The sequence below is a fragment of the Sorex fumeus genome, unplaced genomic scaffold (assembly GCF_029834395.1).
Source record: "Sorex fumeus unplaced genomic scaffold, SorFum_2.1 ptg000006l, whole genome shotgun sequence".
NCBI lineage: Eukaryota > Metazoa > Chordata > Mammalia > Eulipotyphla > Soricidae > Sorex > Sorex fumeus.
Genome location: NW_026606063.1, coordinates 26,013,276 through 26,301,633, shown reverse-complemented (window position 1 = coordinate 26,301,633; position 288,358 = coordinate 26,013,276). Strand labels below are relative to the sequence as shown.

The window sequence follows — 288,358 nt, the reverse complement described above, 5'->3', positions numbered from 1 at the left end:
AGGCCTGGTTAGTACTTGGATGGGAGAACAATCAAATCTTTCCAGGCTAATTGTGACAACAGACTGGGGACTCCTCTCCTAGGCTGACAGGTTGAGGGTCTCAGCCTTCCCTGGAAGAGCTAGGGGGACACTCAGAGGCAGCTGGGTTACCCCTTTTCCTTCCTGTCAATGGTCTTCTCTGCTCCCATGGATTTTTCTTGAGAGTACTCCAGGACTGCGCCCATTTAGCCCCCGTGCATGGGGTTGGGATGGCCCAGCAGGCCAGCAGGCCAGATTGTCCCTGATAAGCACCCCAGTGCTGCTCACAGAACGAGTCATCCCTGAGTAACATAGTTAGGAGTCATCCCTGAGTAACATAGTTCTGGGTTCTAGAAGCAACCCCGAATAGGTAAGGTAAAGGTAAAGGCCCTCCCGTTGATCGTCGATTTGCTCAAGCAGGCCCAGTAACATCTCCATTGGAGACTTTGTTGTTACTGTGTCTGGCATATCGAATACTCTCGGTAGCTTGCTGGGCTCTCTGAGAGGGACGGAGGAATTGAACTCGGGTCGGCCATGTTGGCCGCTTGTAAGGCGAACACCCTACCGCTGTGCTATCGCTCTGGGGTTATAGGTGGGTGTTCAGGAGAGATAACCTCAGTCTTCTTACCCTCCCCGTCATGCCTCTGCTGGTACTACCGTGCACCCTCTGCTGGACACACAGTAGAACTGACTGTTTGCCTCCAGGTCCGTTAAGGTACATTTGTTAGAATTCTAAGTCACCTTCTCCAGGACATCCTCTGATTGCACAGTCTAGAAATGCAACTTCCCTCTTCCCCCAACTCTTCTCTTATCACTGTTGATATGACTCACTATTACCCCATTATTCCTCATGTCTTCCTCCTCCCCTCCCAGCCCACCAGGTCAGGGACTCTGTCTTATCTCTCTGGAGCTTACTGAGCATAACTCCCAGCTGTTCTTCCTCTGCCCCTGGATGCTCTGTCTGAGTCAGTGCACTTGCTGGCTCTGTCAGTCAAAGGAACATATGCCCTTTCTGCTTTAACGACCCAGGTTACAAAGGTTCTGGACTTAAACAAGGAAAACCAATGCCTTGCTTGTCTGCTAGTTTCAGAAGACCCTTTTGTCCAGTTCCCATCCCACTCCAAAGCTGGAGAACTCCATGGGATCCTAGATCAGTGGGAATGCTTCTGCCTAATGTGTCTCCCCACTTCCCAGTCCTCTGGGTGGTCATTCAAACTCTGCTGAGCAATCCCCAACCTTCCTCACTGACCTGCTCCACTGGCCCTCGGCCTGGACGCAACCTCTGACACCCAGAGAAAGAACTTCTCCAGTGCTGGTGGCATCCACCCACCAGGTGTCAGTAGCAACCCCAACCAGCCCCTCATGGTGACAGCCAGCACAATCCTCAGCTGTCACAATGCCCCCCCTGAATGTCCCTGATCTCTCTCTCTTCCCTTTTTTGGGGGGTCTGCTTGGAAACTGGCCCCTGCTGGACCACTTCCCTGGGATTCTGGGATCCTGGGATTCTCCTCCTCCTGCTTCAGTCAGCACCGTGGACCTCACCTTCCCTAGCACACCCTCCTGGCTGTCCCCTAGCCCCGACGCCCCAGGCTCAAGCATTTTTGTTTTTCACGAAAACCGTAGGGAAATCAGACAAGATAACCCAATGCTCAGGACCACATGCCAGCTACCACCGCACTAGAACACTTCTGGTCTCTTCCTTCTGTGGCTGCCACTGATGTAGGCAGGTAAGTTAGGGAAGCCCCCCCTACTAACTTAGCCCCCTAACTTAGACCCCCCCACACACACATACACACATCATGGCAATGAAATTTCTGAAAGTAATAAAGCCATGAGTCCTAAGTCTGATCCACCTTGTGGATACAGAAAGCAAGACCTGATAAGACCTTCCCCAGCAACAGACCATAAGGAGACTGGAACAATCTCTACAGAAAGAGCCTGAAGGAAATTACTGAGACCCCTCAATTCCTTCCTTTAATCCGATTAACCCTCAGCTAGCCCAGGCCAGAGAAGTCTGAACCCATCCTCTCTGAGAAGATCCAGCAGGACCTAAGGTCAAGAAAAGGAGTTTCAAAGACCGCATCCAATTCTACCCCACTTAGCAACAACCCTAGCAAAGACTCTTATCTAATTGAAAGTCCCACATAGGGATGACTTGGAAAAAAGCTACAAAAGCTACCTTGAACAAAGAGAAAGCGCGCATATGCTGCCCGAGCCCATGTGCTGTTTACACCCATGTGGTCAAACACATGTCACTCCCAAGCACATGTGTAGACCACATCTTCCCCCTTGAGATGCTTTCCTGTCAAATGCTGGGATATGTGTAGAGGCTCTTTCCACCCTTGGAGACCCCCAGGTTCTCTCTCTCTCTCTCTTTTTTTTCATTTTTTATAATTTTATATATTGAATCACCATGAGAGCAGTTACAAAGCTTTCGGGTTTAAGTCTTGGTCATACAATGAAACACCCATCCCTTCACCAGTGCCCATTCTCCACCACCAAAACCCCCAGTATACCCCCATCCCACACCCTCCCTCTACCTGTGGGGCAGATGATTTCCACATTACTCTCTCTCTACTTTGATTACATTCAATATTTTGACACCAGACCCATTATTATTATTATTTGGGATTTTACCCCAACACTCAGATCTGCTGAAAATTGTAGACAATTTGTTTGCTGGTTATGAATAACATATGATGTCACGTGACTGCAGTAGTGGCCGCGCGATTTTGAAATTCCAAAATTTTAACAATTAAATCTGGAGGGATTTCTGCCAAAACCTGCTGGGTTCTGAGATTTGTTCCTGAGTCTCTGGGATCATGGCCGTTAAGCAGGTTGATCAGGAGCCAGAAAGGCCGTTAGTGGGCGGCGACTTGGGGGTCTCCTTGGGATGGGGAGGAAAGGGCCAGCTCCACCCCCTTCCTGTGAGGCCCCTCGTGTCTCATCACTTAGGGCCCAAACCTGACTGTACAAGGGCCTCTAGAGGATGGCGGCCACTGAGTCGCCAATGGGAGCAGGCAGAGGGACAGCACCCTTTCCCCCCTGGGGTGGCCCGGAGATAGTAACCTACTGCAGGGTCTGGAAGCATTTATGCCAAAGGTCACTGGGTTCTGAGATTTGTTTCTGAGTCTCTGGGATCATGACCGTTAAGCAGCTTGATCAGGAGCCAGAGAGGCCATTTGCGGGCGGTGACTTGGGATCTCCTTAGGATGAGGAGAAAAGGGCCGGCTCCATCCCCATTCCATGAGACCCCGCGTGTCTTGTCACTGCAGGCCCAAACCTGACTGTCCAGTGGCCTCTGGTGGATAGCGGCCACCAAGCCGCCAAAAGGGAGCAGGCAGAGGGACAGCACCCTTTTCCCCCTGGGGTGGCCCGGTGGCAGTAACCTACTGCGCAGTCCAGATGCATTTCTGCCAAAAGCTGCTGGGTTTCAAGATTTGTTTCTGAGTCTCTGGGATCATAGCCATTAAGCAGCTTGATCAGGAGCCAGAGAGGCCGTTCGTGGGCGGTGACTCAGGGTCTTGTTGGGACAGAGAGGAAAGGGCCAGCTCCACCCCTATCCTGTGAGGCCCCACGTGTCTCATCACTGTGGGCCCAAATCTTATTGTCCAGTGGCCTCTGGAGGATGGCTGCTACCAGGCTGCCAGGGGGAACAGGCCAAGGCACGAAACCTATTCCCACCTGGGGTGGCCCAGCGCCGGTAACCTACTGCAGGGACCGGATGCATTTCTGCCGAAAGCCACTGGGTTTCGATATTTGTTTCTGAGTCTGTGGGATAATGGCCGTTAAGCAGTTCAATCAGGAACCAGAGAGGCCGGCCTCCAATTATATAGCTGAGCCGGAGGTGGTTCGTGGGTGTGTCTCCCACGTACCTAACTTTTGGCCATTTACTTTCTTGGTAAAGTTTGCCCCAAGCTTTTGGGGTCTGGCCAAAGGCACAGCAGCAGCAATTTTGGGGTTTCTGGAAGTCTAAAGACACCATCAAGCTGCTGATACACTCACCTCACAGGTACAGATTGACCTGCTGGCGGAACCATACCTTTTCCGGGTTCTCTCTTGAGCACATTACTCTCCACTCTCCCACTTTCTCTTCCTCCTTTCCTTCAAAAACCTCCAAATAAAATCTGTTTTATTTCACTGCTTGTCTACTCCTGAATCTGTTTTACTTCACTGCTTGTCTACTCCTGAATCTTTTTCTGTGAGGTGAGACAAGAACCCAGTGAGCCCAGTGCAGAGGCAGATCTGGAGAAAGTGACCATCTCTCTCCCCCCACAGCTTCACATGAGCCACCGTGGAGCCCACTGACATCATCATTGCTTCCTGCAGCCCAAGTGTGTCCCTCAAGCAAACCAGAAAATGTTGTTTCATCAGGAATGAGCATTTGCATGTTCTTCCTGCTTCCTCAGCACCTACCAAAATGGCAAGCATTTATGCGTTCTGCCTTTACTCAGGGTGCCGTATGGAGCTGCCCTGATAAAAGACTGTTTTCACACCTTTGCATTCCTGCAACACCTCTGTCACAGACAGTTTTCTCTTCATGTTACATTCAGATTCCCACACCCAGCAGTGCTCAGGGCTCACTCCTGGCAGTGCTCAGGGGACCATATGGGGTGCTGGGGATCAAACCCAGGTTGGCTGTGTGCAAGGCAAGCACGTAGTTACTGTACCATGACTCTGATCCAGTTTCAGACTTTGTCTTAGACAAACACCTGAGAAGCCAAAATAAAAATTTGCCTATAGTTTCCTTGTTCTCTGCCCCCCACCCCCAACTTTTAGATTGTGGGTGTCAGGGTTTCATGAGACTTACAGAGTGAGTGGGAAGACTTTCCATCTATTTGGTTACTTTGGGACAGAATAGAGACTCACCCCAATGCTTTGATTTATGTATTCATCCATTCATTCATTCATTCATTCACTCATTCTTTCGTGTATTTATTTAGATTTGGGGAACTTCTTGTGAAGTTGCATTTCCATGACAAAATTCTCTGGTCCTGAAGAGGGAGAGTGGCCGTGGCTAGTGTGTGTCCCCAGACACATCAGAGCTGGCAAGCCCCTGGTGGGGGTTAACTGGGTCCCTGTGCCTGCCAGGGAAGCCATGGGGACAGAGGGACATGGGTTCCCCTCTCTTGGGGCCTGGTACTTTCAGGCCCTGAATCCTTCACTGGGATGTGAGAGGCCATATCCCTGCCCCCACCCCATGGCCCTCTGAACCTTATCTCTCATGCTCTTGTGCTCTCTCTCTCTCTCTTTCTCTCTCTTTATCTCTCTCTCTCTCTCTCTCTCTCACACACACACACACACACACACACACATCTTCCTACACTCAGCCACCCTCAGCCTCCCCTTACTTCTGCCTCAGAGCCTTTGCACTTCTCCTAGGAGGGGTAAGAAACATCTTCTCTCCCCTGCTTGGTGATTTAGCTTTATGCCCTGCAGATTTCAGCAGGATCATCCCTTCTCTCCCTACACCATCTCCCTGTCTCTGCCAACTGTCACTAAGTGACACTCTTACCACCCCATATGTCACTTTCACACCATTATACCTGCAACACTGCCTTTATTCATCACGATCACAATCATCATGTTCATCAATTGCCTCGAGCAGGCACCAGTAATGTCTCCTCCTTCCCAGCCCTGAGATTTTTAAAGAGCCATATTCAATGCTCTTTCAGGGTTAGGAGAATGAGACCCATCATTGTTACTGGTATTTGGCATATTGAGTACGACAAGGGAAGTTTGCCAGACTCTGCCATGCGGACAGAATACTTTCAGTAGCCTGCCATGTTCTCCAAAGGAAAAACGAGATAATAAGATATTGCACGGCCACACGCTTCCGGGAGCTGGGTTTTATAGTCTCTGCATCTTGGCCATTGATGGGACCAACCTGGCGCCAGAGGCAGCTGGTGGGTGTGACGCCTACCTACTGGAAGATGGGGGATCTGGATGGAGAAGGCCCAGTCCCAATCTGAGCAGGCTTGGAGATCTCAGCCCTGGGACCCGCATGCCTGAGTTCCTCTGCTGGTTCCTTCATGCATGAGGCTTGTCTGGACGTGTGGAGAGTGGTCTCAGCATGGCTGTGGCTGGTTCTGGTCTCCTGCCCCTGCACCTAGCTGTTATCACTGAGGCCCTTTGGAGGGGGGCGGGTTGAGTTTCCCTCCCCCCACCCCAGCAGAGCCCCAGCAGCCGAAGACCTTCAGAACCAGCCACAGCCATGCTGAGACCACTCTCCACACGTCCGGACAAGCCTCATGCATGAAGGAACCGGCAGAGGAACCCAGGCATGCGGGTCCTGGGGCTGAGATCTCCAAGCCTGCTCGAATTGGGACTGGTCTTCTCCACCCAGAAACCCATCTTCCAGTAGGTAGGTGTCACACCCACCAGCTACCGCCGGCACCTTCATTCATATGAAGGATTTTTTTTGGCTATTTATTTATTAGGATTTTGGGGCCATACCCAATAGTGCTCAGGGGTTACTCCTGAGTAATTCCTGGCTCTGTGCTCAGGAATTACTCATGGTAGTGCTATGGGATGCCAGAGATTGGACCCAGGTTGGCCATGTGCAAAGCCAATGCCCTACCTTCTACTATCGCTCCAGCCCCTTCAAGTGATTTTCAAAATGTAAATAATTAGTAATAGTGCCATCATTCCCCCACCCTGTCCCCTCTAGACTTTCAGGACAAGAGTTTTTGCTTTACTTTTGCTTTACTTTTGAAACAAGGGTTTTTGCTTTACTTTTGAACTCGCAGGTACACTTCAGTACCAAGCACAAGCAGGGCAGTGAATGCACAAGTTAGGGAACATATAAACTCACCTGTCACTGACACAGTTCAGCTGTCATCTGTCCATGGTGGCATTCCTGGCAATCATGACTTCTGCCGCCAGTCACCTTTGACCTTTCTTGATTTCTTCTGTGGTTTCCCTTATCATTTTACAGCGTGAGCCTCTGTTTCTCTTTCTCAGCCATCTCAGGGGGATCCATTGTGCCTCATGGGATCAGCTGCTCACTTCCTGCCCTCCCTCTCTCCCTGCCCTCTCTAGCCCCCAGGCCTCTGGGTTCTGCTCTGCCAAACTATCAAACAGGTAATTTCCGCCCTTGGAGAAGCCTGGGTTCTCTCTTGAGCATGTTACTCTTCACTCTCCCACTTTCTCTTCTTCCTTTCCTTCAAAATGGAGGACTGAGCTTTCTGAAGTCAATCCGACTGACCTTTTTGACCTACGACCAGAAGGATGTCTGTGCTTTCAAAGCAGATGCTAAACACATTTGCACCAATCACCAGCATTTTCAACACTATGATTATGCAATGATTTTTCTTTTCCTGGCCAAGGTAGAACAGATGGAACGAGATGCCCATCGAAGGGGCAGTGGAGCATTTCTTCTTGAGATCATGCTTTCTGTTAACTCCCACACCATTCAAGACTCGTCTCCTGCTGTGCCGGAACAGTGGGTCACACGGTCCTGCCACAATCTGGCCAAACTGCTGCGTCTCAGAGTGGTGAAAACTTCCGCATGTAGGCTGGGGAGCTCGCGCAGGGCTGAGCCTCTAGCCTTGTAAGTGGACAACCCTGGCTCAGTTCCTAGTACAACAGGGTCCCCCAAGCATCACTAGGTGCATCCCTGGAGACCCCTGAGCACTGCTGGGGTGTCCTGGGTAAGAACGGGCCCCCGCATAGAACCATCAGCCTGGTCGGTCAAGGTGTCCTGAGCCTCCCAAACACCACTTGGGAGGTTCCCCCTGAGTCCCCTTCTACCTCCCATGACAAAAAGTTAGAAAAAATGCAAGCCCAGCACTTCAGTTGCCTGAGAGGTGTTTGCCCTCGCAGGGGTTCTGTTGGGCCCATGTAACCTTCTGGCACTCCCTGGGAGGGGGTTAGACGCTTGTTTCTCAGCACCTGGGTGCAGGTGTCAGAGGCGAGAGGCTCCCAGGAACTCTGTGGCTGGACAGCACCCATCGGCCAGGTGGCTGAGAGGGGCCTTCCCGGGCCGCAGCCCGGCTTTTCCTGTTTTCTCAGACCCAAGGAAGCAGCGTTAGGGGCCTGGGCTTCTCCATAAGGGATTTCACGAAAACAGCTCTTGGCATTTTTTCAATGCAGATGGCAGCTTGGAAAGCAATAATTTTTTTTTTAATTCCATTTTGATATGGTCTGTTTTCTTCACTGCAATTACCCAGCCCCGTGCTCTGCTCTTGAGAGGTAGACATGCTTCTCTCTTGGACTCTGTGGCTGGGGTTTGCCCTGCACCCTGGGTCTGTGGATAATTTTAGAACAGTGGTTCTCATCATCCTTCTTGGGTTCCTTCCCGTGTTGCTGAAGATATACCTCGAAGTGTGTCTCTGGTGAGGCCTATGGATGATGTACTTCCAGGGTCTGTCATGTTGGATTTCCCTTTTGGTGTCTGGGCCATCCAAGGCAGTATTCAGGGCTTCTGCCTGGCTCTGCACACTGGGATCACTCCTGGCAGGCCCAGGGGACCAAATATGGTGACACGAATATGGTAACATGTGTTAGGTACACTCAAAGCAAGCACTCTACCCACTGTGCTAGATCAGTAAAGTAAAGTAAAGTAAAGTAAAGGCCCTCCCGTTGATCATCGATTTGCTCGAGCGGGCCCAGTAATGTCTCCATTGGAGACTTTGTTGTTACTGTGTTTGGCATATCGAATACGTCACGGGGAGCTTGCCAGGCTCTGCCGTGCGGGCGAGATACTCTCGGTAGCTTGCCGGGCTCTCCGAGAGGGGCGGAGGAATCGAACTCGGGTCGGCCATGTTGGCTGCGTGCAAGGCAAACGCCCTACCGCTGTGCTATGGCACGGCCATACCACCCTGAACGCGCCCGATCTCGTGCTAGATCAGTGACCCCCGGAAATGCCTTCATTCCATGCTCACGCACCTCTCTGGTGTGGCTCGACCAGGCTCTGCAGGACAATTCACCCAAAATTAATTTCAATGTTTTGGTCCTTTTCCAAGTTATTCCTTGCCCTCCTCCAGCCCCTACCCCTTACCTCAGAGGCGTTTAAGGTTCTTTCCTAACTTTGGAATTCTTCATTCCACATTCATTTTGGAGAACGTGGGAGACTGTAGGCTAAGCAACACTCAGTGGGGCTGGGTGCTACCCCCCAGAAGTACTTAGAAAACTGAACTGAATTGAATGCTTAGGCCCAGCAATGCAATGCTATTAGGCCTGGCAGTGCTGAGGGTCTCCGGGACCACATCTGGTCGTGCTACAGTGGGAGCAGGGGTCGACCTTGAGGTCTCAAGCATGCAGGAGATGTGCTCCAGCCCTTCAAGCTATTTCCTGAGCCCTGAAATTTGGATTCTTTTAATTTGTTGTTAAAGTGATATTGACCTACAAGGGTATAAATGCTTCTGTGTTTTAGAGGCACAATGTCCATACCAGCTTCACCACCAAAGTGTCAGGATCCTTCCACCACTGTCCCCAGGACCCGTTGAGCCATTCCTACCCTCCCTATGGCTGGTCTCCATGGTCAGAGTCGAAAGGTTTGTTTTCACTGGCTACCATCTGTTCCCTTTTAGTTTCTTTAAAAACTGCCAAAGAGTGAGCTCGTCCAGGATTTGTAATTCTCCTTCTGACTTATTTTGCTTATCATGAACCCCTCCAGTTCCATTCAGCTTGTAACAAAAGACAAGACTTCATCTTTTTGCACAGTGGAGTAGTGTGGAATTCTCAACTTCTCTCAGGAGAGGAAATCTCATCTGGAACATGTGCATCTTTGTACACTTTTCCAGTTAGACTCTTGTTCAATGACTTCCATATTGGACAACTTTTAATTCAACCCAGAAAAATTTGTCAATGTTATTATGTGATATTTCTTTCCCGCGTTTCTTTGGGTTGAGCCCTCCAAGGACTTTTATTAGAAATCGAAGATCGGGGCATTAAAAGCAAGCCACAGAAAAGATCAATAAAACATTTTCAATGCCTAAAAAAAATGAAAAAAAAAGTGAAAGAAATTGGTGATAGTCAAACACTTGTGTTAGTGACATCATTGTGTGAGGGGGTTTATTTTGTCTTGTTTGCTTTTCTTCCTTGTTCAAAGAGTTCCTTGATTCTTCCATCAAGAGAATTCTTTTTTTTTAAATTTTTAATGAATAACCGTGAGGTACAGTGACAGACTTACAAACTTTTGTGCTTACGTTTCAGTCATACAATGATCGAGTACCCATCCCTCCACCAGTGCCCATTCTCCACCACCAATGTTCCTAGTACCCCACCACCACCCCCACCGCATTCCCCCATCAAGAGAATTCTTGATTTAGTGTTTGCCACCATGCCCAGTTTATCATTCTTATGACTGTGTGAGTTGGGGAAATCATGAGTGAATTTCTAAGAAATCTTCCTTTTCTCATTGCTTCTGCTCACTCTCAGTCTGGTGGCCAATTCATTCACTCATCCAACTCGTTCTCCAGTGCGGACCTTTGGGAAGCAGAAGTTAAGGCTGATTTTGTGGAGGCTAAACAAGAACTTGGCTTGTCTCAAGCACTCCAGCACTCACCAGTAGGGTGAACTTGCAAACCTGTAAAATGGGAGCAACACTGCTTACTTTGCATGAAGGTGTACCCTCAGGGGTTACCCTGGCCTCCCCAGATTCTCATGCTGACTGTGAATGAATCTTCATCCATTAACACAGCACGCCACCCCACATTCTCCCCCACGTTCTCCACCGTGACAAGTCATCCTCTGTTATTCTTCACCTCTGAGCTGTCTTGCTTTAGGACTCTATATATGTCTGTCTGTATTTTCGTCGTTTCTGGCCAGCTTCTCATGCATATGCAAATCCACGCAGTTAAGGTGCTGGGAATGATTCAAATGTTTACTGCCCAACGTAATGGAATCTAATTTAGCTGCCATCACTGGAGCCTGCTATTCTTTCCCGACCTCCTGACACCCCCTTAACTACATTGTGGAACCCAAAGGTCCACATGTCTGTGCACTGGCTGGTGTGTAGCATGTTATATCTGTTGCACACGTGTGCATTAGAATGCATATATTGGCACCTGGACACCATTATGAGTGATCATGTGTGTCTGTGCATGTGTGTGTGCGCGCACATATAATAATAGGGGAAGAGCAGAGTGAGGCAGAATTTACACACCACTTCCCTCATTTTTTCTATTTTGGGGTCACACCCAGTGGCGCTCTAGGACTCCTCCTGACCTGGTGCTTAAAGGTCACTCCTGGAGCGAGAACAAAAGAGAATGCTCTGACACAGAGACAGGGTAGGATGGGGAGATGAGGGGTGGGAAGGATACTGGGATTAGTGGTGGTGGAGAATGGGCACTGGTGGAGGGATGGGTACTCGATCATTGTATAACTGAAACCCAAGCATAAAAATTTGTAAGTCTACAACTGTACCTCATAGTGTTTCACTAATAAAAATTTTAAAAAAATAAAGGTCACTCCTGGCAGTGCTCAGGGGTCCATGCAGTGCTGGGATGGTACCACAGTCTCCTGCAGTGAAACCTGAACTTCAGAATTTCGAACCATCTCCCAGGCCCCACTACACTCCCTCCCCTTTTCTCACAGGCCTTCCCCAGCCTGGGCCCCTGAAGCTTTAGATTGGTGCTATCAACACGCATGCATGGGGCACTCATTCCCAGGACTTCTCGGCGACCCACCTGCTGCCAGAGACCCACAAACATCCCTTCACAGTCTGACCCAACTTCACAGGAGACACTAGAAAGATTGCTCGACAAATGTCTGTCTGAGAGGAGACTTTCCCCCAAAATACCCAATTCTGGTGCCTGCTTTTGATGAATGAGACTGTATGAGTTCGAACTAGCAGGGGAAGGTCTCTGTCTCTGTCTCTCTGTGTCTCTATCTCTGTCTGTCTGTCTCTCTGTCTCTCTGTGTCACTCCTCTCTCATTCTCTGGTGGGCAAGCAGCACAGTTTTTCTTAATTTTAATTAAGGAAAAATTCTTCGGCTATAAAAGTAGTCATTAACTTTTTGTTTGTTTCAAGCACCTGGTGGGCACACAGTGGCAGAGATCAAACCGCACCCTTCTTCAGAATCTACACTTTACCAAGTCTCTCTTTCAGGCAGAAAAACTTAGGGGTATACCTAGTTTGGAGTGTCCAGCTGCGGGGATGACCCCTGACTGCCCTATTGTGGCGAGTGAGCCAAGAGTGGCCTCAGCAGTAGTGACCTCTCTTCTGGGTGGAGGACCATGAAGAGAGGTTCAGGGGTCCCACTTTTTCCCAGGGCTGAGTGCCTTCACTCCACCTTGTATTGGGCAGCCACATGGCTGAGAAAAAAGATAGCCTCACTTCCGCCCTCGTTCTATCAAGTGATGCTTCCGGTGGCTCTCTCCGACGGTCATTTAGGATTTCTTCTTGCCATCCAGCTGGCCTCACCCACACCTCACTGTGTCTCCTGGTGAGATTCCAGCACACCTGGGCAAGCCCCAGCATAGGGTCCAGGTGTGAAGAAGGCAAGAACACTGACTGCCAGGAAAATATTAGTGTGTGTGGTGGAGGGTGGGCATGGGGCTTCATTCCACCAGAGGGTGTGAAGTGAAAATTCATGACTCTCTTGGGTCAGAGAGATAGTACAGCAGGTAGGGCATATGTCTTGCACACAGCTGACCCAGGCTCAACCCCCTCTATCCCATATGGTCCCCTGAGCATCTTCAGAAGTCACTCCTGTGTGCTGAGCCAGGAATAAACCTAGTGCATCACCTGGTGTGATCCAAAAAACGTTTGCTTTGGGGCCACACTTGGAGGTGTTCAGGGGTTACTGGAGATGCTCAGGGGACCATATGGAATATTGGAGATCAAACCTGTCTCGGCTGTGTGCAAGGCAAGTGACCTATCTGTTGTACTATCTCTCCAGCTCCCTCACATAAAAATCTTGACTCTCAAGATGTTCAGAGCCCTGAGCCAGTCTGCCTGTCATGGGGGTGCAGGAGGGACGCCGGAAGTCATCTGTGTGCTCTCGGCTGGGATTATGAAAGCAAGCCAGACTGTTGAGGCTGTCCCGGCTCGCCGGCTGTCTGGTCTGTGGGCCCACACGGTCGGCTGCTAGGAAGCAAAGCTGCCGGGGGAGTGGGGGGCTGAGCCCTTTGAACCAACCCTGTCTGGGCCCTTGGGAGGATGAGGCTTTGTTCAGGGGACCCTTCCCACATCTTAGTTTGTCTTCTAGCAGGATTCCTTCCTCTCTCCCCTGCCAGGGATGCTGTGTATTTCTTACTCCTGGTCCAGCTGTCAGAAGTGGCTGCCCCACAGAGGATCCCTGGCCTGGTCTTCCCCCAGCCCTATCCTCTCTTGGACTGTAGGAAACATCCCCAGGGCAGAGAGAGCCCCAGACCCTCGGCTTTTCTGTCCAGAGGATAGTTTCAGGATCCCAGCTTGGAGGGCAGCAAAGCGGAGGAGGAAGTTCTGGGAGCCCAATGGGCCCAGGCACTGAGTCCCTTGAATAAAAGGCTCAGGCCAGGCAGATACTGAGGTCTCGGGCCTGACTGGAGCTCTGGGAGGGAGGGGACATCCCCCCAGTCCCCTGAAGAGGGGTCCCCAAACAAGCAGCCAGAGCCACGCCCTCTCAGCTCCTGGGGGACTTTCAGCAGGGTTTTGTTTTTGTTTGGGGGCCACATCTAGTTGTGTTCGGTGCTTACTCCTGGCAGTGCTGGGGGACCATGAGGGGTGTCGTGGTTGAACCCAGGTTGGCCACATTCAAGGCATTCTGTCTCTCAGACCCCAAAGGATGTTCTGCACAAGGTAAATCTCCTGTTATATATATATTTTTTCTGTTTGTTTTTTTTTTGTTTGGGGGCCAGAGCCAGCAGTGCTCAGGTGCTATTCCTGCTTCTGAGCTCAGGGTTGATCCCTGGCAGTCTTCGGGAGGTTATATGTGGTGTTGGGGATTTGAATCAGGGTCGCAGGTGCTGCAGCTGTATCCTTCCCATCCTTCTGCTGGGAAGAGCTTAGGGAGATGGCACAGGGAGGAGGCACGGGGCACTCAGGGCAGGAGACAGGCTTCCAAGCTCACACTCTGCCCAGGCTCTCAGTCTGATGCTAGCAACTATTTCACAGCTGCAGCCCTTTTCGGTGATCCCGTCAATACCTCTGTCCTAGGGAGGGGTATTTGGACCATTCTTGTTTTTCAGATGGGAACTTGGGTGCAGAGTTTGCCAAGAGTCTATTGAAAGAGGAAACATCCATTTTCCCTGGCCGGCTGAGAGTGGCTTCATTTCAGCAGTCCCCCTTCTATATTTTAAACTTTCTGCAAACTCCTGAGCTCTTTCAAGGGAAGTTTACCTTTTACCAAAGCCTTGGGCTCTCAGGACACTAAGAGATAATGGGCAATACCTGGGAAGGTGGTCAAATACATAATCTAAAAGACTGTAAGCAAACAGCTGTCCCCACCAGCCTCTGTCAGAACGCATCAACCCTAAATTAACAAGACATCTCAGGAAAATTAATGGGGATTCTCTGACACCGTGTTCATAAGAAACACAAAGACCAGTTTCCCCATAGAAACCCTATGAAGATGAGTCCTATACTAAGTCTCTTCCCTCCTGGGAGATTCTCTTCTACTTTCCAGTTCACTTTTCTAATCTCTAATTCCAAGTCTGAGCACAGTGGGCCCAATGGGCCCAGGCAGTATTTTCATTCTTAAGAACATCAAAGAGGGGGTATGGTGCCGCCAACAGGTCAACCTGTACCTGCAGGATGAGTGCATCAGCAGCCTGATGCTACCCCAAAATTGCTGCTGTACCTTCGGCCAGACCCAAACAATTTGGGGACATGTTTACCAAAAACTTAAACAGCCAAAAGTTAGGTATGTGGGAGCCACACCCACAAACCACCTCCAACTCAGCTATATAAGCTCATTTATTTGCTATCTTTCAGGGACCCATAAGTCTCAAAAGAGATCAAAAGACACTGTTAGGGCCAGTAGTGTGGAGGTAATCAGGAACCTGTGACTGAGCTTTCCAAGCACATTTGGATCAGGACAGGGCCTCCTCCCCCTAGGTCCCCAATTTTCCAGTAGCTTGGCAATCACACCCACAAACTGCCCCCAACACCATGTAACCTCATCAACAGCCAAGACTCAGAGACTATAAACTAAATAAAGCTCCTGAAAGAGAGCACCACAGAATGTCTTGACCCCGTGCCAGGCTGTCTTCACCGGGGCACCTCAGATGGGGTTGGTTTGAGTTTCCCTCCCTGCCCCAAGCAGAACCTCAACAGCTGAAAACCCCCAGATCCCAACTGCTGCCATGCTCAAGGCCACTCTCCACATGCTTGGACAACCTCCCCCAAGAGGGGACAAGCTTCACCCAAGACAGGATGAACATTACCGGAGAGTGGACCAGCAGGAAAACCCAGGTAAGCGGGAACCCATGACTGAGATCTCCAAGCTCACGTGGATTGGGACAGGGGCTCCTCCCCCCAGCTCCCCAGTTTTCCAGTAGCTTGGCAGTCACACCCACAAACTGCCCCCGGCACCATGTAATCTCATCAACGGCCAAGACCCAGAGACTATAAACTAAAGCTCCCGGAAGAGAACGACACAGAATTTCCTGTACATTATATTCTATCCATAACAAGCAATATAAAACAAATCATCTAGCATTACCTTTCCGGCAGGTTTGAGTGGTGGTGGGACTGGTGTCAAAATATCGAATGTAACCAAAGTAGAGAGAGAGCATGGGGGAAATTATCTGCCACACAGTCAGGGGAAGAGTTGGAACAGAGGTGAGAGGGAGGCGGGGGAATACCGGGATTTCGGTTCTGGAAAATGTGCATTGGTGAAGGGATGGGTATTTGATGATTGTATGACCTAAGCTCAGACATAAAAAACTTTGTAACTCTATCTCATGGTGAATCAATAAAAAAGGGGGGGGGGAATAATAAAATGTAGTTCTGTAGCACTGTCCTCCCATTGTTCATCAATTCGCTAGACCGGGCACCAGTAACATCTCCATTGTGAGACTTGTTGTTACTGTTTTTGGCATATTGAATACCTCATAGGTAGCTTGCCAGGCTCTGTCGTGCGGGTGGGATACTCTCAGAAGCTTGCCGAGTTATCAGAGAGAGGCAGAGGAATCAAACCCAGGTCAGTCACATGCAAGGCAAACACCCTACCTCCTATGTGATCGCTCCAGCAATAGTAAAATAATAAAATAAAATTAGCATTCTGAATTTTAAAAAAAGTAATGTGACGTTCACACCCAATTCAATCAGCATAATCAATGGCTGAGAGCGATAGCACAGCGGGTAAGGCATTTGCCTTGCACACGGACAACATGGCCGACCCGGGTTCGATTCCTCCACCCCCTCAGAGAGTCCAGCAAGCTACCGAGAGTATCTCACCCACACAGCAAAGCCTGGGAAGCTATCCGTGACGTAGTCAATATGCCAAACACAGAGACAACAAGTCTCACAATTTGTTGTGAGATGTTACTGGTGCCCACTCGAGCAAATCAATGAACAATAGGAGGACAGTGCTACATTATGAGAGAGAGAAAGAGAGAGAGAGAGAGAGAGAGAGAGAGATCATAGAAGAAACTGGAAACCATGTACCCACACAGGGACCCGTCATCACGGCTCCTGCATCATGATTTTGGGGAGTTGGCCTGAGAACCACCAGGTCTCATGTGTGACACATGGAAATGGTTCCATGCCTGGTCAGGGCCCATGTGTCATCACAACCTCAGTCCTCCCTCACCCCTCCCACCCTCCGTCTCAGTTCAGAACTCCTGAGGCTGGACTGGGCATTGAGGTGCATGGGGAGCCTCACGCTTCCCACAGCCTGCCTTGCATTTGGGGCTCAGGGCAGGGTCCCACACTGAGGGCTTCCTCCCAAGGTGACAACTGATGGGGTGTGCACCCACCATCAGCTCTCCCCCCTAAGACAGCCGCTCAGGATGGACTTTTATTTTTGCCTTTCTTCTTTCAAGGGCACATTGGGGACATAGGGATATTTTTAATTAAACAAAAACATTCTTAAGATCTCTATCTATTATTTGCAATTGCAGCAAAACCAGAATCTCTTGCCAAATTGAGAGCCACATTGAGAGCCAAATTGATCTGGAGTGGGGGAGAGGCGCACAGATGGTGCCATGCAGACCACATCCCTTCAGCTCTGAGAGATCATCAGAAAAATCACGGGACTGCTCCACTGTGCATCTGTCATCGAGGAGATGCATCTGCCGACAAGGAAAGCACCACGCTTGAGCCCCGAGCCCAAGTCCACGCTCTGCCATGTCCACGCTTGAGTCCATGTTCTATGGTGTTCACACTCAAGTCCACTCTCTGCTGTGCCCACACTCGAGTCCACGCTCTGCCTTGGGAAACTGAGGCTACCTCTTTCAGGCGTATCACTCAGTTCAGGCAGCCATCACAAAATAGGCTGGACTGAGGGGCTCGAACAAATAGAGGGAGAGAAATAACGTCCCCCAGGCTGGGGTGTGGGCAACTCCAGACAGAGGCGGCCTTAGATCACAGAAGCATTTTCTCCTAGAGCTCAGTCTTAGCTCACAGATACATTCCCCATACTCGCCCCGCCTCCCTCCCCACGTCCCACCCAAGAGATCGGGCTAAGTCATGATGCCCAGAGCTCAGGATAAGTCATGATGCATTTTCTTTTCCTTTTTGGTGGGGGAAGTTGTCCAGGCTTACTCCTAGCTCTGTGCTCAGCAATCACTCCTGGCAGGCTCCAAGGACCACATGGGATGCTGGGGATCTGGTTAACTGCCTGCAGGGCAAGCACCCTCCCCACTGTACTAGCTCCCTGGTCCTCTAGGATGCATGTCCCCTAGAGCGCAAGCTTAATCTTCAGACCCGTCTTCCCCCCACCCCCACCCCCCCTGAGCTCAGGCTAAATCAAGGGTCCTTTTCTCCTGAGCTCAGGAAAGATGCTGCAGGTAAGGCTTAGTGGACACGAACAGGTAAGAGCTGTCTTTGCTATCAAGGGCCACCTTTCGTGTCCTCTGTCTCTTCTGCTGCATACCCACAGAAAGAGAAAACTCTGTTTCTCTTCTTGTATCCCTGTCCTGAGCTCTCACCTCTCACCTCTCAGATCACCTCCTATTACAACATATTTGTGGGGGAAGATGCCAACACTCATTTCAGCTCAGCAGAACACCCAGGGGCAGACAGGTTAGGCAGCTGCCATTGGGTCCTTTGTTCTCAGGCACTCTGCAAGGCTGGGGTCTCTGCACTCACCTTATTTGACCAGAAATCTGCACAACTTGGGGCTGGTTTTAGATATCTTTTGAGCCACTAGGTGAAGGTTTTGTGCAAAAGCAAATTTAAAATGGTCCCAAAGGAGGGAAACTTCCTCTTTGCTCAGGATTGCCTTCCCCGAGGGGAGTAAACAGAGTAACCACATGTGGTGGGTATAAAGACACTTAATCAGTCCAGAAGATGTCACACTGACCCTCTGCTCCCCACAATAGGACCTCTCAGCATATTCCCCCCAGCCCACCCTCAGTTGGTGACATCGAGTCTCCAATTGGGCAGAATAAGTCCTTAAAGATAGTTTTCTCTAGCAATTACACTGGCTGTTGAGCAAACCTTATTAGTAATTAGTTTGCCAAAGATAGAAGCCCCTCGGAGAGCAGAAGAAATGGTAATTACTGCCATCAGCCTCTCAGCTATTTCCTGTGAGAGTAAACACCAGCCCTCCAGGAATGCAGGACCATTTGCAATCCAGGGAGCCCCAGCTCCCTGCCTGTGACCCTTGAGACTCACCACCCCCCACCCCTGTCCTTTCAACCATAGCCATCACTGCGGCTGGCTTCCCATCCCATGGCTGACCGGACCCTTGGCTGGCTGGCCAGGTGGGACCCAGCCTGTCGGAATGCCTCCCAGATTTAAAGATGGGGTGTGTGTATGTGTCTCATGTTTTTTTTTCTTTCTTTTCCTTTACTATTTTTATTGAGGTGCTGTGATTTATGGTACTGTTAATGATAGCATCATGTATGAGTTGGTCCAACCCAACACCCACCCCAGAGTGCCCTCACCCCTCTGTCAGTGTCCCAAGGACCCTCCCACCCACCACCCTCACTCCTAGGCCAGCTCAGTGCTATAGACCCAATCTCCAGTTCTTGTGCTTTTGGCCATTTGTTGTTGAGAGGAACCACAGGGTCAGAAGCAGAGGTGACCGGGGCAAAGGGGCTCCCACATGAGACATTCCTGGCACTGACCAAATGGCCAAGTGTCCAGGTGGGTTGAGCTTCAGCCTGGCCACAGGCAGTATTGGGATCTCAAGGAGACCTGAGAAGATCTGAGTCTGGGATCACAGGAGACCAGGGGATGAGCATGGCCTGGGAGGCACACACCTGGAGCTCAGAGGCTGTGGTGGGAAACTGAGGCAGGGCAACGTCAGAGTCCTGCTGGGTCATGGGCGTGATGCAAGCCTACTCAGACCCGGGTAACCAACAGAGTGGTAAATCCACCCTTGTAACTTTGTTCCATGTGACTTTGGATCATCTGAAATCTATGAGTAGAAGGATGGAGGGATAAGGAGAGGAATGGAGGGAGGGATGGATGAAAGATAGAGGCATGGATGGAAGGTGGATGGAGGGATGGTGGCATGGGAGGGTGGAGGAGTGACAGGAAAGAGGGTGAGAGGGATGGGAGGAATGGAGAGATGAATAAAGGATTGATGGAAGAATGGAGAGGTGGATGGAAGAAAGGAGGAGGACACGTATGGAGAGAGAGATGGAATTGGAATGAAGGATGGATGAGGGATCTATGAAGGAAAGGGTAGAGGGATAGATGGAAGGCAGACTGGATGGATGGAGGGGCAAATGGAAGGGCGGATGGAGGGGCGGATGGAGAGATGTGTTCCCAGAGAATAGACTCAGGGAGGCTCTGAGATAAAGGAGATGCTGCATGAACACCTGCTCACCCTTAGAAATAAAGGCAATTCCTGCTCAGAGACGAGGACAGGCACCCTGCGAGAGTCCCCAAAATGGCTTAGCCTGGGATTCAACCCTGAAACTCTGAACCTCTGTGGTTCCTGAGACTTGATTTAACTCATTTGGATCCAGGAAAAGATGTGACAGGGTCTTTGTCTGTTTTTGAGAAAGAACGCAAGTACAAGGAGCAAAGCCAGCAGCAGAGAGGCCCACTGAGGGGACAGTGCCCTGCTGAGTCTGAGTACAGGGCCTCTCAGGGGAGAATTGTGCACTGAATTGGGGGGCATGGATTTTTGGTTTTTGAAGCAATAGCACAGCGGGTAGGGCGTTTGCCTTGCATGAAGCTGACCTGGGTTTGATTTCTCCCTCCCTCCCGGAGAGCCCAGCAAGCTACCGAGAGTATCCTGCCTGCATGGCAGAGCCTGGCAAGCTCCCTGTGGCATATTCAATATGCCAAAAACAGTAACAACAAGTCTCACAATGGAGCTGTTACTGGTGCCTGCTAGAGAAAATTGATGAACAATGGGAGGACAGTGCTCCAGTGCTATGGAAGGAAGGGTTATTTAGAAAGGGTGATAGGATTCTGGACCAGTTCAAACAGCTATGTTGTGGCCTCAAAATTCCTCCTGAATTCCACGGACAGTTTGTTCTCTTTTGGGTAAATGCTCCCACTTCTGGGTTTTCTTCCTCTCCCCCCTACCTCTGCTTTGAGATTCCGGGGAAGGGTGGGGCTGTGTACATATGAGGGTGTGAGCTGTGAGGGAGCGTGGGTACATGCAGAGGGTGCCCTCATGGACTCCAGGGCACAGGGTGGCCCCTGCACTCTGGAGTGGCAGCTCCTGGTCTTGCTCTACCCTGTCTGAGTCTGGCCATGGGCCACTTGGAGTGCCCAGCACCCACCTCAGGGCTCTCCCATCTGCTCCCAGGCTTTTGCTGGTTCATCTGCTCCCTGGCACCCGGGTACTTCCTGTGGGGTCAGCTCCAGAGTTAAGAGTCCTGAATGCCTGTAGGGGGCAGGTCCTCTCCCTGGTGGAGGTGGGATGGGGGTGCTTTGCGGGGCACAGGCTTCCTGACACCTTCCCAGGGGTCTGCACACCTGACCCACCTGGGCTGCTCAGGGAGGGACAGGAGATGGCTCCTTTCCTGCCCGCTGCTTCACTCCCTTCTGGGGATACACCTTCTGCTTGGCCCCTCAGGGGGAGGGTCACTTGTCCTTCCCTGGGACCTGCAGGAATAGCCTGGGAGTGTATGTGTGTGTGTGGGGTGGGGGGTGGCGCTGCATTTTCCTAGCCCAGGGGTTCACTGTGGACAGACGAGAACATGGTGCTGACCCAGGCTCTGGTGTGGGCAGGCTGTCCCAAGTTACCTCCCTCTCTCTACACTCCCATCTCGAGACCCCAAGTACCCCCCGAGGAAGTAGGCAGGTCCCACTGTCACAAGGTAGTGGAAATTGGGAACACCTCTGCTTCTTCTGGGGGTCCTTGTGGGATGGTGCAGTGGGTTCCTGGGTCACATCTCCTTCTGGAAGGGAGAAGTGAGAGACATTCACTCAGCACCCCGCCCCCAGACCACCAACACCCCACCTCCACAGATGTCCGCACAGGCCCTCTGCAATGATGGACTTTCACAGGCAAGAAATGAGGTTCCGAGCCCCTGGCAGTCAGGCATGGAAGACTCAAGACTGGGACCCCTATCCTAATGCTGGTGCTTTCTGGTTGCCATGGCAACACGTCTGCCATATGCACACAGCTGCCTGGGGCCTGCAGCTGATCACAGTGACATCCATTTGCAGCCCTAGGCACCTACACCCCAACAAGCCCAACTTCCAGCCATTTGGGAGACAAGGACAACACCATCTCCAGGCCCCTGGGGGTCTACTGGGATGGCATTTGACTTTCAGGGGTGCGCATCCCACTCTCACAAGACATCTGCAGTGCGGGGGTGGGGGGTTCAACTCCAGAAATTGGGGGGGGGGGACAGAAGATGGGGATACACCTTCTGGAATGGCAGCTGCTGGGACCCCAGGCTTGACCCAACCCAACCTCTGCTGTGGCTGCCCCTCAGGGTCATTCCTCCAGGGCTGGGGACGGCTCTATCTCCTCTCCTGGTCCCCTTCCTTGAGCACCCCCAGCCCTAAGGGGTGACACAACTGAGACCATGCCTGAAGAGAGGGGTGTCAGCTCTGGGCCAGGCTTGGTGGCCTGACAATGGGGTATGAGAGGTGTAGGGGGGGGGGTCGCATGACAGAGCTGGGGCTCTCCGTGGGGGCTCAGAGCACCTCAAGTGGTGTGGGCTCATGGGCTGGGCCATGTGCTCACCGGGCCTTGCTTGCTCACACAGGTGCTCTCCAGGGCATGTGCCTGGTTGCTGGAGCTACTCGCCCCCCCCCTCCTCACCTGAAACCCTGCAGAGAGCTGACTCGGGCCCCAGGGATGGGGGAAGGGAAGCACTCCCAGCCCAGCCCAGCCCAGCCCAGCCCAGCCCAGCTCTCGTCCCTCTCTCCACAGTGTCTGCAGGTGTCAACTGGAGAACAATCCAGAAAAATGGATTTTTTAAAAGACATTTTTTCTCCTATTTTTCAAAATGTATGTAGGATTTTCTTTACTTTTAAACTTTTTTATTTTATAAAGTAGTTCACAGTACAGAAAACACTTTTCTTTTTTAATGTGCTATTAAAATAACTGATCTGGGGGCCAGAGAAATAGCATAGTGTGTATGTGGGGGCGGCATTCGCCTTACACACGGCCGACCAGGGTTCAATCCCCAGCATCTCATATGGTGCCTTGAGCAACGCCAGGACTAATTCCTGAGTGCAGAGCCAGGAGTAACCCCTGAGCATCACTAGGTATGCTCCTCCCTTCCCCCCCAAAATTTAAAAAACAACAAACTGATTTTAAAAATAGCTCACATCTCAGAAAAATGTAGAAAGACATCTCCATTTAGATGCATGTACGCTTAAGAGAATGCAGAAACAAGAGGTGTCTAACACACAGAGCTCTCTATACCTGGTGCATCTTACACCCACTCACGATTGTGTGCAGTGTCTGCACAGGGCAAACGCCATCAGCACTGAGAACAGACAGCTTTACCGCACCCACACCCGGGCCCTGGGGTGCCGATTTCTTCTTCATTAACCCTGGCCCCTGGCAACACCACCACCTCCCAGGGAGTGAGAGGAAGTGCCTGTCTCCCACCCCCTCAGCTGTCAGGGGCTTGAAATTTTTGATAGTGCAAAAGACAGTAAGTGCAGAATCCCTCGGATAATCTAAGAGTGCATTACACTGCTGATGCCTGGAGGCCAGAGAAAGCCTCCCCCTGCAGCTAAACCCTTCAGAGGATCCCTGCTAGGAAGCAATCTAGTGGCTGGTGGAGGGAAGGCGGCAGAGGCACCCATCCACCCTGCTCCACTCAGGGACCATCTTCCTGCAGGATGTCAGTTGTGAAGCACGTGGGCAGCAAATCAACACAGCAGAGAGGGCTAGGCACTGTTCCAAGGTCACACACTGGGCTGCTAGTCCAGAAAACTGCCTTTAGGTAGTTTCTCTACACTTGGTATATCTTCTCAGAATGTTCCCATGCTCTAAATTAGGTTTTATTCTCCAAGGGTTCCTGGAAAGTAGACAGAGGTGAGAGAGCGATTCCCTGACACCCAGGAGAGAGGGGAATGGCAGAGACAGACGCATGAACAGGAAGAAGGCGGTCCGAGGATTCGGAAGGAACGGTCATCACCCCACAGGGGTTTGCTAGGGAGGGATGTGTCTGTCTGAGCCACACACACTGTGGTCCTCAGCCTTTCACAGCCACCAGCAAGCCAGTAACACAGCCCCCTCCACCCCATTTACAGGTGAGGAAACTGAGTCTCAGAGTAGGTTCAACAGTACCGAGTGCAGGAGCTACGATTCATAACCCAGGCTGGTCTCTATTGGCATGTCTTTTTTTTGTTTTTTGTTTTCTTTTTGTTGTTGTTGTTGTTGTTGTTTTGCTTTTTGGGTCACACCCAGCAATACTCAGGGGTTACTCCTGGCTTTGCGCTCAGGAATTACTCCTGGCGGTGCTTGGGGGACCATATGGGATGCTGGGAATCGAATCCGGCCATGTGCAAGGCAAACGCCCTCCCCGCTGTGCTATCACTCCAGCCTCTTGGCACATCTTTTAAATGAATAACCAGACCCTCCTAAAAGTGTACCAGAAGTGTGGCATCTGTTCAAAGAGGGATGACAGAGGGCTCCAGTGGGGGCTCGGTGGCTGGACTGGGGCAAGTGGAGGAGGAAGGACACTCGGTGGCAGGGGCTTTGAGGGGAGGCTGCTGGGGCTGATTTGCAGATGAGGGAGGCAGGAAGAGCGCAGACCCGGGGAAGCACCCGCCCACGTCTCCCTGCAGGCTCTAGCCTGAACCTACCACCCCTGCCCTGCACACTTCCGGCCTGGGCCAATGTCCTTCTGGCGGGGAGTGGCCAGCTCCTGGGGCCAGGTCTCTGGAATGGGTGCAGGTGGGAGTCTCAGGGAGGGGTGTGTGCACCGGCTCTGTCCTCTCACATCTGCACCGGGGTGTGGCGCGGTCAGCCCCTCCTCACTCACCCCCTTTCTTGCCGATCTTTCTTGACCTCCCAAATATGTGACTGACCTTTTAGTTCTGGTTCCTGGGTCTTTGGGGGGTGGATGAAGGCAGAAGGCCCCGGCAACAGGTTACTCCACTGCTCTGAGGTGGTCTCTGGAGTCAGGAGGTCTCTGGGCAGCAAGAAGGAGTGTGGGACCAAATGGCATTCCCTGAGCTGCAGCAGCAAGAATGCTGAGCACTCACAGAACCATCCTGTTTCGGGGAGTGGCCCCCAGGAGTGAGTGGCCCCCAGAGAAGTGAGAAAGCAGGTGATGGAGCTGGAGAGAGAGTAGAATGGTTAGTGCATTTGTCTTACGTGTGGCCAACCCTGGTTCAGTCAATACCCAGAACTCCATATAGACCCTGAGCCCTGTCAGGAGAGCTGATCACTAAGCCCTGAACACTTCTGGGTGTGGGATAACCCCCTCTCCCCCCCAAAAAAAACACAAGAAAGCAAAGAATGCCTCTCCTGACCCCCATTCTTTACTTCTCTTCTCTGCTCTCTACCTACAGACCTGAGTTCTGCTTTCAGCGAGGTTGAGTCCTTCAAGGGTCTGAGTCCAAGACCACCCACTATGGGTGGGCTGGAAAGCCTCAGAGGGGCGAGGAGGCGGGTGGTAGCCCCCTCTCCTATCTCTCTGGATACCTGTAGGGCCCAGGAGAATCCTGCTGGCCCAGGTGCCTTCTCTCTTCTGCCTGGCGCTGGGTCTGCTGAACTCCCAGCCCCCACCCAACTCTGCACCTCATCTCCCAGCGTGCCCAAGACTCACAGAGAATCTGTTTGCAGGAGAAGTTCCAGTCCCCATGTACTCCACCTCTTCTGGGCAAACTTGGTGAGCAGAGACATCCTGTAACTCGCCCCATGGCCCCCTTGGGGCCGCCTTTGCATTCCCACACACCCATCAGCCCCAGACAGCCTCCAATTATGAAGTGGTCCATTTGTGGGGACCATGCTCTCTCATCTCCCACCAAGAAAACTCCTGGCTTTACCCTTTACCAGGATCTTCTTCATACTGCCTAAATGTCTTTCAGAGTGATTAGCTCTCAAAGAATAACCCTTGAGCCCTATGCGCTCTCTCTCTCTCTCTCTCTCTCTCTCTCACTCTCTTTCTCTCTCTCTCTCACACACACACACACACACTCACACACTATGCCCACAAAAACTTCCCAGAATCTTCATGGGATGGGCGTTGGAACACTGTATGACCGAAATCCAATCATGAACAACTTTGTGACTATGTTTCTCTCTGTGATTCTATAATAGAAACAAAATCAACAGAAATCCGATTGCTTCTCCAGCTATCAATGATGCAGAGAATATAAAGATAAACACAAGAAGAAATATAATTAGTGAGTATATGAATAAATAGTAAATTATATATTAATCAGATAAGTGCTAAATTAAGTATTATTTGGTCCCATTCATTTAGCAATAATCTATGAGCAAGGACCCATATAAATTTGTATTCTGATAGAGTGCTATTGGACAGAAATATGGATGTTGCATTGTAACTTTTATAGGGCATGCTTTGCAATCCATTTTAAAACCTAAGTTTTATATGTCTTTTGACCCAATAATTCCATCTTTACGGCTATATTTCATGGAAAAATCATAAATATGTGCTAGAACATTCAGAACTTCAATGATCACCAAGTAAGTAGGCAAATAAAACAGAGGACTGACTTAGGACTTGGGAATTTGGGCCACACCTGGCAGTGCTCAGGGGTTATTCATGGCTTTGCACTCAGGGACCATTCCTGGTAGTGCTCAGGGAACCATAGGGAATGACAGGGATTGAAACTGGGTTGGCCATGTGCAAAGCAAACACCTTATCCACTGTACTATTGTTCTAGCCCAAAGAGAGGACTGATTTAATACTAGCTTATATATTACATGATCATGAAAATAGAGAGTTAATAAATGGGGGACCAGAAAAGTGTGTGATATATAGTTATATAAATAATATATAAGCAAGAATATTCTGTGATTAAGACAGAAATTATTGTGCATATAGTTAGCTATATAACAGAGATTATCACACTCCGCTCCCGGGAGAGAACAAGGCAGAGTTTCCTACCCTGTGCCTGACTGTCCCCACCAGGGCCCAACAGCTGAAGACCTCCGGGCCCCAGCCAAGGCCATGCTGGGACCACTCTCCACACACTTGGATGAGCCTCACGCATAAAAGAACTGGCAGAGGAACCCAGGTGTGTGGGACCCGGGGCTGAGATTTCCAAGCCTGCACGGTTTGGGACTGGACCTGCCAGTAGCTAGACAGTTACACCCACCAACTGCCGTGTAACCCCAACAATGGCCAGGATCCAGAGATTATCACACTCAGCTCCTGGAAGCATGACATCTTATCATCTCATCCCTACTTTGGAAGCGCTGGCAGGCTACCGAATGTAACCTGCCCACACGGCAGAGTCTGGCAAACTCCCTGTGGCGTACCCAATATGCCAAATACCAGTAACAATGAAGGGTCTCATTCTCCTAACTCTGAAAGAGCCTTGAATATGGCACTTTTCTTAAAAATCTCAGGGCTAGGACGAAGGAGACGTTACTGGGGCCTGCTGGAGGCAATCGACGAATAACAGGATGGTTGTGATTGTGATTGATAGTTAGCTAGAAAAAAACAAGTTACACTTTAGTAATGCATTCATTATAAACTCTTATTTTTTTAGTGTGTACATATAGGCATAGAAAGAAATATTGCATGTATATTGACAACAATAATCTCAAGGGAATAATTCTGATTTTCTACTGTTGGGTTCACAGCATTTTCTATTTTCCTCTATAACGAATATTTATTCCTTGGTACCAAGACAACATTTAAATTTTCACTTTAGGAAATTTTTATTTAAAGCAAAGAATGCTCTACTTTGGTGGCTGCTGATTCTATTGTCCTGAAAGGTGGGTTCTTAAAGGTGATGGATGTGAAGTGAACGTCAGCGGATGGATACAAATTCCTCCTGCACCAGGCACCAAAGCAGAGCGTATAAGAGGGAAGTCTCCATTCTTGATGAGTGAAGCAGGGAACATATTTTAAAGGAATGAGCCAGATGGTCCCCAGCATAATAGACAGCTCTGCATCTTCATGTCTCTGCATTTCCCACAGTGTGAGGCTTTATCGGCCTCAGTCAAAGTCCAGATGGGCAATCGTGGAGTGAAAGTGTAGCTGGCCATGGGTAGGGCTTGCTACACTTGGACAGGTGGAGCTGAAGGTTGTGGGGAGAGGGGAAACAATGGAAAAGCGGTTCTGGAGTCATAGGAAGACCCCAGGGGCCCTAGGGGCCCAGGCAGGATTCGATCTCAGGACATCGCATGTGATATCCTGTGGCCTCCCAGGGTATAGACTTGGCTTGGCTGCCTTGCCACAGTCTCCGTGGCTTACTCGGTTCAGTGGGTCTCCTTGGCCCTGAGAGCACCTGAATGTAGGAAAAGGGAGATGGGGGAGCTTGTCATGGACCTCCAAGGCTCAGGGATATGACTCTGCTAGCGACCCTCCGCTATTGTTGAGTCCTGGACCCTGCGCCCCCGCACACATGGCCTGAAGTGGCACCTTTTGACTCTGTCCATGACACATAGTTCAGCCCTGGGTGTTGGTGGCTGGGGTGCGGGGCCGAGGAGCCCGTGAAGGGACGGGTTGGTGGGGGCAGGGCAGGGGCTGTGAGGGTGTGTGCTGGGGTTCACTGCACAGCTGGAGATCACTGTGACCCCTGGTGGAGAGCAGAGCCATCAGGATGGGAAATGGCAGAGCAAGGGGCCCTGGAAGTACCGACCCTCCCAGAAGACTTGAGGACAGGACCTGAGCGCCTGTGCCCACGACACAAGAAACCCTCCCGAAATTCTCTTGTGCCAGTCCCCAGAGCCCAGAAACAGCGTTGCAGCAAAACAATTAGGGGCACCACAGAGGTTTTGGTGCTGACCCCCCAATTATTCCTCCAGCATAGCCACACAGACACCAGCAACTACAGCTCAGCCACCCAGCCACGGCCACCAGCCAGGTCCCTCCAGAGTCTCCTGTGCCTGCAGCCCCTGTAACCCTCAGTCCCCGACAGCCCCAACACCCAGAGAATTCCTCCTGCCACTGAAAACTAAAGTCCTGCTTTTCTCCACAGAGAAAGGAGGGTGAAATCTGACCTTTTTTAGGTTAAAAGGCCAAGAAATATTGGAAAGATTTCAAAACCTGAGAGGGCTGGGGGCTGGAGTGATAGCACAGCGGGTAGGGCTTTTGCCTTGCACGCAGCTGACCCAGGTTCGATTCCCAGCATCCCATATGTTCCCCCGAGCACCGCCAGGAGTAATTCCTGAGTGCATGAGCCAGGAGTAACCCTTGTGAAACACTGGGTGTGACCCAAAAAGCAGCAGCAAAAAAAAAACCTGCGAGAGCTGGAGTGGAGAAGGAAGAATGGATTCCCCTCCACCCCCCATCTCAGCCCCAAAGCCCCTGCCTCAGTCTCCCCCTCCCTCAGTCGGACCAGAAGCAGGCAAGGTCTGGGCCCAGAGGCTTCAGGGGCCTCCTGGCCATTGGAGCAGAGCAGCTGGGCAGACAGACACTCTGAAAGGTGTTGAAAGATGCAGCAAGAGTCTCTCCCCTGATGGAGGGGCCTTGGTAATGAGCCACTGCCGAGTCCTTCAAATTAGCTTGTAATTGGACACAATTGCTATTCCCCAGGGCAACCAGCTGCCTCAAGACTCTACCGTGATTCATGCCAGGCTGGTGTCCTTCCCCTCCACCCCCATGTGTTAATTAGCACTTGGTCCTGGAGGCAGAGGGAGAGTCATTAACAGCTGGGGACTGGCGAGGCCCCATAGTGCCTGCTTCCCACCCAAACTGGCTGTCTCTGTGCCCAGTGCAGGGCTGGGGAGCAGACGCACACCACCTGCAGAGGGGCACCTGGGCATCAATGCATCCCCTAACCCCCAAGCCTACAATGTGTGGCACTGGAGCTCAAGGCAGGAATAGGGATGCCCACTGGGGTATACACAGGACCTTAGGGAAGGGCTAGGCATGGCAGGTGGGAAGACTAGGATTCTCCATCCTCTGGTCTCCATGTCAATTTGCATGAAATGTTCTATGACAGATTTGTGACCCTTTGGCTCCTTCCTGGCTTTCTGCATCCTCCCGTGGTCCCTGTGGCCCAGAGCAAGCAGATGTCACTCAAATATGGTCTCTGGACTCAAAGGGAAACCCAGGCATCCCTCAAATGTTCTCCTTGACCTGCTCAGCTTAGTTCCCAAGAGGGGCTAAGGGTGCTGGCTGTAGGAGTCAGACTCATCCTCAGATAACTGAATCTCCCTTTCGCCATGTTGGCCGCAAGGAAACCTTATGCTAATCTGTCCATCTGTTTGGAACCATTCTGTGCTGCTCCATCATGCTTTCTCAGTAGGACGATGTCACTTCCAGGGCCACACCTTGGTTCCCAGATAGAATGCTCTTACTTTTCCTGTATAAAGCACAGATAGAGAACAACCAATGAACAGGTGTGCAGGGGGTCTGCGGTGTTTGGCTTCTATTGGATGGTGGGAAGAGAAAATCCAAGGCTCCACAGGCTCTCCATGGGAGGCAGTGATGAAGGCCCCCACAGATGAAAAGGAGTGGGGTCTCTGCAAATCCTACTTTATTGACTCAAAAATTTCAATGCAAGGAATGGAACCCAGGGCACCATGTGTACAAGGCAAGCGTTCTGCCCCTGAGTCACAGCCCTAGATTGAGAAGGGCCTTGAGAGCTTCAGGGATGGGCCAGGATGCAGGATGCATCATTGATTTACTCAGTCGAACAGCAGAAGTGTGTGTGTGGGGGGGGGGGGGGCGGGGGAGATGCTGTCCTCCGTGCTGGAAGGGGGTCTTAAGCCACACCAAGCTGGCTGTGTGTGTGGAGGCTACCAGGAAAAGAGTTGTAAACAGAAAATCAGGAGGCTCCAAGTGAATAAGAGCTGCAGAAATAGGGGAAGTGATGGTGAGGGGAGCCTGTGGTTTACAGCAGGGAAGACCCTGAAAGGGGGCACCAGAGTCAGCCTGTGGGCTGGAGCATGGGAGAATGGATGATTTATTCACTCCTGCCCACTGTGAGCCATAAGACTCAGCCCGCTCCCTTTTGTGGACATCTGAGGAGTGTGGCCATGGCAGGGGTGGGGTGGACGACAAGGGAGTGGGGGCAAAGTTCTCCTCATGTGCACCAGACAGCGTTCCACACATCTCTGCCCTGTCGTACAACACGAGTCACCAAGTGACCACCAGCTTGTAAGAAAAGGAATTCAAGCTCTGCAAACCAGTTTGGCAAATCCATGGAGGCTGAGGAGGGCCTGGGAAGGTCTAACCTAGAGCCTCCTGCCCGGGGCACAGGGAACAGCTCAGATCTGAGCATCTGAAGTGGAGGGAGCCGTGGACAGGACAAGACCAGCCTGGATGTGATCTGCCACCTCCTTTGGCTGGCGGGTGTGAGGAATGAGCCCAGGTCAACTGTCCACGCCGAGCAGATGTCTAGATAGTGGCATGTGTGGCCGTCAGCATTGGCCTTGAGCAGCAGGCTGCCAATTTCTGGGCCATGGAAGCAGTCCCCGGTCCTGGCACATGTCTGGGAGACAGAGGACCTGCAGAGTGTGTCAGGGTGAAGAGCAGTGTGGATGCAGACCCGGGAAACGGAGCAAGCAGAGTGGTGTAAAGTAAAGGGCAGGGGTGGGAGAAATGACACCAGCGAGAAGGTCAGGGTACCCCCCTCCCCCGCGCCAACCCTTAGTCACCCTCAGCTGATTCAGTGGTCTTCCTGGTCGGGTCCCTCTAGGGACAGGGCCAGCCGTCCTGGTAGAGCAGAGTGAGGATGCGCCTTCTGAGAGTTCTGACCCGGCCAGCAGGCTCCCTGCTGCTAATTTGCTTGAACCTTCTTTGCAAATACGATTTAGACAACATTCCCACCGGCCATGGAGGAGACTTCCTTTTCAACATGGATGGAACCAGAAGATGTCATTCTGAATGAAGCACACGAGAAGAAAGACAAGCGCAGGATGAGCTCACTGATATGTGGCATTTAGAATAACTGGACAAGGGAACGAAGTGTCTTAAAGGCGAACGGTCTAGTTCACCCCTATCTCCAAAGCATAAGGGGGGGAAGGACAGGGAAAGAAAGAAAGAAAGAAAGAAAGAAAGAAAGAAAGAAAGGAAAAGAAATCAAGTGGAGGGAGAAGAGAGACAGGATGCAATGGGTGAGAAGGGCATGGAGCCAAGGGGGTTCAGGTATATCGGCTGTCTAGAACTCAATCATGAATAACTTTATGAATCACGGTGCTTTGATCTCATCGATTTGTTCGAGCGGGCCCAGTAACGTCTCCATTTAGAGACTTGTTGTTACTGTGTTTGGCATATTGAATACATCACGGGTAGTTTGCCAGGCTTTGCTGTGCGGGCGAGATACTCTCGGTAGCTTGCCGGGCTCTCTGAGAGGGGCGGAGGAATCGAACCCGGCTCAGCCAGGCTGGCTGCATGCAAGGCAAACACCCTACCGCTGTGCTATCGCTCCAGCGATATAACTTTATGAATCACGGTTCTTTAATAAAATAAAATGTTTTTAAAATTACGAAAATTAAAAATAGGACTGAAAATAAAATCTACCAGACACCTGCGATGACCAAACAAAGAAGAAGGACACAGAATGTCCCAGAGGAAACAAATTGTTTAGGGAATGGGAGAAAAAAATTCTTAAGAAGAATTATAATTAGGATCTCAGAAGAAAAAAAAAACTTCAATAAAAGTAAAACAAGCTGCCACAAAAAAGGGAGAAATCAGAGAACATAAGGAGTTTGTTGAAAATTGTTTTAAATGTTATTGCCAAAATTAAAAACAACAACAAAAGGAAAGCAGTAAGATAACAGCAAGGGAATTTTCCCAGGGCCCAGATAGCTCAGCTGGTAGAACTGCTGCCTTGCAGTTGGAATGGAGTATCCAGCACAGTCCCACCTCCCCAAGCCCTGCTGTTTGGGATCCCCAGAACCCCAACAATGTGTAATTTCCGATGCAACTAAGAGTTTGCAAATACCACAGCTAAAGCATGTGCCCTGCCATTGAATCAACAATAAGAGAGAAAGAGAGGGGCCAAGAAGAGAAAAAAAAAACTCTCCCAGAACCAAGAGCACAGAAAAGGGAGTGAAAAATATAGGAGAGGGATCAAAAGAGAGAGAAAAGCTTCAGAGAGAACAAGGAAAAGTCCCTCTCCCCTAGGACGTCATGAATAAAAGATTCAAACCCGGGCTCAACTCAGAAACAGTAAGAGATTTGCACTAAGGCTTTCATGACTTTGGAAGCTGGCACTGAGCCACAGTGAGGGCGAGTCTGAGACACAGAGGCCAGACCACCAGGAAAAGGCCCAGCACTCTCCACAGGCCGACTTTCTTCTCTACTGGAAGAGAGAAGCTCACAACACCAAGGATCACCCCAGCAATGCTGGGCACTGCACTTGGCTATGATTCAGGGCAGTACAGGGATCTAGCACAGTCTCCCTCATGCACGGCAGGTGCCCTGCCACTGAGTCACATTCTCAAGTCCCACATTACAATTTCTGTTGTTCAATGTGTGTGTGTGTGTGTGTGTGTGTGTGTGTGTGTGTGTGTGTGTGTGCTCTTGAGATCTTTCATCTAATGGAATCAGGCACACCTGGAATATCTAAGGAAATGATTTCATATCAGATGATTGTGCACTCTAATCACATCCACGAAATGCCTTCACAGCAGCACCTAGATGAGTGTTTGAGCAATGGGTTGGAGACCGCCTAAAGTGACACTTGGTCTTTATCTTTCTTTTAAGACCTGTTCAATGGTCTCATTGTCTCTCCATAACCCACTCATTATCCTCAGTGGTGGGTCTCATTCTCCTCCTTGATACAGCTGAATATTCCCCATCAAAGACCACAGCCCTCTATTCTGTTGCCTCATCTCTTCATTTGTAGGCCCTTTCACCACATTTTTCTTTTGTTTGGAATCTTCTTTCCTGTTCTTCCCATCATACCGAAAACTTCCCACTTCACCTCTTCTTCAGAGAAGACTTATCTGACTGCCAGACTATTAAACAACAATTATTTGAGCACTCCCATACATCAAACATTGCACCGCTATTGTACTCCTAATGTCTAGGACTGAGAGGTAATATTTCTTTTCTATCCAATGGAATGATAGCAATTATACAGCAGGAATACAAAGTCTGATAATTCCAAAAAGATTTGGATGAAGTAAGATGTCAAATCATCTCTTCAAAATTATTTTAGTGAAGAGAGTATGCTTCTGCCAATAACAAATGAAGGCTTGATAGATTATAAACATGGACTAAAACAATAAGCTCCAAAAAGTCAGAACAAAAATAGAAGGATACATTAGTTATCTTCTGCTGAAAAACAAATTACATAAAGACAAATGGTTGAAAACAACAGCTAGCATTTATTATCACTTCTGGTTTCTGAAGGCTAGTGATTGGTGGCATTAGCTGGTGGTCCTGATTGGTGGTCTCTCATGTGGTAACTGGCCTTAGTGCAGGCACCTGAAAGTTTGCCTCAGTGAAGGGGGTGGGTCCCTCAGAAAACACCTTTTTCATCACCAGAAAGTTGATGGTAGCTGTCGGAGGAGGGCTCAGTTCATTTCTCCATGGCTTTCTCCACAGATCACTTGCATGGATTTGTTGTGGTTTTCTGCCTCCAAAGCTGGTGATTGTAGAGTAAACTTGGAAGTCACACTTTTTCCCGTTGGCAGTTTTTTACTGACCAAATGCTCCTGTGGTATTTTGCCACAGGAGACGACTACACAGGGCATGGCCTCAGGATGTGAAAACAGTTGGCAGCCATCTTGAAAGTTGGTTACCATAGTCACCTTCTGATGCCCAGTGATTCAGGTTTTCCCCACATACAAAATATATGCACTTTTCTTAAGTCCTAGAGTCTCTTCTCATTACATTAAAAAAATATTTTGCCTTCCTTTCTCTTTGTTGTTGTAGTGGGTGTGCCAGGGGGCACATCCTTGACTTGGTTGTATTTGCTCTCACACTTGCTCACAACACCAAGGATCACCCCAGCAATGCTGGGCACTGCACTTGGCTATGATTCAGGGCAGTACAGGGATCTAACACAGTCTCCCTCATGCACGGCAGGTGCCCTGCCACTGAGTCACGTTCTCAAGTTCCACATTACAATTTCTGTTGTTCAGTGTGTGTGTGTGTGTGTGTGTGTGTGTGTGTGAGAGAGAGAGAGAGAGAGAGAGAGAGAGAGATGACCAATCACTCCCTTTTTCTTCTTAGAACAACAACAAAGATTTATTTATTTCCTAACATTTGTGGGTCAGGAAATCAGAAGTGAGCTGATAGGTGGCTCTGGTTCCATTTTCCCAAGAAAATAAAGATCTGTGCATTTTCTCTAAGAAATACATTTAATATTGGCTGCAGTCCCCAGAAATGCATGGGACAGGAGGAATTGCTTCAGAAGTGGCACTCCCAATGGTTGGCTGCTGGCAGAAGATTCAGTTCCCCTCTGTTTGGGCTTCCCCTCAGAGAGGCTCAGGTGTCCTTACAACATGGCAACTGACTTTCCCTGGAACATATGAGCCAACACAAGTCGGGGAGGAAACCGCAGTCTCTCTTATAACTTAACCTCAGCGGTAACCCACTGTCACTTCTGAAGTATGTTCCACATTATCACAAAGTGTTGGTTTCACTGCCAATCCATAGACACCAGGGAACAAGCAGAGGCAGGGTTTAGGTAGAAGGTGGTGGACTTACATCCTAGACAACCATCTTGCTTATATGCTCCTAAAAAGCAGTTTATATGGGAAGACAAGGGAATTTATCAAGCTGGGGACCATGGTGCACACAGAAGCCTGAGATCCATCCCCCTCCCACATACACCCCATCCCAATGCACTACCAGGTGTGACCCTAAAGGAACCCAAGCTAGGGGAGCCCCCACAAAAAAAGGGGAAGAAATTTCTGTTTGTGACATGGAAAATTTTGCAAACTAGTGAGTGCTCAGGTGGCTAAAGTCCCATCAGATAAGCTGCATTATATCTGCAAACCTAAACAAAGCTTTTCCTTTAAGGATTTAATGGGTCCTTATCTTATACTTCTGGTGGAAGGACAAGATAGGAGAAATGCTTTCTACATTTAACAGCTCCTTCCCAGAAGAGTTTGCCATTGTTTATTTTTCTTTTCCCTCTTTCTTTTTTCTTTCTTTTCTTTTTATCTCCTTTCTTTAAATATCATGATTAACAAAGTCCTCTTGATGCATTTGTCACAGGTATTTAATATTCCGACACCAACACCACTGCTAGTGTGCCCTTCCCTCCACCATTGTCCCCATTTCCTCCACCACCTCCCCTAATCCTGCACAAAATAATCTATTTTATATTTCTTGTTACAACTAAATGGCTAATGCGATTATCAAAAAATACTTCAGTAAAGGAAAGTTTGTGAAAATTATTATATCTCACCATGAAAATTATTATATCTCACCATGGGGACAGTTGAACCTTTCGTGTTAATATTTTTTGTTTATTGAGCTTAGTGGACTTCTATGTGAATTTCCCATCTAATTTCTCTAAGCTCTTTTCTTTTCTTTTTTTTTCTTCTCTTGTCTTCTCTTTCATTTCTTTTTTTTTCAGTTTAGCTTCTAAGTCCATTTGACTGATTTCAATGGAGCAACAAAGATCCATGAGAAGACCCAGAAAAAGCCGCAGAAGACAGAAAGGCAATAGCATTAGAAAAGAAGTCTCCTTGCAAGAGAGAGCATTGGTGAAGAAACTGATTCTGAGCTGTTGAGAGAACACAAGAATAGAAAATTCATTTTAAGTATTCCATTTTCTACATCAAAGAATTAGTGACAGATTATATTTCCTACTCTGTTAGCTGGTAGAACATTGAATATTCTTTGCATACTTATTATATTATAGATGTTGCTTATTTGATTTCAACATTAAGTATGTAGGAATATCTCAGAGGACTTTAAATATAAGTTCACTGAAGCGAGAAGGAATTTTCACCCTTATACTCATAGCAGAATTACTCACAGTGACCTAATAGCCCATCAGCTGATGGCTGAATAAAGTAGCTGTGGTCTATACTCACTTGATCACTTGACTTCTTGTTAATCATCGATTTGCTTGAGCAGGAGCCACTAATGTCTCCATTTGTCCCTGTCGTGTGCTAGTGTAGCCTAATGGCGTCTGTTCGTTCTAGGAACACGAAGAGCCTCAAACCAATCATTCAGGGTCTTGATGAAGAAGTCTGACCATCTGGTAGGTGGGCGGCCACGCGGTCTTTTGACGTCCCGTGGAATCCAGCCGGTAACGGCTCTAGTCCAGCGGTCTTCTCCAAATCTCATTATGTGTCCAGCCCATCTGATTTTTGATGCCTTGGCAAACGAGACAATGTCCTAAGCACCATCGCAAAATGCTGATCTTTAAACTATAGGCTAAGAAGTGATGTGCCCTTAATTGGATTGGTTAAGAAAGCATATGTTGTTACAAATCTATTGGCTATGAAATGCGCGGGCTTTGCTGTAATGGCCAGTGAAGGCTTATATAAGATCCCCTTTGAAGAAGTTCGGGGTCTTGCCTCACCTAACTGACCTGTGTGTCTGTGTAGGCGGCTTGACCCTGGCTAGCCAGTCTTACAATAAACCTTGCTTGCTGTTTGCAGTCTCTGGAGTCTCTTTGTCGTTAAAGGGAGATCACGATCCGCGCTCTAACACTGGACATCTGTCATATTTACTTGGCTTAAGTCTCAGTTGCCCTTAGTTTCTAACAGCGGGTCCAGAGCAATAGTACAGTGTAATTACTATTTGGAGTCAATTAACTGCCATGTTACAAAAGCATAGCATTAACTGTCTTCCTGTGTCTATACAAAAAGGACATTACACTAAGATAAACTATGCAAAGGACATAAAGGAATGAGAAAACCAATATTTCACTTACATACACAAAATTTAGAGCTCTCAGAAGAATTTGACTTTATGAATTACAGGGTCTGATTTGGGGATATAAGTGATTAACAGATAGGAGAAGAAGAACACAAAGGAGAGGTTGAAGATAAACACAGAGGATTGGGAGTGCCTGATGAAATTGGGTGTGCCTCGGGAGCACTGTGGTTGGAGCAACTCAATAAACCTAAGCTCCCAGCGGAAGGAGCAAAGACAATCCAAAGTTAAACCTAAAATGCTTAGAACTATAATCCAAAAACAGTGAGAGAGTTTCATTCATAGCACAGCGGTAGGGCGTTTGCCTTACAAGCGGCCAACATGGCCGACTTGAGTTCGATTCCTCCACCCCTCTAGGAGAGCCTGGCAAGCTCCCCGTGACGTATTCGATATGCCAAACACTGTAACAACAAGTCTCATGATGGAGACGTTACTGGGCCCGCTCGAGCAAATCGATGAACAACGGGAGGACCGTGACCGTGACCGTGGAGGATAAGCAGCTTAAGTAAATAAACTAGCAGAACACAACAAAATGAACTCCTAGGCCCACAGAAACTATGGTGGTGGCCAGATGGAAGGGGAAGGGGTGGATGGAAGAATGAGTTGAGAGGTCTGTTTGATGGTGCTAGCTTTGGCGATGGGTGTGATGAATCTTGTACACACACTGAGGGGTGCATAGAGCATATACACTCCATTCTTGTAGTTCTATAATAAACTCACGATAAATCAATAAAAGAGGGACGAAGTACAAAATAGATGCCAATGCTGAAACAAAAAGTACCAGCCATGGCGCAGCTAAGAGTGAGGTGTGGGAGCAGTGAGAAAGTGGGAAGAGGCGAAGCCAGACAAGGGACCAGGAGGCTGTCACCCACAGCGGGGAGGAGAGACACTTCCTGTAATTGATGGATCACTGCATGAGGTTTACGTGCCTTATTTAAACTTATGTAGGCAACCATTAAGTTCTTAGGTAACCGAAGAAAAGCCGTGTGTGTGTGTGTGTGTGTGTGTGTGTGTGTGAGTGTGTGTAACTTTTTAAATTAAAGGAAAAAGTAAAGGGGAAAAGGTGGAGATTGTGAGGGGGGGGAAAAAAGAGCTTTTAGTTTTCAGAGCTGGAATTCAGTAAATATTGCTTTAATTTCTCAAGCAAAGCATGAGCTCTACACATATAATTAAGATAAAACAAAAACCAGGCAGATGTCCTTTTTTTTAATTTTTATTAGTGGCAAATGTCTTTTATGAGCCTCAAAATATATAATAATAGGCATTACTTGAAGATTGAACTTTTATTCCCATGTAGATTTATAATTTGTTGGAAGGGCTCCCAAGCAGTGTTCAGGAGGCCGGGTGGGGGGGGGGTAGTATCAGGGATTCCGTGGAGTCTAAGGGTGCTGCTCAGGCCCCAGGGTTTGAGGGTTACCTGTGCTTTGAATGGTGCTGGCAGATTCCAAAGCTGCATGCAGTCATGCTGAGGGGGCCATGTAGTCCCAGAATCAAACCCTGGTTTGGTCCCCTACCTGCTGTACTGTATTCCAACCCCAAACATTAAACTAATATGTATTTTATCACCTCTCTCCTGCTTCCAAAACTCATATTTAAAGAATCTGAAGAATCTGGGGTAGCAGTCAAAGACACAGTAAGAGGGTCAAGGGCTTGGTTTACAGGGTTGAACTGTTCACTGGCATTATCCCTCAAGCAACACAAGGTGTGGGGCTCAACCCCCACCCTCACCCCCAAAGAATATAAGTTTTCCCAGTGCATGGGGAAATTCTAAGATTCTCAACTGAATGTTAGGACTTGAACATAATGTTTATAACAGAAGATTCCTAATAGGATTTTGTGACAATTAAGTGAGATGTTTTGACATCATTCTGTAGAAGTTATGCGTTTGTGACATCTGTCTTGTCTTAAAGAAACCCCTTTAATGCTTCTTGCAAAGTTGGCCTTAAGGCTATGAAATTCTTGAGCTTTTGCTGATCTGTGAAACTATGTTGTCAGGTGTGGCCAAAAGAGAAAAAAGAACTATTCAAGTCTTCCAGGCTACTATCCTCACTCACAAGCTTGGTAGGGTTTGATGTTGCTTCCCCATTGCATTTGTTACACTCAGGGGGTGAGTCTAATTTATCACTAGTTTCCCTCTGTTTCCACTTAACCCAGTCATGTTTTTGCTAACTAGTCATTTAGAGTTTCCTGTGAGGGTCCAGAAAGACTTTCAATGTCATTGGCGCTGTCTCTTCTCCAGCTATAATACAAAGTTCTATGATTCCTGACTACTATAACTCCTTTGGTGTGTTTTTGTGGGAATAGGTGACAGGATCTAGGAATAAGTTAGTATTAACACAATGTGGTTGGGGACAGTCAAGCCATTCCAGAGTCTATGGGTTTACTGCAAGATTCCTGAACGTGTTCTCTGTGAGATATAATGGATAAAAGCATTGCTAATGCAGCTACACGATTCTGGGAAACCCTGGAAACAATCTTGTTCTGAAAGTGGGGCCAGAGGAGGTTCTCCCACACAGGGTCCTTTCATGGGCCTTTCAATACCCCACAGGGCCTTGGAGATGGAAAGGGCCAATGTGATTAATTGATATACTTTGGGCTAAAGAGAGGATCTGAGTTAAAACACTTGCCTCCACATGATTAACTGGGTTTGATCTCCAGCACCCCAGATGATTCCCTGAACTCTGCCAGGTGTAGAGCCTAGTTATAGAGCCAGGGGTAAGCCCTGATCACTGCCAGATGTGGCTCAACCCACCCCACAAAAGAAACATTTCATATAAAGGATTAAATTTAATGGCACATAGTAGGTACCAAGTAAATATTCAATATTGTATATAATTATGTTATTATTTTAAAACTACTGTGACAAATAACAATAACACATTGATTGTTAATCTATATTGGAGTATTAATTTCGTTTTTCTTCCCTACCAGGTGTGACCCTAAATCAGAACTAGGCTCTGAGCATGGCCAGGTGTGGCCCCAAAATGAATCAAAGGAAACAAAATTAATTCATTTATATTTATTTATTGGTAAAGATAGTTACTGCTTCAAAATTAAAAGCTGTGTCCACATCAGTGCTATGCCATAAAGATCTTTAAAATCATTCTGAAAGAGGTAATTATTCTCTGAAAGAGGTGGTAATATCTCTTAGAGAAGGATATTAAGTAAAAACAAGTCCTCAGAACAGTATGTACCCAGGACCAGAATGATAGTACAGCAGGTGGGGGATTTTCCTTGCACATGATCAACATGAGTTTGATACCCAGACCACATACGGTCCCCTGGGATCTACCAGGAGTGATCCCTGAGCACAGAGTCAGGAGCAAATCCTGAGCATCATTGGGTGTTACCTATAAAAACCCCCAAACACTCTTCTCCTATGAATGTGAGTTTTGTTACTAGGCTAAGCATATGATAAGTGAGTGCACGTAAGTAATTGTAGAATGAACAGATGACTGACTTCAGGACTATGTGGGGGTGGGGCATGATTCTCAAGAACATCAGTAAGATGGGACAAGCCCAGAGCCCAGGGCTCACTTTTCTTAGCAAAGGCCTGGAAGCAGTATTACCTCAGGTCTCAGGGACCTCCCTCAGAGGAATTCACTGGACAGCCCTGCCTGTGAGTCAGATGCAGCTCGGCCAGGCAGCCTGGTGGGTGTGGAAGGGGCTCTCATTGCCCACGTTGGGATTCTCAAACATGCAGGCTCAGATCAAGTTCATGCTTCTTCACACAACATGTGTCTCTTTAGCATCCTGTGCCTCTTCCCTGGAGTGTGTGTTTTCTCATGCTAGGGAATCCCAGCTTACTCTGAGCTGGCCAGCCTAGGGTGATTGGTCGATGGGCGTCTTTGATTTCTCTATTTGCTTCCCACATTCTGCTCAGGGCAGGAAGGAAAAAAAAGATCTCAACTCTCCAAACCACTAATTATTTCTGGGAAGTATAAACCACTGTCAATCAGACCCATGGACAGGCATACCCATAAACACAATGACCACCCCCCATGGTATCCACATAACTTATCAATACAGTGATTAAGGGCAGTGTCTATTTTCTTTCTTAACTTGAAATTTCAAGACAATCCATAAAACATGCATTGCCTTTGTAGTGAAAAGCAAACCAATAAAAACAGAGGAAGGAATGATAGGAAGTTATCCAAAGATTCATCAGAAACTGTAGCCGTGTTCCCAGCTGACTTGTCTGTCATGTTATCACAAAGACAACTTTGGCAGAAAGCACAGAATTGTCAGTGGAAGGAGACCTGTGCTGCAGACTTATGCAAAGTCAGTTTGGGACAAGAAACCCACCTTCTTCCCATCATTCCCAAGGGTGTGTTTGAGAATTGTCGACTTGGTACCTGGGAGGAAATAACCATACCTTAAAAGTTGGCCTCAAGGGGCTGGAGCAATAGCACAGCGGGTAGGGCATTTGCCTTGCATGCGGCCAACCCAGGTCTGATTCCCAACATCCTATATGGCCCTCTGAGTGCTGCCAGGAGTAATTCCTGAGTGCAGAGCCAGGAGTAACCCCTGTGCATTACCAGGCATGACCCAAAAAGCAAAAAAAAAAAAAAAAGAGAAAAGTTGGCCTCAGAACCTAAAATCTATGGCAAAATCTACAAAGGACAACCTAGTGGTCTTTCCTCTCCCTATAGGGGGAGGGCTGACCCCCACCCTTCATGCTGGCTGGCATGGACAGGTCCACTCTGATCACCCCGGGGTCTTGATTTTTCTGAACGTAATTTATCCATTTGGTATCTGTGACCCCAATTTAAGGATGAAGGAAATTCTTCAATGTTACCTTAAGTATTTCTGCAATTTGCAGAAAATTCCTCGGTTCCTTTATGATGATGTTCACAAATGACAGCTCTTCCCTGAAATAGTCAAGGCTTTTGTAATGAACTCCATCATTTATCTTTTGAAAATGTGAGGCTTTTTGTTCTTCTCATGACTTCAAACTGCAGGTCATTGGGAAACAGAATTTGCTTTTCCAATGACTAGAGAACTTTCCTTACAAAAGAGGCCTATTACTATTTTTTTTTATTATTACTATTTTTAAATTCATTTTTTTTCTTAATAAGAAAGGAAAGGGGTTACCAACTGCCCCGACATGTGAATGTGTACTTCTTAAGCCCTGTTTTTCAGATTTCTCTGCCTACCCCTTCCCACACTGCCCAACCATACCCCACACTTCCCAAATCTGTTTCAGCTAGACTGGAACCCCACTTGTAAGATGAATCAGAGCTGAATCCCATTACCTGCCAATTTTCCATCATTTTCAAATAATAATTTTTAAAAAACATATTCCTTATAATATGATATTCTGCCAAAGCTGCACTGAATCGCCTGAAATTTTTCAAAGGAAGAATTATGATACAAGAATGGGAAATAAATGTGTTTTAATTCGATTAGATTGAAAGCAAATACAATGGAAGTAACTCTGTCCAGATGACAGCTGGGAACTGAGAACTCCTTAGAGACTTTTCTCACAACTTTTGGAGGTGGCAGAAAGGATAATGGGAACCATTGTCGTCATATTCCTCCTCACAAGTCCCAGGGGCTTGCTGCTTACCTGCCATGTTCTAGACACTTCCCTGCTTTATCAAAGCCAATTCTCACAATGCCTCTAGTGCCATTATCACCATTATCATTATTATGCCATATATATGTATGTGTGTGTATATATATATATATATATGTGTGTGTGTGTGTGTGTGATGATGAAGAAACCATCTCTTCCTGTCAGACAGAAAAATCCCAAATCCCAAACTTAAATACATCTGATATTCCTTGACCTCAAGTCTCCAGAGTTCTGCTCTCCACATACAGTGCTCGTGCACCCTGGCTCCACACCAGGGTATGCACTGATGCTCAGATTCCTCTTTACTCAGCTCCCTGCCTGATCCTGGCATACTCTGGCTCGGGAAGGAAGGTCAAGGAAAGCTGTGGGGTCCCAAGCACATGGTAATTCCTGGGAAAATGCTGTGCACATACCTCGGCTGGGACAAGACTTCGACGGGGAGCATCAGAGCCAAAAGGGTCTTTCACGATGACCTTGATTTCCTGATTTCCACATCGCAAGTCCAAGGAGGGCCGGGGGCTGGCTCACTGACATCACCTGAAGAATCAGACAGGATGGGGGTCCATCTCTCTGTAGAGTCCCTGCTTGCACTTTAGCATGCTCCTGTGGTCCTTCCACCCCAGCCCCATGCTGCCTGCCTTCCCTTCTTCCCTCTTCCGCTTCCCTCCACCACCCAGAGACAGGGAGGTTTGAGTTCTAGATGCTCAGATCCCACGGAGTCATGCCTATGATGTTCACAGTCACCATTAACTGCTTCCTTCCTTAATGGACTCCAGTGAATTGAATTAACAACCTGGACCGTCACCCACATCACCCACATTAGTCCGCAAACACTGTCCGAGACTGGTGAAATGGGGTCCATTGAACAGGAAAAGGCTCCTTTTGAGCATTCTTGGAGCCTCTGCTCTGGGCCTGGCAGTGGGCCAGGCTGGGGTAGACCAGATTCTGCTTTGACTGTCCTTTGTCTGGGGGGAAAGATGAGCACTGGGTCCAGAGTGCCACAAGGGGGGATATCAGCCTTGGGTAGCAGGATGTCATTTACATTGACCCAGGGGGAAAGGGAGTTGAGAGTCGTGGCCAGAACAAAGTTAAATCATGTTTCCTGGAGTCTGTCCCAGGGAGGAGGAAAGGATCGGAAGAAGGGAACCCAAGAGGTCATGCACGTGCCAAACGTGTCTGAAGCCCTGTGGCCAATCCCCAGCACTGCCACATGAGCTTGAGTGGTCCTTAAGGACAGCAGGGTCCCTGGGCCACTGAAGGGTGACCCTATTTTAAAAGAACTGAAGACAGAGACGGAGAGTACAGAAGTGAAGATGAGCTTCCAAAGAGGTCAGGGGACCTTGCTGGGAGTGAAGAATAGCTAGAGACAATGGTCAGAGTTGACCCTGACTCCCAGGATTTCCTGCCTATGGACATCACATTGGTGGCAGCTCCAGCACTGACCAATGAGAGGACCTCAGACCCCAAGAGCCACCATGGGAGAAAAAGAGAAAAAGCAGTTGACCTAGAACTGGCCCGAGTCCATCCCAGATCTCCCCATTCCTCCTTGCCAGGGTTGCTGGCTCCACCAGCTTCTCTCCAGGCACCCTCCTTCCGTACCCGAACCGCCATGCTCTCTCACTCACCTCTTTTGATTTTCCCTACATGTGCAGCCATGGGAATACCTGGAGGTTGTTCATTCCTTTTTTGGGCAAAACAATTACTGTGCAAACAGATTCATTTTCTCTTGCCAGTTACCTTGAAGTTATCACTTGCACTTAAATAGGATGGGGACTAAAAATAGGCGTGCTGAAGTGGCTTTCCACCTGTCTCACCGCTTCCCGACACCTGTGGTCGGCCTGGGTTCTCAAAGCACCACAGAGCTGTGAGCACTGGGTGGGGACCTCCAGGCGGGCGGGCAGGCAGGGTGTGGCCACTTTCATCTCCAGCCTCCCGTCTCCCCCGTGTTTTTTCAGGGAGCTGCAGAAATGCCAAATGACTATTTTAGCGGCAGCTGGGAAGGAAGAAAGATGTGAAAAAGTGGTCGGCCTAGAAAATGAAGCCGTGGGCTGGCTGTGCCGCCTTGTTAAATGGCACGGCTTTTGTTGAAGAGGCTTCGCATTGGGATGGAAAGGTCAGAGCTGACAGACTAAACTCATCCCCAGAAAAGCGGCTCTCAGTGCCCTGACTCCCCGCCCCCCCACCGTCCCCGCTTCCCCTCCCCAGTGAAGGCTCCTCATGTCAGCTTCTCAGCACAACAATTAATGGCTCATGAGCACATGCCAAAAAAAAAATGAAAAATAAACCCGATTAGGAAGCTTCTTGGTGCAATGTGAGAAAGACTAACATAGTGCATGGTGACTAACTATGCCCTCCCCATCCCCCCACCCCCGTTTTGTTTTGTTTTTAATTAAAGAAAGTTTTCATTTAGGCAAATAGTCAAACAGTTGTCCAGTTTTTCAATGCCCCAGGATTCTTTTCTTTTCCTCCCCAGGGAAATGCTTTGTTTCTGATACCTGCCCAGATTCAGGACCAACCCTGACTCTGTCAAGTGTGTAGGAGCACAGAGTAGCACTGAGGTCAGCTGGGATGGTGTCCACTCTGTTCACACATACAGGGTGTGGCAAAGGGTACTGGGGAGGCTGAGGCTGAAATAGGCAGGGGAGGGCAGCAGATGACCAGGTAAATATGGTGCAGGGAGGCCAGACTGGATGAAAAAGATGGTGCCACAGAGCCCAGAGGACAAAGAGAAAGCTTCCTTCCCACACAGGATGGGTCCCAGGAAACGTGGCTTCTGCTATCTTCTCGGACAGGGTTTTGTAGAGACATTAGTCTCTGTCCCTCTGTGTCCTGGCAGTGAGGTGGCTGATAAATACTGTCATCCCTCTCTTCACACACACATACACACACACACACACACACTCACACACATGACACCCATACATATTCATATACATAACACATACGGGCACATACGTATAACACATTACACATATACATAACACACACATATACTCACACTCACCCACGCCAGGATAAGTGAGTGTGTTAATAGTCTCCTGCCTCTGGGCATACAGCTGGCTCTCAGAACTAAGAGCATGAACTGACTTCTTGATTCAGTGTGAGAAGGTGCTTTCTTTCTCTTCTCCCGCATATCAACCCCATTGCAGGTGGTAGCACTGTAGCACTATAGCACTGTCCTCCCCTTGTTAGTCTATTTTCTCGAGCGGGCGCCAGTAACATCTCACAACAATACATCACAGGTAGCTTGTCAGGCTTTGCCATGCGGGTGAGATACTCTTGGTAGCTTGCCGGGCTCTCTGAGAGGGGCAAAGGAATTGAACCTGGGTCGGTTGCATGCAAGGCAAACGCTCTATCCCCTATGCTATTGCCCCAGCCCCATCTCAGGTGAGGGGGAAAAAGAGAGAGAGAGAGAGAGAGAGAGAGAGCATGAGTGAAAGCAGGTTGTAGCATCTTGCCTTCTGCACCCACAGTGGAGGCCTCAGTCAGGGCAGAGAGTCCCGAGGCCCAGTGGTGCCAAGCACCTCGAGGGCTACCCAGGGGATGCTCAGGGGCCCCAGGACCACACCCATTGAATAGGTGATGAGGAGACTGGGGAGTGCCAAGGGTGGAACCCAGGTCAGGCTCATGGAATTTTATGCCTTAACCCCTGTTTAATCTCCCTGGCCTGAGCAGGCACTCAAAGGCTAGGTTAGCCCCCTCCCCCCGCGGGTGCTGTGTTTCCCTCCCAAGGCCCCTTCCAGCTCCCCACAGGGCCCTGTGCCGAGTTCCACACCATCTGGTGGCTTTGGTGTTTTCTTCTCCAAGACAGGAGCCAGACAGAAGGCTCCCCAGAGATCGTCCCAACACTGGCCATCTAGGAATAGGGTGCAGGAGGTGGGGGCAGCCTGCCGTTCTCCTGAGGGTCTCCTGGGGAAGAAGCCAGGAGTCTCTTCCAGTCTTTGCCTTTCTGAGCTGTGCTCTGAGACTGGAAGCATGTGTGCTTGCTGTGCCCGCAACTCAGGAGCCCCCTTTGAAGGGTGAGACGCCTCCCGGCTGTTGTCCTGGGCTCAGCCGGTCTACATAAATCTGCCCCTGTGAGGCCATGGTTTTGAGGGCTCTTGTGGGGAGGCCATAGTGTACAAGTGGTCAGTGAGACAGAGACAGCCATCAGGCTTTCTATAACCCTGACCATAGGGACCAGACAGTGGCCGGAGAAACCTAGAAATCCAGATAGGCTTGGTGCTCACCATAATCCCGCCATGGTTTGTGCCCCTGTGAACTGAGATGCCTAATTACCTCAGGGAAGGTGGTTCCCTGGGCTGGAGGCCAGAGCCTGGCAGTCTCTCCACACCAACCAGTGCCTAGGGCACCATTAGTAGCAATGCCTGAAAGTGAAGCCTGGAAACCACCTTTGAAGCCCACCCAGGGCCTCTCTGTGCTGACTTTTCTCTCCCTACTCACTCATGAAGAATCTTCAACAACTTCTTGCAGAAGGGCAATGCCCTGGGCCCTGCTCCTGCCTGTCCTTCCCCCCTCCTCCTCCTAGGGTGCTCTCCCTGACCTGCATGGGTACCACTTGACTTTTATGTCTATGTGCAAGTCCCGCACCAACCATGGCCTCACTCAGCAGCATTGTCCTGGGCTCTCAGCCCACAGGGCTCTCCCTATGCATGCAGAACCATGAGAGGGTCCTCTCTGGTCAGCGTCTCCTTGGGCCAGTGTTGGCTGAAGGAAGGCAGGAGCAGGGGTCGGGGAGGAAAGGATGGAATTGAGTTCTCCGCCTGCTTCTTTCTAGGGCCCTGTCAAAGCTTTCTTCACATTGGAAGAACCTCAAAGCTTGGCTTCATCTTGTGCATATTGTCTGTCTACAGTGTTTACCATCCAAGGAAACTGTAGTCAACGTCACCAACCCCTGGGGTGACATCACTAAATGTGCGATTTGCAAAAATAAAAAAAATGGTGCTTGTAAAAGCTTTCGAAGGCACAATGACCCCCAACTAATTCAGAGTCAACTGCATCTTGAATCCAAGGAGTTGCTGGCAAGGCTCAGCTCATTGCATTTCCCAGTGGGAGATGTTTAAGAAGCTCTGGGGTGGAGAATTCTATGTTACACATTCTTAGCATGGCTGAGAAGACCTGCAGAGAATAAACCCTTTTACTTTAGGCCCAGGTGTTAGGAAACTTGTTATAAAGTAAGACTTTTATTCTAAGAGATAACCCCTGACATCCAAAACCAAGAGGAGTGGCTGACAGTAGAGAGAGAGGATGAGTTAGTGGAGAAGTAGGAAAGGGTACTCGAGACTCTAGACCTTAGGCTTTTCAAATAAGAACTTTTATTCATTGCCACATGAAGAAACTAGACATTGGGATTGGGAGGCCACTGTCATCTTTGGACAGAATCACCTCACCTAGGAAAAATCCCCAACCTAGAGAAAGCATGCCCACCACACACATCTTTCTCCTTTTCAAATCTTTAGAATTAGGGGCACTTCATGAGATACCAAGGGACTCACAGAAATAAATGCATATTTATGTTGCAAGTCAGTTCCTGTAAAACTCACAGAATAAAAGATTTCCCAAACCAATATTTATCCTTACAGTCCTGTCTCATCTTTTCTACCTATTAGAATTCATTGTAAGTGTTGGCTGAGACCCAGTAGGGATTCTGTGAGTCACTAAGGGATCACTGTCTGACCAGTGGAGACTGCTAGACAGACTGATCTCTTTTTAGAGGAAATGGTTTTGGGATCACATCTGGTATTGCTGGAATGCTTATGTAAAGAACCTGCTTTTAAATATTCATGACTCCTAGCTCAACAATCTAAAGCACTGTCAGCCTGCTTCCTAGATCAGGGTCTGGTCACAGAGTAGGCTGGGCCTGGTCTGCAGATGACCAGTTGTGACGGCTCAGAGCTGATGACTGGGCAGGAAAGCCCAGGGGGTGGGAGGGAAGGAAAGTAGCAGGAACTTGAGTGGGATTGAACAATGGTTACAGCCTTGATGGGGGACCTGGAAGACTCCAGGGCCATGCGGGTGCAGGAAGTGGAGGGGGAGAGATAGAATCAACCACTCCTAGTGCTGATGAGATGAGGGGGTTGGGAAGTCAGGAGTCAATTTCCAAGAGGAGTTGACTCACCTAACGAGACCTTACTGCCTACAGTTCAGTCACCTGCAGGCATAACACCCATCCCCCAATTCTAGAAAATTCTTAAAATAGCAGAAAGGTTGAATAAGTCAGGCAGTCTGCAGAAAGAAGGGGAAAGGAAAGAGAAGGGTAAAGACTGAGAGGCAGCAGAGAGGAAGTCACCTTTTCTGAGTAATCAAGTTCTCCAGTACCAGGATGGAAAGCAGTGGGAGTCCAGAGGAGAGAGATCATGGCCTGCCATGGCTGGTGACTAAGGGCAGCCCTTCTTTTTTTTTTTATTAGTGAAACACCATGAGGTACAGTTGTAGATTTACAAGTTTTTGTGCTTGGGTTTCGATTATACAATGATCAGATACCCATCCCTCCACCAGTGTCCATTTTCCACCACCATGGATAATATCCCCCCACCCCCATCCCCCCATCCCCCCCTGCCTCTGTGGCAGGGCAATCCCCTGTGTTCTCTCTCTCCTTTTGGGTGTTGTGGTCTGCAAAAGAGGCATTGAGTGGCAAACATGTTCAGTCCATAGTCTACTTTCGACATGCATCTCCCCTCCTGGGAGGATCCTCCAAACACTCTTTATTTGGTGCTCCCTTCTCTATCTGAACTGCCCTTTCCTCTAGGTTACCCGGCTGGCCTCTAAGTTATGGAGTAATGCTCCTGGTGCTGATCTCAGCTATTCTTGGGTATTAATCTCATATTTTGTTACTTTATATCCCCCAGATGAATGCAATCTTTCTATGTCTATCCCTCTCTTTCTGACTCATTTCGCTTAGCATGATACTTTCCATATTGTACCACTTGTATGTAAATTTCATGACTTCATCTTTTCTAAGAGCTACATAGTACTCCATTGTGTAGATGTACCAAAGTTTCTTTAACCAGTCATCTGTTCTTGGGCATTCAGGTTTCTTCCAGTTTCTGGCTATTGTAAAGAGTGCTGCAATGAACAAACAAGTGCAGATGTCACTTCGACTATACATTTTTGCCTCTCTGGGATATATTCCCAGGAGTGGTATTGCTGGGTCAAATGGGAGCTCAATTTCTAATTTTTTGAGAATCATCCATACTGTTTTCCAGAAGGGCTGAACCAGTGGACATTCCCACCAACAGTGAAGGAGTGTCCCTTTCTCGCCACATCCACGCCAGCATCGGTTGCTTTTGTTCTTTTGAATGTGGGCCAGTCTCTGAGGTGTGAGATGGTATCTCATTGTGGTTTTGATCTGCATCTCCCTGATGATTAATGATGTAGAGCATTTTCTCATGTGCTTTTTTGCCATTCGGATTTCTTCTTTGAGAAAGTTTCTGTTCATTTCATTGCCCCATTTTTGGATGGGGTTGGGTGTTTTCTTCTTGTGGAGTTTAACCAGTATTTTGTATATCCTGGATATCAACCCCTTGTCAGATGTGTATTCGGCGAATATCCTTTCCCATTCTGTAGACTGTCTTTGTATTTTGGTCACTGTTTCTTTGGAGGCGCAGAAGCTTCTTAGTTTAAGATAGTCCCATTTATCTATCTCTGTTTTCACTTGCTCGGCCAGTGGCGTGGCATCTTTGAAGATACCATTAGCTTCAATGTCATGGAGGGTTTTGTAAGGGCAGCCCTTCTTGTGTAACCTGAAGCTGTCCAGGATTAGTGTGATTGTTCTACCAAGTCCTGAGGACCAGTCTCAGGTCTTTCTACCTCATCATCATGAAAGTGGGGGTTTTGTCCTTCTATAAGGTGGCTACTCTACCTCTAGAGATCACATACACTTTCCCCTCAGGCAGAAAGCAAAATTCCTTCTGCCTTCAAGTCTGTTTCTTTTTTTCCTACAGTGAAAATCTTCCCCAGTAGAAATCCGTGAATGGTACCAGCCCTCACCACTCTCAGGGCTGAGGAGCACAGCCTACTGAGGGAAACATGCCCTCACCCCAGCGGGTACCACAGTGACAGTCAGTAGTATCTGACAGAGAAGAATGTTGGCAGTGGTGATATGCACAGGAGATTCCGAGAGATGGCTGTCAGGGCTGAAGGCAGGAGGAGGGGGTATGGGTCCTGATGACAAATGTCCATGGGAAGTATCCCTGAGGAGCCCAGGATGGCTGGGTGGCCAGGGTCAAGAGCCTGGAGTCGGGGTGCAAGGGCAAAGGTCAGATCCTCCTAGGGGCCTGGGGACCTTGGGGTGTGGGGAGAGAGCTCTGATCTGCTTGGTGGGTTCAAGGATCTGCATTTCTCCAAATCGCCTGAGAATCCAAGGACTCCTGGGCTCCCAAACACGGCTTGGTATTTAGCTAAATGCTAGGGAGGCATCATCTGCCCGGTGCATCTGTTGATTTGTTCTGTTATTTGAAAGCAAACAAGAGACAGAAAACAAAGCCAGAAAGCCTTCTTGTCGACAGACAGCCTTCAGCACCATCTCCGTGTTCACACACCTCGGGGTGCACTACAGGAGGGTTAGGTGGAACCAGATTAGGGTGCGGGGTGCTCATAGCGCCCCTCCTCTCAACCCATGTTCCTCACCAAATCGCCCCTCCACCTTCACATCTTCAGAAGCTCCAGAAGCTGGGGGTGGGGAGGCACAGGGGGAGGGTCAGGGGGCCCAGGAACTCACTTGTCCATGGTCAGTTGAGGGGAGAGTGACCTGGCCTGAATGCAGAGCTCGGCCTTTGGGATCTTTGATCTTGGCCTCCAGAAAAGTTTGTCCGGAGGAAAAGTGGAGCATTACTGAGCTCAGGTCCTGCCGCTACCTCGAGAAAGGAAGGGGCATTTCTCTGTCCTCTGTAGTCTCACTGGAAGATGTGGTAGCCTGACTCGGGTTGGCCAGATTAGGACTTGCAGGCATGAATTTTGTGTAACAATCTCACTCTGAACCTTTCCTAATTTCCCTATATTTTGGTTACATTTCCTGTGTTTTACTAACTAAGCATATCTATCTTTTTTTTTTTTTGCTTTTTGGGTCACACCCGGAGATGCACAGGGGTTACTCTTGATTCTGCACTCAGGAATTACCCCTGGTAGTGCTCAGGGGACCATATGGGATGCTGAGAATTGAACCTGTGTCGGCCACATGCAAGGCAAACACCCTAGCCACTGTGCTATCGCTCCAGCCCCTAAACATATACCATGATTAGAATTTTTGCAAGATTTTCCTCTTTTCTGGCAGGAGGTTGAGGATGGATGCATGCAAAGATGGATGATCAGAGAGGGAGAAGAAGGATTCCTCTCTCCTTTTAATTTACCAGGATTTCTTACATCCAACTGGGTCAGAACTCAGTTTCTTCAAAGATTGTCTGTCCTCCTGCGAGGCCTCTGGCTTGGGTTTATGGAGAGCCTTGAACTGCAGCTGGCTGACTGTCCACTGGACCTCTTTTCTCTTGTACACATTCCCCCATCTAGCCTACGCTTCCTTTCCATTGGGGACCTCGGTTTTCTTTTCAGTAGAGGAACCATTTCTCTCTCTATGCAGCACTGAAGAGGAAAAGGATATGAGAATGAAGGGCAGTGTACAAGAGACAGAATAGAAAACCAGGCCACAATTCTGGGCTTCTAAAATCTCAATGAGATTCGAGACCCCGGTCCTCTGGAATAACATTTGCAAAACAAAAAGCAAGCAAAGATGACAGGGAATCGAAATATCTATTGCAAAGCCCGTGAGTTTGACCCCAGAGCAGTCTGTTACTTTTGGTTTCCACAGTTTCACTGTGACTAGTAACTTCCTGAACTTTCTTCCTTGCATCAATTAAGAACTTTCCCTCTGGACTCTTGCCGCCCCCACCCCAGTCTGCAGTCACAATAACAAGTACCAGCTCCGTTTTCCTGAACCGTGTGATTTGTTCTCTATTATTCATATCTTTACAAAGAGTCTATAAATGACATGGCCAAATACCACTCTTCCCCCTCTTTGTCATTTTCCTCTTTCTTTTGCTCTTGTTGATATTTCTTATTCCTTCTTTTGTATTTTTACATAAAAGGAATATAAAATTAAAATTGCAAATATCTCTTTTCATTTCACGCTCATCAAGAGAAAGTTGTGGGACTTCAAAGGCTTACTTCCAAAAGAAAGGAGTTGAATCTATCATTTATTTTTGGAATAATCAGTTCCCAGTTGATTTGCTCATTAATTTCATGACTAAATGTGAACAGGGCACACCAGAACCAGTCCCGATGACTCACACAATCAGAGTTCTCCCCAGCCTCAGAGACCTCCCTTCCCTGGTGAGCCCAGCTTGGAGAATAAAGGACCTGGAAGGTGTGAGTGCCTGAGATAGTAGGGCTGGTGGGTTGGGCTAAAAGGAAGAAAAGTGGAGGGTGTGGAGGGAGGGGAGGGGGCAAGAGACAAAATGGAGAGGACAGAGGGTTAAACAAATGAGAGGTAGGGTTGGGGAAAGTGAGCAGCAATCATTCCCACAGTACCATGGATCAGGGAGAGACCATTCAACATGGATTGGGGGAGAGAATATTGCAGAAACTGAAGAGTAAAGAGACCCTTGCAGAAAGATGGAGAGGATTGATGGTAGTCCTTAAATAATGGCCTCGTTCAAAAGGACCCCTACCTCATGGTAGCCCAGAGGGGGAGAAAAGGCATCTTTCTTTCTTTCTTTCTTTCTTTCTTTCTTTCTTTCTTTCTTTTTGCTATATATTTTTAAATCGAATCACCATGAGATAGTTACAAGCTTTCATGTTTGAGTTTCAGTCACACAATGATCAAACACCCATCCCTCTACCAGTGCACATTCCCCACCACCAAAGTCCCAAGTATTACCCCTCCCTTTCCAACACTCCCCCTGCCTCTATGGAAGACAATTTCCCTCATTCTCTCTACTTTTGGGCATTATGGTTTGCAATATAATACTAAGAGTTTATTACATTTGGTCCTTAATCTACTTTCAGCACATATCTCCCATCCCGAACAATCCCTCCAACCATCACTGACTTAGTGATCCCTTCTTTATCCCAGCTGCCTTCTCCCCCAGCTCATGGGACAGGCTTCCAACTATGGGACAATATTCCTGGCCAGAAAGACATCTTTCGAAGTAGAACTGAGTGACTTACTAATGGATTGTGTAAATGAAGAGAGGGACGGACAGAGAGGAGTGAAGACTTACATCCAGACACTGGCCTTGAGCTCACTCCGAATGATCACTGCCATCCTTTACAAAGGCACAGAAAACAGGTTCTGGATTTGGTGAGAAAACAGGGCAGAGGCCTGAGTTGGGCTGTGGATACGTAGTACCTGGATCTTACCTGAGGCTGGTGATGGTTCCTTTCCTGCAATTCAGGAGAGGTTTCAGGCTAAGTAACTTAATACCTCCCCTCAAGCCTGGCGGTACTTGTGTCTGAACACAGCTCTCTACCCCTGAGCTGCTTCACACAGTGAACACTTAGAATGATTGGTGTGAAGAAGTGAAACACTCAGATTTGAAGGGTTGATAGGAACTTACAGGAACACTTCGCAGAGGTCCTTGCCTGCAGCTGCGCCCAAGTGTCCACAGGCACAGAAGCTCACAGGGCACAGAGTCACCTCCTGGGTTTCCCCTGAGTGGCAGGGCTGCGCCCCTGCCCATTGCCTTGCTTGTCCTGAGCCACTTTAAGAAATGACTTAGAACACATACCTGCCACCGTGCACCCCTCTTGCATTCCTCACTCTCCTTATTATCTCCAGTGGTTATCAGTTCGGGGGTTGCTGACGTAGGTGCAAGTACAGATTTCAGAAAATCAAGTCTGGGGATTTGAGAGGGCATGTCTGGCATGCTCAAGACCCTGGGTTTATCTCCAGCACCACAGATACCCTGAGCACTGCCAGATGTGGCTGTGGGGTCTTCTGAGCACCAACAGGTGGTGTTGGGTGGGAGGCTCTGGTGACCCCTAGCAATACTAAAACACTGGATCTGTGTCCTGAATGATCAGCCAGGTAGGTACTGCCACATCAAATATCATAGGAGGTGGTTCCCAGGCTGTTTAAGCCCATAGTAAAAATGAAAAGAAATCAACTGAATAATTAAGAATAAAGTTGTAGGAGGTGGACCAGAGAGTTATTACAAGGGGCAAGGAACTTGCTTTGCATGAAGTATAAACTATGGTTCAGATCCCTGAGAATCCATATGGTCCTGAGAACCCTGCCAGGAAGGATCCCTGAGCACAGAGAGAGGAGTAAGTTCTGATAACCGCCAACTGCGGTTCTAAAACCATATAGATCAAAATAGAATCCTGAAATTCAATATCAGAAATGACAAGAATGATCAACACAAGGAAGTAAACTCAAGAGCCTAGTGGAACACGGAGGTGATATTGGAAGGATGAGAAACCCAAGCTATATCCAGAGAACATTCATGGTGTGCAATGACAATCACTAAGACAGCATCTAATAAAAAATTTAAATCATAAGGGAAAAGATAGAATTCAGCAGTCACCCCAGCAGAATAGGCAGGAGACAAGGAAAGGGTATGAATCATAGCTGTGTTTGATTTCTTCAATAATCCAACTTCCTAAGGACTAAAGAAATAGATCTATAAGCTTTTGTCTTGGCAGGTAGTGAGGCACTCTGAGAACTAGTACCCAGATGAGCTGTCATTCATCTCTGAGGCGCAGACCAGCTCACAGGATGCCCTTATACGGCTCGAAGCATCAAGCTCACAGCCTCTAATAGGCCCCTGGTACGTGTGAGAATCTAAAAGCACTAAAATAAGCAACACCAGACACTGGGGAAATAAAAGCCTATTTATTAAATGAAGTTGGACTAATTGCACTGGAATGGGGCAATTCATTTAGATCTGCATCTAACATCATGGGCTCAAAATAGACTCCAGAGGCTTCAAGGAGTTAAATAATTTTCAATATGTGAAATTGGAGGGAAACTTAGCTAAAAATAGATGTGATATTTATCTCAACTTCAGAGAGAGGCTGGAAGTGGAATCCATAGAGGAAATTTCAATGGGAAAGAGCTTCTGCCTCTCTCATTGAAAATGTAATCCTGAGTATGGCAAATGCCAAGCGAAGGCGGAAATCTCAAATCCTCTCTAACTCTGACGTGTTTAGGGTGTTTTAAGAGACAGACGCTTCACAAGGCACCAGCACGCCACCCTGATTTATCCTGTTTTTAATTTATTTTTCCTTTTGGTTTTTGGGTCACACCTGGCAGTGCTAAGTTCTTACTCCTGATCGCTCAGGGGTTGCTCCTAGTAGGTTCAGGAGACCACATGGAGTACTGGAGATTGAACCTGGGTGAACTATGAGCAAGGCAGGAGCCCTCCTCATTGTTTTGTCTCTCCAGCCCGCACCCTGTTTCATCTTTGCCACCCTGAGATGAGGTACTTCACCCAATTTCATGGTTCCCAGAGGAGTTCCCTGTCACTTGAACTTTGAGTCCTAGTCTCTTTCCTTTCCTTGGGGACCAAAGTTCTCCATGGAGAAACAAAGGGAAGTCTTGAGTCGCAGTGGGTTTTTTCAAATAAATTCAAAGATCATAAAAGCAGTCCAAGGAAGAGAAGAGAAATCCCACAGTGGCCTGTCCCCATGAAAGAGAGGTACACAGGATGTTGGGAGGCGGGAGTAAGGGTCAGGGTACTTGGAACAGGCAAGGGGAGAGGCAGGAGTGGAACACAGGAAGAGGGTCTGGAACCCCCCCTCCTCACCCCCCCCCCCCCACACACACACACACTTCGTTCCTCCCTATCAGTCTGCAGCTGGCCAGCCAGGCAGGATGGCAGATGATACCTACAAGTCTGGGCCTGAGGCAGCCTCTGCCAGGTGGTGACTAAGACATGTTCATTGGTCTTTAAAGCAAGAGCTGACTGGCAGATTCAGTGGGGTCATGGTGCCTGGTGCCTGGTGGCATCTAAGGACTCTGGTCTTGTCTCCTCTCCTCCTGGTTCCTCCTCTGCAAGAAGCCACAGAAATTGAATCGTGAGTGTAAGGAACTTGTGACAAAGGTCTGGAGGAAAGAGAAGGGAGGCAGTGGGACTTGGAGTCTGGGGAGCGATCACTCCTTCCCTCAGGGGTGCCTCACGGGGATGGACCCACAAGGGGCTCACCTGGTGCTGCCTCTGAACTGGCTCTTGTATCTTTGCACCTCATGACCTGGTACCAGAGCTACCCATTGTCCTGCCTGAGCTGGAACTAGGCTGTCCAGAGAACCAGGGATGATGCCCAACAACACAGGGCAGGTGGGATGATTTCCCCCAGGATAGCTATGCCCTGAAGCCCAGAAGTGTGTCAGGTTCTAAGGCAAAGGGTGAGGTTGCAAATGGACCAACTCAACTGCCTTCAAATGGAGACGTCATCCTGGATTGTCCAGGTATTCATCCAGCCATCTTCAAAGCACAACAGAAACAGGAGAGAAGCAGAGGATGAGTGAAGGCTGCTCCATGGTGGTCGATGCTGAAGATGGAGCAGGGGCTGAGCTTGTCAGACTCTTGTGTCTCTGTGGCAGCTTGGGTGAAGTTAGCCACCGTGGGATTGGGTCGCCTTCCCATCTGCAGAAATGGTGAAGTTTGTGTTGCTCTAAGCCCCTAATGGTGGTCAATATTCACTGCAGCCACACACCTGAAGTGCTGTCTCATCTCCAAGGCACCTTCTGAGTCACTGGCTGCTAGGAAGGGGCCAGCGGTGGACCCAGCATGCCGAGTTCCAGGAAGGAGGCCACCCCCTCCCAGGGAAGAATACCAGCTCTTCTCTGTGCATTAAGAAACTGAGGCACAGAGAATTAAGCAACCCACCTAAAGCCACACAGCTTCTGGGGGGGAGGGGGCAGTTCTGAGATTCAAGTCTAGGCAAGCCATCTTCTCGTTCACTGCATGATCCTATTTTCTGCATGATGAGCTGGTTGTCATTTATTGTAGCAAAATACTAGAAATTAATCTCTTATTCTGGCCAATAAGCCAATTAAACTTTGATGCATCATTCAGTGGGATTTCTGGAGGCTTTCAGAGTGTTGAGCATGACGAGCACAGGGACATATCGACGGACAGGAGTGAAAGAGCAGGATTCTACTTCCCTCCTACCACTAACCCCAAGTCTGCAGGATAAAGAGCTGGAGACATTCCCAGCATGCAGTGCGGCCCACTCTATCTCCTTAAAATAAGGTTGACATGAGAATTCTTAGCTGGGATGCTAAGAAACTGGGAGTCACTTCCCCAGATACTCCTCCAGGGTGGGAGACATCGTTCAGCATGAGCACGTGGTATATGTGGGAGATCCAGGTTGTATGCCTGACATCAAGTGCTCCCCTGAGCACTGAGCCAGGAGTAGTTCCCAACATTATCAGGTGTGTCTCTTCTCCCCCAAAACAAAACAAAGGCAGCACCTCAGCTGAGCAACATTTCCAACTCATCATGTCCCATGGGAATGAGATCACCCGTGGGTGCACAAGTCACTGTGACATGCCCCCCCCCCCCGACCTCTACAAAGAATAATAGAGCTCTTTAGTCCTTTGAAGACTGTAATTGTTGTTCAGTAAACACTAACTCCCTCTTCCTCCTTCTAACTATAAGTTAATGTGATTTTTGGTGGGAGATAGGTAATTTGAGGCCATACCTATCTGTGCTCAGGACTTACTCTGTACTCAGGAATCACTCCTGGCGGGGCTCAGGGAACCGCTGGGGAATGAATCTGGGTAGGCCAGATGCAAGGAAAGCACCCTACCTGTTGCACTGTCTCTCCAGCTCAGGAAATAACTCCTTTCTAAGTCTCCTGGGCAAGAGGTATGCCCGGATAAAAGCAGAGTGGGTAAGGCCAAAGACCCTGATCATCCTGTGGTAGGTCTAGTCCCTCCCATCAGAGTGAGCTTGGGTTTATCCCAACATCCCCAATACTGGCCTGGCTGACTCTTGTTCTGACTGACCCCCCAGTCCCTCCAGCTGTAGAAACCCACCCGGCAGAAAGCCTGTACCTTCCGACCTCTCCTCCCCCATGTTCAATGGAGCGGTAGTTCTGTTGCCTGTTTTGAAGATCCAAGTCTGAGTCTGCAATCACAGCGGTGTTGGGGTGCCCTTGTGACACCCCACCTACTGGAGCACTGGCCAGTCTGGTCTGATTCATGGGTCAATTCTTGCCTTAGCCTCTAGTCAATCCTAACTGTGTCCCTTCTCCTTCCTCAGATTCCCCATGACCCCTGAAACAGATGCCACTTCTTCTTTTTTTATTAGTCCAAACATCAAAGGAACACCCCCAGAAAGGTTAGAGTATGGGCCTGATGTTATGTCACATGCCTGTTATTCCTTAAACAGTCTGCCACAACTCTTTTTGGTTTGTTTTGCCTGGGGCCATATTTGGTGGTGCTCAGGTGTTACTCCTGGCTTTGCACTCAGAGATCACTCCTGGCAGGGCTTAGGGGACCATATGGGGTGCTGAGGATGGAACTCAGATCCACCACATGCAAGGCAAGTGACCTGCCCACTATACTATCTCTCTAGTACCTAGAATCCCACACCTCTTGACTCCTGAGCCCTTCCAAAAACCCAGTTGCCTCAGTAACCACTAGCCCTTACCTAGTACTTACTTTGGGTGGGACACAAAGAATTAGTCTAAACTCATTTAACAAACAAAATAGATGCTTCTCAAAAAACTAGAAATTGAGCTCCCATTTGACCCAGCAATATTACTTCTGGGAAAATATCCCAAAGGTGCGAAAAAGCACAGTAGCAATGATGTCTGCACCTGTGTGTTCATTGCAGCACTGTTCACAATAGCCAAAATCTGGAAACAACCAGAATGCCTGAGAATAGACGACTGGATAAAGAAATTTTGGTTTATCTACACAACGGAATACTATGCAGTTGTTAGGAAAGATGAAGTCATGAAATTTGCTTATAAGTGGATGGTCATGGAGAGTATCATGCTAAGTGAAATGAGTCAGAAAGAGAGAGACAAACATAGAATGACTGCACTCATTTGTGGAATATAAAATATCAAAATATAAGACTAACACCCAAGAACGGTAGATACAAGGGCCTGGAAGATTGCTCCATGGTTGGAACTCTGCCTTATGAGCTGGGGGAGAAGGCGGTTGGGACAGAGAAGGAATCACTGGGTCAGTGATGGTTGGAGAGATCCCTCGGGGTGGGAGATGTGTGCTGAAAGTAGATGAGGGACCAAACATGATGGTCTCTCAGTATCTGTATTGCAAACCATAATACCCATAAGTAGAGCGAGAGTAAGAGGGAAATTGTCTGCCATAGAGACAGGGGGAGGGGTGGGACGGGGTGGTGGGGAGGGATACTGGGGACATTGGTGGTAGAAAATATACACTGGTGTTCAATCATTGTATGACTGAAACCCAAACATGAAAGTTTGGTAACTGTAGCTCAGTGATTCAATAAATAAATAAATGAATAAAAGTAGAAAAAATAAATAAACTCATTTAACAAAGTTATTCCAAAAAGCTTAATGTCTTGCATTTTGCCCTCATGGAGCATGAAAGTAGGTTCCTTTATAAAACTGAGCTAAATAATTCTGATCTGTAGGGAGCACACGCGCGCGCACGCACACACACACACACACACACACACACACAATTGCCCACATATTCACTCTCACACACACTGACACTCTCACACTCACACACACTCACACACCTCCCACACTTTCTCCACAACAAGGCTCAAGTTCCATGGACATCTTCTCACTTCGGAACAGGCTGTGGGACCCCAGCACACAACCTATGCCCAAGTTTGCCTAATCTTGGGGGTCCAAAGTGCATCTTCTCCACTAGCCTGTCCATATCCAAGGACTGACACCTCCAGGTGTCTCCCATGGAGCCAGCTGCCCATGGACACGCGACTGTGTGTTCAGAAAAGAGATGGAGAACAGAGATGAAGCATGCCTGCATTCTGGTCTCTGCACCTTTCCCTACAGTGACACAATGTTGACTGTGTTAGAAAAGAGCAAACCACAGTGAGACGTTCTTTCTAGCATGCCTGGAAGCCTCATTCTGGTCCCAAACCTGCCTTTCTCCCCCCGGGACACAGGAAAACTGCTGTAGAGCACCTGGGTGACAGCAGCTTTCCCAACCAAGATGTGCTGTGGAGAAGTTGGAAGGCTGTGGACAGATGGCCAAGTTCAAGTGCTGTGTTCCACTCCCACACAGCTGCCACTCACTTCATCTCTGCCATGAAGTTCTGCTTCCAGATTTCTGTTTTAGCTTCCACATTCCTTCTTGTTTTGTTTTGTTGCACACCCTGAGGTTCTCAGGGGCCATTCCTGGCTATTTGGGGGGTGAAGTTAAGAAATCACTCGTGGTAGCAATCCAGGGATCATGCAACACTGGAGGACTAACCCGGTCACCTGGATGCGAAGCACATGCTAAGCCCACTGAACTCTCTTTCTGGCTCCTTGGCTCCACATTCTTATTTGCTTAACTCTAAAGGGCCCAGAAAGGAGGGAAATTTCTCAACACAGACCCTGTGACCAGGTGAGCCCTTAGGATGCCTTCTAGAGCTCTGAGGTCTGGGCAGAGTTGGGAACTTCCAAGACTCGGAGCTCCTCCTGGGGTCTCCAGGCCACATCTATGTTCACATAGATGCTACAGAGGGTGCTGAGGGTGTGGGAGTTAGAGGCAAGACGATTCCGCACCACACAACCGTGCTTGCTTTCTTTATGAGCCTGCAGAAGGCAATTATGGATTCGTTCATTCATTCATTCATGAGTTCCCACTAAGCTGAGAGTTAGATGCAGTGACACAGACAAAATCAAGGTTCCTTTATAAAACTGAGCTAAATAAATCTGATCTGTAGGGAGCATTCCCAGGATGGTCAGCCAGCACACACACACACACACACACACACACACACACACAATTACCCACATATTCGCTCCTACACACATTTATTCACACGCAGGTGATCCTATGCTCAGAGTTCACATGTCCCGGGGCAGATGGTCTGAAGAACCAGTCCTCCGGGGTCATGGGGTCATGCTGCTCTCACAACTGGAAGCCCAGGTGCTAAGGGAGAACATAGCAAAGTGAGGCAGCAATGTGAAAGATTAGGGGGTGCTGAATGAATGGGGCAGGGGCAATGGAGTACAGAAAGAGTGCAGGGGGGAATGAAGGATTTGCATGGATGTGGGGGGCAGGCAGCAGGATGGGGAAACAGGGCTGGTGAGCACAGGGCCTAGCAAGGAGCAACAAGAGACCCACATTTTAGAACACACACACACGCACAGATACACACACACATACACATGCATACATGCACACACAGACACATACTCACACGTGCAGGCACACACATGCACCCAAACACAGACACAGGAGCACACACACACATGCACAGACACACACACATGTACAGATACACATATACACATGCATAGACACACAGATGTACAGACACACACGAGTGCACACATGCACACACGCAAGCATACACGAGGGACACACTTGCACAGATACACACATAGGCACAGAAACACACAGACACACGTACTTTGCTTTTCTAGGCCAAAAGCAGATTAGAAAAAAAGAGTAGAAGGGGCCGTTTTTGTTCTTCGTTTCGGGGGTCACACCTGGCATTGTTCAGGGGTTACTCCTGGCTCTGCACTCAGGAATGATCCTTGGTGGTGCTTGACAGACCATATGGGGTGCCGGGGATCGAACAGGTCAGATGCATGCACGGTAAATTCCCTGCCCACTGTACTATCTGCCTACCCTCCCCACCCTGCCACCGAGCCCCTTCTATCCTTCCCACCCCATCTATTCCCGCCGGACTGGTCTCCTAGAAACAGAGTTTTGTTTCCCTGCGCACCCAACACACAAGGAGAGCAATCCCCACCACCCCCACATTTGTCACCAGCCCTGGAAGAAATAAATAAATGCCTTCCAGGCTGCTCACTGTCTGCTCAGCTCTCCCTGTCCCTGTCGCCCAGGCTGTCACCCCAGAGAACTGGGTGCAACTGAACAGCACGTTGGGTGGAAAACGTGTGGTCCAGTGGGTGGGAAGGCCGGACTCCTCTACCCACGGACCATGTCCACGGAGGAATTTAGGGAAACTCTCCCAGGCTCAGTCTCCTCAGCATGGTCCAGGGTCTTCTGTGAGTCCTGAGGCCCTAATAAATTCTATAATAATAAAAGCCCCCTTGGTGTTGAGTTGCAAAATAGATGTTTAACAAATGTTCCCTTCCCCTTTAAATAGCACTGGAAAAATATTTATTCTTCAAACTCGGAGACCTTTTAAAGAAATTCACAAAACCTAACAGTTTCCCTCTCACAACGAGACAGCTCTCCGACATATGCAAAGTGACTGACTATGCGGGTGACAGTCATGTCTACGACATCCAGGGTGCTCGTGACAACTTGACCTTAATGGTGACTGCCTGTCTCAAAGCGTCTGTCCAGAAGGTCTGAGCCGGAAATAGCAAACACTGTCCTTCAGTCTGGTAAAGCCCAGAGCTGCGGATGACTGACCAGTAGCAAGACAGTGAGAAAAGAAAAGCCTTCCTGGAGTCCAGTTTGCTTTCCTGAATCTGAAAATAAATAACCTATTCTCTGTGAAATAAACATCTCATAAACCAGTCTCCTGAAATTCTCTCTAGACCAAAGACTTAGTGACTATCTTATGAACTAGGCTTTTTCAAAAGTGATTTCTAAAATAACCAAATCGAAATGATTGTTTTACATTATTTTTACAAGTGTTGGGGAATACCAGATGGCTTGTAGGAACAGCGGCTTCTGCAGCTCCCCTTTGATTCTTGCAAAAAAGTGAATTACGAGTATCCATGGATATTCTGGCCCAGAAGCTCACACTTCCAACAGGGAGACATGTGATGTTGGCACAGAGAGAGAATCACTGGATGAGAATAACTAATCCAGAAACAGGCCTCTATATTATCTTCTTCGCATATGATGAAGATGAAATTTCAAAGCAGGAGGAAAAAAGACAGACTAATCAACAAATGGTATTGATACAATGCATGCATTTAGAGCAGAATGAACATGGCTCCAAATCTCATGTCTCACACATAAAATCTAGGTGCATTAAACATCTAAACATATGCTTTTAAATCTGGAAGAGAGTGTGATGATCTTTAAAAAAAAAAGAGGCAGAGAGTTGAAGCACTCATTCTAGAGTTCAAACTGAGAACCCTATCGTTTCAAAACCCATGTCTCTCTGAGGTGGGCAAAGAGGATAAGAGGATTCCCCTACCCCCATCCCAGGTTTTGCAACCCATTAAGTCATTTTGCTTCTTATACCCATGTCCCTCCTCACCGCCACCACCCACTCCAAGCCAAATACCGCCAGGGAAGAAAGGAAATAGAAATTACAAAAGACCTTTAGCAACAAAGCAACATCCAGCCCACCTTTTCCTTTATAGACAATTTTAGTTCCTTCTTTGGAACATTTTGATATATTCTGGATGAAAGGAAGTAGGAGGAAGAAAAACATGGTTGGACGAAAATGAGAAAACCTTTCAGATGTGCCCGTGAGGTGGAGGCTTAAATAAATGCTAGTTCCTGAGAGTGTAATAGAAAGCGTGTCGGTGACAAAGGCGGCTAGGAAGAGTGCCCAATGACTGAACAAATAAATAGAGCCAAGGCAGGAGCAGTAAGTAGATCAAAGGAAATGCGCACAGACACAACGTTGAAGGAAAAGAGGATCTTTTATTTTCTTCAGAGAAAGATTGTTAAAAATAAAGTACTAATGTCCCAAACTGTGTTCAACAAAGACAGCATAGAACAAGGAAGAAGAGCTTCAAAAGAAAACTCGAAGGAAATCAGTTTGCGTGAATGAGCACCCCTGGAATGAGCCTCAAGAGCTTCTGTTTGTCTGTGCAGAAACACTGCCTCATGCTTTGCCAGAACCCTAGAAGGCTGCCAACCCTTATTCTCTGCCCTTCCCCTGCCCACCCCAGGGGACACAAGCAAGTCTCTGAGAAATGCTGGACCAGCCCAAGGACATGTGACAAGTCAAAGATGCCTCTGGGACTCACACCAGCCCTTCCTAGTTCACAAAGGGTTCCCTCCTTGCTGCTTCACTGATGCTTTGTTCAAAATGAAAAGCAAGAGGGGCTGGAGCAATAGCACAGTGGATCGTGCATTTGCCTTGCACTCGGCCAAACCGGATTCAGTTCCCAGCATCCCATATGGCCCCCTGAGCACTGCCAGGGGTAATTCCTGAGTGCAGAGCCAAGAGTAACCCCGGTGCATTGCCAGGTGTGACCCAAAAAGCAAAAAAAAAAATAAAATAAAAATAAAAAGCAAGAGAAAGGGGGCATCGGGAATTGAAGGAACCTAGAGGATCCTGATGTGTCCAGTACTCTCTCCCACAGAGATGCAGCCAGGGCTGATTCTGAGAACAGAGTGTGCAGGAGCATCGCTTCTTGGTTTATGGTTTTCTTGCTGGCCTGATTCCTACTTTCATTTCTGCTGTTTTGTAGCCACACCCGACTGTGCTCATGGCTTACCCCTGGCTCTGCTCTCAGGGATCATGCTGGCGGTAGCTGGTGGGCCCAATGTAGCATGGGGGATCAAACCCAGGTCGGCCATGAGCAGGTCGGCCACTAATCCTGTGCTAGCTCTCTAGTTGCATGCATCCTTTTTAGTTATTGACTTATTTATTATTGTTTGGGGGCACACATGGCAGTGCTTAGGGTGCAAAATTTAACACTAGAAAACCAGGCAATGTAAGGGAGTGGAGAGAGAGAGGAAGAGGGAGAGGGAGAAGGAGAGGGAGAGAAGGAGAGGGAGAGAGAGAGGAAGAGAGAGAGAGGGAGAAGGAGAGAGGGAGAGGAAGAGGAGAGAGAGAGAGAGAGAGAGAGAGAGAGAGAGAGAGAGAGAGAGAAGCACCTGCCATAGAGGCAGGGGATGGGGTGGGGTGATGAGAGGGACCCTGGGGACACTGGTGCTGGGAAATGTACACTTGTAGAGGAATGGGTGTTGGAACACTGTATGACTGAAATTCAATCATGAACAGCTTTGTAAAAAAAGAAAAAGCAATGTTCCTGCACCCCCACACACACACACACTCCGGGGACAGGGACCACATTTCAATGGAGGCACTGACAAAAGCGAAGCACCACAGCATGGATTTTCGGGGTGGTACACCCAGCAGTGCTCAGGGCTTTCTCCTGGCTCTGTCCTCAGGGATTAATGCCTAGTGGTGCTTGTGAGATCATAGGGAGTGTCAGGAACAGAACCCAGACTAGCTGCATGCAAGGCAAACATCTCACCCCCAATACCAACTTCCCAGCTCAGCATTTCATGTATTTGTTTAACTTGAAAGTGGCATTCTGAGAAGGAAACGTTTCTTCTCTGTAGTAGTGCTAACCCCCCTCAGCAGTCTCCCTCCACACACACACACACACACACACACATACACACACACACACACACACACTACCTCAACACCAGGAAGCAAGCAAGAGTGCAGGAGATTCTGCAGAAACCACTGCTCAGGACATGGAGGCAGGGAGCTGGTTGGCTCAGGGTCTCTGGCCACACTCAGGGCACCCCATACCCATAGACCAAAGAGTCCAGCTGGAGTGGAGAGGAATTTCCAAATGCGGAGAGAGGGCCCAGCAGAGGATTGCACTGAGCCAAACCCAGAAGTCAGCACACTCAGGCTTGGGGGGGATTAAACACCCAGGAATCTTGTGGAAGAAGGTGGGGGTGGGAGCGGAACTCATGGGGACACCAACTCTGCCCCACACTGTCGGAGACTTGGGGTCTTCCTGGAAAAATAAAGCAAGAGCAGCCTTCGAGCAGGAGGAGAGAGCCAAGAGCAAGCCGGGAGATGCTGTGAAATCCTCCGGGTGGGCCTCGGAGTCTGCAGACTCCGTGTTGAGTTCTGTGCTTGTCTTCTCGTCCCAGTGTGACTCTGGTGGAGGTCCCACTTCCTCTAGCAGGCAAGGGTCCATGATGTGCAGATCACAAGGCCCTGGGGAGGTCCCAGGGGGGAACTTTGGGGTCAACCGTGTGGGACCTGCATGTGGAAAAAAGAATCAACAAAAAATGGTTTTACTTTAATTTCCTGATGGTGCTCAGGAGCCGTTCCTGGCTCTGCTCTCGGCAGTCACTCCGGCAGTGCTCAGAAGACCTTACCATGCTGGGGATGGAAGTGGGGTTTGGCAGCATGAAAGGAAAGCACGTGCCTTAACCTGGGAACCATCTCTCTGGCCCCAAGAATGGGTTTTCCTTTGCCTGTGATTTCCCACCACTGTGTTGAGGAAAATCCTCCTTTGCACTTCAGGAAGGCAGCAAATACCAGCACCTCAATGCCCACATCACCTTCCAGCCACTCTCAGGACTAGGAAAGTCCACAGAAAGTCTCTGCCTGTCCTGATCACACTCGGCTCCATGCTCTCTCTCTCTTTTTTTAAATTAAATTTCTTTTTAATGAATCACCATGAGGTACAGTTACAGACCTACAAACTTTCGTGCTTGCGTTTCAGTCATACAATGATCAAGGGATCACCATCCCTCCACCTGTGCCCATTCTCCACCACCAATGATCCCAGTGTCCCTCCCACCACCACCACCCCATCCCCCACCCACACCCTGCCTGGTAGGGCATTCTCTTGCGCTCTCTCTTTACTGAGGATCAAATCCCAAGTTGGATCTTTGTCTTTTTTTTTTTTTTTTGCTTTTTGGGTCACCCGGCAATGCTCAGGGGTTACTCTTGGCTCTGCACTCGGGAATTACTCCTGGCAGTTCTCCAGGAACCATATGGGATGCTGAGAATCGAACTCGAGTCAGCCATGTGCAAGGCAAATGCCCTATTTGCTATGTTATTTCTTCAGCCCCCATCATTTTATTTTTTAAAGGAGCATCTTTCCAATAAGGAGGTGCTCTTCTCCTCACACCTGGTAGCACATGGCAAACCGCCCCCCCCATTATGAAAAGGAGAGAAGAAAGCCCACAAAACTCAGTTGGCAGACACATCAGGGATGGGCCTGCAGCAGCCAGAGAGCAAGGGAGGAAACCCTCGGCAGCTCACGCCACCCTCCAGGAGGAAAACCTGGTTTCTGGAGAGGAAGGAGAAGGGCAGGAAGGGTCGTACTCGGTCCCAGCAACAACAGGGCCTGTGATCCCTGCTGCAGAGGAAGCAGGAAGCACCTGCAGCCTTTCTTCCCCACCTGAGGCCACACCCCGACCCCAAATCACCCAAATCAACCCGGGTACAGTGCAGAGCATGGACTCGAGTGCAATAAGAAGCCAACAGCACTCTGGAGGGTGAGGAAAGAGAACCAAACTGAGGCACCCAGGGGGCCTCTGTGCTTTCTGAGAGCCCAGGGCCCCTGCAGCTACACCAGGGGTCTAGGCAGGGAGAAGAGCAGGAATTAAGAAAGAGGTTTCAGCAAACATAGAAAGATTGCACTCATCTGTGGAATATAAAGTAACAGAATGGGAGACTAACACCCAAGAATAGTAGAGATAAGTACCAGGAGGATTACTGCACAGCTTAGAAGCCGGCCCCACATGCTGGGGGAAAAGGCAGCTCAGATAGAGAAGGGATCACCAAGTAAAGGGTGCTAAGAGGACCTGCTCGGGATGGGAGATGCAGGCTGAAAGTAGACTACAGACCAAACATGATGGTCACTCAATACCTCTACTGCAAACGTCAACACCCAAAAAGAGAGAAAGAACAAAAGGGAATGCCCTGCCTCAGAGGCGGGGTAGGGTGAAGGGTACAGGGTGGGGGGTGGGAGGAATACTGGGACCTTTGGTGGTAGGAAATGGGCACCGGTGGAGGGATGGGTACTTGACCATTGGATGACTGAAACACAAGCATGAAAGTTTGTAAGCCTATAACTGTACCTCACGGTGATTCATTAATAAAAAAAAAAATTTTTTTTTTAAAAAAGAGGTTCCAGGAGCCAGAGCAATAGTACAGTGGGTGGGGAGTTTGCCTTGTGTATGACCAACCCAGGTTCCATCCTCATATGGTACCTTGAGCACCACCAGGAGTAAATCCTAAGTGCAAAGCAGGGAGTAACCCCTGAGCATCACAAAACAGACACCAGAGGTTCCAGAGTAGAGGAAGGAGAAAGCCACCACGCAGCTGAGAGCTCAGGAGCCAGCCAGAGAGCCTTTGTGCTTTGTCAGCACTCGATGGTCCAGAAGGACTAGAATAGCCCAAGCCAAGGTGGGGCAGGTGACCCCAGGAAGGTGAGTGACCAAGATCAGAAGGGAGCAGATGGTAGGGTGTGGACCCTCTGTGGATTGTGCAGAGGGGGGCCCTCTGCTGACTGGCGCCAACCAAGGACCCTTCTCCAGCCCTTGGTGAGAAGCACAGATTCCGGTGTACTCCGCATCATGACTGCCCCCCCCCCCCCCCACACACACACAGGTGTCCATCAGGATCAACTGAACCCTGCAGGCTGGGCAACCCCAGAACACAGCAGCAAGTCAGTGCCACATGCCTTTGCCAGAGTTAAAATGGAAATCTACCCAGGGAACTAGAGGGAACTCATTCTCCTTTCGGGGGCCAGGGGCTCTTTCCCAGACATGGTCTGCAGTTGGGTCTAGAAAGATGAGTAGATTATTCCCATCAACAAAAACACTCTAGAGCATCCACTTATTCACTGGACATCAGTGCTGGTCTATTGGCATGAGTTAGCATGAAGCCTGCAGCCTCACCCACCAAGGGGATTTGGAGTTGTCCAGTGTGCTAGGTCCTTTGATGGAGGCTGCAGATGTGCCCGTGGCCAGGGAGCTCCCAGGCACCTACCTGCTCATTCCCCCACCTGCAGACACTGGGCAACAAGGCAGCCTAGGCAGGGAGCCCGGAGAGGGGAGGCGGAGTGTGGGTGCACGGAGCCAGAGCCAGAGCTCCAAGTTTGTCCTGAAGACCTGTCTCAAGTCAGGGACTTGGGTGCAGAGCTACTGTGACCAACCAGGGACAGGAACCACAGGGGCCAGGTTAGGTCAGAGTTTGTTGCCCACAACTGAACGGAAGGAGGTAAAGGCATGGAGCTCATCTCCTCACCTCAATGGCATCATTCCTCCTGCATTCATTCATTCATTCTTTGTTTTTGTTTTGGGGTGGTCACACCTGAAAGTGTTCTGGGGACCATGTGGAGCAGGAGATTGAACTCAGCCAGCCCTTGGGACCCTCTCCCCAGCCCTGAGCTTCCTTTATATCGAAGTAGCATTGGTCTACAAGAAGGTGAGGGTTGGTATGGGTGGGGGGCATGATGTTATCTGCTGTGGCGTGGAATTTCTCCCAAAAAGACCAAAGAAAAATTCTTTTATTTCATGGGGTTCCCTCTTCTCTCTCCATGTCTGTCTCATTCCTCTCATATTACCTAAATGAAACTATTTTACTTTAAAAAAAAAAAAAGGAAAAATGGGAGCTGAGGTGAAGGCAGGAACTGTCTCTCCAAGCTCTCTGGGGCTGGGGTGTGCTGAGGAAAGCTCTGAGAACAGCATGTCACAGGGGGAGGGGGTCACCTGGACAAACCGGTGACCCCAAGAGGTCTGTCCCCAAGAGGTAAGGGGTGTGATGAGCCCGCAGCAGAGCAGGAGGCCAGCAGATGCCTGGTGTGCCGGGACCCCCAGCCCTCCCCCCACTCAGCCCTCTGTCTCCCAGGCCATTCTGTCCGATAGAACAAGCAGGTGGGGGCCATGTGCTGTCCTGCAGGGGGCCACGTGTGAGGTCTCCGAGAACCCACAGATACTTCTCCCGCTCCGAAAATGGTCTCCAGACATTTCAATCGAATCCTTCTCATCGGCTCAAGGGCTTTTTATTTTAATGCCGCAGCTGAGAGGCACATCAGGTCCCACTTGGAGTGCTACTAAAATCTGCTGTGTGGGTAGCTCTGCGATGTGGAAACGAGGCCCCTTAACAGCCACCCACACAGCAGCCTAATTTTCACTCAAGAGTCGCTATTGGAATAGAGAGGGAAAGTGTGGGGTGGGGGGGGGGGGTGACTTGAAAACACAGCAACTTTGCATTGAACTTCTGAAAATCTACCTACCGGTGGAGTGAGAACCAGGCCAAGGGCTCCGAGGGCAGACCCCGAGGGGCAGGACTAGGAGGGTTTTTAATTCACTGTGTCCTGCCTTCCACCCTGGCCGCAGCCTCAGGGACCGTGGTCTTGGAGGGGGTGGGGGGAGATGCAAAGCTATGTGTGCACATAGCCCCAGAGTGTTAGGGAAATGCATCCTCAGGAGATAGCCTGTGGGGCTTCCTGGAGGAGATGTCAGCTCTAACAGATCCAAGAGGACCCTGACTTTACTCTGGCCTCTGCAATCTCATCACCTGTCACCTCCTGCCTGCCGGAGTTACTGAGATGCTGCCTCTGGTCGTTCTGCCTGTCTCCTCTCCTTGGATGGCTGCAGTTCTTCTCCAAAAGAAATGAGATCTTGTCTCTCCTCCACCCAACGTCACATCCCTGGGCTGCCAAGGCCAGGTTCCCTGCTCCAGACCTTGCTCCCCTCCCCCGTTCCCCCAGTCTCTGGCTTCAAGTGTGGAAACCAAAAACCAAATCTCCAGGCCTATGCTGCTATGAGCTTCTCCCAGACACAAAGCCAACAACCGTGATGGACCCACCACCATCTTCCCCAAGGCTTGCAACAGGCCAAGGATGATTCTGCATTTGCTCAGGCTGCTGAGAAAATTCCAGAATAGATCAGGAGGGAGATGTCTGTTCATATACCTTCAGATGATGAGGGATGCTCAGGATGAAGGTAGCCATCCTTCTCCTGTGGCCTCTCTAGCACAAAAAGAGACAATGAGATGTTCCCACCAGGAAATGCACGCACCCCGAGGCTCTGGGCTCCTTCCCTATGTTCTCCCTCGGCTGTGGCCATCACTTCCCAGGAGGCCAGGCTGAGAAAGTACCGGCTGCTTGTTATTATTCTTTTATATATATCCAACATGTTCGAATGTGTGGAGAGGAAGGGAGAGGAAAAGAGAGAGGAAGAGAAAAAATTTTCACACGTCATTAAAATTTTAACCAACCTAGAGTGACGTTGCAGAGGGAAATGTTCTCCCTCTCTCCGCCCTTGGAGCCCTGGAATACACAGACTCCTTGATTTTGCAGTTCAACTCCCCATGACATGGATGAAATCTTTAGCCCATTCTAGCACCTGCCTCTCCTCTCTTCCTTCTGAAATATTTGTTATAATAGTAGGTTTTGTTGTTTGATTTAACATATTTAATTCTAAAAATGTGCATGGCCTTCTAGTTGTTTCCTTTTCTGGTGTGGAAGCTATACCCAGGGGTGCCCAGCAGCTAATCCCTGCCCTGCGCTAGTGTAGGATGGAAATTTATGATACGTACTTTTGATTTGATAATTGATTTATGGCATGTATTCTAAAGAGATGATTTTGCTCGTGGGTGGAAAGTTTTAAAAAGATGCCCATCCTGTCTGCACTCGGGATGAATTTCCTTGTTCCAAGCTAAGAAAATGCTGATTTTAGGAAATGCTCTGTAGCCTTACTGATAAGATGCCTTCATGTATGTCTGAGGTGGGAGGTCTGAGGTGGGGCCTAGAAACAAACATTTCTAGCCATTTCTCCTTTCTGTTGATGCCCTCGCCCACCCACTGTCACTTCTGACAACCGCTGACCTCAACTATTCTACGGTTAACCATGGCTGGTAGACCACTCTCTGTTTTCTTGGGCTTCTAATTCCCTTTCAATGTCCACAGAAAAATAAGAGCATTTCTTTGTTAAATCATCAGTCTGCCTGGTTCTTTGTCAGAGAGCTTGTTGAACTGAAATGCTTTTTCTTTAAAGCCTTTCTTCTTCAATCTCTTACTTTATTTTCCTGTTTCCTTGGCCTGCTGGGAGACTGCTGGATGGGTTTTTTTTTTTTCACTCATCCCCCAAAGTAGCAGTTTCCTAGATCTCATATTTTATCTTGACTGGGTTCCTTCTTCGTGTTTCTAGAGTTTATCCTTATGTGGTTCGTTTCTCTCAAAGGAAAGAAGTTTTAAAAAAATTATGTCTTTAGTTTCTCTAAGCCTCATGATAGTTCAACTGGATGCAGAATTCAAAATTACTTGAAAGCCTTGACCAACACTCAAAGAAAATAGTGACCCTATTGCAAAGGGAGGGGCTGACCACCGTGTTAGTTTCCCATTGGTGCCGTAATAAGTCAGCATGAATGGGTGACTTGAAGAAATGCAGAGTTACTATTTTCCAGCTTCAAAGAATTTAGAATTTCTGATGGGACTCCTTGGGCTAAGACACAGGTGTTAGCAGGACCTGTTCCTACCAAAGACTGTGAAGGAGACTGTTTTCCATCCCTGGCCTAGCTCCTGGCCCCTTTCATCTTCACCTGAGAGAGGAGGAGAGAGAGAGAGGAAGAGAGAGAGAGAAAGAGAGAGAGAGAGAGAGTATCTGCCATAGAGCCATAGCATCAGGTTGAGGAAGAGCAGGGTAGCAGGAAGGAAACTGGGGTCATTGGTGGTGGGATGGGTGTTGGATCATTGTATAACTGAAACGTGATCATGATCAGCTTTGTAACTGTTTTTCACAGTGACTCCATTTTTTAAAAAAAAATTTTTTTAATAAACTAGCACTATGCTCCCATTGTTCATCAATTTGCTCGAGTGGGCCCAGTAATGTCTCCATTGTGAGACTTTTTGTTACTGTGTTTGGCATATCGAATACATCACGGGTAGCTTGCCAGGCTTTGCCGTGCGGGCGAGATACTCTCGGTAGCTTGTCGGACTCTCCGAGAGGGGCGGAGGAATCAAATTCGGGTCAGCCAGGCCAGCGCGTGCAAGGCTACCAACCTAATGCTGTGCTATCACTCCAGCCCTTTAAATAAATAAAATTCATCTTCTCCTCTCATCTCTATTTTTTTTTTCACAGATGTTCTGACTGAGTCTCCTGCTGCCCTAAAGGACCCTTGTGATTATATCAGTCCTGAATAATCCAAAATAATCTCCCCATCTGAAATTCTTTAATTTTGTCTGTAGATTCTCTGTTTCTAGATTATCTGATTCTCTGTGGCTGAACCTGCCACAACCATGCTGAGACCACTCTCCACACACATGAAGGTATCAGCAGAGGAACAAAGGCATGTGGGTCCTGGGGCTGAGATCTCCAAGCCTGCTCAGATCGAGCCTGAGCATCCTCCACCCAGATTTTCCATCTTCCAGTAGGCAGGGGTCACACCCACCAACTGGGCCCCTGGCGCCATGTAATCCCATCAATGGCCAAGACCCAGAGACTATAAAACCCAGCTCCCGGACATCTTATTATCTCATTCTTACTTTGGACAAACTGGCAGGCTACCGAATGTAACCTGCCCACACGGCAGAGTCTGGCAAACTTCCTGTGGCGAACCCAATATGCCAAATACCAGTAACAATGATGGGTCTCATTCTCCCAGCCCTGAAAGAGCCTTGAATATGGAACTTTTTAAAATCTCAGGGCTAGGACGAAGGAGGTGTTACTGGTGCCTGCTCGAGGCAATCAATGAACAACAGGATGATCATGATCATGATCGTGATTCTCTGTTTTCATAGAAGGAGGCATATATGGGAATTGGGATATGGGACATTAGGGTGAGGGCAGAGGTTGTATTATCCTGTGTCCCACACTCATCTTACAGGACTTGGGCAGGGAGAGAGATAAATGGGATTTGTCAATCCCCCATACGCCCACTGGAAGAGGACAAGAGGGAGGAGACTTGTGTTTGGTTATGGGATAGCCACTCTGGAAAGTCAAGAGAATAATCTCAGAGATTTTATCTTCAGAGCACTCTGCACCCCCGCAGCTTGGAAAATCAAAGGTCAATCAAATGGGGCAAGATAGACGGACTAGGGTAAGGTGCTTGTCTGACTCATTGAAGGTGCTGGGTTCTATCAGCACTGCCAGGAGTGACCCCTGAGCACAGCACAAGGGGGACGCCCTGAGCACTGACTCTCAAAAGAGAGGATCAAATGCTGAACGGAGGAGTCAAGAGAGTTAACCCTGAAGAGGGGGAGCTCTGAGGTTTAGAGGAGTAAACTCCTGAGGCTCCTGAGAGTGTCAGTTCAACAAGACTTAAGCCCAAGAGCACTGCAGGGCTGTCACTGTGGTTGGCCAAGTCCACGTGAGCCCTAGGGTGGAGAGACAGCTCAGGCTGAAGAGACCAGTAGGATAAATGTGTTTAGTGGCTAGGTGCTTGCACACAGCCGACGTGGGATCGATTCCTGGCACTTAATATGGTCCCCTGAGCCCTACCAGGGGTGACCCCTGAACACAGAGCCTGGAGTTAAGTACTGAGCGCCACCAGGTATGGCCCTCCCCCCATTTTTAAAATTTTTTTATTATTAAATAAATAAAAGGGAGTTGCTGATAAGGCATCTGTAGCAACAGGAGAAAAGGGAACATAACCCTCAAAAGTGATGGGTTTCGCTCAGCAGACTGGCTGTCACACCCACAATTTGCCTCCGGTGCCATCTTAGCGCATCAACAGCCCTGGCCCAGAGACTCACAATTGAATCCCCAAATGGATTAGTGCCATACAGAGATGTCTCTGGAACCCAACCATTTACACTCTAGAAATTTACATTTACAATCCGGCCATGTGAGCTCTCGTGATATTCAAAATGAGCAATGGAACATAAATGATCTAGCATCTGCCCCTGGCAGGTAGGCTTAAATGGTGGTGGGAAATTTCAAGCAAAACATAATGTCCAAAATTAGAGAGAGAGTATTGGGGAAATTGTCTGCCATAGAGGCAGGGTGAGGACTGGGATTTGGGTGGTGGAAAATGTGCACTGGTGGAGGGATGGGTGTTTCATCATTGTATGGCTGAATCTCAAATGTGAATGCTTTGTAACTCTATCACATGGTGATACAATTAAAGAACAAAAAGTAGTGTGGAGTTTGTGCCCAATTCAATCGGCTTAATCAATGACTGAACAAATAGCAGTACTCCCACATTGTTAAAATTAAAAAAAAAAAAAGTGATGAGCTGGAAATTCATCCAAAGCCAAGGAGAGCCAGCCCTGACCCAGGTTAGCCCCGCCCTGACTTCAGAACCAAGGCACTGGGCAGGAAGGTAAAGAAAGCAGGATTTTGGGTTAGGGAAGACACCCCCTCCCCTCCACACCCCTAGCCCCCCCTCCAATACCCCCCCACCCCGCCTCCGTCTAGGGCCCGGTTTCTCTTCCTCTGGGAAAGAAGAAACAAAGAGATTTCTGCAGACAGACCTTTTATCCTTGAAAATAAAATCCAAAAACCCATTGGGGTTTGCAGTGAATTTCACTTGAAAACACAGAAAGGATAAAAGAAAAACTGCAGCTCCGCAGAGTGAATCCGGGGGGAGAAGGAGGCTATTGTGTGCACATCCCAGAACCTACGTGCAGCCCCACAGAGACCCTCAACGAGCCGTATCTCCTGGCATCCAGCACGTCTGCAGAGAAAACCTAGCTGAAGCCTGATGCTGGCTCTTAGAGAAGCACAAGGAAATGTTTGTCTCTCCTGGCGCTTCAAAGATCTTTCCTTTTCTATGACATGCTCATAAAGATCCTCATGGGATTTGGGCTTTTCACTCTGGAGGGTTAAAGAGCATTGAAATGAAATCTGAACAAATCATAGAAAATGAAGAAAATGGCTCTGAGTTCTGCTTTAAGGACTAACATTGCTCAGCATCTCATGGCCAACACACACAATACACACACACACACACACACACACACACACACACAATCTTTCTCCCCCAGAACCCCACTCTCCTGAATTCTCTGATCCATGTTAGTGACAATTTTCACTGCATGCAAGTTTCTATACATTTTAAAATTTACCTGTGGTTGGGCTTTCTAAAATGGATCATGCTTTGTGTGTGCTCCTGTGAGTGACACATTCTGCCTCCAGTTGGGCTGGCTTCACACATGTTGGTGCCCACAGCAATGCTTTGTTCATTCTCACTGCACACAGTCTCCTGATGTATAGAAATGCCACTTTCTATTTATTTATTTATTCTCTGTCGATAGGCATTTGAATTTTCTCCAGGGATTGTTTTCTCCCCTTAACAAAACTCAGTTCTGCAGGTATTCGTGTATGTTCCCTAATGTTCATGCTTAAGTGTTTTTCTTTGGAATAGTAGAATTGTTGGGGTCTTGGTTTGTGGATCTTCAATGTTATTAAATATAAGTTTTTCCTCAAAAGATAGTGTTGCTTTTAGTCCTCTGTCAGCAATAGCGTGTATCTGTGATAAGGTGACCCAAAGCTAGCAGAAAAGCAGATAGCTGCTAAAAGATAGCTTGGAAGAAGGATGAGACACTCCAATGACAGAGGAACAGGATGGGCAGAGAAAAACCAAGTCCAGACTAGGTAGCTATCACACATTGCTCTTTTCAGCTGCCAAGTAGAAAATTCCTTAACCATTCAAGGCTAACCATGGATGTCTGGCTTCTGTACTGCAATTGAACTTGCTTGCTTTAGCTAATGAGGAAGTTGATTGATGTCACCAAGGAGAATGTGATTTTAAAAAAATGTTTTAAACTTTGCCTGGACTTTGGTTCACGGCTGTTCATCGTGCTGAGACACTTGCTCTCAGGCTCAGCTGTACCTGCAGGTAAACAAAGGCTCTTCCATTCAGCAAACAAGAGTGTTCGAGACTTCTGGGATAATGTCTCACCATGCACCACATCTATTATCAATGCAGAGATGTGCCACATCTCTGCTAATTCCTTGCCTTATCAAACTTATCCGCCTTGTCAATCTGAATGAGGGATGTTTAGTGATACCCTAGGGTTGTTTGAGCTTTGCATTCCTCTGTGTTGAAGGATACACATGCTTACCGAGATATTTAAGCTTCTTTGTACATCTTCATTGGCGATTTATGCTTCTAGGTAGTGGGTTTATTATTTGATTGCCTTGTTTTCTTTAATATATAACAAAATGGTGCTCTTTATTAATGCCATTTTATAACTGTATGACCATTAATGTGTGGTATACAAAATGCAACTTTTTAAATTAAAAAATCCAATAGCTTGCTCATTCATTAATTCTAATAGTTTATCTAATCTCTTGAGTTCCAAACTAACGTTATATCTTCTGCAAAAACGTGACAATTTAGTTTCTTTTTTTCAATTCTGAAAACATAATTTCTTATTGTTACTGCTCTGGCTAGAGCTTATTGTATTGTATTAAATTATATTGTGGGGATGAGTTACTTTGGCTGTTGGGTTTTTCTTTCCTGGGATTTACCATAGGTTATTTTAATACATTATTATTAAGTAAGAATATATCCTTGATTTTTGAGGTGTGATGGTGGCGGTGGTGGTGGAAATGTGTGTGTGTGATAAATATCTTTTATTACACGAAATGACATTTCTCTGATTCTCATATGCTGTTATCTTTCCTTTAAAAACTCACAAGTGGATTTTAAATTGTTTCAAATGCTTTTAATGTGACTTTTGAGATCAATCTTTTTTTTTACTTAGCTAATATGCTGAATTATGCTAATAGAATTTATTTGCAGGAAAGATAAAAGAAGTCATTTTGTTGTTATTGTTGTTGTTGTTAAGGTGTGCCTTTGCTTAAATCGGATATTTCATCACCTAATTGAAAGGCATTCCAGCGTAGAAAACAAATATACCAAAGGAAAATAACAATCTAATACAGACAAAAACCAAGAGAGACTGATAATGCAACTTCTCCAAAGAAGAAATAAAGGAAATGCCCAAATGAGGTTCTGTGAGGGGACAGAGACATCCTGTCCCCCCAAGGAATGACTGCATGGAGGAAAATATCCCAGGATCTTGATTTTTTTAATTAAATTAACTCTTTGTTTAATAAGCATTGACTTCATGGTTCTCATCCATCAATAGCAACAAGAACTTCTACCCTGCACCAATGTGGCCTGCTGTGGTCACAGGCTTGAATTTCGTGGCTCAGCTGGGTGCATATCTCCAGCCCTGCAAAAAGAAAAGAATCTGAAATCTCAGAGCCCAAACCAGCAAAAGACAGAGTAAAGGCATCCAAAATTCCAACGTCCTCATGAAAGAAAGGAGAGCAGAGGCCAAAAACAAGTATTGAGTGTAATTATCTGAGGGCTCTAGACACAATCAAAGGCTCACTCCCAGCCCTGAGAGAAGTGAGGCATGGCTGCCTCTGGGTGAGAACAGGGCACCCTGGTGTCTGACAGTCCCTTTGCCCCTTCCCTTCACCATGAGGGAATCTGCAGCCAGGCAGCTGCAGGAAAGACAAGGTTTGGAGCTCCCAGAACCTCCCTTCATAGAGTTTTTAGCTATTTGACGTGCTTGGCTCTTCCCTGGAGACCTCCACTTGCAAGGCTTGTCTTTCTCTGACTCAGCTCAAAGCTCACTCTGTGAGCAGCCTTTGCCCTTGGGAACATTTGTCACACACAATCAGCAGAAAGCTGCCAGGGACAGGGAGCTCACAGAGACAAACAAGAAGCAACACGAACAACAATGGCTCCAAAAGGAGGCTGGGAGAGATAGCTCACAGGGATGAGCTTGGCTTGTGGGAGAGCAGGTCTGAGCCCCATCCCCACCCCCAGGTCCCTAGAGCATCTCTGGAGAATTTCAGAACACAGTGAGGAATAGCCCTTCAGCAGAAACCTTAGAAACATCCCATGGAGTAGAAGAAATCCAATATAAAAGTTTGCTCACTAAATGACTCTTTCACATGAAACCTCATAGTCAGGCAAATACATAGACAAAAAGTAGATTCCCAGGGTCTGAGGGGACAAGATTACTAGGGAGTGACTGTCCCTGGTGCAAGGGTTCTGAGAGAAGTAATGATCCATATAGTATTCAAGATATTAATGGCGAAATGGGAGACACATGAAAAGTACAGCATATCTTGGCACTTTATCTTTACAACTGTTCCGTAAATCACAAGTTACTCCAAAATAGATTTATTAAAAACAAAACCAGGAAGGGTCCGTTGGGTAAGGCATTTGCCTTGCACATGGCTGACCCAGGTTTGATCCTCAGCACCACCAAGACTGATCCCTGAGCACCTCCTGTTGTGGTCCCAAAACAAACACAAACACACACACACCAGGAGTGTCCAAATCCTTTGTTCTATACAATTGACCACACTTTTGTAAGAAAAAATCTACAGACTGGAACACCGAGTGTGATTCTGTTTGCAAAAACAAGGATACCAGAAACTCCTTCTTGCTTTCTTGGCCTCTAATGAAAGCGTGCTAGTGGCTGCCCACGCCTATTTATGTGAATCTTGTCTGCTCCATCAGGAAACACAGAAAACCCAGAAGCTATGAAATTAGATGTGACATTAGCAGAGTCCCTGCAGGTGGCCGGGCGTGATTACATCCTTCTCTGATGGATAAACCTGGAACAATTACCAGGAATGTTTGTAGAAGATAACGTGTCAAACAGTGAAGAGACAGTAGGGATCTGAGAAGATGGTACTTACTCCCTGAATACAAATCCCTGAGCCAAAGTCCCACCAGAAATTGGGATTTGATTTTTATATCTTTGTTTGTTTGTTAGGGTCACACCCAGCAGTGCTTAGGAATTACTTCTGGCTTAATGCTCCTGGAAGTGCTCAGAGGATCATGTGATGTGGAGGGCCAACTGATTTTCGTGGGCCTCATGGATAGTGCGTGTGAAGTGGGGAGGAGAAAGACAGTCACTTTCTCCCCATCCGTCTCTGCCACCCGGGACCCAGGCTTACTGGGTTCTTGTCTCGCTTCACAGAAAAGAATTTCAGGATTAGACAAGCAGTGAAGTAAAACGGATTTTATTTGGAGGTTTTGAAGGGAAAGAGAAAGTGGAAGAGAGTGGAGAGTAACATGCTCAAGAGAAAACCTGGGTTTCTCCAAGAGTGGAGAGAGTCCCTACACACACCCCAGCATGAGGCATGAAAGCATGAAAGTACACATCTCAAGAGGGGAGACGCGGGCAACACATGTGCTCAGGCACCACATGTGCTCAGCCACAGGGGCACAAGCAGCACAGGGACTCAGGCAGCATATGCACGCCCCTCCTTTGTTCAACTGGTCTTTACAGGGTTTCTCCAACCTGCCCCCATGTGGGGCTCCTACTTAGGTAAAAGTCCGTTGCTAAGGAGGTTGCCAAGGGTGGTGGGAGTGGTTATGGTCTTCTTTGAAATTCCTTTCCTGGCCTTTTGTTTCTCAGGTTGCAGCTATAGCACAGCGGTAAGGCTCAGCAGAGCTGGGTTCAATTCCTCTGCCCCTCTCGGAGAGCCCAGCAAGCTACCTAGAGTATCTCACCTGCACCGCAAAGCCTGGCAAGCTACCCGTATATGCCAAACATAGTAACAACAAGTTTCACAATGGAGATGTTACTGGGCCTGCTCAAGCAAATCGATGAACAACGGGAGGACAGTGCTACAGTGCTTTATTCTGCAGGAGCTTCTCTGGGTCTGTTGCGGTAGATAGGTGAGGGTCTTATCAGGCCTTAGTTCCCGTTTTCTGCATGGTCACCTTTTGCCATTGCCTTGGGAGGGGGCCTTCCCTATCCTGCCTACATCCTCTTCTTTGAGTCATCTCCACTGTCCAAAACAGTCGCGTGAGGGGAGAATTTCAAGGAGGTGTAAAGACAAAAGGTTACCACCATACCACAGGCAGGGGTGTGGCAGGCATAGATGGAAGGAGAAGGGGGACAGAATACAAGTTGGAGAAGGCCACCACCCATCCTACGGGCAAGGATCCCCCAAGCTACTAAGCCAGTTAAAAAAAAAGAAAGAAAAGAAAGGATTGGATCCAGGCTGACTAGAATGTAGCTGCTTTACACTCACGGATGCTGAAGAACCACTGATTCCCTACTTGGAGAATCTCACGCCCCTTGCCAGCTCTATTCATCAGAGACTCTGAGCCTCTTCCTCAGATAAGGGGCCAGGCTGCAGGTGTCGGCAGACACAGGGAATGCCCCAGCCCCTGCTCCCCGCTCCCTCCCAACTCAATCAGCAAGTCTTAACAGGAAAACCATCAAATAGGATTGAGTTAAATTAGCATAAGAGCAAATTAGCAATTACCAAGCTGTCAAATCACAGCAGAAGCCCAGGGATTTCAACAACTATCAAGACATCATTTAAAAATATTTCATTCCATTCATATCATTCCAGCTGGGGATCAGATTGCTTTTTCATGGTTAGAGGTGCTGGAAGGGTGGGGGTGGGGAGGATGGGGAGAAGCAGTAGAAGTGCCCAGAGGTATTTTTTCCCCACATAATGAAGGAGCCTGAAGAGCTGTAAGACTGAAAGCAGTTTCCTGTGCAAACGGATTTTCTAATGTGTGCTTAGTTACCTGGAAGGAGCAATTTGGGTTCTTGTTTTGGTTCTTAATGTGTGAGTGTGAGGTTTTGCGGAAGACACTGGAGATTCAGATAGAAAATAAGGCAGTCTAAAAATATATTTTTATGAAAGAACTATGATTTATCAAGTTATTGACAGTTATATTTTAGGCATACAATATTTTAACACCAATCCCATCTCCAGTGTTAACTTCCCTCCACCCTCCAGATTCCCTCCCCCCCAACCCCCACCCCATGTCCCCCTTGCGGACTTGACAGGCACCTTACAAAGATTCAGTGGTTGCAGTGTAGATCTCATGCTCTTGATTTTGCCAAGTCTCGGAGAGCCCGGCAAGCTACTGAGAGTATCTCGCCCGAGTATCTCGCCCGAGTATCTTGCCCGCACGGCAGAGCCTGGCAAGCTACCCGTGACGTATTTGATATGCCAAACACAGTAACAACAAGTCTCATGATGGAGACGTTACTGGGCCCGCTCGAGCAAATCAATGAACAACGGGAGGACCATGACCGTGACCGTGATGTTTTAGATGGGCTGAAGCGATAGTACAGCGGGTAGGGTGTTTGCCTTGCAAGCAGCCAACATGGCCAACCCAAGTTCAACTCCTCTGCCCCTCTTGGAGAGCCCAGCAAGCTACCGAGAGTATCTCACCCGCTGGGCAAAGCCTGGCAAGCTCCCCGCGATGTATTCAATATGCCAAACACAGTAACAACAAGTCTCACAATGGAGACGTTACTGGGCCCGCTCGAGCAAATCCATGAACAACAGGAGGACAGTGACAGTGACAGATGTTTTGGATATATGGCTACATCCATCTCCAAAAACAACACAAACTCAAATCCAGTAAATCTAAGATTAAAAATGTATCAAGTGACCAATTCTCAGAAATTAATTGTAACATTTACAATCTATAGATATGAAGCCGGAACATCCCAGCATTCCAAGTTTCTCTTGTCATACTGGCACTTCTGAGTCAGGACTCACACACAGGGGGCAAAAAAAAAAAATTCCCTTTATTGTCTTTTTAAAGTGCTGCTTCATGGTCACTTTGCTTTGTGTGCTGGGTTTTTTTTATAAAAAAAAGAAAACTGAATCGCACTTTAATCTATTTGCTTTGTAAATTATTTGTTCTTTTGGCTTGGAGGGTATTTTCTTTATCTTTGGAATTGAATCATTTTATTGTTTGTCTTGGAGTTGATTGTCCTGAGTTAACTTTTTCTTGGTACCCAGGGAGCTCTTTTAATTTATAGACTTATGGGCTAGTTTTCCCTTTGTGGAAATGGTATTAGATAATGATTTTAAATAGCGCACTATCATTGCCTTCTTCTGGCAAGAAAAAAAATACAAGCTCCTTCCTTGCTGGCTTCTCACTTCCACTACTTTTTCTTTGGTCCTTCTTACTCGCTCTTTATCTCCTTTTCTCTCTTTGGGTTGATTTTTTTTGTCTTTCCTCATTATCTCTTGTTAAATTTCAATCCATGTGTAGTTGCCCTTCACAATCTTGTCACTTGTTCATTTCTGAACTATCTTTTGTCCTTTTCTTCTTTGCTTAGACTCAGTTCCGTTCTGTATTTCCTTCTGAAAATAGAATAGGAAGTAAGGTGGTTGCCTTGCACATGGTTGACCCTTATTTGAGTCCCTGGAGCCCCTAATCATGGCCAGGTGTGCCCCCAACCACACACACACACACACACACACACACACACACACACACACAAAATTTTAAAAAAAACCTACTAAATGGGTTACTAGTGGAAGAATCCAAAAGCACATTAAGAAAATATTTAAGGGTCCAAAGAGATAGTATAGTGGATAGGCGTTTGCCTTGCACATGATTGTCCCAAGTTTGATTGTCAGCACCCCAGAGGGTCCCTTGAGCCCACCATGAGTGATCCAAGAGCTCAGAGTCCGGAATAAACCTTGAGCACTGCTGGGTGTGATGCCAAAACAAAACAAAGAAAAAGGAAAATGTTTAAGAAATAAGCTAAAGTGAATTTTGTTCCAGTATTGTTGTATTTTGTAACACATGGATCTACACCTATGAACTATCAGGCTCAGTCCTCCAGGATTTGTCAAGGTACTGAGTGAAGAGAGAGACTCAGCCTGCCTCATGCCTGGGGGGGATAGAACTATACACCCACAAGCACCCCCGGGAAGGATTGCAGAAGCTGTCCGAGGAGAAGATGATCAGTCAGGTGGAATCAATGAAGATGCTTTCACACTTCAGACCAGGCTTCAGCCCTGGCCAGGAGCATCTCAAACACTTTTGTCCCCTATTAATTCTGCTTCCTTTTCTGAACTGTGTTCTGTTGCAGATGCTGCTGCTATTTATTTTTTATTGAACCACCATGAGATACAGTTACAAAACTTTCATGTTTAAGTTCTAGTCACACAATGATCAAACACCCATCCCTCCACCAGTGCACATTCTCCATCACCAATGTTCCCAGCCTACCCTCCCCCCTTTCCCACTCTCCCCCTGCCTCCATGGCAAACAATTTCCCCCATACTTTCTCTCTACTTTGGGGCATTATGGTATGCAATATAGATACTGAGAGGCCATCACATCTGGTCCTTTATCTACTTTCAGCACACATCTCCCATCCTGAATGATTCCTCCAAGCTGCTCTATTTTTCTGCTATGTCTGACCAGAAACAGACATCCTAAAGTAAGCTTCCAACACCTTCCCTCCACAGCCCGGGCCTTCTGCCATCTGAGCTGAGCCACATCTGTAAAATGTACAGATTGGGGAATGCATTCATGGAGATTCGTGCTCTTCTCCAAATTCAAGGCTTCCAACCCTCTCAAAACCCTGGCAGAACTCCCGTTCTGTTCTGTAGAGGGGAGTTCAGCATCACCTCTCCTGGGAGCAGTTGACTGACCCCATGAGTGGACACACCTCCTGACCTCTCTCAGAGAGAGCTCTAAATAATCATATTTGCACTGACTAGGTGTGGCCCCACCCAGGCCCCTCCTAGAAATCACTCTCATCCTAACTCTATCTGGTTTCCACACAAAAGCAGCACTAGAGTCACCAAAAATGTGCTACAGAAAAGCCATGGGCACCCCTATGCTCACCACAGCTCTATTCACAATAGCCAGAATCTGGAAGCAGCCCAGGTGCCCGAGAACAGATGAGTGGATAAAGAAGCTATGGTAAAGAAGCTATGGTACAGTTACACAATGGAATACTACACAGCTGTTAGGAAAAATGAAGTCACAAAATCTGCCTGGACATGGATGAACATGGAGAGTATCATCCTGAGTGAAATGAGTCAGAGGGAGAGACACAGACAGAGAATAAGTGCACTCATTTGTGGGATATAAAAAACAAACAAACAAATAAATAAAAAAAAATAACCATGGTATGTGAATAGTACCCAAAGACATAAAAACAAGGGCCAGGAGGACTGGTCCATGATAGGAAACTTGCCCCAAAGGAGAAGGAGGAGTGCAGTTAGGACAGAGAAGGGACCACTATGACAAGGAAATGATCACTCTGGACAAGAACTGAGTGCTGAAGGGAGGTAAAGTGATATGGTTGATACCATTTCAGTGACAGTATTGCAAACCACAGTGCCTATAAGGAAAATGAGAGAGAGACAGAGAGAGACAGAGAGAGGCAGAGAAAGACAGAGAGAGAGAGAGAGAGAGAGAGAGAGAGAGAGAGAGAGAGAGAGAGAGAGAAGAAAAGTGTCTGCCAGAGGCAGACCAGAGGGGTGGGGTGTGGTGGGAGGGAAATAAGGACATTGGTGGCAGAAAATGCGCACTGGTGAAGGGACGGTTGTTGGAATATGGTATGACTGAAGCTCAATCATGAACAACTTTGTAACTATATCTCATGGTGATCCAACTAAAAAATATTTTTTTAAGCAGCATTAGAAAGAGGTTAGAGATAGAGATGCAAGGCCCAGCAGTGCCATGCGGTAGGTGTGGCACTTCAGAAAAGCTTGGGGCTGAAGCGATAGCACAGCGGGTAGGGCATTGGCCTTGCACGTGGCCGACCTGGGTTCAATTCCCAGCATCCCATATGGTCCCCCGAGCACCGCCAGGAGTAATTTCTGAGTGAAGAGCCAGGAGTAACCCCTGAGCATCGCCGGGTGTCACCAGAAAAGCAAAAAAAAAAAAAGCCACATGATGTTTTTATACCCCTTAGAAGCATAACAAGTCTGTGTCCTTCTGGAAGCTTCACAGGGTGAAAGACCCAGGTCCTCTGAGAGGAGGAAGGAGCCACAGGAAGAAGCAGCAGCCACTGAGCCTGGCTGAGCAGGGAGAGAACAAACAGCGCCTTTGAGGTGCACTTGGACCCCGAACCCTGTCAATGAATGCAATTTAATAAAGAGATGCCTTAAGGCTCCCCCACCCGCCTGCCTTTACAATTTACCAATAACGGTGTTACACCGGGAAACTTGAACTGCTTTCCTCCAGTCAGATAAATCAGAATCCTGGTTCCCTCAACCTTTCTAAACAAAAGATTCCCATGAATGGCAAGCAGGTGACCCCTCGGGCCCCGGCACAGAAATATGTCTCCTGACTGACCTAGGAAGCCTTGTCACTCTCCTCCTCAGCTTCCAGAGGAATTTACACCTCCACTCCGCCCCCAGAACAGAGCCCACTGCCTGCTCTCCCTCACCATCTGACACCAGAGTCTCCAGACACAGAAGCCTGGCATTGGTGCAGACACCTTTCATGAAGGGCAAAACCCGGAGTCAAGATGCAAGAAATCTGAATTTTAAATACACAAATCTTCCTTAATACTTTAGATGAGGATCTTGCTGAGAACCATGAAAGAACATTGCAGCCAGGGCCCGGAGTGATAGCACAGCGGAGAGGTTGTTTGCTTTTTGCAGGCAGCCAACCCGAGTTCTATCACTGGTATCTCATATGATTGACCCGTACACCACCAGGATTTAATTTCTGAATGCAGAGCCAGGAGTAACCCCTGAGCATCACCGAATGTGACCCAAAAATAGCACTGTAGCACTGTCCTCCTGTGAGCGGGCCCAGTAATGTCTCCATTGTGAGACTTGTTACTATGTTTGGCATATCGAATACGTCACGGGTAGCTTGCCAGGCTCTGCCGTGTGGGCGGGATACTCTCTGTAGCTTGCTGGGCTCTTCAAGAGGGGTGGAGGAATCGCGGCCCTGGGTCGGACGCAAGCAAGGCAAATGCCATACCTGCTGTTCTATTGCTCCAGCCCAAACCTGAAAATAAATTAATTAAATTAAATAAAACTTGGATGTTTAAAAAAAATGAAATGGGAATAATTCATTTTTTAAATGTATCACTGTGAGCGATAGCACAGCAGTAGGGCATTTGCCTTGCACGTAGCCAACATGGCCGACCCGAGTTCGATTCCTCCGCCCCTCTCGGAGAGCCCGGCAAGCTACCGAGAGTATTCAATATGCCAGACACAGTAACAACAAAGTCTCCAATGGAGACGTTACTGGACCCACTTGAGCAAATTGATGAACAACGGGAGGACAGTGACAGTGACATCACCGTGAGGTACAGTTACAGACTTACAAACTTTCATGCTTATGTTTCAGTGATTGAGTACCCATCGCTCCACCAGTGCCCATTCTCCACCACCAATGTTCACAGTATCCCTCCCACCACCCTCACCCCATCTCCCCACTACCTCCACCCCAACCCCTGCCCTGTGCCAGGCGCTTTCTCTTTTACTCTCTCTCTCCTTTAAGGTGTTGTGGTTTGCAATGCTGGTATTAAGTGGCCATCATGTTCGGGTCTATCCCATATGGTCAACCTGCACACCATCAGGAGTTAATTACTGAGTGCAGAGCCAGGAGTGACCCCTGAGCATCGCCAGGTGTGACCCAAAAATAGATACATTAAATTAAATTAAACTTGGGTGTTTAAAAAAAATAAAATAAAATGGGATTAATTTAGAAAGAAAGAAAGAAAGAAAGAAAGAAAGAAAGAAAGAAAGAAAGAAAGAAAGAACATTGCAGCCCAACAGGCAGCTCTCTGGGTGGTCTTCCACCTCCTAAAAACTTTTGGGGGAGAGGGAAGCAGGCAAAGTGGTTGCCCTCCTGGACCATAGGGTTGTGGAAGCCCCTGAGGGTTGTGGAGGCAGGGATAGAGCTGAGAGGGTCTTCCTTTCCTGACAGCGAGGAGATAGACTCAGGCCCAGACAGCCCTTCCCTTTCACTCCCAGAGTCCATGGAGAGAGTAGAACTCAGCGTCTGGATTCACAGTCCTGACTCTTTCCACAGCATCACCCCAGCTCCGGATGCAGGGCTCATGTGTGCCCACGACAGGACAATGGTTTAAACAAGATGCCTGAGCTGTCCTCTCCCATCTTTTGTATTGACATAAATCACAAACTTCCCTTTGTCCTCTGTAAATCAAAGATTCTCGTCGGTCTCCAAAGATCCCACCTGAACTTTCAAGTTAGCCTGTGACTGGCTCTGCCTAATGGTCAGGAAGAGAGATGTAACAGAATTAGAAAAACGGTCATTTCCTTCTCTCCCAGTGAGTGAGGATGCTCTGGGCTAGAGGAAGAAAAATGTGTCATCTAACCTAATAAAACTTTCCAAGGGAACATGGGTCTCGAACCGGTGAACTCAGTGACTCAATAACATCCATCAGCATTCCAGTCCTTTTCCCACACCCACCAGCACCACAGCCGTTTCCACATGCTCAGCAGAGCCCTGTCTTAGGCAGACTCTCCGCAGGCTTGCAAGCTGGCTGCTGTGCTCGTGGTGTCACATCCAAACAGGTTAAGAGCTAGAAAGGACCAGGCATGTGGCTCCAAGGTAAAGAGGAATAATAAAAATCACTGTAGCACTGTCATCCCATTGTTCATCAAGTTGCTCGAGCGGGCGCCAGTAACATCTCCATTCGCCCCAGCCCTGAGATTTTAGCACCCTCTCCTTTCTCCTCCTTCCCAATGCTGCAGTATTGGAGGCTCTTTCAGGGTCAGGGAAATGAGGTTATTATTACTGCCTTTGTTACTTGTTTTCGGCATATCAAATAGCCCCGGTTAGCTTTCCAGGCTCTGCTGTGCTGGCGGGATACTCTCGGTAGCTTGCTGGGCTCTCCGAGGGGCTCCAGGAAATACTGCTAATAATAACAATAATAGTAATGATAACATTAATAATAACAACAACAAAAACTAGGAAAAGAGTTGCTTCTCATCACTGTATCACTGTCATCCTGTTGTTCATCGATTGCCTCAAGCAGGCCCCAGTAACGTCTCTTTCGTCCTAGCCCTGAGATTTTAAAAGTGCCACATTCAAGGCTCTTTCAGGGTCAGGAGAATAAGACCCATCATTGTTACTGGTTTTTTGCATATTGAATACACCATAGGGAGTTTGCCAGACTCTGCCATGTGGGCAGGATACTTTTGGTAGCCTGCCAGGTTCTCCAGAGTAAGAACTAGATAAGATGTCCGGGAGCTGGGTTTTATAGTCTCTGGGTCCTGGCCGTTGATGGGATTACACGGTGCTGGGGGCAGTTGGTGGGTGTAATACCAACATACTGGAAGATGGGGGAATCTGGGTGGAGGAGGCCCCAGTTCCAATCCGAGCAGGCTTGGAGATCTACATCCCGGGTCCCGACATTTCTGCCAGTTCCTTCATGCATGAGGCTCATTCAAACATGTGGAAAGTGGTCTTAAGCATGGTTGTGGCTGAAACCGGAGGTCTTCAGCTGCCAGAGCTCTGCTCGGGGTGGGGAGGGAAACTCAACCCACCCTCCTCCAAGGGGCTCCAGTGAGGACAGCCAAGCGTGGAGACAGGAGACTCTGCTTCTCATATCCATTCCCAAACCAGTTAAAGAAAAAGACAAACAAATGGATTTGAATTTCACTGATCACTCTAGAGGTGGAGTGGATGCAGAGGCAAAATTAGCCAGAGGGAGGAAATGGATTGAGGATCAAAAGTCAGTTTTCCACTCCCTGCTCCTAGGTTCGAAGCACCTTTCTGCCCTCATCTTTCTGCACTTCCTTTTCAGTTACTCCAAACAGGAGCTTGATGCCTACAGCACAGTCCTTAGCTGCACCAAGATAACAGAGAGGGCCCATGGCATATATTGTAATGGACTGGAGTTCTATTACATTTTTGTTGAGCAGAAAAATCACATTCAAACCACTCATTTTTCTCTCTTCCATGCCTTCACTGCTCAGATTCCTATAGCAAGAAGCACTTCTATAATCTTGTTGAGTAATATAAACGAGAAGAAGAGCAAGAACAATTTCTGCGCTCTTTGTCCTTAATATCCTGTGGCAGGACTTGGATATATTTATTTGGAATAATATTGCAGCTTGCAAAGCCTACAAAGTCTCCCGGCAGTATGAAAACATTTAATAAAGGTAGATATTCAGTATGAAATTATTCCAAGAAGTGAGTTTGAGTTACTCTGTCACTTGGGGAAAAAGAAAATAAGCATGAAACTAGCAAATAAAAATTAGTGAGATCTCCCTAACTCCAAAGCATCAGATGACATTAGTGTCTCTACTCCAGCATAAGATGTAGTTCATGATAGTTTCAAATAAGTTACAGCTGCCCATTTTATAAGAGCAAAGAGAGAGAAAGAGAGAGAGAGAGAGACCAGGTCTCTGCTCTCTGCTTATGTCTGATGTGCTGCCTTTAATCTTCCTGCTTGCCCATTTGTGGTGATGTCCACAGGGGCCAGGAAGAAGCTCCCATCTCAGGCTCATCCCCCCCATCTCCCACCTACACATCCCCAAGAATCAGATGCGCTTTCTCTGAACTGTGCCTGTTTTTCACACCTCCTTCCCTCTGCTTCCTAAGCCTAACCCACCTGTCTGAAGACAGCCAGGAAGCGGACTTGGGAGACCAACTTCCAATCAAGGGCTGTAAGGGCGAAACTGACTCCAGGACAGGCGGCAGAAATGAGAAAAGTCAATTAGGCCTCAGGTTCAGTTCCTGGAACTGAAACATCTCGATTTCCCAGTAATGAAACAATGTGTAACTAGCCAACCTGAACCCACCTGGGAAAGTTCCTGGGCTCAGCAAAAGGACTCAAACAATCAATCACAATGCCCCAGAAATCACCTTTTGTTAACCCTAAAAAAAAATGAGTAGCATATGTAACCATAAACTCCTAGTGGAAACTATTGTTTAACTATTGCCTGACCACTGTTACCCTAGACACTTGCCAAAACACCTTTGTTTGGTAACTAAGTAAGATTTCTTTCTGAAACAATAGGCATGTACTGTTTATGTAATCAAACCCCATATAAACTGTTTGCTCTTAAAGGTAAGGTCGCTGCCAAGAGACCATTCTGTGGATGAGATAGTTGACCCCAGTAAACTGGAATAAAACTTCTCCTCCTTTTGCATTATCGAGTTACTGTCTCTCTTCATCTCACTACTTGGGAACCCGTAGTCCTGGGCTAGTGTGAGTCACCCCCCAGATTTTGGAGGGGCCAAGGCAGGAGGTTACCTTGTGGGGATCTTGAGAGAGTCCATTCCCCAGATACCTCTTCACACCAGAGCCTTTTCCTGGCTGTTAGTCCTAGAGCTGACAACGTTCCCCCCAAGACAAAGGGAGTTCCAACCAGGCTGCTGGTTAATATAAAAGGCTTTTGGGTAAGTCTATCTCTGGAAATACTCTGTCTAGGGCTTGAGATTCCCTTTACTCTGAGGACATTCTTCTGTGGTGATGATCCTTCAGGAGAATATCCCTGCAGGACTCTGAAGGGGGCACATGAAAATCTCCTCTCCTGGCTGAAATTGGCTTCCTGAGCTGAACTCAGCTCAAGGGCTTTGCCAAGTATGGCCATGGAGACATCTCGAGGAAGGTCCCAGATAATCCCTAGAACCATGGGGCTTCTGGCCCCAGCTGACCAAGAATCACTGGCAGGTCAGAACTTCAAACACCAGCGTCCTGTGGCTTCTCAACCATGGGGCTTTTTTTGTGCTCTTGCATTTTGAGAGAGAACTCATGCATTTCCCAGGGGATCCTACTCAACTTTAGAAGAGCATAGCCTTTGGGCCAATGACCCTGGGCCGAAGCTTCAAACCAGAAAGGAGGGCAGGTTTCATTCAGCAGAGCTTCCCAACAGGCCCCACATGGTGCAACTTGATTGTAAGTGTGATTTTCCTTAAGCCCTCTGAGCAATCCTTACAGGAGGAATTTTTATTCTCCTCTCCAGCAGATGTGAACCCTGAGCAGGGAGAAGGCTGGGCCGAGTCACTCAGGATCACAGAGCAAGTTGACATTAAAGATTCCTGGCTTTGCATCCGGCAACCTTACCCCGAGTTATCTGGCAAAAGGCAGTCCTGAGAGTTTGCTCCAGTCCTCGATTTAGCAAAAAGGCTGATGACTAGGTGACTCTTCAAAGATGTGGGTTCATCGGAATGATTCCAAGCAGCTACGCATTTGCCACCTTGAAGAAGAAGCCGTCAAGGGCACTTAGAAATTCAGGTGGTCCCATCAATGAAGAAACCAGGGCTGGCAGAGAGATGCTCTGGCATTTCCACAGCAGTCAGATTCTGAAGCAATAATAGCCCATTACCGCCGGAGAAGAGCTCTCATACCATTAACAACGCTGTTTAATGCAAGAGCACAAAAAAAGCTTTTAAAAAGCTTCAAGAGCAGACACATGAGTTCTCTCTCAAAATAAAAAAAAAAGCCCCCAGACAAATGCTCTGCCCTCTGAATGGTCCCCGAGTGGTGCTTTTTTGGGCCATTAATTCCACAGTCATAAATGCATCAACCTGCTTTTTGTGGTTCCTTCCGGAAAGCCAGCTCCCTTCCGCTCAGAGGCAGCCTGCGTTTCGGAATGACTGTAATCTACTCCCCAAGCAGTCTCTTTGCAGCAAGAACTCAGGACTCTCCCAGCCAACTCCTCCTTTCCTCTGCATCTCTTTCACCGCACTTCCAAAACCAAGTGTCCCCTGAGACCTGGGAGCCCCTAGCCCCAGTTCTCATTTCAAGCCCACGGCACTCTCCTCTCAAATAAACTTCTTGCTTGGATCTCTTTCCTTCCTAGAGTCCTTGATTTCCTTCCTATCACCCTGATAGTTCTTTGGGACAAAAGGCAGAGTTATGGTTATTCAATTCCAGCTTTCCTCCTAAAGAAGCCTTTGGGCCTCCCCATTATCTCTCCCCAAAGCAACCAAGGACATCTTTTACTTGAACATCCCTCCTGAGAGAATCTTTGCCTGGATAAACATGTTTGGGTATATGTCTTCATGCACAATGTTACAAACCATAAAGGGCAATGTTTCTAATTAAATAACTGTTGAGGTGTGTGAAAAACTTAGTGTGTGTGAATCAACACCCTTCCAATATATTCATATTGTGTATTTAAATAATATAATAACAAATATTATATCTATGTAATTAACCAAGCTCATTGAGGTTTCTCGGGAGTTTAAGATGCCGCTCTGTCTAACATTCATTGATTTAAAGAAGGTCTTTGATTCTGTTGAGACTGAAGCAGTCATCGAAACCCTAGCCAAACAGGGTGTTCAAACTCAGTGCATCAGAATCCTTCGTGAGCTGTGTTATGGATTCACTACCAGGACCTCACCATTCTACAAGGAAGTGATCATCCATGTCAAAAGAGGAGTTCAGCAGGGTAATACCATTTCACCAAAACTCTTCAGTGCCACCCTCGAGAACATCATGCAATGACTGGAATGGAAAAGAATGGGAGTGAAGATAGATGGTCGGCAACTACACCACCTCTGCTTCGCTGATGACATCATTCTAATAATACCAAACATTAGCCAAGTGGCACAAATGCTGACCGACTTCGACCATGAGTGTGGAAAGGTGAGAATCTACAGCTGAATCTCACGAAGACAATGTTTATGAGAAATAGACTCATTCTTGACATTCCATTCACTCTCAACAGAATGAACATCTCTGAATGCAGCAGTTATGTATACCTAGGTCAAGAAGTCAACATGACGAATGACCTGGCACCTGAGTTGTGCAGGAGGAAGAAAGCAACTTGGAATGCCTTCAAGAGCGTCGAAGAAATAGCTAAGAGGATGAAGAACCTCCGGCTCCGGGCACATCTCTTTGACTCCACCATTCTTCCTGCATTAACATAGGACTCAGAGACCTGGGTCCTATGAAAACAGGAAAAGAACACTATTCGGGCCTCCCAAAGAGCAATTGAAAGAGCTATGCTTGGAGTATCACGCTCCACTCAAGTGAGAGAAAGAACTCAGAGTTCCGACCTCTGTCGACAATCCAGAATCAGAGACACTGTCTTGTTTGCCAAGGCATTAAAAATCAGATGGGCTAGACATGTAATGCGATTTGGAGATGACCGCTGGACTAGAGCCATTACCTACTGGATTCCACAGGATGCCAAAAGATCACATGGCTGCCCACCTACGAGATGGTCAGACTTCTTTGTCAAGACCCTGAATGATTGGTTTGAGGCTCTTCCTGTTCCTGGAGTGAGCAGACGCCTGTGGGCTACACTAGCACACCACCGGGATGGATGAAGACTTTACTGGCACCTGGTGGAGCAAATCAATGAGTAACGGGATGTCAAGTGACCAAGTGATGTAATTAAAATACATTAAAATATACCTAATCACATGATATGTTATTTAAAAACATGATATAAAATGTGTTTATTATAATATTTATGCATGTATTTATATGTTACATATAGTTTTATGTATATGTAAATATATATTTGAAGAGTATCTAATTATATGTAGATTTTTTCCATTAAAATATATTTTTAGATTATCTAATTTGAGAAGGGGGTTGGCCATACCTGCTGTGCTCAGGGCTTACTCTTGGCTCTGGGCTCCGGGATCAACCCTGGCAGTACTCAGGAGATCATATGATATGCTAGGGATCAAATCGGCTGAATGCAAGGCAAGCTTCCTAGCAGCTCTCCAGCCCTATTTCATAATATAAAAATTTTGTTGACTCTTTGGGGTTTTCAATTAAACAATAGTAACATCTGACAATAATAATAATTGCATATCTTCCTTCTAATGTGTAGGTTACATTTTTTAATCTAATTGGCATCAGTGTTTTAGCAATGTGAAATAATAGTGTGATCAGAAATTCATTAAAATGTAAAGATACATTTCCCCACACACAGAGCTAAACAAAATAATTATGAAATTTATTTGGAGGAAGAAACAAACAAGAATATCCAGGAAAATTCTAAAAAAAAAAGTTGCTTTTTTTGAAGAACAAAACTCTTTGTTGTTGTCCCTAACAAGAATAAGTTAGGGACAATAGTTATTATCTCTTTAATTTAAACACTGCGGTATTATCAGTGAATAGATAGTCCAATGGAGCAGAATATAAAACGGAAATTATAGATGCTAACATAGGACAAGAAGAAGATAGCTTCCCAAGTCAATATAAAAGATAAACATTTTTAGAAGTGAAATTAACCTAACTGGGTAAGGATAAGAAACAAAATAAAATTGAATCCATTTATCATATCGCACACCAGGACAGATGAAAAGCAGATATTTGCATGTTACAAAACATACAAACTTCAAGAACTAGAAGACAACATGAGTAAACTCCTCTATAAAGTGGGAGTGGGGGGGAAAAAAACCTTTCATAACCGTGGTTCAAATTCGCGAAGCAAGAAATAAAAGAATAAATTTGATTATGTAAAAGATTTTAAAAGCTTCTGTAGCTTAAAAAACAGAAATAGTGAAAAAATTGCCAATTTATGTAACAATAAATTTTACAGCCAAAATACAAAAAAAAAATGCTCTATCTTTAATTATAATGGGAAAAATTCACATCAAAGTTACCTTGGAATTGCACTGCTCATCTATTGCATTGAAAAAACTTCAAACGTTTGACAACATACACCATTGGTGAAGAGGGCGACAAAACGCTTTCCCAGACATTACTGGTAGAAATATAGAATGTTTTGACCTCTAATATCTGAATGTTGTGATATACAGCAAAATTACATAGTTTTCTGCTCAAATTCAGAAGGTCCAATTCTAGGACTCTATCTCCAAAAAAGATCAATGAAAAGCCCTAATCATTGTTGCACTATATTTTTTTCTTTTTGGGTCACACCCAGCGATGCACAGGGGTTACTCCTGGCTCTGCACTCAGGAATTACTCCTGGCGGTGCTCAGGGGACCATATGGGATGCTGGGGATTAAACCCGGATTGGCCGCATGCAAGACAAACGCCCTACCCACTGTGCTACCCTGTTGCACTATGTGTGCACATAGACAAAGAGTAGGAACAACCCAAATACTGGTAAACATAGGCTGGTGGTTAAATAATATTATCATTTATCTATGAAATCTGGAAGACATAGACATGTAACACGTTTAAATGAAGCATAACCAATTACATGTAAAAAAATATTACTAGGAGGGAGAAGGAACAGAACAGAGAGAACAGGCTTAGATGTCAAATTTTTTTTTAACATGCCTGTTCTACAGATTTGATACAAGACCATTTTAAAGCAACTAGTAAGCCTTAAACAACAATCCCTTAAAATCAGAGCAAACAATATCAATCATTCTCACTGTCCCTGCAGTGAGCACTAGCCCCATCATAAAATCCAAGATAACTCCATGATAACTTCAAGTGACTTTAAAGCACAGCGGCTCGATCACGCACCCTTGGTGGAATAGAAACCTCCAAACAAAACAATGGAGGGGTAAAGAAAGGCTTAGACAGATTTTTTTTTTTGCTATTCATAGAGCAAGCCCTAGTTTTAGTTGCATTATTCTATTGTGTTTATGTTGTGGAAGAAAGAAAATAAGTAATTATGTTGGAGTCAGTGATGCTGGAATTTTGGAAGCCAGGGAAGTAAGGAGAGATGTAAAACCAACACATTTAACAAAAAAGTGTGTAGGTCTGTAAATTACCAGTGCTGGGCTTAGCACAAACCAGGGAACCATGGCTAATGCAGAAGAACAAAGTCTTCCTAGCACCCCACTGCGGTCTTAAACACCATTTCTCACTAACAGGAGCCAGACCACATTGGAGAAATCACAGAAGCCCACATGAGGTGAGTGGTCGGGAAAGCCTGGAGCTTCCAGTCAGAACAGAAAGCTGGAATGCTACCTCGGATTATAGGATTGCCTGGTGAGAATTCAGGAGCAAGATAGAGGAGCGGAAACCATCCAGAATCGTACTGAGAGATAGAACAGCAAAGGGAGCGCCATGACATAAGAAGGCAGAAGAAGAGGCCTAGGTTTCGGTTCCAGAATTTCTGGAATTGAGCACAAATACCTGGAACTGAGTTATGATTTCCCCGAAGTGAGATAGCCATGGTGAAGTCAACGGAAGGCTTACCAATCAGATGCAGGTATGGAAGCCCCACCCTCTAGGTAACCCTTATGTAACACTTATGCAACCCTAATGTAACTCCAACTTAATAACCAATAAGCTAAGTACAAGTTGTGAACAAGTTGTGGAAAGTCCCTCAGACCATGGCCAAAATGGTGGTCTGGAAAGTCCCTTTTATATAATGCTATAGTAAAAAAAAAAGCCCCTCACTTTTGGGACTCCGGGCTGCTTGTACTGAGAAGGCTGCCACTGTGTCATTGAGCCAGACAAGGGCCCTAATACGAGATAGCTGAGCTAGCCAATAAAGACCCTTTGCTTATTGCATCTCAACTTGTCTTCATGTGATTCCCCTGGGAAGATCTCGGCCCGGTTTAGCAGTATCATCCAAACATCAATATGATTAACAATGCCAAAGGATCAGAACACATAAATATGTTTAAATCAATTAGGTCACATTCACACATACTCATGCACACATGAGTTCCTCATTTATGTGGTCCTCTTTGAGGAATTCTAGAAAAGCAACTCAGGCAATGCTCTGGAAGACTGACAAATGAAGATCATGGAACCAGGAGTTGTCTCTGAACACTGTTGGGCATGACACAGAGGTGATGCTGTAGGTAGATAGGCACAGACGCACAAAATAGAGATTGCCACATGAATGACAGGTGACACAGAGGGGACCCAGAGACACCAAATCAGTTCTATCACTGAAAGAGCCCCAGTAACCAATACCCTAGTAACAATGAGAAAATCCAGGTGCCAGATAATCTCATCATTGGCCACCATCCAGAGCACATGTCCTTCTCTCCTGGAAAGGATCAACATGATGCTCATTATAACCATGTCGCTAGACCTTGCACCAGGCTTTTCACTCAGGGCACCCCAGAGGGAAAAGGGTGAGATCACTCCCTTCCCCAAGGGACCCAGCTCCGGCAGCTGAAAACCTTCAGAACTCACCTGCTGCCCTACTCACAGCCACTCTCCACACAGCCAAGCCTCATCAATGAGTGAACCTATTCCTGGACCTTGTGGCTGCAACACTTCATAGGGCACATCCTACCCACACTCCAAGAGTACCACACCACATTTGATGGGATTCAAAGTAGAAGGTAGCCAACCTTAGAGGGGAATATTATACTATTTCGGTTCTGCTTTGGGGCAGGGATTGGGGTTTGGGAGGGAAACACACGAAATATGGTGGTGGGAAGGTGTAATTGTAGTGGGATTGGTGTTTGAACATTAAATGTAATCAAATATTGTGAACTACTTTATAAAATTTAAAAAAAATTTAAATGAGAACATTCAGTACTGGGGGTTTGGCTTCTGTGTTTCATTATCCACAGCTGGGAACCCATGGTCCTTGGAGAAAATGCTGATTCCAGCTCTAGAACAGTAGATTGCAATCCCCCTATTCCAGAGGGATGCCAGGTTTCTGGGGATTAGACAAGGGAGAACTTGGTGATCAGGGGAATTTTCAGGATTTAAAGGACCCTTGTGGCCTTAATGTTTTCAAGCAACACACTTGATCCTTTCATTCATATGTGATATTTTGCCCTTGTACCAAGTCAACATGTAGGGGGAAAGAGGATAATCTTCTCTTCTTCCTCCATTCCTGGACCTTCCCAGGGGCAAACACACGTTAAAGAACTCTTTCCCTCCTTTCCCTGCATCATACTGACTTGTGCTGTGAAGGCTCTGAGTACTTGCTTTATAAAAACAACAGGATAATACTGTAGAATTTCCTATGGAATATTTCAGAGCCAGTTCTCAGGAGAAGAGAAACAATCCTGATTCTTCCTATGAAGCTTAGGATGCCAGCACACTCGCACCCACTGTCTCCAACACTCCACAGAGAGCACTGAAATCTCCGCCACAAACACACAACCTCCTTCTCATGGCCCAGGAGACAGCACCAAGAGGACTCAAGAGCACTTAGGACCAAAAAGAGCAGCATGCAGGGAGCTTTCCTTGAGTGCAGCCAACACAGGTTCAATTCCCGATAACCCATACGATCTCCCAAGCCCCACCAGGGGTGAACTCTGAGCACAGAGCCAGGAGTAAGCCCTGCCTCAAATCCTATCCCCAGTGAAAAAACTTGAGCTAGAAAAAGGGTCCTGAGAGACAATGAAAGGCCATGAAACTTTCACAACCACTTGAGTGCTTGAACCCATAGAAGCTTCTATGTGAATGGGCCAGTTCACTGCACTTGTCTCCCGGGGGAACCTAGCTCCCTTATTTACCTGCAGACAGCCAGATCAGCTTACCAATGAGTTCAGGTGGGTACGCTGTGGTCCAGCTGACCACTGCCAGAACACATGAGCACTGCCATGTTTTTATTGGGAATTCATCCAGCCTAGGGCCACATGCCCCTTTCTATAAGCAACTGGGCTATTTGTCTTACACTTACCTTGTGGAAAATAGAAAACGGTTCTGAGAAGAGAGTTTGTGCTCCTAGAAGAGCAGCTTCGAAGCCGCAACAAGCATGGTGGAGATTGTGTGGACATTGGCATCTGTCACCGAGACAAAGTGGTGCTAGCAGCACCTCTAGCTGGTCTGGAGCTCTGGAAATTTCCGAGGTTCTCAGACATCTCACCTGGGATGCCTCACCTGGGCCAGGTCATGGTGTGACTCTGGGTCCTTTGGGAGCTTCCAGCTTTGCTCCTGAGCAGGACGGAACAGCACAACCTGAGAGCTGAGGACACATGGCTCCACCTAAGAATAGAGATGGCCTTTCCCAGCCTTCTTGCAATTAGGCATGGCCACAGGACACATTGAGATATAAGCAGAAGACTTGTGTTGGACTTCTAGAATGTCTTTTAAGTGACTGAGAAATCCCCACTTCTTCCCTTTCTCCTTTTTGTTGTTTCGACTGTGAACATGATGGCTGGAGCGCCAGCAGTCATTCTACACTATGAGGTTTCCTGGAGAGTGGAAGTAAGGCCCAGCAAAACAGAGGACATGAGATGCCAGGTCCCCGAAGATTTTTTGGATTCATCACCCCAACCGGGGGCTACCTTCTGTCCTTGTCAGTATGGATGACTCTAGCAAAATACCAAGTAATTCGCAAACCCCGAAAATGTATTTCTCACAATTCTAGAGGCTGGCAAGCTCAAAGTTAAGGTGTCCAACCACAGATTTGGTGTCTGATGAGACCCGACTCTCTGGGTCACCTCACTGCATCTTCATTTGTCGGAAAGGAGAAAGTCCTTTCTGAAGTCCCTTTTATAAGGCCATTAGTCTCATCCATGAGAGATCCACCCTCAGGATCTAATCACCTCCCAGGGACACTCCTTCCCAATGCTGTAATATTGGGAATCAAGACTCAGTATGAGGGGGCTGGAGAGATAGCACTGTGGGGCGGGAGAGGAGGGGCACTTGCCTTGTGACTGACCTGGGTTTATTTCCCTAAACCCCATATGGTCTCCTGAGCCCACTAGGAGTGATCCTGAGTGCAGTGCCAGGAGTGAGCCCTGAGTGTCTCTCTGGGTGTGGCCCCCAAATAAAACAACAAAACAGATTCAACATGAGATTTGGAGAGGACATAGCACTTACCTCTGTGTGGGGGGAACTCTAAGGCCACTGGCCGTGACCCAATCCTCACTGTCAGATCTATCTGATCATTGCCACATTTCCTAATGGTTCCACTCACAGCAAACTCCACTTGACCCCTTTCATTCTCTCTGTGCACTCATGGTTAACCTGGCAGCCTCAGCCAACTCTTAATCAGTCACACAATGCCTTATTGGGAATTGTTTTCCTGCTTTCAGAGCAGCAAAGCATGCGTGATTCTTTAAGGACACAGTATCAGTCATCATCATCTTCCGGAAGGCAAACTAATTCAGGAGTTAAAAAGGCATTTTCTGAGCCAAGGACTGGAGATGCTAAATGGAAACACTAAAGCAGCCTATCTGCCACTGTCTGTGTCCCCTCCAACTGCGGGGGCCTCCTGCAACCCCGCTTGCCCTGTGCCAATTTGGAGGTAATGCCTGCCAGCCCATGGAGAGGAGGGGAGGTGCTCCCTGCTGGTCACAGCTGTGATCGGTGCCAACTGGGAGAACTTGTTGCCTCTCACTGTTCCCTCCTGCCCTCCGCCCAGAGAGTGCTCAGGTCCCTCCAAGGTCAAAGGTTCAGCGATGCTAGCAGACAGAGCGGTTGAGGGGCCATGTCTTGCACCTGTTCATTCGCTCAAGGTGAGGCTCCAAGACCTCCATAGTGAGTGCAGGGCAAAGGCAGGGCCCGCAAAGCACTTCCAAGTCTCACAAACCAACACTGCTGTGACTCTCCTGGGATGTCTTAATTCACACACTGGCAGAGACAAGGCCACACATTGAGAGCAAGTGAGCGACCACAAGCTCAGCCAATGGAGACTTGGTTAAAGAGCAACTTCCTCCTCTGTGTCCACACCTATCCTAGGAGCATTTCCCAAGAGCAAGACACTGGCCAGCTCTTGAATTTTTCCTGTTATTTTCAAGGTTCACGGCCTGTGCTTCTTCCCCAGCTCCAAGATTTTCTAGAACACCATGTGCCTGGTGACCCCAGGGTGGGGCCGTGTTCTCCAACCGAAGGCAGAGAGGGGCTCCATCTGGGCACTGCAAGTGAGGGCTGAAGGTAGGTCTCGTGCTCAGCAGGGGCCAGACCATCCCCCAGAGACACCTTTCCAGAGGCAGCTCAGTGCGGGGGGCCAGAACACAGTGAAGCCAGGAGCTGGGGAAAGGAGCAGATAAGATACTCGTGGGAACTGCAATGCGGGTGGGACTCAAAAGCCTCATCATAAGGGACACAAGCAGACACACATTCCAGTTCCCTGAAGTGCCTCGAGGCAGCACATTCAAGGAACTGAGTAAGACCCAGAGGCCGGAGGGACAGGAAGAGTTGGTGATTGATCGCTGGGTACAGACTTCATGCTGCAATGAGCAAGAGTGTAGGGTTTGTTTTGTTTTGTTTTTGCTTTTGGGGGGGGGGTCACACTTGGCAATGCACAAGGTTTACTCCTGGCTCTGCACTCAGGAGTTACTCCTGGCGGTGCTCAGGGGACCATATGGGATGCTGGGAATCGAACCCGGGTTGGCCGCGTGCAAGGCAAACGCCCCACCCACTGTGCTATCGCTCCAGCCCTGAGCTCAGGATTTTGAGAGTGGTTAGAGTTGCATTTGCTGACCATGTTTTATGACATTGAGTCATATACTCCCAAGTGGTTAGAATTCATTAACTCATGCTATATCAATTATAAAATTTCATTAAATTTTCCTATAATACTGCACTGTTGTTGTTGTTGTTGTTGTTGTTTGGTTTTGGTATTGAACATACCTAACAGTGCTCAGGGGCTATTCCCAGGTCTGTGCTTGGACATTCTTCCCAGTGGTATTCGGGGGATACAAGGGGAGCTGGGGATCGAACCCAGGCCTCCTGCCTGCAAAGACTGTGCCCAGTTCATTCACTATCTCTCCAGTCAGATGTCACCAGTATTTTCAGCCAGCCTAATAGCTTTGTTGACAAAGAGGGACCCTGGTGACCGAACAGGACAGAGCATCTGGTCTCAGCATTAGAAATGTGGGCAGTGTAGGAGAGAGGGCAGTGTGTGGGTGCAGCACAGGCCAGGCTGCATGCACTGTGGGCACCATGACCCCAGCCACGCCAGGGCTTTGGGGAGACCCAGAGAAGCTCTGTCAGATTGGCCTTTCAGCAAACTCCACCCCAGACTTGACTCCAGCATCCTGTTCTTGCTGTCGGCTGACAGAGCGCCTGCCTTCATCAGACAGGGCGGTGAGCACCCCCGGCCAGTGCCTCTGCTCCCTGCGGGTGACACATAATGGTGGAGAAGGAGGAAGCAGGGCCCATTTGTCATTGTTGTCATTAGATGTCCAGAAGCTCTTGTTGAACAGGGAGGCGCCCTTCCTCTGTCTGGGGCCTGATGAGCCATTTACCAAGCCCGCTGAGAATTTTGATAGTCATTCCATTGATATGGAGCCAGCACAGCAAGGGGTCTGGAAGCAATATAATTTTAACACTTAATTACTTTGCTTTCTCATTGACAAGACAGCTCCATCCCATGCAATTTGTCATTTCATTAGGCAATAAACCCTGGGAGCAGCAAGTGAGTGTCTGAGTGCATGTGTGTCTCTGGGCCAATGGCAGCTGAGTGATGGGACGGAGAGGCCACACAGGCAGCAGTGGGAGCAGAGACTGAGCCCTTCACATCTTCCTCACAATCAGATGGGCCACAGTGACAGAGACCCGGGGAGCACAGCAGAGACCCTGCCAGGGCTGAAGGCCAAGAAGAAAGTGGACTCAGCCACTGTCACTTCTCTGTCTATGGGCACTGCAGTGCCCTTGCCTTCAGGATGTGTTCAAGATGGGTGGGGCTCTGCCCAGAGAATTGTTCCTTGGGTGATTTGTCCTTGCATAATGCTGGGGTGTGTTTGATTTACATTTTAAAACATGGAAACACCTGAATCTCAGAACCAAGTGGCTTGCTGTAGAAATGCCTCCAGATTTTGCAATAGGACATTCTCTCTGGGCCACTCCAGATAGGACCAGGTGCCACATATCCGCCTGCCCCCTAGGAATCTTGGTGGCCGCCATCTTCTAGAACTCAAGGAAAGCTCCAGGTACGGGTGTCAGTGGTGGGAAACGCCAGGCCTCACGGGACAGTGGAGGAGCGGGCCCTTCTCCTTCCTCCGGCCCCGATTACACTCTGAGATGATGCCCACAAACAGCCACTGGCAACTTAAGATCCCCCCTAGCCATGATCCAGAGACACACACACGAATCTCAGAACTGAGAGGCTGCCTGCAGAGATCTCTCCAGACCCTACTTATTAAAATTTTAGAATTCCTAGAGCGGTCACATGACATTACATTTTATCCATAACAAGCAATACAAAACAAATTGTCTAGCGCAGGTTTGTGTGGTGGTAGGACTGTGTCCAAATATTGAATGTAATCAAAGTAGAGAGAGAGTATTGTGCAAGTAGTCTGCCACACAGGAAGGGGAAGGGGTAGAATGGGGAGGGTGGGGAGGAGGAATAGTGGAAATTTTGGTGTGGAAAATGTGCACTGGTGAAGGGATGGGTGTTTGATGATTGTATGATCAAAGCTCAAGCATGAAAGTTTTGTTACTGTACCTCATGGTTAATCCATGAAAAGAGGGGGAAACTTCAGTAAATAAATAAATCAATCACACTGTAGCACTGTCACTTGTCACACTGTCCTCCCGTTGTTCATCGATTTGCTCAAGCGAACCCAGTAACATCTCCATCATTGTGAGACTTGTTACTGTGTTTGGCATATCGAATATGTCACGGGTAGCTTGCCAGGCTCTGCCATGTGGGCAAGATATTCTTGGTAGCTTGCCGGGCTCTCCGAGAGGGGCGGAGGAATCAAACTCGGGCCGGCCTGTCCAGCCGTGTGCAAGGCAAATGCCCTACCGCTGTGCTTCTGGCTGCAACATCTGTCACCCCATTGATCGCCAGGGTTGATTCAGCTGATCTGACTGGCTAGGCGGGTGACCCCTTCCTCCCTTACCACTCCATGTGCATCCCTCCTGAAGCTGCGCACTCAGCTGAAGAGGACTGCCTTCCCCAAATAGAGACGGACCGGTCTTCGGTCAAGGGTATACGAGTAGCTGCGCTCCCCTGCTAGGACCTCCAAACAAGCTCTCAATAAATCATACACACACCAAAAAAATGTATGCACATATTTATTCGTTGTTTACAAAATTTAATGATAGCTTTACATCTCTGAGCATGTTAAAACTCAGTGGACCCCAAAAAAGTTTTGGCACCATTATACCACCATAGCATCTCTCTGGCAACTGCCTTTCTGTCCCCCTTTCCCTCTAAGTACCAGTTTTCACTGATCCTTCGTGTTTGTTGTGTTAGTTTTTGCTCATTTATTTGCTTCCATTGCTTATTTCTCACATATGCGCGAAACCCCAGATCATTGTCTTTCAATTCCTTGTTTGTTTCACGTAGCACAATCATCTTAAGTCTCACCCATTTATACACAAACATTTTTACAGAAATGCTTAGTTGAGGAGCCCGGGGCCATAGGACTGTGGGGAGGGCATTTGTCTTGCACGTGGCTGACCAAGGTTCAATCCTCAGCATCCCATGCAGTCCTCCACTCCCCACCAGGAGTATTTCCTGAGTGCAGAGCCAGGAGGAAGCCCTGGGCATCACCTGTTGTGCCCACCCCATCCCAAAAAGAAATGCTATTGATCCATGTGAACATACTAACAGAAATTGACATGCGCAAAACAATGATAGCAATTGTACTGATTATTGGATGTTGTGATTATTATGATTATTACACCCAGGCGGGCTGGAGCGATAGCACAGTGAGTAGGGCATTTGCCTTGCACGTGGCCGGCCCAGCTGACCGGAAATCAATTCCTCCGCCCCTCTCGGAGGGCCCGGCAAGCTACCGAGAGTATCTCGCCCGCACAGCAAAGCCTCATAAGCTACCCGTGACGTACTCGATATGCCAAACACAGTAACAACAAGTCTCACGATGGAGACATTACTGGGCCCGCTCAAGCAAATCGATGAACAACAGGAGGATAGTGACAGACAGGACAGTGACAGTGACAGTGACAGTGACAGACACCCAGGCACTGACCTCCCTACTCAGCCAGCCCTCCTTAAGCTTCACGCCGAGCACAGCCTTCCTCAAGCCTAAAATGGGGCAGATGCAGTCCCGCTTCCTAGGACGCCAGAGAGCCACCGCAAAAAATAAAACAGCACAGTCTCAGGCAATGAATACAACAAAATTATCTCTGCCTCAGACTACGCAAAAGGACTGAAGCTATAAGGTAATATGGATTTTAGATGTGATGCACATGAGTCATCTGAGAAAAACTTTGAAACAGACTGGGGTGATGCCAAGGTCATCTTCAAGGGGAAATCAGACACAAATCCTCCAGCGTTCTCTTATTTGATCCAGTCTGTTTCATTTGTGCTATTTTTGCCTGTCCATTGGAGACAACAAGGGCCACGCCAGTGGTTCTTGTCTGTGAACCTGTTAATGAATTCTCTGTGGTTGAAAGACCATTGATTTCCATCCTGCTGTGGATCGATCTGCACATTCATTTTTTTAAGCCTTCCTTATTTGCTCATCTGTATCTGGCTCTGAATTTTCCTCCGAGCTGCTGCAACATTTTCTGGGACCCTTGAGACTTAAGGAGTGAAGTCAGCTCTCACGCCCGCCTTCATGTTCTATTTCAATGTCCGTCATCAGTGTGCCCTCCTTAAAATCATACTCAGGGAGTTTTCGTCCACAAACACCAATGTGCGTACTCAGGGAGCTTCATCACTCACGTGGAAGCCGAGGGCTTGGTTTTCCCTTCATTCCCTCCCACAAGGTCCCTAAGTTCTGCTGAACCTTCCAGTGAGTTCCCACAGGGACAATCTCCTGGGGGTGGTGTCCATCTGGGAGCTGTAGGAGAATTATAATGCCTGTTCCTCCACACCTTTCTCCAAGCCACCTACAGGAAACCTGCCGTCCCTCCGTCCCTGGGCCTGGGGTCTCACAGGCACAAGAGCAGAGAAACTGGCCCATGGGGTCACATGGCCATGTGCCAAAGAGGGGAGGAGATCACATGTGCCTAGTCACATGTAGCTTGAAAGGCTTGGAAAGATGAGCAGACCGGTGGCTGCAGGGTGGTGGTTGGGCTGCTTCCACTCTGTCCTAGTGCTCAGGTGCAGGTGTGAAGAGGCATCTCCTGGGGGTATCAGAGCCCCTCCTCTCTGGCCTTTGCATGGGACTCCCAGGGATTTGGGAGCCTGGGAGTGGAATGGAGTTCTCAGATCTCTCTGATAAAGGTAAAGGTAAAGGCCCTCCCGTTGATCGTAGATTTGCTCGAGCGGGCCCAGTAATGTCTCCATTGGAGACTTTGTTGTTACTGTGTCTGGCATATCGAATACTCTCGGTAGCTTGCCGGTCTCTCCGAGAGGGGTGGAGGAATCGAACTCGGGTTGGCCATGTTGGCCGTTTGTAAGGCGAACGCCCTACCCGCTGTGCTATCGCTCCAGCGCGTCAGTCTCTCTGATATCTCAGAAAAATAACCCAGTGACAGTGATCAAGATAAGTATTGTTTTCTCTTTCTCTCGTTCACAAAAGAAAATGATGGGGGGGGGGCAGAGGGACAGTACAGCAGGTAGGACATTTGCCTTGCACATGACTGACCAGGGTCCAAGCCCCAGCATCCTCAATGGTCCCCCAAGCACCGCCAGGAGTAGTTCCTGAGTACAGAGTCAGGAGTAAACCCTGAGCATCGCCATGCGTGCCCCTCGGCCCCTCTCCATGCACACGCTCAGATTCCAGCAAAAGCCATTCCAGAACCCTCTCCTAAAGGCGACAGAACCCACAACTAAAAGCAGACAGACCCCCAAAGTTACAAGCAGAGATTGTTGAGGGAGGAAGGTGGGGAGACAGACAAATGGAAAATCAGAATCCACAGGTGTGAAATTACAAGGCAGGAGCCAGGTCGGGGTGAGACTGCACCCTGGATGCCGGCGGAGAAAGGGGAGGCTGATCTGACACAGCTGGCGCCGTGGTGGGACCCCAGGTCGGGGCTTTCCAGCAGAACAACTTTGAACAAAGGAAAGTCCATTCATCACTCAGACAGAGAGGGTCCAGGAGAGGGAGTGAAAGGCTCGGGAAGGTCCCACACTGTCTCGAAGACTGAGCCAGCAGTGGTGCTTCCTGAATTTCAATCAGGTTTTCTTAGATTCCTCAGACATGGGTGATTTCCCCCAAATTTTATTTTTCACATTACATTCAATAAGTTCAAGAGTTATATCATCATCATGTTGAAATGATAATATAGCGGGTAAGGCACTTGCCTTGCACACACCTAACCCGGGTTCAATTCCCGGGTATCCCCTATGGCCCTCCCGAGCACTACCAGGAGTAATTCTTGAGCACAGAGCCCTGAGCACACTGCTGTTACCCACCCCCCAAGAGGCTGATTATCATTATCAATGTTTTATGTTAATGCGTAAATATGACATAAATATGTCTGTGGTATTAGTCTTCAGTAATTTTTCCAGTTATTAAAGTCATACAATGTCTATTCATTTCATAGAGGCCCTTTCAAAAAAATTTGGGAGGACCATACCCAGTAACGCTCAAGGGTTACTCTGGCTCTGCACTTTTTTCACTCCTGGCAGTGCTCAGGGGACCATACGGGGTACCGGGGAGCAAACCTGGGTTAGTCACCCACAAAGCAAATGCCTTTACTATTGTACTATCTCTCCAGCAACAACCCTTTTGAATTTTTCTAATGAAGTTGCAAAATTTTTATGTCAACTTTCAGTTTACTTAATTAAATTTCAACTCATGTTCAAGAGACTCACTGTTTAAGATAGGGGGCGGGGGGGTATGGTATAAATACCAAACTAGTGTGTCATATCTGCACGACTCTTGAAATGAATGATGGATAGGGAGAGTTTTGCTGATGACAAACACCGAAGATTTCTCTCTATTTCCTTTCTCTCCCCTGGCTCCCTGTTGCTCTATAGAAATTTACAGAATCTGCAATCTTTAAGATGGATTTAATGCACATTAGCCCCCCAAAGCAGCCTGAGTATATGTTAGCTGTAGGCTCCATTGTCTCTGAGTCAGTATAACTTACCTCAGTTAGCTCACCTGGCACGTCTCCCACCATTACCTTGGCAGTACTTTATTCCATCTTTCCAGGCACAGTGGAGCCTCTCAGATGGGCAATTAAGGAAATTACAAGCTTGTGTTTTTCCAATAATGGTTTTCAGATCTGTGAGGTGTAAGGCAACACCATTATAAATTCTCCATTCCAGTGCATCCCTTCATCTCCTCAACAATCACAAAAAGGAAAGCATCCAGTTTTCCATAGTATCCTTCAGATCTGGATATACAGGGAGGAGATGGCTGCTCTGTTTGCAAAGGCAAATAGAACAGGATTATTCGACATCATACAAAAGCAGAAGGATGCTGAGAAAAGAAACTAATGGCTTTGGGGGCCAGAGAGATAGTATAGAGGTAAAGGTACTTGCCTTGCATGCAGCCAGCCAAGGTTCAATCCCCAGCACAACATATGGCCCCCTGAGCACCACCAGGGGTCACTCCTGAGCAGAGAGGCAGGAATAACCTCTGAGCACCATCAAATATCATCTAAAAACTAAAATAGGAAGGAAGGAAGGAAGGAAGGAAGGAAGGAAGGAAGGAAGGAAGGAAGGAAGGAAGGGAGGGAGGGAGGGAGGGAGGGAGGAAGAAAGGGAGAAAGAAAGAGAGAGAAGAAGGAAGGAAGGAAGGAAGGAAGGAAGGAAGGAAGGAAGGAAGGAAGGAAGGAAGGAGGGAGGGAGGGAGGGAGGGAGGAAGGGAGGGAGGGAGGAAGAAAGGGAGAAAGAGAGAGAAGAAGGAAGGAAGGAAGGAAGGAAGGAAGGAAGGAAGGAAGGAAGGAAGGAAGAGGAAATGCTGCCTTTTGAGGGGAGTAAGAAGCTCAAAGGCTTAATTATGACAAATTTCAAAGCACTTTTGCTGCCGTATAACTATCATATGACCTTCTCCCTTGTCCAAATAAGCTCTCCAGACACATTTTTATTTTATAACAGAAATTACCCAGAAAATGGGATTTCACCAGACCCCACCACCACCACCACCGCCACCCCTAAAACATCTGTTGTCTAGAGTTTGACTGGAATGGAACAAAGTAAGTAATACTAATCATTCCAAGGAATTTGATGATAGCATGTTTTTTTTTTTCCTGAACTGGACTCATGGGAAATCTTCCAACTTCCTCCTCAACGTTTTTTTTCCTTTATGTATGGTAGAATATCTATAACACAAGATTGACCAGCTAAAGTGTTTTAGAAGTTAAGTGCAGCTCAGCGATATTAAACACATCTATAATGTACAACAATTATCACCATCGATCGCCAAGTTCTTCATCTGGTTGGATGGGAATCTTGTCCCCAAGAAACACCAGCTCCCTCTCCACCACCCCCACCCTCCACCTCCGCCAGCCTCTGGCACCCCCACTTCCGGCAACTTCCAAGCAGACTTCTACATCTGGACATTCCTACACTGTGGCCAACACACTGGTGCTTGCTGGCTCTTAGGGCACACTCAGGAAACATTCCTTCGTACAGAGCCCGGCATCAGCCTTGAGCACTGCAGGGTGTGGCCCCAAACAAACAAACAGACAAATCTATATGGAAAATCATCTTGTGCTCTTGGCTCTGGGACTGAAGCTGCCCTGAGTGTCCAGTGGCAGGCAAAGCCCAACCTGGCAGCGCTGGTGGGAGCCTGTCTTCTTGTTCTGCTTCAGTTCACATGGAAACTAACGTGTTAACATACACAGTGAGAGCGCCGCGCTCAAGCAGAGGCCTGGGATGAAAAACGTTGTCGCAGCTACTTTTCTTGAACCAAATGCAAGTTCTAATTATAGCATTCAGACTGGCGTGCATATTTATTTACTCATCTCTCGCTGGGGCTTATAATTAAGAGGTAGTGCATTCTACCTTGGAAAATGGGTGACAAATTATTACAGTGTGTTCTGGGGCCGTGTCAGATTAGAGCCGAGTGGAGAGGGAAGCTTGGGGTGGTACCCATCTCTATAATTACACCCTGACATCACGGGGAGGGTGTGTGGCCAGCATCTCGGCACTCACCCCGGAATGCACCTGCTCATCCGGCCCCCCTGGGACTGAGAAGCAGGTTTGCTCAAGGAAGCACATGGGGAGCAGGATCTGCGAACCCCCACTTCTGCTCCTTGTCCTGCCCCCATGCCCTGACCCCAGATAAGCCTATAGCATCTGATGGAGGAAGCCAGGACAGCTCCACTGGGCTGTTAGTACAGCAAATAGCAAATACACTATAAATATTGGCAAAAGGAAGGCAGAGTGTGGATAAATGAATAAACATGGTCGACTAAACATTGAATTTTTATTCCTTTTTGGGGGGTGCAGTTGGGTTATACCCATCTGCACCCCCCAAAGTTGGAAGATTTCCCATGAGTCCAGTTCAGGAAAAAAAAACATGCTATCATCAAAGAAGTGTTCTTGGTCTACTCCTGGCTTTGTGCTCAGGGATCACTCATGGGGGTGCTGACAGACCACATGGGGTGCCGGGGATAGGACCCAGGTTGACTGCATGCAAGGCAAGAGCCTTAACCCGCTGTCCTATCACTTTGGTCCCAGAATTTTCACTTTCAACAGCATTTTCCTCACTCACCCGGCTCCCACAGTGACCGGATCCACTCAGGAAACCCAGGGTCCAAACCTAGCTGCCTCCCATGAGGAAATGCCTCATCATTTCAAATGATTCTCTGAAATCCCTCGGAACTGCAGTCTCCCTAAGTGTCAAATGGGCTGTCGTCACTTTTACTGACCATACCTCTGCAAAGAGCTCAACAAGGAGGCGCATGCAAAGCGTGTAACCTCAATAGATGCTCCAGAAGGTGGTTTCCTGGAATCCTCCCTGGCCTCCCAGTTCTAGAAGAATCTGCGTACGAGTAGTTGAGGAGTCCACTGACAGCCACCAGAGGGCGACCATGAGCCCAGTTTGGCCCCTGCTATAGCTTTGTTGGTACAGGGAGGCCTCGTCCGGCCACACAAACTGTCCTTGTCTCTTCTCACAGCTGCCTGTCACCTCCTGGCCACTATTTGGCCACAAATGGTGACTCTCCTTAGACTACTGTCCTGACTCAGCAGCTCCGTGCTTGGTCCCCTGTCCACTTGGTGGCATCCTGACTGCACAGGGGGATTCGGGCAGGACTCGGCAGGCAGTTCCCCAGGCTCTAGGCACATTCACGCTGCCTCTCCTCAGCTCACAGTAGCCAGGACTCGAAAACACCCCCAGGTGAGTGGCTACATAAGTAAACAACTGGGGCAGGAGACAGTGCAGCCAGGAAGGCGCCTTGTACACAGCCAAGCCTGATTCGATTCCTGAGTGCAGTCAGGTGTAAGAGAGGATGCCAGCAAGTGGGCAGGGGGCCAAGCACGGAGATGCTGACTCAGGACAGTAGTCCAAGGAGAGTCACCATTTGTGGCCGAATAGTGGCCAGGAGGTGATAAACAGCTGTGAGAAGAGACAAGGACAGTTTGTGTGGCCGGACGAGGGCTCTCTTACACCTGAGCTCTGCCCGGAGGGGCCCATAAAACAAAGCAAAACTATAAAATGGAAACTTCCCTGTTGTGTAAGGAAACCCTTCTCTTGCTCACAGCACAGAAAAATGGTGGGGTGCATGGTGCTAAGGAAATAAGACAAAGGCTGCTTGGCTGCACAAGTGGAATCTGAAAAATAGTAATAATAGTACATATAATAATGTATGGGCTGGAGCGATAGCACAGTGGTAGGGCATTTGCCTTGCATGCGGCTGACCTGGCAGACCTGAGTTCGATTCCTCTGCCCCTCTCGGAGAGCCCAGCAAGCTACTGAGAGTATCTCGCCCGCACGGCAAAGCCTGGCAAGCTCCTCGTGACGTATTTGATATGCCAAACACAATAACAACAAGTCTCACGATGGAGAAAGTTACTGGACCCGCTTGAGCAAATCGATGAACAATGGGAGGACAGTGCTACAGTGCATAATAATGTATATAATAATAATAACACTACTAGTCAAATGCGAATCTCCCAGGGAAAATTCTGGCTCTGACATACTGGCTGATCTAACAGTTCTCAGCTCTCCCCTACAGTGAAGTGACAGGTCAGAGACCTCACCCGGCGCAGACAGAGGGACAGAGAGAGAGTAAAGTGTAGAAACAGAGAACTTGTTGGGGTCTGCTCCCGGGCAGACCCTGCGCCCTTGGAGGCTAAGCGGGATTTTGAGCTGTCTTGGGCAGGACAGGGGAGCAGAGACAGGTGGGACCCAGTGCGCTTGGTCTGGTCTTCTGTTATCTATAGGGGTGGATGTGAGGAAGCACAGAATACGGCCTGGTGACTTCCTGTCGCCAGACAGGTCATAAGTCCCTGTCATCCGCACTGGGGGGCACAGGATATTTCGTTCTGGGAAGGCCACTAAGTCATCAGCCGGCTGCCGTTTGGTCCCAAGCAAACCTTACATGAAGGAGATCCCTAGGGCTTGGGGCAACGAGGCTGGGACCACAGGGAGGTAAACAGCAGGTGAGAGTCCTCTTGGACCCTTGCCTGAGCAAGTCACTTTATTTTATGATGCTCAGGGGTGACTCCTGGCTCTGTACTCAGGAACTACTCCTGGCAAGGCTCAGGGGACCCACCATATGAGGTGCCGGACATCAAAGCTGGGTCTACAAGGCAAGTGCTCTACCCACTGTACTATCCCTCCCACTCCACAGCAGGTCACTTTAGAGGGGGTGGGAGACCCAGAAGTCAGGGGCACGTCCCTGGGGTTGGTGAGGGAGGAAATAAACAGAAGGCCCAAGGCACCTTCAGGCACAATTGGGGCAGCCGGGACATGGGCCAGGGAGACAGGCTGGGCACCCAGACCATGGACATAGCCCCCAGCCTCTGGCCTCCTGCCTACTGGGACAGCTCTCACCTGTCACCTCAGCGCCACCCTCCAAGGCTGCCTGAGGGGCAGATCAGTGCCTCCCACCTTAAGCACATCCCACACTCCCCTCCCCCGTGCCTTCCCCCCTGATATAGCATCTACACTGCCCTTCCCACTTATGCCCCATCTATACGGCCCTTCCCATTACACTCCCCTCCCCCCACGCACAAGCTACATTCCCCTCCCCCCTCCACCCCGGCACCATCTACACTCCCCGTCCCCACTTATCCACCAGCTATATTCCCCTCCATCCTTATCACCATCTACTCTTGGGGCTGGGGGGGTGGTATCAGAGACATTGACTGCACCTCCCTGAACCCCCACAAACCAAGAGCCAAAAGGAAGCTGCGCTCTCTGCCCTCTGAGCGACTGTCTGTGCCCCACGGTGGAAGCCAGGTGGGAATAAAGGTGCAGGGAACTGGTGGCAGAGGTGACACGGTCAACCTGGCCACAGAACCCAGAGGTCGCATATGCAAGGCTCTGAGCCTTTGGAGCCTGGTGGAAGGGCAGAGAACATTCTCTCCAGGGCACTATACTTTGCAGAGAAAAGTATAGCTAGGGACCTGGGCCAGGAGACAAGGGAAACCCCAGTCTTGCTCACGGGCAGGTATCTGAGGGGACGCCCAGTCCTCCCCTGCCAGCCCACACTGAGCTCGTGTGTTGGGGTGCCCCCTTGCCCCCCACGTTGCCTGTGACTCACCTCCCTGGGAGTGTGAGAAGGGAGAGAGCAGCCAGGGGTGGGGGTGGGTCATAGAAGCTCCATGAGGAGGAAACTGTTGGGCCAACATGGTCCCCAGTGCAGGCGTTGCCAAATGTGACTGTCCACTCCAGGTTCCCTTGCAGGTGATCGTCCCTGTGCTGACTCCCAGGCCAGTGACCATTAAGCCCTGATGTGAAACGGGGCAACATCCCACCCATCAAGGCCAGCTCCTCACTGCGATCAGGTCTCTCTTACACGGCCACACATAGGCAGGGATGCTGGGTCCGGCTGCCAGAGGGTGAATGGGTTACACCTGCAAGACCACCCAAAGGAGAAAGGGAGGGCTGAGACCTGAGACCTGAGGGAGGCTCTCCTTTGGCTGCTGTGTGTAGTGTGTGTGGGGACCCATCTCCCCTGGGTCACAGGAAGGTCTGTGAAAGAAACCTCACTCCGTGGAGGGAGTCATGCAGTGGGGTCTCTGGGGTCTCTGCAGGGTTTCTATGGGGTCTTCATGGAGCCTGAGATTCGTTGGAGCCAAGACCATTCAAGTTGGAGGCCCCAGTGAGGGCTGGAGGTGGGGCGGGGGGGTGCCTGGCACCTGGATGTGTTCATTGCGATGCATTTGCATAGGGGCAACCACAACCACCCAAGCACCAGTTTACTGTTGCCGTGGCAACCCCAGAAACCACCAAATACGGTTAGAAGCTGGGTGTCCCTTTGACTCCTGGAAATCACCACCCCCGAAGTTCTCCCTCATCTTGAAAATCTTACGAATAACCCAGCCCTCCTCGGGTCTCCCCCTTTTCTACACCTCTAGCACCTGGAAATGGGGGTGAGGGGGCTGGAGCATGGTGCACTCTGGGTGTGGTCCTGCCAAAAAACACATCAAAACATAAACAGATGCCCCTCTAGGAGAGAGTCACGGACATTGGGGGACGCTCAGCCACTGCCCCCCATGTTCCAGCTTGGGGATACTCTGCAGGTCCTTCTGGCTGCAGAGCTTCCTGCCGTCGGTGAAGACCCCGTAGAGACTCCACAGAGACCCCAAAGACCCCACTGCTTGACTCCTTCCACGGAGTGAGGTTTCTCCCACAGACCGTCCTGTGACCCAGGGGAGATGGGTCCCCACACACACTACACACAGCAGCCAAAGGAGGGTCTCCCTCACAACCCTGACAGCAAACGGATGATGCTCTAGCCCAGAACATTCCAGAAACTGTGAGTGTAGCAAGCGTCCCCTGAGATATGATTATCTGACCGTCCATCCCACTAGCCACTGCCCGTTATCTCTTAGCCCTCCCTTGCGCCCAAGGTTTGGGGCAGAATCTCTGGTCTTTGGGAAGTGGTAACCTTCTATTCTAAGAAAAGCCCAGGAGTTTGCAAAAATGCTTACGATGTAAGGTGAGATGTAAAATGGGGGCCGCTACTCTGCGCCAGGCTTTTGCACTTGGGGCTCCCCAGAGATGGGATGGGTGAGAGCCCTCCCTGCCCCAAGGGACCCAGCCCCGGCAGCCAAAAACCTCCAGAACCCAATCGCTGCCATGCTCAAGGCCATTCTCCACACGCTCCGGCTGAGCCTCGTGTACGAGTGACTGCATTCCTGGAGAGCGCGGCCGCAAATGACACATCATAAGACACTCTCTACCCATTCTCCATAAGTACCACATAAGTACCACATCACATTTGATGGGGTTCAAATAGTAGGCAACAAATCATAGAGGGAAATATACATTTATAATCATATGCATATATACATAGTTTGGGGATGGAGCGATAGCACAGCGGTAGGGCCTTGCACACAGCCAACATGGCCGACCCGAGTTCGATTCCTCCACCCCTCTCGGAGAGCCCGGCAAGCTACCGAGAGTCTCTCACCCGCGCGGCAAAGCCTGGTAAGCTCCCCGTGATGTATTCGATATGCCAAACACAGTGACAAGTCTCACAGTGTTACTGGGCCCGCTCGAGCAAATCGATGAACAACGGGAGGACCGTGACTGTGACTATATATATGAGTGCTTAAGGGCTGGAGTAATAGCACAGTGGTAGGGCATTTGCCTTGTACGTGGCTGACCCGACCCACCTGGGTTCAATTCCTCCACCCCTCTCGCAGATAGCCTGGCAAGCTACTGAGAGTATCTCGCTCACACAGCAAAGCCTGGCAAGCTACCCATGACATATTCAATGTGCCAAACACAGTAACAACAAGCTTCACAAAGGAGCCATTACTGGGCCCGCTCGAGCAAATCAGTGAACGATGGGAGGACAGTGACAGTGACGAAAACTCACATCACTCAACCTTTTACAACATGCTAGTGATATTCTAAAGAATGTCTTAATGGCCCCTGCCAAAATAGATCAATCTTCACACTGTTTCCTCTATGGATACTTTTGTAGCATTTTCAGCATTTTTCCATAACAGTCAATACAAAATATATTATTTTGGTTGTGCCTTGGGACAGGGATTGGGGCTTGGAATGGAAACATCCCAAATTTGGTAGTGGGAAGGTGTAATGGTTGTGGGATTGGTATTTGAATATTAACTGTACTCAAATATTGTGAACCAACTAATAAAATTAAAAAATATATATGGGGGCCGCTAAAATGGAGCTGCTGACAGGGGAAACTGAGGTTTCTGCTCTCAGTAAGACGAGCTGGGGGCAGCTGCCCCAGGTCACAGCACGGCATCTCCACTGAGCAATGACAGCAGCTAGCAGCATAAGGGGAGCAGGTGGGCCGGATGGTGACCGAGCCCAGAACCTCGTTCCAGCCGTGCACACTGAGTGCAGACAGGGAGGGGGGCACCGAGCACCGGGCAGCACACGCGTCCTCCCATTTCCCCAGGAGAACGATCAGATGTGGGCTGAAATGACACCCAGGCTTTGGGAGCAGAGGGCCGCGTCATCTCTGAGAAAGCGGAGACTCCCTGGTGGGCAGCCTGGAGAGATAGATAAGCAGGCTCCCAGCAGGCACAAGCAGAGCCCAGGGGAGCAAAGCAGTCGGGGCAGGTGAGGACACAGACCCACACGCGGAACCCCAGACCCACCCACATACCACAGTCTGCACCCTTCACTGGGCCCCCCACCCCAGCACCAAGCACCCAGCACCCGGGCCCCCAACCCCAGCACCCTGCACCCCACACCCCACACCCACACCAGGCCCCCTACCAGGGTCTGGCCTGCGGGAATCAGCTGATGGTCTGTAACCAGACCCCCAGAGGGCAGAGCCAGAGACTGATTCCCGGGCCCAGCCACCCACTGAGCTCTTTACACATCACGGGGTGGGCAGGGCAGGGGGGCTCCATGTTCCACCTCATGGGGGAGGGAGTGGCATGTGGGACTCCCAGAACAGGCCTCAAGTAGAAAGTCATGTCCACCATGGAGCTTGTGTCTTCACCCAACGCCTGCCTGTGCCACACATGCGACAGCAACACATACACATATACTCACACAATGCACACAAACACACACTCATACACATGCACACTCACATGCACATACACACACAAACACTAACATACACATTCATGCATACACACATACACACAAATAAACACACACTCACATACACATACACACTCACATACACACACATACACGCACTCACACATACACACATTCACACATACACACATATACACAAACACACATACACACTCACACATACACACACTCACAAATATACACAAATACACAAACACAGTCACATACTCACATGCACATACACATATACACAAACACACATTTACAAAAACACACACAAACACACTCACTCACGTATACATACACATATACACAAACACTCACACATATACACAAACACACACATACATATATATACAAACACACTCACACATATACACAGACACATACATACACATACTCACACATACACACATATACACAAACACACTCACACATACACACACTCACACATAGACACAAACACACATAGACACAAATACACACACCCACATACACACACTCACACTTATGCACAAACACACCCACACATACATACACTCATACATGCCCAAACAGACTCATACAGACTCACACGCAGACACTCACACGTAGCCACACACACATTTGCACACACTCATCTTTCCCAAACGAAGCTGTCCTCTGATTTGAGGTGTCCCTGAAAACCAGCACCGGCTCTGTCCAGGCTGACCCTCAGTGCTCGCGCTCAGTCACCCTGTTCTATTTCCTTTCCTCAGACAAAGCCACTCGGTGAGTTTTGGCTCTTCAGGCCTGGCTGGCTGCAGGAGGCCTTTGGCAGGAGAGGAGGCTGTAAGGTGCGGAGCAAACAGCCCCCGACTCTGACTGCTAATAGGAATTCCTGTTCTTTCCCTGGCTCTGAGCTCATGAGGGATCCCCGGCCAGGTAATACCTACCCAGGAGCGCACCTGAGACCTAAGCGCTAAGCCCACAAGCGAGGGGCCTTCCATGCCCACGCATGCACATTCTCAATGAGGGGGGCTGGGACCCCGTCCCCAGCGGCCCCTCCACCCTGTCCCCGTGGTTGACGCCTCGTCATACACGCTGCTTCGTCATCCTTGTTATCTCTCTGCATCTCTGGGCGATTGTTCAGGCCCTAGGCTCTCCCTGCAGGACATACAATCTCATTGTGGAGTGGCCAAGGTCACTCGGGGGCCAGGCTGGCCAGAAACAAGATCTGCCAGACACAATCTCTGCCCCACCCCCACCCCCACCCCAACTGCCCTCATCCCCTTGAGCCATGTGGCCAGCACAGTGCCAATCAGAGACCACCAAGGAGACTGTCCCTGAGAAAGCCCGGGTGAGACGTGACAGGCAGGTATCTGGGCCACTGGCCTGCATGCGTCAGCAGGACTGGGAAAGGCCAAAGCAAGGCCCCTGGTGCCCAGTTATGGTTCATAGGTTCCCTAGACTTGCTGGGGAAAACTCACATTCTCATAACCGTTGGTCCCATGGGCTCCAGGAGCCAGAGTGTGTTCTGCAGGAGACCCTGGCAGCAGCCGCCCCCAAAGCTGCTGAGGCTGGAGCGATAGCATAGCGGGTAGGGTGTTTGCCTTGTACGTGGCAGATCTGGGTTCGATTTCCAGCATCCTGTATGGTCTCCCAAGCACCACCAGGAGTAATTCCTGAGTGCAGAGGCAGGAGTAACCCCTGTGGATCACCGGGTGTGATCCAAAAAGCAAAAACAAAACAAAGCCCACAGACCTCAGGGGGGCCACGTTCAGCCTGGAAGGAGCACTGTAGCACTGTCCTCCCATTGTTCATCGATTTGCTCAAGCGGGCCCAGTAACGTCTCCATTGTGATACTTGTTGTTACTGTGTTTGGCATATTGCATATGTCATGGGGAGCTTGCCAGGATTTGCCGTGCAGGCGAGATACTCTCAGTAGCTTGCCAGGATCTCCAAGAGGGGCAGAGGAATCGAACCTAGGCCCACCGGGTCAGCCACATGCAAGGCAAATGCCCTACCGCTGTGCTATTGCTCCAGCCTGGAAGGAGCAGTTTTGTTAAAAGAGTGATATCCTGCCATGCCAACCCCTAAGACGCCTCCTTCACACACCTGCACAGTGGAAATGTCCAGATGTGTCCTTTCAGATGAACCAACGATGCCTGGGCCCTGCCTTTAGAAAACATTAGAGTATCCTCGCTGGCAGGACCCACCATGGCCTGAGAGATCCTTATCCAGGACTGTTTCCCCAGCCCGGAAGCCACATTCGTGGAGGTGCATTCCACTTCCGCCCTGTCTTAGATCAGAACTGACAGAAGGTGCTCACAGTCAGAACCTCACATCTTAAAGACTTCCTGCCCAGGCCAGGAGAGAGTCCTAATGGACAGAGCACATACTCTGTATGCAGGAGCCCTGGTTTGAGTCCCAGGCATTGCGTGAGCACCACCACCCCCTACCAGTCCCTCTCACTTCTCCTCCCCCCACCCCACCCCACCCCCACAGACACACAGACACACACACACAGACACACACACACACACACACACACACACACACACACACACACACACACAGAGTACACTGGGAGTAGGCCCCAGAAACACTTGATAAAAAAGAAAAGAAAATGCGTAATTCCAGAACCCAGGCTGGATGCAAAGCTGCCGGCTGCCCCCTGCTGCCTGAGAGATGCATCGATGGCCCTCATCTGATTCAACTTTTATCCTCTCAAATGCCTTCACCTGCCCATGCCTGCAAAATAAAAGAGACAATGTTTCCCCAATGTTTAAAATTCCTTCAACTCTCAGGAATGCAGCATTTCTTAATATAAGCCACGTTTTCATATTTTAGATAGTAGGATCATTTAACTGTCCTCCCGTTGTTCACTGATTTTGCTCGAGCGGGCCCAGTAACATTGTTGAGACTTGTTCCTATGTTTGGCATATTGAATTTGGCATTCCTCCATGGGTAGCTTGCCAGGCTTTGCCGTGCGGGTGAGATACTCTCGGTAGCTTGCCGGGCTCTCTAAGAGGGGCAGAGAAATCATTTACAAGAGATGTTTCTCCCACACAAATAAGGGCTCATAAACGGATATCGGTGACTAGAGCCGATAGTACAGTGGGTAAAGTAACTTGCCTTGCACTTGGCCAACTTTGGTTTGATCTCCAGCACCACACATGGTTCCCTGAGTCTGTTCAGGAGCTTGGAGTCAGGAATTAGCCTTGAGTACCATTGGGTGGGCCCCTCTGCCCACCTCCCCCAAAAGAATTGAAATCAGGCATGCCAGAGCGGTAGCATAAGACTTAAAGTACTTGCTTTGCCTGCACCCAAACGAGGTTCAACCCCAGCACCACAAACAGGGGTCACTCCAGAGCACAGAGAACTGCTTTGTGCGCCTCACACTCCATGAAATAAGAAAAAAAGATTAAAAATAATAACCCAAGATTAAAAGAACCAAGTGCAGGACTGGCAGCCTGTGGGGGTCTGACCCGGGCCCTATGCTCCCTACACAGGGATTCCAGTTCAGGGTCACTGTTTCCTACAGCCCCCAAGCTCTGCCCCCCCCCAATCCAGATGTGATCGACTCCCTCTTACCAGACTGTCAGGAGACATCAAGATGCAGTGAGTACAATCTCAAAGCTAGGAGCAAGACGACGGCTAATTTCATATAATTATCTATTGGGGAATATTTAACTTGTCTCCCAGAACCTAGCTTGGTTTTGAAAATGGAGAGTGTCTAATTGCAGAAAATTATCAAGGAGGCTCCTGGAGAGAAACGGGATGTAGTGAATCTCGTGTTCGTCTGTCATTGATGGAAGCACAGGCTGTTGGCAGGAGTGTGGGCCGACGCGCCACCCCACTGGGCCCCTTGCACGTGACCTGTCCCCTTGGATAAGTCACTCTGTCTCTCCGATGAACCTTTGGGTTTTCTTATCCTTAGCACGGAGCAAAGCCTTGTCATCTAAGGAGATGGGCTGATGCCCAGAGACATAGAATGTCTAGCCCAGAGAGGGGCTGACAACAAGAGCTCTCTCTAGAATAGATGTCAGAGGGAGATTGGAGCCCTCCGATCCAGCAGAAGTTGAATGCAGTCCAGCCCAAGTCCAGATGTGGGCATTTCAATGCCTGGACTCTCCTTGGAAATGTCATGAATTTGTCAAGATGGGGTTGTGATGGAGTCTGTGGCCCCACTCAGTGCAATGTGTACGTGTCCTTACCAAAGGGATTTGGACCCAGAAGAACACACGGAGACCCCCAGGGGAGACAGAGTCAGAGGGATGCCTCTAAGTAGCAGTGACAACAGAGAACGCAAGCTCAGAGGTCAAAGTTAGACTCTCTCCCTCCACACCCTCCTACCCTCCTGGGAATCAGCCCTGCAACACCCACAGCCAAATCTAGAGTTTCCAGTCTCCAGGGGAAACAGTGATAAAGGCAGCAGTGCCCCCACCCTGTCCCCCGCTCACTAGCATGGGGTTCAACGGGAATTATTCTTCCCTTTGTTCTTGTGTTTGTGGCAGTCTTGGGGCACACACACACTTGTGGGTAGCAGTAGGAATCACACCCAGAATGTGGTCCAGTGTTGGGGATGGAACTCACAGCATCACGCAGGCAAGACAGATGCTCTACCCTTGAGCCAAGACTCTGGGTAAGGAGAGTTGAACAAAACAGCTCCTGCTGTTGAATATTCCAGAATCTTAGTGTTAGAGCCTGAACTAGAACCCAATTCTCTGGCGTCTCAGTTGAGACCACCCTCAGTGCCCTTCCCCTCTTCCCCAGAAGTCCCCTGATTTATGGAAACAAGTTCCATTTATTTATTTATTTTCCATTTGAAAGTAGTTGTGTATTAATTGATTATAAAACTATGGTAGATACTTTAGCTCATTCATCTCACCAGCCAGTTAGACCGTCTGCTCTGTTGCCAGCATCTCCACCTTCTACAAAATGGGTGGTCTCTTTATCCCACCCCGGGGAGAGGATCATTTGAAGGGCCAGAGGAAGTGGTTCGCCTCTTTGAAGCATTTTCTAGCAGTACAAAGCTTATGAATCAGATCCTCCATGCAGACGATGCTGTGACCAAGAGTTCACGTGACAAGGTTTCAATGAACATGCTGAGGACTCGGAAACCCTATATTGCCTGGGGGTACCCAAACCTGAAGTCAGTAAATGAATTGATCGGCAAATATGGTTATGGCAAAATGCACAAGAAGCGAATTGCCCTAATGGATTCCTGCTGGCCTCAGGCACATGTCCTTCCATGTCTGTGTAAGTTCACTTCCTGGGACCCCCGTGTCCTCCTTCTTCCCCATCCCCTCGGCGAGTCTCGATGTCCTCGTCGCAGATGACCTTGGAGACCTGCAGCCCACAGTAGGGTGAGCCCATTTGGACCCTGACCTGGATAAATGCACGGGTTTGAGGATCAATGAATGCCAATGATGGCTGTGCACCTAAACTGTTTGGGGGTGGGGGGTGGGTCTTGATTTAGAAGTTTGGGAATGTTTTTGTGACCAGAAAAATGGTGTTGGCCCCCAAGTAGGTTTGCTGTATATTCTTCTGCTTGGTTTCTCTGTTCATGCATCAGGGAGTCCCGAGTTGTCATGGCCAGAAAGGTCCCAGGTGACTGTTGAGACGTGGCACCTCGGGGGAGGCTGGTGACCCAAGCTGAGACCATTTATCTGATGTAGGCAGGCAGGCAGATTGAGAAGACCACCAACCCCCACCCAAGGCAATGGCAGTAAATTTCCTAGGAATCGCTCTGAAGTTGCCAAGGGCAATCTTGCAGAAAACAAGAACTATGGCCTGATAAGACCCTCATCTATGGGCAGCACCAGACCCAGAGAAGCTCCAGCAGAAACAAAAGCCAGGAAAGGGAGTTCAGAGAAGATCATCACCACTCCCAACCCTATCCCCCTTGACAACCTCCTTAGCAACCTGGATAGAATCCCCACATGGGGGCAGGTTGAAGAAACCCTATAAAAGCCACCTGGAACAAAGGAAGCAAGGGCATATGGTGCCCGAGCCCATGTGCTGCTTGCACCCATGTGGCCGAGCACATGCTGTGACTGAACACGTGTGTCGCCTTTATCTCTCCTCTTGAGATGTGTACTTTCATGCTTTCATGTCTAATGGCTGGGGTGTGTGTAGGGGCTCTCTCTGCCCTCGGAGAAGCCCACGTTCTCTCTTGAGCACGTTACTCTCCACTCTCTCTCTGTCCTTCCTTCCAAAACCTCCAAATAAAAACTGTAATTTCACTGCTTGTCTACTTCTGATATTCCTTTCTGGAAGGCGAGACAAGAACCCAGTAACCCCGGGTCCCGGGTGGCAGAGGCAGATGGGGAGAAAGCGACCATCTTTCTCCTCCTCACTTCACATGAGCCACCTGGGGGGCCCACCGACATTACACCCGCAGGAAAATTGCCTTTGACTTTGCTGTTCTCTTGGGATTGGTGGAAGCAGCTGGAAAGATGTGAACCATGGCTCAAACTTCTTCCTTCCAGAGCCTTCCTGCCTCTGAAAGGCTTCCAAGGAGTGTGCAACAACAGGAAGAAAAAACACGCTGACTTGAAATCTTTATGGGACGTGTGGAGGCTTTGGGATGCACAGGGGTACCCAAATGATGCCTGGGGCCTGGCTCTACCCTCAGAACCCCTTGGCACAAACTCGGCACAAGCTCTCCTCGTGCTCCCCGGCTCTGCTAACAAAAGTGACTTCATCAACAAAATGGTCTATCACACCTTCCCACCATGAGACACAGCACCCTGCCTGGGGTTCTCTGGTGGGCACTTCCCCCCCTAAGGCACTTTCAGTGGGCGGGTGTGGAGTGGGGGTGCTGGTGGCTCTGGCCTTGGCGGTCTGGCCTAGCTCAGAGCAGGGGGAGAGGAGCAGGGAGAGGAGAGGGGAGAGGGGCTGGGGGCTATGAGGATAGGTAGTCAGGAGGTGATGGTGTCCAGCAGGAACTGCCTGGCCCCCACTCCTCCCCAAGGCAGAGAGGACAGTGGGCAGCAGCTGGCCTGGGCGTCCCTCCACACTGCCTCTTCATGGGCACACCAGGGAGCCACCGTGTCCCCAGGGCAACAGTCAACAGGGCAGAGGCTCCGAGGGGCCGCCTCCAGTGCCCCTCCCCCCAGCCTCCTGGCTTTCTTTCTCTCTCTCTCTCTCTCTCTCTCTCTCTCTCTCTCTCTCTCTCTCTCTCTCACACACACACACACACACACACACACACACCCAGTTACCCCTGGGGAGTGGCCCCCGTGGGGCCCCCAGAGAGACACGGCAGCTGAGTCCGACTACTCTGCAGAGGCCTCAACTCCCCGTCCGGCCTAAGGTCCGATGGCAGGCGGGGGTCTTCCTGCGGGGCCCAGGACAGAGTGGGCAGCCCTGAGCAGCGTGCAGCAGGACCAGCTGTGGAGGGAGCGGCTGCTGGCTGAGAGGCAGAGCCAGAGGCGCTGGTGAGTGACCCCAGGGGCCGAGGAAACTTCTGGAGAGAAAGAGAGAGAGAGAGAGAGAGAGAGAGAGAGAGAGAGAGAGAGAGAGAGAGAGAGAGACCCAGGGCTGGGGGTGGGAATGGGGGAGAACCCCAGACTGGGTGGGCTTGGAGGGAGAGGGAGAGCTGGCAAGGGCCCAAACACAGCCAACTCCCAGGTTCCCTCCTCGACTCTGGGGCCCGCGGTCCTGGGGGAGCTGATTCCTTGCACCCTGCTGGCAGGAGACCACAGTGAGGCAGGGGGTGGGGGGAAGCAGAGACCAGGCAGAGGCTGTCTACTCAGCCCCCTCAGGAACCAGGGGCCCCCAGCTCCCTCAGGCCTGGAGTGCCTGCCTGGTCCGGGTCCTGGCTACTCAGGGCCTTCGGTGACCCGCAGGCAGGCACCAGATCTAGTAAGAAACCAACACACCTGGGGTGGCTGGGAGGGGGCAGCGGGGGTGGGGGAGGGGAAGGTGCTGGTGTGATGCCAGGAACCTACAGGGGCTGGGCTCCTTCTTTGTCCACTGTTGACCAGCCCGGGAGGTCACAGTTAAGCTGAGACCTGATACTTGAGAAGGGGCCAGGTTTGGTGCATTTTCAAAACAAAATAAAACAAAGCCTCTCCCTGGGACAGTCAAGGTCTGCATTGTTTTGGGTTTTTTTCTAATGTAAGGAGACACTGGCTGGGTTTTGGGCTGAGTGTGGCTGAATCTAGCTTATTTCTAGTTCTGAAAGCCCGCTCTGGTCACCTGCTTAGAATACATGGAGTGGGGGAGGGTGGGGCAGCTGGGAGGGTGGTGGAGGCCAGAAGCGGCTCAGGAGGCTGAGTGGCCTGCCCTGGGGGTGGAAGTGGAGCCTGAGATTTTAGAATTCAGGGAATGTTTTGGCGGTAGAGTGAGAATTGCTGATGAGTGCGTGCGTGCGTGTGTGCGCATGTGTCTATGTGTGTCTGCACGTGTGTGTCTGTGTATATGAGTGTGTGTGTGTGTCTGTGTGTGTAGCGAATGTGGTGTCTTTGTGTGTGTAGTTTTGTAGGTATGATAGGAGAGGAGTGTGTAGTGGGACAATGTGGAATGTGTGTCCTCTATGTGTATCGTGTCTTGTGGTGTAGAGAATGTTCACAAAGAGAGTGACTGGAAAACTGAATAAACTCGGGATTTATCAGAGAACAGCAGGGCCTGGAGGAGGAGGCATTTGCCTTGCATGTAACTGAGCATTCCTGGCATAACATAGAGTCCCCGGAGCACCACCAAGAGTAATTCCTGAGTGCAGAGGCAGGAGTGACTCCTGAGCATCACTGGGTGAGGCCCCTCACCAAAAAAGCCAGCAGTGAAAGTACATGGAAGGGCAGAGAAGTTTGTGGAGGGATGAAGAAGGCGAGAGTGGAGACAGAGATCTCCACTCAGTGGGAATATGAGTGGACAGAGAGGACTCAAGGCCAAGACGCTGGTCCACCAGGGTCTGAGATGTTGGAATCCCATCTTGATGGAGCTGCTGAGAGGGTGATTGATTGTAGGTGCCGCCCGAGAGTCAGCCACTGAAAATCCACCACAGCCCAAGGTCAAGAGCCTATTAGAGGAAACAGGACGGGGAAGGAAGGAGAAAGGAGCAATAGCTAGTAGACACAGGACTGCATTTGCGGACAAGAGAAGATCTTGTCAAGAAATCTTGTCATCACAAGAAATCAGAGTAATGATCTGACACCGTCATGTGAATATCCTGAAAACCTGGCACCGAAAAGACTGGCCTTTATGTGCGAACTCTATCTCAATTTTAGAAAGAACAAGGTAAACATGAGATGAGGACCTTAAATAAGCTTTTCCTGGAAAATCAGGATGTTCCAGGAGAGTTGAGGCTACAGCATACAATGCCACACCTGTTGGCTGTGCAAAAACTCCTCCAGGAGCTAAAAAAAAAAAAAAACAATAGCCAGAGAAAAAGAACCCCAGAGATGGTGAGCCACAAAACTCAAGAGAGTGGAGTAAAGGGCTCTTTGCAACAGAAATAGAACACAAGTCAATTTCCTTTTTTTTGTTTTTTTTTTTGGGGGGGGTCACACCTAGTGATGCTCAGGGGTTACTCCTGGCTCTGCACTCAGGAATTATTCCTGGTCCTGCTTGGGGGCCATGCAGGATGCCAGGGATTGAACCCGGGTCGGCCGCGTGCAAGGCAACACCCTACCCACTGTTCTATCGCTCTTGCCCCTATTTCCCTTTTTCTTACAGTTATCTTGAAAAATGTTGCAAGGGGACCAGAGAGATAGTTCAGGGATTAAAGATCTGGCCTTGTATGCAGCTGACTCTGGTTTGATCCCCAGTACCACATGTCCCTCCTGGGTTTCATCAGGAGTAGCCTCTGAGCACAGAGTCAGGAGTAAGACCATCAGCTGTGGTCCAGAAACCAAAACACAAAAAGTAATAAGAAATCAGTAAAATCCACTTTAACCTTTATTTTATTTAACCTTCTCTATGTAAAATATTGTCATTTCAACATGTAGTCAATAGAAAGAAAAATGTAAGAAGTGGTTTATGTTCTTTGTTCCAAGTCTTTGATATCTAGTTGGTATGTTTCATCAATGGCTCATCTCTATTTGTACTGGACACCTCTCAAAGGCTGGATAAATGAGCTTCTATTTCTACAGAGAAACTCAGGACCAGAGGCCCCCAAAGCAGTGATCTGGCCCTGGTCACACAGCATGTAGGCAGCAAGCAAGGACCCTGAGTGTTTTTCTCATACTTTACTGGCTCTCACCAAAGCTTAGCAGGTTCTGGTAATAATGCCCTTAGCTTCCATTTGTTCAAAGACAAAAATCATAACTTGGGTCCCTTATGATAGCAAGAGACACTGGTTGGTAGGACAGGACCCAAACATTTGAGGAAGAAGGGAAGAGATGAATTGGCAGAGTGTGGGGAAAGGAGGGCCAGGGAGGGTGCAGAGGCAGGGGGTAGGGGATTGAAGTAATCCATATTGCAGAAGGGACAGCTGGAAAGAGAAACAGAGTTGATAGGATGGCTCAGAAGGTGGGAAGGCGACCAGAGCCTCAGGAGGGTGGTCTATAGTCACTCAAAGTCTGCACACTGAGTAAGTAGGCAACTTGAACAAGCACAAAACAAAACAAAACAAAAACAAATTCTCCTAGGAATTGGCCTAAATTTGAAATGTAAAACACAGAACAAAGTGACAGTTCATAAAATCAAAATGAGTAGAAATTACTCAGGAAAAAACAAGGGGATGGGAAACGTGAAGTGGAATGAGAACCCTAGAAAACAGTGCAAGAAGGTCCAACACACTCTTAAGTAGAGGTCTCTGAGGCAAGGCGAAATATTACAGAGACAATGTCTGAGACTTCCAGAATCAAAAGGGAGCATCCACAGTGCTGGGACTCGTGCTGCAGTGCAGGAGAGGGACCAAGAACTGAAGACCCAGGAAAGGAATGAGGAGCCAAAAAGGAAGGTGCCACAGGCTGATGGAGAAGGCGGCCCAATGCCTCCGTCCTCAGAGCGGGAGAACTCAGGGTCACAGGGGCAGCTGAAGAGAAAAAGCCTTATTGATGACCTGATGCATTTGCTTGTGTGATGGTACTATTGAGAGGGACTCTACAGTTTTGTTGAAGAATTTGGAATCAAAGATTAGTGTGTAGAAAAATCTAAGAAAAAGTAGAGCTTTGCTCTCACTGGGAAAAATTTAATTGTCAACTATTAAAAAGTCGAAGTTGAACAAGAAAGAAACTGGGATTGTATTAGACCCAGTTCATCACTGAATAGTATTTCTATAATCATAAGTATATGAAAGATAAATAATTTCACCAAACTCTATAATTTTGTTTGTTTCATTTTGGGACCACACTTGGCAGCGCTCAGGGCTTACTCCTGTCTCTGTGCTCAGGGCTCACTTCTGGAGGAGCTTAGGGGGATCAGATGTAGTACCAGGAATTGAACTCAAGTTGGTCATGTGTAAGACAAGCACCTTAACCCCTAGATAGACTGTCTCTCTGGCCTCTATCATTATTTTTGGAAACAGAAGATGAGAAAGAGGCAAGAATGCTCATTTCTAATCTTCCATAACAGTCAGTAGGGAAGGTTACTTCTTTAATTCCAGAAATGGCAGGGTAGGTTTATTATTCTAGAATATATGGATGTGAGGGGCTTGGCATTAGAACAGCGGGTAGGGTGTTTGCCTTGCACACAACCGACCTAGGTTCAATTCCCAGCATCCCATATGGTCCCCCAGCACCGCCAGGAGTAATTCCTGAGTGCAGAGCCAGGAGTAACCCCTGTGCATGGCCAGGTGTGACCCAAAAAGCAATAAATAAATAAATAAATATATACATAAAATTAAAAAAAATAAAATATATGGATGTGAAAGACAGAGAAACAGCTAGGAAGCGTGAAACCCTCGTCCTTCACACCCTACCGAGATGACGAATTGCCACCCACAAGCGGCTCTCCAGCACGGCGATGGCTCCAGAGGCAAAAGGACTTAACCCAGAGCCTGGCAGCTTGCGGCAGAAAAGTGAATGGACCATGCATTAAACTATGGCGCCATGCCTCCCCAGGAGGGAAAGGGTGTTGCTCCCTTCCGCTCTCCCCCTCCCAGCAGCAAGGTGGCCGCCACCTCAGAGCTTAAGCCAGGTGTGAGCCAGCAGTGATGGGGCAACTGCAGTCTCATGGAAAGGGGGACAGTACCAGCTCGTCCTTCACGCCCTACCAAGGTCACGAGTTGCCCCCCACAAGCGGCTCTTCAACACAGCCATGGCTCCAGAGGCAAAAGGACTTAGTCCAGAGCCCAGCAGCTTGCGGCAGAAAAGTGAATGGACCATGCGTTAAACCATGGCGCCATGCCTCCCTGGGAGGGAAAGAGTGTTGCTCCCTTCTGCCTTTTCCCCCCCCTAGCAGTAAGGTGGGCGCCACCTCAGACATAGGAAAGCCAGGTATGAGCTGGCGGTGACGGGGCAACTGCAGTCTCATGGGAAGGGGGATGTACCGGCTCATCCTTCACGCCCTACCAAGGTCAAGAGTTGCCCCCAATGAGCGGCTCTCCAGCACAGCCATAACACCAGACGCACAGAAACCAATCTCATAATTATCTGGCTCTTCGCAGAAATTCAAAATCACGAGGCCGCTATTGTGGCCACGGGAGATAATATGATTCTCATAACCAGCTATAGAAACAAAGTACTTCACAATGCCTTTTCAGCAATTCTGATTGTTGGGGGAAAATTCTAAACAATAATGGTGCATCTTTTGTCAAAATTATGAATGTAATCAATGTAGAGAAGAGTTAAGTGGAAATCATCTGCCTCACAGGCATTAGGAGGGGCGGAAGGGGGGGTATATTGGGGTTCTTGGTGGGGAAAAATGAGTACTGGTGAAGGGAGAGGTGTTTGATCATTGTATGACCGAGACTTACACCTGAAAGCTTAGTAACTTTTCCCACAGTGATTCAATAAATAAATATAAGAAGAAAAATAAATAAATAAATAAATAAATAAATAAAATTATGGAAAAAAAAAAGAAAGTGTGAAACCAAGTGGAGAGGCCCTGCAGTGAGAGGTCAAGAAAGTACTTTTATCATACATGTTTGCCTGGGAAATACTCCCAGTGGTGCTTGGTCAACTGCCTGAAAAAACTGGCCTTGCCTGGGGGTCACCAGCCAAGCCCAGCAGTGCCCAGGAGCCTCCAGAGCGACACCAACAGTGCTGGGGCCCACGAGCTGCCAATTCCAAACTCCAGGCCGGGCATATGCCAGACCTTTGCCCCTAACCACTGAACCATCTCTCCGGCCCCTGTAACTTGACTCTTAAGAAAAAGATTAGAAGCCAGAGAGATAGTACCTGGGGTTAAGGCATTTGCCTTCCATGTGCTTGACTCCGTTTCCCTCCCTGGCATCATGTGTGGTTCCCTGAGCACTGCCAGGAGTGAGCCCTGAGCACAGCCAAGTATAGTCCAAAACCCAAAATAAGCAAGTAAATAAACAAATAAATAAATAGTTTTTAAAAAAATTTTCCAGTGCAGTAAACCCAGGAGGAATCTCTAAGAGTCCACCAGGCTGGCCCCACAGGGCAGACAGGCTCAGAAGCCCCCTGAAGTGTGGGTTTGAGAGCACACAGGCTGAGAAATGCGTGTGGCAGAAGCACCAGGCTGGTGGGAAAGTGTCAGCCTTCTTGAAAGACCGATTTGTTAAAGGGTTTGAAGCAGGGGAGATTGACGGTCCATTCTGCAGAAGAGCGAAGTTAGTCTCGGAGGCTGTTGAGGAGGTGATGTTACAGGCAGGGGCTTCAGTGATAAAAGTCCTCCTCCATCCTCCACTCTCCATGCCAGGGGCTGCCTCATGCTGGGAAAACAATTCTGTACTTTATTTTAGTTTTCTGTTTGTTTTTTTGGGCCACACCCAGTGGTGCTCAGAGCTTACTCCTGGCTCCTGGCAGGACTCGGGGGACCATATACAGTGCCAGGCATCAGACACAGATCAGCCACATGTAAGGCAAGAACCCTGAACCTCTATTCTGGTCTCTCTAGCCTCCCCTTCTTTTGTGTGTGTGTGGGGAGGTTGGGGGGGGGCAGGGCGGGCATATTTTAGTCTCCCAGTTGGGAACAACGTTTAATATACTCAAGACAAACTCCAAGACAAAATAAATTCTAAGTGCATGACCCAAGTTTGTTTCCCCTTTCCCCCACTTTCCTTCCCCTGCCCCCCTCACCCCTACACACACACACACACACACACACACACACACACACACACACACATGCGTGCCTCCAAGATCTCGAATTTCTCAGAGCAAAGACTGCATTTCATTCAACACAAAGAAAAAGGTGGAGGTGAAGTCCAGAACAAGAGCATGTGCCCCAGAGTATTTTATGAAAAACAACAACAACAACACCTGTTTTCTTCTTTGTCCTGTGACTGTGAACATTAATTTTTGGAGAGGTGAGGTGGCTCCAGAGTGCCCAGGCAGAGCACTCATTCATTCAGCTCCAGGGAGAGGGGTGCTGGGGGGTTGAGGGGGGGTGCTCAGGGACGACCGAGGGGAAGGTCCTCTCAGTTATTCAGGGGCTCAGGAGCCTGGGATCTAGAGATGTGCCCTATGGCTGCTCTCCCCACCTCAACCCTCCCTCTGCAACGGGATATCTCTGTGTGCAGAGGTGGGTGCGTTTGCACCCACAGGACCCTTCCGGAGTGCTGGTTGGTATCAGGATTTGTCTCTTTCTCAGCGGGTTCCTCCTTGAGCTGATGTGAGTCCTCCGTGTCCTGAGTTTGTCGAATGTTCAGTCACTACCAGATGTCCCGGGGAAACTCACTCTGCTGCGTGCTTCCCTTTCCAGGGCTCAGAATTGGAGCTTCCTGAGAGATTACGACCCGCTGGTAAGACCATGTGTGACTCTGGGCTTTTTGTTCATTCCTGACTTGGTGCCCCCATCCTCGCCCACACGGGTGGGCTGGGCGTTTCAGGCAGGGGAACAGCAGAACCAATGGTGACACCGAGACAGAGTCTGGAGCAAGGAGTGTGGGCAGCTCAGCACTGCTGAACTTGCCTCTTTGCTGGCTGCCCTGGGGTAGAAAACACAGCTCAAGGGACCAAGCTTCACTCAGCTCTGGGTTCCCACTGCCAGCCAGTAAGAATCTCTCCTTGGGGCTGGAGCAATAGCACAGCGGGGAGGGCGTTTGCCTTGCATGCGGCCGACCCAGGTTCAATTCCCAGCATGCCATATGGTCTCCCGAGCACCACCAGGAGTAATTCCTGAGTGCAGAGCCAGGGGTAACCCCTGTGCATCACTGGGTGTGACCCTCCCCCCCCCCAAAAAAAAAAGAATCTGTCCTTGCTTGCAGTGATGCATTAGCAACCAATCTAGAGGGGTTGCTAGAGCCTAAGTGGTGGGAGGGCTGCAGGGTCCAAAGGATACAGCACAAGCCCCCCCACCCGCCACCCGCCAATCCAGTCACACATTGCAAACATAAAGGGCCCAGGGAGTTCGGGGGGGGGGGGGGGAGTCCCAGGGTACAGAAGGAGAAGGGGCCCGGGACTGGCTGAGTTTCATCACTCTCCTGGGGGGTCCCAGCCAGGTGAACATCTCCTTCCTCGCCCTCCTTAGGGCCCAGCTGGTGTGGGGTGTCCCCAGTCCCCAACACATGACGCGACTGTCCCTCTCTCAGGGTAACAGGAAGGAGCCGGTGCAGCTGCCCGAGCACGTGCCTCTCTTCTCGGACACGGTCCCTAATGCCTCGAGCCAGGTGGTAGGCAGCAGACTGGGCACGGCCCTGGGCCAGACCCTCGCCCGCATGGACCTGCGCTTCGTGGAGGGGGCGCGGAAGAAGAAACTGGACGAGGAGCTGCAACCAGTGTAGGGAAGGTCAGTGGTGGGTCTGGGGACGTGGGGGCCCAGGTGCCCCTCTAATCTGGGCCATGTCTCCCTCAGCCCTCCTCCCCACTCGCGTAAAGGCTGAGAACCGCCCTGGGGGTCACTCAGGATTCCTCAAGGGAGGGATTTCCGGTCTGTCATTGGGAGCTGATGGCCCCAGGTCCACACTGCTCCTGGCTGGGTGCTGTGTGCCCTCAGCCGGGTACTTGGAACCTCAGTGTCTCTGTCTCCCCATCTGTAAGTTGGCATATCCACTTCCGGGTGCTGCAGTGACAAACGACCCCCTAAGACAGCACAGGTAGGGCTGGAGGGGCGAGTTCAGAGGGCTGGAGTTCAGGCTCTGGGTACTGGGCCTCTGGCACCATGTGGTTCCCTGAGCATGGCTAGGAGCAAACCATGCGCACTGACAATGGAGTTTCCCCCAAGCATGGCAGGTGTGGCACCCCAAATAGAAAACAAAACAAAGGAGGGAAAAAGGAAAAGGAAAAAACACCAGGCTGGAATGATAGTACAGCGGGTAGGGTGCTTGCTTTGCATGTGACTGACCCGGGTTCAATGCCTGGCTTCTCATTTGGTCCTCAGAGCCCTGCCAGGAATGATCCTTGAGTTCAGAGGAGGAGTAAACCCTGAGTACAGCAGGTGTGGCCCCCAAACAAAACACACACACACACACACACACACACACACACACACTCACACACACACACACTCACACACATTATCTCATTATCTAACAGGTTCAGATGTGAAAAGATCAACCTGGGACTCAACTGGTGCTACAGAACTTTGTGGAAGAATCTGGTCCTGATTCCAGTTCCAGAGCTGTCCTGTGTCATCTCTATCTTTGTAGACAGTATTGTAGTGTCTTTCCAAACCTCTGACTCCTTCCTCCCTCCCTCCCTCCCTCCCTCCCTCCCTCCCTCCCTCCCTCCCTCCCTCCCTCCCTCCCTTCCTTCCTACCTTCCTTCCTCTCTTCTTCCCTCCCTCCCTCATCCCTCCCTTCCTTCCTTCCTCCCTTCCTTCCTCCCTCCCTCCCTCCCTCATCCCTCCCTTCTTCCTTCTTCCTCCCTTCTTCCTTCCTTCCTTCCTTCCTTCCTTCCTTCCTTCCTTCCTCTCCCCATCTCTATATCTGTTTCTGTCTCTGTCTTTCTTTGTCTCGCCACCCTTTGTCTCTCTTCCCATCCTCTCCCCCATCCTGTAGGGACCCTGTGCTCCACTGTCCCATCACATCACTCCTTAGCTTCCTCCTTTGCTTCCCATCCCTGGGCCCTGGGGATGGGGCTAACAGCAGTGCTGGGGTCCAGAGGGCCCCCCGAGTGCCACAGGGCTGAGTCTCATGCAGGAGCAGTAGAGGATGCATGTGATGGAGGGCACCCACCCACAGTCACATGGGAAGAGGTGGCGAGCTGAAATCCTTTGTGATGTGGGTGTGATCAGGATGGGTCCAGCACAGTGGTACTGGCCCCAGGTACAGGTCTTCCATGCTTCAGCAACAGTGGGGCTCCAGGGGATGCTCTCATGGGTGAGCAGGCTGGAAGGACACTACCAGGGGACACTCTCCAACAGTGTGCGTCCAGGCAGAAGCTGCCTCTTGCTTATGGATCTGGGTCAGTTCTGCACGTTTTCCGCTGGGTCGGCCATCCCTGCTGTTTAAGCACAGAGTGGGAGCAAGCAGTCACCCTGGGATGGGCAGCAAGACAGCTGGGCCACCTCAAGTCTGGGTCCCCAGACCTCTTGTCCCCAGGCCTGTCCCCAGGGATGACTGATGGAGCCCAGCAAATAAGGAGCAGACAAATCCCCAGGGAGGGAGGACATTGGGCTCAGGCATGGGAATGTTTCCTGTCTCAAGGGCAACGGCCAAAATACAGGAACAAAAACACCCTGAAACCAAAGGGCCACCCACATCGCAGGGGTAGATGTGGGAAGGGGACCTGACAATTACTCTCCCGGGAAGTCGGTGGCAGCGGGTGGCCGACCATATTGCAGCGGGCGGGTCCTGTGCTATCCAGAGCCCGGAGGGTGGCTGAGGTGGCCTGGGCTCTGCGAGGTTGGGGGTCCAGGTGGGCGCCCTGTCTCCCATCCTCAGGAACCCACACCCTAGCACGTTCTTCTCTGGCATGTGGGAGGCTTATGCTGCTGCCTCCCGGTCACGGGCAGCCACCTGAGAGCCCACCTCACCAGTCAGAGACAGGACACCTCACCCGCGAGGGAGCCCCAAGAGCAAATAATCCTGACTAGATGCAGACCGGAATCACATCACATGCGGGTCCACGCAGCAGCTTCCGGCAGGCAGAGCGTGGGGCCTGGCGCCAGCCTGGGACTCAGGGAGGCCGACCTGGCTCTGCTCAGGTTTGCACAAGCCCTTGGAGGCCCAGGTCTCTGGCTCTGCACCACCCCCCCCCCCCCCACCGGCCCGACCCTCAGTCCACCTTCTTTGTTGTTGTCTGTCTGGGCCACCACACACAGTGGTGCTCGGTGCCCACTCCTGGCAGTGCTCAAGGATCACTCATGGTGGGCTCAGGGAACTATCTGGGGTGCTGGAGATTGAACCCATGTTGGGCACATGCAAGGCGAGCGCCCTGACCACTGTGCTCTCTCTTCCCCACCCTGTCTTCTTTTTTTTTTTTTACAAGGCTGCCTGCGTCTCACCTGTCCTACTGCTGTGGCATCAGCCTTAGCGCTGGGGCAGCCTCTGCACAGAACTTCTGGGGTCAAAGGGCAGGGGGAGATGTGGGTCCCCCTACAGGGTTGCGCATTGGCAAAGGCACGGGGGGGGGGGTGGCTCTGGGCTAGGGGTTGTGGGAAAGTTCATGCCTACACCTCCCCACTGTGTCCCCTCTCTTCCCCACTGTCTACTCTGGCACGACCTGCATCTCGACTTTCATGTGGTCACACTGACCACGGGCGCAGAAAGAACCCACAAGACTGCAGCTGCTTCCGGTGCCAGCAAGGCAGCTGGGTCCAGGCCATGACGGGAAACTCCAACCCTTTAGGGGTCCCCCTGGCCAAATTGGGACACCAAAATGATGGCTAGAGGAGTTTTTTCTCCACAGCTTGGAAGCCAGTCTCACATGCTGGGGGAAGGGGCAGTTGAGATAGAGAAGGGACCACCAAGCAAGGGATGCTTGGAGGGCTCACTCAGGATGTGAGATGTGTGCTGAAAGTAGACTATAGACTGCACATGATGGCCACGTAATACCTGTATTGCAAGCCACAACACCCTAAAGGAGAGAGAGAGAGTAAGAGGGAATGTGCCTGCCACAGAGGCAGGGGGGATGGGCGGGGGTGGTGGGCGGGATCCTGGGAACATTGGTGGTGGAGAATGGGAACTGGTGGAGGGATGGGTACTCGACCATTGTATGACTGAAACGTAATCACAAAAGTGTATAAGTCTGTAATTGTATCTCATGAGATTTCATTAAATTTTTTTTTAAATGATGGCCAGGCCTCTGGTACCTCTAGCCAGCCATCTCCCACCATGTATGAACAGTGATGGTAATCCGTGAGTTCAGACCAATAATTTAGCATTCTATAACTGAGGAACCACATGGCAGAGCCTGGCAAGCTAGCCATGGCATATTCAATATGCCAGAAACAATAATAATAACGGGCCTTATTCCCCTGACCCTGAAAGAGCCTCCAATATAGCAGCATTGGGAAAGACGAGTAAGGAGAGGCTGCTAAAATCTCAGGGCTGGGATGAATAGAGATATTACTGGTGTACGCTGAAGTAAATCGAACAATGGGATGACTGTGATACAGTAATACAATGATAACTGAGGATTGAGAGGTAGTGCTGCAGGTAGGCATTCGCCTTGCATGTGCCCAACCCAGGTTCAATCTCCAGCATTATTCATGGTCCCCAAGCTCCATCAAGAGAAGTCCCTGAGTCCAGAGTCAGGAGAAGTCCCTGAGCACTGCAAGGGGTGCACGCAGTGTTTGCTGTAACTGAAGCAGTCTGTATAAGGCACTAAAACTGGATATGAAGAGATAGTGCAGAGGGCAGGGCACTTGCCTTGCACATGGTTGCCACAGATTTGATCCCCAGCACCCATATGCACCCCTGAGCCCTTCCAGGAGAGATCCCTGAGCACCAAACCAGGAGTAATCCCCGAGCACCCCAAACCAAACCAAATTAAAACAAAAATGCACTGAAACTATCGACTGAAAGTGTCTCAGGGAGCAATAGGTGATGGCCCACGGCAGAGTCCACTTTATCTGAGTTACAAGTAAACTTAGTCGCCCTTGTAACAGGCCAGCAGACAGCAGCAGAGCTGGCAGGGCCGGACACTCCTGCAGATCAGAGCAGAGGTGCTCACAGTCGGATGAAACCAGGCAGTCGAACAGGAACTTTTTGTGAAAGAGCTGGCCAGAGTCTTCAAAATGGCTAAGTCACAAGAAACACTGTCCCACGAGATCAGAGGAAGGCAAAGGAGTTCAGGGCAAAGGGGCCGCTCTGGTCCAACATAGCAAAGGCAGCTGCAAAGTCTCTGCAGACCCCACATCGGAGAACAGGATGAGTGTCAGCTAAATGTGCAGAACTGGACCTGAGCACTGTGTGGATGTTACTTTGTAGAGGGTGGATGTACTGCAGAGGGCATGTGGTCGAAGGTTTCTGCTCTTAAGAGACATAAGCAGCAGAACTTAAAGGGTAGCATGTCCTGATGTCTTTAACTTGCCAATGGGTTTAGCAGAACCAAGTGTCTGGTGTGTAAACAGAGACTGATGAAGCTTATGTAAGTGAAAATCTTAATTAGTGACACACAAGTGAAAAACATGCAAGGGCTCCTTGTACTGTTCTTACAACTGTCTATAGGTTTGAGGACCTCAAAAGACCTGGGTGAGGGGAAGGGCCTTGCCCAACAGCCCCTAACTCACCAGTTTCACCCCACTGAAGAGGAGTTGGGGGCAGATTAAGCCACTGTGCGGCCAGCTCTAGTCTGGGGAGATGCCAGGCTCTGCTGAGGGGACGCTCAAGGAGACAGGTCCTGCAAGCTCCCCTACGGACAGGGAGGAGGCACGGTTCTTCCAGAGGAAGGGATAGCACCATGGGGGTGGGGGGTGCACCCTGCACTCTGCCCTCTTGCAGACAGATGGGAGCTCCAAAGATCAGCTCTCAGCCAGAAGAATCAATGTGGCATTGGGGCACTTCAGCTGGGCCATGGCCCTACACCTGGGCCCTACACCTGCTCCCTACACCTGGGCCCTACACCTCAGCTGGGCCCTCCACCTTCCTGCAGGGCTTAGACCCTGCCCACCCCCCGCCCCCACCCCGATTCCACACAATGCCAATGCCAGGCTTTTGGGCAAGGCCCTTCCCCTCACTCAGGTTTTTTGAGGTCCCCAAACCTACAGTTTGTCCCTGGTCGGGAAGAGTAACCATTGAGTTACTCTACAGCGTAACTTCTTCAAGTTCTTTCTCCGGTAATGAGTAATCATCCCCATAATCCAAGGACGAAACTGAAACCCAAGCAATTCAAGGCCTGTTCAAGCTCAGGCAGCCTTGCAAGGACACAGCAGAGAGGACAGGACAGCCTCTTGTCAGCATGTCCCCACCCCGCCCCTACCTCAGCTGCATGCGGGGAGAGGCTCCAGTCAGGAAGAGATTGTCTTCGCCCTGTCCTGGGCAGCCATGGGGCTGCTGACGACCTCACAGCCTCTGGGCCCTCGCCAGCTCCTGAGCACTGGGACTGCTATCACCCAGACTTTTGCCCCAAAGTCTTGAAACTTCAGGCAAAACTCCTCCTGCCTGGCTATGGCCTCAGCCCTGGGATCCAGCTTGGGCACGAGGCCCAGCAGTACCACAGTGGGGTAGATTGGGTTTGCCCGCCCACTCCCTGCCACTCAGGAAGAATGGACCAATGAAAATGAGGTCTCCGAGAAGTGGTATTGCTGGGTCATGTGGGACCCGAATTCTGGAGACCCCCTAGTGCTTGCCATGGAGGTTGAACCCACCAACACTCCCAGCTCACCATGACCCCCTGCACCGGCTGCTTCTCAACTCTTGGGTCTGCACCATCCTCACCGGCGTGAGGTGGTACCTCATTTTGTTTTGATTTTAAGGCAATATCATGAGGGAACCGAGGGCACATGAGTTGGAGGAGTTGTGAACGGGAGTCAGTCTGGGCTCCTTGGCAGAGGGAGGTGGGTACACGGGCAATGGGTGTGGTTGCTGGACTGTTGGCTTATGCCTATGAGAAACCATCATTAATACTATTGCAAACCAAAATAATAATTAATAAAATGTAAGAAGAGAAAATGACACCTTCTGCCCCGAGCATGCCGGGCGTGTGGGAACAGGGCAGTGTGCAGTCACGGGGCTGCCTACGAGGCTCTGAGGCTGGGTGTGGCTGAGGGCCTGCCTTGTCAGGGCTCCAGGGGTTGCTAAGCAGTGGGCTGATCCAGATCCCTTCTGGAAGCATCAAGATGCAAACGCAGGACCTTTGGGACAACCAGGCCTAGGAGCAGCGGCTTACCTGGTGCCAGCAAGTGTGGTGGAGGTGGTACTCCAGCTGCCCCTCCCTGCCTCTGCGGAGGGTTCTGGGAGTTATTCCTCAGCTCCCCTCAGTGACTCAGCACGCTGCCCTCCCCGGGAACCTAATCAAGTGGAAGTAAGAGGCGGTACTAAGGCCTGTAATGGAGCCTGTGCTGGTACACTCCCCTTGGCAGAGACTGGCATGACCCCTCTTATTTCCAGAACATTCCACGGTCTCCCGGGACACGGTTTGGGTGGCTGGCCCAGGGCCAATGTAGAATTGACCACAGCAATCTCACGCCCAAGCACACAGATCTGCTACGCCTATTTCCCCAGGCGCTGTGTGAGAGGGGGCGGTCTGTCCTCCAGGCTGTTCAAGGAGTGTAAGAGGATGTGACAGAGCTTCCGCCCAGGAGGCTGCAGAGAAGACACGTCTGCCCTTAGCTGCACGGCTGTCTCGAGAGATTCTGCAAATCAGCTGCACCATCATTGCCAACAGAAAGCTACCTTTCAGGGGCACTCCTGCCTGGGATGCACACAGACAAAGTGGGGCCCGGAGAGTCAGTGGGTAGGAAGGCGTGTGGCCAGCTGCCCTCAGCCCCTCCGGCCAGGGCCTCTCATCTTATTGTGCGTGCACATCTGGGGCTTTGCAAAAAGGGAGGTTCTTGTCCATTGTGTGATGTGTGTGTGTGTGCATAAAATGTATGTAAGTATATTCAGAGGGTTAATGAATATACTTTATTTTATTTGGGGGTCACACCCAGCGATGCTCAGGTGTTACTCCTGCCTCTGCACTCAGGAATTACTCCTGGTGGTGCTTAGAGGACTATATGGGATGCCGGGAATTGAACCCGGGTCAGCCGCATGCAAGGCATATGCCCTACCCGTTGTGCTATCGCTCCGGCCCCTATACTTTATAAGCTGAGTTGTGTCCCCCCCCCAAATCCCATGTTGAAGCCCCAACCCCCAAGGCATATTGGAGACAGAATCCTGAAAACCGAGCTGATGAAACGAGGCTGTAGGGTGGCCCTGTCCACCCCCGCCCCCCCCCTCCCCTGGGTCTAAGTAAGGAGAGAGGCAGGGATGTGTGTGTACCCAAGGCCATCTGGGGCCCTGTGGGAAGGCAATTTCTCATGGAGCCCAGGAAGTGTCCTCCAGCCAGTCTTTCAATTGCGGGAACTTTCCTTGCTATTGCGTGTCCAGTATTTGTTCAGCCAGAGCGTGCTGACTCGTAAAATTCTGTGTCTCTGTCTCAATCAGGGATGCTGTGTGGGGGCCCTTAGCACCTCCAGTCCTAGCTCTTTATTTCTGACTCCCTCTTAAGCTCAGGCCTGGGGCTCCTCCGGCTGATGCCAGGGGGAGACCAGGAGCTCAGAAAAGACACTGAGGCTCCGAAGACACTGACACTCTCACTGCCGGTGGTGCCTGAGGTGAGTATGGTCATTTGGATGAGCACCCAGCTACTTCCCATAGGATCAGCTTAGAGTGGAGAATGCAGAAGTGACAAAAGACAGAAATGCGTGATTTAAAGTGACCCAGCCAATTGGGGTTAGGGTCATGGAACCCAGGCACTTGGCATGTGCCAGATTTGGGGGGTTGTGTGGCTGTATAGGGCAGTGTTGGAGCACGAGATATTTTCCATGAGGTCGGCTGAGTGACATAATGCAGCTGTTTAATCATACCAGGGCTCAGACTCTCCACTCTAAGAAGAGGTGGTTGGAACTGGAGGCAAAGACATGGGGGAAGGCACTAGCCTTGCATGCAGCTGACCTGGGTTCGATCCCCAATACCACAAGGAGTGATTGCAGATCAAGAGTCAGTAATAAGGCCTGAGCACAGAAGGTATGGTCCCCAAACAAAACACTCCAAGGGAGGCAGTGGAACCCTATTCCCTACCTTTTTTTTTCTTTTTGGGCCACATCTTGTAGTTTTTAGGGGTACTCCCAGATGTGCATGTGCTTGTGGACCAGGTAGTATTGAACCTGGATGTCCAGCAAACAAAGCATGCACTCTGGCCCTATCTCCTGACCTTTCTTTCTTTCTTTCTTTCTTTCTTTCTTTCTGTCTGTCTTTCTTTTCCTTTTTTCTTTCTTTCTTTCCTTCTTTCTTAGCCTTTTTTATATGAACTGCATGTACAAAAGGAACACGTGTAGTAAAAACAATCACCCAGAGACCTTCAGCTGACTTCAAAAATCAATCAGTCCACACAAGTCTTGTTTTATCTACATCTGCACCCTTCCACTCCATCTCTACTATTTTGACTCAAATTCCAGACCTCGTGCCATTTTACTAAATATCTTAGTATTTCTATGTATCAAGGACTAAACACACACGATTTTGTTTCTGGTTGTTTTCTTTTTTTTGGTGGGGGGAGGAAGGGTCACACCCACAGAAGCTCAGGAATTACTCCTGGTGGTGCTGGGGGACTGTATGGGGCACCGGTGACCTAACCCGGTAGATTGTGTGCAAAGCAAAAGCCCTACCCCTCTGTACTGTCCATCTCGCCCCCAAACACACACTGTTTTGCCTTCCGCTGTAAAGTTTCCTTCTGAGCTCTTCAGCCTCATGGAGGAAAGGGAGCAACGCGCAGGTGAAGGCTGGGGCAGAGGGAAAGCCCCACCTGTGAGTCACAGCACAGGGAGGGTGCAGTCTGGAGGGTGCGGTCTGGCGTTGCTTGCCTGGGGGAGGGCGGGAGGAAAGGGAGTTTTTTTTTCTGTCTCAATCTGGACTCCATATCCACGAAATTCTGACAGCTTGGCTGAAACCAAGGCCTCGTTTCCTGTCTTAAGGGCTACGTTCTTTTATGCTGAGAAATCACTTTCATTCCCTAGAAAGCATGTTTGCTCAGAAGCGCGGCGGTCCCCGGGGTCTAAGGTTCAGGCTCCGCGGTGATGGGGGTGGCGGGCACCAAGTGGCCTGACTGGGCAAGTCCCTGGCCCCTTCCATGTCTCTCTCCGAACCTCGAGGACTGTGGCGGGGACTCGTGTTAAAGTTTCTTTAGTGAGGAAAGTAAACAACTCTCTTAGGACGTGAAAAACCCTAACCACGGGGCCCACCCAGCGTGGTTCGGGCTCTGTCCATCCAGAACATCCGGGGCGAAGAGGGGACCGTCCGGGCGTGTCCACTGGGCGTGTCCTACTGCAAGTGTCCTGTAAAACACGGAAAAGCGAGACCTCGGCAGGTGCAGCCGGCGCTGGGCACTGACGATCGGGGAAGCCGGGGCGGAAGGCGTGATGCAGGGGCGACCAGGAGAGGCCAGGCCCGAGGAACAAAGGGTGACCGGGCGCGCCTGCAGCGAGCGCGTCCGCCCGGGACTGGGCTGCAACCGGCGGCCGCAGGGCGAGTCAGGGGCGGGCCCAGACGGGAAGGGGCGTGGCCTGTAAGGGGCGTGTTCGAGCTGGGCGGGGAAGCGGCGCGGTGCCCGACCAACCGGACTCGGAGGGGCGGGCCCAGCTCGCAGAAGGCGTGGCCTAGACCGGAGAGGGGCGGGGCTGGAAGGGGCAGGGGGCGGGTACGCTTGGTTCCGGGAAGAACCTGGGCCAATTGCGGGCGGGATAAGGCAGGGCTTTGGGGGGAAGGGCGGGGCCTGTGGCAAGCGGGGGGCGTGGTCTCCGCGGGCGGGGTCCGGACGGGGCGGTGGCCCGGGAAGGCGGAAGCACTGGGCTGCAGCTGCTCGGGTCCCGGCAGAGCCTCTCTCCGCCGAACCCCACCCCGAGCCCCCCGAGCCCCGGAGCCCCGCCGGCGCCATGGGGCCGTTGCTGCTGGGCTTCTGCAACTGGAGCACGCTGGGCGTGTGCGCGGCTCTCAAGCTGCCGCAGATCTCCGCCGTGCTGGCGGCGCGCAGCGCGCGGGGCATCAGCCTCCCGAGTTTACTGCTGGAGCTGGCGGGGTAAGGCCGGCGCCGGCGTGGGGGTGCACAGCCGCCCTTCCGCCCCCGCCTCTGCTTCTGGGAGGAGCCCCCGGGTCTGCGAAAGTCCGGACCGGGGAGGCGCGAACTGGCTGCCGTCCCAGCACCCGTTACTCACCACACCCACCTCTTGGCCTCGGGAGGGGCCCCGGCACCAAGAGCGGGTCTGGGAGCTGCGCCCCGCTCCGGCCCGGCTCCCCACGCTCTGACTCACAGAGTCCCACGAGCAGGGCAATTCGGGGAGCGCAGAGGAGACTGGCGGGAACTGGCCCCGGAGAGCGGGGGCGCGCGCCTCGGCCCGGGTTCGCCTGGGTTGCCCGGCCGAGGCCCAAGGGGCACACACCCCGTGACACGGTGCAGAGCTATACTCGGGAAGCCGAGCGCTTTGGGGGAGTTTCGGGGTTCTGGGAAACTCGATCCTCGGGTCCCGCCGGGCTGCAGCGTGGTCTGGGCTCCTTGCCCGCAACCCTCTCTGCCCCTGTACAGTTATCCCTGGCGCCCCTGGGTGCGGGTGCGCCGCGGGAGCCTGTCGCGGGAGGGGGGGGCAGCCGGGGTGCGGGGAAGGCGTGACCCCGGGATCCCGATCTCGAGGTTTGTTCGGATGGGAGGCTTGGGAGTGCCAGTGATCCACTCACTCAAAGACCCTGCGATCCTGGGGCTCTGAGTCCAACGCTAGGAAGATACAGAGGGAGGAAGTCCCGGGGAGGGATCGGAGCCCCTGGGAGGCTCCTCCGGGCTGCGAGGAGATGGAGCAGTGGTTGCAGGTGCCTGTGGCCTGGTGAGCCTGCTCGCAGCAGCCCCCACGCTAAGGGCCGACCCAGCAGAACCCAGCCCTCCCGCTGAGAGGTTTCTGCCCCTTACTTTGGATGCCTGTCAGGCACCTGCTTTCGGACCCGGATTCCAGAGGGGCACTTTGTTTCCTATCTGGGGTGTAGGTGTTGGGATGCCTCCTGGGAAGGCAGAATGTTCTGGGGCCTTTTCTCCCGAAAAGGGTGGCCATCCTGTGGTCTTCACTGGCCTTTCTGGTCCCCAAGACTCCAGACCTAGAATTTTCTTAGAGGAACCGGGGAATTGCTTTTCCCACCTTATTCTTCTGGATGCCACAAGCCCCGGCTGGGTTGTGTGCTCAGTGCTCAGTGCTCTTCCCAGCCGGGACCCCACTGCCCACTCTTGCTCCACCCTCCCCCAGAGCCCCCCGGGTATCCAGAAGCCTCTTATCACTTGATCTGCCTCAGGGCTTGGTTTGTAAGGGACCGTCCACAGAGACTTGACAGAGACAGAGCACAGACACCCATGCCCGCGATGCTCCTAAAACGTTGGAAATGATCGTTAGCTTTTCTTCTCAGTGGTCCACCTTAACCTTCGAAGCCTCCAGCCACCAGAGTGTGAACTTGCGTGGATGCCCTGTGGGCTGGGTCAACCCATGTTCAGAGGGATCCCCTCTCTGTCTCTCCCCAGATTCCTGGTGTTTCTTCGGTACCAGTGTTACTACCAGTACCCACTGCTAACCTACCTGGAGTACCCCATTCTCATTATCCAAGGTAACCAGCCCCTGTGCCCGGGGAAACCCTTCCACCTCCTCCATCCGCTCACACGGGGCCTCTCTTTCAGACCTGGTTCTTCTGCTCTGTGTCTTCCATTTCAACGGGAACGTGAAGCGGGCAGCACCTTACATCATCCTGTATCCTTCCTGTCGCTGAAAACTGGAGATGGGCTGGGGTGTATGCATTATTAAGCAGGTCCTTTACCGGCTTTATGGATTCAAGTGAGGCCAGAGTGCAAGATAGCATATGAGCAGAGCCCAGCGAAGTCCCTCCCCTTCAAGCTTGATGGGAAGCACTGTTGCTCCCCTGGTCTCAGGCGTGACTCATCCCAACTATGACTTTTGCCGTGGCGTTAGTGGGAAACCAGCAAGCAGAGATCCTCATGGCGGGAGTTTTGCAGAGCAAGCCTAATTCTATCATTGGTCTCTCTTTTTTTTTTTTTCTCTTTCTGGGTCACTCCCGGTGATGCTCAGGGGTTACTCCTGGCTATACACTCAGGAATTACTCCTGGCAGTGCTCAGGGGACCATATGGGATGCTGGGATTTGAACCCAGGTCGGACGCGTGCAAGGCAAACACCCTACCCTCTGTGCTATCGCTCCAGCCCCTGGTCTCTCTTTTATGAGTTAACATGAGGCATGAGGTTGGAGATGTGTGTGGCATGCTTAGGGATTAAAGCATGAAGCCAAACCCATTTGGAGTGTCTCCAATCCCAGGAATGATCCAGACACACAGGACTGTTATTTTCTTCCATAATCTGCTTCTGTTCTTTTGGATTCCTAGCAGGTGTTCACTTAACCCATTCGCTCTCCCAGATTGCACACGTGCTGGCAGAGGTAGATGTATAGTGTCTGTGATCTTTGTTTGTCTGCATGGGCCTGTTGTTGAGTGGGTGCTAGAGCTGAACGCTGAACACTGCTGTCTCCCTTAGCCCTGGGTCAGATTGGTGGTCTCTTGGTTTGCCCTCACTCTGCAGAAGTGGATCATCGATATGGCCATGGTAGGTCTTGCCCCTCGTAAAGATACGGTGAGAAATGGCAGTGTCCTCTCTTCCCCATTCCACCTGCCCTGCAAAGAACCTTCTATGCCAGATGTTTAATTTGCACCTTTTCCAGATGTACCAAAACACCAATCTCCATATACTAAAATATTCTTTTAATTTAACTATATTAAAAACCTCTAAAACTTATTTTGGAAGTGGCATAGAGAACCAGATTGAGAAAGTAGATAACAGCTGTAGAATGAACCGTTATAGAATGTGGAGCATAAACTAGAAATTTTAATAAACCATTGTAGAATGTGGAGCTTTTGATCAGGTTAGCGTTAGACCCGTCCTGTTTCTAACACTGTCTCCCACCTTTTCTATTCCTCCTGGGAAAGGGGTAAGCCCTGTGTTTTCTACCTAAGAGGACCTCAAAATCCCCATCTGTGGAGATTTGAAGAGATGGGATTTGAAGAGTGGATCAGGAAGTATATGACCATTTCTCTTGCATTCTTTTTCACCACTTGGATTTTGGCTTTATACAACTTGATTACTGGTTGACCTGAAACTCTGGCTTTAAAGGCAATTTTGGTAGCTGGTATGCAAAGGCTTTTTAAACCAAGAAATCCCTAACTTTTCCATGTTTTATCTGCAAACAGAATTTATGCACTTTCATCAGTGCTGCAAGTAAGTTTGCCCAGCTCCAGTACCTGTGGAAGACAGGGGACTCGGGGGCTGTGAGTGCTCTGACCTGGATCCTTGCTTCCTACACCTGTGCGAGTAAGAACAAGACTCTAAGGACGGTGGGGTGGCCTGTGTCACGAACTTCATGAATTTCTTTGAAATATTTACAATAGTGTTTAATTTCAAATTTTAATATTCTAGCTTTTACAAAAATTTAAATGCATACATTTAATCTTTAGTAATATTTTACAAATAGCTTGAACCTACTAGTGTCCCTGTATTTGTAAGGCTGATTAAAGAGTGCTGTTTTCTATAGGACCCGTGTTCTACTTGCTAAAATGAGCAAACACATATACCTTTCTTCAAAAATCTGACTTAAAAACAATAGGCCTCTCATTTGACATGGTCAGGTAGTAAGAGTCTTATTATGAGGCTAGAGAGACAGTACAGGGGGTAGGGTACTTGTCTTGCATCTTGTATGCAGCTGATCCGGGTTTGATCTCCCATACCCAATGAGGTATGTTTGATCTCCCACCCCCCACCCCATGCATGCAGTGCCAGCCGTAATTCCTGAATGCAGAATCAGGAGTAACTCCTGAGCATAGCCAGGTGAGGTCCCAAAACAAAAAAAAAAAAAAATTTTTTACAGGCCAGTTACTTTTAATCTATTAATTTATTTAATAAATTTTAAAATAAGGGACCAGAGAGATAGTCTCCAGCAGGATAGATGCTTGCCTTGCATGTGGCCAACTCCAGCACACTGTATGATCCCCCGAGCCCTGAGGAGTGGTCCCTGAGCACAAAGCCAGGAAGACATCTAAGCACCACCAGGTGTGGCCCAAAAACTGAAAATAAAGTTTTTAAATAATAATATTTAGAGGCTGAAGAGATAGTATAGGGGTTAAGGCACATACCTTGCATGTAGCTGATCTTGGTTGGGTTCTTGAGTCCTAGCATTGAAACACTGGTACAGTTAGTTGAGAACTGCTAGGAGTTACTCCCGGGCTCCCTGAGCACTATTTGGGACTTCCCCTGACATTTAAAAATTTGATTCTTATGTTATAAAAGATTAGAGATGCAAGTCATACAATATATTTTAAGAATGACTATAATTGCAGCATTGAAGTATTCCTGGGGTCACATTGCTTGATCTTGAGTTTCGGTGTCTAGATTCTATTAAAACTGCCTAAAAAATAGATATACATGTGTATATATACATACATACACATAAATATGTATATGCTATATTTAGGACATTAAAAAAATTCAGAGCTATCACATAATTAGACCTACTAGTTTCGAACCATATTCTTTCTCTTCTATATGTTAAGGGACCTATATGTTTCTGTATGTTTCCAGATTGTTCTGTTATATATGCACAGGATATTCTTCTATATGTTCAAGGGCCTATGTGCTATATGCTAAAGCTTATCTTGAGTTGCAGATGGTCTCTGAACCCCAATTTGCATCTTATGTGTTTAAACTGTTATCCTGATCTCCCAAGTGATATGTTAAGTATTATGTAAAAAAAAAAAAAGGAATAGTTCCAGTTACCCCTTTTCTAGGTGTTGGTTTCATTATATGTAGGATAAAGGGCACGAATTCCATGAGTTGGTGAAATCTTACCCAGAAGTGTAGCATGCACAAGGGATTTTCAAGGGTCTCTTGGGGTGCAGGAGCTTTCAAGGGTGTTGGTGTAGTTGGTGAAAGGGCAGCTGAGCCCTGGCTTCCCTAGTCAGCACTGAATTACCTCCTAGGAGCTGTCAGTTCCTGTAAGCAGCTTCAGCAACTACTGACAGGGACATCTGGCTTGATTTTAGAAGCTTTATATAATAGAGGACTTTTTTGTTTTCTGAGCTGCCAGAGTCTAGTAGCACTGGTTCCTGTATTTAAAAGAGAAAGATAGTAGCTAAGCATTAAAATATCTGAGACAAGTTGATATTTATTGTAGAAAATTTTCTTTTACAGCGAGAATAATAACAACTTTAATGACCACCAATGATCTTACAAGTAAGCTAAATATTTTCTTGCCACATCTTTTGACTTCTGTGCCATGTGTCCCTTTCATTCATAACACTAATTAGATGTATTAGTTTTGAAAACCCATAAATCTAATGGGTTTAACGGATCACCTCGACTCCACAGCGTATTCTCAGTCTTTATCAGTCACCATTCATAGTTTCAAGAATTTACTTCTAGAATCTAAGAGAGATTCTGCACTAGATTGTAGAATCCTGTCTTCATGGAGTTCCCACTCTAGTAGCAGAAACAGTGGAATCATTACAGAATTAAGTGTTTAAAGTACTGAAAGGGCAAGAATGTGCCGTGGGTACGGTGCTTGACTTGTACACAGCCAACCAGGTTCAAATCAAGCACTGCAGTTATTCTCCCAAGCCCTGCCTGGAGTGATCCCAGAGCACAGAATCACAAATAGCCCCTGAGCACAGCCAGGTGTGGCCCAACTCCTCCCCCCAAATGCCCCCCCCCTTCCTGCAAAAAAAAGTATTGAGGTGTATTTTGAAAAGATAGCACAGGAAGAACAATGACAAAGGAACCTCCCCTAGTTAAAGAGAACCAGAAATTACTTTGAAAAACTATCTGGGGGAGGAGATAAGGAATATCGTACAGTCAAGGGCATGAGTTGAGGATGCATAGTTTAGCCACAGAGGCTTTATTGGGGCTAATAAGCAGAGCATGGGAAGCTGGTGAGAGACAGGAGGGAACCAGGGTATGGCTAAAAGTATCTCAGCCCCAGAGAATGGCCTCCAAGCAGAAGGCTGGCTCTTTTTTTTTTTTTAACTTTTTCTTTTTTGCTTTTTGGGGGGGGGATCACACCTTGCGATGCACAGGGGTTACTCCTGGCTCTGCACTCAGGAATTACCCCTGGCGGTGCTCAGGGGACCATATGGGATGCTGGGAATCGAACCCCGGTTGACCGCGTGCAAGGCAAATGCCCTACCCGCTGTGCTATCGCTCCAGCCCCAAGGCTGGCTTTTCAAAGGAGGGTAATGAGGATCATTTGACTCACATGTTGTTAAGGGACACTATGATGGAGAAAATAAACTACTTTGGTTAACCTAAATTCAATCAATCCTTTAGGCTATTTTTAATGACCTAGTCAGACATAGAAATTTTGGGGAAATCATTACAACAGACTGTCACTTACTCTGATAAAAGATACAGACCCTTGAGACAAGCTAATTATTTGAGAACATGGAGCTAAGCAACATTGGGATGCATTTGTTAGCCCCTTTCTGGAGATTATGTCTTTGCCACAAATTCTTTATCAGCTCTAAGAGAAGGGTTGAAATTGTTCAGGTCAAAGTATAAGTGGGTTAAGTAAGGAAAGGAGTCAGGTCTGAGTCTCCACAGAACTTGACGAATTCTTGGAGGTGAAAAAAAGATCTATTCATTAAAAAAAAGCAATAATAATAATAGTTATTAAGAAACTACAACATGTACTAGTCAAAGCTTAATTATTTAAGTCAAACCAAGTGGTTTGATTAACCAAGTTCTCCACAGAACTTGACGAATTCTTTGAGGTGAAAAAAGAGTCTACCCATTAAATAATAATAATAATACATTAGAATTAACTTAATATCCTATATACCATCTTTGCTTAACATGGAATGTTCTGATACCACCATGCATAAAGCTTCAAAAATAAAAGCTCTTAGGAGCCAGGGCGGGCTGGAGCGATAGCACAGCAGTAGGGTGTTTGCCTTGCACGCAGCCAGCCTGGCCAACCAGGGTTTGATTCCTCTGCCCCTCTTGGAGAGCCTGGCAAGCTACCGAGAGTATCTCACCCGCAGGGCAAAGCCTGGCAAGCTACCCGTGACATATTCAATATGCCAAACACAGGAACAAGTCTCACAATGGAGACGTTACAGGGCCCGCTTGAGCAAATCGATGAACAAGGGGAGGCCAGTGCTGCAGTGCTACAGGAGCCAGGGAGATAGTTCAGAGGACTGGTACTTTGCATGTTAGGTTCAATCTCCAGCACTGTCTGGTCCCCCAAGTACCATGAAGCAACCCCCAAGTGCCATGCTGGGAGTAGCACTGCTGGTTGTAGCACCCATCCTTCAAATCAAATCAAAACAAAAAAGCAGTAATGATAATAATGGTTATTAAGAAACTATAACATGTACTAGTCAAAGCTTAATTAAGTCAGACCAAGTGGTTTGATTAACCATGTTAATCATATTTCTTTTTCCAGAAATACCTATATTTATGTTTTTTAAAAATTCTCATGATCCAGAGTCATTTTTTTGTGGAGACCTCATTTTGGGGTGGTGGAAGTGATGCTGAAGCTTTAGGCTATTTAGAGCAGGAGGTAATTTTGTTTTATAATATGAAAACAGCATTTTTAACTAACAATTTTTCTTTCTTTTTGATTTCAGTCCTTTTGCGTTTTGTGGTCATGCTGGCTTTAAATATATGGGTAACAATTACAGTACTGCGCTACCGGAAGACAGTCACAAAGGCTGAATGATGGAAACGATGACTGCATACCAAGTGGATTTGGAGTAACTGAGTCAAAGGGGGGGCGGGAAGCTCGTTGCTCAATCAAGGTCTTTTTAAATTTAGTCAACTGATTAAGAAATTTTAAAGCCAAAGGTATTTTAAAATTAAGCCACTTAAACATTTCTAAGCGTATTCATTTCCTAGGGCTAGAGAGATGACTCAATGGGCCCACACTTGGCATGCTGGCCAGGCTGGATTCTAGGCACTGCATGGTCCCTTGAGCACGTGAACACACACACACACAATAGCCCCCCCCCCAAAAAAAAAATAGAATAGCCTCCCTTGAGAGTGCGAACACACACACAAACACACATACACACAAAATAGCCCTCCCCCCACATATAGAATAGCCTCCCTTGAGCACGCGAACACACACACACACACACACACACAAAATAGCCCTCCCCCCCACATATAGAATAGCTTCCCTTGAGCACGCGAACACACACACAACCACTCACACACACACACAAAATAGCCCTCCCCCGCCACCACACACACATACAATAGCCTCCCGCTGTCTGTTGAAACCTCCTATCCCCACCACCAGAGAGGATGTTCATTTCCTTCCAGCTTCACTGGGTTAAGGTAGGAATTCGACATCTGCAGTTTTGAGAAGAGTGATGACAAAAATCATCCTTTTTTGTTTGGGGGCCACACCTGGTGGTGCTCACTAATTACTCCTGGTTCTGTGCTCAGGGATCACTCCTGGTGGTGCTCAGGGATCACTCCTGGTGGTGCTCAGGGAACCATTGTGGTGCCAGGGTTGGCCACATGCAAAGCAAGCACCCTGCTGGCCCCTGTATTATTATTTCTCTGACCCCAATTAAGTCCATTTTGAGATTTCCTTGACTTACACTTTAAAAGTTATCAGGGATTGGAGTGATAGTACAGCAGGTAGAGTGCTTGTCTTGCATGCAGCCAAACTGGGTTTGCTTCCTGGCAAACACTATGGCCTCCAAGTATTGCCAGAAGTGACCTCTGAGCGCAGAGCCAGGATTAAGTCCTGAGTACCAACCAGGTATGACCCCGAAGAACAAAAAGTTGTGATCAGGTTCTTTCCAATGAAAGAATCACCTGTTTTCCAGCCTTCACGATTTTTTAAAAATTATGTTTTGGTGGAATGGGCTTCCAAGCAGTTGTCTAGAGGTCAGGGCCCTAGTCTGTGATGCCAGAACTAACCAAGCCATCCCCACAGTGCTCAGGAACCTATGAGGTCCCAGGGATCAAACTGGGGTCCACTACACTGTTTCTCCAACGCCAGCTTTCATAATCTTTTAAATAAATCCTTTGTGTAACATAAACGAACAAAATGATGTGGCATTGGCTTATAGCCAGAAGTGTAGTATATCACTAATTCACTTAATGGGACTGATGTTCAGTTTGTTTAGATAGAAAGAACCTTATTGTATTATATTGTCCTTAGATTAGCATGATTTTCAAAGCTAGTAAAATGTAACTGGTTTAAGTTCGTATGCTAAAAGTTAATTTTGTACTGTGCCTTTAAATTATTCCTTAAAAAGTGGAAGACGGTACTGTTAGCCACAATCTCAACTATATGAGGCAATTCTGGTGAATTTTATGATTCCAAGCACAATGTTACCATCTTAAAAAGAAATATACCCACATGATCACTATTATTGGAATTTGATACAATTGAGCTAATCATAAATTTGTTAAAAGTATAAAAGTATTACCAAGTTTTTATGGATTTTTTAATACATTAACCTATTGTTTTATTTTCCTGTAAGTTTATAAACCCTAACACTTAGCTTTTTCCCCTTGTAATCAGTGGCATAATTCTCATGTATAGAGTAATACTGTTTATTAGAGAATGTCTTCGTTTCCTATGTAAAATAAACGTTCATATTTTGAACTGTCTTAAAACAGCCATCGGTTTTATTTCTGATTAGTTTTAATTTATGTAAAGTTGAGTTTTAAAATTATAAGCTGTGGTTAATCTTGGAATTTCTGCTTGGAGCTAGCAGGAAGAAACACTGTAGAAATAAAGATCATTCATTTTGTATACCAGCTCATTATTTCCTTGGGTCAGAGCAAGACAATAGGTAGAATACTTGCCTTGAATGTGGCTGACCCAAGTTCAAGCCCTGGCATCTCACATGGTCCTCCAAGCTCTGCTAGGAGTGATCCCTGAGCACAGCTGGGTGTGGCCCAAAAAACCAAACAAAAAATCAAATTTCCTTATATGTCATATTCTGACCAACAGTGCAAATTGTGTTTTTAGTTTTTTTATATACCTTTATTAGTACTTTTTATGCTTGGAGGGCACACCTAGTGATGTTTGGGGCTTACTCTTGGCTCTACACTCAGGAATTACTCCTGGTGATGTCAGGGAGACCACATGGAATGCTAGGGATGGGTTTGGTTACATGCAAGGCAAAACCCCGTCCACATTACTGTATTACTGTATCTCCAGCCGCAACCGCTTTATCATTGTTTAGCAGAGGTTTCACACATGCAGACCAGTGGAAATGAGAAATACTTCTGTCTGGCAAAATCATTATGTAAGACTGTTACTCGCTCTAGTTGTGATAGGTTCTCTGTGCTTCAGCGACATGATCCAGGTCTCCCAGGTGTTAAACAGGTAGAACTTTTTCGTTTACCAGGACGTTTTTCTGCCAAGTGGCACTAGTCTGAAGACCAGTAGTTGAGAACCACTGGTTTAAAGCAAATCCTTTTAGGGACTGGAGAGAATACAGTGGTAGGTGGCCGCTTGCCTTGCCCATGCAGACCTTATCTGGCCTCCTGAGCACAGCCAGGTGTGGCCCCCAAACCAAAATAAAGCAAATCCTTTCATACTACACTATCTTGCCAGGAGATCCCATTCTTCTGCGTTGGGAGGGAGAAGAACTAACATTTAATCCTACAACAAGCCTAGAAGTCAACAATCTTCATTTTATAGATGAAAATACTGAGGCTTAGAATAAACTATTCAGATCAGACACTAAATATCCTAAAAAAGAACCCACATTACCAAAGTACTTCCTAGAGAAGCACTCATCAAGCACACCATTCTTAGCACAACTACTGTAGCACACGATTTGACATAAGGAAAGATGGCATCCGTCTTTTTTTTTTTTCTGCCTTCCTGTTATTCTTGACCTTGAAATGAGACTTACTGAGGCTGCATGCTTCTTAAAATGTTCTAAACCAAAGCACAGATAGACTTCTAGGTAGAATTTTTATTTGTTTTTCTCTGTGGGCTATCAGGGCAAATGTTCACATGTCTGTAACCTTAGATACAACGTTTTGCTAAACCTTAGCGAAGGCAGATTTTGGGGGTACATTTTAGAAGTATGTAGCATCCCAAGACTATTCACAGGAAAAGTATTTTAGTGCTTGTCTTAATTTCTTTTATTTAATTTTTTAATAAAAAGCAGGCATAAAATACATTACATTACTACAAAGATGCAACATAATTTTTAAATTTTTGTTCAAAGGGGACAGCTGATCAAATATTTATGATTATCTAAATCATGCAGTTCATAACTTATTACAATTCCAAACAAAACTCATTATTATGAGGAAGGGAATCTAGGAGAGGCCCCCCCCAACCATACTATTTAGCACTGTCAAACAGTGCTCATCTTCAAAGTGCTTTACAAATCAACTCTGGTATTATCTTCACAACATAGGGAAGCTGAAGCCTTATTCAAGGGGAGGAGAGACAGTAGCAATGTGGATACAGACCGAGAAACTCAGAAGGGACTTGCTCTCAAAGCATTTTAAACACTTTTTTTTCCCCCCAATAAAATAGTGTCTAAGTTTCTCTATTTTACCGTCAGAATCCTTTCAGTACAAATTAATAGTAGCAGCATAACTTCAATTGTGATTTGGCAAACTAGAGGATTTTTTTCTTGAGGATCTAGAGATAAACCAATGTAAAGGAGATTCGTCAGAGCCAGACTTGTCTAACTCTAGCATAGGTTAGTTCCAAAAATACTCTAAAAATACTCACCTTAATTTCAGATTGACTTTAGACTTATCCTTTAGTTAGCCAAACTGTTTTAAACCTTTTTTTTTTAAAAAAAAAAACATGCTTCTACACAGCATTAAAAAAATTCTCAAAAATTCATTATACTTTTCAAGAGTACAATTGACCAGTTTTCCTTCTACTTCTGACTCACTCTTCCCACAGAACAAACATAAAACCCAATGAAAAGAATCCCAATATTCACTATTTCTTAGTTCTTAGAGGAGGTATTTGTTGCTCTAGGAGAAATCAGGTATCCAGGAAATAGTAGCTTTTGGTCTAATTGTCTTGAAGCCTCAAGAAAGAGAAGCTGGCACAACATCAGCTTGTTAAACCAAGTCGATGTCGTAGTTAATGAGTGTTGGGAAGAGAACATTTGGACAGGCGCGTGCACACAAGTACATGAAACCAGGAACGGGGTAAAAAGCAAATTCTTACCCAAGGTCAGAACTTTTTTTTATTAAGCATATTTCTATGAATTGGACAAGTAACCTTATATGTCAAACCACAAAATGTGAAGAATCTCCATGGGAGAGATCTTTTTTCACCCCTTAGAATAACCTGCAACCCCCAAACTTCACATTGATTTTCTTTGTGTAGTTGCATCACACCATGATTTCCATATATACAGCATTCAAAATTTAAACTTTTGCCATTTTTACTCAAATATTTCAATTACTCATGTGTAAACTTCAAATTATTTCACCTTAATAAAGTCTATTAAAAATATATATATACTCTCCAATTCAGAATAATATGATAGAACCTCCCATAGTGTAACAAAATCTTTATATAAAATATTAATTCAGTCTTTTAATAAGTCTAATGAAAGCAAATATTTATTCTATATAAATTTAATATATTTTCCTTTTTTTAATCTTACTTTAAAAAACAGCTGTGCCCCAAAACTAGAACTGCAAAAAACATACTTGTAAGGAACCTGGCATGCATATCTAGTTTTAGCACAGACAGCATGAAAGAGTGCAGACTGCGTGTTGTAAGAATAAGATTCAGGACTTCGGCAGGCCAAGAGCCTCTCTTCAGCTTCCACGAGAGCATCTCTATTTGGGCAGCTAACTCTTTAAACACTTCTACACAGGGAATCAGTGAAAAATGTATACTTCCTTCATTGAAATGTTAGATGATAGATCTTAAAGTTTGTGTATTTGCATGTATACAAAGACAGACTGATAAAGTACGTAAGTTTTTAACTTGAAGCTTATCATTGACACATACTGTAGCAGAATAAAACATTCTGGAATAAGAAACAGCAAGATTTTTGTCTTAACATAACTTTAACAGCATTTAGAACATAAAATCTGGAGGGGATCACAATGTAACCTGTACAATATTGATTTGTAACATTGTGTATTTGAAACATATAATGCTATAAACCAATTTAACTTCAAGAAAAGTTTTTTAAAAATCAAAGGACTAGGCTGGGGAAAGTGGCTCAGCGGAAGAGTACATGCCTTGCCTTTGCGAGGCCCCTGGGTTTGAAGCCCTGGCACCACCCAAACCAAAATACCAAACCAAACCAAACCAAAAGAGAAAACCCCAAATTCGAATGCCTTTGACACCACTTACACCCAGACACCGATTTTCTTAACCCAAACAGTAATATTGCCATCCATAGTTAAATTTTAAGGGATCACATTAAAATATTTAAAATATATCTACAGTATGTCTTTGTTTCTTTATATTTGAGATAATTTTTGAATCTTGAGTGTGAAAATATAAAAGTCACAAACGTCTTTACAAGAAATAAGAACACATCTAGGATAACCAGCAAATTCAAAGCAAAGAAAATGTTTCATAGTCTCACACTAATACTGAGGTCTGTAAAAAAAGGGATGGATGAAAAATACACATAAAAGATATATTAGTTTCAATACTATTCATTATTTTTCTATCACCAATACTTAAAAAAATTGTTATACAATCAAAATAGGCTGACACTGATAATTACTATGTGTAAAAATAGTGCACTACTTTTCTTCTGCAAAAGCAAATTTGCATCCTAAGAGCTGGTAAACTTTTTTTTTTAAATAGAGAAAAGGAATGAGACAAAAAAAATTAAATTAAGGCATTCAAAATGGTTAAAAGTTGCCTATCACGGAGCATTAGGGAAATGATATAATTAACTTCAAACTTTTTGTTACAGCAACTGCTTTAACATCTGAACATGCAAGTTTTATCACGTACACAAGAATGAATGACAAATTCCAACATTATGGCTTTATACAAGTGCATAGCTGAAACTGCAATAAGTAATGATATTTGATTAATGTGTATAAAAAATAAAGTGAGAAGTTAAAAAATCCTCTCGCCATACGATATATATATATAAATATGTATGTATGTGTATAAGGTGTATGCATATGTACATACACATAATATAATGTTCACTTTTTAAAGATGTAGTCTGTTATCACTGTAGTGGAATCCATTCCTAGGTTCTTCTGGTAATTGTGCTGGTGAAATCTCTCTGTTGAAGCTGGAAAGATGATTTCCGTAAACTTGAACTCTTCTCAATTCCTTTGAACAATGTAGTGTAACTGCCAAGATAGCTTAATAGAACAAATGTTGAAGAGTTGTACATGACATCCTTACTCTACTAATTATTGTTGGTTCACTTTGTTGCTTCAAAAGAGCCAGTAAATCTCTCCAAGATTTATAATATATATTGCAGGAAAAAAGGAAACATATACATAGATGCTTGTGTATTATCAGTCTCTCAGGAAAATATAACTTTTTAATAATTTTTGGGCCATCACATTTCAGTCTTGTCTTAACTGGGAGAAAATTATCACCTTGAATAATGACTGCATTCACAGAAGGCAGTTAGCTGGGAAAAAAACAACAACAAAAAAAATTAGTCAAAACAAGTAATTTGAGAGATCACAAAACCTCTGAAAACTCATTCCATACATGTTATTAAGTTAGATGATCTTCCAACTACTATTTTTTAAAAACCTAAATCATGCATACTGTATTTACTATGTTATTTTTTTTTTTTTCAGGCTTTCTGGATCAGAGCACTGCTTGGGGGTCAGTCTCAGTGGTGATGAGAGGACCACGCAGTGCAGAGGATGGAACCCAGGTCTCCTGCATGCAAAGCATACCTTCAATTCACTGAGCTAGCTGACCCTGTTTCTCTTAGTTTTTAGGTACATGCAATGAGATTCTTTCTTACATTTCTCATGTAGCATACATGCCACACAGGTTCAGAACGGTTAACTTGCTATTAATGCTAGACAATATGTCACTGAAAAATTCAAGACTATAAGTGAAAAGACTGAAGAGTGTATATCTAAATCTGCCACATTAAAAATATTATATACACACATATATATGCATATATATGGGAACAAACACACTGTTGCATTAGAATCTGTAAACCCTGCTTAGAAACAGATTCTAATATTACCTAACTTAGTCACATGCTCAGGTTAAGATAGACATGACTTTTAAAATCCATGCCATGTAAAAGATGTAACTAGAGAGGCTCAATTTCATTAAGTCTCCTTTAGTCTGTATCAACCAAAGTACTTTGTTTTCTAAAAGCACAAGAATTTTTACAACATATCATTAGCATTCCTCAGCAAGAATACTCAATATTCAAAAGGCAAACATTTCACAACATCACAAAGAAAACCAAAGCAGAAAAAGGTATTTCATAGCACTTATTAGATTTTACAGTTTTGTTTCAATTCTTTCAAGTTAGAAAGAAAAAGGTAATGAAAGAGAATGGATGGAGAGAAAAAAAGAATTTCATGCTATGTTCACAAACTAATATAATTGCAGGAACTTGAAAACACTAGATTTTATTTCTCCTCTGAATATGGCTTCTTTGGAATAAAAAGTACCAGAATTAGCTTCATTTTCTATTTCTGCATGTGTCATTCATAAAACTGTAATTCCAGCTGAATTGAGACTATGCAGTCAATTAAGAATCTGAACATAGCATTTCACTTTTATACTTAACACAAAAAATTTCAAGTTAGAAACTTTTTTGAAAACTAGTTTTAAAATGTTATTGACACCAACTTGAAAATTCAAAACTAGTCAAATATAATAAAAACCCAGTGCAAATCACATGCGCTACTTGGAAGTACCGAAAGAACTCATTTTCCATTGTTTCATTTACCCCATTTATTTCTTCAGAAATCAAAAACATCGTCATCATCATCATCATCACCACCATCAATATCATCAAATGACCAATCCCAGTCTTTAAATGCCAAATCAAGCAATCTGTAATAGGAGGTTTGCAAATTTATACTGACACTTTGAGAAACAGCAGTTTGTTATGCTGTGATCTAAAAAATAATCACACTCAAAATGCACTGCAAGCATATCCCCTAATCAATAGCAACATGACTTAAGATGGAAGCACGCGCACACACACACACACACACACACACACACATATATTTTGGTCAGGTATTTTCCAGGATACCAGAGAATTAAAGACAGAGAATGCACAAGGATAAGATACAATCTTCTCCCAATCCCTCAGCAATTTTCCCGTGCTGCAGTCTAGATGATGATGTCCAGATGACGATGTAACCATCCCAATGCTCAGTTTAATAAGAAGCTGTGAAAACTCAACATTTGTCAGCATTTCCTTAAGTCCCCAGAATGACAATTTACACACTTCAAGATCAGTACCATGGCACTGGTTTAAAAGAACACAGCTTTCTAAATTCAGAAAAATACTATTTCTCAACCAGTCACCAATAGTTTTATCCTCTCCATGAAAAACTAGGGGTATGGGGGGAAAAAAAAACAAGTATAGAAGCAACATTAGCAGCTTATCTTGATGAAAGAAAGTGGATTCAGAGTAGGGATACAAGTGGTCTTTTCTCGCCAATCAAATCTAACAACCAAATAATGCAATGATCTTTATTTTATAATTAGGAGTACTATCTATTGTTCATAACTGTGACATTCATTCACTAACATATGACAAAGAGCTCATCAGTTTCCTAAGATCTCAATGATCACTGCTGTCGTTCTTTAGCAAAATGATTTACCTAATCCTATTTATAATAGGTATCCCCAAATCTCATCACAAGAGATTGATATACTTGGACTAAATTACGGCGACAGATGGGGTGACAGAGCAAGTATTTGTATTTTTAAATAAGAAATTCAATTTTAAAAAATGGGGATGAGGGGTGTGGCTCAGCAGTAAAGCAAATGCCTCGCAAACATGAGACCTAGGTTTAATTCTGCAGCATTGCAAAAAAAAAAAAAAAACCCAACCATGATGAATTCTGATGTAGCTGGTTAACTTTGAGAATCACTGACAAGGAAAGTTGATGCACGACTGCTCCAACTTAAAAACAAAGGGGTTGGGGAGACATAAGGTATGTACTTGGCATGCTTCTCCTGAATATCACTAGGAGTGGTCTTGAAGGTCCTTTGGCACCATAGGGGCCTTAGCACTCAACTGTGGGCTGGATGGCTGAATATCACCAGGAATATCACCTGGACCCCTGAGCACTGCTTGAAAGGCCCTATATAAATAGTATGTGCGAAAACATACAAACTGGGCCAAAGAGATAGAACAGCACAAATGGCGCTTGCCTTGCATATGGTTCGATCCCTGGCATCCCATATGGTCCCTGTGTATCACCAAGAGAATGCCCTGAGCACAGTAGGGTGTGGTCCCTCCAAACCAAACCAAAACAAACCAACAAAAAAACTCACACAGAGACCTAATTATTCCCTTAGCCTTTTATCATAACCTGTTATTCATTTACAGGTTTATACACAGGCTAAGGGCTGGAGCGATAGCACAGTGGTAGGGCATTCGCCTTACAAGCGGCCAACATCGCCGACCCGAGTTCGATTCCTCCGCCCCTCTCAGAGAGCCCGGCAAGCTACTGAGAGTATTCGATATGCCAGACACAGTAACAACAAAGTCTCCAATGGAGACGTTACTGGGCCCGCTCGAGCAAATCGACGATCAACGGGAGGGCCTTTACCTTTACCTTTATACACAGGCTTACTTATATCTGACATATTTTATAAAAAAAAAAACCCTACATTTTATGCCAAAACCTTTGGGGTCTGTACAAAGTTGTGGGTACAAAGGGTGAATCTGTGTCATAATCTTCAAATTTTAAAAATCGAGTAGAGTATTGGTAGAATAAACAGTATTACTTCTCATGAAGCATCTCCCTTATCTCCTTTTAAGCAGTTACTAGCTCCTATTAAACATAGTAAATGCTTTTTAAAAAATGTCCTCAACAGGGCCAGAGCAACAGCAGAGAGGGTAAGGTGCTTGTCTTGCTTGCACACAGCCAACGCAGGTTTAATAACCGGCGACTGCCAAGAAGAATTCTTGAGTACAGAGCCAGGTGTAAGCTCTGAGCATAGTTTCCCTGGCACTGCCAAGAATAATTCCTGATTGCAGAGCCGGGAGTAACCCCGAGTACTGCTGTATGTGGTTTCCCCAGAATTTTTTTTTTTTTACCATTTTTATTAAGTATCAGGACTCTACAATACTGTTAATTATACTCTTCATGCTTACATCATTCCAACACCACACCTCACCAGAATGCCTATCTCCCTCTGCTGGTGCCCCAAGGGCTCTTTCCAGTGCCCTCCGCCACCTTCCATCATGTAAGTTCAGTTCTACAGACAAATTCTCTAGGAATGGGGCGAGAGAAGTTAGTATGGTGGATAAAGTGCTTGTCTTGTGCATGGTGAGCCTGGGTTTTATCTGGCATCACATATGGTCCCCCGAGCCTGCCAAGGTACCCTCAGCACAGAGCCAGGAGTAAGCCAGGAGCCCTGCTGGGGTGTGCCCCAAAAACAAAAACCTCCAGTTCCAATGACACTGACCATCTGTTGTATCCTTATCATGTTTCTTAACAGCCCACATATTAATCTTTAAAAAATAAATTTATTGTGAAGATGGTAACATCTACACGTTCTAGATGAATAAAGCTAAACTCCTAAAATTCCACAAAATCAATAAGCTTCAAAATAGTTTTCTAAAGCTGTGTATCTTTCCCTTTTTACAGGTATAAATTTAAAAAAATCAATAACATAAATAATTCTGTGCTAATATATTTTAAATATACAAGTTAGTAAGAATGTGGAGGGAATTAAAAAAATTTTAAGGGAAAATTTTAATAAGTATTTTGTCCTAAAAAGGGAAAACGGGCTGCAGCGATAGCGCACTGGGTTGGGTGTTTGCCTTGCATGCGGCCAACCCGGGTTAGATTCCCAGCATCCCATATGGTCCCCTGAGCACCACCAGGAGCGATTCCTGAGTGAAGAGCCAGGAGTAACCCCTGTACATTGCCGGGTGTGACCCAAAAAGCAAAAAGCAAAAAAAAAAAAAAAAAAAAAAAAAAAGGGAAAACTGACTTTATATTAGAAATATCACAGATAATGCTTAAATATCTGCATTAGTAAAAATCTGTATAAAAATCTTAAGATGCAAAAATTACCCAATATAAATAAAACAGTAATTATTAGAAAAGTAAAAAGCCCTTAGCAAGCTAGGAATAAACATAAAAAATTATTACTTGTTTTTTCCCTTCAGTTTCACTATCAGTACTTCTTATTTGTTTTTGTTTTGGACCCACATCCGATGGTGCTCAAGAGCTACTTCCAGAAATACCTGGGAGACCAAGTGGTACTGAGGATTAAACTGAAGACTTCTGCATGCAAAGCAAGTACTTCAGTTTGCTGAGCTCTCTCTCTGGCCTTCACTGTCAGTACTCTTAAGTTCTTTGGTCACCAGGAGCTAGGTTGAGGGGAAAGTGGCATAGAGGAACAGGGGAATAACCTTTTGGTTTTGCAATGCCAGACTGACCCCAGGAGTTCATGCCTGGCATGCCAGTCTACAGTGACCTTTGTCCAAGCTCACAAACCTAGCAATCTCTTGTTGAAAGATTTCTTGTAGAGCAAAATCCAAATTCCTTGGCATAGAATATGCAGTCCTCTTCAACGTAGTTCAAACTTTCTCTCCAGCATCACATTCTCTACCACTCCCTATCATTTTTAAGTCACCCAAACGCAATTAACATTACAAACACATAAAGAATTCTGGCAACTTAGTACCTTACCATGATATTTTGCCTAGATTATCTTTTCCCTCTTTCTTTGTCTAAAAAATAACCACTACATCACTTTAGGAGAACTTGGGCATATTAAAATGACCAGTTCCAGGCTTTCCTTGGTTCTTCCATAATTCCCCTTGTGCCACTACCATAGCCCTAAATTATCTGTTTGCTTGTCAATCACTTTTGTTAACTGACAACAGTTTTAACTTTTCAGAACAGATACATCTGAGTTCTAAATCAGTACATGCCAAGTTCCCATTATTTTACAACTGGTCAAAATTAAGTATTTTAATCCTTAGTAGTTTGGCAGGCAAATGTGGTTATTATAGCCTTAATTTAACTTTACTTTTTTGCTTACTAGCAATGTTGATCACTTTCCACACTTAAGAGCTATATTTGTGGTTACATATTCCTCACAAACCATTATTTTGGGAAGAGGCATATACAAAGGTACTAAATCCATCTTTCCCTTAGAGATAAGGGAAGCACCAACTGTGTGGTGCTTGAAAAAATTTTAGCATTTCTCAAAGTGGGCAGTACTGTATCCCCAGGAACACTGGAAAAATCCACGGGGCTATAGACGCCTTAGGTGCAGAGTAATTTCTGATCACTTAAAGTAGCGTTCCTCAACCTTTTACAACACGGACTAGGACGTGTCCTGCATACCATGCTACACACACACCGCCAATTTTAACTAAGGTTGCAGACAAGTGATTTTCAACCTTTCTACACGGGTGTGGACTGGCCTGTGTCTCAGTCGTTGAAGAAGGCTGGCTTAAAGAAGGTAGATTTCAGGTGGGTGCTGAGTCTTTATATTTTTTCCTGTAGAGGGGATAGTAGGCCAACTAAGTTTGGGAACTTCTGATTTAATTTTTGGTAGTCAGCTTTGAGCTCAATTTTCATTCTTTGCTTTTAGCTGTAGGAAGTTTTGCAGTTCAAGAGATCAGTTATATAGTTACCTATTCTATTTATAATTTTTTGGGGGGATACTTTAGTTGAACGTAACTAATTTTCTAATATTTAGAAATGGAAAAGACCAGATAAAAATGATGTAATCATTAACAGTACTGCAAACTGCAGAATCTAAAAACAAATGAACTCTTTTGCAGGCTGGAGCAATACAGTGGGTAGGTTGTTCGCCTTGCACGTGGTCAAGCTGGGTTCAATTCCCAGCACCCCATTCAGTCCCCCAAACATCACCAGGAGTGATCCTTGAGCATAAAGACAGTACTAAGTCCTTTTTTAGTGTGGCCTAAAAAAAACAAACCAAAATATTCCAAACAAACCCCAAACACAAAACAATTATTTTGCTTCACAACCCTCCCAGATCACCACCCCCCCAAAAAACACACACACACAACAAAAGTGGATTAGAGTCATAGTATAGTGAGTAGGGTGTTTGCTTTGCACGTGGCCATCCCAGGTTTGATCCCTGGCATCTCATCTGGTCCCCGGAGTAAGCACTGAACAGAGCTGGGTGCACACCCCCCTCCCAACCCCCGTCTCCAAAAGTTGGTAATAGTTCTCAGGGCTCCGGCAGCCAAAGACCTCCAGGACCAGCCACCACCATGCTGAGACCACTCTTGGCACACATGAAGGTACTGGCAGAAGGACAAAGTCACGCGGGTTCCGGGGCCGAGATCTCCAAGCCTACTCGGATTTGGACCGAGCATCCTCCACCCAGATTCTCCAAATTCCAGTAGGCAGGGGTCATACCCACCACCTGGCCCCCTGGCGCCGTGTAATCCCATCAACGGCCAAGACTCAGAGACCATAAAAACCAGCTCCCGGAACCTATTATAACATCCTATTATAACATCTTATTATCTCATTCCTACTTTGGACAAACTGGCAGGCTACCGAATGTAGCCTGCCCACACGGCAGAGTCTGGCAAACTCCCCATGGCGTACCCAATATGACAAATACCAGTAACAATGATGGGTCTCATTCTCCTAAAGAGCCTTGAATATAATCTCAGGGCTAGGATGAAGGAGACATTACTGCTCGAGGCAATCGACGATTAACAGGATGATTTGTGATTGATTGAGTTCTCTCATACCCTAAAATTTTTTCTGTGTTGGCAATATTTTTTATTTTAAATCCCAAAAAACAGGCATTTGAAGTTTTTATACTTTCATGCACAACTTAGGAATTTTTTTTAAAAAAGCAGACAGATCTTTAAAAGATAAAAATAGGAGCTGGAGTGGTAGCACAGCGGGTAGGGTGTTTGCCTTGCACGGGGCCAAACTGGGTTCTATTCCCAGCATCCCATATGGTCCCCTGAGAACTGTCAGGGGTGATTCCTGAGTGCAGAACCAGGAGTAACCCCTGAGCATCGCCGGGTGTGACCCACCCCCAAAAAAAGATAAAAATAATGAAAAGGATACACTTCTCAGCAGAAATCAATATTCTCTGTCTTGCTTTGGAACAAACTAGGCTCACTCTGAACTGTTTTAATAAAAAGTCAACATTTTCTTCAGAATTTCTACTTTCTAGCACAGTATTTTAATTTAAAATTACTAAGATTTTCTCTAGAGGAGCATCTCTATACTCTGTGCTACTTAAACTGTCGATTTCTTCTATCACTGGTAGGCATTGGGATAAGAAAGTGGAGACGTCGGCCTTGTAATTACACTGATTTGGGTTTGAACTCATGCCTCTGCTGTTAGCTGTGGTACCTTGGCCACAGTGTTTCTGGTTCTAGTCACATTTATTTAATGGAGGTAAAGAGAATAAGGAACTCTAATTAAAGTTCTCTGAGGAGTATCTGGACTAGAACATGCACTTAAGTATGTTTTATACAATAATAATAGAAGAAATTTTATTTAAAAGATATACTACAGTGAAAATTAAAAGAAGAATCAGAATTAGAAATGTCCCAAAGCCAAAGGGAGAGGGAAGATTGTACTGGTTCAGTGGAAGATTGTACTGGTTCAGTTGTTAAAAAAAAAAAGACAGTGAGGAAAAGTTAAAAAAATTAGATGTATATTTAGCATTGCACTGTCTTCCTGTTGTTCATTGATTTGCAAAAGCAGGCACCAGTAATGTCTTAATTGTGAGACTTCTTATTACTGTTTTTGGCATACTGAAATACGCCATGGTAGCTTGACAAGCTCTGCTGTGTGGGCGGGATACTCTCAGTAGCTTGCCGGGCTCTCCGAAAGGGGCGAAGGAATCAAACCCAGATTGGCCGAGTGCAAGGCAAACGCCCTACCTGCTGTGCTGTTTTAAAGGTACATATAATGTCAGAAGAGATACATACATTTTCCAAGTCAACAATATTAATATAAATTTCACTTTTCATAGAAAAGGGTCAGTACTGTGAGGTCATGAAAAACTACTGCAAGAGGCACTCACCAATAAACTCTGTTTATTTTTGATTTGGGTCACACCTGCTGATGCTCAGAGCTTATTCTTGGCTCTGTGCTCAGGGATCACTCCTGACAGGGCTTGGGGGGGCCAGATGGGGGTGCAAAGGTTGAACCAGATCAGCTGCAGGCAAGGACAACACCCACCTGCTATACTATCACTGTGGCCCCATCAATGAAATCTTAAAACAGAGTATGTCGTAATGAAAAATCTGCTTCCATAGCAAAGCCACAGAGCAAGTCTCAAACAGAAATACTTCCTTAACAGAGATCACTTGACATTTTTAATGGCTGCATCAGGATACATATACAAAATTAAGGATGCAGACAGCTTGGAAAGAGTAATGGGATTTGCATACCTTTTATTTTATTTTAAATTAAGCATACCTTTTCATCTTAAACCCTCAGAGCTCATAATATTAAATTCCTTGGGCTCTGTGTATTTATGTATTATAATCTTTTAGTATGTTTGTGTATAATTTTGGATATTAACAGACAAACAGTTATTCTAAAAAGAGAACGTCATGTGAATTAAAGTAAAGTAAATAAAGGCCCTCCCGTTGATCATCAATTTGCTCGAGCGGGCCCAGTAACGTCTCCATTGGAGACTTTGTTGTTACTGTGTTTGGCATATCGAATACGTCACGGGGAGCTTGCCAGGCTCTGCCGTGCGGGCGAGATACTCTCGGTAGCTTGCCGGGCTCTCTGAGAGGGGCAGAGGAATCGAACTCGGGTCGGCCATGTTGGCTGCGTGCAAGGCAAACGCCCTACCGCTGAGCTATCACTCCAGCCGTGTGAATTATTCAACTAAATCTAGATTAGGGCTGACTAAATAAACCAAAAGAGCTTGACATTAAATACTGCTGATACAGGCTGAAGAGATAGGAAAGTGGTTAAGGCCTACATCTTGCATGTTGCTGACCCAGGTTCAATCTCCAGCACTGCACAGGGTCCCTTGAGCCCTGCCAGGAGTGATCCCACAACACAGCTGAGAATAAGCTCTACACACAGCTGAGTGTGGCCCCAATTGGTGTGACACCAATTAACAAACTGCCCCTGCTATGCAACATAAACGTCATTCCTAGGTTTTTCTGGAATGACCCTTTAACAAGCTCTCTTCATTTGTAAATTTGAATAATGGAATATTAAAGGCTCTCTAGTTCGATGCCTAATTCCCCTCCAGGGCCATGCACTCGCTGTATACGACTGGGATGCACTGTTGTCTAATAGTCAGAACGAATTTCCAAATTTATTTGGTCTATTATCTCCTTTTCAGAATTATCCAGTGCCCTGTTTCTTCTTCACCATCTACCCCCTCAATCTACCTTCTTTAAGTGAATCTTAAAGACTGGTACCCCTCAAATCTACCTTCTTTCTTTCAACTTTAAAAGAAAGTCCCCCACCCCCGCCACTCCACTCCTGGCAACTGCACCAGAGGCTGCGCCACCTCCCTACTGAACAGAAGCAATGGCTCACTGGACACTGGACGGGGAGGGGTGTGGAGCAGGGAAGGTGTCAGTATCGTCCACTTTGAGAAACACTGGTCTAAAGCATCTTCCAAGGAAAAGTCTTTCAAATCCTTATTGCTATTTATAATCTTCTATCCCCTCAAACTGTTTCCTCAGAAGACTAATGATCTTTAGTTTCTTTACATGCTACATGTAAATAACACTTTCCAGTAACTCACTACTATCTCACGCTCTTCAGTACTCCTATTTGTGTATGCCAATCTTAAAATGTGTCATCCAAAAAGGAATGTAAACTATATGATCATTTATACAAGTCTGATCAAGATACAATTTTACAGGTTAATGGAAGAACAGAAGTAAAAAACAATGGAAATAAAAGGCATAAGAAAATACAAAATGTTTTAAGCATGTCCATATTTACATTAAAAATCCCAGTGTTTAATACTTTTTTAAAAAATTCACAATATGTGAAACATTTTAATGAGTTTTACTTTTTATCTATGTGTCTAAATGAGGAAAAAATACCTATATTGTGGTTATAGCAAAATGTATAAAATAAAATCAATGAAGAATTATTGGAAGGGTAGGTTCATAATTAAAGAACATAAAAGCAGTAACAAAATGGTGCTTTCGAATAGGCCTGTAAAGTCAATGAACATCATTTTATTTTATTTTTTATTTTTTTTGCTTTTTGGGTCACACCTGGCGATGCACAGGGATTACTCCTGGCTCTGCACTCAGGAGTTACTCTGGGCAGTGCTCAGGGGAACATATGGGATACTGGGAATCGAACCCGGGTCGGCCGTGTGCAAGGCAAATGCCCTACCCGCTGTGCTATCTCTCCAGCCCTAATGAACATCATTTTAAATGTGCTTGAAAACGTAACTCCCTATGTCTGAAACTGCTTCAAAAAATAATTCCAAATGTAAAAAATTCTGTTAATAAATGAGTGAAAATATTGTCAAATAACACAAAATAAAATGGTCAAAAGGATAAAGGTTCCCGTAGACCTGATCTACAATTTTGTCCTTCTAGTAACTCAATAAAAAACAAAACCAAAAATTAAAAAACAAAGATGAAACCACCTATTTCACTCCACAGGAGTCACTTAAGGATCAGATGAGCGAATATGTAAAGAATTAAATGAAAAACCAATATATATGTAAGGGTTTAAAAGCTGAAAGCACTAAATATTGTAAGGTAACAAAAAATGAGCCTATTTTTAATAATACTACAATTGTACAGAAATTTACTTTGGTCATATTTTGCACCTGTTAAAAACAGTATTCACTGTTTCTGAATTTGTTGGTTTTTCTTTAGTCACTAATTTTACGATATTTAAAATACTTTATCATACCTCACATAAACAACGGGAAATTTTGTAGTGTGAATTAAAAAACTGCGAAATATTTTTATTAAACTTCTATTACCTCGGTTTGTTAGGGGCAAGCTGCCGACTTGGCCGCCTAATAGACTGGTTTTGTTGTATCTTCATTGAAGTTCTGGGAGATGATCTTGCAAAAGGGTCTGGTGCTGGAGGCTTTTTGGGTATTTTTTTCACCAACCGACTAACCCATTTCTGCTGGTCTTCCGTTGAATTTGCTAACAACAACAGGTTCTTTGCCGTTGAAATATCGTAATACACTATAAAGATATATTTCAAAAATATTAAGATGCTTAAAATTACCTGAACATAAATAATATTGATGGAATGATTTGGTATTTACCTTTGCATGGGGCTATTATCTCCTCCTTTTTATCCATGTGATCTTTATGACACTTAATATGGCAGCGGCGACACTCTAAAGCAGGGGGAGGTTTAAACATATGCCACAGCGGCTTCATACAAGCCTCACAGTTGGTTGGGAAATGATACAGAGTCGGAATAAATTCATGTCCCTTGTGGCAAATATAATTTGATTTTTCTCCCACTGGTTCTACTGGGAATTCTTGTTCCTTTTTACTTTCTCCCTCATTGGCGTACAGAATCTGTAATACAAAAGAGAACAATGAATGAGTTCCCAAACTAAGTGTTTTGTTGCTGTTAGCTTATTCTGAGTCACACCCAGTGGTGCTTGGGGGCCACATCAGGCTCTATGTCAGAGGTCCACTTTGGGCAGTGCTTGAGAGACCATGGGCCTTCTGCATGTGCAGTAAAATATAAGCTTAGCCTGATGAGCTACTTAAGAGGTGCTTTTTTTTTTAAATGAAGTAACAATTTGGGGGCCAGAGTGAACAGCATCTAACCAAGCTGATATATGAAGGTGACCCAGGTTCAATTGCTGGCACATCTTATAGTCTCCTGAGCACTGATCCCTGAGCACAGAGCCAAGAGCAAACCCTGAGCACAAGAGCAAACTCTGAGCATAGTCTGGTGTGCACCCCCGGGCCCTCCAAAAAGCCAAAACAAACTGATGAAAAAATTCCCATAAACAGAATTAGTCTAAATTATTGAGAACAAAATGTATACAAATTTAGTTTATACATAAAAAAATAATAAAACCAGGTGGCTAGAGAGATAGTATAGCAGGAAGGGCACTTGCCTAGCAAGTGGATGACCAGGGTTGGATCCCTGGCATCCCATACTGTTGCCCAAGCCCTGCCAGGAGTGATTCATGAGCACAGAGCCAGAAGCAAGCCCTGAACACCACCGGTTGTGGTCCAAGAACAAAATAACATAACCAACTTTGCATAAAGGGGTATTAAAGACCAGAAAGTTGATAATAAAATACAATACAGACCTCAACAAATGAAATGGAGAAGTGAATAAAAATGCATTGAAAAAGAATAAGCAATAAAGAATCATCTTTTAATATGACTCAATAAAGAATCATTTAGTGAGACCAAAATCAAAAGGTGATCAGAAGAAGGAACAAGAATTTTAAACATCGTATCATTCTGAGAATCTTGAGAGATGAAAAAGGCAAACTAAATCAATTAACCAACCCACAAAATAAAACAATGATTACCTGGAATATCCTTGGAATTTCTCTAACATCAGCTCTATACACATCCGTCTGTGTAACTGGTCGAACATGAAATAACTTGCTATAAAAGATTTTAAATGGAGTATTACCAAAGGATCAAATGATATTAGGCATCTATACTTACATCAGAAGATAATTTAACTACTTTGAGTCATGCCAGATGAAAACCTTACTCTAATTACAAATTCCTTGAGATTTCAAGAAGTTAGTAAAAAGTTAAAAATGTTGTTTCAGTAAACTTGAATAATAAAGATACATGAATAAGGTTATTTTAGTTAATTCTATATGCTATACTTTTATTGGCATGAAGCAAATATAACAGTAATATTCAATAGTAGCTATGAGTAAATATACTACATAATAAGCTATATTGACAAAAAAAGTCACAGTACTCTCTTGACTTAAAAAAAAAAGAAGTTTCTAAATATTCTAATAGAAACACTTACTCTATATCTAAAACCATGTAAGGATTAGATTGTTCTTTATCTTGTTCGCTGTCATAGAAAAGAATCTTCTTACTGCTTACAATCACATACTGTTAAGAAGGATGGAATGATTAAAGTTAATATATATACCATCTTTATATATAAATCTTACGTATTCAAATAACTAAAAAGTTCTTAATATAGCCTTAGAAAAGTCCTAAATAGCAAAAATTGTTTGTATATACTTAAATATGCAAACTGGAAAGGAACTGGTATTTTTTAACTAATTATTTAGCTTTAAAATTCAGTAACATTCTTAGGAAGCTTTTATTGCTACAACTTGAATGTTTGTATTTCCCTAAAATGCACTTGTTAAATCCCAATACCTAATGGGATGTTTTCGGAAGAAGGGTCCTGACAGGCGATTCTTTCATGAGTTTAGACATTAGTGTCCCCATTAGGGATTTCAACCTGCACTCAATCTTCCAAGTGAGAACACATGAGAAGCAAAAACTCTAAAAAGAGCATCTTTCAGAATCTAACCATGCTGATAAAATAATTTTACACTTTCAGAGTCCAGAACTGAGAAATAAATATATGTTCATAGTCACCCAGTCTGTTAAAGCCACCTGAATGAACTAAGACATTTATAAAAAACAGACACAATAACATTAGTAATCAACATAATAGAGAAAAATTAAAGTAACAGATCATTTTGGCAAATTCAATTGCTTTCCCAATGAACCAGCAAAAATACCATGGCCAATAGGATCTTATTTCCAAATATCAAACTCTGTTTTATAATTAAACACTAGAGGTGAAAAAGATTTACAAAGATAATGTAGCACTGTCCTCCCGTTGTTTGTGGATTTGCTAGAGCCGGCGCTAGTAAAGTCTCACAACAAATTATGAGACGTGTTGTTACTGTTTTTTGCATATTGAATAAGTCAAGAGTAGCTTGCCAGGCTTTGCCGTGTGGGAGAGATACTCTCGGTAGCTTGCCAGGCTCTCCAAGAGGGGCGGAGGAATCGAACCCAGGCTGGTGATGTTGGCCAGATGCAAGCCTTACCCACTGTGCTATCGTTCCAGCCACATCATTTAAAATTTAAAATTTAAAATGTAAACCGTATCATTTAAAATCAGAAAGTGTAAACAAGCTTTTGTACCTGACAATTCTATATATCTTACAATTGTAAACGTAAAATGGTTGTAGCTAAATGAAAAGCAAGACAGAAACAAAAAGCAAAAAACAATATTCAAAAAACATAAATTACCTTTTTAACCCAGCCGAATTTCTTAGTGTTATTTCGCACAGGCAAAGAAAGCCATCCTTCTAGTCTTGATTCTATAAAGAGAAGATTATGTGAATAACAATTCCCCCAGGAAAATTAGAAATACAAAAAAAAAACAATTTCATCAATAACAATTTAACCAAAAACCAAGCCAAATAGATCCTCCATTCCATTATTATACATTGATATTATGATACGTTGGATAAGTAAAGGCAAGTCATACAATAAAATACAGGTTATATCACATTGGAAATATACATATTCTATAGTCAAATATACTTTTGATTAAATTCATGCATCTTCAAAACTCAGGAGAAAAGTTGCCAGAAGCAGCTGTCTATCCTCACAGGCCCATTTGTATTACAATTCGTCATTTTTTGTTTGTTTTTTTGGAAAAAGACCTAACTGAACATAGTGCATGTCTTCTCTGAAAATAATTAAAAATAAATAAAAGGGACGTTCTCATCCAGAGTCGCATTACGAGTACAGATCTAGAACAACTTCAATACAATCATTTTATGAATACTTTAAATGGGTACATACCTGAGAAATGGGACAACAAAAGTAAATAACTAGAGCTATATGAATTCTAAACTAAAGCTATGCAGCATGATAAATTCATATTAATTCAAAATGAATTAAGACTATCTTATAATGCCTACCACACTGTTGATTAGGTAAGTATTCAGTAGAAGTCTATAGCTTTTTCTGTACTTCATTCTTGAAAAGAAAGCTCAGAAAGCATTTTTGGCTTGGTATAAAATGGATGAAACAGGCAGCAAAACAATATACTCCTTTTTCTTAAGTCTACTAAATCTATCAACTGTAAGAGCAATGCTGAGCAAAAATATCCATAATTTTTTTTAAATTCATGCAGCAGTTTCTTTTTAACTGAGCTCAAAGCAATTGGTTAGAGTTAGTGGAGATTAGTTCATGTTAAAAAAATGATTTTTTCAAAATTAAGGGTAGGAGCCCAAAGATAAAAGGTCTTTACAATATCAACTATACCATTAGGTTCCGATGAAATAGGTAAATAAGGCAAGATTTCTTCTTCTGATTCAGAATCAGAGTCAAACATATGAGAGCTGGAAGGCTTAGTGGCAATATTGAGAGAAGTAGTGGAACGCTGGTAGGTGAATGACATAGATTCCATAGTGTGTGACTGAGTGATATGAACTAAACACCCAACATAAAAGAATGCATAAAGTTAAGAGAAAGTAAAATGAAAGCTTAAAAGAGAGAGCTATCTGTAACAATGAACTGAACTAAATATACAAAATATTCTTTTGTAGCTTTAACGTAAACTTTTGTCAAAGTTCAATAAATAAAAGAAGGTTTAAATTGTCATCCAAGAAGTGAGTTTTTCTAGATAGTCAAAGGTCTTAAAAGTCAAGACTTGTATAAAAATAAGGGATAAAAACAAACCCGTGCCTGGAAAGCCGTCATCAGCTTCCGCATCGCCTGGCCCACTGCCTATGCTAGAGCTGTCCATGCCAATATGCAGGGCCTGGAGCTGTGAGCGCAGCTGCTCAATGTCGCTGTCCTTGCTATCCAGTGTCATCTGCAGCTCAATTCGAATTTGGTTCTCCTCAGCTATTTGCTGTTAAGAAATTAAATTACCTAAAATTAATGGGATGCCATTTCATAATTTTGCTTACTTCAGTAATTACTAATAGAAATAGAACAGTCAAAGATATCGACATAAAGAACTGTACTTCTTAAAAAGCAAGTTGGTCTAGAGTCAAAAAAGTGCTCTTACCGCCTGCATTTCATTCAGCTCTTTCTGATACTTGATCATCTGCTGAGTGAACTTTTCACGCTCAGATTTCAGCTCCATGTGTAGTTTTCTATTCTCCTTCTCTTTCCTGCGCACGTCTGTGTCACTACCACGCTTGACAGGTTCTTTGCGATTCATGATCTCAGCCAGCTTATTCACAGCCTTGAACACAAAAAAATAGGCACACAAATAAAATACATCTTAAATTTGATAATAAAATATACTAAATATAAATACATAAATAAACCTTGTTATAAATACATCTTCAGAACCCACCAATAAGAGTAACCTAAACAACTACTAATAATATCCTATTCCACATATACTTTCTACATTAAATAACATACTTCCATTATTCATGATTTTCCCTAGTTTATACTAGTTTTTCGCTTAAGTGTTCTCTAAGAAATGTAATTTAAATTTTTTAAGTTTGATTTATTTTTTAAAAAGTAACTTTAACAAGGTAGATCTTTTATTCACAAGAGAAGAGAATTCTGCATTGGAATCATATTAAATACAACACATCCAACAATTAAGAGAGTATCTGGGCGCCAAATGCACACATGCTGCTTATATATGGAGTTGACAAGGGTTATTTAATATTCACAGGTGTTTCTTCAGACTAAACTTTTTTTTTCTCGCTATCAGCAAATGATTATTTTCTACAGTTTTCTTAAGAGCAGAATAACTGGCTATTACAATTTTAAAAGATTAAAAGAAAATATTCCAAACAAAAAAATTACAAGCTTTCATGAATTCTGAACTGGATGATGTTAATCAAGGTCCTCTCGATCGGGTAAAAATCATTAACCACAAATACCAATACATTCAATAAGTTAATGTTAATCTATAGATTTAGAAGCCATAAGAGACATGCTAAAAAGTTTAAGACCCTATCTAGAATCTACTATACATACTTGAGTTTTAAGTGTTCTTTCAGTTAACAGCTGCTTCTCAAATTGTGCTTTAATAGCAGTTGCACTAATCTCTTCATCTTTTAATCTTGATAGTTCTAAAACATTAAAAATACAAAAGTATGTTAATAAATATAGCATCTGACAAATATTAAGAATAAGCATATTAAGAATAAACCTGTCTTTGTTAATACATACGTTCTTGAGCATCTTTTAACTTGTTGTTTAATTCCTCTTTCTCATTAGCAAGATTGGCAACATCACTGGTTAGTGTCCTATTTGTTTCTTCAAGCTAATAAATCAAAAAGGAATACGTGTCATGTCCCGCCATGCCTCAAAAATGTTATTAAAACTCTTTTTTTAAAAGTATATCCCATCTCTACACTTCATGTCTTTGATCTACCTTACCAAATTACCTTTAACACACTTCACATACACTCCAGAAAACAAACAAAAAACTGCCCTATCTCAAATAATTTTTTTAAATGATAGACATTAAAATGTACCCTTAATACCCAAGAATAGCTGAGATCAGCACCAGGAGGATTACTCCATAACTTAGAGGCCAGCCGGGTATCCTAGAGGAAAGGGCAGTTCAGATAGAGAAGGGAGCACCAAATAAAGGATGTTTGGAGGATCCTCCCAGGAGGGGAGATGCATGTAGAAAGTAGACTATGGACTGAACATGTTTGCCACTCAATGCCTCTTTTGCAGACCACAACACCCAAAAGGAGAGAGAGAACACAGGGGATTGCCCTGCCACAGAGACAGGGGGGATGGGGGGATGGGGGTGGGAGGGATATTATCCATGGTGGTGGAAAATGGGCACTGGTGGAGGGATGGGTATCTGATCATTGTATAATTGAAACCAAAGCACAAAAAATTGTAAAGCTACAACTTTAAAAAAAAATAAAATACAATAAAGGGAAAAAAAAATGTACCCTTACACACTCCAGGGGAGAATAAGGGTACTTACATTTAAATGAGTGTCAGACTAAGCTTTGGGGTAAAAATCTTCTAAGGAGTGAGCTACCTAAGTGGAGACACATGCATAAGGGAATGAGCAGTATGACTGGGATGGCTTGGTAATATTTTTTAATGAGAAAAATGTTGGGCAAATGAAAAAATAGTCAACAACAAAGGTCCGCATTCAGGCAGAGTAAACAAATTTCAGAAGATTATTTTAAGACCAAAAATGCAATCTTACTAAAGAAATTAATATCCTATTGTATTCCCTCCAAATTCTATTTTTTAATCTTTCTGGAAGGCAATTTTTCTTTACTCTTCCTTTTTTAAAACTTGAGCCATAGAAGGTGGCATTGAAGGGTCACTCACAGATTCGTATGTGGTGGTGGTTATCAAACTGGGTTTGGCCATGTAGAAGGCAAGCAACTTTAGTCCTACATAATACTTTAGCTTGTGAAGGAATTTTTTTATCACTATGTGTTCATTCTTCCCTTCATCCATGATTGTATCATTTTATTACACTTGTTATTGTGTGGTTTCTGAGCCACACTCAACTATGCTAAGGGTTCCCTGGTTCTGACCTCAGGGATCGCGATGCCTGGTGGTGCCCACTGAACTCAGGTCGACTAAATGCAAGGCAAGCACTTATATTACCCCTATATAGAATCAAAGTGTATTCCTGCAAATACTGAAAAACTTACTTTCACAGAAATAAATAGTTCTGTTCCAGTACCACCTTTGAAAATTACTACTATTTTTATAAATCTGGCAAGTGAAAAGGCAAATAAACGTATTTGACACTTCCTTTTAAAATTTTCATTGAAATTTTTTTCAACCACATGTGATTAATGTTCATGGCAGTTTCAAGATTCCTTTGAACGAAATTTTGTTGAGTGAGATTAACTGTTTTCTGTTTCTGGTATTTTCCTTTCACTTTACTCCTTTAACTCTGAATTTACCGAAAGGTTAAATTGTTAGATGTAGTTCATTTTTCAACCTCTCCATCAAAAAACACTGAGAAGCTGATATAATTGAATCAAAAAAATCTATATCCAGAGGTCAGGGAGATAATTCAAAGGGTTGAAGGCACATGCGTTTAATGTGGGAGTCTCGGGTTCGATCTCCAGCAATGTATGATTCCCCAAAATACCAACAGCAGTGCCTCAGAGAAAAAAAAAACAAAACCTTCTAACAGCTTTTCATTAGGACTGATTTTACCTCCCTAGTGCTTTCTGAAGAAGAACCACGACATATTTAGCTATAACAACAGACAGCCAAAAATTTTACTTACAGATGCAATTGTGGCATCTTTTTCAGTGAGTTCCTGTTTGTGCCTAGCCATCATCTCTTTGATTTCTAGCTCTTTCATGATCTTTTCCTTTTCCAAATCAGAATATTGTTCTTCAGCAATTGAACGAGCCAACTGTTCAGAATCTGCTTTGGTCAAGGTGATCTCCAATTGGGCAGCCAACGAGTCCCTATATTAGAGAGGGATCATTTTATAAGTTCAATGAAATACAGTCCATATGTCTTACTATTCAGTGAACGCTTCTATCTAACTCACATCATAAAGAAAATTTTCATTAAAGTTAAGCAGAATCTATTTTAGGAGCATGGAAAAAAGCTCCTAAAATAACACATATAGGGCTTTGTGGTTTTTACCTTTCATCCTGTAATTCCTGTTTCTTCTGCTGTAGTTCTTTACAAAGTTTAGTCTTTTCTTCGCATTCTTCTTTAAGCTCCCTAACCTGTGTCTTATAGAGGGTCTAAATAGCATAAAAAAAAAAAAAGCAAAATGTTTATCATCACAGTTATCAGGAATAATATTATTTTGATAGTCTAAATCTATCCAGACAAAAAGACAAGCTGAAACTATACAAGTATGTTCCTAAGAGAAATAATGTTGAAACCTTGTGCAAACTAGTAGTTTAATAAACTTCTAATTTCTGGTAGTTAACAGACTGATAATTTAAATGCAATTTTTCTCTTTTTTCTTTTTGAAGTAAAAACAGTTTTTATTTACAGAGAAATATAGTGAAGGGAGAGCATGTGTCTCACTAGTGGTAATGCAAACAGGAAGTGTGATTTTCAACTGGATAGCATGGAGTGAATTTTTTTTTCACTAAATGACAGAGATGTAAGATTAGTAGAAAAAAGATTATATTTACTTAAATAAGGAAAAAAATGTGTTGGCTTCAATCAATAAAAGGTGATTTTAAGACTGATGTTAAAAAAGCACAAATGTAAAAATGACAATTACATTACTTTCATTATAAAAATACTTTTAAAATCAACTTTATAGGGTACAGAATATGTGCTTAGAACTATTTTTCCTAATAAATTTTTTTTTGTTAAACTACCTACAATCCTTTGCAGTTATCTTTTTTATAATACTCCATCAAAACAAAACTCTGGGGTGGCTCGGGGGTGAATGTGTCCAATGGGGAGAGACACTGTCACCTGGCATTGTTCAGGGCTTAATTCTGGTTCTGTGATCAGGGATCACCTTTGTGATGCTTTGGGAACCAGATGGGGTGCTGCGGATCGAAGCTGGACAGAACACAAACAAGGCAAGTAAGCCTCCCATTATATTATCTCCCTGACCCCAAGCCTGGTATTTGTTTTAAGAATCTATTCTCGAGGCTGGAGACATAGCACAGCGGGTAGGGCGTTTGCCTTGCACACAGCCGATCCGGGTTCGATTCTCAGCATCCCATATGGTCCCCTGAGCACCGCCAGGAGTAACCCCTGTGCATCACCGGGTGTGACCAAAAAAAAAAAAAAAGGATCGATTTTAAAGACAAGAATCATTCTCCTGGCTCTGCAGCAAAAATTACCAAAAAAAAAAAAAATCCTATCACAATTTCAGATGAGACTTGTGGAACTTACTGAGAAATACTGCTCTGCTTCAAGTTGATCTTGTAGCTCTTTCATTTGTCCATCTGCATCTTGACGTTCTCTGTGGTACATTGAAAGATTTAAGTAAATTACACACAAAAACAACAGCACATGAAGAGCGGCCTAAGTAACCTAGGAGTCTCTAAGATCCTTTCAGAAGATCCACAAGATTAAATCGTTTTCTAAACATCATCACTTTAAAATTCTCATTTATTCTCTAGTATTGTTTTCTTGAGACTATATATAACATCATTGCTCCTAAAGGTAATAAAATATGTTTGTGTAGCATGCATCTATCAATTTTTTCCTATTTTCTAAAACAAAAATATCATTACCTATAACTCATACACAAACTTTCTTAAGGTCCTTAATAACTTTAATAGTATAAAGGTGATATGGCTCAAAGATATTTCTCGCATTTGTGAGAACCTGGGCTAGATTCTCCAGCAATGCACGGACTTCCAAGTACCACTGGATTGGTAATGTAGTCCACAGCCCTGCTGGGCCCAGGGAACCTATTCATTAGACACCACCACAAGGCCGAGTACCAGCAGGAATGGCCCTTGTCTCTCTCTGCCTCCCCACCATTAGGTCTGGTCCCTATTTTATTACTTTTTGTCCCAGAGGGAGAAGGGAGGGAGATGGGGTAACACCCGGTGTTGCCCAGGGGGTTTACTCCTGGCTCTGTATTCAGGATTACTTCTGGTGGTGCTTGAGACTATATGGGATGGTCATGGAGCAAACGAAGGTCAGGTGTGAGCAAGGCAAATGCCCTACTTGTTATACTATCACTCTGGCCTAGGTACCTCCCTTAAAAAAAAAAGTATAGTGTTAAATAATAAACCACTAAATCAAATTATATATTCACATCCATGACACGAAATATAGGAGTGTTACGCAACTTGTATAGACAAAAAAAAAATCATGAAAATAAAAATGGTTAAGAGAAAATCCCTTTGGTTGAAAGATAAATCAAACCTAAGACACAACACATGAAGAGTTGTATTAATAAAACTTAGTCTTAAACAATCAACTTACTTTCGAAGTTCAGCATTTTGTTTTTCTAAACTCATTTTCATTTCCATAAGATGATTATTCTCCTGCTTTAGCTGCTTTTCTGACATTTTTAGTGTGTTAACTTGCTGTGTTTGCATCTTCAAGTCATTTTGTGTAAGGCAACGTTTTTGAGTTTCTTGCTCTATCTTTAATGTCAAGTTTCTAACCTAAAAAATAAAAAATGTGTATTTGATATACAAATAAATTATTTTGATTTGTGTTACCAGTTAAGCTAGCAGTAAACAATCTTATGAAACAGGCTTTTGTCCTAAACAGTTCATTTTTTTCACACATAAATCCTTTTGTATTCTTAGACTCTGTCTACAGAACTGATGTTATCAAGGAGTGGGGGTGGACACATACAGGGGAGAAAAAGGTATAAACAGAATGGGCCCAAAGTAGACCGATCGGTGGTGGAGTCTCTTTGATTGTGGGCATAGTTTAGTAATACTGGTAATACTGTCCCAACTTAAAACACAACATTAACACTCTCACAAATTCTTATTAGCTAAATTCAAGAGAGCTTAATTTTAAAAAGAAAATAATACACTTTGGGGGTATTTTTGAGTTGTATCTTAAAATGTGGTCTTTAACTATTTCTTATTAGTTTATCATTGAAACTCAATAAAATCAAGAGGTTATAATATATTATTTCATAAAAAAAGCCCTTTTTTTTCTGCATCATCTTCATTGATGAAGTCATCAATGAATGTTTATAAAAACCTCGTTTATTATTTAGTAGTAAATACCATACTTACATCCTCATTTAGCACATCTTTCTGTTTAAGAAGTTCATTTATTTTCTGTTGAGATTGTTTGAGGTCACAATCTAATATAGAACATCTTTTCTCAGCTTCCAGCAATAGGTTCTCCACTTTCTGTTTCAACGTTCTTTCCTCCAAAAGCTTTTTTTCCATTTCTAGTTCCACAAGAAGGGATATAATAATAAATCAAAAGGGACATACCAAATATATGACAAAGTGCAATTAAAATAATACCACTTTTAAAAAATCATTTATTTAGTTTTGGGCCACATGCAACAGTGCTCCAAGGTCATTCCTGGCTCTGTACTCAGAAATCACACGTGGTACCGGAGATCGGAATCATATGTGATGCCAGGGCCACAGTCACCACAGTTGCAGGCAAGGCAAGCAAGAGCTTTACTTCCTATATCATCCCTATGCCCCCAACTTAAGGTAATTTTAATTCCCAATTTAATATCCTCATCACTCCTTTTGACAAATTTCATATGTCAACAAGTTCACCCTTGAACTTCACTTTCAGGGAATCACAGTTTACCAGCCTGGGCACAGGGATAGTTTAGTGGCAGGAAGTGCTGCCTTGGAAACATAATGCCCCGAGTCTGATCACTGGTGTCTCTCACATGTGCAGAGCCTTGTCCCAGCTGTCTGGGAGCCCCAATGCTACAAGAGTTTGCAATTTCCAGGAGCTGGATTCAATCCTTGGCACTATACAGTCTCCTAGGAATTCGTTGGTATGGCCAAAAATTCAAAAGAAAAAAAAATAAATCAATGAAATATGACTTCACATCAATGAGAACAATGTGGTGCAAAAGGACCAGAACCTTGGACCAGAGAAAGAGTCCAAAAGATAAGGTGCTTACTGGCACTGCATATGAACCCCCGAGCACAACCAGGGGTTATTTCTGAGTCTGTCACAAAACCAGGAATAGCCCCTGTGCACCACTGGGTGTGGTCCCCCAAACAAAAACCAAACCAGACCAAAAAAGGACTGGAAACAATGAGTGCTGATGGGGATAAATAAAAAGAACCCTCTTTCACTGTTGGTAGAAATGTAATGAGGCTTGGTCTCCATGAAAAACAGTACAGAGAATTCTCAAAGTATCTGGTATAAAGTGACCCACCATATGACCCAACAATTCCACTCCCTGGCATCAATTCCAAGAACGCAAATATTAATTTGATAAGATAAATGCACACCTATGTTCACTGTGACACTATTTACAATAGCTAAAACCTGGAAACACTCAACTGTCCACAACAGATGAATGGATAAACTATGAGATATTGTATCTACATAATGATTACTACTGTTATTAACACTTTCATTTTGCTATCATTTAGGAGAAACGAGAGGGTATCATATTAAACTAAATTAGGAGATATAAAAATACTGGATGATATCACATGTATGAGGAATATAAAGAAATAAAGCCAGGGAACAGACAATGGTCAATGAATATAAACCTTAAGACTCAGTCCAGAGCACTGAGTTTACCCAGGAGGAAGGTTAGGAATGAGGGAGGCAAGTACCTAAACCAGATACTATGTCTCCAGCCCCACAAATTGGTATTTACCAGAAGAAAAAGAGGAAGTGGATGGGTAAATCAGGTAAAGGAGCCAAGTGTAAGATGAAGAAAAGATCTGGAGAGTGGTAAACATAATGTATTATAAATAACATAATGTATTATCAGCTGCTGATTTATGCTGATGTAAACCTCAGGCTATAACATTATAAACTAGTGTTCTCTTTTTAAAACTCTGTGATTCTTTTATAAAAATACTTGACTGATTCTTTTGAAACTTCAAATCCATCATGATTTAAAAAAAAATTTGGAGAACAAGAAATAATCCAAGATATTGCAATAAGGCTGGTTTGCAGAAAACTTAACTAGATTCATTAGTATTGTATATATTTTTCTTCTTCCTTTGAGTTCCCCTCCCTGCCCCAAGCAGAGCCCCAGCAGCCGAAGACCTCCGGAACCAACCACAGCCATGCTGAGACCACTCTCCACACGTTCCTCACGCATGAAGAAACCAGCAGAGGAACCCAGGTGTGTGGGACCCAGGGCTGAGATCTCCAAGCCTGCTCGGATTGGGACTGGGCCTCCTCCACCCAGATCCCCCATCTTCCAGTAGCTAGGCGTTACACCCACCAACTGCCCCCGCCGTGTAATCCCATCAATGGCCAAGACCCAGAGACTATAAACCCTGCTGCGCAACATCTTATTATCTAGTTCTTACTCTAGAGAACCTGGCAGGCTACCAAGAGTATCCTGCCCTCACAGCAGAGTCTGACAAAGTCCCCATGGCGTATTCAACATGCCAAAAAACCAGTAACAGTGATGGGTCTCATTCCCCTGACCCTGAAGGAGCCTCGAATGTGGCACTTTCTAAGATCTCAGGGCTAGGACGAAGTAGACGTTACTGGTGCCTGCTCGAGGAAATCGATGAACAACAGGATGACAGTGATACAGTGATATTTTTCTTCTTTTGTGGCTTTTTTTTTCAATCACTAAATCTAGCTAATATCTTCAAACCAAAGTTCCAAAAAAAGTGGATTTATATGCTAGTTAAATCAGTTATTATTTGTAAATTTTGTTTTTGAAGGGGCGGGCATATCCAGCAGTGCTCAGGACTTATTCCTGGCTCTGCACTCAGGGATCACCCCTGGTAGGGATCGGGAGCATATGGAGTACAGAGGATGGAGCCTGGGTCAGCCACATGCCAGGCAAACACTCTACTCACTGTACTCTGGCTCCAGCCCCTATTTGTAATTCTTTATCCTGCATAAACTGGCAAGAATTTTCTAACACAAATTGGTGAACTGTCAATATTATAAAAAAAGAGTACATCCCTGAAACTGAGTGTTTAACTTCATACTTCTGTGTCTGTCACTACTGATACCACTTAAATATTAATGTTTTAGATTAAAAATTTTTTGTTGTTGTTTTTGGGTCACACCGGCAATGCACAGGAGATTATATGTGGTGCCAGGGATTGAATGTGTGTTGGCTACATGCAAATAAAGGGCTATACCCTCAGCACTATCTGTCCAACCCAAGATGTTGCCTTGCACACGTGTCCAGCCCCAGATCTAAAACTTTGTTGAACAGACTGTACTTTAGAAATGATTGTGGTCATAAAGAAAGAGAAAAATAATTCAAGCATTGTTTCTGTGAAAGTTGTTTTTGTGGGATTGTACCCAAATATGTGAAGCTTAAGTTCTACTATTAAGCCAATTCTATCCCTTGCCCTGGAAATTGCAGTTTCTAGTTTCTGGCAATGACTAATAAACAAATTATGTGTGTGCATGCATGTGTGTGTTTTGGGCCACATCCAGTGGTGCATGGTGGTTGCTCCTGGTGACAACTTCTGTTATCACAATTTACTGCTTTGTACACATCTTAATTTACAACATGCAGTGCTAGAGATTGAACCAAACTTCTTGGTTATAAAACAAGAGTTCTAGCACACTGAGCTATCTCTATGGTCCCAAGAAACACTTTAAAAAATGCTTTTTATCTTTTGGGGGCTAAAGAGATAGTACAAGAAAATTAGACTTTTTCCTTGCATTGCAGTTCACCCAGGATCAAACTCCCAGTTTACTCCCAACAGTACATAGTTCCCCTGCATACAAAATCTCATATAGCTCTGAGCATTGCCCTACCCCCAGTCCCGCCCAAACACACACACACACACACACACACACACACATAATTGCTTACCTTTCATGGCTTCTGATTTTGCTTCTTCAATTGATTCATAAATTTTATTTTTATCTGCCAGCCTTGCTTTTGTTGTCTTATGTTCCGTTTCCTCTTGTTCTAAGCTCTGCTGTATAACTTTTAGTTGGTATGTCATATCTATTTCCATGTTGTTCTTTTCCTATTTAAAAGAAGGAGAAAAAAACCTGGCTCACAAAATGAGGCTAGATTTCAGAGTTAGTAAGAATGCTTCTTACTTACCCTCCTCTCTGTCCTCTCTCCCCTGTGCACATCTCCTGTATCTCCATTCTTCTGTTTGACGCATATGAGATTATAAACTAACCAATCACATTCTTTCTTTCATCTGAAGTGACTGTTGCCCTTGAAACTATTTGCTTACCATATCTGATGATGGATTCACTTGGTTTTCCACATCCTGTTTCGCATCTTCCAGTTCTATGTTAAGTTTTCCTTTGTTATCACCTAAATGCTGATGGCTCTTTGCAGTTAGTCGTCTTTTGCCACAACACTTCATCTTCCTATTATAATTTCTCAAACTTTTAAAATATACCTATTTTGCCCTTTGTTATATACCTAAGAAAAAATTCATCTCAGAATCCTCTATTTTTTTTGCTTTTATTTTTAGGCCACACCTGCTGATCGGGCTATGTGGGGAATATGGGGAACTACAGATTAACTTAGGCTAGCTCTGCACAAGGCAAGCCACTGTTTGATCTTTCCAGCCTCCCAAATCCTTTATTTTTATACCCCATATAGGGGAACTATTTCAAGTTTAGAATCTTTAATAGGAGCCAGAGAGACAGTACAGCAGTCTAGATGCTTGCTTTGCATGCGTTGACCTGGGTTAACAACCCCGCAACCCCTGTGGTCCCTTTTCTTCCTGGAGTGATCCCTGAGCAGAGTCAGGACTAATCCCTGAGCACTGCTGGGTGTTGCCCCAAAACGAAAAAATCTTTAATAATGAGTCCATTTTAATAAGTAAATTTTCTGTATAGCTCAAAAGATTCTTTAATTATTTCCTATAGTTTATATCACAAGTAAAGGTATTTCTTATTTTCTGAATAAAATGGAAAATTATTTCCTTTGAAACATACAATCCACCAACAGTGTAGTTTATTCTGCCCTTAAAAACTTCTACCTCTCTAAACAATCTCTTTCCAGATGTGCTCCTTTACTCGTGCGATTTCAGATACATCTGCACTGATAATTCTCAATTATTTCTAACTTCTGTTATCACAATTTACTGCTTTGTACACATCCTAATTTACAACTTCAAAGGCACCTCAAACATGAGCGCTCAAATGGATCTAACAATGTATTTATTCCTTGGGGAGAGTTATTTTTCACTTAATTTTTACTAGTAATGATATTTCTTATCACAACATAGGAACCTAGAATATTTCTCCCTCAAATATTCCTGACTCAGTCCTCTTTTTATCCTTGTAACTACTGAACTGTATATGCAGATTTACTGAAGAAGTCTCTGATAAGTCTTTCTGCCTCTTTTCCTCAATTAATTCTCTACATAGTGCCAAGCCATCTATTTTAAATGAACCTCCAAAAAGATCATCCAATTCTAAGGCATTCCGTGGCTATCCTACTATGTTTCCTAGATGGATCAAGAAACGAAAAATGTTTCTTCACAGAGCAATGACAACCTTTCCTTAGTTACCTCAGGACAAGCTCTGTACCCGAATTTCAATCACTGAATTCCTTGTCCTACAACATAAGGACTATGATGGTCTACGGGCCAATTATGGCCTATTGATATATTACAGCAGAAGTGGGTTACTGCAACAGAAGCAATATGACCTGCCATACTAAATATTCATTGTATTTCCTTAAATATTAAAACTCTATTACCTCTGTTCTATACTCCAGAAATATTTAACTGTTCATATTTCAAGAGATTTTGCTTCATAAATTCCTATCTGATGTGCATTTCTCATATGACAGTTGAGAAGCTCAGAAGTCCCTTTACCCCACCAATTAATCCTGTCCTAAATTCATTCAGTTATATGCAAGACGCTCTGACCATACGGATATCATTCTGTGTTTATCACAGTGCGTTATAATTATCTGTGATTTATTATTACTTTAAAAATTATCTGACAGATTGCGAGATTGCTAAACACAAAGACTGCATCCTCTTATTTCTATAGAAAACAGTATTAGTATTTAAATACAAAAATAAAATATTAACTTCATAGAGACTAGATGTCATCACTGATATACAATTTTTTTTGAGCACGAGTGAGTGGTCACCCTGTTGGTACATGGGGGTTACTCTCAGTGATGCTTTGGGAATCATGTGATCCAAGGGACTAAAGGCGGGACTCCTGTATGCAAAGTATGCTCACTAGCTTGCCTTATACTTTTTGAAGAAAAACTATCATAATAACTTTATGCAAGTAATAATAACTTTTTTTTAAAATCCTAACTTTATGTAATATTTTTGTGTTTAGGCTACTCCAAGTTCAGTGGTTGGGGGTCGTTCCCAGGTTGCTTGGAGACCGTTCAACGCCAGAGGATCGTACCCAGGACTTCAGCATGCAAAACACGCACTTCAGCCTTCAGCCCTTTAAGCTGTCTCCCCTAAGCTAACTTTATGTAATTTTTAAAGCATGTCAAGATTTGAGTTACCTTGGATTCCTTGAGAAGCATACTCATTATACTTAATCCAAGATGGTTATCTTCTTTCATAAGCATCTAATAATCTGAAGGCTGCTTCATAGTGTCATGATAAGCTTTAAAATATACATGACTATCTAGTTTATACCATAAAATATAAATATCAGACCATGAGTATACAAAAATATCTCAGGAACTCATTTCCCATGTTTCAGAATAAGCTTTCCCATGAGAAAGTCTACGTTTTGCTTAACATAAACACAAAGATGAATATGTTTACCTTCTCCAAATCAGTAAATCTCTCCTGTAGCTGTCTCTTTTCTATCTCTACTTTTGCTAACAAGATTTTGCCATTCTTCACATCTTCTTCTAGGCCAGATAATCGACCTAAAATTGCAACATTAAAAACAAAAAGCCAGAAAGACCATAAAATATATATATTAAATCAGGAATGAAAAATTGGAAATGTAAAACTATACAACTAAAACATATCTTATTAAACATTACCTCAATAAAAATAATTTTAAAAGATGCTCAAAAGATTGGGAAACATTATATATATATGCTGAAGCTATTATTTATGACCAAAGTTTTATAATTATTGGTAGGAAACTTTAGTGAACTGGAACCCAGTCTGTCACTGAAAAAGTGAACAGTACTTACAATACTTAAAATACTTTCTACTATTTGTGGGGCGGGGGTGGTGGGAGGGATACTGGGATCATTGGTGGTGGAGAATGGGCACTGTTAGAGGGATTGGTACTCGATCATTGTATGACTAAAATGCAAGCACGAAAGTTTGTAAGTCTGTAATTGTACCCCACAGTGATTCACTAATAAAAATTTAAAAAAAAATACTTTCTATTATTTGAAAACCTATTTTTCATTTCCAAAACTGTAAGTCAATGAATTTCTAATATGGTTTCTAGAACAGAATAGCAAAATCAGAATTGCCCATGTTCATCTTATTATCCATTTACACTATCTCCAAATTACAAATCATAAGGATAAATTTAAGAGTAATTTATATTTTGATACCTTGTAAATCATTAATTATTTCTGATCCATGGGTTCGGTCCCTCCTTTCAGATTCTAGAACTGACTGAAGATTGATAAAGTCTTTTTCAAGCTTTAACTTGGCAGTCTCCAAAAGGCAATTTTTATCTTGTAGATCTCTATTGTTAGATTCCAACTGCTGAATTTGCTTTGAACTTTCTGCCTGGGTTTTTCTTAATCGAGCTGCAGTATCAGATTCTGCTCTCAGCAAAGCATTAGTTTCATCCAGCTATTATTCCATTCAAAGAAAAAAAAATTAAAAACAGGTCTATATAATGAAAATATTTTAATTTATTACCCATAATAAATAATATAAGTAAAAGCCCAAAATAATTTCCTAAGGATTTCCCTCTAATATTACAGGCAAAACTTTTCTGTACCACTGCCAATTAATATTAAAAGTTATAAATAAGATTAGGTATCCTTATTGTAAACAAGAATCAACTTACTTGTCTCTGGAGTTGATTCACTTTCTCAGAGGATATTTGAGAGTTCTGGTTTCTTTTTTTCAAATCTTCAAGTTGATCTTTTAAACTGTTAACTACGATTTTTAAAAAAAGCAATTCAGTTTCAACATAAAATGTACATGTAAAGTTTTTCTAAGTATTAAATATTCCACATCACGAACCATCATTTTCCAAATTCCGTTTCTTGTCTGCTTCATGATCTGCTTTCCGTTGATATTCTGCATTTTTGTGCTGAAGAAGTGCTTTTTCTCTTTCTAATTGCCTTAATGCTGATTCCACATTTTTCCTTAAGGTAACCTGAAATAATGGTTAAGTTATACAAAGGAAAGTGTATATAAAAATAAAAATTAAAAATAGCAGTTATTTTAAGCAAATTTTAAAAATTTTCTTAAAAAATGCTCTAATTGCTGCTGTGTTAAAATTGCAATAATGGGGTGGAGAGACAGAACTGTGAGTAGAGAGACTGCCTTCCATGCGACTGAACCAGGTTCAATCTCCAGCATTCAATATGGTTCCCTGAGTACCAAAAGGAATGATCCCTGAGTGCCCCAGTGCCCAGATGGTCCTCTGAGTTCTACCTAAGTGATTCCTGAGCAAAGAGCCAGGAGTAAGCCCTCAGCATTGCCAAGTATGACCCAGAAACAAACAGGCAAAAAACAAAAATAGCACATACTTTTTTTTTCAGTGGTGCCAGAGACTGCACCTACCACTTCAATTATGCAAGGCTAGTGATCTACCACTTCGCTACATCCCTAGACCCCAAATAGCACATGCTCTTAAAAAAAAAATCAAAATCATAAGTGTTTTGCCTACTATCAAGTCAAACTTTCTCTAACTTTCCATTAACAAAGACATACTTGGTTAACACAAACAATAGGTTTAAGATGTTATGAACAGCTATCTAAAAACAAACAAACAAATCAACCAACCAAGTGTTCTATTTTTAAGCCATGTTAACACAAACATAAATTTTCTGGGCCTCTCCCCAACAGCACAGTCGAATAACTGGCCAGCCTGCAATACTGCTCAGGCATAATGGTGGCAAAGGCCACCAAGGCTATTCCTGAGGGCATGTGGGAAACCAGGCAGTGCTCTGGGTATCTCATTCAATATCACGTATATGCCACACAAGGGCTCTAGCTCTTTAAACTGTTTCCCCAGTCTCAAATGTCATTTTTCTATTTGGAACATATACTAAATTAACTTGCTTGCAAAACATACAAAATGAAGCCTATTGGGGCTAAAGAGATAATACAGGCAGTAAAGTGCTTGCCTTGTTAGTGGCCAACCTTAGTTGGCCATACTGCTTATGGTCTCCTGTTGAAAGGAGCAGGTCTTGAGCACAGAACCAGGAGTAAGCCCTAAGCACCACCTGGTGTGGCCCCAAACCAAAACAAATACACATGAAAAAAAAATAAATGAAGTTCACTTTCCTAGTTATCCTGTAATTGTAGTCTTATCCATCAATGCTATAAGTTTTGCCCTAAATAAAGATACTTATTAATCTAGTAGTAAGAGAACCCTACAGGTAAAACAATTATTGTTTGGGCCAACAAAACTGGCAGTTCTTGGGGGCTACTATGAAACTCAGTCCTCAGAGGTCATTCTTGATGGAGCTCAGGGGACCATGCAGTGTCAGGAATTGAACTCAGGGCCTCTCACACAAGATAACTGCTGCATCAATGCACCACATCCTTGAGCACAGCACAAATTATTTTACAAACAAAAACGCTGATAAAAGTATAGAAAAACTTTACCTCTTCTTCTAGCTCCTTTGATACTTTCTCTAAGCGAATATTAACAGATCTAAAAACATCAAGAGACAATAAATAAAATATAATTCTAATTTACAATAGAAACACTATAAATTTTAAAATTATATAATCACTTTGTAATTTTCTTTAAATAAGGGGTTAAAGATCTCTATATATTTCATTATCTACATACTTGCACTTCTGCTCTAGTTCTTCTTTGGCTTGCATTTCAGTGCTAAGGTGCTCTTCTAATGTATAGAGTTTTTTCTGAATCTGTCAAAAAAAAAGGAACTATAATTAGAAATCTGATAACATTTGAAAGAATAGAAGGGAAGGTGATGGGAGACAAACTGGGGACACTAGTGTTGGGAAATGTACAACGGTAGAGGGATGGGTGTTGAACACTTTGTAAATCATGAACAGCTTTGTAAAGATCTATCTCACAGTGACTCAATAATAAGATCTTTAAAATTAAACAAAAATCAGGGCTGGAGTGATAGCATAGCGGGTAGGGCGTTTGCCTTGCACACGGCCAACCCGGTTTCGATTCCCAGCATCCCATATGGTCCCCTGAGCACTGCTAGGAGTGATTCCTGAGTGCAAAGCCAGGAGTAACCCCTGAGCATTGCCAGGTGTGACCCAAAAAGAAAAAAATAAAAATCAAGGAATAGCAAAAACCATGAAAAATTTCTCTTTCTCTTTCGATATACTATCATAAAATGGCCGATACTGTGTACTTTCTTAATATATTCCTGTGAACAGAGGGGAGAAAAAAAATCATCTCTTGCTAACACATATACCAAAAAGTAAGTAAGAACACACCACACAAACTAAATTAATGGAAGGCTCTAATCTTTTTAGAATTGTTCTAGGACAGGACATTTCACATTCATTATAAAAGAAATAAATAATCTGATCTTAACATGTAAGAATATAACCTCTTTTTCATGGACTGCAGCGACAGTACAGTGGGTAGGGTGTTTGCCTTGTATGTAGCCAACCCTGCTGGCCTGGGTTTGATTCGTCCGCCCCTCTCAGAGGGCCTGGCAAGCTACCGAGAGTATCGCGCCCACACGGCAAAGCCTGGCAAACTATTCGTGACATATTCAATATGCCAAAAGCAGTAACAAGTCTCACAATGGAGACGTTACTGGTGCCCGCTCAAACAAATCCATGAACATGGAAGGACAGTGCAACAGTGCTAGTGCCAGACATTGTACTTTGAAGAGTTATAAATGAAGAGCTATGTCTCATTTAGATAAATGAAACAGCTATTGGTTTCTGGGACTACACCAGGTGGGGCTCCAGGCTTACTCCTGGTTCTGCCTGCTATCACTCCTGGCAAGTCTTGGGGAACCATATATGGTACCAGGGACTGAAGTTGCGCGCAAGGCAAGCACACTATCCGCTGTTCTATCTTTCTGGCCCCAAAGAACTTTTTCTTTTATGGGGGGGGGGTCACACCCGGCAATGCACAGGAGTTACTCCTGGCTGTGAACTCAGGAATTACTCCTGGCAGTGCTCAGGACCATATGTGATGCTGGGAATCAAACCCGGGTTGGGCACGTGAAAGGCAAACGCCCTACCCGCTGTGCTATCGCTACAGCCCCAAGAATCTAATTTTTAAGGTTCCATTGTACATTTTGTGCCTTCTATTCATAAAATTAACAAAAATATTAAGAAGATGGTAGTGTTACACCATATTAGCCAACTGAAATCCAGAAGTTTAATAACTGGGTTAATAAAGCATAGCTTTACTGGAACACTGTATGACTGAAACCCCCCCCATGAACAGCTTTGTAACTCTGTATCTCATGGTGATTCAAAAAAAAGCATGGCCAAAATGCCACTGCTAACTCAACAAAAATATATTATACTCCAATACAAATGTTCTTTCTTCTAGGCTTTCTAGTGATTAGGTTCCCTCCATGTTGTTGTTGTTGTTACACACACACACACACACACACACACATATTTCATGTATCTTAAGCAAAACTATTTCTCCCCAATAAGAACATACTGGCCAATGAACAAGTTAAGTTTAACTACCTTCGGCTTCTTTTAGCATAACACAATCACATTAATTATCAAGAGCCATTCAGGAATTCTTGCTGTAAGTTACATATTTCTAATATATAAAAAGAAAATTATAGAATACGTATTTTAAAAAAGATCAGTGGGAGCAATAATAAAAGGGATACTTGACAGAAAAAAAGCCAGTAACTTCACTAGGGTAGATGTAATACTCCAGGGACTAGGTGGATTTTGTATATATCAAAACATTGCTAGAGCGATGAATTTTTCTGTTTCACACCAACATACCTCTTGACTTTCCTGTTTAAAAAAAAAGAAATATATTAAAATGCTTGCTGTGCTTTATACAAATTCTTGAAACATAAATCATACCAAATATATATGACCAAATCATAAGTTTTTCTAACTTTTAAAAAGAAAAATGTTTAGCATGATCACTTATATGTACATGCATGCATATTTATGATCTAGGTTTATATGCAATCACAAATTATATATAGATCATAAAATACCATAACTGATAAAATTGTCCTTTATATAAATTCTTTCCTGAATTTTCACACTTGAACCTCTGCACTATTTTTGCACCCTTAGCTTTTTGCCTATACCCTTTCATATAATTTTACTTTTTAAAAAGTGTACTATAGATTACAAATGGTCTAACTGGCATTGCAGTTGTTAACAAAGCTATATCACTTTTATCTTGCAACAGTTATTTTTGGTTTTTTGGGTCACACCCCAGCAGTGCACAGAGCTTACTCCTGGCTCTGAGCTTAAGGATTGGGCTAGGCGAACCACTTGGGGTGCTGGGAATTGAACCTGAATCAACTGCGTACAAAGTGCCGTACCTACTGTACTACTACTCCAGTCCCATCACTTTTATTTTTCATCAAGATTTTTTTTTGCAGGGAGTAAGGGAGAAGGGGGTGGGGTTATACCTATTGGTATTCAGATACAACGTGGTACAGAAAACTGAACCTGAGGTTCCCACATGCAAAGCATGGATGGACTCTAGTCTGTTCTGCTACCTCCCCCCTTACCCAATTACATTATTTTAGGCATTAAAATTAGGCCTAAAGTCATCTAAGATTCAACTTTTACACTAGGTATTAAGATAACACCTGTCAAATAAATATATCATCTCAATGTTTTGTTGAACTAAAAATAATAAACGTTAATTGCATTATCAACTTGAAATACATGGATATTATTAAAACATTCTAACATGCAACAAATGTATATACATACTTCATTTTTTCTTGATTGTATCGTATCATTTTCTCTACAAGATGGTGAATCACTTAATAACCTAGAGGAAAATTAGTACATAAAATTATCTTGCACGTCACTTTAATCCCTCTTCTAATATCAAGTCACTCTCATAATCAAATTTTATTTACAAATATTTCTGTTTTCATTTCAACATATTTTAAAGGAAGCATTGCTTTCTCCTCTTGACATTCATACTATCACTGTCACTGTGCTCCCGTTGTTCATCAATTTCCTCAAGCGGGCCCAGTAACACTGTGAGACTTGTTGTTACTGCGTTTGGCATATCGAATATGTCACGGGTAGTTTGCCAGGCATTGCCGTGCAGGTGAGAGACTCTCAGTAGCTTAGGAGGCTCTCCGAGAGGGGCGGACGAATCAAACTCAGATCGGCCATGTCAGCGCCTGCAAGGCAAACGTCCTTCCCACTATCACTCCAACCCGCATTTATACTACTTTCAATAATTCAAAATGCTAATCTTTTCTTGCCTCTTGCTCTTAAGCATGCTTTAAATTTTCAACATTGTTGAGACTGGAGTCATTAAGTGGAGTTAAACTTCTTCCTTTCATGGGGCTGGAGTGATAGCACAGCGGGTAGGGCATTTGCCTTGCATGTGCCCCACCTGGGTTCAATTCCCAGCATCCCATATGGTCCCCTGAGTACTGCCAGGAGTAATTCCTGAGTGCATGAGCCAGGAGTAACCCCTGTGCATCACCAGGTATGACCCAAAAAGAAAAAAAAAAAAAGCTAACTCCTAAGGACAGTAGATACACAGGACAGATAGATTATTCCATAGCTGGAAGCCTGCCTCATGAGCAAAGGGGAGAGGGCAGCTGGAATAGAGAAGGGATCACTAAGAAAAAGATGGCTGTTCTCTCTTATTGAGTGTTGTGGTTTGCAAAGAGAGAGAGAACAAAAGGGAATGCCCTGCCACAGAGGCAGGGTGGGATGGGGGGCTGGGGGTGGGAGGGATACTGGTACTGGGAACCATAGTGGTGGGAAATGGGCACTGGTGGAGGGATGGGTATTTGATCATTGTATAATTGAAACCCAAGCACAAAAATTTGTAAGTCTACAACTGTACCTCATGATGTCTCACTATTAAAAATTAAAAAGAAAAAAGGGGGAAAAAAAAAAAAGATGGCTGGAGGAATCGGTCGGGATGGGAGATGTGTGCAGAAAGTAGATAAAGGACCAAACATGATAACCTCTCAAGGTCTGTATTGCAAACCATAATGCCCAAAAGTAGAGAGAGATTATGGGGAATCATATCTGCCATGGAGGCAGAGGGAGGGTGGGAAAGGGGGGTTATACCGGGGATATTGGTGGTGGGGAATGTGCACAGGTGGAGGGATGGGTATTTGATCATTGTGTGATTGTAAACCAAACATGAAAGCTTAAAACTATCTCACGGTGATTCAATAAAATTAATTTTAAAAAAACCTTTCTTTCTTTCGTTTTTAGTTCGTTCATCTCATTTTTAGTTTCTATAACAACTTTATTCATCTTTTCAAGAAATCTTCTAGAAAGACTTCTCTCCTTTTTAAATCCTTTTCAAATATGACATCTCTTGACTGCTAGGACATAATATATACATTTTCACTTTTTCTTTTTTGGTCTCTCTTAAGTGGGCCCTTCCTTACTGCCTATAAGCATGCTTAGGTTTTCCTTGTACCAACTTTCATTTTAGTTAGCAATACAATTGTTAGCAGGTGACCAACTCATTCTTGTTTGCGGGAGAATTTCCCAGTTTAGCATGAGCGCTTATGCCATATCCTAGAAAACGCCTACAATTCTAAACAAAAGCCATGGTGATTGGTTACTCATCATTACATGTACTAATGGGCCAAGCTTTTCAATTTCTCTTAATGTTTAACTATTTAAGTTTTCAATGGCTTTCCACTGTCCATCAAAATAAAAAATCCCTCAAGCTCTGCACACAAACATCATCTACTGCATTATACTTCTAACATCCAATTCCAATTTATTTTCTATTTCTACAATTACAACTCACTCTGACAGACTAATTTTTATTGAATGATCTTGTGTCAAGTTCTGGGCAGATGGATGACTTACAAGCAAAACATTAGTCCCATCAAGTCCTCTAAATGGTCAAATGACATACTTTATGCTTGAGCCATACCAACCTATACTATTACCTATATATACTGTCACTGTCCTCCCATTGTTCATCGATTTACTTGTGCGGGCCCAGTAACACCTCCATTGTGAGACTTGTCACTGTTTGGCACATCGAATATGTCATGGGTAGCTTGACGGACTTTCCAAGAGGGTGGAAGAGTCAAACTCGGGTCGGCCAGGTTGGCCGCGTGCAAGGCAAATGTCCTACCTGCTGTGCTATATATACTCAAATTCCAAACTTTTGCATCCACCCTTCCCTACAACTCGCAATAACCTCCCTACCTCTTGATTACTAAAAACGTCATACCTTTAAAGTGGGATAAAATGCCAATTCTTCCTGGAGGGTTTTTTTTTTTTTGCTTTCTGGGTCACGCCTGGCGATGCACAGGGGTTACTCCTGGCTCTGCACTCAGGAATCACCTCTGGTGGTGCTCAGCACATGGGATGCTGGGAATCGAACCTGGGTTGACCGTGTACAAGGCAAACGCCCTACCCACTGTGCTATTGCTCCAGCCCCTCCCTGGAGCTCTTATTTGACTTCTCCCTCCCCTCATCCTAAACAAGTGTGACTAATTTTTCTTCTGAGTCATCTCAGATTTCAAATACCTTTTAAGGCAAATATTATATTCTACACTACCCTGTAACCTTCATTATCTCATTATCTACAAACTCCTTCAAAAGACAGAGTTTTGTCGAGTTTTTTATTTTTGGTTTTAGTCTATACTCCCCACAAGAATACTGAACACAGTCTTTCATTCTTAATTTGCAGCTGAATGTCATCAACCATCCAGAAATAAACTCATATAAAAAAAAAAAAAACTTCTTTTGACAGTACTTTTGCAAAAGGGCAAAGATGAATACACCAATTTTCCACAACCCAGGGTCTTGAAGCAGGGCATTTCTATATTCTAAAGTAAGAGAAATATAGCAGAAAAATTACATACAAATTTTCTCTATAGTAGGTAAATCCAATAAAAGGCAGTTGATTTCCCACAAAAGCTTTAGGAATTGGAAAGGTTTCTACATCTCCTTTATCATCTTCAATGTCATCAAAATTGCTGCTGTCTATGTCACTGCTGAGTTCAGGTACCACAGGAGCTGCCGCTATTAAAAAACACAAAAAGTGAATTGTCATTCATAATCAAAATATCCTGTTTTATGACGACATCTTGTTTTAAAATCAATGATTATATAGTAATAAAAATTTTATTATAGTAATCAAAAACTGTCATGTAACTGCCAAGGAGTTTTTTATAAGAATTTATTACATCTGATCAGTTTGTATTTAAGGCATTACAATTAGCAATAAATTTCACCTACATTCTTTAGCTTTTATAGTTTGGGTTTTTTTATTTTGTTTTGTTTTGTTTCTGGGGCCACACTTAGTGATACTGGGGACTACTACTGGCACTATGATTGGAGGACCGTTCAGTGCTGGACATCCAACCCAGGACAGGTATCTTTTCTGGCCCCTACAGGCCTAAAGCAAAAATAGTTCTTATTCTTAAATCTAATATCGAATAAATGTTAAAGTTAAATGTTTATGCCCATGTATGGTCTCTTTAAATTATTAGCAATTCAAACAAAAATATTGAATTTTTCCATTCTGAAGACCACTGAGATCAATAAACATGATAAATATATAACATAAAAGAATTGAAAAATACTGTGAAAATACACACTGACTTGCTATGGCACTGATATATTTAGTTACGAATGTTGGCACATTTTAGAAAAATCTTAATTTATGAACTAGTTAGCACTAAGTGTATTAAATAAGATTTTAACTCAAATGAGGAATCAGTTTGTAAGATGTAAAGTGTGTTGAATGGAAATACTTGCATTTATTGACTTACTCTCTCTTATGTTATCCCAATTCCATTGATCATTCTTAAAGAAAGGATGTAGTTTGATTTCTTCTACCCCATTTCTCCCAAGTCGCACCTCCCTAAACAATATAAAGATTGTATTATCTCCACAAGGAACAAAATAAGGAACCACAAATGAGTTTGCAATACCTGTATGAAATGATTTAATATTTCTCAAAAATAAACAATCTCAATTTTACAATAAACAGTCTCGAGATAAACTGCAAAGACTGCGGGGTCAGAGTGGTAATACAACAGCTAAGGTATCTGCTTTGCACACGGGATATGTAGGTTTGATCCTGGCAAAATAAATGGTCCCTGGGCCTAGCAAGGAGTGATCCCTAAGTGCACAGAGGCAGAAGCTGTGAGCACTGCTGGATATGGCCCAAGAGCAAAAACACAAAACAAAATAATGGGAGGGACCAGAACACAGTACACATCAGGCAGGACACTTGCCTTGTACATGACCTATCTGTGTTCGATTCCCGGCACTCCATATGGTCCCTCAAGCCCAGCCAAGAGAGATGACTGAGTGCAGAGCCAGGAGAAAGCCCTGAGCACTGCTGGGTATGTCCCCAAAACAAAACCAAACAAAAAAGTTCCAAAGGCCACAATATATAGCAAAACCACAGAAAATGCCTTTCCATCTGTACTTCTATCAAGCAAAACTGTACATGAGAGTTAAAAATAAAAAATTTCAAAAGCTGGAAAGATAGTACAGAGGGTAAACTGCTCGCACATTAGCAGATATGGCCCCAAAACAAAAAACAAAATCAAACAAAAAATTCACCTGCATGTGCCAAAACCACATGACTAGTATTCAGGATATAAAATGGACAAAGACTGACTTTAGACAGAGAAGATCATCAAAGATCTCTGTAAGCAGAGATCTAAAATTTTTAGGTTTAAATTTTTCTTCTAGTCTTAAATGTAATTCACATATTACAGTTGAAGCTGTCTAGATTTACTCTTTGTGTGTGTGTGTGTGTGTGTGTGTGTGTGTGTGTGTCTGCGCGCGCGCACGCACGCGCGCACGCACGCGCGCACGCACATGCGTTAAAAATTTGGAAGAAAAGTTTGGATCACATCGAATGGTGCTCAGGACTTTAGGGACCATATGTGGTGCCAAGGACTGGACCTGGGTCAGCAACGTGCAGGGCAAGTGTCCTATTGGTTGTACTACCTCTCCAACCCCTTATATTAAATTAAAAAAAAAATTATTCTGAAGACACAAAAACATAACTACCGATTTCTTTAACCCTTTTGAATCTTTCATGACAGTGGCACAGAAATGATCACTGTGTCTATCTAGTTCAATATAAAAAAGAAAGTATCAATATGATATCAATATAAATATACTAACTTCAATACATATAATTTATTATATATTTTATGTATAACATATTTAATACAATTAGCTTTTAATGACTTTTGGGGGTGGAGGGTTACCTTCTGATACTCCTGGCTGGCTCTGTGCTCAGAAATGTCCCCTGGGGGTGCAGTAGGGATCAAACCCAGGTGAGCTGCACAAAAGGCAAGTAAGTGCCTTACCCCTCCAGTCTGAAACCTGTATACTATAATATATGCTGTATCCTGTCTTACATTTTATAAATTGGCCATCTACATCAGCCTCAGCTAGCCACTAGATCAAATGTTACACAGAATTTATTTTTATCAGTTTATCAGGTATACTGTTTAATTGTAAAACCAAAATTTAAATTAGCAAACATAAACATGATTAACCTTTCTAGTGAAAAGTGAAAAATAACTACCCTTGTCTCAAATAGAAAAATTAAAACATTCGTTATATTGTTTCATGAGGATGAGAGAAACAATTGATAATGAAAATACATCCAACTGTATCTTCTCTCCAAATTCTGATAATCACGATAATCACTTTCCTCCCGTTGTTCATCGATTTGCTCGAGCGGGCCCAGTAACGTCTCCATTGGAGACTTTGTTGTTACTGTGTTTGGCATATCGAATACATCACGGGTAGCTTGCCAGGCTCTGCCGTGCGGGCGAGATACTCTCGGTAGCTTGCCAGGCTCTGCCATGCGGGCGAGATACTCTCGGTAGCTTACCAGGCTCTCTGAGAGGGGCGGAGGAATTGAACTCAGGTTGGCCATGTTGGCGGCGTGCAAGGCAAACACCCTACCCGCTGTGCTATCACTCCAAATACTACATTTGAGATTTTATCCACAAAAAGTATGCAGAGATGAATGTGAGTAATCACTGCAGTACCACTTATCACTACCAGAAACACCGAGGCCTACTGAGGAGTGATAACATTTCAGGGCTTGACACAGACTGGACCGCATAAAAGAATACTCTCTTACATGCTGATCCTTTTAACAGAATACAAAAATATCACAAATACTTATTTCATATGTATTATTATTTTACCAAATTCTTGGGGTTTTTTTAAATTTTTTTTAAAGACATGCGGATTAAAATTGGAATTGATCACAATTAGACAAAATGAGGAGACTAACATAATCCCAGGCTTAGCATTTAGAAATGGCTAACCCAGAATTAAAAGCAACCTGGACAGAGATTGACTTTATATGCAAATAAGAGTTAGATATACTTTTATTTCTACATACTTAAAAGTTAAAAAACTCTGCAAAGAAATCTAATATATATTACCTGTCTGTTAAGAAGGCACAGATGAGATTCTTGGCATGTTTAGAAATTTCTGCATCTTCAGGGAAAGATAATGAGTTTTTATGATCCATAATTTTGCTGTATGTTCCTACAAGTGAATCAGCATAAAATGGAGTATCTCCTAAAATTGCAAGAAGATACGCAATGTATTAAATAATGCATATCAAATGCTTTTCACCTAATATTTAAACACGTTAAATTTAAGTTTGTCACATGCATGGAAGAATCCATGGGTCAGGAGTTTCAGTCAAAACATACAGGCACACACCAAGAATATATTTAAATTTTAATCTTATCACTGAACCTTTCTGAGGAAAGAAAATCAATGATAATTCCAAAATTTTGTTGAGTTCTTTTTACCATCAGGGGAAAAAAAAATTTATGAAGAATTAAAGAAAAAGACTACTTAAAAATTGACTCAGAGGGGCTGGAGTGATAGCAGAGCGGGTAGGGCATTTGCCTTGCATGCGGCCAACCCAGGTTTGATTCCCAGCATCCCATATGGTCCCCTAAGCACCACCAGGAGTAATTTCTGAGTGCAGAGCCAGGAGTAATCCCTGTGCAATGCCGGGTGTGACCCAAAAAGCAAAAAAATAAAATAAAAAATTGACTCAGAAAAAAAAAAGATGAAACAAAAGAATCAGATTATAGTCCTCTAACACTTAGAGCTGGATCAATTAACACTGATTAAGTTATTGGGCTGAGGTTATTCTGTAAGTGTGTTAGTCACTAGCTATATGAGACACCTTAAAGTTAAAAAAATTGACTCTATTAAAAATTCTGTTCCCGGGAACGGAGTGATAGCACAGCGGGTAGGGCGTTTGCCTTGCACGCGGCCGATCCAGGTTCAGTTCCCGGCATCCCATATGGTTCCCCAAGCACTGCCAGGAGTATTCCTGAGTGCAGAGTCAGGAGTGACCCCTGAGCATTGCTGGGTGTGACCCAAAAAGGCAAAAAAAAAAAAAAATTCTGTTCCCCAGTGACGCACTACCCTGCATTTCAAACACTGGGTATGACTAGTGCCAACCATACTGAGCAGAGCACATAAAGCAATTTTTAATATGACAGACTGGACAATTCAGCTATAAGACACCAGTCATATGATTTTACATATGAATAGGCCAGCTCCAGCTGGATGAAACACAACTTGCCTAAGATGACATATAAATAGAGTTGAAAACATTCTCCCAATGTAGTATTCCTGCTTAACGAATGACTATGTTAAAGACAAAGAAAGGAGACAGAAAAAAAGCTGAAAACACCAGTTTGGCTTTGAAGGACTGAAAGATTAAATTCCAATGAGAGTTATAGGCTCTGCCAGTACATCTCAATTATAAAGTGTGTCAACCCCAAAATCCAGGACAGGTATTCAGGTAATTCGCTCTTGTTTGTTTGCAAAAGAAAGTCAGGGGAGCATGGGGTTGAATTCAAGATTTTCTAGTGCCAGCTGGGGGTGGTGACTAGGAGCCCAGGAGCAATTCTTAGAAATGCTTGGTCTGGCTGTACCGGGTCTGACAGTCATATACTAATGTTACAGCTAGTAAGCACGAGAGACTGCTGGGCCAGTGCTGGGGTCACCAGGGTCACACCCCAAAACACTGGGGGACAGGGATGGTTGTGGGAGCAGTGTGGGGCACTAGCAACATGGCACTGAGGATCAAACTATGGGCCTAGGGAATGCATACTTCCAAATTCTTAACTTCGAATTCAAAGTGTTGAGATAGGTTTTTTTTTAAACTAGTAAGTAGTTTAAAAGTAGTTTAGTTAAACAATTTACTTACCCACCAACATTTCAAAAAGGAAAACACCCACAGACCACCAATCACACTCCCGTCCATAGCAACCATCACCTCCTTGTGATTTCAGAACCTCGGGTGATATATAATCAGGTGTTCCAACTGCTGTGTCACAATGCACCATGCCTGTCTGGGTAAATAGCAGAGATGAAGACAACTAGGAGTGTAAAACGTATTAAAAGATATAATCAAAAGTGCAACTAATTATTACATATATAGTTTCAACAAATTACTACAGAAGAACTCTATTGTTGATCCCCTGAGGACAGAGGACTGTGAAATATGCATGAAAATGCCTACATATAAGTGGTTAAAGAAAAGCCCTGTTTTAAAATCAATGAAAGAGGGGTCAGAGTGATTGTATAGCAGGTAAGGTGCTTGTCTTGTACATGGTGATCCTGGGCAACTCCTAGCATCCCACACACTGAGAGCCCCCTGACCACTATCAGGAGTAATTCCTGAGTGCAGAGCTAGAAATATCCCCTAAGCATGGAACTTAAAAATGTATCTCTTTTAGGACAAATTATTATAAATTAGCATAAAAGGTTAAATGATAAACAGGATGAAAAAACAAGAAGAGATCATATCATTATTAAAAAGCCTCATAAAACAAGAAGTTTGACACTCCTGAAATTTATATGGACCAATAAGCCCCCACAAATAGCTAAAGCAATTCTTGGGAAAAAGAAAATGGGAGGAATCAACCTATCTAACTTCAAGCTCTACTACAAAGCAGTAATAATTAAAACAGCATGATACTGGAACAAAGGCAGAGCTGCAAACCAATGGCATAGAGTTGAATATACTGACATCTCCTCCCAAGCATATGATCATCTAATCTTCGATAAGGGGGCAAGAAAAGCGAAATGGAGCAGGGAAAGCCTCTTTAATAAACTGTGCTGGCAAAACTGGACGGCTACATGCAAAAAAGTGGGCTCAGATCTCTGCCTAACGCCATGCACAAAAGTAAGATTGAAATGGATCTATGACCTCAACATCAGACCGGAATCCATAATGTTTACTGAAGACAAAGTTGGCAAAACTCTCCATGATATTGAAGCTAATGGTATCTTCAAAGATGTCACGCCACTGGCCGAGCAAGTGAAAACAGAGATAGACAAATGGGACTATCTTAAACTAAGAAGCTTCTGCACCTCAAAAGAAACAGTGACCAAAATACAAAGACAGCCTACAGAATGGGAAAGGATATTCACCAAATACACATCTGACAAGGGGTTGGTATCAAGGATATACAAGGTACTGGTTGAACTCGACAAGAAGAAATCACCCAACCCCATCAAAAAATGGGGCAAGGAAATGAACAGAAACTTTCTTAAAGAAGAAATCCGAATGGCAAAAAGGCACATGAGAAAATGCTCTACATCACTAATCATCAGAGAGATGCAGATCAAAACAACAATGAGATATCATTTCACACCACAGAGACTGGCCCACATCCACAAGAACAAAAGCAACCAGTGCTGGCGCGGATGTGGCGAGAAAGGGACCCTCCTTCACTGCTGGTGGGAATGCCGGCTGGTCCAACCCTTTTGGAAAACAGTATGGATGATTCTCAAAAAATTATAATTTGATCTCCCATTTGACCCAGCTACAGCACTTCGGGGAATATATCCCAGAGAGACAAAAAGGTATAGTCGAAGTGACATCTGCAATTGTTTGTTCATTGCAGCACTCTTTACAATAGCCAGAATCTGGAAAAAACCTGAGTGCCCAAGAACAGATGACTGGTTAAAGAAACTTTGGTACATTTACACAATGGAGTACTACGTAGCTGTTAGAAAAGATGAAGTTATGAAATTTACATACAAGTGGTACTATGTGGAAAGTATCCTGTTAAGCGAAATGAGTCAGAAAGAGTGGGATAGACACAGAAAGATTGCATTCATCTGGGGAACATAAAGCAACAAAAAGGGAGACTAACACCCAGGAATGGCTGAGATTAGTACCAGGAATTTTGCTCCATGACTTGAAGGCCAGCCACACGTGCTAGGTGAAAAGGAAGCTCAGATAGAGAAGAGAGCACCAAATAAAGGGTGTTGTGAGGACCCTCCCAGGGTGGGAGAAGCATGCTAAAAGTAGTCTATAGACCAAACATGATTGCCACTCAATGCCTCGCTTGCAAAACACAGTACACAAAAGAAGAGAGAGAGAACAAGAGGGAATGCCCTGCCACAAAGGCAGGATGGGACGGGGGGGCGCGGGGGGGGGCAGGGGGGCGGTTTGGCAGGGGGAGGGATGCTGGGACCCGTGGTGGTGGAGGATGGGAATTGGTGGAGGGATGGGTACTTGATCATTGTATAACTGAAACCCAAGCACAAAAATTTATAAGTCTATAACTGTACCTCATGGTGTTTCATTAATTAAAAAAAAATAAATAAATCCCAAAGGTTAAAAAAAAAAACAACAAGAAGTTTGAATTTTACTCTCTAGATCAAAGAAATCTAGAGAATTTTTAACCTGAAACATGAATAGGTGTATATTTTTTCAAGATTCCCCAAAAGTTGATTTTAATTGTACACATCAATTTTTGTACAAATAAATTTTTGCTAAATATACCCTGTTTTGTAACTGACAAAATATTATAAACCAAGAAATTTGCTAAAAATACAAAACGGCTCAGTAACATCTTGCATTTAATTTGAGAAGTCATTAAAAATATGCTTCCTGTGAAGGCAAAAAAGAAAAACCATAAATGGAACTTTTAATTATCAGAAATATTAATTGCCTTAATTTGACTGCTACATAGGCAAGAGTTTCTTCAGTTCATTTTAGTAACTGAAAACGAGCACTTGAGGGCCAGGGAGCTAAAACAGAAGGGTAAGGTGCTTTCTGCTTTTCTTGCACACAGGCTACTCAAGTTCAATCCCAGAGCCCTGCCAGAAGTAATCCAGAGTACAGAGCCAGGAATAAGACCCGAGCACTGCCCAAAAACAAACAAAAAATGAGCACTTACAATAGGAGCTAATTTTCTCAAAGAGCCATATCCCTTGCCTCTTAAGATTCTTTGCAAGTGTAATGTTCCGTTTCTTGTGTTCTATCTAAAACAAACTGTCTCAGAAATAAATTTCTATTTACATTGTACAGTACCCACAAGAACACAAAGCTACCTATTACTCTATTTCTCTAACTACTGATTATGACTCATTAGGCCTCTGGTTACAAAGCTACATAGCCTTTAAATGTTTGTTTCCATTCCCCAAAACATGTTCTTCTAAATGTAAATTTTGCAGAAAAAAGGGTTTTCAGAAACATGAGTAATTTTGAAAAAGCACCTACATTTTTAAAGTAATGTCACTTAAACATATTTAGCTAATCATAAGGCACAAAATAGAAAATTAATAAAGTCTTACATATATCAGATAACCAGTAACAACAAAGTCTCCAATGGAGACGTTACTGGGCCCGCTTGAGCAAATCAAGCAAAACCTAAAATAGTAATATAAAATGTGCCTGAAAAAGTATAACTGTTGCTCTGAAATGCAGTTATAGGTAGGTAATTTTAGATAGAACTTAATCATCAAGATTTATCTAGTTTTAGACTTGCGACTTTTATTCAAATTACTAGGAAAACTATAATATCAATGATAGAACTTGCTCTAGCGGGCCCAGTAACGTCTCCATTGTGACACTTGTTACTGTGTTTGGCATATCGAATTCGTCATGGGTAGCTTGCCAGGCTCTGCCGTGCAGGCGAGATACTCTCAGTAGCTTGCTGGGCTCTCGAGAGGGGCGGAGGAATCGAACTCAGGTCAGCCATATTGGCTGCATGCAAGGCAAATGCCCTACGGCTGTGCTATCACTCCACCTCCATGATAGAACTTAATGAGATACAATTATGACTCTAACAAATTATTTTAGAATTTATAGGTTGCATTTTATTTTTACTTTGATTCACAGCATAATGGTATTTTATATGAATAAAAAATACAGTGCCCACAAGAACACAAAACTACCTATTTTATAGTAAAAATTTTATATGAATATTAAAAATTATTCTACCATTTCTGTCTACATTATATGTCTAGAATAACATGTAGCATTATATATATAACATGATATATATAGTATGTAACAGGATAATTATATACATTTTTATTTTATATAGGTAAGAATGTAAGTTCACATTATACATATGCTTTGTGGGACACATTGGAACAGCTTTTAAAAATAGAAAAATCTTTCACATTTTTTGTTTTTGGGACATACATAGTGATGCTCAAAGGGTTACTCCTGACTTTGCACTCAGAAATTACTCTTGGTGGTGCTTTGGGGATCATACAGGATGTCAGAGATAGAACCCAGGTTAGTCGTGTGCAAGGCAAGTGTCCTACCCTCTATTCTATCACTCTAGCTCCTATATAAAAATGATTTTTTAACACCAAAACCTTACAAAACCAAGCCACAGACCTGACTTGGCTCTATGTTCTACAGATTCCTTTTATATATATACATATATATGTATATATATAAATAAAAATGAACACTTCTAAAAACTTTTAAGTAGTAACAAGGTCAGAGGCAAACAAAGCAATGAACTTTGTAGCACTGTTTCTCACACTAATAGTGAACACAACCAATTTATAAATTATATAATTTATACTACAGTTTTAATAAAAATCTATTTGTTCTTTAACATTACATAGCACTGGAGCACTGTCCTCCCATTGTTCATCTATTTGCTCGAGCGAGCCCAGTAACGTCTCCGTCGTGAGACTTGTTGTTACTGTGTTTGGCATATCAAATACATCACGGGTAGCTTGCCAGACTATGCCATGCGGGCAAGAGATACTCTTGGTAGCTTGCCGGGCTCTCCAAGAGGCGCAGAGGAATCGAATCCGGGTGGGCCGGGTTGGCCGCGTGCAAGGCAAACACCCTTCTCGCTGTGCTATCGCTCCAGCCCTTAACATTACATAATTCTCATTAATTAAAGAATGGATATTTGGATAAAAGAATTTCTGATGTGTGACTGTTGACTGTTAAATTGACTATAAGAAAAGCAGAAGGCTAAAGCAGTGGTACAGAAGGTAAGGATTTGCCATGCATATGGCTGACCTAGGTTCAATTCCCAGCATTCCATATGGTTCCTGAGTACCACCAGGAGTGATATTGAACAGAGCCAGGGGTAAGACCTGAGTACCGCTGGGTGGTGGACCAACCACCCACCCAAAAGAAAGCCCCCCCCCCAAAAAAAAAGTGAAATTTTTTGTTCAAAGATACAGATGGAAATAAACTGGAACATGACATAAAAAATAACTGTTGACTCAGTAGTTTATAAGGAACCCTTAGATAACAAAAAGATGTCCAAAAATTTTTTTTGAGCAGAACTTTAATTTATCCTTTATTTATATAAAAAGGGCTTAGTTAGCCAAAGAAACACTGAGGGGAAAAAAGTAGCTATGACCCAGGAGACAAGGTAGGGAGGAGGCAGGCCTGCTGGGGGAGGAGGAGGCCTGGGCAGGGCCAGTGGCGGGACAGAGCAAGGAGCAAGAGCCAACAGGAGCCATGACCTCTCCACCATTGTCCACACGTCTGGGATATGGGGTTCAGTCACAATGGGGTGGGTGGGGGAGCAGTGGTGAGGGTGTCCTTGTGAAACCTGCTGAATGGCATGAGCTTTATTCCTTGGATCCTGTCAGGTGCCCACCGTGGGACACAGGGGGAGCTGCCCAGGCCGGACATAGCAACATGAGGTGAAGAACAGGGAGAAGCAGGTGTGCGGCAGTGGCTGCGTGTGCAGTTCTGAGCGGGTTTTGGGCGGGGTCTCTGCTTTGCCTAGGCCACTGACTAGGGCATGGGCATGAACGATGCCTCTCTTCAGGCGCTCCAGGGTACTCTTGCTGCCAGCATAGGTTGGTTCAGATCTCTTTGCCCATCTCCTCTGTGACCAATGACAGGTCCTTGTAGTGCTCTGGGAACCCAGGGCACCAGGTGGCTTTACTGCCAGCATGCAGTCCATGGAGGGCAGCCCAAAGTCCTTAAACAGTGGCCTGAAAGGAGCCACAGCTCTGGGCACCTAGCCCAACAGCGATGGAACACTTCAGTCAAAGGGACGTGGGCACCAAGTCCTGGGGGTGCTGGAGCTAGGGTCGATGGGTTTGTAGGCCATCCCCAACTCCTGGGTGCTACAGATGGCAGCTGGCCACTCCTCAGAGGTTGGATGCCTGGCGGTTCAGCCACACTGATTCCGTAAGTCAGTTTTTTAAAAGATCAAAAGATACACAAAACAGGCAATTTATAAAACGAGGTGAAACTGACAAGTACATGAAGAAATACTGACATCACTACAGATAAACACAATTTAAAAAGCACTACTTTACGGCTGGAGTGACAGTACAGCAGGTAGGGCATTTGGCTTGCATGCAGCCAAACTGGGTTCAATACCCAGAATCCCATATGGTCCCCAACACTGCCAGGAGTAATTAATGAGTGCAGAGCCAGGAGTAACCCCTGAACATTGCCAGGTGTGACCCAAAACATATACACACACCAAAAAAGTACTACATTATACCAAAGAATTCGGTAGCACCTAGAGTTAATAATGAGAAGAGCACTAACAGTATGCAAAGACAGGATTTCTCATTCACTACTAACAAGAGACCATAAACATTTACAGAAAATCTGGAGATCAGGAAATACTTGACATATCCTGGAGCCATAGCACAGCGGGTAGGGCGTTTGCCTTGCGCATGGCCGACCTGGCGGACCTAGGTTCGATTCCTCCGCCCCTCTCGGAGATCCTGGCAAGCTACTGAGAGTATCTCGCCCACATGGCAAAGCCTGGCAAGCTACCCATGATGTATTCGATATGCCAAAAACAGTGACAAGTATCACATTGGAGATGTTACTGGCCTGCTCGAGCAAATTGATGAACAACGGGAGGACAGTAACAGTGATCCTGTATTATAGTAATCTCTCTTCTAGGTTTATATTTAAAAATATCCTTGTCAGAATACACATGAACAGCATTATGAATCTGTTCGACATAGCACGACTGAAAAGAAGGAGTCTAATGTGACGCAGGAGGACCGGGGCATTAGTATAGCACATAGGGCATTTGCCTTGCATGCAGCTGACCTGGGTGTTCCCAAACCCCCCAGGAGTGACCCCTGAGCACAGTCAGGAGTAAGTCCTAAACACCACAAGGAATGGCCTAAAAAACAAACAAACAAACAAATAAATAAAAGTGACCTGGGAATTCACCAAGTTAACTTAATATAGATACAATGGAGTGCTAAGAAGAAATGAGATAATGCACACATATTTGATTAGATATTAAACAACGCTAAATAAAAGAAGAAAATAGAATCTCTGCATTATATTGGAGCGATAGCACCGCGGGTAGGGTGTTTGCCTTGCACTCGGCTGACCCAGGTTCGATTCCTTCGTCCCTCTCAGAGAGCCTGGCAAGCTACTGAAAGTATTCCGCCTGAACGGCAGAGCCTGGTAAGTTCCCCGAGGCGTATTCGATATGCCAAAAACAGTAACAAGTCTCACAATGGAGACATTACTGGTGCCTGCTCGAGCAAATCGATGAAAAACGGGAGGACAGTGCAGTTCTACTACAGTGTATTATATTGTTATACATAGGTATGGTAATAGTTTGCGAGAGTAAACTTATTACAGTGGCTGCCTACTTGGGAAAGAGAATAAAACTGAAAGAAACATAATTTTTCAAAGTTGAGGGTCCTTTAATACAGAAAACTAATGATAGTAAGTTGCATCAAGAATAAGCTAAAAAAAAAAAGAATACAATAAGCTAACAACAGGCACTTGAGTTACAAAAAAAGGTGAACAAAACTATAGAAACCACTCTTTTTTGTTTTTGCTTTGTTTTGGAGTCACAAGGGCTGTGCTCAGGGCTTACTCCTGGCTCTGCACTTCGGGGGTCACTCCTGGTGCATTCACTGGCCCATTTGGAATACCAGGGATCCAACCTGGGTCATATGCGTGCAAGGCAAGCACATGACCCACTGTATTACTACTATGGCTCTGAAGGCCGTTCTTCAGTTTACTTTGTAAAGAGGTAACTTGAAATGTTTAAATAGCTAATTTAATGTTTACTTACACTTCTAAACTTATATGTAAATAGCAAGTTCCCCATACTCTACATCTTCTCTCTCTCCTCTTCCTCTCCCACCTCCCACTCTGGATTTTGGCCACACCTAGTGATGCTCAGGGGTTACTCCTGGCTCTGCACTCATGAATCACTCTTGACGTTGTTAAGGAGACTATACAGGATGCTGGGGGTCGAATCCAAATTGGCTGCATGCAAGTCAAGCGTCCTAACCACTGTACTAGCTCTCTGGCCCCTCAGCTTTCTTTTCTCAAATCATCTTTATTTATGTGATTACTGTTTCTGCATACACCCAAAGGTTTCCGGTTTAATTGAAAATCAGAATACAGTCTAGGAAGAGTATTGTAACACATTACTAAATATAATCAATTTTAAAAGGTTTACCATGCTATCAATAAGTTATTTTACACTTTATTTTCATTAAAGATCATTTTGCCAATAATTCCATATTGTATTATGATAAACACAAGAGGGAGCTTTGAGTACAATATTCCACCTACTAAACAATGATTAATGTATGCAGCAAAACATAGAAGATTCAATAAGGAAGACAAAAAAATGTAAGAAAATGTTAAGTTTTGGTGGGTAGATAGGATATACAATCTAGATAAGAATGGCTTATAAAGCATATAAGGACATTGTTATATTAATAGTGATAAGAAAGAATTATCAGGGAGAATTCTCTAGATGAGGTCAAATCTGAGCTGAACTTGGAAAAATGTGGATCACTAAAGAAGACAAAAGAACAAATAAAACAGTACCACATGTGCATATGTGAGAAAAAAAATCAGCCTAATAAGTGTCTTGACAACAGAAATATAGCTACATAAGTAGAGTGAAGGGATAGAAAAACTATGCAAAAGGTAATATATTTCATTTTCTGTCAATATATATTAACATTTAGAAAAGCTATTTATGTAAGTTACCTCTAAATCTACCTTTTGATAGAATACAAATGACATAAAACATGACACTATATTTTAAAGGCATATCCTATTGTTCATCCTGTTGTTTGTCGATTGCCTCGAGCAGGCACCAGAGATTTTAAAGTGCCATATTCAAGGCTCTCTCAGGGCTAGGAGAATGAGACCCATCATTGTTACTGGTATTTGGCATATTGGGTACGTCACGGGGAGTTTGCCAGACTCTGCCGTGTGGGCAGGTTACATTCGGTAGCCTGCCAGGTTGTCCAAAAATTTTAAAGGCAAGATATAAATTCTGTAACATAAACTATTGTAATAAGTTAGGAGGTAAATTCTACAGACTGTATTTGTCATAATATGAAATGTCGAACAGTTAAGTATAAAACACCATAATAAATGATGCCCCCAATTTTATTCTATGTGGCTAGTGAATACAGAGTTGGTAAAAAAGAGGCAAACTTTTTACCTTATCTTTTTTATATGGGTGGGGAAAAAAAGGTAAGAACACCAGGTTCCTTAACTTCTTGTGCCATACTTCTTCACCTAGTACATATGAACTAGGACTGATTGGTAGCAAACGTTTGTCAATATTCAACGAGGAAGATAAGTTACTTGAGAACTTTTTTCTCTTGAAATCGCTAACCAACTAGTAAAGCACTCTACACATTGATGAATATTAGTAAAGAAATGTTCTGGCTGGACATTTTACTTTGAGTCATCCACAATTAGCCAAAATAAACTTATCTTTGTTTAAAACTATGAAGTTCTGATTTGAAGTTCAAGTTTCTAAAATAACTCATAGCTTTTTTACTTGCTAATATACTTACCTCATCCATCTTCATACATGTGCCAAAATCTGCGAGCTTCAGATGCCCGTGTTTATCCAAGAGCATGTTGTCAGGCTTTACATCTCGGTGAATTAGGCCCATGGAGTGTATAGCATCCAGAGCAAGAACAACTTCAGCAGTATAAAATTTGGCCCATTTTTCAGGTACATCATAGTTACTCATTAGGTTTACAAGGTCTCCACCAGGCATGTATTCCATCACCATGTACAGATATTTATCATCTTGAAAGGCACAAAAGAGCTACGAAATAAATTTTTTCAAAGTTTAGTAAAACTGAAATCACCAAAGAATAAAATCCGAAAGCTATTATTACTATTATCAAAGAAAAAATGACCTTACTACCCAAACAACTTATTACTTCAGATTGGACATCTTTAAGAGAAAAAACAATTATACAAAAACTGAATATAGGTATATACATGCTTGACTATCAAACAATACATAAATCATTTCACTCTTGGAGGACAAAGCAGCAATCTAAGGAGAAACATTCTTTTTTACAAAGAAACAGTAATAAGAAACACAAATAACAAATGACAGAAAGTTATAATTTGGAAAGATTTTCTAAGAAAACAAATTATTGCATATAACTCACATAGAAAAAGGTAAAGCGGGTAGGAACTGTTAGAGAAACCCCGAAGACAACAGATTCAATGGATATAAACCCCATATGCCTGCAAAGAACAACGCACAGTCTTATGAGAATTGGGGCATCTAGTCAAATGGGGGAGTTTGGTCACACCCAGCAGTGCTGAAGGATCACTCCCAGCAGAGCCATGGATGGAACCCATTTGGAACACCTGGCAAGTGCTTCCTATCAATACTACTTCTCTGACCCTAACAGAATTTGAAACAGGGCTTTCTCCTCTCTTTCCCTGCTCATCACCTTGCTCATAACAAGCGAGAGTGTTACATGTTCCAGTGTAAGTGGTACTGATCCCATGGAAAAATAGAGAAATAATAATCTCAATCCTCACATGTCCCACCCAACAAATGTCTCTCTGTACCTAAAGTCAATGCAAATAGAAATGATTTCTATAAAAACAATTAGGGGCAAATAGGATAAACCTACCAACATTTGAGGGAAACACAAAAAAACAAAAAATAAGGATGAACTAAGTACAGGCTACAGAGATAGCTCAACAGGCTGAGCACAGGTTCTGAATGCAAAAGGCCTGAGTTTGACCATTGAGCAATAAGCCAAGAGGAGTCCCTGAGCACCACAGGACAGGGTCTCAAAAAAAAAAAAAACATTAAGTATGAAGAATCAATACTCAATAGAATAACAAGTCATCTCAAATAATAATTTCATATAAAAAAGGAACCTGTGCTTTAGAATTATATAACTGGCGAGAAAAACAAATTACAGAGCTAGAAATTTTGGCAAAGGAACTTTTCCCCAAAAGATCTAGAGATTTGAAAAAAAAAAAACCAGGAGGTTCCTTATGCCTAATTCTGAGACTAAAATATACTAAAGAAACTATAAAATAGTGCTAAACATTCAAAAATCTAACAGAAAAGTTCTCAAAGTTTTTGTAAAGATATGTACAAAAACATAAAATAAGTAATACTAGCAACAAATCTCTCCATCAATGTAAGTGTCAAAGACAACAGAATTATGTCTTCAAAATTTGAGGAAAATAACTTTGACCCTGGAAAACGCCAGGCAGAAAATAAGTGAGAAGGCATGGTAACTATGTATAGTTATAGAAATACAGAAACCACAGCTTGCTCTTCAAGCTTGCTCTTCTTGAACAAGTATTGCTTGTTTCTTTGCTTGTTTCTTTTCACTCTGGAGAAGTCTATGTTCTCTCTTGAACACACAGATTTCTCCAACTCTCCTTCGCTTTCCCCTCACATCTTTCTATGTAAGTTTCAAAAATGTCCTTACCTCACAAAGAGGAAAGAAAAGGGGAGGGGAGGGGCGGGGAGGGAAGGGAGGAAAGGAATTCATAATCACATCTCAAAGAATTATTCAAGGATATAATTTGACAAACTAGAAACACACAGAAGAGGAGTATGTGAGACCTAAGAAAAAAGGAGCAAATGAAAGACTCAGCAGACTTATTAAATACAACTACTGATACAAAAATCAATGCATACCTAAACTAGTCTGTTAAAATGCAATGTTATTTTAATTACTTTGTTAAATATGGCAATTTTCCCCAAATTTAGCAACAGATTCAAAGCAAGCTCTAAACCCCTCCCGCACCTACCACTGAAATCAACAAAATGATTCTAAAATAAATATGGAAATACAAGGAACCTAGAATAAGTATAACAGTATGAAATAGAACTTAACACTTAAATACTCATTATACCCTAATGTATCCCAATGAAAAGCTTGCATGCAAAAAGTGGTATATATCCCTATATGGCTTCTACCTGACTGGCTATTTTAAATGCAATTTTCATACTTAAATTTCAGAGTTATAATTAAATGCCACAAGTTCAAACTTTTACAATAATGGTCTCCAGGGTCCAAGCAATAATAGAGCAGGTAGAGCTCTTTGCCTTGCGAAGTCTAACTGGGTTGAATCCTTGGCACCCCTGATGATACCCGAGCTCACCATTAGTGGTCCCTGAGTGCAATCAAAAGTAACCTTGAACACCACCAACAGGTGGGACCCAAAAAACAAAACATATCAAACCAAACAAACAGAAAGAATGGTCTCTTTTCAGTCTTCGACCATACTCAGGGTGTGACTAGCCCACCTGTATTCTGACAGACCACAAACAGAAAAGTTCCTAAGGCCAGTTTAGGTTTGAAAAATTACTAGAATGAATCACAGAACTCACTAATACTCTTGAGAACTTGTGCAGAACTTAGATTTATAGTTTTATATTAAAGGATGCATGGTCGGGGAGGGAGCACAGAGCTTCCCTCCTTTTTATGGAACAAGGTGAACCTCCCACTTAACAAAGTTATGTGTTCATCAACCAGGAAACTCCACCAAGAGCCTATGTTCAGTTTTATCAGGGCCTCATCATACTCGCAGGCACACAAAACACAATTAAATCAATCACTGGGGCCATGATTCAACTCAATCTCTAGCTCCCTTTCCCTCCTGGAAGGTTTTACAGATAAAAGTTTCAGTTCTGTAAATTATGCGTGTATTCTGCCTGGAAGACGGAGGGATAGCACAGCGGTAGGGCGTTTGCCTTGCGCAAAGCCATCCCGGCCAAGCTGGGTTCAATTCCTCCGCCCCTCTCAGAGAGCCCAACAAGCTACCGATAGTATCTCACACACACGGCAAAGCCTGGCAAGCTATCTGTGACGTACTGGATATGCCAAACACAGTAACAAGTCTCAAAATGGAGACGTTACTAGACCTGCTCGAGCAAATCAATGAACAACGGGGTGACAGTGACAGTGACATTCTGTCTGGACACCAGTCTTCATCCACACATTACCAAAGGGCCACCAAAAGTTGCCTCAGTAGCATATCAAAGACATTCCTATCACTTAAGAAATTCAAGAGCTTTTTATGTTATATGCTAGGTATTGATGGAAATCGATGTTCCTTATTGTATAATTTTCTACTGTTTAGTACTATTAAGAAATAAATTATAATAGGACACAATACACATGAATTTCAATAGCAGAAGGTTAAGGGAAAGAGACCAGAGATACAAAAGACAACATGTGGTGCTGGAGGGGAAAAAAGTGATAAAAATAGAAAGGAAGAACACTAGAATAAAACCTGGGAGTCAGACTGTGAAGTATCAGAATAGGCCAAAAGCAGTTGAGTAGCTTCACTTGCTGTATCACAAAGCACACCAATGGTTGAGCAGGGTAGAGTTTTACAAAATTTAAACAAACTCATCAGAGAGTAAGCTTTATCTAACAAAAGGAGTCACCCTCAAATAACTATTATCATATACTGAATAACTTTGGAAATTAACTTTGGCTACAGACTTGATAATGTTTCTCAATATGACCTAACATTTAGGGCAAAGTAGTGTATATATGCAAAATTTGCATTGCGATATAATAATCTTGATGACAACACCAAAAATGGAGTCAAGTCTCCAACTACAGTGTCACATTTTCAACAGAATTTAAGAAAATAGCTATAGAGCAAAATCTATTTAGACTTGGCAATAAAGGAGCTTCAATCTACGCCACAATTTGAAGTGATTAACAAAGTAGAAAGATTGCTAAAAGACATTAACAAGTTCTAAAATATCTCACAAGTAATAAATATGCTTAATTAAAACTATATTCTTAATAAATATGCTTAACATCAAGTTACAGACTATATATTAGTTTGTACCCTTATAAATGGACGGGAGCAATAGCACAGCAGGTAGGCATTTGCCCTCCACATGGCCAACCCAGATTCGATTCCTCCATCCCTCTCAGAGAGCCCAGCAGAGCCCCACAAGCTACCGAGAGTATCCCGCCCACACGGCAGAGCCTGCATGCTAACCATGGCGTATTCAATAAGCCAAAGACAGTAACAACAAGTCTCACTTTGTGTTCCTGGAGCGAGATGAGACCACTGAGCTATACTAGCTCGTGAGAGACAAAAGGAGATGTTACTGGTGCCTGCTCAAGCAGGCATCGATGAACAACGCGACAACAGTGCTACAAAGCTACCCTTATAAATGGTGAAACTGGCCTTTTATCTTTCTTTCCTCAAAAACCCATAACCCCACACACATTCCACAGCCACCCTCACATCAACCCAGTCTCACAGATTCAAAACTCATCTCAGAAATGAGATGCAAACCAAGCCACCAAAATTCACGGCTACACTGATCTTCTGGCCAAAACTTCTGGGGTGTCCTCGGGATGGGGGTGGGCTGAGTCCTCGCCCCGCTGAAGCCCTAACAGTTGCATTCACACCCCAAAGTCATCGCCATGCCAATGGCCCAACTTCATTGCTTCATGAGGAACCTCTGTGGAGATATCAAGCTCATAAAAATTCTAGGTACATCAGTTTAACACTGAAGGCTCAACCAGCAACAAACAGCTTAATACTAAGGCAGCTTATTACTAAGCTGTTTGTTGCTAGTAAACCCTCAGACAACAACCCCACTGTGAGATACAACCACTTTCACTATTTTTAATTGAAGTATGTTTTGATAATTCTATTACACATTTAACTGTAACAGCAATATAAAATAAATTATCTTGTACCTGCTAAAAGGGCAGGTTTTGAGGTGGGTAGGAAACTGGGGAGAATGGCGAAGGGAAGTTCAAACTGGTGGTGGGATTGGTGTGGGAACATAAAATGCCTGAAACACTATTACAAACAGCTTTGTAAATCAGTGTTTAAATGAAGTTAAAAAAAAGGAGAACACAAAATAATGAAAAAAAATGTCAAGAAACTTCAACAGAAGATGATATATGCTTAACAAACATAAACTAACTTAACAAACATAACTAAAGATAACCCAAAAGTAGGGGCTGAAGAGATCGTACAGTGGGTAAGGCACTTGCCTTACACACGCCCAAATGGCTTTGATCTCTGGTATCCCATGTGGTTCAGTATGCACAGCCAGGAATGATTCCTGAGTGAAGAGACAGGAATAACCCCTGAGCACTGTAAGGAGTGACCCCAAAACTAAAATTAATAATAACACCAAAAAATAGTGATGTGAAAAACTGTCCAAGCAAGAAGAGCCTAAGATGTGATAATTAAATGTAATATGCCTTCATTTCTTTAGAAAGAAATCCTCAAACAACAAAGGGATATTAGATAAAAACTAAGGAAACAGTTGTAGATTATAGACTCTAGTTTATACCAAAGCATCAATATTGGTAATTTATGGTAACAAATGTAACATACTAAAGTAAGATGTTCTTAATAATAAGAGAAACTATAAAAAAGTACATGAAAACTATTTTTCTGAAAATTTAAATTTCTCTAGAAACAGATTATCAACAAAAAATGAACATGTTATGATATATATAGTATTATATATAGGTATATAATATATACCTATTTTTCATATAGGTACATATTATATATATAGTACCTATGTGAAAAAGTAATTTTCTAAGAAATGAGTTTTAAAATATTATTATATATCAGCATTAACAGAACATCTGCAATCAATTTAGGTAGGAAACACTGAAAATTAAAAAAAAAACACTGTGAAGCCCAATTAAGCAAATACTCTTAACATTATCTCTCCCTGAATATAACTTTATTCTCTCTTTACAGACATATTTTTTTAAAATCATACTTCTTATATTTTCAATTTCATCAAAATGTATGTAGATTTCTTTTCCTTAATATCTAAGTAGTACATAATATTGTTTGATTTTCAGTTCAGGATATAGTTCAAAAGGCTCAAGTCCATTGTTTGCATGTAAAAGCCAAGGTTTAATCCCTGGTATTGGCATGGTCCCCTGAGTACCCAAGCCAGGAGTGCTTCCAAACAATGTCAACTGTGATCCAAAGACGTGTGTGTGTGTGTGTGTGTGTGTGTGTGTGTGTGTGTGTGTGTGTGTGTGAGAGAGAGAGAGAGAGAGAGAGAGAGAGAGGGAGAGAGAGAGAGAGAGCACACCCGTAAATCAAATACATATATTTGACTTTTGCACTGCACTGTCCTCTCATTGTTAACCGATTTGCTCAAGTGGGTCCAGTAACATCTCCATTGTAAGACTTGTTGTTACTGTATTTGGCATATTGAATACTTCATGGGTAGCTTGCCAGGCTTTGCCGTGTGGGCGAGATACTCGCGGTAGCTTGCCGGGCTCTCTGAGAGGGGTGGAGGAATTGAACCCGGCTTGCGGCCGGGCCAGCACACAAGGCAAACGCCCCACCACTGTGCTATCACTCCAGCCCATATTTGACTTTATGATAAATATATAAAGACTGCCTCAGGTGCTGAGGGAGAAGGCAGCTGGAATAGAGAAGAAACCACTATGGCAATGATAGTTGGAAATGATCACTCTGGATAAGAACTGAGTGCTGAAAGTAGGTAAAGAAACAAACATAATAACCTCTCAGTGTCTGTACTGCTAACCATAATGCTCAAAAGGGAAGGAAGAGAGAGCTGGGGGTGGGGAACAGAGAGAGAGAGAGAGAGAGAGAGAGAGAGAAGGAATGTGCCTGCCATAGAGAAAGGTATGTGTATGTGAGGGGGGAGGAGGGTAGCAGGAGGGAAACTGGGGTCACTGGTGGTGGAAATAAACACTGGTGGAGGGATGGGTGTTGGAAGACTGTATGACTGAAACCAGATCATGAACAGCTTTGTAACTGTGTATCGCAAGGTGAATCAATTAAAAAATAAATAACTAAATATTTACTTTCTGAAGTCTTATATAAAAGCCTGCCAATTCCCTGTATGACTGAAATAAAATTGGTCATGTACGGTAACTGTTGAAGCTGAGTACTACATGTAGATTCAAGATACTTTCTACTTTGAGAAATATTTCAAATTTTATCACAATAAACTTTTAAAACCTGTATCATAAAGATAGGAAGGAACTTTTTCCTGAAAGATTTGTAAACAAGCTCAATCAAGGTTCATGAAAGTTTTCATTTTATATGAACTATACCCGTACATAGCACAGCGGTAGGGCGTTTGCCTTGCACGCAGCCAACATGGCCGACCCGAGTTCGATTCCTCCACCCCTCTCGGAGAGCCCGGCAAGCTCCCGAGAGTATCTCGCCCACACGGCAGAGCCTGGCAAGCTCCCCGTGACGTATTCGATATGCCAGACACAGTAACAACAAAGTCTCCAATGGAGACATTACTGGGCCCGCTTGAGCAAATCGACGAACAACGGGAGGACCTTTACCTTTATCCTAAAAAGTAGTCAAATCTCCTTAATGCAAATAGATAGAAAAAAATTTTTTTTTCCTCTTTGGGTCACACCCAGCAATACTCAGGGGTTACTCCTGGCTTTGCACTCAGGAATTACTCCTGGCAGTGCTCAGGGGACCATATGGGATGCCGGGGATCAAACCCGGGGCGGTTGCGTGCAAGGCAAATGCCCTACCCACTGTGCTATCGCTCCAGCCCCTAGAAAATTACTTAAAATATTAGCAAACCAAATTCAGTATGCTTTTCTTATATTTGCCAGTTTTCAAAAGAAGAGTTTCCTTTTATCCTCTAAAAGTAGCCATTTTGGCAGAGGGAATACCTGTTTGAACTTAAAATCTATTTGATGTGAATTATTTCTTTGAACAGCTTATTAAGGTTAAGGTAGGTTACCAAATTTCTTTTTCTTTGGGTCAGGAATAATGTTAATCTATTTAGCCAGAAAGCTTCAGCAAACATCAAATTTAATATATAATGGCACAAGCCCACTGAAATTTACACACAAAAGATAAAGCTGAAAAATGTTTACTATTCATTCTATAATGGAAGTCAACACCCTGGAAGGGGAGGGGGGAGTAATTTTAAAATATCCACATCTTTTTAGAAATAGTTTTCTTATTAATAAGTTTCTTCTGAACTTATCTGTGATTTTAAAAAAGTAATGCATCTTTAGTAAAGAGCAGGCTCTATACAGTGAAAAACTATTTTTAGTGAAAAGAAATTATATTCTAACTATCTGAAGAACAACAATAATAAAAAAACCTCAAAACCCCAAGCAAATCAAATTTATGACTGTGTTTTACTTTTTCTGGTTTGCTTTGTCTCTTTTCTCATGCCTTTCCTATATGTGCACAGTACTACTACTTAGAATGTTCCCTTAATGGAAGCTTTTATAAATTAATGAATCTGGGGAAGAAACATAAGATCTGATGAACAGAATAAAAATAAGCATAAGCCTCCTGACAGAACAAGACATTACCATAAAGCTGTCCCACCACAATGTCCCACCAAATCACACCTTTGTATCTAATTGCCATCTTACAAAATACAAATTAGAGTGGAACAATTAAACATATTATACCAAAAAGATAAAATTAAGCAAATTCCAGGCTTCTTCAGCAAGCAAGTTGATAGCAACAAATTAAAAAGTTGAGAGACTAGAATGAGAAACATAAAAGAAATTTAAACTTAAAATTTTTTAAATTAAAAGTCAACTAAAGTTATTTGGGAATACACCTATGTAGGTGGTGAAATAACACCAGAAAAAAAAAAACAGGCAAAGAACAATCAGATATAAAAAAGACTTTAAGAAAAGAAAAAAAGGAAGATCTTGAGTTTGCCCTTCAACGTTGCAAGAAAAAATTTCTATACAGTAAGTTTGAAAACATGCCAATATTCACCTATTGAATTTAAACTGAGAATATATTTCTAAGAAATATAGGTATCAATGATTTATACTGCACCATAATTCATAAGAAAAATAAACAGCTTTTCAATGAGAGTATAAATAGTAAAATTGGGGGCTTAATATAATTAAATAGTAAAGTAATTAAAATATAAGAACTGGAATTTAATAATAATTTGAAAATAAATCCCAGTTTGAATAGTCTATTCAAATTGATGACCTACCAATCTGACCCATTAACAATCTTACTGCAAAGTATATTCCTTAGAGAAATGTGTTAATATATGTTAACATATACACCATATTTAAAATTCAGAGCAGCACAATTAATAACAGCAAAAATGTAGAAACAACAATGGAATATTGCTTGATTATAAGAAACAAAATTATGCAATTTGTTGCTACCTGGATGGATCTGGAAAGTACCGTGCTGAATGAAATTAGTCAAAAGCACTGGTAGAGAATGACCACTTCCGTGTGTGGCATATAACACAAATGGCTAAAGGCAACAGAACCTGAGAACTTGCCTACAGAACTGAGTTTAGCAAGGTCAGGTAAAGGTAGGAAAGCCGGGGTACACTCTGGTGGAAAGCATGGTACTGGAATACCCTAAGCATGAAACCCTATCATTTAAAGTATTGTAAATGATGGTGCCTAAAATAAGGGGAAAAGGGAAACCTAGAAATAGAAACAACCCACGGGGCTGTCAAATACAGTATGTAAATAGTGTGGTGATAGCCATACAATAGGCTGGAGCGATAGCACAGCGGGTAGGGCATTTGCCTCGCACACGGCCAACCCAGGTTCAATTCCTCCTCCCCTCTCGGAGAGCCCGGCATGCTGCCGAGAGTATCTCGCCCGAAGGGCAAAGTCTGGCAAGCTACCCATGATGTATTCGATATGCCAAACCCAGTAACAAGTCTCACGATGGAGACGTTACTGGGCCCGCTCGAGCAAATCAATGAACAACAGGAGGACAGTGCTACAGTGCTACAGCCATACAACAGAATATTATTCAGCAATATTAAGGAATAAAGTGCTGGTGCATGCTATCACATGAATGTTGAAAAGCACTATGCTCAGTGAAAGAAGATGCCACCAAAATGTGCACTGTATAATCTCATTACATAATATTTCTAGTATAAGCAAATCCAGATAACAAGAGCAGATTAGGGGTTATGAGTTGAAGTCAGAAGAAGATTAGAGAAAAACTGCTAAATTCAGGGCATTTTTGAGGTGATAGATACTATAAAAAAATGCAGTAATGGCTATACAACTCTTAATATATTGAAAAACAATTTTTTTAAATTCTAAGTTCACTATTTTGACAAATTTTCTCAAGGGTCTGGAAGAACAGCACAGAGGCTTAGAGCACCACCAGCCTTGTAAGCATATGGTTGTGAGTTCAAATCCCAGTGTTCCACATACGAGAGCACATGTCTGGTGTCTCTGCTGTCTACCATCCCAGCCATGAAACCAAAACCAACAGTAGAGGCAAATGTATGTAAGCACCACAAAAGTGGGGTGTAAACCCCAAGAAACACATGTGCACCACAACAACCCCCCCACTGGGTACCACAAACCATAACTTGTGTGTTTCAACTGAGAGTACAACCCGTGACAAAGCATCCTGCATGCACCACAAATAAAGTGTTAACCTCAGTGACCAGTGCAGGCACTAATATGCGACCTCAACAAACACAACAGCTAAAGATGTGGTGAGGCTCGAGGGAGTGATAGTACAGTGGGAAAGGCACTTGCCTAGCACACAGCCAACCTGAGTGAAGAGCCAGGAGTAAACTCTGAGCAACACCAAGTGTGCCCCCCCCCCCAAACAAAACAAAAAACAGCTTAAAAATGCATAAGCAAGAGTGCCAAGCATGAATGTAAATCCTCCACCACCCACACCTCCATGAAGGGAAGGGCAAGGAGAAAAAAAAAAGAATTTTAAAAGTTAAACATTTCATATATATAATGGTACACAGAAAGACTTCACCCTAGAGATTTATGAAAGCCACGATTATAATCTGTTATTTCAATTGTACAATGCTTACAATGCTCTTGCAGAAGTCAACAGTTTAGCTAATCTTCTATAGCTCAAGCAATCCTTTATGAATGACTACTTAGCATATTTAAAAAGGAAAAACGCCAAGGAGATGGCACGTTAACATGCCAAGGATACAGCATGTTAAGGACGAGGTACCAAAGAGACAGCACAGCAGCTAAGGTATTTGCCTTGCACACAGCAGGCCTGAGTTCTTTCCCTGGCAACCCCTGCAGCTCCCCAAGCCTGTCAGGAGTAATCCCCGAGCACAGAATCAGGAGTAAATCCTGAGCACAGACAGATATGGCCCCCAAATAAAACAAAATCAAAAAAAGCAGCCTTGGTACACCATGTTCATCTCAGCATCACAATGTATAGCCCTGGAAAATTCCCTTTCCCTGTACTGCCACTTTTGGCTCTGGTGACCACCAAGCACTGCCGGGAGATTAGTCCTGGTGGTCTCTGGCCTTACAGGGCCCCAGCTGCATCCTCAGCTTTAGCATTGAGCCATATGGTCTGGCTGGTTTAATAGTCACCAGGTTCCACCTAAGTATTGCTTGGTATGGCCACCACCCTGGCAATAAAAAAAAAAGATACCAACTTATAAAATGATAAACAAAAATAGTAATGAGTGTTGCTATGAAACCAAATTGAAACTAAAAGTGGAATTTATCATCCTTCATTTAATGATTAAGAATTTATCCTTTTTTAATCAAGTAAATTATTAAAATGTACGTGGCCACAAAAAGTTAGTTTTAGTGCATGTATCAGAATTTCTATTCACTAGGTACAATAAAAAATGAAGGGTGGAGGAAGATTGAGGCTTAATATTAAAAAAAATCAACAGTGTTATCAGTTTCCAAATTACATAGTCAAAGATGTGACAAATTATTTCTCCAAATTATCTCCCATAAGGCAAAGTATCAAACTCCTAGATCATTTTAACATTCCAGACATCAACTACTACATACCTAATCTTACTCATGACACCTGTTCATAAATGTATTCGGAATAAGGTAGTAGTATTAAAAAAAAGTCCTTAAAGAAACGAAGCTAGTAAGAGACATGGAGGTCATAGGAAAGGAGGCAAAACAAGCCATAAGTTCCTTACTTTACAATCAAATAGAAGTATATTTAGGGAACCAAATTTTGTCTAAGGACTACAGGAGGACTACCCAATATCTGTCAAAAGTTTTATTATAGGAAGTTAGGATTTTGGAGGATTTTTTTTCTTTTTTGGTCACACCCAGTGATGTTCGAGGAATACTCCAGGCTCTGCACTCAGGAATTACTCCTGGCAGTGCTTGAGGACCATGGAATGCTGCGGATTGAACCTGCTTTGGCTATGTACAAGGTAAATGCCCTACCCACTGCACTATTGCTCTGGTTCCTAGAAAGTTGTTTTCTCTCAGAAAGACTGATTGTCCCTAAAAAGTAAATCAAGAAAAAGAACCAACAGGGAATAACAACACACTAGTAATCAACCCAATTTGTTATAGAGACATTAAATATAAAAAACAATTAATAGTTGCTTCTATATACCAATGGGCTGGAGCGATAGCACAGCGGGTAAGGTGTTTGCCTTGCACGCAGTCAACATGGCCAACCCGAGTTCGATTCCTCCGCCCCTCTCGGAGAGTCCGGCTAGCTACCGAGAGTATCTCGCCCACTCGGCAGAGCCGGGCAAGCTACCCGTGACATATTCAATATGCCAAACACAGTAACAAGTCTCACGATGGAGATGTTACTGGGCCCGCTCGAGAAAATCGATGAACAACAGGAGGACCGTGACCGTGACATATACCAATATAAATATTACATGTGATGTCTAGTAACATGCTATTTAAGAACACTAAACAAGTATAACGAATTGTATCTCATCAAAAATAACTGCACTGTCACTGTATCAATGAAATGTGAAACTCTCAGCACACACTATCAATTCTTATAAATAATAAACTATTTTAGAAATAAATTTATAAAAGTTAGTATGCTTACCTGAACTACCCAGGGACTGTTGGCAAAGGCCATAATATCTCTTTCTTCCCAGAAAAAAGCAGAATCTGATCTTTTTATCATTTCAAACTTACTTAGAAGCTTCATTGCATAAACCTTTTGTGATGCCTTATGACGAACCTGTTCATTTTTTAAAACACAAAAATTATTAGTATGTTAATTTTATGAGAAAGTATAATTTTATTAAAGATTTAATAACCATGGGTTAATAATAAAATAAAAATACAAGCACAACATTTTACAGAAAATAAGGAGAAAAATCTTAATGGACTAATTATTTCATGAAATACAGTGTTTTTTAATTCTGTGTTCAATATACAACACTGATTTCATCTAAGTAAAATAATCACAGATCAGATCACAGATCATCCTATTATTCGTCGATTGCCTCGAGCAGGCCCCAGTAATGTCTCCTTCATCCTAGCCCTGAGATTATATTCAAGGCTCTTTAGGAGAATGAGACCCATCATTGTTACTGGTATTTGGCATATTGGGTACGTCACGGGGAATTTGCCAGACTCTGCCGTGTGGGCAGGCTACATTCGGTAAGTAAAATAATAAAATTTATAAAACTTTGTTTCCTCATATTACATCAAGCCATTCAACTTTAACAGTAATATGTTGTTAAACAAGAAACACAAAATATGTGACTATATCCCTTGCTACCAGAGCAAAAGAATCCAATACATTTATATAGCAAGGAAAAATTGTGATTTAAAAGGTCTGTTTAGCCTCATGGGAAGGGGGGGCGTTCTGGTCCGTCCTTCACGCCCTACCGAGGTCACCAGTTGCCCCCCACGAGCGGCTCTCCAGCACGGCCACGGCCCCAGAAGCACAAGGACTTAATGCAGAACCCAGCAGCTTGGAGCAGAAAAGTGAACGGACTATGCATTGATCCAGGCCATCAAGTCTGCCGGAGGGGAAAGGGTGTTGCCCCATTCGCCCTCTCCTCTCTGGAAAGAAAGATGGCGGCCACATGGGAGCCTTGTGGACAGCAGGTATGAGCCGGGAGTGTGGGGGCGACTAAAACCTCATGGGAAGGGGGGCGTTTCGGTCCGCCCTTCACGCCCTACCGAGGCCACTGGTTGCCCCCCGCGAGCGGCTCTCCAGCACGGCCAGGACTCCAGAACACAGAAACCAATTTCTTAACTATCTGACTTTCAGTAGAAATACTTCCAGGGTCAATAGGTAAAAGAGCAGAAATCCAAAACCAACATTTAATTCTTGAACCCAGCCGTAGAAAGCAAATCACTTCACAATGCTTTTTCAGCATGTCTGATTTGGGGGGGGGGGGGGTAAACTCTAAATAATAGTGGTGAATCTTTTATTGAAACAATGAATCTAATCAAAGCAGATAGAGTGTTAACTAGAATTCATCTGCTTCACAGGGACGGGGAGGGGTGGGGGGTGGGGTTTTATTGGGGTTCTTCATGGTAAAAAATAAGTATTGGTAAAGGGAAGTGTGTTTGATATTTGCATGACTGAGACATAAACCTGAAAGCTTTGTAACCTTTCCCACAGTGATTCAATAAATAAATTTAAAAAAAAAAAAAAAAAAAAAAAGGTCTGTTTAGAAGGAGGAAAAAAATAACTGTCAATAAATATGGCTGTTCAATAAATGTTTATCTTCTCATTAGGGTTAGTGATAATTTGGTGAAAAATTGGCTGAAAACCATAAAGATAATGAGTAAAACCAAGATTTAAAAGAAGCCTGAATCCAGAATCCATGCTACCAACCTACTTAGGCAAATTCTATGTATGTGTGCCTACAACACTTTCCAAACTAGAACAGGGCCAGATTACCTCTGTGACTAGTGTTCAGTTGCATGTCCTTTTAACTCATGTATGCCAGTATTTTGTACAACATATGATTCAGTTATCCGACTGAGGGTTGAAGGAAAGACGCTCCCGTACAGTCTACAGAGTCTAAACCAAAGATCTAGCCCAATATCTACCTTATTAAATCACAATTCATGTCCTGTCACTTCTTTTTCTCTTCAGGTACATTTACCTTCCTTTAGTTTCTCTGAATTCCCCTATCTTTCTTCATAATTTTTTTTTTGCTTTGGGGGGTTGGGCTGGAGCGATAGCACAGCAGGTAGGGGGTTTGCTTTGTATGCTGCCAATATGGCCGACCCGAGTTCGATTCCTCCTCCCCTCTCGGAGAGCCCGGCAAGCTACCGAGTATCTAGCCCGCACGGCAAAGCCTGGCAAGCTATTCAATATGCCAAACACAGTAACAATTGCACAGTGGAGACGTTACTGGGCCGGCTTGAGCAAATCGATGTACAACGGGAGGACAGTGATAGTACTTTGGGGGTGCTTGGAGGCCCTCTCAGAACCAGGTCAGCTGTTCAATGTAAGGGACCCTAGGATCACAGTTTGGGCCCTAGGGTGCAGGAGACTATCCAGGTCCCCCTGGCAGTGCTGGGATATGGGACTGGGCTCCAGGACCACACCCAGTGATGTGACCTACTACTGTACCAAGGATGATCAGAGAACTGTTCGGGGCAGAAGATCAATTACTTTTAAGGTTGGATTGGAGTGATAGTACAGGGAGTAGGGCATTTGCTTTATATGTGGCTGACCCAGGTTCAATTCCCTGACATCGCCATAGTATCCTGAGCACTGTCAGAAGAAATTCCTGAGTGCAGAGCCAGGAATAATACCCTGAGCATCACTGGGTGTGACCCAAAAAGCCAAAATCATCATCATCATCATCATCATCATCATCATCCTCCTCCTCCTAAGAAGGGAAAAGAAAATCGATGACACTCCATGACTACAGTCCCACTAAGACTAGCTCCTTTTTGATTCAGCTAATAAACTAATTCCTCATAACCCCCTATCCAAACTAGGAACTCATGGTTCTCTGCAACAGAGGTCCCTTTGTTTTCTTCTTAGCAGGTACTATTGTCTGTCACCCATGCTAGAATGTAAACTCAACAAAGGTAAAGATCGTCCATTTCCATCTTCTTCTCCATTATACCATTGTGACTAGCACAACATCAACATTAGAAATAAAATAGATGCTCATTAAGTATTTGGTGAATGAATTGAATGTGCTGCAATTTTTTTAAATTTGAGAATCAGTCAAACTATGAATTTCCAGTCCCACCCCTCATCCTTCGTTCCCCCCCCCCCCCACAAAAAAAAATCAACAGGTAATATCTCTAGTACAAGTCAAGGGATTCAAAGGCAACAGAAACTGAGAAACTTCAGTAGAAGTTTACCACAGAGGCAGATGGCGACTGGGGGAGATACTGGGATACTCTGTTGGAGAGTGTAATGCTAGAATGTTTTCTGTGTAAAAACCCTACCTTTAATAGTTTTGTAAACTACAGTGACTAAAATATTAAAGAAAAAAGAAAACTAAACTGGGAATATAGTTTAACAATAAAACACACACTCTGTCCCTCTGGGAGAGCCCGGCAAGCTACCGAGGGTATTTCACCCACACAGCAAGCTACCTGTGACATACTGAATATGCCAAACACAGTAACAACAAGTCTCACAACAGACACATTACTGGGCCCGCTTGAGCAAATCGATGAACGGGAGAACAATGCTACGCCTCACATATACAAAGTTCTGAGTTTAACCTTAGTAATCCTCCCTTCACCCAAATATTTCTAGCTATTTTTCAAAAAGTACCACTCACACTTAGAATCAGTAATTACATGTATAAAAATAAGGCAAACCAAAGAAATGTTCATTCTTGTTTCTCTCCAGAGAAAACGAAAGTGTACATCTGCTTGCACACAAACATGCACATCTTAGAAAGGTTGACTGTACAATGCCCATACTGAGAATGGGGTAGGTATGACACACAAAAACAAATGTATATGACATCTGGGAGAAATAGTCTGTCAAACAGTAATGTGAGTTCAGTTAACTCTGGACAAAATGAATTTGCAAAGATGTAATTAATATGGTCTTCATATTATTTCGATCAGCACTTTCACTTTGACAAAAATCAATAAAACAACGAAAAGATAACTTGGATAAAATGTGAAGGCAATAAAAGAGGATTGAGGAAGAGAGGGAAAAAAAGGAAGGGAGAGAATTTGGAGGGTTATTTATTCTATTTACCTGAACTTCCCCATTTATAAAATGCATATTAACAGTAGATACCTAGAACAGAGAGGGGGAACCTATTTTCTGCCAAGGGTTATTTGGATATTTATATCATTCATGGGCCATACAATACAGGCAGATGGGCTTCAGGCAGCCCGTAAGAAGGATACACATCCTGTCGTGTTCTAGGATCAGGCTACATGATTTCATGTGGCCTGAAGGATGGATAATCTCTACTAGTAAACTAGAAGGATTACTGTGAAGACAATATTATAAACTGCTTAGAAACGTGCCTGCATGGTATAATTGTTATAAAAATGTGGCAAGATATATTTTTCATGTACATACCACCATTCTTAAACATTTATACATCTCTAGATCTATTTAAAAGCTGTACATTAAGTGATAAAAAGGTTATTCAGTGGTGGGAATATAGGTGGTTTTGTTTGCATGCTCTTTTTGATGGTGTCAGGGATGGAGCCCCGCCAAAGCATGGGCTCTCCAATGAGCCACATTCCCAACCCTCCAGGTGACTCTGGGACTGCGTAAGAAAAGAAGACTGTTCCAAAGTACATGTTCTTAATTAGCCCACTATACTAAATCAGTGAATCATTTTATCTGCCATAAAAAAAAATGAGATGAGGCTGGATAAACAGTATAGCAGGTAGGGTGCTTGCTTTAATCCCTGGCACAGCATATGATCCCCGAGCACTACCAGGAAAGATCCCTGAGCAGAGCCAGGAGTAAACCCTGAGCACCTGCAGGTGTGGCCCAAAAACCAAGGAGGGGGTTGGGAGAGACTTGCTGATATGATAAAGGGTGATAAATGAGCTCAAAGAGCAAATATAATAGTGATATTAGATAAAATTACCTATGGTCATGGACCTTTCATTATATAAAAACTATACACCTATAGGAACAAAAGATTAAAAAGGCTAAACAAGCTTTACTTTCCTGGAATTACAAAAATTTTATAAGTAACAACTGCAGCTTTCCAATGAGGACATCTATGCTCCAATTAATTGGCATTCTCTGGATTAATGACATTTTCACATGTTCTTCTTCTGAGTTTTGACTCTGACCCCAATACCTCCTGTGGCTAATTCTTTTAGTTCTTGATACAACTTTACTTTCTCAGTGAAAGTCCTTTGCTTATTCCCAAATCTTGTATTAGGTATAACTCTCCATTATTCTCTCTAGGAGCACGTGCCTCTTTTCTTCACAGTACTTCTCAAATCTGAAAATGCTTGTTTAAAAGTCTTTATCCCCTCCATAAAACCTACCATTTTCAGAAAAATAAGAGACCACATTATTTTATCTTTGAAGATAAGCATGACTCTTGCAACATAACAGACCCTGATTAAATATTTGGATAGATGAATAAATGAACCATTTTATATCTGACATTAATTGCTAACATGTACTGAGCAATTATGCTACAGAAACAAATGTACATAACATTTAATTCTTATACTAACTCTCCAATATATTGTGTTATTATCCTCACTAAACAGAAAACTGAAGCAGAGAGGTTTAATAACTTGTCTGATATCACAGTCAAGTAAAAGCGGAATTCAACAGTAATTCTGATTCTACCTCTTAAATACTATGTCTCAGCTGCTGTGACCTACCAAAGTTACTTTTACAGTAAGTCTTTTCTCTGAGGCAATCAATTATAAGCTTTCTGGTGTGAACATGGCCGGGTGCAGATCACTTTACCAGGTAAACCCAGGCCCTCACATTAAGTAAGACTTAACCACTCAGCTACATCCCCAGTGGCAATGAATTTTTCAACTCTACTTCCAAATAAATACTTCACAGGATCAAATGTGTACTTCCTACCATAAAACTTTCTTCAGAATACTAGAAAAAAAATCATCATAAAGATATGCCAACTGTAGCACCAGGCATTTACCTCAGCAGTGGAGCAATTCCCTTGTATTATAAAGCCCTGGGTTTGATGACTTGGAAACTCGGTGAGGAATGCTGGAATATACACCAAGTGTACAACATTCCCTATATATCTTCTGAACTACCAGGTACAAATCAATTTTAAAAGGCCATGGAAGAAGCACCTAAGACATTTTCCATTTCTCTCACTCGAGAGTTTCTACCTAAGGGGACAGACTAAGATCTAAGGCTAAAAGTTCCTGAGTCAAGGTTAACAGAATGTTAAAATAATTTTCATCTTAAAATGCACAGGTTTTTCTTTGTTCTGCATATTTTAAAGCCAAATAAAATTTAAGATAGAAAACTACAACAAAAAGCCATCTAAATTTTTCTTCATTTCCCTTCTCATTTTTAACACACTAAATTTTAATAATAAAATTAAACAATGTCTACCCTATAACAACAACATGACACATCAGACTCTATAATTTCTCCTCTCAAACAAAACTACAAATTCTAGTACTTCTTTCACAATCACACTTCAATTCCTGGTTATCATATAGTTCCCTCAGTCCCCTGAGCACTGCCAAGGGTGCCCCATCCCATCTCTCAAAAATAATTTCAAATGAACAAAACAAATATTCTTACCAACTGAACTTCACCAAAAGCACCTCTTCCAATAACTTTTACAACATCATAGTCTTCTGCCTTCATCTGTAGACCTCTGATTTTTTTAACTATTTTCTCATCTACAATTTAAAAAAATTGTTTTTGTCAAATCAATTATATTTATAAAAAATTTTAGAAACTCACCATAATTGTAAGTAAGTTTTTATTGTAAGAAATTGAACTTGGGGTATGGGGGATGGGAGGGATACTGGGACCTGTGGTGGTGGAAAATGGGCACTGGTAGAGGGATGGGTGTTTGATCATTGCACAATTGAAACCCAAGCACAAAAATTTGTAAATCTACAACTGTACCTTATGGTGTTTCACTAACAAAAATTTTTTTTAAAAAATGTAAATGATGGAGAATGGGCACTGGTGGAGGGATGGGTACTGGATCATTGTATAACTGAAAACCAAGCACAAAAATTTGTAAGTCTACAACTGTACCTCACGGTGTTTCACTAATAAAAATTTTAAAAAAAAAGAAGAAATTGGACTTTAGGGGCTGGAGCAATAGAGCAGCGGGTAGGGTGTTTGCCTGGCACGCAGCTGACCTAGGTTCGATTCCCAGCATCCCATATGGTCCCCCGAGCACCTCCAGGAGTAATTCCTGAGTGCATGAACCAGGAGTAACTGCCGTACATCGCCAAGTGTGACCCAAAAAGCAAAAAAAAAAAAAAACCTGGACTTTAATCTTCAGTTACATCTATAAGGTTTTTTGATTGGCTACGTTGGGGCCTGGGCTGGAGAGATAGCACAGCGGGTAGGGCATTCGCCTTACAAGCGGCCAACATGGCCGACCCGAGTTTGATTCCTCCGCCCCTCTCGGAGAGCCCGGCAAGCTACCGAGAGTATTCGATATGCCAGACACAGTAACAACAAAGTCTCCAATGGAGATGTTACTGGGCCCGCTCGAGCAAATCGACAATCAACGGGAGGGCCTTTACCTTTACCTTTACGTTGGGGCCAATCATGGGACTGTTACATTGGGAGGGTTATAATTAGAGTAAACATAAATCTCTTATTGAAATAGTTATACTAAGGTTAAATATACTTACATCTATTTAAAAAATTATCTATATTCTTGTTTTTCCTCAAAGCAGGAAAATCCAAATCAAGGACCAATGAATTTAAGCCATCCTGTTTAACAAAACATAAAGAGAAAGAAGAGTTATTATTTTCAACCTTCCAAAATTTATCTTTAAAATTGTATCATATGCTGTTTCCCGCTGAGTAAATTATCAATTCACTTTGATGTCAAATTACCCACTGATTCCATATTCAATAGCTTTAGTTTTCTGTCTCTGCTACAAACAACTTGGGCTAACTGTATACCATGCTTCTCTTTGTTATTTTAAGTTAAAAAAAAAAGTAATTTAAAATATATACATCCACTACTGTTTTTCCGGTCAGATGGCTTCTTTTTCTTTCACTGTTCAGTAAAATTTCACCATGATTTTAACTTTAAGAAATAATAACATACAGGGGCTGGAGAGATAATACAAAGTTGAACAAACTTGCTTGCATTACATTTAGCTAACCCATTAGATTCTAGCATTGTATGATCCCCCATGAATCACCAGATACTGCAATAGAGGACGGACCCCAAGCACCACAGGGTGTGTGCTGGTGGCTTCCTATCCCCAGCATCACTGGGATGGCAAGGTAATCCAAGGCACCACAGGGCTCCAGAAGTACCGTCCCCTTAGGACCTCATATTCAACCAAAGCCTGGCTACCCAAAAATAACCGAGAGGGATATCTGGACTTTCTGAGTAGCGACTGGGAGGACCCAAAATAATTATACTTAGAAAAAGAAGAAAAGAAATAACATCCAGACTAAGTTAATTCCCATGCAAACAAGAATTAATTTTCTGTCTAGTACATAGAGAGCAGGTGGAGCGATAGCACAGTGCTAGGGCATTTGCCCTGCATGCAGCCAGCTGGGCCAACCCAGGTTGGTTCCTCTACCCCTTTTGGAGAGCCCGGCAAGCTACCGAGAGTATCTCGCCCGCCCGGCAAAGCCTGGCAAGCTCCCCATGACGCATGCGATATGCCAAACATAGTAAAAACAAGTCTCACAATGGAGACGTTACTGGGCCCGCTCAAGCAAATAGATGGACAATGGGAGGACAGTGCTACAATGCTACATAGAACAGAAACCCCCAAATGACACTATCCTTAAAGGAGCTCAGCCTCAAAACTAAGTTTCCTGTGAAGAATATGAGAATAGTATAATACGTGGGCTGGAGCGATAGCACAGCAGGTCGGGCGTTTGCTTTGCACACAGCCAATATGGCCGACCCGGATTCAATTTCTCCGCCCGTCTTGGAGAGTCCGGCAAGCTACTGAGAGTATCTCGCCCACACGGCAAAGCCTGGCAAGCTACCCATGATGTATTCAATATGCCAAACACAGTAACAAGTTTCACAATGTTACTGGGCCCACTCGAGCAAATCGATGAACAATGGGAGGACAGTGATATTGACAGTATAATACATACTTTAGATTCATATTTTCAATTTTCTGTATTTTCCAAACTTTAAAAACAAACATGCACTGAATTTTTTATCAAAACATAAAAATTAGGGGCTGGAGGGGCTGGAGCAATAGTACAGCAGGTAGGGCACAGAGGGTAGGGCATTTGCCTTGCAAGCGGCCGACCTGAGTTCAATTTCCAGCATCCCATATGGTTCCCTGAGAGCCGCCAGGAGTAATTCCTGAGTGCAGAGCCAGGAATAACCCCTGTGCATTGCCGGGTGTGACCCAAAAAAAAAAAAATTAGGGGCTGGAACAATAGTACAGTAAGTAAGGCGTTTGCCTTGCATGCAGCCAACCTGGATTCAATTCCCAGCTCCCATATGGTCCCCCGAGCACCGCCAGGAGTAATTCCTGAGTGCATGAGTCAGAAGTAACTCCTGTACATCGCTGGGTGGGGCACAAAAAGCCAAAAAATAAAAAAAAAAAGAAAACACATAAAATCAAAAATATAAACTCACTAGGATGGGAAAAGTCTCAAGATCCTCTTACCCAGACCTTTAATGAGGGAGGGAGGGAGGGAGGGAGGGAGGGAGGGAGGGAGGGAGGGAGGGAGGGAGGGAGGGAGGAAGGAAGGAAGGAAGGAAGGAAGGAAGGAAGGAAGGAAGGAAGGAAGGAAGACTGAGAAGAATTCTGGAGATTGGAACAGAGAAGGCACTGGCTGTACAGGCAGTCAACCCTGGCTATTTCCCCAGCAGCAAAAGGTCCCTTGAGCCCCACAAGGAACAACCTCTGAGCATAGAGCTAGGAGGATCCCCTGAGCACTGCCAGGTATGGCCCTCCTCCCCTCAAAATCTAGAAAAACTTTTATACTAACACAGAGTAAGCACGACACTACTGGAATACAGAGAAATATAAACACATGTCAGTATGTTTCCAGTTGCAGGAGGTCCAAAGTATAACTTAATACTTCTGATCTCATGGTGGTTGGTGATCTTAAGTTCTATATAATTCAAGGGCCAACCAAAATGCAAAACTTAGAAAGGTAAGTTGAAGTTCTAATTCTAGGAGGGTCCTGGGAATTTTGGCGGTAGGTAGTAAGTACCATAACTGTACATCAATACTATTAACTTAAACACAGCTGTAATCATGTTACCTAAATTACAATTTAAAAATGTTAAAGAATTGCTTATATTTATATACCACATATAAAGAAACAAACTGGAATAGACAATATCCAGTGAACTTTACAAACGCTTAGACTCTGAGGACAGAACAGAAGGATATTGACACTTTTGAGATGAGTTGGTGTGATAACAATGTATCCCTAAAACTTACTATTTAAGTTCTTGTAAACCACTCCTACCTCAAAAGATGTTTAAAGAAAGAAATGCACATACTGTGTTTATTATTCAGTTATATTTAATATTTCTAATTTTCTTTTTTTGTTTCATTTTGTTTTTTGTATTTCGGACTAGGTCTGCAGTGCTCAGTGCCAATTCCTGACTCTGCCCCCAGGGATCACTCCTGGAGGGCTCAGGGAACCCTATGAGGTGCCAAGATCAACCACGTACAAGGCAAACACCCTACCCTTGGTACTATCACTCCAGCACCTAAATTTTTAATTTTTAATCATTAAAAGAATGTCAATACATCATAAAAAATACCAATTATAAAATGGATATCTAAAAAAATTAGATTTAGCTCACTTTTTATTTTCTTTTTAAATAAGTTATATTTCTTTTTATAATGAGCGATAGCACAGCGGGTAGGGCGTTCGCCTTACAAGCAGCCAACATGGCCGACCCGAGTTCGATTCCTCCGCCCCTCTCGGAGAGCCCGGCAAGCTACCGAGAGTATTCGATATGCCAGACACAGTAACAACAAAGTCTCCAATGGAGACGTTACTGGGCCCGCTCGAGCAAATCGACGATCAACGGGAGGGCCTTTACCTTTACCTTACCTTTACAATACATATTACTTATAAAATACTTATCAAAAAATATATCTCCTTAAAGGTACTTTTTTTTTCATTTTCTGTATTTTAAGAGTAGAATATTGAGCCAGAGATTCTGGTTAGAGCCCTCACACGACAAGTCCCCCAAGAGACCCTTAAGAATGGAGCCAAGGTGTGGCCCAATCTCCCTTGACCCCAAAGAGTCTTGTACTTCTTCCTTTTGTCTTTTACATTACCAAGTAACTGCCTCTGAATTGCTAATATTCCCTCTAAGGTATCACTGGAGCTCCCTTTTTAAATTCCTTTTCCTATTTTGTTCTCAGCTTCTCATCATTTCTTACCCTAAAACTAGTTCCCTACCTTTTATCAAGCCCTGCTTCTTCTGCTTCTTCAATTCCTCTATATTCTATTATCAAGCCGTTAATTTTCTTGAAAATTTAATCTATATACTCTATGCTCTTTGACCATCTGGTCCCACCAAACTTTTCCAAACTTAACTTGCACTAGTTGATGAATTTCACTCACATTTGCTCTAGATGTGTATACTGTTGGTATAGACATAAGTAGTTATAAGTAGTTATATAATACGCCTAGCGGGCACTTGATAACGTGATTAGCCCAAATGTAAATGTTCTATAAATACAAATATACCATGAATTTTAAAAACTTAGGATTCAGAATGGGCTGGAGCGATAGCACAGTGGTAGGGCGTTTGCCTTGCACACAGCCAAGATGGCCGACTCGAGTTCAATTCCTCCGCCCCTCTAGGAGAGCCCGGCAAGCTACCGAGAGTATCTCACCAGCAGGGCAGAGCCTGACAAGCTACCCGTGATGTATTCGATATGCCAAACACAGTGACAACAAAAGTCTCCAATAGAGACGTTACTGGGCCCACTCGAGCAAATCGATGAACAACAGGAGGGCAGTGATACAGTGATACAGGACTTAGAATAAGAATATAAAATATCTCATTAACAATTTATAATATTGATATTGAAGTGAACTTCAATTACATTTAATTAAATATATTAAAACTGGGTTGGAGCAATAGCACAGCTGTTTGCCTTACATTCAGCCAACCCGGGTTCAATTCCTTCGTTCCTCTCGGAGAGCCCAGCAAGCTCCCCGTGGCATATTTGATATGCCAAACACAGTAACAACAAGTCTCACAATGGAGATGTACTGGTGCCCACTCAAGCAAATCAATGAACAACGGGGGGACAGTGCTACAGTGCAGTGCTATATTAAAACTATCTTATCCTTCCAAGTTTGTGATTACAGCTATTAGAAAAATTGTACTAACGTGACTTAAATCATGTAGGATAGACTAGACTTAGTTTCATAAAATGCAACTATATGTGGAGGTCATAAAAAAACCTTTAAAACTTGCCTTAAAATAATTTTATTTAATATTTATTACCAGTACTGGCCAGAGAGATAGTAAGGTACTTGTCGTCGATGAACCAAGTTCAATTCTTGGAATCCCATTAATTCTCCTGAGCACTACTAGGAGTGATCCCTAAATTCAGAGCCAGGAGAAAGCCCCTGAGCACTGCTGGATGTGGCCAAATCTCCCACCCCAAATGTATTACTAGTAAATGTTTGATTTGTATACTTATTACACAGACCTACAATATGTACACCCCAAACCATCGCAGAAATTTCTCCTATCTTGAGTGGGCAAAGTTTAAGAACCCTTAGATGAAATAAAGTCACCTTCACACTAATTTTTCTAACACTGTAACTCTGCTCATACCTTTCTTTAATCACAGAATATCAGAGAACATTTAACACTTAGCATTTTTTGACAGGCAATCAAGTACCATGACTGAGGGCTAGGAGAAAATGTTCTGCATGTTTAATACCTGCCAAACCTTATCACTGATTCAAAGTTAAATTCTGATTCAAAGTTAAATGCATCATTATTTCCATAAAACCTTCTATACCCAATCAGGATAAAAATTCCCCTTCTGAATATCTTTATATTACATAGTCTTTAAGAAAGATGTTACTCTGTACTTAGGATATTTACATCCACAATCTTTTGTATTTATTACCTGTAAATTTCCGTGTGAAATACTTTAAATTCAATGATTCCTCTAAAAGGTTTCTGTCATAATACTTTACAGAGCACACCTTCAAATATTAAATCAGGTATCAACACAATCATCTAAGATTAATGAACAACTGGAGGACAGGGCTACAGTGCTAGTTTTTGAAACACACCTGGTAATGTTCAGGGCTTATTCCTCCCACTGTGCTTAGCAAACACTCCTGGAAAGGCAAAATGTCCTACCCACTGTACTATCTCTCTGTCCCCAAGTCATTTTAACCCTATCCGGTGAAACAGAAAGGTAACTCAGTAAGGATCCATGCTTTCTCAAGTTGAGGACATCTGAGCAGTATCACAGCCCAATGTGTAATATATTGGTTTATACTGGAGAACTAAGCAAATGAGTAACTTTATGATAATAGAAACCAGCTCTTAATACTGGAAAAAGAAGCATTTGTATGGGGGTGGGGGGAGAGGGGAAAGGAGGAATATAAGAGAAGAAAAAGAAAGGAGACTAGAACACTTCACAAATTTGCAAGTCATCCTTGCGCAGAGGCCATGCTAATCTTCTCTGTATTGTTCCAATTTTAGTATATGTGCTGCCGAAGCGAGCACAAAAGAAAGGGGACTAGAATGAACACACAGAATTGGTCTGAAATTAGAACAATCTTTACGTCATGGATTTCAATATAGAAACACAGTAATATGGCTATAGGTGTGTATTTACCCATATTAATGCTTCACTGATCTACCAAAAGGGTGTTATTGTTTCATCTAGGAAGATACTGGAAGAATGACTGGCCCAGTACCCAGATCATGATTTTGATTTAATATGCTGCACAGAAAGGAAGTAGGGTTCCTTGGAGAAATGGCAGGTTCTGGGAATAGCAAAATTTTTAAATGAGTCTGTAACATGTTATGCCAAAAGTAGGTGTTAAAAAGGCACTACATATATTTGTGTTACATCAACCAATCACAGAACAGGAGCAATGTACTAGGGGTATGTAAAATATAAACACTAGGAGAGATGGTATAAAAGCACCAGTCTGGATTATTTCTTTCAACTTCCTGTGACTTGATAATTATTTTGAGATCAAAGCTTACAAGAAAAAGAAGTACACAAGAGTGGTAGAAACATGTCAAAAGGAAATAAATATAAGTCAGCTTGAAAGAGTTCCCAGTGGCAAATCTGGAACAATCTGAGCATTAAAATAAACAATGATAGGGTCAGGAGCGGGCCCAATGGCTAAACTACCTGCCTTCTTGGCAAGAGTCAAAGTTCAATTCCCGGTACCACCCTCATGTGCTGAACATGATCCTGATTGCACTGCTGTTGTGCCCGGTGGCTCTGCTGTCTGGAATCCCTACGGCATGAGAAATTTTCAGCTGCACCCCAGTCAGATAGATGCAAACCCCGGCAAGCACTGCAACTAAAATGACTTGTGTCACTGTGGCCAGATGTGCAACCCCCTGGGCAAGCATGTGTGTAAGCAGTGCAGCAGTCTGGTGAAGAATGCAGGGATGCTGTGACCACAACTAAAGGAATGCAGCCTCCAGTGGGCACCCGGGCAGCCTCAGTAGTGCAAGCATCACCTGATGTGTGATCCACAGCGAGTACAACTAAATGTTCAAGCACCACCACCAAGCATGTGTGTCACCCCCAACCACAGCAACAAATCACAAGAAGGAAGAGTAAATGACAGTTATGTACTACATCCCACTGCTCAGGAATTAGTGACACAAATTTATGTTAGTTAAGGAGTTAACTTGCTTTTCTTATTTTGTTTTGGTTTTGGTTTGGAGGCTACACCTGAAGGTGTTCAGGGGTTACTCCTAGCTCAGCACTATGGAATTATTCATGGCAGTCTTGGGGACCATATGAGATGCCAGAAATTGAACCCAGATAGGTGACATGCGAGGCAAATGCCCTACCCGCTGTACTATTGTTCAAGCCCCTAACTTGCTTTTTAAATAGTAAAATGTCAAGTGAAAAGTGTAAGAGTAACTAAATCAGAATAATATTTTGAAAGCAACATGGAAAAAATTTAGGTGAGAAATATCAATAGATGCTACAGCAGATATAAAAGAAATACAAGAATTTTACATAGAGTCAAAGTGTCTCTCCACAAAATGCTTTATTATAAAGGAAAGAACAACAGGAGAAATTCAGCCCAAAAAAACTTTTAATCAAGTAATCAGAGTCAATACTACCTATTGTATAAACTACATGCCACCACATAGGAGTCATTAAAAACACATCACTTCTGTTAAACAGCAGTCAAAAATATGTAAGGGAGGAACTTGTACTCTTTAAAGCCACAAACAGCATGAAAGTCAAGAAACCCTGAGAAACTGTTCCAAACTAAAAGAAACTGAAGAGACATCAGAGCTGGATGTACTGAATGATCTTGGACTGGATCCTTTTGTTCTAAAGAATACTGTTTGAGGAACTGACAAAATACACAAGCAAAGCATATAGGGAAGTTTTCAAATTTTCTAAGTTAGAAATTGTTTCAAAATTGTCAAGTAATAGTTTATTTTTAAATCACTTGAAGGTACATTTCTGACTCAGAACTTTTGAATTTCCTATGTTTCATTATGTTAATTATTCCAAGTCTACCAGGTCTTCATTTTAAAATCATCTTTTTAAGGAAACTTTAAAAACAACTTTCCTTTTTGTTGCTGTTTGTTCATTTGCTTGTTTGAGGGCCACACAGAGAGGTGCCCAGGGATGCTCCTGGCTAGATGTTCTAGATGTTCAGGGGACCATGCAGTGCCATGGATCAAATAGAGCTCCAGCATGCAAAACATGTGTTCCGGTCTATTAAGTTATATCTAATATCTAACCTTTAAACATTTCAATCTTCATGTGAATTCTACTTTTTTTTCTTAACATAAATATCTCACAGATAATTATTATTTGCTTCCCATTAAATGCAAACTAACAGAAGGGAATTTTCATCTGTTTTTGTTTATCATTACATTCTCAGAACTTAAATCTAGGAGTGACACATACTAGTTGTTAAACAAATATTAAGTGGCTAGATGTACAAAGTCCTTGAAACACAAAGCACTTGAAAGATATAATTACAGGAGTCAGAGAGACAGTACAGCATGTAGGGCTCTTGCCTTGGAGTGATCCCTGAGCACAGAGCCAGGATAAGCCTGGAATATTGCTGGGTGTAGCCACAAAACAAAAGCAAACAAGCAAACAAAAACATATATATATACACACATGTAATTACAAAGTTCACTATTCGCATTCATAGAAACTAGACACAGGTTGTTTCTAAAAAGAAAAAAATCTCTACTATTAACTTAATAGTTCTAGGATGTATCAACACCTGTATCTTCTGCATAAATAAACAAGCTACTTGCTGTACGCTGAGAGCTTAGTGAACTACCCTATTTCCATCAAAAAACAAAGTTGTAATACTGAAGCAGTTAACACAGCAAGAAAATACATGCAGATGTAAAGTATAAACTCTCTAAAAGCTGACAGATAAGTACTGACTGCGTAAGATTTGATTTTTAATGCAAATATGTAAAGGGATCAAATTTTGCGCTTTTCGTTTTTAGTCTGGGTTTTTTGGGTGAGTGGAGGAGTGGGATAGAAGCAACAACAATAAACTAGCACTTAAATAGTCAACAGTGCAAATCTAGAGACATATGGTCTGGTATTTACATTTCTCTGAAAAATTACCAAGACCATAATTACGCTAACCACAACTATATCAATTAAAAGTATTATAAAACATGCTGAATAGGGGCCAAAGAGATAGTACAGCAGAAAAGATGCTTGCTTTTGCACAGGGCTGACCCAGGTTCTATTCCCTATGGTTTCCTAACCACTGCCAGGAATATGCCCTGAGCATCACTAGGTGTGGCCCATAATGTCGATCTGCTTCATTTTGGCAATGAATTACACATAAATTTACATATTCATCAAATTATAATTTTCAACAGAAATAGTACAAATTTGGGTTCTAGAACTTGGAAATCTAATTTAGTACTTCTCTCCTGCAGCTGGCAAAAAATAAAAAAATTACCAAAATACAATGTAAAATGCAAAAATCTGGTTTATCATTCCTAAGTGTGGAACCAATGTTCTTATTGTAAAAATATGTAACACTAATTGAAAGGTGAGAAATAACTGAAAATATATTCTAGGCTTTTTCTAGAATCTGTATATGTGTATATAATTTCTAAAAATATCCTTGGCTACCTAGATGGTAGCAACTCAGAAAATTCTTCCATTGAAAAATTAATAGTAAGTAATATACAACGTAGCTAATAGAAAACTACAGAAATCCCGCACTCCCCGTGAAGTATTCGATATGCCAGACACAGTAACAACAAAGTCTCCAATGGAGACGTTACTGGGCCCGCTCAAGCAAATCGACGAACAACGGGAGGGCCTTTACCTTTACCTTTTACATATAAGGTATGTTATTACATGAGTTAACATATTTAAATGAACAGGAAAAAACTACTTAATCACTCAATCAGCACCTCAGAATAACAATAATAATCTCACAATTCAAGATAGCAACTAAAAACATTACCACAAATACTTTTGCTGTTCTCACTATACCAATTTTGGTTGGCATATATTCCTTGTGTATATACTCTATAAAGGAGATAATTCAGACTTTGTACATACTAGAGTTTTTTGTGATTATTTACCGAAAAATAGTATCTAAGAATACCTAAAATATCATATGAACAGTTTCAGATTTTGTTTAACTAGTACATTTGTTGGTACCAAACAATTTTTTGGCACCAATATGATTTTTATACTGTATTTCATGAATAAAATTTAAAAAATAAGACTTCATTCTCCAGAGTTAAATGCGATCAAATCGAGTATTCACAGAAAAAAGAATACAAACTATATAAAATTTTGCTTTACCAGTTTTTAAGGGCTGGAGCTTTAGCACAGCGGTAGGGTGTTTTGTCTTGCACATGGCTGACCCAGGTTCAATTCCTACGTCCCTCTCAAGAGAGCTCGGCAAACTACCGAGAGTAAACTGTCCACACGGCAGAGCCTGGCAAGCTCCCCATGGAGTATCTGATATGCCAGAAACAGTAACAAGTCTCACAATGGAGACGTTACTGGTGCCCACTCGAGCAAATCGATGAAAAACTAATGGAAGAACAGTGCTACAGTTTTTAAATAGAAGGTACACCCACCAGTGCTGGGGAAGAAGGTTGCTGGGAGGTGGGCAGACAGGTCAGGTATGAGAGGAAGGGAAGGAGAGGCAGAAAAGCAGAAGGAGAAAGAAAGAAGAGAGAGAATGCTATACTAAGAACACCCAATGCTTTCTTGAAATTAGGGCCGCTATGTGCTCTACCATTTGAGTAATATTCCCAGGCTAATTCTGCTTTTCAGGGTTGCTAGTTAGAATACTGTTGAAATCTACTTATAAAAGAAAGCAGAGTTCAGAGAGACAGTACAATGCCCAGATTCAATCCCTGGCATCCTATATGGTCCCCTGGGCACTGCCAGGAGTAACTCTTGAGGATAGCCAGGTATGGCCCCAAAATAAAAATAAACACACGGGGTTGGAGAGATAGCACAGCGGGTAGGGCGTTTGCCTTGCACACGGCCAACCCAGGTGTGATTCCCAGCATCCCATATGGTCCGCTGAGCACCACCAGGAGTAACTCCTGAGTGCAGAGCCAGGAGTAACCCCTGTGCATCACCAGGTGTGATCCAAAAAGCAAAAATAAATAAATAAACAAACACACAAAAAGAAAGTCATGGGATGGGGCTGGAGACATAGTACAATGGGTAAGGCACTTGGCACTACATAGGGCAAACATGGGTTTGATCCCTGGTATTCCATATTGTTCCCAGAACACCGCCAGGAGTGACTCTTGAGCACAGGGAATAACTCCTGAGCATTGCCGAATGTGGTCCCAAAACCAAAAATAAAACAAAATAGTTAGAAAGTCATCTCATAATTAAACCTGACCAATACCTTAGCACTCATGAATCACTATTTGGTATGCACCATTAAAGACATCTTCAAATAACTAAACCATATTCTAGCATGTATAAAGTGAAACAAATGTAATGCTTAACATATGAATGCCCTTGAAAAGAACATTTTTCTCCTCAAATAGTATAGTCAAAATCCTTTGTACAATTAAAAAAGCTAAAAGAAAAAAGGCAAATTACTAACAAGACATTAAAAAAAAAAACTAGGCAAGGTACCAAGGATGTGACAGTATGGTAAAATAAATGTCATGGACAAGACAGATGGTACAGAGAGAAAGGCACTTGCCTTGCACATGGCCAAAGCCAATTTGGTCCCAGACACCTCATGTGATCCCTGAGCACAGTCAGGAGTCACTCCTAAACAGAGTGAGAAACAGCTCCTGTGTTCTGTCAAACGTGGCACAAATAACTGTCCCTAACCCATATGACCCCCCACCCCACCCCAAAAAAAGACTATGCCTTACATGTGTGACGCTCTGGATTCAATCCCTGGCACCACAAAAATACATAAAAATAATTCTTAAAAGTTACTCAAAATCGTCTTCAACTGGTAGCGCTCAAACTTGAGAAGGGGGAAATGTAGGAAAGTACTATAAAAGCAAAAGAGGAGTGCTACATACATCAAATATCAGAGGCTGGAAGAGGGGGAAACAATACATAGGACCATGCACAAAATGAAAAGTCAGTTTATACATTTGCGTATATAATCTAAAGATGTTTTTATAGTTTAGAGGGGCAAGTAGGACCTTTGCATGCATAAGGTATAAGATTTGATCCCCAGTCCCAAAAATGTTTTTCTTAATTCTCCTTGTTAAATTTACATCTATACTTTGTCAATAAAGACAAAAACCAAGTCAGGTTTATAAAATAATAACAACTACATTAGAGACGCTATAGCTTGGTAACTGAGCAGTAGGGAATGACATATTCCTCCACAGTACTTCCTGTATTTCAAAAAAGAAAAGACGCTACAAAAGAAAAGGTTACACAAACAAGGGCTTACTCTCAACAGTTCTGGCATTTGTCTCTTTCACCACTGATCTTCTTTTTCAAGTATGCAATCAGTTAGGAAATAACAAGTAAAACAGGTTCTGAACAACCAGACTTTGAAGATATTCTGCCGTAACAGATTACAAAAATTAGATTCCTTTAAGTAGCATTTTACGTGATCATGTATTTTAAGTAATTCTTGGCACTCTAAAGCTCATGTAATGTATTCTGTTACAACTGTTATCATGTCGGAACAGTTAAAAAAAGAGAATGAAATAAAAAAAACAAATTTTCTCAATGAATTGAGAGTCAGGAATAAACTAAAAGTGGCTTGTCTTCAAGTCCATATTCTCTTTTATGCAGAAATTTCACTCACTTGCCCTTGATATTTCTTTGTTTGCTTATTTTCACTCTGGAGAAACCTGTTTTCTCTCTTGAATACATGCTTCTCCCTTTCTCTCCCCTAATATCTTTCTTAATAAGTTCCAATAAAAAACTATTTTTCTTCACACACACACCCTCCACTCCAAAGAATACACTAAAAGTACAAAGTACAAGTACTCTAATCCTAACTACAACAAATCAAAGCTAACCATACATAAAATGAAACATCCAACTGATGGACACAAACATAATTTGAAGACTTATTTAATTAAACAAAGTCTTCAGAATAATCATCATCTATATTATAAACCAAGGGTTGAATTGCCACTAGCCTAGGATTTACTGTTGTTTTGAACTTCTCATTCCTTGTTAACTGAAGAAGCAACCTTAACAATTTAGTAGACACTTGTACAAGATACACCTATCTATGTAAAAAGATTAATCTATAACTAAAAGGTATTTAAGAATTAAAGATTTAAGACAAAGGCATTAGAAAGGAATGAATTAGCAAAAAGTGTGATCTGGGGTCAGGAAGATTTGAAAAGGAGTATATATGACCTCTAACACTACTATCAGATCATCTAACCTCTAAACCTTAATAGGCTCCCTAACCACTTTATTTCAGTGCTACTCACAATCCCTTTATGTTCATGTTCTATAAAGTACCACATACTTATGAGGTCAATCACACACAGCAAAAGGATCAAACTGTTTACAAGAAAAACAACCACATCCTAGAACAAAATTCAAGACCATTTATAGTCATACAGAAATAAATATCTAGCACCCAAAAGGGTAAAATTGGCAGTATCTGACAACCATGAAAAATTACCATGTAAACCAAGAAACAGGAAAATTCCACACAGACTAACTAGGAAAAAAAGCAATTGTAAGGCAGGGGAGATAGTACAGGACATTAGGTGCTTGCCTTGCACGCGGCTTACTCTGGTGCAAACCACAGGATTGCATATGGTCTCCCAAGTAATACCAAGGAACACTTCTGAATACAGAGTCAAAAACCATCTCTGAAAACCACCCTACAAAGGTTCAGATGAGACACACCATCACTCCTTCTCCACCCCTTCCACAGGTGGGGCCTGTGCTGGCGGGCATCACAGCACCCAGGCTCAACCTGTGCCATATAAACGTTTCCATGCCACAGCTCTTGAAGCACGTGGCCACGCAAGGGACAATGTAACAAAACAACTCAACAGATAACACACTGCCTAGTTATTCTTCCTGTCATTTGGTGAAGATGGATAGAGAAGAAAGAGAGCAGCTGAAACAGGCAGAGAAGAAAGAGAGCAACCTCAGCTTAATCCCTCCGCATCTTCCAGGGTGTCCAACTACAAAGACCACCAGCACAGCAAGAATACTCAAAAACAAATGGGGGGAAATACATGAAATTCATCAAGCTCAATGCATGAAACCAGAATCACCAAAGACATCAGCAATACCAGTATATCCTCAGCAATGTCTTCAGTGACATTGATGAGGATGTTCAACAAGTTTAAAATATGACTCTAGAGCCTAAGTCCAGAAGCACTATTATGTTCTCTCTGTCAGCTGCTATTTTTATGAAGGCAGTGTTATCTATCAAAGAAAGTGTGCATAACAGAGAGTAAGGTTCTTAGCTTAAATGGCGACATATAATTTGATGATATAGGATGATACTATATACAATGGAACAATTTCATGTTTACGTTACAAATATCATTAAGTATTTTCTTCTATATATTGCTATAAAATAATATATATCGCTATACTGTTTTATATATTGTAATATATGTCAACAACACTGAAAATTGTTTATAAAAAGCACTTTTTGGTGGTCTAAAATTTTAAACATTATCAAGGGTACGACAGGGTCTTCTGATTTAATTCAGTATTACTGATTTATAATTACAGAGTATCACTTCATCTGGGGGTAGGTGCCCTCACCTAGCATTGCTCAGGGACTAGTTCCAACTCAGAACTTTGGGGATCATTTCAATGAACATTCTTGGGACCATGCACTTCCAGAGATCAAACTAAGGTCTCCCGTTCAATTATTTTTCAATGCAGAATAGTCATACTATTTTAGAGAGTTTTACCCAAATGTCCTAACATGATTAAAAGAAAAAAAAAGACAAAAATAAAAAACTACACCCACAAAGGTTAAACGAGTTCTCAGGGTTGAAGCAATAGTACAGTACTTGCATATGGTCAAACCCGGGTTTGATCCAGGCATCCCATATGGTCCCCCAAGCACCACCAGGAGTAATTCCTTGGTGCAGAGCCAGGAGTAACCCTTGAGCATCACCGCAGGTGACCCAAAAAGCCAAAATCAACCTAAAGGAATTTTAGGATGAAGAAGCTAAAAACCACTAACAGAAAAAAAATCTGAAATCTGAATACTGATTTAATACTCAGAAAGCGGAAATCCTTTTTATGTTTAAACATTTTATTACTTCTCTAAAACAGCATTCCAGTTTTTCTAAAATTAAAAGTTACCAATTTTTATAGAGCCTAAAATATTATTTTAAAAAACAAGCATGATAATGATGAAAGAACTCTATCTTAGAATTCTACACTACCTTAAAACTATAAACATACCTCTCTACTCCCTCTCTACTCCTGCTTTCGTTTTTTTTTTCTTTTATTTGTAGAGGCAAATCATTTAACCTCTACAAACCTCAGTTTCCTCCTCATTCAGGAAAACATGAAAAAATAACATCAGCCCTTCATTTTTCAGACTGTTTTAACAAATGAGACAACATATAAAAATACGCTGTAAGGGAAACCATAGTGACAGTATAGTGGCTAAGGTGTTTGCCTTGCATGCAGCAGACCCAGGTTTAATCCCCAGCACCCCAAAAGGTCCCCCACTAAGCCCAACAGGAATTATCCCTGAGCATAGAGCCAGAAGTATACCCTCAACACTGCTGGATATGCCACTCACCCCAAATAAATGTCCAATAAGAAACTAAATCTAATAGATAAAAATTGTTTGGCTACAGAAAAAAATATCTTCACTGAAATAACTCTATCCCATTATACTATCAGATACATGCCACTTAGATTCCTAATCGTAATATGCCTTTAATACAAAAAGCAAGAGATTTCTTCTTAAAAATGCAGAGTAGGCAACTAACTCAGTTCTATCAAAAGGGAGTCATGATTTGTGGTCAATCAAGAATTGTGATGATTGTGAGATGGAAGGATGATCACTGACACTGTCCTCCCTTTGTTCATCAATTTGCTTGAGTGGGCACCAGTCTCCATTGTGAGACTTGTTGTTACTATTTTTGGCATATCGAATATGCCATGGGGAACTTGCCAGGTTCTGCCTTGCGGGTGGGATACTCTCAGTAGCTTGCCAAGCTCTCCGAGAGGGACAAAGGAATCTAACCTAGGTTGGCCTCATGCAAGCCAAACACCCTACCCTCTTGCGCCAGCCCCCAAAGGATAATAGAACTCTAAATTTCTGTTCTGATCAAAGCCAGGTAATAGCAGAAACTACAGCTAAATCTATGATCACAGGAAATAAAGCAGATTTGAAAGTGGGCAAAATAATGTAGATAGAACTAAAGTGACACTGAAACATCTGTGGTATAACCAAATAGAAACAGCTCTGAATTTGTGGAGCTAGCTCAGCAGCAAGTTTTCAAACTGAAAAGTTAATGAGTGTATAAATGAAAAAGTACAAATGATAACAGATACAAAATTTAAATATCAAAAAATGTTTAAAATAAAGGCTAAATAAGCAAAGAAAGCAGGGGCAGCGAAGAAACATGGGCAGAAACAATAAGGCGACCTCACTGCTGTTAGAGAAATCAAATGAAGACAGAAATTTTAGGTGTTTTTTTTTATTTTTGGGTTACACCCGGCGATGCACAGGGGTTACTCCTGGCTCATGCACTTAGGAATTATTCCTGGCAGTGCTCAGGGGACCATATGGGATGTTGAGAATCGAACCCGGGTCAGCCGCGTGCAAAGCAAACGCCCTACCCACTGTGCTATTGCTCTAGCCCCGAAGACAGCAATTTTAGAAGTGTCAATACTTCTAAACTAAGTGGACAGCTATAGTCTATGAGGAGTAAGTAGAAAATCAGACAATCAAAAGGAAATCTGGGATCATCCTCACTGAAGATGGAGGGAGAAGAAGCTAGAAAGAATGGAGACTACTTTCTAGGTGTATTTTATTTGGTTTAGGTGAGACACCTGACTTAGTTTAGCAAAATGAGATCAGAACTAAGAGAAAGGCTAGACAGTTACCAGCAAGGAGAACAAAATCCAAGTTGGAAAATCATTCAGCCTGAGATAGAATGACGGAGACATTATCACCCACTGAAACAGAAGGAACGGAAGAACAAACGGTACTGAAAAGATAAAATTGGTGAGTCAAATAATAAGAAATTTAAGGGATCTCCTTTTAATGTCTTGTGTTTTCTCATGAAGTTAGAAGGACCATCTGTGGAGAAGAGTTTGTTTCTTATACTTAAAATAGCCTCCTTAGGAAGGTGAAAGAATTGCTCAGCTGCTCTGGCAGCTCTTACAAGGACTGCAGACCTATCTGGGTAGGTTAAGTGCTCTGTTTTGTTTTCACTCTATCAGTGCTCAACAAACATCATTTGTGTAGCCAAGAGAGACAATATGATTCAAACTCCAGGTTTTTCCAGATGTCTGAGACAAGAAATTCAACAGGGCAAGGGAACTGGATTCTGGCAAGCGGTAAGAACAATGGATTTCAGTATGCAGTGATGGTCAATAGAACCTTGTCTGCTTATAAGAAAACTATTTGTGCAGGTCTCAGATATCAATGAACAGATTTAATAAAAAGGATAATACAGTAGTGTCAGAAGCAGAGTGTTTAAGAGTGAAGTTGATTTCAAGTAATGGTGAGATTCAGAGTAGATTCATGAAAATAAATAAATGAGCTACCTGAAAAATAAAGACCACCAAGGTGAGTAAACTGTGAAGCCAGAGTCCCATGGTACACTGTGCTTACACTGAAATTGGGTCTGAGAGATGAACTAAATGGGCTGGAGCACTGCAAGGTCATACAAACCTCAACAACAGTAACTGTAACAAAAGTTTTTTCAGACTCATTAAGTAAAATGAGAAGAAAACTTCCTCCTGCCTTTTTCTATGTTGAGTTTAATGTAGACAGTAAAAGGTGTAACTTCCTCAAAAGACTGGAGCGATAGCACAGTGAGTAGGGCGTTTGCCTTGCACATGGCCGACCCAGGTTGATTCCCAATATCCCATATGGTTCCCTGAGCACCACCAGGAGTAATTCCTGAATGCACAGCCAGGAGTAACCCCTGAGCATAGCTGGGTTTGACCAAAAAAAAAAAAAAAATGGGTGTTTAACATAGATAAAAGTGGCATTTCAACAAAGCATTTGAAGATGCTGAAACTTAGAACACAGGAAATTTTTGAAAAGGAAAGGAAGATAGAGGAAAAAGAAAGAGAAGAGTTATTCACAAAAGCTTGTATTTGGGGCAGGAAAGGGCAACAATGAAAAGTAATTCCATAGGGTCTCTTAACAGGAAAGTAGCCACGAATTCTCAAGATTCTAGAACAAGGATTCTTAAACGTTTTCTACTCATGACCCCTTTTCACTTTAGAATTTTTATGCAACACTAGATATACATAAAAGGCATAAAAATCAATCACCTACTGAAAATAAATCATAAATTTACACTGAAACAAAATTTTCATATCCTCCATATTGAATTTGCACAAACTTCTATGAGTTCACAATCCACAGTTCAAGCCAGGCTCTTTTAAAATCCAGAAAAGTCTAACTTTAGTGTGAAAAAAGACTCAGACCTCTTTTGCAAGCTTTCATCTGGAAGGAACCAAAGCAAGTTTGGATTAACTGGTAATTGGAGAGTGAGTGGAGGGAATAGGTAAGGCACCTGGAATTGCACACAACTGACCCTGTTCAATCCCAAGCAATACAGATGGTCCCCTGAGTACCTCTTGGAGAGATCCCTCATCACAGAGTCAGGGGCAAGCCCTCATCACTGTCAGGTGCGTCTCTCTCTCCCTTGCAAAAAAAAATAAATTAAAAAGTTTGGACAAAAAAAAAGTTTGGACGAAATGTACTGACTCATGGCTACAGAGAGAAGAGAATCAGGCAAAGCTGTATTTGCTAGGCTTGATATGAAAGAACTTAGGAAAGTTCTAATTAACTTTTTCCTTTTTAATTAGTGAAATAATTAGTGAAATAAGACATGCCTTATTTGGAATTGGTGACCTGTTTTTAAAAAGGAATAAATTAAGAGTATTTAACATTTAGAGTCAACCAACCATCATTTTTTCCCCACCCCTAAAATGCAACATATCCCATGTATAGACAACCAGCTGGGAATCAGAGTAACCTTTTGCTAAAGCTTCTGAAACGTATATAAATTACTATTAGTTCTATTTTTGAAACTAAAAGAGAAATAACACTGAATACTACAAAACTACATGAGATGATCAATAATCTCACTGTATATGTAACCTTAGCTATACAATCTATGTAAGACACAATACTGTATACCTTAAACACATTGCAATGCTTAGCATCAATTATAATATTTAAAACAGAACCTTTCTGGCAGAGATGTAGTCTCAGCAGCAGAGCATTTGCCTTGCATGTACTCAGCTCTGGGCTGGAGCAATAGCACAGAGGGTAGGGTGTTTTTGCCTTGCATGTGGCTGACCCAGGTTTGATTCCTCCACCCCTCTCGGAGAGCCCAGCAAGCTACCGAGAGTATCTCACCCACACAGCAAAGCCTGGCAAGCTACCCGTGACATATTCGACATGCCAAAAACAGTAACAAGTCTCACAATTTGTTGTGAGACGCTACTGGTGCCCGCTCGAGCAAATGAATAAAGAGAGGAGAGTGCTACAGTGCTACAGTATTCAGATCTGGGTTTGATTCCCGGCAATACCAAAGAAACCCAAACAAAAATAAAACAAAACAACTAAAACAGAAAGGAAAAAAATTAACTTTAAAGGACTTAGACCCCATTACTTAAAACCTGGAAGATTTTAGCTTCCAGACTGCCAATAAGTTAAGATATAAAAGCAAAAGGGGGGGAAGGGGCGGGAAATCTTGTTGCAACCCCAGAGGATATCCTGATTCTATTATATAATAATCACAATGCAATAAGATTATAATTGCTTCAAACAATTACAATAAAAGTACTATGTGAGCACAAAAGAGGAAAAAACTGCCTAAGGAAGGGGAAAGGGTTGCAAAGTAATTAAAGACCTCAGAAAGAAAACTTAAGTGTTATCTTAAAGGAAAACTAAAACCCAGGAATGACTGAAAACAGGTACGAAATTCCATATGCTATCAAATATTGAAATACAAGCATAAACAAAGGGAGATACTGGCTCTGTCCCCCATCTTTCCTGCAGCAAAGTTTATAGCAGACGAATACAAACAACCCAAATATCTATCAACATTAGAACAGTAAAATAAATTACAGCAAATCCAGTAACAGAAACCTCTGCAGCCTTGAAAAGAATTAGGAAAATTGTAGGTTCTGTCTGAAAGACCTGCAAATAAGTTTTAAAAGTAATTACAAAACAGAAGATATGGTATAGCTGCGCTTTTATTTTTCATAACTATCACTGTCACTGTCCTCCTGTTGTTCATCAATTTACTCGAGCGGGCATATTCATGTTTTTACACACACAGTAAACCAGAAATTGATATTGATATGCTTATAAAGTGGTTCCCTCTGAAAATGAAGATCAAGGAGAGAGGGATAAGAAGAGAATTTAATGACACTTGCATAATTTTTCTTGGTTTTAAAGGGGTTTTGTTTTTTTGTTTTGGTGACACACCCAGCAGTGCTTAGGAACCAAATCCAGGACTCTTGTAAGCAAAGCACGCAGTCCAGTTCTTTGAGTCAGTCCACTGACTCAATTTCTAATGTTTTAAATAAGCAGGTACTTATTTTGAATTTTTTAAATGTTTGCTTTTTTGGGTTTACATAATATGACATAGCAGGGAAGGAAAGGGAGCACTGCAGACAGAAATGAAGACAAACAATATAAAAGAACATGGTTATCAATTAAAGGACAGCTGCTTCTATCCCAGATGCTACTCCCTCCTTCTTAACCTCTATTTCAAAGCCTATCATTACTGAGACATAAAATCCATCAAGACTTTGCCCAGTTATTCTCCCTCGAATGACGAGCATTCAAAATAACTTTCCTTTAACTTCTAATGGAAGAGAAAGATGGGCACCAGAGCAACAGAGACTACTCATTACATGATAGAAAAGTCTATGAAGTCTAAGAAAAACACTGAAGGTTAAAAAAAAAAAAGCAGATGGAGCTGCAGAAACAGGACAGCAGATAGAGATCTTCCCGTGCACATGATCAACCCAGAATCGATTCCCAGCACCACATATGGTCCCCAAGTCCCTCCAGGAGTGATCTCTGAGTGAAACGTCAGGAGTTATGCCCTGAGCACCTCCATACATGGCCAAAAACAAAACAAATAAACAAACCCAGGAGGACATAAAACTCATTCCCTAATACACAGATAACACAAAACGGAACACAGGCATAAGCTATCACTTTAAGAAAATTGACTATTAATATATAACCTATTAACATTGGCTGCCAGTAGGATTCTGACATTCTCCTTATGGGAAGTGTCCTGGGGATACTTGGCTAATCAGGCTTGATGGTTTAATACAAAGCCCTATACAGTAGTACAGTGCTGGGTGCAACAAGGGCCACTGTGGCAGTATTTGACTCGAGGTGGGAGATAAGACTACAAAAGGATCACATCCAGCAGTAACTGGGGGTCCATGATATGCTGGGGGTCACCTGAGTTATCTCCCTAAACCCATTCACTTTAACTGTCCCTGAATATTAACGCACATTTTCCTAGCCTATAGAAATATGTATTCTGATTCCATGCGTGATGTTGTTAAATAGTTGTAAACAGACATATGATAGAACCTCAATAGCCAGATCCTAAGCCCCAAAACCAACTCTGAAATTACAGGATGCAAGAAAATTCAAGCTATTCATTAAGAGGTTATAAATGCGAATCATTTGCCATTATGCATACTACTTGTATATATTTTTCTATGCAATAAATTAAACTTTCCCTGATATGTCTAAAACCAAAATTCCCATCAGAGAACACAGCATAACTTTTGAAACTGGGAGCAATAATAACGGAAAGTATTTCAACTTGATGTACAGCTTCAAAATAACCCAACTAGTAGGCTCATTATCATGAGCAGGACAGGACTGACATAGCTCAGTAGGTTTATCCATTACTTAGAAGCAAAAGATAACCGTGCGAGGTCATATGTACATTTGTTTTAAATATTAAGGCTGTTGTATTTTTACTTTTTAAAAAAATAAAAAAGTAAAGTAATTTAATAGAAAAGATTGATAATACCAGTATGAGGACTTCATACTGATGGCAGTATCTAACATTGTAATACATGTATATCCTGACCCAGCAGTTCCAGTTCTAAGTGTACACCAGAAATATATATCAGATAGCCTTCGAAAGACATGTGCAACAAGTTACAGATTTATAATAGTTCCAAAATGAAAACATACAAATGCCTATCAAAAGGAGAACTGAAAATGATAGCATGTTTATGTACTGAAATATTATACATCAATAAATGTTCACACCTTAAGAATAAACTATGGGGGTATGGTGCCGCCAGCAGGTCAATCTGTACCTGTGAGGTGAGTGCGTCAACAGCCTCATGGAGACTCTTCAGACTTCCAGATACCCCAAAATTGCTGCTGTGCCTTTGGCCAGACCCCAAAAACTTGGGGCAAAGTTACCAAGAAAGTAAACGGCCAAAAGTTAGGTATGTGGGAGACACACCCACAAACCACCTCCGGCTCAGCTATATAATTGGAGGCATGGCCTCTCTGGTTCCTGATTGAACTGCTTAATGGCCATGATCCCAGAGACTCAGAAACAAATCTCGAAACCCAGTGGCTTTTGGCAGAAATGTGTCTGGTCCCTGCAGTAGGTTACCAGTGGTGGGACAACCCAGGTGGGAATAGGTTTTGTGCCTTGGCCTGTTCCCCCCGGCGGCCCAGGGGCCACCATCCTTCAGAGGCCACTGGACAGTCAGGTTTGGGCCCCCAGTGACAAGACACGCATGGCCTCACGGATGGGGGTGGAGCCAGTCCTGTCCTCCCCACCCCAACGAGACCCCACGTCATCGCCCAAGAATGGCCTCTCTGGCTCCTGATCAAGCTACTCAACGGCCATGATCCCAGAGACTCAGGAGCAAATCTTGAAGCCCAGTGGCTTTTGGCAGAAATCCCTCCAGATTTAAGTGTTAAAAATGGGAAAAAAAGTAAGGTGGAGTTCATGCACAATTCAATCAGCTAATCAGTGGCTGAATAAATAGCTGTACTCCTACATAAAAAAAAAAGAATAAACTATAAATACATACTACAACATAATGACAGTCACATATTACTATGCATGGAACAAAGTAAAAATTTTTTAAAGACTTGGCTTTTAAGTAGAGAAACTATTCAGAATAATCTATCAAAGAATCTGATTTATATCTGCATTCTATTTTTAAACTCTGGAACTGCCTATGGTACCCAAAAACCTCCTTTGACTGGTTAATTACCCTCTCCTCCCACAAAAACAAAACTAATTTAAAAACTCAAACTGGACCACACTCCTGGTACATTAGCATAAATCAAAATAACAAGCAAATTTAACAAGCACATAAAATGGGGCTTGGCATAATTTGTCATTCGCAAAATATACTAAAATGATCATAGTCACAAAAATAATACCAAGTATTTTTTAAGAAGATGGATAAATGAGGGGCCAGAGCGAGAGTACAGCGGGTAGGGTATTTGCCTTGCATGCAGCCGACCTGGATTTGATCCCTGGCGTCTCATGTGGTCCCCCAAGCACCACCAGGAGTAATTCCTGAGTGCAGAGCCAGGAGTGACCTCTGAGCATCACTGGGTGTCATCCAAAAAAGCAAAAAAAAAAAAAAGAGATGAAGAATTTTCTCCATACATAGTTGATGGAGTTGTGTAACAGTGCAAACACTTTCTTAAAAGTTAAACTTACCATATGACCTACCAATTCACTCTTTGAAATCTAGCCAAGAGAACTTGATGTCCACACATATGGTGAATTCATAAAAGAAATGCACTGTACAATGTAGGGCACTTGCACGCAGCCTACCTGGGTTGAATCCCTGGGATTCTAAGCACCTCCAGAATAATTCCTGAGTGCAAAGCCAGGAATAACCCCTAAGCATTTTCAGGTGTGATTCCACCAAAAAATAAAACAAAAAAATGTGTTATATCTATATGACAGGAAATTGTTCATTATTCAAAAGAAAAAATTATATATGCTACAACATAAATGAATACCAAAAGCACTATGTAAGGTAAAAGAAGTTAGAATGAACAACTATATATTTTATGACTCTACTTATATGAAAATTTTAGAAAAGAAAAGGTTGCAGAGATAAGAACCAGATGAATAATTGGCTAGACTGGGAAGTCAAAACCGATGCAAATATGCTAAAGGGAATTTGGAGTAAAATGAGTTGTGGTGATGGTTATATAACTGTATAAACTTACTGAATTTCAATATACTGTATGTTTATAATGGGTGAATTCTGTACTTGGTAACTTATAGCTCAATAAAAAGATCTAGTAAACAATGACACCTAGTTTCAACACCTTCTGACTACTCTTCAGGGCAAATTCCAAGAGCAAATAAGAGATTGAAACATGCTTTGTCAATTGTATTACACCTGTAGACCATTTTTACTCAACCAACAATTATCAAAGACTTACTTAGATGCAAGAAATAGATCTACTTTAACTGAACACACCAGTAAGTATGTAAGAAAAAACACTGTAACTCTAAATTACCTTCTTTCTATAACATTTTTATTGATGTATCACAATTTACAGTGATACTATAATAACTGCTTTACACCTTCAATGTTACTGCACCATACCCTCCTTTAAAGAGTCAATAGCAATTCCCCAAGTCCCTCTTCATCCCCTACCTTTGCCACCTCAGTTTTCAGTTCTATAAGCAATATCTGAGGGCTTGTTAAATGTTTTTATTGGTTTTGGTTTTGAGTCCACACCTGTGTTCCAGTGCTTAGAGGTCACTCTCAAAGTTGCTCTGAAGACCATACCATGTGGGGGACCAAACCCAGGCTTCCATATGCAAAGCATGTATTCCAGCCCTTTGAGTCACTCCCAGCCCAATTAAAATTGTTTTAAATGATACAAATGTAGTAACACTTAAGTATTTTGTTTTATTAGAAAAAGTAATTTATAAATATGAACAATAACCATTTTAAAGTTAAATAAAAATATTAGTAATCAGAATACTTGACAGAATCTGAAATAGTATCAAACAATCATTTGAAAGTAGAGGCAGAGGGTGAAAAAATAATTCATAGTGGCCCAGAGCAATAGTACAGTGGGTAAGATACTTGGCTAGCATGCAGTCACCTAGAATTTGATTCCCGGTACCACATACAATTACCTCAAGCCTCACCAGGAGTAATCCCTGAGCACTGACTGAGTCAGGAGTAACCAAAAAAACCCCAAATATCACATGCATAGTAACTTAAAATAACACTCCTGGTTCCTGGTCATAATCTCTCATGTCCTTTGGCTATGTTTTTTATTTAATAAAGAAATAACTGCTAATGTACTGGTTTAGAGAACTTCACCCTTTGAACATACCATCAGCATTCCACCTGAATTTATTCGAGAATTACTGTTCTACACTATCATCATCTAGGTATGACTATAAAAAAGAAGTAGCTATATTTAATGAGAAAAGTTGGCAGAGAAGGGAAACATGATGTATGATAAATGACAGGCTCTTCCCTAAACGCAACTGTCTTTACTTCACCTAAAACCCCTGAATAAATAGCTTAAAATGTTTCAGCACAAGTCCAGAGAAATAGTCCAGAGTTTATGGTACATGCCTTCAGGTTCAATTCCTGGCACTGCATGGCCTCCTAAGCATCACAGCGTATAGCCAGGTTTGGTCCTGGGGTCCCCAAGCACTGCCAGGGTAAACCTGATGGTCCTCAACAATGCAGGGCCCAAGCAGCACTGCATACTCAGGCCTAAACACAGAACTGATAGTCCAGTTAGCCCAGAATCACCAGGACAGGACCCTAAGTCCCCTAAGCATTACTTGATAGCCCCACTTCCAAAACTGTCTCAGAAAACCCAGAAAATATTCAGATCATAATTTACATTTCCTGCTTTATTTCCATTAATCTACCACTCAAATCCATCCTCTCTGCATATACAGATGTTTACACACCTTCCTTCCTATGATAAGTAAAAAATATGTGCCAGGAACATACATCTAAATATTTATTTGGGGAGTAGTTTACTATCTCTTCAAGTAGTGATATACTTCTACACGTTATCAGTCTTGTTATTTAAAAGAATTATTTGTTATTTCATTCAACAAATATTTACAGGACACACAATAGAAACACACACAAAAAAGCATGCTCTAAAAGAGCATTATTATGTCCATTACATAAACTCTAAAACCAAGAGGTATATAAAAAGACAGCACTCAGTTTACTAAACATTCTTTATCACAATCACCCAGGTTGTAAAGATAATGCCAAGCCTACCCTGGTTTGTTTCCATCAAAATTATAGTCAAGCACTGCTAGAGATGGTTTTGTATTCATTTCCAAGGCAATAAAAATAAAGAATTTTAAAAAGTAGTTCCAAGTCTATAATCTTTAAATTTAAAAAAAAAAAAAGACAGAAAGAAAAGAAAAGAGGTCCGGGAGATAATATAGACGGTAGGGCATGCTTTGCTGGCAGCCAACCCTAGAACCCACACAGCTCCCTGAGCCCTACTCTAAGCACTGAGGTATATGCCTCTCTCGCTGCCACGCAACATAAAAGAAAAGAAATGGAAAGAAGAAAAAATAAGCTCTCTGGCCAAGGAAATGGTGCAAAGGGCAAGCATGCACACTTTGCTCGCAGGCGGCCCAGGTGCGATCCCCAATTCTACATGGTCCCCCTAGCACTTGCTGGGACTCAACCCCCAGCAGCACTGCCAGGTGTGGCCCAAAATAAAAATAAAGAAAACCCCTGTGTTACTTCACAATTAAAAATCTCTACAACTCAAAAGAAAAAAAAAAGTCTAAAACTCTTTGACAGAGAATAAAGGACACTAGTGCATGCTAACTACAAAAAAGACATAAAGCACGTTAGATATCTGAACAACCCATACCTTACATCAAAATCCAAAATGAAGCCAACAGAAGCATAAGTCATTCTTAGACTTAAGACACATTTTAAAAATATTTTCACAATAAACCAGAAATGAATTAAATGAATCTTAGTATTTCCTTTCTGAGAGAGAAAGAGACACAGCAAGATACAATGAATCACAGATGGGGTTACTCTCATGATCCCAATGCTTTCCAAAAAGTAAATGAAGGTCACTTAGGTCAGCCAACTCCCAGAACTTAGAAAATCTATCATCTAAGTATACTTAGAAACAGGAGATAAGCAGAAATCAGTATGCCTCCAAATTCGAATATCAAGTGAGAAGAAATAGTTTTAGCAGAGTGAATCCCAAATGCCATCATGATTGCACATCAACTTAAACAATTTCAGTAGCTAACCACCAAAGGAAAACCTCAATTTGCTTCCCCCCCAAAAAACCTTTAAGTTGTTACTAGTTACTGATACTCCTCATCAATGGCATTCCCTTGAGACTGCTTGTATATATTTATTTGGATGTCTACACAGTCTTCGAGTCACTGAATATATTTTCCTCAAAAATTTCAAGAGAACCATGAAGATCAAATATACCATCATACCCTCTTCCCCCAAGTGCCACTCTCCAAAAGGGATGCTATATATATGACAGCACAGAGGGATCTGATAAGGAACAGTTGTACACCATGTCACTTTTTATCCAAATTCCATAAAACTGAAACAATTCTCTCAAGCAACAGAGGGTGAGGCGCTGGAGACCTCTGAGCACTGCCCAGGGGTTCCCCAGACATAGATTAGATGACCCCAGTGTTCCCCATCCCCTTGGGATCCAGGCAGCACCACATCCAAAGACCTCAGACCATCTGGCCTGGTAGTGACCAGGGTGTCCCCTGGGTCCCTGAGCCTTGCTTGGGAAGGCCCTTCCCCGACCTCCCCCCGACCAACCCCAACAAACACATTCAAAAAAAAAGTATGAAAAGAAAATTAAGAGGCTGGGGATGTGGTTCAAGTGATAGCACAGCCAGGAGTCTGTGCTAGTGGCCTCTGAGCACTGCCTGGAGTTACCTTAGTCCCACAGGTAACAAAATAATTTCAAGTATGGGCCAGAAAGATAGTACACAGATAAAGCACATGCAGCCAACCCCAATTCAATCCTAGTACCACCTCTGGTCCCCGGGGCACCATAACGAGTGATCCCTAAGCACAGAGTCAGAAGTAAGCTTTATCAGCACAGCCATGTGTGTCAAAAAAAAAAAAACAAGTTCAAGTATATGACAGTAATAAAGTCTCAGTAATAAGGTACATACAAATGATATGACTATGAGAATTCTTATAATCTTAACTGTATAAAAATTTCCATAATTAAAACTGACAAATAGAACAGAGAGGCGGGGTATGGCTCCCAGCAAGCACCCTGAGAAGAAAGTGGAGGGAAGAGGAAGGGAAGGGAGAAAGCAATCTCACTAGAACTCCACCCCTTCAAAAATTTTAAGCCCCCAAAAACTATACATTACTTGTAAACTCTTGTTTTCTTTTTTTTGGCGGGGGGGGGGGGGGTCATATTCACAGTGATCTATTCGTTTCCCTGTGCTCATTATGCATGTCTGGTGGTGCTCAGAGAACCTTATGCAGTGCTAGGCATTGAAGCGGCACCTGCCACACGAGAGGCAAGCATCTTACCCCCTGTACTCTCTCCACTCCCTGTTCGTAACTAAAGTTGTGTATGTCACTATTTCCTTAACTTAATCAACACTGAAAAGATATTTATGAATTCAATTTTTTTTATTTTAAAATGGCACTGCAGTACATAGGAGATATACTGCTCAAAACTCTTGAGAATCTAGGTCCTCACCCTTAAATCAAACACAATATCCTTTCTCAGCGAAAAACTACTATTCACATCAAAACGGATGAGCTGAAGTATCCGACCATCAGATCAGAGTTAATGGTACCATCATGTAAATTCTATCAAAAACTTGGTTTTCAGAGTTATTTATCTATCAAAAGTGTGTTGAGGGATTGTGAACCCATACTTTATAAAAGACTTAACTTCACATAGCACTTAAATTCTATACATTACTTTTTTAATCTTTCTAGCCAATTCATTTAAAATGTCCTTACTGCCAACAGCACCGTAAACCACAAAGCAACAACTTACTTATTTTCAAAAAGTGCCCCTCGAACAGGCAGACTGTGTGAGTGAGAAACAAACTGGGCAGGGGGTGGGTGGGAATTTGTAGGAATTGGTACCAATATTCATTTTAACCCTCGTCTACTGAAAAATAATTATGCTATAATTTCTGGCATCCTTCATCTTACTTTAGTCATCTCAGACAGCATGTTTTTTATTTTATTTGGGGGCACTGCTGAAGTGATTGGTATTTCTGAAACCCAATCATAAATAATTTTGTGATTTCATGGTGCGTAATAAAATTTGTTTTAATTCGATTTTAAAACAAAGATTTCCTGTCTGCCGAAACACAAGTTCTAAAGAAATTCTAAGAACCAAGAATGCTGTTCGGTAGTAAATGCAAGGCATTTGTGAGGCCTCTTAGTTCAATCACTGCCATGAAAAAAAAAATAGATAAAACTAACTCCACTTAAAACTATAAATATCCAAACTCTATTTCACAAAAGACAAATGTGTATAAGGGTGGGAGCAAAACAGGGCTTGAAGCTCATTCCCTGCTTGGGCCTGACACTGACAAGATCCTTGGCACTATATGGTCCCCTACTGGCACAGCCCTGGATCCTTCTACCCAAGCCCTGCACTGTGTGGCCCTTTTAGGTCCCTTCTCACATCCAGGAGAGCTGGGTAATCTCCAGGCACTGAAAAAACTAAGCAGCACAGCATCCTCAGGCCCTTGCACTGAACTGCTGGCCAGGTTGGCCAAAATTGCCCCAAGGAGCCTGGCCTCCAAGCACTGCTTGAATAACTCCCACCACCACCACCAAAAGAAGAAAACTGTGCATAAAGCAACTTTGCAAAGTTGATTCTATTTTTTATGTGTTTATTATATTCATACTTAAAACAGTGAAAGAAAATCAACATACAATCTAATTTTAACAATGCAAATAACCAACACCAAGATGAAAAAGTCTACGGCACCTGTAAGTATTAAACTTCTCATAAAGCTCAAGGGATAATGAATTAATCAAGTAAAGCCTTTGTACTCTGTCTCTGAAAACTGTTCATCACCTTTCAACCGCAGTCTTTCTGCTGCTAGTTTGTTTGTTTGTTTGTTGGTTGGACGAATGAGCTGTAAGCAGGAGGCATTCCCCACCGCAGGGCTCAGGGGAGGACCATGTGGAGCTGGGGTCTAACCAGGGGCTCCAGCTCTGAGTTATCTCCCCAGTGCTCAATATCAATCTTCAGTAATAGTCTACATAAATTTGAGTCCTAGGTTTATAACTACTATTTTAAATAGTAGAATAAAATCTCTAAGCACAGATACTGAGAAAGACATCTCCCCAGTGAAACCCTGACACACAAATCTTTCATTCTGCTTTGTTTTAGGGGCCACACTAGGGTGTACTCACTCCTGGCTCTACCTATGCTTGGGGTCACTCCTGCTGGTGCTCAGAGGACAATATATGGTGCCAGGGTCAAGCAAGAGTCAGCTACATGAAAGCTAGAGCCTCAACCCCTGCACTATCTCTCCAGATCCTAAAATACAAGCCTTTGCACCGTAATATTTAAGAAACATGAGAAAAGAAAAAGCATTAGTATTAATTGACAAAGCATTAGTATTAATTCAAAAGTCTCAGACACTGCAAAAGTCTACTGAAAATCCTTTTTTTAAAAAAGGGCAATACAGAAACAAAACTCTTATTTTTAAAACAATGCCAGAACTAAGAATCTGTCTCTACAAGAAGTATATATCCTTGTCATATTAATTTAAGAACCTATATAGAACAAGCCTCAGCAGACAAAAAAAAGTATATGAGAATCTACACAGATATAATCTAGAAATCCAGCTCTATCTGTGCTTGACAATGACGGCAAGCACAAACACTAACACCGCTCGTTTAAAATTCAGTACCTGGGCTCAATACCCAGAGAATAATAATGTTTAAGAAAACAATACAGCAAGAAACTGCTGCAGTAAAACCACTTATCTGTCAAAGGAAATGTGAAGCAATTAACAAAATATATGCTCACTGCTCAGAGAAATGACCTAAATTTAATGAGTACCACCAAACATCAAGCACTGAACTAAGTACTTTACAAATCAACTAATTTTTTTCCTACAAATACTCATTTTAACCCTAGTTTACTGAAAAATAATTAAACTGTAATTTCTGGCATACTTCATCTTACTTTTGTCATTTCAGACAGCATACACTTTATTTTTGGAGAGAGGGGTACACCCAGAGATGCTCAGGGCTTACTCCTGGCTCTGAGTTACCGATTACTCCCAGCTAGCTCAGGGCTCAGGATGCTGGGGACTGAACCAGGGTTGGCTATGTGAGGGCCAGACCCCTATCCTCTGTGCTACCACTCTAGTCCCTGTATACACTTTAAGTGATACACTGTGAAATCCTGAATGAAGTAACTTAGATTTATAACTGTTTTTATTAAACTATATTAGAGTTTTTCTCTGTTAAACACAAATACTTTCTATAGTAAAACCGAAAGAAAAACGTCACGTTCAATATAACAATGATCAATTGTAACATTCTGGTTAAAAAACATTTCGAATCTTTAAAGTGATACCAACCATAATTCATCAACAGTACAAGAAATGTTTTTATCACACTGTTAGAATTAATTCATAGTTTTCTTTTGGAAGGAAGAAAAAAGATCTTGAGTAGAAATTCATAACGAGTTATACACGAATGAGAATGTACACAGTAATGCCATCAAACTTTTAAACATCAAGAAAGGGTTAAAATGATAAAAAAAAGTAAGCTATCCCAATTTTATAAAATTAGCATATTCTACTATTTCATACAAGGAAATATATATATAATTTAAAACCAACATACTATGGCATGGTAAAATTTTAAAAACAATTTTCAGCTCATCAATTTGAAACAGAAGTACCAACAATCTCACTCCAAGAAAAAAAAAATTTTGGCACGGTAAGATTTGCAGCAATTCAAAACCATATATTTAATCAACTAAAAATAGCAGGAACAAATTCTGTTCACTCAGCAGCAACTGATGTCAATCCCTCACACCAGTAATATGTCATCTTAATAAAAATGTAAAATGTCTCGACTCCAACAGTCACACATAAATGAATGGACCAGAGTGTTCACTGAGATGTGATGATTCGACTGCCTAAAAAAACTGCCTTCTGTTTAAAAATTAAGAACTATTACGTGTATAAATAATATGCCCAAGCTCATACTAGCCCTAACAACGATGATTAATATCTGTAAAGACCCATTAAAGCGAAGTGCAAAAAAAAAAAAATTTATCTGGGGTTGCATATGAACCTGATAAATACTTGAGATTTGCTGTGCTATTTTTAACTGAACTTTCTGGCCTTGGGTCAAAGTTTTGCTAGCAAAATTCCAAAGTGAAAACGCTGGGGGAGAGAAGCCCACAGTCTTTGCTCTGGCTTAGGGAAAAGCTCAGCCCTTCGGGCAAGCACCCAAAGACCGGGAGTGCAGGTTTCCAGCAGGACCTCGACTGGGGGGGTGGTCCCGCCGCCCGGGCACAGGTGGAGAGCTCGCAGGCGAAGGCGCCCCGCCTGCTCCGTGGAAGAAAAGCGCATTCTGCCGCGTGCGCCCCCGACTCGCGCCCAGGGGAACTGAGTCACGCCGCGTGCGGGTGCGGGTGCGGGTGCGGGTGCGGGTGCCGGAACCTCCAGGGAACCTCCAGGGACGCCCCCCGCCCCCCCCCCGTTCCTGCAGCGGTCAGCCCGGCTGGAAAAAGGACCAGGGCGCTCCCTCGCGTCCCGGACAGTCCGCGAAGCGTGGTTCCTGGCAGGACAGGCAGGGGAGGACACCCCCTCACCCCCTAGGACCAACCTCACCCCCCCCAACCCCCGATTCCGATCCGCCCAGAGCGGACTCAAAAACATGAAGATCATCTACATCCCTCTCCGCTTCGGTCCGCCTCCCAGCCCCACGCCCTCTTCTCCCATCCGCGCACCTGGACCCCGGGCGGTGGGTGAGATACTAGAGGAATGGGGACGGGGGTGGGGAACCACGGGGGGGGGGAGGTGAGGGGTCCGAGAGAAAAAAAAACAAAACACACATTTTACAAGGGTCCGCGAGCCGCTTTTACGCCGCTATTAGTTTAGATCTCAAAACCCGGCTTGGGAACAAGGCACAATGGAGAGAGGGCTCCATGGAGCTCCAGCCCCGGGAAATCAAACTTCCCAGCACCAGCAGCAGCAGCAGCTGCAGCAGCAGCACAGAACTGAGCAGCAAGTAGGAGGATTTGAAAAGCAGACACGGCAAAGGAGGAAAAGGAGGAGAAAAAAAAAAAAAGAACACCAAAACGGTTTGCAACTTGGGGTTTCGCGCTCGCAGACGGAAGTGGAGAGAAGGAAGAGCAAGCCCCCGGGGGTCTCAGGTGGCGCAGGTGGGTGGGGGCCCCCTCCCCGCACTGCCGGCCGGTCGCGGGCAGGCGGAACCAGGAGCGGGAGCTGGCGGGGGCGGCGGCGGGAAGCGGCGGGGTGACACGCGCCCCGGGTGGGACGGGAAGGAGCCGGGGGCGGGGGGCAGGGGGCGGGGGACGGGGGAGGGTCTCCCCGCGCGGAAGCCCGGCGCGCGCGCCGGCACCTACCAGCAGGCTCTCCACGTTGATGGGGGAGCGCGGGTCTCGGATGAGCGCCTCCAGCTTCCTCTGGCGGCCGGCGCCCGCCCCGTCCCCCGCCGCGGCCTCGGGGGCGCCGGGCATTTTCGCCGCCGGCGGCGGGGGCCGGCTCATGCCGCAGCCGCGGGACACGCACGGAGGGGGCGCGCGCGCGCGCGCGGGAGCCCCGGCCGCGGGGTCGCTGCGGGGCCTGGGGAGGAGGCGGAGGCGGAGGCGTCGCCGCCGCCGCCGCCGCCGCGCCCCCCGCCCAACCGCCGGCTCCGGGCCGCCTTCCGCCCGGGCCCACCGAACGCCGGGAGAGCCCCGCGCCGGGCACCTCCGAGGCCGCTCGCTCCGAAGCCCGCGGCGGGTCCCGCAGGCCCCCCGGGGGGCGGCGGGCAGCGCACGGCCGCGTCCCCGCCCCTCCGGTTCGCGCCGCCCGCTCCGGCCGCTCCGCCGCGAGCTTTTTTCCCTCAGGACGCCCGAGGGCGGGAGCGGGGAAGTGGTGGCGGCGCCGCCGCCGCCACCGCCCCGGGGGCACCGGCCGCCCCGCCCTCGGAGGCGCCGGGAGGCTGGAGACCGGCTCCCCGCGCTACGGCCGCCGCCCGCCGCCTCCCATGGCCGTGCCCGGCCGCCCGCGCCCCACCAGCCCGCAAGCCCTTCACACACTCCCGCGCAGCGCCCGTCTCCGGCCGCGCGCAGCCGCTACCCACAAGCCCCTCCGCCCGCGGCCGCCGGCGCGCGCCCCCGCGCGCCCCGCCACGCCCCGCCCCGCGCGCACAGGCCCCGCCCCGCGCGCACAGGCCCCGCCCCCGAGGGCGCAGGTCCCGCCCCCCGCGCGCACCGCCCCCGCCCGACGGCCTCCGCCTGCTTTACCCCCTTTTCTCTCTCTCTCTCTCTTTCCCCTTTGATTTATTTATTTATTTTTTCCCTGTTTCTTCCTGTCTGCTGGGGCTACGCTTATTCTCCTTTCGGAGACTCCTTCCTCGCCCGCTTTCCTCTTCCCCCTTTTGGAGTTCTCAAGTGGGGGGGGGGGCGGTCAATGGCCAGGCTGCGGATCCCCGGCTGCCCGGACCCTTCGAACTGCAGCTGGGGGAGGGGAGAGTGCGCCCCGCCCCCGCCCCGGGATGGGAGGGTAAAGGGTGGCGGTCGGGGGGGGTGGGGCGGGGGAGAGATCTGGTTCCGCTCCCGCGCGTCCCTGCCGGGACCGACGACCCCGCGGGTCCCTCCGCCGCCGCGCCCGGGTGTGGTGGGGGTGGGGGCCGCCGCCGCCACCAGACTCCGGTTCGCGCCCGCCAGCACCGGCACCACCACCCAGCCCAGCTGACTCAACACACAGCTATGCGGGCCTCGCTCCGAACGCGCCAGAATCATAGCGACCGCTAGTCACTGCCGGCTCCCGCTGAGCTCTGCACTTGCAGAGGGCCCGAGTGGGCTCCCAGGAGGATGCGTGGGGGAAGGAGGGTGTGCAGCCTGGGCGTCGGAGTCTGGAAGCGAGCAAGAGGGGGTCGGAATCCGCGTCCCGGGGCGGGAAGGCCTTGCCTGAGCGCCTGCGGCCCCCGGGGCAGAAGTCCTGGAATCCCAAACCCTTTCTGGTCCTTCCCTAAGGCCCAGACTTCAACAGTAATCTTGAAGAGAACAACAAGGGGGGGGGGGGGGGGGTGGAAAATGCTTTTCATCCTCAGACCTTCCAGCGGTCCTTGCCTTTTGCGGGGCGGAAGAGGGGTGGTTATAGGGGGCCACTCCTCCACATTCCTGCCCTCTCCCGGCCTGGCCGTGCTATTGGCCAGATCCACCCCGGGCGCAATCTGAAAAATATGTGCCAAGAACTATAAAACTGTTCATTGAGCCCCTTTGACCCAGTAAACCCATTTAAGGAAGTACATTTCTAAGGAAATGATCCAACGGAGGGAGGGGGGGGGAACTTGCATAAAGATGTTTATAGCAGGGCTATTCAGAATGTTCGTAATGACCAAGACCTGAGAAGGAACCAGTTGTCCAAGAACTGCGAAATCGTCCAGTCAAAATCAGCAGAATCCTGGTGGTAGGCAGACTATGGCAAGTGCGAGAAATGTGGGCAAGTATATAAAAAAGATGCATCAGAAATTAAGTCCGGTGAAACAGTACATGCAAAATAGTTATTTAAAGCTGTAAAAAAAAAGTCGCCCTCAACTGGAGGGGAAGTAAGGTTGTGTATTTGCTGGTAAAACATGGTCAAGGGAATATTAAGATTTCAAAAACTGATACCTTTTGTTCCAAACGCAAAGGTGGACGAACCACTTTTTAAAAGCTGCCCTCTGCTTAGGCATTAAGTGGTAAAGAACCTTAAGAACTTTTCTCACCATTCTTTTAGAGGTAATTTTGCAGATAGGCAAATTAGTTCTAAAACCCTAAACCGCAAAAAAACGTTTCTAACCATTAAGTGTTCCAGGAGTCTCCTCTTTCATTTCAAGTTAAAGCCACATTTCCATGGAGAAAGGGCCTATGGCGAGGGGGACCAGAGTGATAATACAGTGTGTAAGGCGCTTGCCTTGCAGAACCCCAAAGGTCCCCTGAGCGTCCCCTGAGCGTTCTTTGAGATAAGGAGGAGTAAGCCCTGAGCAATGCCTGTTGTGCTCCCCCTCCAAAAAAGGGGAAGGGTAGCAAAAGGGCCTAGAGGAGCTAATACAGCTTTTCCCTTTCCACTTCAACCTCTAGCCAGCAGGTAAATATCTTAAATAGAATACACAAAGTAATAATGCATTCTCAGGTTCCGAATTACTTTCACAGTGACTGCATGTACTTTTTAACGGAGTTTGATATCAAATGCGGAACTTTATAACCTTACAGCTAAAAAACAAAGTATTGGCCAACAAAATACTGCATGCCTTCTCCTATGCTCCTTGATAAAGGGTAGAAAAGGGCATTAGTGTCAAAGATTTTTATCCAAGAACCACACCGTTGTTTACAGATAAAAAGAAAAGATTCCTCCGCCCTTCTCAGAGAGCCCGCAAGCTACCCAGAGTATATCGCCCTCCCGGCAAAGCCTGGCAAGCTCCCCATGACATGTTCAATATGCCAAAAACAGTAACAAAAAGTCTCACAATTTGTTGTGAGATGCTACTGGTGCCCGCTCTAGCAAATCCATGAACAGCAAGACAGTGCAGTGCAGTGCAGTGAAATCCCTTAATAAGTTATTTTTTTCTCTGGTTGTTAAAATTCTTCCTTACCCAAGTAATGCAGGCATGCATTCTTATAAAAGTTAAACCCCAAATATACAGCAATATGACTTCAAAAATTATTCTCCAAAATCTTCCTACACATCATGCCCCAATCTTTCAAGTGCTTCATCCAATCTTTTTCTCACCAATATAGCATTAAACCATAGCATAGGGTTTTGCAACTTGAACTTTTTTTTTTTTTTGGTTAATAACGTGAGGGGCGGGAAGAGAGAGAGTACAATGTCTGAAACAATCGCCTTGCAAACAGCCAACCCAGGTTCAATTCCTGGCATCCCATATGGTCCCCCAAACACCACCACGAGTAATTCCTGATCTCAGAATCAGAAATAACTTCTGAGCATTGCTGGGTTTGGCCCAAAAGCAAATTTTAAAAAATGATTAAGAAAATAATAATGTCTTAGGGTTTCTCTATGTTTATATAGAGTTTACATTGTCCTTTTCAATTGCTATAAACATTTTCATAATATGGGAGTACCATACTTTATCTCCCTCTATCTAGCACATAGTGGGTAAGAACAAACTTAAGACAGAGGATAGCCTGTCCTAAAATCTTGCTACTCTCACTAGAACTGAGTGTATCTATTTCGTCTCCAGCTGGTCCCCAATAAGTCTTACATGACATTATTGTTCTCTCAATGAAACAATGTTGCAGTTAGCATCCTTTAAGATGAATATAATTTAAATAGTTTTTATTCATGAAAGTGAAATTCTTGTCTCACAGGGTACTGATCTTTAAAGTGTTGCAAATTCTGTCAATGGTGTTCTTTGAAAAGATCACTGCAGGGCCAGAGATAGAACTCAATGGAAGGTGTGTTGCCCACTTTTGATCCCATGGAACCAAGCCCACAGCCAAGAGTAGTCCCAGTGCATCACAGGGTGTGGCCACCATCAAAACAAAAACCAACAACAAAACTACATCAGTTTACATTCTCACTATCAGTAAGGGACACTGCCAGTTTCCTGTTTTCTTTGCCAATATTACATGTTACAAATTTTTGAAATTTTTGTCATCTTAACAGGCAAATGGGTGTGCATCTTTTTATTTGTATTCCCTTCATTTTTACTGAAGATGAGTATTTCATGTTTTTAGTTCTTCTGAAATCACCCGGTCATATCTTCTATCCAGTAAAATTGCCTTATGCCTGTTGATTTACAGGAATTTTAGTCTTCATCTTTGATATTCCTTCTTATTGCAATAGTAAATTACATGTTAGAATTTGTAAATGTTTTCTTCTAACTTTCTAGCTTGTTGCTTGTCATCCAGTTTTGGCTTACTTATCTTTAATCACACCAAAACTTAAGCTTTTCATGAAGTCCAGTCTGTTCACATTTCCTTTTACAAACATCTAGGTTTTGTTTCTGGATTGGTAAAAAAAAAAAAATAAAATAAAACTCAATGATTGGGGGCATACAGAAGTTAAGTGGTCAGGTAGATAAAAGAGGTTCTGTTCCCGCAGTTGGTACTTGACCTGTCAGAAGGTCTTATAGGTATTGCTGGGGAGCTGATGTTAAACTGACACCAATCACTTAGCCATGATCTGGTTATGAAGAAGTTGTCACTGGCTATAAGGAAATGGCAGTTTTCTAAGAACACATTCCAAATAAACAGCTCCCTTGAATACTCACTCTGAGGAATTTAGCCCTGATTTTTACTGCTCTGTAACTCTGTCCCAAACTGGCTCCTTTCTTTTTAAGCAGGAACCATTGTCCCTGATGGTCCTGAGCCCATGTAAGACTGGTGGGAGCTTGGGAGAAAAAAAAATACACAACTTTGTTCAGGGTTTGAGGAGCTAGTTCAAAGAGCTGAAATATATGCTTTGCATGGGGGGGGGGGGGGGGGGACCCCTTCCAGAGTCCAGCTGGGAGTAGCTGCAGGGTGTGGCTTAAAACAACAACAACAACAACAAAAACTCACTTTGTTCAGGAAGAGCCAGGAGGAAATGGACACAGAGTACAGGGCATTTAAACAGGCCTAACCTATCAGTGTCTAAGGCATTGATTCTTCAGGGAGAGTCTGATCTGTCCACCCATCTCATCTGTCTATTTTTCTCTGTCTCTTCATTCCCAAACCATGGCTAAGTGATGGCTGTCAATTTAATGTCAATTTCCCAGCAATACCTATAAGACCATCTGACCCATCATGTACAAACTGAGGAAACAGGACCTCTTCTCCTTGCTACCTGAAGCTCCTCTTCTTGGTAATATTAAAATTTTAATGTGAGGAATCCACACCTTCCTCAGCAATTACCCTTTCCTGCAAATGCTATCTAATCTCTACACTCATAGACCTAGCTGGAGAAAGCCAGGACCTGTTTATTTGTTTTTGGTGATATTTGGAATTCAGTGATTTGAATGACAAAGACTATTCTGCTATTTAAAGGCTTCCTATGTACTAAGCAATATGCTTTAGAGACATTACCTTTTACTAATGGTAATAGTACTATATCTATTTCATAAATGATAAGAGATTCAGATACATAATGATGGAATGGATCAATGACTGTATGGATAGAAGGTTAGGTTAATAGCAATGATTAATCTGGGATGGTCTGAGCCTTACTAATAAAACAGGAAACCACTTTTCCCAGGTTGCTGCCTACTGCCAAACAACTCCCACTGGCATTGTAGTGAGATGCTTTAGTGCCACAGAAGCCAAGATTTAATAGCAATAAAGGAATGGATTCTCAATATAAAGCTGTCATTATTTCTGTAAACTCTACTACTATAAAGGGCACATAGGGTTTAATGGCCTATGAACTAGGGTTTCATCCTAAGTTTCATTCATGGGTCTTGTAATAACTCCCAGCATGAATAAGAAAATTTGCTGAACCTCTCTATGAGTCAGTTTTCTCATGCACAAAATAGAAATAATGAAGCTTGGTTGTCATTAAGTCTCCTTAAGATCTCCAGATGAAAGATATTGTGTGCGTCTAAGAGAAATTATTCATCTGTAATGCCATGAAGATTCTCAGAGAAGAAAGATCTAGTTATGGCTCGAAAGTACACTTGGAAGAAATTGTAAGTCACTCGAAAATATATGGACAAGTAGGTTAAGGAGCAATCCTAAAATATGTCTAAGATCCTGGAAAGCTCCGCTTTGCTTCTGGTCCTGCCAGTTTGGCAGGAGGCCTGATGTCATATCAGGCCATCTCATTTTCTCCATTAATGAGATAGAAATGCCCCCAGGATGCTTTGGGGGATTTCCCTACTCACAAACTTCCTTTGAATCCTGGATGATTATGCGTTAAATCCTCAGCCGGAAACCAGGTCTTTCTGCACTGTCCCCCCCACTTCCCATTTTAAAGGTTTCCTCTTCTATTCCTCTCCGCTTTTTCTCAGACTGATCTACTTGACCCTTCCCTTCTTTTCTCCCTGGGTAAACAGTCTCCATTCGTGTGCAATGCCATCTTTCCTTCCCTTCTCCACCAGACACAGTTAGAGCCGTCCTGAATGCAAGGCTGTTCTCTGAATGAATGGCTTGCCTCCTCCTGCATTCTGGGTCCCTGGCAGATTATGTTTCATTTAGGTTTGGTTTGGTTTTGAAGTCACACCTGATGGTGCTCAGGACTTACTCCTGGCTCTGTGCTCAGGGGTCACTCCTGGCTGGGCTCAGGGGACCATATGAGTGCTGGTGTTGGTGGCATGCAAGACACTTACCAACTGTACTATTTCTCTAGCTGGCAGCTGTTAATAAAATACTCAACAATGTATTTGAAATGTACACTTGAAAAGAGAAATAATCTTATTTCTATGTGTTTAATATTAATAGGTAGGTCTATTGAATGTCCAGAGCAAATGAGGGATTTCCCATCATCTTGTATTCATCATATGAAGATATCTTTCCTGCGATTCCACACTTCGGGGACTTTGATCAGAAGAACTATAAACTGTATAGGAGGCATAATTCATAGAGAAGGCCACGCTGTCTCCACCTCTGGGTTTTACTGTGCCATTCCATCTTCCCTGTCCCATTCCTGCCATTCTCCTAGAACTGCCCTGAAGGCACTCTCTTTCCACACTGGTTTCCTAAGTCCTCTTGGTTTTCTAAGTTCAACCTTAATTGTTTAATTTTGTTACAACAAGTAACTAAGTAGGGATTCTTCCCACATTGTTTTCTGTAAAAAAAAGTTCTGATTGCTGGGGCTGGAGTGATAGCACAGAGGGTAGGGCATTTGCCTTGCACACAGCCAATATGAGTTCGATTCCCAGCATCCCATATGGTCCCCTGAGCACCGCCAGGGGTAATTCCTGAGTGCAGAGCCAGGAGTAACCCCCGTGTATCACTGGGTGTGACCCAAAAAGAAAAAAAGTTCTGATTGTTATGCAGATATTGGTCACAATTATGTACACCTGAATGTTGTATAGGTAAAAAAAGGTAAAGGCCCTCCCGTTGATCGTCGATTTGCTCGAGCGGGCCCAGTAACGTCTCCATTGGAGACTTTGTTGTTACTGTGTTTGGCATATCGAATACTCTCGGTAGCTTGCCAGGCTCAGAATCTTATAATTCAATGATACTTTTTTAAAAATAAAATTAATTGAAACAGAAAAACCTTTAAACAACAGAAAATGACTGAATCGGTACTCAATGTTTGCTTAATAATGATGAAACGATACGAAGGATGTGTAAGAAAACACAAAATTGGTATTCAAGAAATATAAGTGGGGGCCTGGAGATTTTCAGTGGCAAACAGTCTGTATTACAAGCATGAGGCCTTTAAGTTCTAGCCCCTGAACTGCCCCACATGTGTTGAGTGTAATCCAGTGGCCACTGGCCACCCTTTGCAATCCCTGATACCAAACAAACTGTGTCATCACCAGTGCATTGCAATCAAGTGTGGTTTTCCTGACACACAACTAAGAGTGTGAGCTCTAAAACCAATTGTATGTGACCTCCACTTGCTAATGTTACAAAAAAACGACAAAGGGGGAGGAGAAAGGGGAGGGGAGAGAAGGGAAGAGGGGGGAAGAGGAAGGGAGGGTGAGAAGAGAAGAGGAGAGGAGAGGAAAAGAGAGGAGAGGAGAGGAAAGGAGAGGAGAGAAGAGAGGGGAGGGGAGGGGAGGAGAGGGGAGGGGAGTGGAGAGGAAGGGAGGGGAAGGGAGGGGGAGGGAAAGGAAATGGGGGGGAGACCAAAAGACAGCATACTAAGGTAACTCTAAGTTTCCTACACTAACAGATATCTTCTACACTAGGGATATGAAAAAGAAGGTTGCGTATGATCTGGGTCCTTAAGATTCAGTAGGGTTTGGAAGAGAGGAAGAAAGGAAGGGAGGGAGGGAGGGAGGGAGGGAGGGAGGGAGGGAGGGAGGGAGGGAGGAGAAAGACCAATCAGAGAGCTTGTATATATATGAGGTTAGAAAGTGAAGATCAGTCCCAGCTGAAGGAAAGCCTAGACCATGTTGTATTATGATTTGTGATGTCACGTGAACCATAACTGTCCCCCAGAATAGACTGCCATGGAAGATACAATGTGGGCACCTTATGATTTTGTCACCTTGTATGGGCATTGGGGGTCACCTTTGAGCAACTATGGGCATGTGGGGGTGACTCTTGGATCTCAATAGCAGTGTGAGGAAGCAAAATGGAAACAAAGCAGCTTGGGGGGCATTTTGGTAACCCACAGACTATCATTTGTAAATAGGTGGCTTATGACTGTGAGTAATTAAAAATGTGCAAAGCATATAAAGAAGAAGACAGCTGTAAAAGTGGTTGCTCATTAGAGGGATAACATTTAGTTCCCATAAAAGCTTGCTTTATTGTGAAATGAGAAACCACTTTAAACTTCCTGCCTTTGGAGAGGCACTTTGTTTGCTAAGGCTGCCTTGTAATATTCCATTTGCTGCTTTGGTTCTAAGTGAAGACAGGCCTCCATGTAATGAGCGCAGAGGAGACCAGCCCACTGGGTATTGAGATATGTGGCCAGCAGCATGTCAGGACCCACAGCTCCGGAGAAACTGTGGGTGGTGAATGAGGACATTACAGTAGAGTGGCTGAAACCTCATTCCGGGCCTAACTTTGCTGTGCGGCCTCAGACAAATTGACTTCCTGCCTGAGCTTCTGTTTCTCTCAGGTTTTTGTAAGAAACAAACTTGAGAAAGCTCATGCATCATTTGGCATTCTGAAAAGATGCTCCCTCTCACTCTCTCATTGGTCAGAAGCTGACAGGATCCCAGGCATTAATTCTTTTCCTATTCATTTATTCTCTCAGAAAAATTATCTATGTGCTGGTAACTGCAGTAAACAGCATAGAACTCACTCCAGTAGGCCCTGAATTAGGCTTATGATCTAAAGGAGGGCACTATATGATACAAATAATCATAAAAAAAATAAGCCACTAACAAAAGAAAATTATAATGATGCACTGATTTGGGGAGATCAGAGGTCAGGGAAAGTTCACAGGAAGGTAGTAATTCTGATGATATCTAAAAGACAAAGAATGGGCCAGAGAGATAGTACAATGGGTAGGGCACTTGCCTTGTACATGGTCAACCTTGGTTTGATCCCTGGCATAACATATGATCCTCCAAGCCTCAACGGGAAGTGAGTTTTGTTTGTTTTTGTTTGGAAAATTGGGGACATTTAATAACATTCTGGGCTCAACTTTCCTGTGATTTGCTTACAATGAAATCACACCAGGAAAGCTCCAGGTCCATGACAGGTTGTGAGGAGATCTATGTTCTCTTGAGCAGTGAAGTTGAGCCTGATCGGGTTTCAAGAGCTTTATTCTACTTGTCCACAACACTTCGTCTTTGCAGGGCTCTTTTTTACAAAGAACTTTTTTGCAGTCATTCTTGGAAGCTGGTTCATCTAAAAAATTTCTGGGTCAGATAGATGATTGTTCTATTGGTCTCAGAGCAAGGGCTCATTTTTCTCTTTTCTCTGAATAGGAGTTGCACCTTGAGACTGGGTTCCAGCTCTATTTCCACCCTTTGTGGGTCGTGTGACCTTGAGCAAGTCTCCTCACCTCGCTGAGTTCCACTTCCTCATCTATACAACCTTCCCCGCACAGTGGATTCTCCTGTTAACACAAGAAAACATGAAGACAAAGTGACATGAATAGAAAGCACATGATCCAAGTGTGTTCCCTTATATCCGGCTGGAGTCCCAGCTTGCACCAGGGGAAGGAGGAGGCGAGAGAGGGAGATGGCCACACAGCTAGCACCAATGAACCACTAAAGAGGAACAATGCCTTCTACCTGCTAGGCATTCATTGGTTATCTCTAAAAATGGACACACCTTTAAAAGTACAGAAGTAAGTCTGTTTGTCCCTGACCAGCAGGGGGAAAAAAAAATTCACTGAAAAAAAGAATTCACTGAAGCAAGTCCTTGGATGCTGAATGCAATGGGTTCAGAAGCAGGAAAAATGACGGCTGAAATGGTAACTCATTGAGGTGTGTATCACACGTCGTGCATGTGAGACCTGGTTCTACATCCCTGTACTCGAGGTTCCCCAAACACCACCCAGGGAGCCCCAGTGGTCCTGGTAGCCACCAAGCCCCTCTGGGTGTGGCCCTGGCTCCATTGAGCATGAGCTCACAACCATCAACAAGAAACAGTGGGTGGGAACATCAGGAAAATGAGATCTCAGTTTTTCCATTTGCTAACGTGTGACCTCAGGCAAATTATTTTCCCATTCTGGGCCTCTGTCTCTTTTTCCATAAAACAAAAGGACTGATTTGGGATGGGGAGATAGGGTGCATGCTTTGCATGTGGAAGTCTCTGGAATCATCCGGAAGCACTGCAGGGTATGCCCCCCCACACCAAAAAAAATCCCCAAGAATTCATATGAACAACTTCTTGAGGGGTCATGAAGCTAGGACACCCTCTCAAGTAGGAAGTATAAAAAGAATTTGAATTGGAGGGTTTGGGGGGAAGTGTTCAGAGCAGAACAGTGATGTGAACAAATTAGTACGTGCTAGGATAGCAGAAGGTTGGACATTCCAGGGAGCAGAAAATGTGAGGGGACGGAAGCAGGAGTGGGGGGGTGTTGGTGTAGTGCTATGACTAGGAAGCATCTGGCTGGGTCAGACGTTGTCTGCGGGGCTTTCAGGAGCCTTGAACATCAGACCGAGGCACTCACACTGAACAGGGAAGGCACCGACTTCCTCGATGTCTGGGAAAGAACTCTCACTTCCTCTGCTTAACGCCCTGAATTGCCCTCTTCAAGGGCAGAGTGACACCCTTGGTGAATTCTTTTTTGTTTGTTTGTTTTGTTTTTGTCCAGGCCACTTGTCCAAGCAGTGAGGAGAGAGCATATATCGGATGAAGAAAGCATTTGGTAAAGGGATATTTTGGGCTCTGCTCAAATCTTGGCAAGGACTTGCTCCTGCCATTAGCCTACTTGCATTTCTAAAGTCTGTTCATCTGCAACGATGGTGAAGGCTAAATCATCGAAAGAAAGCAAAAGCAAACAACAACAAAAAAATGTAACGAGGGAGAAACCTAGGCATTAAGTTAAAAAGTACTTGAGGGGCTGGAGCAATAGCACAGCGGATAAGGCGTTTGCCTTGCACGCAGCCAACCTAAGTTCGATTCCCAGCATCCCAAATGGTACCCCAAGCACCGCTAGGAGTAATTTCTGAGTGGATAAATCAGGAGTAACTCCTGTACATCACTGGGTGGGACCCAAGTAGCAAAAAAAAAGTACTTGAAACAGTATACAATAATAAGTAAAATAACAATATAAAACTAGATACACAGTTACAAGATATACTAGACACAAGTGCCTGGGTGAGCTGTGCCCATGTGCTAGTTATTTGGCCAATGGTGCAAGCAAGCTATGTGTTTTAGGCACACCTATTTCTCTTCAGGCCTCAGTTTCCCCACGTGTCCAATAGAGGGGTTAGTCCTACCAGCGGACTGAGGGACCCTCTCTAGTCCTAGCCAGGCCCCCCAACTCCCATCTCACTGCTTCTTCTGCACTGCTGAGAGCAGCATTCCTGAGTGGACACACAAGAACCCGCACCACTTTGATTTCGGCTTATCTGACCTCTGTCCCCTGGGTGGCCTCTCGATGCTCAGGAACCAGAGAAGAGAGACAGCTGCTGGGTGCTGGCACTCTGTGTGCCATTGGCCAGAGATGAAAAGGAGTGAGTGCCAGGCTGCAGCCAAGCTGGGCCTCTTGGAAGGGGTCATTTATGTAGGAGCCAACCTCCGGGCCACTGCGTGGGGATACGATTTATCTCTGTGGTGGATGCTCATCAAAGTGGCCCCTTGACCCCCTCTTCCACACCCCACTGGCTCACAGGGTGGTGCTTCCAGAACGCTCCTCTGTTATTGTAGCACTCCACTGTTGAGACCTTCATCCTGTGCGGTGTCCCTGAGGGCCCAGGCTGTGTCACTTGTGTTTGGAGAAGGCAGTTTGTCTGCTCCCTTCCCTCTGGTGAGCCCCAAGAGCCAAAAAAGTCCCACAAGAAAGAGACCCAACATATTTCCAAAAATATGTTTGGCCAAAGAACTTTCTGTTTAGTAACACCAAGCTCTGACCGGAGAGTTGCACCTCCAAACACTATACATTGGTGAAGTGCTACTCTGGGGATTCAGACCCAAACATTGTAGTTTGTGGAAACCCTCTCAATCTGGACCCCCACAAACCATCAATCCCATGTCCATGGCCCCTCTGCCCTCTCAGGGCAAGAGATGTTGCAGGACTAGCTGGTAGTTTTCCATATGTGAAAGATATAAACTGGGGGAAAGTAAAGGAAAACACCAGGGTCTTAAGCAAATGACAGAAAGATCTTAGATTTCTAGTCAAAGGTACTAGAAAAGTTAAGTTATACCAATACTTAGCTATACTAATCATTCGCTCCCATTTTTGTTGATAAGCTGCCTTTTGCCTTCCAGGCCTCAGTTTGTGCTCTTCCCCCTGTCTGGGAAGCCTTTCCCTATTTTTAACCTGTGGACCAAAAGTCTGTTCATCCTTCAAAGCCACCTCCCCACATCTGATCCTAAAAACTGATTGCTTTGTGTCCCCACAGTACTCTTTCTGGACTCCTGTTAAAGCACTTTTTATTCCTCTCTCTTTGAGGCTTTGTGGGTGATGATTATTGGCACATAGTATTGTGTGTTATGCAAGAAGTACATGGTTTTTAAAAAAAGACAGGGACTTGAGAGATAGTGCAGAAAGTAGGACACTTTCCTTGAATGTTGCTGACCCTGGTTCAATTCCTACTTGGTCCTGAGTACCACCTCCCCCCATGTGACCCCTCCCCCCCTACCCTCCAAGCTGCCCCCGAATAATAATAAAGCAAAGCTCTGGGCTGGAGAGATAGCACAAGAGCTAAGGCAATTTCCTTGCATTAGATTTACAGGTACCATCAATGGTCCCCCATGCACCATCAGGGGTCATTCCTGAGCATAGAGCCAGGAAAAGGCATGTGCCCCCAAGTCCTCCCCCCCCCAAAAAAAAAACAAACAAAGACAGTTCTCATCATCTGCCCTTTCTGTCCCCACCCCTCATCTCGGCAGCTCCTGAATTCTGGGAGCCTATCTCTGCACATGGATCCCTCTGAGACTGAGACTGTCTTGGCTATATTGGTGGAACTTGGGCATGACCTACCCTCACATTCAGAGAATCTACTGACGTCATACAAGAGACATTGCAAGCTCCCAGAGGAAAGGAAATGGGGTGTTAATTAGCAATATTCCCCAAATTACAGGTTCAATGATTTGGCATTCAAACAGTCAGAAGGGAAACAGTGGTTCAGACACAGCAGGCCCCTCTGGAGAGATGGAGCTGGGGTCCTCAAGTACCTGTAGTACATGTAAGCTCTTTTTTTAAATTTCTTTTTATTTTTGTGTCATACCCAGCGATGCTCAGGGGTTACTCCTGGTTCTGCACTCAGGAATTACCCCTGGCGGTGCTCAGGGGACCATATGGGATGCTGGGAATCGAACCCTGGTCGGCCGCATGCAAGGCAAACGCCCTACCCACTGTGCTATCACTCCAGCCCCCTGTAAGCTCTTCTTGAGTCATTGTCTTGTAGGCACACAATCCCAATACACAAATGGCATATTAGATATGACCGATCAGATGTTTGGGATGGTGACATGGAGAACTGCATTGGCAGCAGAAGACAACAAAAGATGGGACAAAAGAAATTAGTGAGAAGAGAAATAGATTTGAGGCCATAGGGTGGAGGGACACTCAGAACGAACTTCAGCAGTTTCTCCCCTGGGGATGTGACTACATTAACCCAGCTTTGAGAGTCCTAGGAATACTGAGAATACCCAGAAAGCACTAGACCCCATCTGTTGCATCCTCTCTTAGCAGATGCTACTTAGGGAAATTTTTCTAAAAGTCTGAGTTTGGTCAAAAAGTTTAATTTTGGGACTGGAGGAATAGTACAGTGGGTAGGGTGTTTGTCTTGCACATGGCTGACCCGGGTTCGATCCCCAGCATCCCATATGGTCTCCTGAGCACTGCCAGGAGTAATTCCTGAGTGCAGAGCCAGAAGTAGGTCCTGTGCATTGCCGGGTGTGACCCAAAAAAGCCAAAAAAAAAAAAGTTCAATTTCTCCCTTGTTATCCTAACAATTTATGTGTCTTGCTAGCAGGTCTTTGCTCAGATGCACCTTCCTCAACATTTTAATCTCAAAGGAAGCCCCATTAATCCCTCATATTGCTTAGGATCCCCTTTTTTGTTTGGGGGTCATTCCCAGCAACGCTCAGGACTTATACCTGGCTCTGCACTCAGGGATCACTTCTGGAGGTTATCAGGGGATGATGATGCAGCATGCCAGGGATCAAGCCTGGGCTGGCCATATGCAAGGTAATTACCCTATCTGCTGTACTATTGCTCTGTCCCCTACTTATCCCTCACCTAGTGTACACTTTGGGCATGGGTTTGGTCCACACGCAGAAAATGGGCCTCAGGGAAACCTATGTAATACCAGGGATGGAAATGGGTTGAGTTGCATGCAAGGCAAGTGTCTGAATTCCTGTGCTATCTCTCTGCCTCCCCCCCCACCAGCATACTTTCCTTCATATAATTTATCCCCCCAACGTACTTTCCTTCATATAATTTATCACCTAATTTATAACCAGTGCAGGTTAATATAACCAGTGAAGGAATCCCAGGAGGATAGAGTTCATCTCCCTTTTTTGAACTCTGTATCTGGTGCTTAGTATTTCTTCATTAAACAAAATCAAGAACGAATAGATTTTTTTAGTTGGAGTGCAGGTAAAAATGTGAAATATTCTAAGAAATAATGGATATATGCAAAAATATTATGAGATTTTATTATCATGAGGCTATTTTCTAGCAAAAAAAAAATTATGACTGTTACATTCTACCTGCATAGAGTAGCACTATGTGCTGGAGATCAGCTTATTTTGCTCACACTCACATTTTGAGTGTGACAAAATACTTTGAGAAAATACCAAGTAGTTCAAAAACAGAGTTAGTTATTGGCATGCTTCTAATACATACATACGCACACAGGTACACACACGCACATACAGCCGCCCACATACAACATTCTGGTTCCTCCCTGTAGCCGACCTCAGATTTTATCAGCAGTCTTATGTAAAGGTTTGAAAACCCTCAGCTATGTCTCTTCAGAAAATTCTTCAAACTAAGAACTGTTATTGATTAGAAGTGTTGCTGCTTCCCACCAGTGAGCCTAGAATCAATACTTAATTGCCATTTATTAAGATTTTGGACATAGATATTGTATCCTGGAAAATGTCCTAGTTGTGGGCTAGAAAGCTTAAGTACCAGCCATGGTTATATCATCTTAAAGCTGAATGATCTTTTTATTAGTAGGTGCACTGTATGGCACTTGGGGGACCATGCAGTGCCAAGGACCAAATCTGGGGCTTCAGCATGCAAAATGTATACTCTAGCTTGTTGGACTATTTCCCTGACCCCAAGGACAGAATGATTTGGCCAATTCTTAAATCATAAATATCTAGGTGAGAGTATTTCTTAAAATAGGCCTCCACAGACTACAAAGTGCTATACACTTATCCTCATTGTGTTGTTCAGGAGTAAGGAATGCATTACCTGTCACTGAAATAGAGGAAACATCAGATTCTGATAAAAAAAATAGTAACCAATTTTTTTGGAAATGCATGATTATCTATTTTGAAATCTTGCTCAACTTCACTATTGAATAATTTATTATGTGACCTTCACAATTAGGGCCTCAATGTCACTGCACCCAGAAAGGGAATTCACCTAACTCCAGCCTGCTGAGATGATTTCTCTGATTTAATGACAGCCTACAGACTCCAGAGGCCTGTAGTAGTTCCAGTCCTTCTTGAAGCTTTATCTGGTGGTTCTTGAAGAGTGAAATCGCAAGCTTTCTTGATATATTCATTTCTTTACTCATTCATTTCTGTAACATAAACTTACTGAGTGACACTTAATGTGGCAGAGGCCAAGACCACCAATGGAAGACCATCACTGTGTCAGTACTGACAATGCTCCAAGCTTACGGGGAGAGCTGACTTTATAAAGCCCTGATGTGTGCCCCTTAGGGGCCATGCAGCAAAACAAGAGCAAGGTTTGGGGAAGCGCAGGAGGATGCCTCACTGGCTTTGTCTAGGGAAAATAGAGCTAGACTTGGACAGAGATACATTTGGGAGGGACCACAGTGGACAGGCAAGAGTCAGGCAGGGTTGGAGAAAGGGGAGTCTTCAAGAAGGTAAAGAATGTGGAAAGCTTCCTAAGCATTTATTGTGCCCCTATGATGTGTTAGGCAATGTTGAGGCAAAGGGAGCATACTTAGCAGATAGGATCAAGATGATGAAGCTTAGGTTGTAAAGTCCCATACTTCAGACAGACACCTGGTTTGGTTAAAGCAATCTGGAAGAGGGGCCTGGAGAGAGAGTACAGCAGGTGAGGCACTTGCCTTGCACATGATAGACCTGGATTCTATCCCGGGCATCCCATTTGGTCCCCCGAGCACCATCAAAAGTGATTCCTGAGTGCAGAGCCAGGAGGACTTCTGAGCATCGCTCAGTGCAACACAATAATCTTAATCACTTCACTTAATCACTTAATCCCCGTTATTCATCGATTTATTCGAGCGGGTGCCAGTAACGTCTCCATTCATCCCGGTTGCGTGCTAGCGTAGCCCAATGGTATCTGTTCGTTTTAGGAACATGTAGAGCCTCAAACCGATCATTTAGGGTCTTGACGAAGAAGTCTGACCATCTTATAGGTGGGCGTCCACGTGATCTTTTGATGTCTCGTGGAATCCAATCAGTAATGGCTCTAGTCCAGCGGTTGTCTGTAAACCTCATTACATGTCCAGCCCATCTGATTTTTGATGTCTTGGCAAATGAGACAGCGTCCCTGATTCTTGAGCGTTGACGAAGATCAGAACTCCGGATTCTATCTCTCATTTGAGTGAATCGTGATATTCCAAGCATAGTTCTTTCGATTCCTCTTTGAGAGACCCGAATAGTGTTCTCATCCTGTTTTCGCAGGGTCCAGGTCTCTGAGGCATATGTTAATGCAGGAAGAATAGTGGAATCAAAGAGATGTGCTCGTAGCTGGAGGTTCTTTGTCCTTTTAGTTATTTCTAAATAAATAACACAATTATTCTACACAATAATCTAAAGAAAAAAAAGAAGTCAAGCTGGAAGATTTCCAGAACATGGTCCCTTTGTGCAAAGTTATGGACCTTCACCATTCCAACATTCAACAACTATTAAGGGCTAATTATGCACTAAGCACTAGAAATGCAATAACACATCAGACAGAATGCCAATCCCGGTAGAACAAGTCCTTTTAAAAGTGTCATAAATGTTGATTACAGAGGCACTGAGAAAGAGGAACAGTTCTAGCTGACAAAGAAAGAAGTGCCGGGGAGGTAACATGTTATCTAAATATCTGAGGGCAAACAGAATTTCTCTAGGTGAGCAGAAGAGGAAATGGTCCCACAGCAACAGAAGCACATGCAGAGCCCTGGAGACTGAAGCGGCGGAGCTAGAATCTGGCAGTGGAGCCGCTGCCTAGCACAAAGGGGAGATGTGACTGGAGCATCCATGCTGGGGTCCAATGGCAGAGAAGAGGACTCCATCCCAAGGAGTCACTGGTGGATTTGAAGCCGGGAAGTGACATGACAAGATTATTTTGCATCTGTGTGTCTATAACCCCATACATGATTTTTCCCACTTCACTAGCAGATGTACAAAATAAAGTCACCTTTCCTCCAAACCTTCATTCCCAGGGCTTCAGAGAGGACCCAACAGGCTGAATGCAAACTATGCATACACAGAGCCCAACTTTACCCCCTGGCACTACGTGGTCCCCCAAGCACTGCCAGATGTGACCTCCCCAAGCAATGAGGCAGAACTAGTTCCTGAGCACTGCTGAGCATGACCCAAATAAAATGACAAAAACCAAAAAAATATATTAATGCCCAGAATATCATACTTATCAGATAGATGCAGGTTAGAAGACCCTGATATCCTCTTCATTGAATGCTTCTAAACACCTTCTTTAAGTCATTCCTTGCAGGTTACACCTTGCTGCTACCTCCCAAAGATCAACTCAGTTGTTTCCTTCTCTGGGTACGTTTCGTGGTCCACCAGTTTCTGGGGGCTCACATATTCGGGAGAGCTTTGAAGCTTTGGAATCAGAGCTAAGCTTATCAAACAGCCTTGGGCAAATCAGAGCCTCAGTTTCCTCATCTTTACAACAGGAGAGACAAGATTTCATAAGTAATTTGTGGAGAGACATTCGGTATCATTTTTATATTATTTTTATTTTTCTAATATTTGCACTTTTTATGATGACTGATAAGCTTTTATGATTATATACCTGTGTTTATATTCTATATCTTAAATAAGGATCTATATCTTAAATAAGAATATATTCTATATTCTTAAAATAAGGTCCATTTTCCCCTTTTCATTTGATATCTGCCCGTCCTCTTCTAGTCTGCTTAACTCTAATAACTCCAGAAAAAATTAAATGAAAAGGGGAAAATGGACCTTATTTTAAGAAAATCCACTACAATATAGAATATAATCATGGGTATATAATTATGAAATTTTATCAACTCTAATAAAGAGTTATTAGAGTGAAGCAGCTAGAGGAGGGGGGGCGGAATCAAATGAAAAGGGGAAACTCTAACACCAGACTCACAGCGTATCCCACATAACTGTGCTGTCAAACCTGCAATGTACCTTATACATTTTTCTCCATGAAAATACAACAGGAGAACAACAGGAGGCTGGGACATCACTTGGAAGAAGAGTGCCTGACTTGCAGGTGTGAGACTGGGCTGATCTCCGGTACTTCAATATATAGAGATAACACATGTAAGTGAATATGCATCACCATGGAAAGTTTTTTTTTGTCATTTATAAAGACATCATATTTCCATGACTTAATGTGTGTTGGGCTGGAGCAATAGCACAGTGGGTAGGGTGTTTACCTTGCACACGACCTACCTGCATTCGATACCTTCACCCCTTTCAGAGAGCCTAGCAAGCTACCCGTGACGTATTTGATATGCCAAAAATAGTAACAAGTCTCACAATTTGTTGTGAAGACGTTACTGGTGCCCGCTCAAGCAAATCGATGAACAATGGGAGGACAGTGCTACAGTGCTAATGTGTGCTACTTTCCCACTCAATGCTATGTTTTAGAAGTACAGCCTCATTATCTGGTAAAGCACTGATTTTAATGACTATCGACTTTTTGTCCTTCTTCATTTTGGCAGCCTAGTTGGGCCTTAAGATTTTATCAGCCTCTCCTTCCTCATCCTTTTTAACACTGCCGTATTGGTGGCTCTTTCAGGGTCAGGGGAATGAGACCCATTGTATTTACTGGTTTGGGCATATCGAATACACCATGGATAGCTTGCCAGGCTCTGCCGTGCGGGCGGGATATTCTCGGTAGCTTGCCAGGCTCTCTGAGAGGGATACAGGCTTTTAGGGAAGCCTCTAATTGCCCTTGCAGGTGTTCCCATGGTTCAAACCATATTTAAACCCATCAAATAT

General features: G+C 44.5%; 3 protein-coding genes and 1 non-coding gene across 6 annotated transcripts; 2 read left to right on the top strand and 2 right to left on the bottom strand.

Annotated features, from left to right (window-relative positions):
- The first annotated feature begins 125,520 nt into the window (after nt 1-125,520).
- On the top strand, nt 125,521-133,999 carry CUNH2orf50 (chromosome unknown C2orf50 homolog). Its single transcript, XM_056126318.1, has 3 exons — nt 125,521-125,639; nt 132,979-133,018; nt 133,808-133,999. The coding sequence occupies exons 1-3, from the start codon at nt 125,521-125,523 to the stop codon at nt 133,997-133,999; spliced, it is 351 nt and encodes a 116-aa protein (XP_055982293.1).
- A 10,139-nt stretch (nt 134,000-144,138) lies between these two features.
- Nucleotides 144,139-154,111, top strand: SLC66A3 (solute carrier family 66 member 3). Of its 2 annotated transcripts, XM_056126498.1 has the most exons (7): nt 144,139-144,377; nt 145,854-145,936; nt 146,007-146,076; nt 146,881-146,938; nt 147,580-147,700; nt 149,573-149,614; nt 152,005-154,111. In XM_056126498.1, exons 1-7 carry the CDS (start codon nt 144,235-144,237, stop codon nt 152,094-152,096), a joined length of 609 nt encoding a protein of 202 aa, XP_055982473.1. In that variant the 5' UTR covers nt 144,139-144,234; the 3' UTR covers nt 152,097-154,111. The 2 variants fall into 2 exon arrangements, with proteins under 2 accessions (XP_055982473.1, XP_055982479.1); XM_056126504.1 differs by lacking the exon at nt 149,573-149,614.
- A 2,070-nt stretch (nt 154,112-156,181) lies between these two features.
- ROCK2 (Rho associated coiled-coil containing protein kinase 2) lies at nt 156,182-268,364 on the bottom strand. Of its 2 annotated transcripts, none has more exons than XM_056122926.1 (33): nt 268,169-268,364; nt 234,349-234,430; nt 233,270-233,370; nt 226,637-226,774; nt 213,384-213,644; nt 203,524-203,668; nt 201,725-201,863; nt 199,064-199,155; nt 198,152-198,311; nt 195,045-195,105; nt 194,085-194,096; nt 191,956-192,035; nt 191,766-191,814; nt 190,170-190,305; nt 189,991-190,082; nt 189,524-189,770; nt 188,766-188,872; nt 185,855-186,014; nt 182,124-182,284; nt 181,348-181,532; nt 180,301-180,370; nt 179,074-179,177; nt 178,703-178,889; nt 176,644-176,737; nt 176,449-176,543; nt 175,514-175,693; nt 175,180-175,354; nt 173,737-173,807; nt 172,484-172,572; nt 172,020-172,098; nt 170,778-171,039; nt 170,481-170,694; nt 156,182-158,970 (listed from the first exon to the last, which is right to left on the bottom strand). In XM_056122926.1, exons 1-33 carry the CDS (start codon nt 268,310-268,312, stop codon nt 158,967-158,969), a joined length of 4,176 nt encoding a protein of 1,391 aa, XP_055978901.1. In that variant the 5' UTR covers nt 268,313-268,364; the 3' UTR covers nt 156,182-158,966. The 2 variants fall into 2 exon arrangements, with proteins under 2 accessions (XP_055978901.1, XP_055978907.1); XM_056122932.1 differs by having other exon boundaries at nt 175,186-175,354.
- On the bottom strand, nt 240,286-240,392 carry LOC130038720 (U6 spliceosomal RNA). Its single transcript, XR_008794777.1, has one exon. It is a non-coding gene; the product is annotated as a U6 spliceosomal RNA (small nuclear RNA).
- Nucleotides 268,365-288,358: the final 19,994 nt, after the last annotated feature.

Excerpts from the sequence above, each read along its gene's own strand:
- CUNH2orf50 (XM_056126318.1), top strand. The coding sequence starts at position 125,521 with ATGGCAGGCGGGGGTCTTCCTGCGGGGCCCAGGACAGAGTGGGCAGCC. Across the intron at positions 125,640-132,978 it reads AGGCAGAGCCAGAGGCGCTG|GGCTCAGAATTGGAGCTTCC; the intron begins GTGAGTGACCCC and ends TTCCCTTTCCAG. Across the intron at positions 133,019-133,807 it reads TGAGAGATTACGACCCGCTG|GGTAACAGGAAGGAGCCGGT; the intron begins GTAAGACCATGT and ends TCCCTCTCTCAG.
- SLC66A3 (XM_056126498.1), top strand. The coding sequence starts at position 144,235 with ATGGGGCCGTTGCTGCTGGGCTTCTGCAACTGGAGCACGCTGGGCGTG. Across the intron at positions 145,937-146,006 it reads CCCCATTCTCATTATCCAAG|ACCTGGTTCTTCTGCTCTGT; the intron begins GTAACCAGCCCC and ends CCTCTCTTTCAG. Across the intron at positions 147,701-149,572 it reads TGCTTCCTACACCTGTGCGA|CGAGAATAATAACAACTTTA; the intron begins GTAAGAACAAGA and ends TTTCTTTTACAG.
- ROCK2 (XM_056122926.1), bottom strand. The coding sequence starts at position 268,312 with ATGAGCCGGCCCCCGCCGCCGGCGGCGAAAATGCCCGGCGCCCCCGAG. Across the intron at positions 203,669-213,383 it reads CATGTATGAAGATGGATGAG|ACAGGCATGGTGCATTGTGA; the intron begins GTAAGTATATTA and ends CTATTTACCCAG. Across the intron at positions 190,083-190,169 it reads ACGGAATTTGGAAAATGATG|TTAACAGTTTAAAAGATCAA; the intron begins GTTCGTGATGTG and ends TAAAAATCGTAG.